We start from the raw sequence: 222,433 nt of genomic DNA, 5'->3' as shown, positions 1-222,433 counted from the left end.
TGGTGGTGTGGCAAATTGACCTGAAAAAATAGAATATGTATATCAAATTAAAATTTAATTAATATAACAAAATAAATAAAAATACTCATTTATTTATTCATACAAGATCCACATTAATTATTTTTTATTTTTTTAATGTCTATTAACTGTTCAACAACTAGTTAATTATTTTTTAAATATACAAATATTATCAACATACATAATATAAAATGGAAAAAGAAATTAAAAAACAATATACTGTATAACACGAAGTTGGGCATAATTCAATAATATTCAACATTACTTATTTATTCGTTCTAAAAAGATATTTTAAAATGGGCTAATGGCCTATAGCTTATCTAAACTTATTAAACAGGCGGCTGCTAATTAATAAGCCTAAATTTACATATTATATGTAGTATTAAATTTAAAATGGTATTAATCTATTTTTATTTTATTTTTTGACCATCTAACCAATTTTTTTAATAAAATAATAATTAATACTCTTTTCTCTTCCAAAAGTACAGTTTTGTTGTGTTGGATACAACTTTGGTAAAAAGTAAGGATAAATAATTTTTTTTGTCCATGTGAGTATATTAGTGTAAAAAGTAGTTGTAATTATATAATAATAATAATAAAAAAGTACATAATTTTATGGTGATATGGTTATTTATGGAAATGAGACTATTATTTTGGGACGAAAAAAATAGTAAATAAGACTATTGTATTGGGATAGAGAGAGTATATCATGTCATGATTTAAAATCCAAACTTAACTATATTATATTAAATTATTATTATTTTTTCTTTATTTATGTTGTTACAAATTTGAGAGTTGAGTGTGAGATTTTGAATAATAAAATTTTAAAATTTGATGTAATATAAATAGATATTTTCGTGATATTTTTAAATATTAAATTAATTGTTACTATAATATAAAAATGAAAATTTATTTGTTTGTATTTTAATTTTAGATATTTGTATGTTAGCCATGATAAACGTGTTAACAATATAAAAATAATTTTTTTTTTGTTAAAATGTTAAATTTTATAAGATTGTAGAATATATATTGTGTTGATGTGTATATTTTGTTTTTTTTTTTTATTAAAAATAATCACAGAATGTATCAAAAAAATTCGTTGGGATGTTTAATTTAATATTTTGGATAGGGAAATCAATAAATAATGAGATGTAAATTTATATTTTATTTATTAAAAAAGAGAGAGATTACAGATATTTTGAAATTTAAATATAATTACTTTCACTATAAATAATAATAATAATAATAATAATAATAATAAAAAAGATAGTAGAAGAAATAAAAATAATATATTGAATTTGGACAAAAAAATATTATTTATTAATTTAAATAATAAAATATAAGGCATATACACAAAATTCTTCTCACTTATTTTCTATTTTGATGATTATTTTCTTACTCAATCCCTATATATCTAAAAAGATTATTATACGTTTATTTAATATCTTTCGCTTTTTTCTTTATACTTAAATGGAAAATTTATATTTCTATATTATATTTAATTGTTTACTATGAAAAAAATAATAATAATAACAACAATAACTAATAAGGATAATAGCCACTTAAGGAAAAACAGCCACCATAATAAACATAAATTTACAATAATTTAGAAAAAAAAAAAAATTATAATAATACAAAATAAATAAAAATACACATTGTTCATGTATCATATTACACAATAAGTCAGTTGATTTAATAACAAAAATTCATACCATAACAAGTAAAAAGAATTGCGCGCAACTCTTAAACCGTAGTACAAAATATACTTATAAAGAAAAAAGAAAATACTTCTAAAGAAAGAAACATCGGTCACAATCAAATAAAATATGTACAAAATAATAAATCAATATTTCAAATATCTTAGACATTTGTGTCAACGTTGGCAATTGAATGGAAGTTCAACATCAGTTGTCATAAAAAAAAAAAAAAAAAAATTGTGAGGAAATATAAAAAGAAATGTAAAATAATAGTCTCATTTCTATTTTTAATAGTTTTGATGGTAGAATAAAAAAAAAATTGTGAGAAAATACTTATAATAGTTTTGATGGTAGAATAAGATATTTATAAATGAATTTTATAAATAGGGAGTTGTACTTATGAAATAAAAAGGGGTGAGGAAAAAAAAATTGTAAATAAGGATTTGTAAAGAAAATAAATTAAGAGTTGAGGACTTCAAAAAAATTAACCGAAATGGGTGCATGTATATAGACAAAAAAAAAAAATATAAAAAAAAGGACGGATAGGTATTAAATAAGAATATAAATAGGCAGAGGTTGCTATGATAGATTACCGAACTTTTGGGGGTCAAAATTCAATCCGTAAAAATATAGTAGCAGCAGCAATATATATAGCTATAAATGATTTATTCTTTTTAGCATTTTAAATTAAAGATAATATAATAGTGACATTTTTGTATGTTATTTTTTTTTTTTACTATACTTTAATATAATATTAATATTCACAAATTTGTAAAAAGTAAATATTTACAGGGTGTGTTTGTATGTGTATTTAAGTTTTTAGTTTAAATTTTTAAATAGTAAAAAATTGTATATTAATAGGTATTGATGTGATATAAATAGATATTCATGTGATATTTTGAATGCAAAATAAATTTATAGTATCATACCTCATTTGTTTAAAAAATAATAGTCTCATTTCATTTTTGGTATTAAGCTCTCCACATTTTTACAAAACTATTATTATTTTTTCACAATAATTATATAAAATAGGAACATTTTGGTCTTTTACCAACACTCTTGCTTCCACTGTCAATATAATACTATTAATATACATGTTTTGCTACGGAGTAGTATAAAAAATGAAAAGTAAACAATTGATTTGATATTTTTGGAGAATAAAAAAATCTAAATATCAAAAACTTTTGCTAAAACCACAAAAGAATACAAACATAATTTTTCTTACAATATATTATATCAAAAATATTTATTTAAATAAAAAACTTGAATCAATACCTCTTTTCACAAATCATTTTTTTTTAAAAAAAAAAAACAAAACCCAAAAACTTACCTATGCATAGACACACCCCACGCCAATCCATACCGAACCATACTTGTAATGGATAATATATGTATATATATATATATGTAAGAATGTATAGAAATTATAGATACAGCAACGGCGATGGCAATGGTGGAGAAAGAAGATAACAAGTCCTCCGCCGTTCACCGGGCACGCTTCGCCGCCGCGTTGGCCGCCGTCTTCGCCGCCGTAGCGAAATCCATTCTATTAATCAATACTCCACAGGCTTTGCTCCGCACCACGCTGGCGTCGCTCATCGGTTACCTGGCGGCGGACCTCGGGTCCGGGATCTACCACTGGGCCGTCGACAACTACGGCAGCTCCGGGACCCCAATTTTCGGTGGCCAAATCGAGATTTTCCGGGCCCACCACCGGCAGCCATCGGCGGTCACCAGATACGACACTGCCCGCCTGGTTCACATCATGGCGGTGATTGTGACCGTCGTGGTGACGCCGGTGGCGGCGGCGGCGCGTGATCCGGCGGTGCTGGGGTTCTTCGGTTGGTTCGGCGGGTTCGCCATGTTCGCCCTGAAGATCCACGCCTGGGCGCACATGGCGGAGGGGAATATTCCGGCGGGCGTGGCGGCGCTTCAGGAGGCCGGAATTATTTTGCGGCCGTCGTGGCACGCGGCGCACCACCGGGCGCCGTTCGACGGCACTTACTGCAGCGTGAGTGGTTGGTGCAACCCTGTTCTGGATAAGCTTAAAGTATTTGCGTCCATGGAGGTGCTTCTGTTCCACGTCGCCGGAGTTAGGCCGCAGAGCTGGGCCCACAGCAAAGTCCGGCGGGATTCCGGTGAGTCAGCAATCAAGGGAGCTACCTGAGGCTGAGGATTTAACATCTATTAAATAAGGACAAGAATATATCAAAGAATAATATTGAAACAGATTTGTATGAACATATTAATATATTAATTGGTGTGATTGAGCCATGCATATTTGTTTAATATAATAACACTATTTACCTTTGTTTTAACAATTGTTTTTTAATTGTTTACTCGATTATTATTATTATTATTATTATTAACATTTTTTTTGTTTTTTTAAAGGATTGTATTAAATCTACTTTTTAAACAAAAATTCATGAGAGAATTTATACTGTATTTTTATTAGGTAAAAGTAAATATAACATGTATCCCTAGCAGGATATCATTACTCTTATTTTATTAGGTAGAAGTACATATAACATGTGACCTCTTTATAAATTTAGTTTGCAGGTATTAAGTTTGATTAGGGTTTATTCAGTGCATACTATCGGTAAGATTGCGGATTTTTACGTCATAAAAAAAATAAAAAAAAATAAAAAAAGTACATATAACATGTTGTCCTCGTTTGTAGGTGATTTGACTGACTTCACAGAATTTTGTTTTAGATTAATAGACCCATCATTAATCTGTCATTCAAAATAAATTATTATTTGAGAAAAACTAATACAAGTAAGTATTAAAATATTTATTTTTATTATCTTTTAAAAATACTATACGATTTTATAACTTTTGCAAAAGAAAATAAAATTAAAATTATTTTTATATTATTCTTAACTATAGGCAGCGAATTGTAAATCCAACTTTTACAAAAGAAAATAAAATTAAAATTATTTTTACATTATTCTTAACTATAGGCAGCGATTGTAAATCCAACGGAGGGAGTGTATTTTAACTAATAAAAGTGGTTCCGTTACACTATATTTTTAGATAAAATTATTATTTTTTATGTATGGTGTGAGAAATTATAAAAAATATAAAATATATTACTATTTCTGTTTCATAAAATAGGAATATTTGCTTTATGTATATAATTTTTTTAATATTAATATTATATTGATTTATATTTTAAAAAAATAAAAATATTTATTTGTATAAGATATTGAAAGTAGTAAGAGATAGATAATATAGATTAGGAAGTGATACTTGTTTTGAATGGAAATAAAATGAAAAATAATATCCTTCTGGATGAAAAGAATATTAATATTTGATTTTTTAATTTTTTATAATGAATATGTAAAATTTTTTGTAATTTTGATTTTTTTATATAGAGTATTTTACATTTATTATTATTATTTTTGAAAAATTACAATTAAAAAGTAGTATTGAAAAAACATAGCAAGAATATATATTGTAAATTAGCAAAAGATTTGAAAGCAAATACATTTATATATGTATGTATATTTCCTTGTCACCCAATTTTCTTTTTTATTTTTTTTTTATTATCATATAAATTTAGTCTCATTTTTTAGTAGAAAAAAAATACTACAGTATTTTCTTTACTTTAAAAACAAAAAATTACTGTAGTATATTTTTACTTATTTTACCCCTTTATATTTTTTTGTGTTTGGATATTTTTACTCTCCATTGAAACCCTAGACAGCAAATTGAAATGAAAGATTTCGATTTGGCCGCCACACTTGACAGAGCTACATAAGAACCCTACTGGCTACTCCACTTCGCCCCACTTTTCCACAATCTGCATCGTCGTCGCCTCTCTGTAGTGACCTCCCCCGAGGGTTTGTATATTTTCGTCTCTAGAGGTTCGAAATTCGATTTGTCGCACCCGCCCACCTCCAGTCGTCCCCGATCCACCTCCAATCAATGGCTGCTCCGGCGGTGGCGAAGCCTAAATCGACGGAGACCTTCGTCGACAACAAGCGGAAAGACGACATCCGCATGGCCAACATAGCGGCTGCGCAGTCGGTGGCGGACGCTGTCCGTACAAGCCTGGGTCCCAAAGGAATGGACAAGATGATCTCCACTGCTTCCGGCGAGGTCATCATTACCAACGACGGCGCCACCATTCTCAACAAAATGGAAGTCCTCCAGCCCGCGGCCAAGTTCCTCGTCGAGCTTTCCAAATCGCAGGACATCGTCGCGGGAGATGGCACCACCACTGTCGTCGTCATTGCTGGAGCACTTCTAAAAGCTTCACTCACCCTCCTGGCCTCGGGCATACACCCTACTATCGTGTCCGATTCTCTCCACAAGACGTCCAACAAAGCTGTTGAGATCTTATCTGCTATGGCGGTGCCTGTGGAATTATCAGATCGGGACTCCCTCGTTAAATCTGCTTCGACATCTCTCAATTCGAAGGTAGTCTCCCAATACTCCACTCTTTTAGCTCCTTTAGCTGTAGACGCTGTGCTTTCTGTGGTGGATCCCAATAAGCCTGATTTAGTGGATTTGAGGGACATTAAAATTGTGAAGAAATTAGGAGGGACTGTAGATGATACCGAATTGATAAAAGGGCTGGTCTTTGATAAGAAGGTGAGTCATGCTGCTGGAGGGCCAACTAGAGTCGAAAATGCTAAGATTGGTGTGATACAGTTTCAGATTTCTCCTCCTAAAACAGACATAGAACAGAGCATCGTGGTATCTGATTATTCACAGATGGATAGGATTTTGAAAGAAGAGAGAAACTATATATTAGGGATGATTAAGAAGATCAAGGCCACGGGTTGTAATGTCTTGTTGATTCAGAAGAGTATCTTGAGGGATGCTGTAACAGACTTGTCTTTGCATTATTTGGCCAAAGCTAAGATTTTAGTCATTAAAGATGTTGAGAGGGATGAGATTGAATTCATTACCAAGACTTTGAACTGCTTGCCAATTGCAAACATTGAGCATTTCCGTGCTGAGAAGTTAGGGCATGCAGATCTGGTGGAAGAATTGTCGCTCGGAGATGGTGGGAAGATTGTGAAAATTACTGGCATTAAGGAGATGGGGAGGACTACCAGTGTGCTTGTCCGTGGTTCAAACCAATTGGTGATTGATGAGGCGGATAGGAGTCTGCACGATGCTCTGTGTGTGGTGAGGTGTTTGGTTAGCAAGAAGTTTCTGATTGCTGGCGGTGGGGCTCCTGAGATTGAATTATCAAGACAGTTGGGTGCATGGGCGAAGGTCCTTCAGGGCATGGAAGGGTACTGTGTGAAAGCATTTGCTGAAGCGCTTGAGGTCATTCCCTACACTTTGGCTGAAAATGCAGGGTTGAACCCAATTTCCATTGTCACCGAGTTAAGGAATAGGCATGCACAAGGCGAGATCAATGCTGGGATCAATGTGAGGAAGGGACAAATCACTAACATTTTGGAGGAGAATGTGGTGCAGCCCTTGCTGGTTAGTACAAGTGCAATTACCTTGGCCATAGAGTGTGTCCGAATGATCTTGAAGATTGATGACATTGTTACTGTGAGGTAGAGTGATCATTTAACTAACTATTATTGGTTTTGGCTGTAGGGAAACATGTTACTTCATATTGTCATTGCATTTCGGTGTGCTTGCTACTAGATGATGTTCTGCCTTGTGTTTTGGGTTAATTTTGAATTGGACTTGTTTATTTTCTGATATCTGTTATTAGATGATTCTCTGTCTTGTCTTTTGGGCTATTTTGAACTGAAGTTGTTTATTTTCTGCCGCCAGCTGTTAGCATCTCTAATTGGTGTTTAATCTCATTTAGATGATATGAGATGTTTTGAAGACAAGCCGATACTTGTGATATTCAAACCATCTTGAGGCCTTGTGATACTGTTGGATTTAGGAGTATGTTGCAATCAAAGTAACACCATTACCAGATTTTTGTAAAGAGGCTAAACTGTTCATGCTTTGGAACTTGTTTGGTGGCTGGTGCTGCACCTGAAACATACATATGAAGGTCTTTATCTTATACAAACCGTAGCCAAAACACATCATAGTAGGGGCATATAAGCACTGTGGGTACAAATGTACAAGAATCCTCCTTCATGGAGCTATAAGAACCTTCCACCCTCAACCTCCAATCTGCGTTGCCTCTTTGCCTTGGTGGTAAGATCCACCAAAATTTTGTATTGTTTTTTTTTTTTTTTTTTTTCTATAGATTTGGAGTTTGTCTTTTTTCACTGTCGATGGTTATTCTGTTTATACGTGTCTCTATTCTGTAGATTTGTGAATTGCAGAATTGTGTTTTATGGTGTTGTGGTATCTAATTCCTGTGATGAACATTTAATAAAAATGAAAGTAGTGGCCTGATTTTCGTTGATGATGATCTTGTTCTGAGGGATTGTACCACTGTTTAGATTTCATGATGTTTGGCTGGGTTTGATTTTTTTGTTTTTTGTTAACCACTGATGCCTGACAATTGTGCATTTTGTTTTGTGTTTTAGTTTGAATGGTTGAACCTTTTGAGGTTCCATAGACTACAGTAATGCATCCCTGTGATGATGTTTTTCACAATATTAACGTTAAAAGTAGACTGAAATTGTTTGATGATAAATTGCTTCTGAGGGATGCGTTATATTGATTCTTTGGGTAAGTAAAAAAAATGTCTCAGGATTACCTAATTAAGAGAATTGAAGCGATTCCTATTGATTAGCTCTGTGTTTAGGGCGATGCATGTGATAGGAGTATCATTCGGTGTTGTTTAAGACACTGCTATTTTTATTAATATCTAGAGAGTTTGCTTAATAAAATGACTAGTAATCATGTTGGTCATTCATTTTGTTGGAGGCTACATTTACATATGGAAAATTAGTTCATAGTTTGACTGCTTTGATTGTATTTAACTTTTTGGCTTTTGCTTGATTCGAGTAAAATAATTTTTCCCCCTTAGTCATTCACTTATTCTTTGATTGTACAGTTAGATTTCTTTGTAGCTGCTATAAAAAATTTAAACTAAATCAACGGATGCTCTAAGTATTATCATCTGCATTAGTGGCTCTTATGGAGGGTTTTGAAGCTGTTATAAGCTTAATTAGAATAATATCAAGAGAGCTGAATACAGGGCTGCTGTTATTAGCAGATTTTGTGACAAACTAAGTAATTATCATAAGGTGATTTCTAGTGTGATACTGGTGATTTATATATATCTTGTTACTGCAATCCTTATCCTTCCACTTGTAATATTTGGTAATATAGATATCATTGTTGCTCTTGCACAGATGGTTGGTTATCTTCTCTTCACTCATTGCTCTTCTTGTATATTGGTAATTAAGTACTTTAACGGGTGCTTTTGTAAGTGCAATTTTTGCTTCTTTTCCCATGTAAAATCCAGCATTTTTCTAAGCCAGAAAATGAGTCTTGATCAGCCATTGTTGCCAATCCAATTTTCTTCTGAATGTTACATATGAATTCTGCATAAAGTTAATAAATTGGCATAAAATATCGGCAATTGAAAAACACAGGCATAAAATATATGTTACCAATTCCAAATTCAAAAAATTGAAGACACAGCAATTGTAGACTACCACAAAACAAAATTCTCAAACACATAAATCTTGAAGCAAAATGAAATACGTACACAAGATAGAGAAAGATAGACAGATTGAAGAAGAAGAAGAAGAAATCCCATGTTGCACTTGCAGACATATATAACTGCCTGCCTACTTACATCCAAATCAAAGCAAGTTTGTTGAGAACAACAATGGCTGCTTCACTACTTCCCAAGATGTTGCAGATCGATTTCCCAGCCCGACGCCAACTGCATCACCGTCTGCTCGGGCCCCGGCCCTTCCCAGTCCTCCGGTAACTCCAACGACGAGCAAGCGTCGTGTAAATTCACTATTATCTCTCGTCTAACTTCCGTAGGAATCTCAAGAACATCGGGACCATTCTCCACGACTATATCCGCCAACTGCGGTCAGAAATCGATACAAACACATCACAAAGGCTTTCATTCCATCGAACACAAAGGCTATTAGCAATTTACATAACAAAAACATACCTGTTGAAGCCAGTATAAACACATGTCACTGAAATTCTGTCCCGTCAGCAACTGCCCAACGACTTGCAAAACCTCATTAGCCACCTCAGTCGAGAGCTGATCGATCACAGGGCCCGTTCTATCCATCAGTTTCACAAGCAACAGATCGTCTCCTGTACACAAAACCTCGGCAAAAGCAGAATCCATATCGCCGACATGAAGTGCATCCATCGCATTGCTCCACGAAGTCCAAACCGGATCTCTCTCCGGAACCGCTCCATCTTCTCCCAACGCTTCGGCCGTCATTTCAGGTACAGCTGCCCTGGCACTTCGAGCAACGCCATTGTCCTCACCAGCCACTCGAATGGCTTCCAATGTCGCCTCGTCCTTAGAAGCTTGCCAGACACTTCTAGCAGAGGGTCCCTCGCCAAATCGAACAGGTGCCGATCCCTTTTCCCAACCTTTCCTGCTCCCGGCCTGATTAGCTTCACTTTCAGACGTTCCCGGCCTGATATCGATATTTCCTCCACCTCCTGCTCTCCTCGAGCCAATTTGAGCATGTTTAGAATAGCCCGTCACATCCCAAGCATCCACCGCCTCAGATCGCCAAGACGGGACCCTACTCCTCATTCTTGAAGCGACGCCTTCAAATGCGCCGTACCTCTCTCCAAAGAGAGGGCGGCCGTCATTTCCGCTCCCCAATTTGCTGTTTGAATAGTCCTGGAAACCGTACTTGGTGGAATGTCTGTTCATTGATCCCTCGAATCCAGCCATCGTGTTAATCCCCCTCCGACCTGTTGATACAGACAGATTTCTAGCCATGTCTTCGACAACTCTCTCGAGCCCCAGTACCCGGCTCTCGAGGGTCACCATGCTGTCATGAGAACCGCCCATGAAATCCTGCAGTGAGATTAATTGTAGTCAGTCGATATCGTCATCACTGTCATGAATAATTGCAAACAAGATGAATCGAACCTGCAGCATATTCATTAGATGAGCTTGTTGCCTCTCCAGTTGCAATAATTGACGCTGAATAGACAAGCTGTTCCCTTTGTTATTCAATAATCCATCAGATAAACCGACATTTCTAGAAGAATCTCCATAAATGGCGGATGAATCTCTCTGATTAGGATCGTTCCTCTCGGCAACGCTTCCACTTTCATATTTTGCCTTGAAGAATGCTCGAGCCTGGCTATTGATCATGGACCTCGTACTCGGATCAGGATTATCTGAATCGGGGTTTTCGTCACTTTGTGAGTTGGAAGCACTGGCATGTCGACGAGGTACAACTACCTCTACAGGCAAATCACCTGAACCCCTTGTTTCGAGTTTCTGGAAGAACTCAGGGTTCCGTTCTTTGTCAGACAACGCTGGAACCTTCTTCCTTGCTGAGCCGATCGCCTTCTCAGAATTGTTGTTTGCATTGCCTTTGGAACTTGAATCAGGTGGAGAAAATCCATTAGATGAAGTCTTCGTAGATTTTTCACTTCCTCCCACACCAAGACTAGATTGATCCTTCTTATTCGGCGAGTCTGCAAATTCAGAAGCCTCAAAATCTGATGAAAGAAACAGTAAATGACATAGTATAAGCAATAAGTAACCAACGAATAGAAGTCCTAATAACGAATATCCAAAAATTTTACCATGGGACATGGCTTTAAGTTCATCCGAAGATCCATCCCCTTTTCCAGCAATTTTCTTCCAGAGCTGCAATGCCTCTGTCATACTTTCTCTCACAGGTTTTATCTAGAAGAACATCAAACATTATTCATTTAGAACTGGTCATCTAAGAAGTAGTCAAAAATATATGCAGCTAAGTTCAATTGAATTTATGCACCCCCAGAGTTAAGTTCTAAACTTTCTTATGGTATGAGGTGCAGCCATGCTTGCCGTAATGATCATTCATTTTCTCAAATCATTATCTTTATGTGACAATGCAACAAAACCTTTTCAACTAAAAAAACTTTAGCAAGTTCAAACACTACTTTACGCTGTTCATCAAGAAACCATATGAAAATTACGCATCGAGTAAGATACCAGGCATTTGGTGTAGTAAATAGCAGAGAGTCAAGTTATATAAACTTCAGAAGTGTGTCGTATTTATACACACCTTGTCAAATCGACAAGTCTCAAGCACATTTAATGTGGTGGTAGCTTTATCTGAAGTTATACAGCCGGTGTTCAAAGCTAAGGCACTTAATGCATCAGCAGCAGCCTTCCGAGTGGCCCAATCTGAACTACCAAGATACTCATGAATACTCGGCAACAATTGATCCAAATTTTGCGGCGCAATTGCCCCAACCTGAAATAAAAGTAGGATATAACGATTATACTGAAAAACACAAGGAATTGCACTTTAGTGTTTATCGTGGCCGTAAAATTCGATGGCAAATATTGAAGACCTAAACCAGTTGATTGGTGTGTTATAAATAGTAATCGAGCAATGCTGCTGAGATCTTCATTGTACATCATGATAGCTGCGATAACTAATAAAATCGAAGGTTCTTCGAGATGAATCAACCTTTGTGAGGCCATATCAGCCAATCCAGCATTAATTCACAAATCAAAACTCATCAAATACCACATGAACTCATAATACTAATTAAATCTAACAAGAAAAGTTTCAAATATTAATCTCGAAATGGTTAGGGCAGATAAACTCAAACATTAACAAGAACAGCCAATGCAGCAAAGCAGTTATGGAGAAGCGATTAAACCTGAGAAAGGCTGGAGACAACTTGCAGCAGAGAAGCCTTGGCGAAGAAATTAGGATTGTTCAAATACTTGCAGACCCTAGGGCAAAGCTTCTGAAACGTTGCCGGAGGCAGATCAGTAGCACATTCGACCATCTTAGCCATACACATCGACGCACCTGCTTGGGCGGTTTTGTTGTTCTCATTCATCGCCTCAAAAAGGGGCTTAACAAAGAGCGAAACAGCGCCATCTCCGGCGCCACCGCCGCACTTCAAGTACAGCCCCGCCAGGGAGCCAATGGTGTCGCGACACGCGTCCCTAACCTGGGAATCGGAATCCTTGAGCCTCCTGACAATGTGGGAAATAATTTTAGTGAGGTGAGTGGCGGCAGGATCCGTGTGGGCGGCGCAGAGAGCGGCGAGCAGGCGGAGGCTCTCCTTCTTCACGGCGGGCTTGGGGTCATTGACGGCGTCGCAGAGGCAATTCAGGAGCATTGAGATGCCGTCATTTGAGATGGAATGGATTGTCTTCTCGAGGTCCTCCACAGCGATCTGATGCGTGTCGCGGTCGGCGAGCTTGGAGAGGGAATTGAGGATTCGCTGCTTCAATTCGACCATTGCCAGATGGGACGAGAGAGACGAAGCTGAAGAAGACGAAGATCTCGAAGGGGTTGTTTGGCTGGGGCTTTTTGTGGGTTTTGCAGATCTCTGAGAACTCATTTCGATGGGGTCAATCTCAAATGCAATGCCAGTAACTTCTTATATCGATCAGGCACCCAATGCTAACAAAATTTATTTTGAATTTAAAAAAGTTGGGGGTGTGGGTAATTTTCCTTTGAACGAAAGGGTGCAAGATTTTTTATGAAAGGAAGACTACGAAGAAGTTCACATTGAAAGCAAAGCTGGGTAGGGAGATGAAGTAGGATTGAAAAGACAAATCAGATCTGTAGTCTCTCCACCGGAAGTTAAAAAATTTATCAGAGCCAGGTTTCGATCCTGGGACCTGTGGGTTATGGGCCCACCACGCTTCCGCTGCGCCACTCTGATTTTTGTTGATATCATCAATTATATAAGATAATATACATTTAATTTGAAGATAATATAAAGAAAAAATATTTAGAAGTAATCAAACCTGAATATCTGAAACTATCTATCCATTCATCGGAAAATTAACCACAACGATGGCGTCGGCAGCTCCATCTATTCTCCGCCTGAGAATGTCCGTTAAATTCGCGCCGCCGTCTCCACCTCCGATTCTCCCCAAATTAATGTGTCCTTTTCTCGGCAACGGCGGCGCGAGGCGCTGCGCCGCGGCTCGGCTGGGGCCGAGCTGCGGTTCGCGAACCACGTGCTGGTTCCGGTTCGGGAAGAATGGCGTCGACGCGGAAGGCGCCGGAATTTACGGAAGCCAATCTCGGAATGATTTCGACCGCGACGATGTCGAGCAGGTTGTAAGATCATAATGTGGATAAGATTTGACTGATTGATTGATTATTGTCTAACTTTGATGAGTCTGCTTAGTATTTCAACTACATGGGAATGCTGGCTGTGGAGGGATCGTACGACAAGATGGAGGCTCTCCTGAACCAGAACATTCACCCGGTGGATATTCTGCTGCTCATGGCGGCCTCCGAGGGCGACAAGCCGAAGATCGAGGAGCTGCTGAGAGCCGGAGCCGACTACACGGTCGAGGATGCCGAGGGTCGAACTGCGGTCGACAGGGCTGTCAACGACGAGATCAAGGATTTCATCCTCGGCTTCTCTGTTCAGAAGTCGTCGTGATTCTTGGACTGCCTCTCGAGTTGTAATTTCCTTACGGCTTCTCTTTGTTGTAGTAGAACGAACATGCTCACCCCCCTCCCTGTGTTTAATGCTGAATTCAGATTGCATTGTGAATCGATGATTAGCTGTATGAGTAGAATACATACAGAATGGTTTATATGGCAGTGGGTTCTGCCCACTACTGCTTGAAATAGAGCTCGACGAGCTTCTTAAGGGTGTCGAAGACACTAGTGAATGGATTGAGGGCGACGGGGGCTTTAAGTTGTAGATCTGGAAATTGATTGGTGAGAGCTTGTTGCATCCCAGACATGGACATCATTGCAGCGAGCTGACTGTTTGACATCACCTCGCAATCCTGAGGCGTGTCTTTGATTTTGATCGGATCATACCCGAGAGTTGCTAAATAAGACTTGTATTTCTCGATGAATTCTGGCCCCGGGTTTGGCTTCCGGGAGTATATCTGGAACATAGCCATTAATTGGTGAGTAATTTAAACAGAGATGATAGAAATTTCTGATAATGCAAGATCAATAAAATATATATACAGAATGAAGTTTGTCACAAATTTCTTTCCACTCTGAATGAAGGATTTTTGCACAAAACACTGGAAAGATTGAAAGTTTGAAACAATCAAGTGTGAGCAGATGGAGATAGATGCAATAATAGAATACCTGAATAAAACTTTTATCCTTGGCACCTGAAACAAGGGCATAGTTATCATAATCTGTTTCGATTACGTCGTAAGGCTCCTTGGGAATGAATGGCAAAGTAGGGAACCGGAGGTAACACTTCTGTGTGATCTTCTCCTGCTTTTCAAGGTCCGTTTCATTTTTATCTTGATCTTCTTCGGGAAGGCATTGAACCTTACCTCTAATACCTGTGATATAGCCATCCGGTCCACCATGAACACAGAAGGTATCAACTTGGATAGCAGGTGTATCCTGATCGAATGTATAAACTCCCTGCAGTTACATAAAACCAGATAATATGAAAATCGGCACATGTATCAGGCCACATTCAGGTCATAATTGAAATATTTGAACAACTTCGAAAAAGTACTGATTCTTTTATCATCCCCAAATGCCGATGAGTTAATAAAAATCATTCATTTTATCTCTTCGCCCTTTTCCTCCTGGAAATAAATGTGCCATGATCAAGACAAAGCTCAGATCATATTGACAAACCTAAAGTTATCAATATGCATATCAAAACAATGTTCTTAAGCATAGAAATTTGGAAACAGTCAACCGGCTAGACAGTAATCATTTAAGGAAAAAAAACATAAAGCGATCATACAATTCTCCATCGATCCTCAATTTTACCTGAGTGCAGTGGCAATCTTCTTGCCCTTGCCCAGCAAATCCACGTTTTAGAGAAGCAACTTCAAACCACCTTCCAGCATATCTTGATGGATCAAAGTTCTTCGCAGTCATACCTCTCATCATCATCATCATTCCATTTCCTTCATCATTGTCCAAGGGAAGAACCAGCTTTTCATCTGCTGCACTCGCAAGCTGGTATGTATTTTCATGATATATATTTGAAGCAGCAGCCTGCCCAATGGGACTAAATAAGTCCAGAAACATTTAGCTTTCAATGAATTACTTTATCTATTTGCTCATTTGTAAAAGATCAGTGTCAACAAGAAGGGCACTATGATAAAGTTAATGCAACAAAACACATCATGTAGGAGCACAGAAGATTTACTTTCATTGTGGAAAGAGCATTACTGAATTGGAATAACATCCTCTATTGAGAGAAATAAGTGAAGAGATGAAACAACAGTATTGCTCTTCTATACACCTTGAACTTTAGAAAGAATATTCAACTGCCAAAATGCTAAAGATTCTATGATCAAATCATTTAAAGTAACATCTGCCCAGAGAACTAACCAAGTTTGTCTCGGTTAGCAACACTATTGATGCTGCAAGACCTGATATTGCTTGTTTAACACCAAAATTGATCACTATAGAATGCTCACGACGGCAATTGGATATCCCTTTAGCTGGCATTCCCCTAGAGAAAAACCAGGGCATATATAGCAATCTTTTAATAAAGACAGAGGAGAGACAAAAACCAGATAGACCACTCGGCTGTAGAAATTCTTGGAATGGTGGACTTATGCTAATAAAATTATAGAAGTATGATGAACAATCTATGACACAAAATTACATTAGCCTCAAAGCACCAACAAGGAAATAAAAAGATGAGATAATATTTCACGAACCAAAAACCATACAGCACCATTCAATTGGCCCTGCTGCACAATGGCATGCCTAATCGATGAATTATAAAGGGTTCCAAGGAAGAAAGCAGCAAATCACTTCAAATATATTTTTATACCGAAACAATTAGGCTAATATTTCAACAATGATCCAACTGTTTCTGCACAATTTTCAACAACCATATGTTCCCGAAATTTGCCACAACGATCCAACTGAATATAGACACTAAAATCCATTACGGAATAGATGAACAATGCTTCAGGGGATTTGAGATCGGAACTAAACATCTCCATTAAAGCACTTGTAATCGCAATTCGACATCTCAAAAAAAGAAAATACCTGCTCAGGCGCGAATTATGCGATTGAAGCAACAATGGACGCGGTTGAGCTGCCACGAGATTAGTACATTGGTACACCATCTTAGAGATTCTTCCTTCCCTCGGGAGGCTGGAAATGGAGGTGTGAGACAGAATCGAAACTGAAAATCTGATTGGCCTGGCCTGGCCCAGCTCATGTGCTGTGGATAAACCATAAATTAGAGGGATTTAGGTTAAATACTTTAGTGATGAATAGAATCGGAGAAATGACTGAATTTTCAGCGACGACCGTCTTGGAAGAGCTCTTCATTCCTCTGATATTTCAGAAGTTTGAGTATACGACATTTTTTCTTGAGTTGAAAATTAGTGACAAAGGAGTCAATTGGCTTACAGAAATTTAGGGTTATCCAAATTCATCAGGTTCAAAGATATCTTGTCCAACTGAAAATGCAGAGTTAAAATGTGCGAAACAACAGTCAAAAATAATATTCTCCTATTTAAAATATTATACTTTTTTATGTTTATTATATATATATATATATATTTTACATTTTCTATTTGTTTAAAAAGTACGTAGTTTTTATTTGTAATAAATAAATATTATACTCCCTTGGTCCAGATATCATGTCTAAATTGTCGTTTCTGTCCATCCCGTATTGTGTCATTTTCTTATTTTTGGAAAATGATTACACACTTTAATTTTATTTTAAATTTTTAAATTTTATTTTTTTAAATTTTAATTAAACTAATTAATTATTTTAATCTTAATTTATAATTATTTATATTATATTATAATTATTTTCACTAATACATTTTTAATTATCTACTAATTACACACTCGGACGGAGCGAGTACTTATTTATAAAAATTTCATTCTTAACTTATATTAAGAACAGCCAGATTGTGGACGGTAATTTCGATTTCCAATGGAACCTTAATCCCTGTATATTTTGGAGGGAGTAAACCTCTCCCTCGACAGCATTAATGTAATATTTTTAATATAAATTTAATTTTTCATACAATATTCCTATAAAAATAAAAGAATAAATATTTTATTTTGTTTTAATATAAATTTGATTTAAATATTAATTTAATATTATAATTTATAAAAATATATATATTTTTTTATTAAAAATCATAAAAATTGGATAGTATTAATTTTTTATTTGAAATACGAACAAACACACTATTTATATAGTACTTATGAACAATAAAAATTTGTTTGATTTTGATTTGAGTTTAATTTAATATATATTTTTATTAATTTAAAAAATATAAATAAAATACTCCTTCCGTTTCACATACAGTGTCTGCTACACTGTACATACGGTATTATATTAGTGAAAATAATTATCATATAATATAAATAATTATTTAAAATAACTAATTAGTTTAATTAAAATTTTAAAAAAAAATTAAACAGTTTAAAATGAGATTAAAATGTGTAATTATTTTCTTAAAAAAAAGAAAAGTGAGATAGAATGTGGAACGGACAAAAACGACAACGTGGATATAGTATGAGGAACAAAAGGAGTACAACTTAAAGAGTTTGAGTGGAATACACAAACAATATTTGGATGTTTTGTAAAGATATATATATATATAAAATTTTTTAGATATGTGTTTGTAGGTTGTGATCAACACTCTCTACTCGCACAATTATCAATAACAATATTTTATTTTTTATAAAATACATGTATTAAAATTCTATTTAAATCAAAATTCAAATAAATACTTAATTTTAAATGAATTTCAACTATAACTAACGATACGGGTACAAAATCCAAATAATAAAAACAAGTATCAAAATTGGAAAGGAACAAGCCCTTTAACTTCAAATGTATTAAATATGGTGTTATCGTGCAATCCAAAATTTATACTTTATTTACAGCTACATGCAACGTACACTAAAAAACAATATGATGATCTTTTTTTATTATTTAAATAAAAACAAGTAACATAAATAAATAAATAAAAAGAGACACTTACACTAAAAGCCAATACCAAAAGTTACAAATTACACGAATACATAATTGATACTACAAATGTCATCCTAATTATAAGCCTTGTCATTAAACTTTTCTAAGTACCCATCTACCAAATGTCCAAATCTAATAATCACATCCATAATGAATAAATAAATAAATAAATCACAAAATGACAAAACTTGCCACGTCACCATAATTAAATAAATAATAAAATTACAGTAATTTAATTTTACGGGTACGCCCATATCAATCAATAAATCAACTAACTCTGCCGATTTTTCAAATAATAATAAAATAATAAATTACAGGTGGAGTAACTTTCACTCTTTTAATGACAACACGTGTCGGGGTATAAATGTCCACCGTAGACAATTAACACTACACTACATTATCCACAAACTCACCTAATATTACTCACTTATAAATAAAAAAATAATTAAAAAAAAACATTATTTCTTTTTTTTTTCATCATTTCAAATTAACCTCAAATTCAAAGCCAATGGGCTATAAATGATTGCCCTAATTTTTGGAATCAAGTATTAGTTAAATAAGGTTGGTCACTCTTTTTTAATATCTCACCCAACTCCACCATGCATAAGTGAATTGTTACAAATTAAAATATAAATTATTTTATTTAAAAATATGTATCTAAAGGGCCCTTTGATTAAACACCTCCCCTCCCTTTATGTTTGTCATTTAGACAGCTTGCAAATCATGTCTCTCCATTTATTATTTGTTTTCTTGAAATTGTAATAAATATTTTATATATTTAGAACAAAGGGGATCATAGCAAAGTGGGTGTGATGACACATATATATATATATATTCTTGGAAGATAAAAAAGCTTGTGTCTATCTTTTTTATTTTTATTTTTTTTCAATTCCACTTTAAGGAAACCATTTTGATTATCTATTTTAACCAAAAGGGGATTCTTATTCTTCATTCATAAGTCTTTGGACATAAAGCTACAAAATGTTTTCTTTGCAAGACAAGGGATTTCATTGGTTGTGGTTTTTGGGGCAGTTGGGTGAAGGTGTAGGAAATAAAGGGCTTGTTTGTAAATACTTACTTATTAATCACGTCATTAACTTCTTAATTAATCATAATTAATTAATTTCGTAATAATATAAAGTGCAGGAGTACCTAACCGTTGGTTCTTCGGTGAAATCAAGGAAAAAGCCGGCGAAGTGAGTGACCCGTGCGTAAAAAAACCGGTCAAAAACCGGCCCCCCCCCACCCCCACCCCCTACCCACAGCCATAACTGCTCGTGTACTTGTCAATTAATGGCAGCTCCGATGCAGCCAACGAAGAAGAACTATATATAGGGAGGTGGGTGCATATGCAGATAGGTTGATTGATTTGATTAGGTGTGTTTATGGCTACTCAGAAATTCCAGGACCGGACGGGGAAGATGGCGGAGCTCTGCCGGAGAATCGTCCAAATCAACGTCCGGTGGAATTTGGTGGAGAAAGCGCGAGTTATCCGGCGGTTCTTCAGGTTTATTGTCGACCGAGTGTTCGTTTGCTCGGCGAGGATGCCTAATTCGCGCTACAGAAGGTTATCGACTGCAGGAAGGCTGAACTCTGTCTCCCTTCCGCCATTGGAGGACGCGGAGTTCGAGCTCGGAGACAGGGAGGACTTCGCCGAAACGACGACGTCTAGTCGGAGCTACGATAGCGACTCTGATTTAGTCGCCTTGAAAATCAGTTTGCTCGGCGATTGCGAGATTGGGAAAACCACTTTTGTGGTAATTAGTTCAAAATTTTTAGGTTCCTTCCACCAATTTTTCCCCAAATTTATTTGTCCTGTGTATTGATTTCTACTTTTTGACAGATAAAGTATGTTGGAGATGACGAAGAACAGCGAAGCTTGCAGATGAAGGGGCTTAATCTAATGGGGAAAACACTCGACATCAGAGGTGCGAGAATTGCTTTCAGAATATGGGACGTTGGAGGTATAGTTTCCATGGAGTTTGAGTATCCAAATTGTTCTTCCCAAAATTGCTTCAATATGTTGGTCAGTCAATTTTTAGGTGCAATAATTGTTTATCCTCTTCTTCCATCCAAAAATCACACCATTGCAGGTGACAGTAAGTCTCTGGATCAAGTCCCAATCGCCTGCAAAGATGCTGTAGCAATTCTGTTCATGTTTGATCTAACCAGCAGAAGAACTCTCAACAGGTTCTTCACTAACCTCTTCAAATTAAACATGTTCTAGCAAATGATTATGTGAGAATTAATCAATTAGAAGCTAATTGATGCAATCAAACATGTTTATGGAGTTGCAGCATTATTGGGTGGTACACTGAAGCAAGAAAATGGAATCAGGTGCCAAAATTGTACTTTCTTGATCGAAATAATTAATTACTCAATACACTACTTTTGTTGTCTTGAAATTGCATAAAACCTCCATAGAAGAATGTGTTGTTCGTAGACATTATTATATTGGATCCATAGCTTTGGCTTTGTCTGTGGAAGTTCTAAAATGGTGGTTTCCATGAAATTGAATAATACTTGAGCTTTTGTTTGTTTATCTGCAGAGTGCTATTCCGATTCTAATAGGAACCAAATTCGATGACTTTGTCCAACTCCCACCAGACATCCAATGGACTGTCGTCACTCAGGTAATATAAATTTATAAACTATCCCCACCATTAAAATTTCTTGAAAAAGGGAAAAGAAAAGAAAAGAAATTAATATAATCATCATAAATGGCTTCTTGATCTTTTTCTTGGTAGTAGTCATTATCTTAAGAACAAAAATTCTAATACCCTTTATCAGTCAAATCACAATCAGATCAGCATCTTTATCTAAATTTTGACATGATTAGCTCGTTTACTGCTGCATTTGACGTCTGTCTCACGTTTTTTCCCATTTAAGGTTTAATGAACATGATTTAGGAGATGTGACTGCAGATTGTTGGTTGACTTTCTTGATTCTTTGGCATGGCTGCGAATTTATTTCCAGATTTGGTTGTTGCATTAAATGCCCATTTTTTAAATTTCTTGTTGCCAACAATATTAGGATAATTGAGGTTAATTATGTATTGGAAAGGTTTTGGAGCTTTTCCATTGATTTTAAATTAATAAAATATAACTCAATTGATGTGATATAAATAAATATCGGAATAAATTAGCAATATAAAAATATATTTCTATTATTATTTTTTTTCCTAATGTTGATGAATAGTGTAAAAACGTAAATTTGTGTATATTGGGTGGTGATTTCAGGCAAGGGCGTATGCTCGGGCGATGAAAGCGACACTTTTCTTCTCGAGCGCGACACATAACATCAATGTGCACAAAATCTTTAAGTTTATAATGGCGAAGGTCTTCAATTTGCCATGGACACTACACAGAAACTTGACTCTTGGTGAACCTACTATTGACTTCTAATTTTAATTGTTTTTGATGGAGTTTTTCCTTAGTATTAATTGTTGTTTGTAGATATTTAGGTTGTTGCTTTGTTTTTTGTTGTATAGTTGCACTGATCAGTTGCTCGGGTTGTTTAATTTCTTTTGTTTGTCCCAATTAATCGAGGCTTGGAATAGATCATCGAGTTTTTTATCAAAAATATTATTTCTTCTTACAAAATATATGGTAGCGAAACCTTGTTAGCAACCTAAGCCATTATATATATATATATATATTGTTGTTTGGACTTTAAAGTAGTAGTATTATTAAAAAAAAAAAAGAAGAAAGCTTTAAAAAATAAAAAAGAAACAGAGCCTATATTACCTTTTTAAAGAGGGTATTAAAGCAGTTGGTTGACAGGGATTATTTGCTTTTTGGTGTTGATTATTAGATGAAAGTAGAAATTTGTAGCAAATGTGTATACTTTAGGCTTATCTATTTTGACTTTGTATTTGTGTCCGAATTGGATGTAATTTTTTAATGAAAACAAGTTTATAATATATATATATATATATATTTAAGAAAAGCAATAAAGATTGTAGTTTTTTTAAGAACCTAAATAAACTTATTTATTATTATTATTATTTATTTAGTTATTTATTATTATTATTATTATTATTATTATTATTTACTGAAGTGAGGGTTTGTTCACATCGAATTTTGTTTTGTTTTGTTTTATTTATAATTTAAATAGTTGTTGAACCTAATATTTTATAAGAAAATAAATATGTATTTTTATTAAAAAAATAAATAAAATCTTGGTGATTGTATAATAGTTATTACGAAGGAAATTAGTGTGGTGATAAATTGCATAAAAAAAAGACAATAATAGATAATAGTTAACTAATTCTAAAAACTACTAACAGTTTATAATTCTAAAAAAGATTCTTTCAAAGCCTTCTCACATGTTATTTTTATTTAATTACATTAAATGATCATTTTAATTTTATTGTTTTAAAACACTAAATTAGAAAATTATACTTCATCATTTCATTTTCTAATGTCTTAACTATATTTAGACGCATTTGTAGGCCTTTCATTTTCTAATGTCTATAAAATGACAATTTTATTTTTTATTTTATATATAGAAAAAAAAAAACAAAATAAAATAAAAGTAAAAGACTAAATTATGTATATAAAAATAAGAAAATATGCTCGTTACTATTCTACATGTTTAATCAATTTTGTGGAACAAAATTAAATTGTATGCAGTGTCCTCTTTTGAGTTATTCTAAAAGGACATCATGAATTAATATGCTAAAAATTGCAAATAGACAATCAAATCAAATTGATTTGATCATAAAACAACCTTGTTTCTTGTTCTATGTCTAATTATTCTATCTAAAGAGATCCATATACACTATTGTGGCTTATTATATATATATATATATATATATTATATATCGATTCAATTCAAAGCATTGCTTTCCAAACAGCCACAATATGTATATATATTTAGCTTCCAATTCCCTCTAAGAAAGTCTTCATTGTTTTGCCTGTAAACAACAATTAAAACAAAAGTTAAACATAAAAAGTAAAAATCTTTTAGTAATAAAAAGTACTATAAAAGAAAGAAATGATAAACAGAAACATCACCTGGGAATAAAAGAAAGTTCCGAGAATAGCAATGGCAGCTCCAAGGACATTAACAGGTCGCACTGGTGTTCGGAAAATGATGATCGCCGACACAATCACCGATATTCGCTTCATCGTATTCCCGATGCTGAATGTCAAAGGCGATATTTCATCCAACGACATGTACGACACCTGATTGTACAGATGGTAAAATATGCTCTGCGCCGCCATCCACCTACAACCAAACATTTTTCGAAACATTACATAAACTAAGTATAGTTAGTCTCACTTGACCGGCGCGAACAATCCGAGCGATTCCATAATGTAAATTTAACGACAAGGTATCAATGTAAAAATAGGGCCTAAAAAGACAATAGTTAGGGTGCTGATTAGAGCTACTCGACGATTATTATCCCTAATGAACTCACAGTGATAGTACAGACAATATATATTGTATTTAATTTCAACACAAACGAAACATAACATATGACAACAATTGATTTCAGCACATGTTACTTGTTAATACAACACAGTACTCAGATAAAATCTAAAAAGTATTTTTACTTGAAGCTATAATTGAAGCATTTAGACTTCTATAAGAATGATTTGCAAAAGTAGGGGCGTAAAACAACCATTCGATCAAGCAAATTTCTAAACTTTACCAAACATCAAATCCCGTAGAAAACATAGCAAAAACGTGACGAGATTACCATATGATATTTGGTCCAACTTGTGACAGTGCTTGTCTGAATCCAGCAACCCACAATTGTGGTCCCTCGACAGCAACAGCAAACGGGGTGAGAATCAACAGCGACAGCATCGATAAGCAGGCGTAATAGTTCATCCCGTTAACGGATGTCCCCTTCATCCCTTTCTTGGAAAATATATTACGGAACACAAACGCTAAATTCGATATCATAGCCCCCATAAAACCTTAACAAGCAAACAACAAACACACACAATCCACCTACTTCAATGAAATTTCATGTGGCATGTCCAAAGACTCAATAATGTCCAACAAGAACAATAAACCAAAACTATTACCGATCATGTTAAAGTTGAGCTCGGTGAGAGCAGCCAATCCACAACCTCCGATAATAGGGAGAAGCGATAAATAAACCGTGGGCGGGAAAGATTCTCCTAGGATGAATCTCGACACTAGAACACTAAAAGCAGGTTCGCCACTCTTGATTATGTGTGTGAACGAAACGGCTACTTTCGACATGCTCACGGTCGCGGCAACATGCCCGATTGTGTGAGCAATTGCAACCTTAAAAAACACAACCAAACATTATACATAATTCAATACAATGCTGACAACATAAGACCTAAACAGCACAAGCTAGACTACATGTGAATTAGGTTAACATAACACAATACATTAAATTTATACTATAATACTTCCGCCCGTCTACAATCTACCCCAGCCAGCCAATCTAAATATAATTATTATATCAAAATATAATGTAAATCAAATAAAAAATGACAAAAATATTTTTATAAGTATCTTATAATATAAAAAAATTATACAAATATAAAAATATTTTAAATTTTAAAAACAATGGTAGTATATTATCAATATAATATAAAGTATTATTCTTTAATTATCGTGGAACAGAAAAGGGAGTATATTTTTATAAATATCCAATAAATCAGAATTGGGACAATACTAATTAAGAATAATTAATCAATCGATTGAATATATTTTTTTGTTACCGGGAGTAGATTCTTCCAGAAAGCCAGATCGGTCTTCGGAGGTTCTGCAATTTTAAGGGCCCAAGAAATGAGCATGATGAGCGAACCGGCGGCCAACGACAAGGTCGAAGTCAGCCATGGGAAGGGATAAGCATTCAGCACTTTCTTATTGTAAATGTTGAACACAACGTTCAACGCCCACCACGTCGCGAAGTAAATCCCGATCTTCGCTTTCCTCGCCGCCTCCGCCGACGACTCGAATATCGGCTCCGATCGATCGGCGGCCTCATACGCCCGGCGCGACACGCCGGAGAACCGCTCCTCCTTCTTATTAATGTAAAAAACCCGGTTCACCTTCGCGACTTCGACCGGCTTCGAGAAGGAAACAATGCCGCCGCCAAACAGACCCTTAGTCTTGCAGTTACCGGCGGCCGCCGCCGCCGGAACAAGCGAGCGCCGCGCGGCGGCGGATTTCCTCCGCGGACGGAGTAAATTCAGCGGCGGAAAGGGGTGGTTTAGCGAAGAAGCCATTGTTGCAGAACGAAAATTGATTGAAAGGACAACTACGGTTTCAAAGCAGGGGAAATGATTAAAAGTGGAGAATCAAAGGCACCATGTGCGTACGGGTCTGCAAATGTGTAGAGATTAGAGAGGAAAGAAACCCAAAATCAGAAAACAACAAGAAAGCACACCCGATCAGGCAAAATGTACGAAATGGGATTAATTATGAATCCAACAAAAGTAACAGGAGGATTAAAAAGAAAGAAATTCCTTAAATATAATGAGTGAGTGATTGAGATTGAGAATTGGAGTTAAAATTGGAAGAGAATCAAGATCTGGATGAATTTTAAGAGAATAAATAAATTAAATGCAAGTGAATCGGGGTTCGGGAACTCAGAAGAGTGGTGGTGGTGGTGGTTTTGAGCGTAACGTAGTTTCTTTGTATTGGTGAATTAGGGCAGCACAGCAGACCAGCTGCCCTGCCCTGCCCCACCTGCCCTTTTTATGATGCACTGGCGGTCCGATTCTGTTGTTTTTTCATTGCAATTTGCTGAATTTTCGTTCTATTGTGGTAAATATGCAGATCTGGAGTTGAATTGTTGTTTTTCAATAGTAATTATTTATGCTTTTAAAAAATATGTATTATAACCGAGAATTATATATGAAATATTAAACTCATTATTATTATTTTTTTAAGAATCCCAAATATTTTTTTAATAAATAAATAATTTTATTTATATTTTAAAAAAAATTATTTTTTATAAAATTATAAATAAATAAAAATATTTTTTTATTTGTTTGTTTCATATCAAATTTTATTCGCTTTAACACTCGTTCTGTTCAACTAAGTCTATTTTTAAATTGTGATTTCTCAACAATAATGATAAAAATACAAATTATTTTTTATAAAAGTTAAAAATTCAAAATATTCAATTTAAAATAATATATATTATAATTTTTTACACAATTTCTCATATTACATACAAAAAATTAATACATCTAAAAATATTAAATGAACAGACCAATATATATTTATTATTGAGATATAATATTTAAAATATTTAAATTTTTTGTAATCATATATCTTAATTTTTATTTTAAAAATAATAACACCACCGCTTATATAAAAAATATACTATTATAAGTGTTATAATTAACCTATTAAATAATATTTCTAGCTAAAGCAATCATTTGTATAATTTATTTATTTTAATTACGCATGTATATAGGAAATGAGTGTATTCTTTTTTATGAAAAGAAACTCTGTATATATCTTAAAACAAATTAATATATTACACATTTATTATATTAATTATATAATTTTTTATACTTGATATAAAAATTAAATAAATTCCTTCACATTATTTTAGCAAACAAATAAACTCCATAATGTTCAGTGAATGAGTGAAGTGCTTTTTTATACCTTATGATCGTAAAGCGTTATTATTATTTTAATACAATTAAAAAATAATTTTCTATATAATATATGTTTTTTCCATAAAAAGTATCATCCCAAAACCATAGCATACCATTTTCCATTTTAGCAGCACAAGGAACCAACAAAATGCCATACATTACCTGCTAACTTCAAAATCACAATTATGCATGCAACCATCAATAAAAAGAAAAAAGAAAAATACTATCTTCAAGTCGACAAAAGTTTTCCAAATGATCATGTTTTGTGCAGCAACTATGAACACTATCTATATGTCTCCTATGATCTTCCTATAGAGTTCAAATGTATGTTTTCAGATCATTTTGTGTACTAATACTCACCTCCTCCTCCCAGATCCATCGCCAACCGACCATATATCAATACCCCGACTTTCAGGTTCTGTAATTATGGCATCAACACAACAAAAAGAGCAGTTTTACGCGAAAATAAGCGCGCAATTCTCAGAGCCTCTGGGATCAGATTGCAGCTGGTTCACGATCTCCTCGCGGCTCTTGGGATCCAGGAAAGACTTCTTAGACCAAAACAGTCGCATTTTCTCCAATGCGACTGCATTTTTCAGCAAAAACCTGAGAAACCATATTTCTATCTGAGTCCCATCGAAATTCCTGTAATCGATTTTCCTGAGCCTCCCTAAGTTACATTTAGGCGTAAGGTTAACCGTAAAATCCATGTCCTGATGACAAACAATTCCCTGAAAGCCAAAGCAATTACATATTAGCCCAGAGTACCAATATACGATAAGGTTAGGTCTATCAATGTTACCTACCTCACAGAATCGAAAATGCTCTAAATAAGGCAAGAATTGAAGGAACTTTATCAACAGCAGGAGAGAAGTTTTATTGAATTCTCCTTCTAATTCCAAGAGGGTCATGTTCTCGAATATTGGAATATAGTCCGCCGAATTCTCAGCAAGAAAAAGCGACTTAAGCAAAGAATAGCATCGAAGTTAGCGAGCATGACAAGAGAACACCAACAGCAATCAAGAAATTTGCATTTATTAAAAGTGCGTCTATTCAATTAAAAATAAAATAAATAAATGAACTAATGAATAAATGAACTAATGATGTAGTTACCTCTATGGTACCACTGGAAATTCTCAAGCTGCTAACGTTTTTCAATCCCCTAAACAGCTTAAGGGTTCGACACGCAATCTTCAGCTGTGTCCCGCAAAGGTTAGGAATGTGAATTAATGCGAGGGCTGATGAGGAAAGGTCGAAAACATTAATCACATTGGATAAATAGCCACTGTACTTGAAGAATATCAGATTTCGGGCATCAATTCTGATGTCACAGCCACGAAGATCATCAACAGAGCAAAATGGTAAATCATCTATTATCAAGATCTTCAGCGAAGGAATCGTTATCGAGATACTCTTCAGATTTACCCACTCACAATCCAACACTGCCAGCTCTTCCAGAGAAGGACATCCGGAGAATAAGCTCTGCATCATTGTATCGTTCGGAAATGTGACAAGACAAAGCTGCAATTTCCTGAGGAAAGGGAAGGATATGCGCGGAGGCAGCTGAAGGGTACAATTCATTTCCAATTTCATCACTGTTAGCATTTTACTATCGAAAACACATCCAGGAAGCACAAAAGGCTCCTCCACAAAAAGACAGAGAATCAGCTCTTGAATGTTGTGCTTCATTGCAGCTACAATCCATTCGTTGATATGAGATGCATTGAAACAAACACGACAAGATAGACGGAACCTGTTCATGTTCGTCGCATCTCTTTGCAAAAGCACCTTCTCGACGAAATTCATGAAACTCTCAACATTGATCTGATACCAGAGGTCAAGCCGACTCGAATACAGAATAGAATCATCGAAGTCTACTGTGGGAACTGAAGTCCATAAGTACCTCCATCTTTTAGACAATACACATGTTGCCACGGACTCTTTCGTCGGAAGATACGACAGAATGTGATGGAGGATGCAGTCGGGTAGAAGGCCTATTCTGTCACTCTCATCACCTGCCTCAAACCCCTTTTCCATTTCCAAAGTTCCCATTTCACTCCCCTTTGGCAGAGAAAATCAAAACCCTAATAAATTAGTGGCTCAAATGCAATATCATGTATGATCAAATTTAGTTTAAAAAACTTAGTTAACAATCACAAAACTTGGAACCCTAACAATCAACCAAGACATTCAACAGTTGCCTAAAACAAAACCCACCACTACAAACGAACCTTCAGTTTTCCCATTAATCAACTATCAATCGCATAACCTAACGGTTAGGCTACCATTCAATCAAAATCCCAAATCCTCAACCCTAAATTCAAAGATCATAAAAAGCTCATATCGATTCAAAGCGTCATAAAATTCACGACTTGCCTGAATCCGGCGCCTTCCACTCCGTTCGACGCGAAAGAGAATGTCCGACACGCAACAATCACTCATCAGGTTCCATTTCAAACAAGTCGCGGCAGCCCGAATCCGAGAGATCGAAGATAGACGGAGAACGGCCTGTAAGATTAGTACGAGACAATGCCCTGAAGCAGCAGAAACAAACTCGGCAGTTGCACTTAGGGTCGAACACAATCAGGGGGCGGACACCAATTGCTCCGAGGGATTCCAAACTTGTACAGCGTAACTGGAATGGCGGACGCGGTGGCACAATCTAGACCGTCCACTATCGCCTGTTCTCTGTTTGTATGATCCGACGGCTTTTGGTGTGCTTTTGGGAGATTTTTTATTTTCTCAACCAAACAAGATGGACCAAATGGAATTTAGATATTTTAGGATATTTTTGGTATGTGAGATCTTATTAAAATTTAAATTAAAATAATTAATTAGTTTAATTAAAATTAAAAAATTTAATATAAAATTAAATTGTATAATATTTTTTTAAAAAAGTAATATAAATGAAACGGACGAAAATAAAAAGACGGACACGATAAATCAGACGGGGATAGTAATAATAATTTTTAAAATTTTAAGTAATACTATTAAAAGTAATATTTCCTCCGTCTCATAACAAAATATTCATTTCTCCATTTTATTCCGTCCCATAACAAAGTATCCATTTTTTTAGTAAATGTATTATCTACCAACATTACAAATATCTTTACAGCTTATAATATATTACACAAATGTTATTACCTTTGTATCACACATACTAATAAGTTTATTTTAATCATTGCTATTTTATTCTTGCTATATTTTAATATAATACTGATATTTCTAAAACTACGTACAAAAAACAAATTAATACTTATTTTTGGAATGGAGGGACTATATAATGTAATATTGTCTTTACAAAAAATATACTCCTATAATGTAAGATTATATTTAGATATTAAATACTCTTTTCGTCCCAGACATCGTGACCGGATTACCGTAGATATAGAAATTGAGGATAAGCATAGTTAGTAAATAATTAAAAATATATTAGTAAAAATAATTATAAATTAATATTAAAATAAGTAATTAGTTTAATTTAAATTAAAAAATTAAAATAAAATTAAAAATGTGTAATCATTTAAAAAAAAAAGTGACAAAAATATGGGACAAACATAAACGACAATAGAACATGATAGATGAGACCAAAGAAGTATAATATTTTATATATATATATATATATATAATTAATTTAATATTTCAAATAAATATAAATATTTAAAAGTTAATAATAGCAATAGTATTAGAATGTTCAAAAATAGTTTTGATTTAAATATATATCCGAGTTTTTCTTTTAGAAAATGAATAATAGAGAATCTAATACTACATATATAAAGTTTTCAAATGATTTTAAATGATAGGAGTATATTGTAAAAGTGTATTTATGTTTTTGTTTCGTAAAATTGTTTAAAGATATAGTAATATATTAATTTTTTTAAAAAAATATGATAAATTATTTTTTTTATTTATATATTTATTTTTTTTATGTTAAAGAAAATCTATAATATAAAAAATATTTTATCTTAAATTATTGAATTTTTTACGAAAGCAACTTTAAAAAAAGTAGTATATTATTTTTTAATCCAAATTTTTATTTACTCTTTCATATATAATTTTTTTTCTTTCTTTCTTATTTATGTAGTTTTTTTTTTTTTTTTTACTATTTGACGATCATAATATTTGGTAATGGAATTTTTCATCAAACTAGAATATCTCTGAATAATATAAATATATTTAAATTTGTAAATTTTATACGACAATTATGACGATCATAATATTTGGTAATGAAATCTTTTAATTAAATTGTTAAATTTTTGTTTGTTTATGTAGTAAATATTTAAATTTTATAACAATATATCTATTATTAATGACTTTATTTTGTAGTTTGTTAACGGTATTTGTAATATTCAATTTATTATGTTTTAATTCGAAAATATAATTTTATTTTACAGAATACGGGTGCAATTTGGTAAGCAATTGAATTTTAGTTAGAAAGTTATTTATTTAATTAATATTTGATTTATGATTTAATATATATGATTAAAAAATTAAATATATATCTAATTATTTTAATTACTAAATTTTAATAAAATATACTCTATAATATGAATATCATTTTATACCGAATAAAATATATATAATACAAATAAATAATAAAATATAAATTTTTATTTATAATTAAAATAAATTGATTTTACAAATAAATAAAGGGTTTGTTTGTTGAAAAGGGATAAAAATACAAAATTGTGAATAAATTTTGAGTTGATCTCTTAATAATGTAATATCTTATAAAGAATTAGTTGGAAGAATAATGCCAACCTGAAACGGTAACCAAACGACATTATAATCTCGATTTAATGAAATTCACCGTTGTAATGACATATTTTTTAGATACAATACTTATTACTTTATTTACATTTATTGTCGATATAAATTCACTAATTTTAATTCATCGATTGAGTTTAAACAGGACAACCAAAGGCCCAATATAAATTAGGGTCTATTAATACATTTATGTTCTATATTCCTTCGTCCCACATAATTTGTCTATATTTTCAATTTTCGACTGTTCCATGTAACTTGTCATTTCTTTTTTTAAAATATAATTATATACTTTATATTTTTAAATTTTTTAATTTAAATTAAAATATTTAGTTATTTTAATCTTAATTTATAATTATTTTTACTAATATATTTTTTAATTACTTACTAATCATACTTTACCTAAATTCTCGTGTCTACAGTAACATCCCAAAATTACCTAGGGAGTAGGGGTGGAAATAGGCCAGGCCAGGCCAGGCTTTGGTTAAATAGGCTTGGCCTGTCTTAAAAAGATATGGCCTGAGCCTGGCCTACCAGCCTGAAAAAAAATATTTTTAAAGCCTGAGCTTGGCCTTTTTAAAAGCCTGGCCTGGCCTACGAGCCTGTTTAAAAGGCTACATAATAATTTATTATTATTATTATTATATATTTTTTTTTGTAAATTTCGTACTATAAATAAAAAATAAAACAGATACAATTATTTATATTATATATAAAAAAATAAAAAATTCTGTTTTTTAATGACAAAAATAATCATTTTTATTGCCATATAAAAATACAATATATTATACTAATAATTTGCAAAAAAACGTATATTACAATTCATTCAAATATATATATAATTATTGGGAATAAGTCTTGCAAACTCCAGACAAAAGCTGATAGAAATTACTGCATAATGACATTAAAAAAAAAAAAACAGTTTACATCAATCTATTGTCATTAAGCTGATTGTTCTAACAAAGAAATAAGCAACGCTAACTCAGAAGCAATATTAAAAAATTCGACAAAAATATTTAGAAATTAATAACATAGTTTTTCAAGTTCACGTCACCCACAGGCCACAAGCCACAAGAATTGCAAATTCCCCCAAAGTTTCTGAAACCATTAAATCTGTTCAAGTACAAAAGTTGATCAAATTAGTATTATATCTGAAATTTCTTCCTTCTATATATAAATTACGCAAAGCATCAAAAAATTATATTAGAACAAAAAGAAAAAAGGAATATCTTACTTACCAATACAATAAAAGTTTCAAGAGAAAAATAGCAAATAGATCAATAATATCTTCTGGACATTAGCATTTCCACTCCTGAAATCAAAATTTAAAATTTCAGCACCTGCAAACCTATCCAAATATTTAAAAAAAATAAATAAATAATTGTAATATCAAAACAACCACCTGCAAACCTATCTAAATATTTCAAACAATACATCCTGCAACAAATTTCAGAAAATCAAAGTTGAATCCTCCCAAAATACATCATGCAACAACAATATCTTACTAAAAAAATCAGATTTTCAAACAATTAATCTGTATAAAAAATTTCAGAAAATATTATAAATTTAAAACGTACCGCAACCAAAGTATTAAAGAACTTCTTTAATCTATAAGCTTATCTCCTTCAAAGACTCATTCACCTTCAAATGAGAGAAATATTTTTATTAGAAAAAAATATATTGTGGGTGATGAATAAGATAAAGAAAAGACAGTTAATAATAAAATTTACCTTCTTTTTTTTCAAGTTGTATTTATGTCGAAGCCAATCTCCTCCACAAATTAGTGTCTCAATAGATTCTTCATTCAATCTTGAACGATATTCATCTATAATTCTACCTCCAGCACTAAATGTAGACTCTGAAGCTACCGTTGATATTGGAATCGCAAGTACATCAGCAGTCATCTTCGATAAAACTTTATATTTCATGTTGTTGTTCCTCCACCACTCCAAGGCACAAAATGAAGACATATTTCCATCAGGAATATAAACACTGTCCTCGAGATAGGCATCCAATTCAGATTTTGATACAGGAATTGCTTCTTTTGCTCTTACAAGACTCATAATTTGATCAAACCCAGTAACTATCGCAGATTCAGATTGGGTGGTGGCAGAGGAGATGTTAGCCATATTGCACTGACTTGAGGATGATTCTTCAACACTTAAGGCCACATAATCATTATATAGTTGTTGCAGTGAAGCACGCACTTTGTTCACATACTCGGCAGCAACTTCTTCAGACTTGTATATCATTGGAAAACATATTTCAACACCATGAAATTTAACTCTCGGATCCAATACATTTGCAACAGCCATCAATAGATTGCACTCACCCCAATATTTATCAAACTTTTCTTTCATTTGCGTTGCCATTTGTATCATAAAAAGATCATCATCCTTTGTCGCATCATCAATTACTTGCTTCACTTTCCAGACCTCTGAAAGATACAAGTTGGCAGTAGGATATTCACTTCCAGATATTAAATTGGTAGCTAAGTTGAAAACCTCTAAAAGTTTACAAACTTTCTCGACTTTCTCCCAATCTTCATTTGAAGGTGCAAATGTATAATGAGGTTCTCTTTCTTGGTATTCTGAGAAGACAATCTTGAATTTTAAAGCAGCGGCTAACATGTGATATGTAGAATTCCACCTTGTTGGACAATCAATTATCAACTTCCTTTCTTTTAGATGCTTTTGTTCAACTACTTCACCAAAACTCTTCAATCTTGAATCATTGAAGTTTACATACTTCACACTTTCACGAACATTATGGATGATATCTTTGATTCGACTAAGCCCATCTTGCACCAAAAGATTCAATATGTGTGCACAACATCTAACATGAAATAGAGCTCCATCGAGGACAAGCTTGGTGCTGCGTGATATGTAGTCTTTTAGATACCTCAAGCACGAGTCATTATATGAAGCATTGTCAACTGATACTGAGAACACTTTATCTTCGATCCCCCAAGCCTTCAAACATTTGAAAATGGCATTGGCTACATCAATTCCTCGCCTTGGAGCAGGCACCTTGACAAAGCTTAAAATCCTTTTCTGAAGCTTCCACCCAGAATCTATAAAATGACCAGTGATTACCATATATTCAATCACTTGATGACTGGATTTCCACATATCTGTTGTCAAGCTAATCTTGCTCACACTCTTTAATAATTCCTTCAATGCTTTTCTTTCTGCTTCATATATTGCTATGCAATCACTTCGTATCGTCTTACGAGAAACTTTCTGAAATTCAGGGTTCGCATACTGAAATGACCATATAAAAGCATCGTCTTCTACAATGCTAAAAGGATACTCATGTACCATAATAGAAGTGGCAATGACTTCCCTCATCTTTTCATTAGAAAATCTAAACCCGGGACTTATAAACGGATTACTTGAATTGGATGGCTTAAAAGGAATGACACATTGTTTCTTTTGTGAAGCCATTTGTACTGACCTCTACAAACACCCTTCTGAATGTCTCTTTAGATAGCTTGTGCTCGCACCTCTTCCCCCAGTAGCAAATGCATTTTTACAGTATTTGCAAATAGCTTTCTTAACACCTTCAGCAACTTGAATTTCATCAAAGTCATTCCACACAATTGAAGTTTTTTTCCTTTTTTTCCTATTGGCACCTTCATTTGCTTGATTTGAATTCCTTTCGTCTTCATTTCTGTTATCATCCACAGGTTGGCTTGAAAGGGAATCCACTGATATACTATTGTGTGTATCAGATGGAAGATCAAAAATATTTGTTTCATCCATCGAAGCCATATCCTGCTTCAAAATAAATAAAAAAATTTATTTAATTAATGATATACATTATAAACGAAAATATCAGAAACTGTTCATTCTTGTAAATATATATCTTATATTTTTCTACAAAAATATAAAATTTTCATTTTAATCTAAATAATATAAAACACAAAAATAAAAATAACAAAACTATTTTAAAAAAATGACGTTATAAAAAAACAAAAAAAACGTCATAAAAAAATATATAAGATAAATAAAATATAACAAAAAATATATATATTGAAATTCATATCTAAATAAAAATAACGAAAAAAAACATATAAAAACGATATTTACCTTATTTTTCCAAATTCCACCGGTAGCAATAAAAAAGAAGAGGCGATGAAGACAGAAGAAGGAAAAAGAAAAGTAGTGGGTCTCTGTGAAGAAGATTGCAAAACCCTGGACGGCGTGGAGGTCTGGCAGCAGTTGCAGGCTTGCAGCGGTGGAAAAGGAATATGGACAGTTGTTGTTCAGTTTACAGCGGGATAATATTTGAATTATGATAAAAGAAACAAAAAAAGGAACATGTGTGCAGTAGTTGTTCATATTTGAAATTTTTTATTGGGATAAAAATTATTTTTATTTTTGTTTTTTTTTAATAAATTTATAATTAAATTTTTTTTTATATATCATTATTATATATAAAACTATTCTTATTTTATAATAATAAAAAATAATTTTATATAATAATAATATTATTATTAAACAGGCCGGCCTGTTTAGTAAATAGGCTTTTTCATAAGCCTAAGCCTATTCTGTATATATAAACAGGCTTTAACAAAAATCTGAACCTGGCATTTCTAATAAATAGAACAGGCCAGGCCAGGCTTGATGTAGGCCAGGTCATAGGCCCCTGACAGGCCGCCTGGCCTATTTCCACCCCTACTAGGGAGGGAGTATAATATTTATATATACTACTCCCTCCGTCCGATGTGATATGGATGTATTACTGTAGACACGGAAATTTATGTAAAGTATAATTAGTAAGTAATTAAGAAATGTATTAGTAAAAATAATTATTATTTAGTAAAAATAATTATAGATTAAGATTAAGATAAATAAATAATTTAATTAAAATTAAGAAAATTATAAAATTTAAAATTTAAAATGCAATTAAAGTGCATAATTATATTTCCAAAAATAGAAGGGACAAATTATGTGAGACGGATGAAAATAGAAAATAAAGACAGGACTGAGGAGAGGGAGTAATATGATATTTTTTACTATATGTACTAATATGATATTTATAAAGTAATAGAAGGCTTTGGCTTAGTGGTTTGATGATGCATATGCAATTGTAAAGGTGTGGGTTATTTATATTTTTATTATAGGTAAAATATATTATATATATAATTTTTGTTGTGAATTAGGAGATAATTGTAGAAGATAATAAAAAAATAATAATATATTTAAAATGAAAAATGTACGAAGCTCAATCTTTAAAATATTCCTCGTAATAAAATATTTGATTCAATTCAAAAATAAAAAATATTTTTCTAAAAAGACAGAATAATTAAAGCGTAATGAAAAATATTTATACAAAATATTGATGTTGACCGACTAAAATTTATATAAGACAAAAAAAAATTTATTTGTAACATTTTGTAGAATTATTGGTTGCTCAATAATGATATATTAAAAACAAGTTCGAAAAAGTATTTTACTTTGTTTTAAAAAGTACTACCTCCGTCCGGTTTTAACAGTTATATATATATTTTTGTCGTATTGATATTTGAATATTAATTATTATATTAAAACTTAGTACAAATTAAAAAAAAAATTACAAATATACTTCCATTAGTATCTTATAATATTAATAGAAGGACATTTGTACAAGAAATTATAGAAATATAAAAATATTTTTAATATAAAGTACAATAATACAAAAAATAAATGTGACCCTTAAAGCCGGACGGAGAAAATATATTTTCTCCTATAAAAAGTAAATACAATACCATATAACTCTCTTTCGACTCGATGCAAGTAATCATTGTGATGATATTTATATATATATTTTTTACACAACTTTTGTAATTTAATTTGCATTTTATTGTTGATGTAACATTACAAATTTTAATTTATTAATTGAAGTTTACAGTACAATAGTAAAATATAAGAATCAATTAAATATTGTTATCTTTAAAGTAAAAATCAGGTAGTGCTCAATCTCAAAACATTATTTGACAATAAGTCTCTTGATTTGATTCAATAATGATTAAATCACTTGATTTGATTTCGAAAAAAAAAGGAAAAATAGAAACAACTATAATGGAGGAAGTATTTATTATTATTATTATTTTTTGGATGACGTAGGAATCCGCAGCTGCTATTCGAGAACATTGGGTAAACCGCGAATCACAGTGACTTGAAGCGGCGGATATTTGAACCCACGACCCTTCAACAGTATTTGATCAAGCGGAACATATGACCTACATACATTATATATATATATAGATACATACAACATCCTTGAGAAATAGAATTCACATACCTTCAACTGACAGAGACAGAGAATTGTGTCAATCCTTGAGAGGGAAGAGCTCATCGGTGAGAGATGGAACGATCCACTGTATCTGATAGTAAGTCGTGTCCCACAGATCATCCTCTCCCTCCGGCGTCAGGATCTCCTTCTCCTTCATCGCGCTCACGATCTTCCTCAGCAGCTCCGGTATCACTTCCGACATTCTCGACTCCCCGTATTCCCCCAAATCCGCCTTCATGCACGTGTCCATCCTCCTCAGTATCCCCAGCCAGAACGTCCTGAAATTAGGGCTCCCCGATATCGGCTTCAGAAAATGAAGGTACACTTCTGTCATCACTTTCATCGACCGCACCAGACTCCCCTCCATGCTCCTCGTCTCCCGCTCCGCGTTCTCCCTCCGAGAATACTGCAGCATCTTCTCGTGCAGATCGTCCACCATCGCGAATATCACGTTGTAAAATGCATTGATGCACGTGTTCGGCGTGAATAGAAGATCCTCTGCTAGCATGAAGCTCTTTTGCAGAGACAGTACTGCGTGGTTTCTCACCTGTTTGAAATTGTAATCAAACATTTTTAGGTATGGAAATGTATAAATTAGGGTTACTGATTTGTCGAGGTTAGGTTAGGTTAGGTTAGATTGAATTACCTCTTCACGCCTGGCTAAGCTCGTCTTCTTCAGCGATTCGCCGAGCCTCTGGAAGAAGCTAATCGGATTGTAGATCCTCGTCGTTTCCTCCACTGAAGAACCGCTTACGTTGCTCGGGTAGCTTCCTGGATCCGAATATCCAGCTCGGTACCATTCGACCAGCAAACTGGCTGACTCTGCTAGTAGATCCATGATCTTGATGTTCTTATCGACTCGGCTATTCCTGAGGGCGACGAACGCAAACGCGCAGTCGATGCAGTAGGAAAAGTTTGTCCTTGTGATGTTGTTAAGCTTCGACATCAACGCAATCAAAACCTCAACGCCAATGTCGTAGGTTTCTGGATGCCGGCCGGTGACCGAAAGGAGATGCAGCACGGACATCCATCCGAGCTGCGTCTGCAGCTGATCTGGATAGTCCGTGATAATCTTGCTCACCGACTGCAGCAGGAATTCCGAGCAGTTGTCGAGGATTTCCTTCTCCAGCCTCCACATCAAGTTTATGGACTTGAACAAAGGTTCTTCGGATCCCTCTAATTGACTCGAAGCTGCAAGCTTAAGGCAGATCCTTAGTAAGGAGACTATGGCTTTCTCAGTGAATGGAATTGTGGAGAAAAGCGGTAGCTGCACCACTTCGAGCAAGTATTCGTGGTAGTGAGGCCAAAATGAGGAGAATCTATGCACGTTGCAGAGAGAAATCGCGCTGATGAGCTCCCAACAGAAGGCCATGATTTCTTCTTCCTCAACTGAGGTACTGAACTTCTGGACCTTTCCGGCTGCAGCGAAGATGATGCAACGGCCAAGGTTGAGCAGAGACTCGTCCGGTAGAGTTGAGCTCGTGGTGAAGATGCTCCCAATTCGGCATTGCTGGATGATCTTCACGTTCTGCTCGAATTCACTCAATCCTAGGTTCAGTGATTCTTCCAAGTTCTCAACAGACATGAAGTTGAGGAATCTCGACATCACCCCCGAGCTGTATCGCTTCTGTTGTCCTGCTTTTAGATCTTGAATTACACTGCTTGATTCGGCTTCTGATGGAGTCGCATAGCTGTCTGGGTCTACGATGGATTGCGGTATCAGCTTGAGCTTCTTGAGCTTTAATAGGCAGTCCATAATTGTTCGCCAACCGCCTCTGATCGAATCCTTGAAAGCATTTGCAATGGTGAAGACGGACAGTATCGCCATCTTCGGCTTCATGTCGTGGCTGAAAGCGTATAGTGTTTCTTCTGTGGAGGCGTACGGGTTCAGCAATGTTGTGAATTTGCAGAAAGAACAGAGTAGTTCATCAAGAGTATCTTCCAATCCATATTGAGCTATCCTGGAGATCGAAAACAAAGCTTCAAGGCATTCATGGAGGATCTCCTCTTCGTCGGACTGTTCGAAAATGGATGCAACAGTTGCAACAGAGGGGCCGGCGATGGCGGCGAACATGTCCCTGCCTAGCCTTCTGTCGAAATTGCAAAAGATGAATGGCTGGATGACCTTCCCACGGCTGACCAGTTGGATCCAACGGTTGGGATTGATTTCGGTGGTGGCGCCGGGCCGATCGAGGCTGATCGCATTGGTCGAGATGGAGTGGAAGATCTCGGAGAGGTATTCCCGTGGGAGATCGTTGCCGCCATTGATGGCTCTGTTGTTTCTAATGAAGTCTTCTTCCGTCATCTTCTTCTTCACCTGCGGATTGTGCTGGTCCGTGTTGAGCATGATGATGGAATAGCAGAGGATCATCACAGCGTCCTTGCTGACAAACATGTCCGACGATTGCTGGTCGTAGTATCTCTCGGAGAACGCTTCCAGAATCCTTTGAATCTTCTGAGACTCTCCCGGCAGCCGGAAAGTCTCCAGGTAAGTCCGCAGCGCCGTGTAGACAACCATTCCGGTGAAGTCAAACATCTCTGAGAACTCCTTGAGAACTTGAATGTTGAACTCCGCTGGATCGCCGAGGAAGTCTCCGATCATCGTCTTGTCTAGCTTCTGCGTGTACCGGAAGAAGCTCGCGTAGGCTTTCGGGTGGGGCGGATCCGACACCAACCTGGAATATTTCAGGTATTCCAAACCCTTCTTGTCGTCCCGACTGTAATGGCTTCTGGCGATTAGTATCTTCTTTTTCTGTGCTTTACGGATTCGCAAGTATTCCACCCAAGCTTCTTCGTCGTCTTCCTTGGGTTTCTCTTCCCAGAACGGTTGGTCTCCGGGATCCGAAATGTTGACCGGGTACGGGTCGGTCGGGTTTGGGGTCGGGTGGTCTTCTTCGTTGTCGATGTTGTCGGCGATGTAGTGGAGAATGAGGGACAGGCCTTCGAAGGCCTGGACCTGTGTGCTGGTGAGGATGCCTCCGGTGGGGAATGCATATCTGCAGAGGAGCTTGCCGGTGTCCTCGAAGACGTCTCTGAAAGTGGTGTCGCAGTCGTAGTTTACATAGGCTTCCAAGACGAAGGATGGCTGGCGGCAGAAATTGATGATGGCTTCGACGGCGACTTCCTGGAGCTGGATGGGGACTCCCGGACTTGCGACTCTGAGCAGCACGTAGGAGAAGAAGGCTTCGAGCTGGACGCGCATGGAGCTGCGAAGGAAGTGGTAGATGTTGAGAACAGTGCTGCAGATCATGGACAGAACCAGAGGGCTGCAGCAGGTGCCGTAGTGGATGAGATGGTGGAACAGATCGTCCTGGATCATCCGCAGGAGTTTGGAGTGTTTGCCCATGCTGTCACCGCTCAATTCCATGGCGGAATTGATGAGGTAGAGCGCGAAGACCTGGATGTTCTCGTCGGCTACTTGAATCGTCACGCCTTCATTCTCCATCACGCCGACGACGTTCAGAAGAGAGCAGAGGAAATGGAAGATGTCGACGGCGGATCGGATTCCGTACCCTGAATCCAACTCGTTGTCGTCGGAATCCGACTCGCCGTCCTCCGAATCCCTAACTTCAATCTCCGGCAGCCGCGAGAATATGATCTGGATAAGCTCGTGCATCGTGTACCTGATGAAAAAACAATTGCTCACAAAATAAGCTTCAATTGGGAGAAATCAATGGCGAATTGGATTTTGACCTAGCACTACGCTGCAGCAGATCGCCGCGGGTTGCCGACTGCTGGACCACCTGGAAGCAGGTGTTGACGACGGTGCAGGTGGAATGGTCGGTGAGCAAAACCGACGCCGGGTGCCTCATGACGGCGGTGAGGACCTGCAAAATCCTCATCATTATGGCCTCCTCCGCCACCGGATTGGTTTTCTCCAGGCGGCAGCCGGTGATGGCGGTGACGACGGTGTTAATGGCGTCCTTAGCGCCGGGGGTCTTCTTATCGAATATTCCTAGGCGGAGGATCTTAAGGATTGCCTGGAGCGCGACGCTGGTAGCGGCGGCGGGGATGTCGTCGCTCTGTACGACATCGAGGAAAGGCGTGATGTAAACCGATGGATCGAGCATCCGCCATTCCTGCTGCGGATTGAAGAGCAGGGCTCTGAGGGATCTGAGGGACTGCAGCAATGTGGCGTCGCAGAGATCGTCGGGGTGGTGGTAGAAGCCCGGACTCGATTCCGGCCCCCGGCGGATGACGGCGAGCAGGGCGCCGACCTCCGTGTTGAGCATGCACGAGATTCCCAGGTCTTTCCGCCTTGATTTCGGTCGGGTTTGTTCGTCTTCCGCCATGGCTGATTCTCCGGCAGGTCGTCGGGGAAGAAGGGTAGGTGGTTCCTTCTTGTCATCTCGTTTCTGAAATTGGCATTGCAGGTAATTAATTACTTAATTTTATTTAATTTCAGTTATTTGTTTTTTTAATATGTTTTTATATTTGTGGTTAGAATGGGAAGTAGAATATTTCAATCCCATTAATCTCTCACACTTACGTTTATAAAAATATTCTATAATTATATAACCAAAATACGAAAAATAAATAAATAAATAAATTCAGTAAAAAAATTATATAGATATTTTAAAATTTGACACATCGTAGTCGTACGAAAGGAAACCGTGGGGCCAACAAAATATGATTATGTGCAACACTTATATAATCAATCATATGGATTGGATTGTCTGAAAATTTGGCCACAATCTCTCTCTCTCTAGATCGTTTTCAGTGATGAGTAAGCCTCCATACGACAAAGAGCTTCTAGGATTTCGAACGAACAGATCGTCTAGTTGATACAATTGGAAAAACCCACCGTATTTGGTAGCAAGGGTATTGGAAAATGGCGGATAGAGGTAAAGAATGGGAATTTTATCTCCGGTCGTTGTCGTCCGCCGCCAGAGACTTCAATCATGCCGCTAACCCCACTTCCGATCCTTCGCTTCTCGATTCTGTTAGTTTCTCTTCTGCTGAAAATCACTTTGCTTCATTACGGTAATCTCTTTTGCGAGTTTGCTAGCTGTTATTTATGTTGGTTTGTGTTGTAGGTCAAAAGGCTGTACGAGCTCTGCAAGAGCGAAAAATCTGAGGAATTGGTTGCTAGGGTTTATCCTCACCTGAACAAGATATACCAGCGCTGCGTAGCTTCAATTTCTCAGTCTCAGACCTCCAACGGCCTTCTTTTACTGGTCATTTTTGTTGGCTTTCCTTGCAATTGCATTTAATGTCGACATGAATATTGGTTGAATGAAATAATGTCTTTTAATCCCCCCCGCGTTGATCTGTGGGTGATCTTGTGCAATCCTTCTAACTGTTTGTGCTTTTCGTTTGTGATACAGGCCATTCTGCAGTTTTTTCTTGATTTTAAAGATGATGTTTTACATGATGCAGATCCGAGTCTAAAGACATTTTTTCGAATGTGTTTGAGCCGGTAAGGAAATTCTATACTCTTTTGTTGATTTCCAAAAACATGTATTCCATGCTACATTACTTGTGAAAGCAGCTTGTTCTCTTGAGTCAGTATAGTATCAGGTAAACGTTGATAGAATTGGAATGCTAAGATGGGTTAATACTAATTTTTAATTAAATCAAACTTGGTAATTTTTGTGTTTGGCAGTTTGGCACTTTGGTTGCGGCCATAGTTGGCCCTGGCACTGGTGTCAATCTTGAATTACTATGTTCACTTGTTCAGTTCATGCAATATGAAACTTCTACAAATTATTGTTGGTTAATGTTTTGTGGTAGTGTTTTTCTGCCATTTGATCTGGCCCATTCTGTTGATTTGACATTATAAAATGTTAACTTTTCTCAATACCATAGGTTCTTTTTTGGAAAGTTATGCATTTGTCTGTTCTTATGAAAAACTAGTAGGACTTCAAGTTTTGAATTTCCATAAATGCGCATATGTTTTGAAATGCTGCCTTTGCTTGATTATCAAAGTAAATAATTTCATTCCTAGTTTTGTTTGTCGTTCTTACACATTATCTCATGCTGGTTCTGAGCGCTAAGAAAGCCAAGTTTTAACCCTCACACACCCTAATCCCTTATTTCTAATTAATCCTGCAGTGAGTTTGCAGACCCTGTTGTTGCTGAAGCAACACTCGAATTTCTAAGCTCAAACAAAGCTATACTTCTAAAGTCTTTCCCTACATTACTTCCACAGGTATATGGTTGAGATAGATTTTCAAGCTTCTACTGATGTAATTAAGGTGGATGTGATTATACCCTACATGAAAATTTTGCTAAAGGAATGTTTACATATCTCCATTGTTAAATTTCTGCATAACTTCAAGATAAATGTGAACCTTTTAATTGGAATATATGTTTACTTACCAATCGTTGATTGTCCCATTAGCTTTTTCTCCTGCAAGATTCTCTTTAAATATGTCGTCACATTTACTTTGAATTTGCAGTTTTTCCCTTTATTGCTGAAACTTATTGCATGGAATGGAGAAAAGTAAGTTCTATGTTGTCTTATAGCTATTTTGATATTCTTTAATTTGTTCATGGAAACTGCCATACTGTTTTTTTCTTCTGTTTCGGCTTGAAGTTTGGCTGCTATGATTACTTTCTTGTCCATCAACCCCTCTATTTTTATTTTTTGTTGTTTGTTTTTATGCAGATTGGAAAAGGTATTCCTGAGAGTATTCTCAGGATTCATGTCTCCAGGATCCTTCATTCCCCTTTTCCCTTCCCTGGTGGACTTACCTGGTAGGTTAATCTATCCTGCATTATATATCTAATAATCCAGCCTTTTTAGTCTTGATTTGGCATTCTGGTCTGTAGTGGAGTGTAAGATGGTTTTGGATAAAGGAGGAGTTCAGGCTCTATAGATCTGATTTACTTTCAAACCATAATTCTGCTAGCCAAAATAATGATAACAATAATAATGATTGGAACACCACTGCTGCAAGTGCTTATAAGAAAACTACTTTTTCTCTATCTCTTGGTTATGTTTCTATATTTTGACATTATATTCAATTTTTTGACTAGTATTGGTTGTGGCGTTGGAAAAGGTAGAGAAGAGTTCAGGGTCACTTGTAGGGAGCAGCATAGCTTCAATTCAGAAAAGTGCTGCACCTGAGGTCTTTGTGAAATCTTTATCCACTTTCTTTAATGGAAACATTTACGTTTAATAACTGATGTGAACCTCATGTTGTGATACAGATGCTGCTAGCTCTCATGGATGAGGCATATACTGGTTCAACCATAGGAGATGGTGGTGTAGATTCTGAATCTGAAGATAACAATCCTATTGCCGTAGCTGACCCTCTCTTTCTTGATATTCTCAAGGATGAGAATGATGGTCTTGCTGTATGGTCCTTGCTATGCCTTAGGTGGCATTAAAACAAAATCTTGACAAAATTTTTGTGCCATAATAGAGGGTTGAGTCTTACGGCTCTTCTCTGTTTTTGCTTTGTTGAAATTGTTTGCGCATATCATTTAGTACCCTTGTTAAATATTTTTTATTATTTGGCCCAACACACATGCTTCAGCAAGTATTTATTAAGTAAATTCTCTGTATTGCATCAGTAATGCATCTAAAGTCAGTGGTGGAAAGTTGATGATTTCATACATTTACTTTTATGTCTTGATGTAATTTTAATAAAATAATTTTTGTATTTAGGAAATACATCTTCATCAGGTCACTTCTGAGAGTAGAATTAGAGCAAACCAATGTATTGAGCATCCATTTTTCATGAGTGTATCCTATGATCGACCACTATCTGCAAATATGTGAAATTTCCCTTATAGGCCACGTTAGTTGTTTTAGCATTACTCATGAATTAGCTATGGTCTAGGACTCTAGATGAAGCATCACTGAATATTATTAATATACTACTCCCTCCGTCCCAAACAAGGTGCAACATTTATTTTTAGCACGGGTTTTTAGGTGGGTAGTATTAAGAAGGATAATTTAGAAATTAAGTGATGTGATGGAGAGAGAAATGTATATTTTATTTTTTTATTTGGATGATGTAATGAGATAAAGTGTGGGATAGAGATTAAGTATGATTAATTATTTCCTATTTTGGAAATGTTGCAGGGTGTTTGGGACGGAGGGAGTATTATTTATGTAGGTTACAGTGGTGATAAAGGTTTGATATATATTATGTAGGCTAATTAGTTATGGTCTAGGACTCTAGATGAAGCATCACTGAATATTATTAATATACTATTATTTATGGTTAGTATTGCTAGGTAGGTTAAAGTAGCGATAAAGCTTTGACATATATTATGTAGGCTAATTCAGTATGGCTCACTTTCTCTGATGTTTTAGAACTACTGTTGGTTATTATATATGGTGCACTATTAAATAACTATTGTTGATCTAATTTTATATGCTAAAGTACTTTCAGGAGGTTTGATGTGGTTATCCTGATGGTGATGATATGATATTTTAATTTTTTAAAATGGCTCACTGCATCTGTGATTTTCAGGAACGGCATTGGACCTCTCCTGCCATGGCTGCAGCTTTGCAGGCAGTTGTCAATAGCCCTCTGTCTACTAGATTGAAAGAAGCAGTTAAAATAGCACCACGACTTCTTGATGCCTATTTCGCTTTAGTAGTTTATGATGCCAATGATTGTAAGCTACAATGCATTTCAGTTTTGTTTCTGTTTAATGATTGAAGTGTAGTGCGAAATTGCTTTGATCGGGAAAGACTGAATTTGGTGGGCTCTGTATTGATTCTTATATATCTGTGGCAGCTTTAACATGTGCTTTGATTCCACTGGTTATGAAGAGATATTCCACATTATTTCCAGACAAAAATTTCTCATATGAGGTAAGACGCTTTCTTTAATCTGTCTAAGTTATTTGAGGAAACTGTTGTGCCATTCTGCACTATCTGTTCTTTATAAGTATATGTATGCTACTGCTAGGATCATTTTTTTTTTTGGTATACATATCTTTGCCTGTGTGTTACACTGGAGTTGATTTTCTCATAATGGGTTTCTTCTTGTTTATCTATTGGTTTGCCTCCTCCTTGGCCCTCCCTCTTTGGATCCTCTCTTACATTGAACATACACACACAGCATGTATGCTGCATGGTTGCCAGTTATAAGTTGCATTTGTATTAACAAGCCACCAATCCTCATATTGTATGACTGAATTGCAAATGTAATTGTTGAGCAAATGCAGGTTCAGAAGAGGCTCTTGGAGTTCATTCTGGTAGCCTTCCATCGATCTCCTCAGTTCATTGCTGTTCTTAAGGTAAGTTATGTCCAAATCTCACTTAATGTTCCATCCACTATGTGGAGTTTAGCATTAACAGTTCTAGATACAAGCCAACTTCTTGTATCTAACAGCTACTCTGAAGATCATTCAATCTGTAAAATTGGATAGTTCTGTAGTATGAGTGGGCATTGAATCTCTGATGCTTTATGAATTCTCTTCTCATTTATGCACCTCAACTCTCAACAACATTTATGGTGAGAAGTTAAAGGCAGATGACTTGCATATAATAGCATTACAACTTTATTTGTTACTTGTATAACAAGCTGAATGCTTGTAGTGGTTTGGTTTGATTTTCTTAATTCTTTTAACAAGATATATTAAAATTTCCAAATTTACTGGCAATACTGCAGAAGCCAATAGTGAATGGGCTTGGGGAAGCTTACGACAGCCCAGCGAAGGTGCAAACCAGTCTTCTGCTAGCTAAAAATGGTTAGATTTAACTCTTCCGGTATCAATATTGTATCCTTGTGCAGACTGAGTTGGCGTTGCAACTGTGTTGGGCCATTGGAGAGTATGGAGGGGGTGGTGAATCACATAAAGACGCAGCTCGTGAGCTTTTTGAGAGTTTAGAATTACTTCTCTATGAAAACCTTTCTTCAAGGTGTGTAACAAAGTTTCCTAAAATGTATATTTTGTTATGGAATGAACTTTGATGTTGTATCCGAGACTGAAATCTTTGTTAATTTGTTTTGAAGTCGCTTGGGGTTAGGTGAAGCATCCCGTGGTTCTGGCAATTCCAGTTTCAGAAAATTTTCTCAATCAAGGCTCCTATGCTTTGTTGTCACAGCAATAGCAAAACTTGCCACCTATCATCGTGAATTACTGCCAAGAGCACGTGTGTCCCTGGCAAAGGTTTGAAACTGATTACTGCTGTCAAATGCCCATTGTTTTTGAGTTATTGCTTTGCCAGCCATCTGGACTAGTGTTTGTTAGACAACTTCACCAACTACACCCACAAACACGAGTGTGCTTGCACAGTGTTAGGTACATGCACCTTCGTTTAGACTTGCCCTTCCCTTTGGCCTTGATATGCGAGCTGTTTGGCACATTTATTGCAGGTGGCTCGTTCTCGAATTTCGGATCCAAGGGTGTGGAAACGTGCTCAGGATTATTTGGGTTTAATGAGTCAACCAGCAATATGTTTGTCTGTCTTGGGATCTTCTAGCCCTTCAAGCGAAACCTCGCAATATCCCGGCGTGATCAAATGGGATGAAGGCCATAAGAAGATGATTGCCAACATTCCTTTCTATCTTTTACATGAGCAAGAAGGTAAACATATGTTATTTCTAACTAATAATCTCTGCCTATACATTATTGGGCATAATCTTGATTTGAATTGTGTTGTTTGTGTGTGTCAAAACTGTTTCCATTCTCCAATACTCCAATTTCCCGTAAGTTTTGTAATCTTTGTTTATAAACACAGTTTCTTCTTATCCTTGATTGCAGAAATTTATACACTTTCCCTGTTGCAGGTCCTCCCTTGCATGACTTTTCATTTTTGGATATTCTTCCTAGGGAGTAGTATATATCGAAGATTTGGTGTGTGTTGCAGCCACTTAACCCACCATTCAGGTTCAATTAAGGACAAATCTGCCATGCAAATACTGGAGCAACTACTTAGTCTATCATGTGGAAGCATATTTTTCAGAATCAGAATCTATAGTTGCTGTAGTGCATATGCTTCCAAACTCAAGTCTACAGTTGCTGAAGTTTATTTGCTCATGCAGCACTTCAGAAACTCTACGAGAAAGTTTGTGTCATTTGTAAATTATAGAAATTGTTCATGATCTTATTTTATTTTTTTTATTTATGTGAAGGGTGACCAAGTATTTTATATGAACATTTACTCTCAATTAGCATATATACACAACTAATCTGATTTTGCTATAATTATTATTTCCTCCATTCATTAAGTCTTGAGCATCATACTATGTTAGAGTTCATTTCTCCAAACATTTTTAGAGTTTTGGGATAAGGGCAGCCCTAATCAGGGAAACGGTTTCTTTCATGAGATGGTATGCTGCTAACACAGATTGTGGTGGCAGTGCTTCTGGTGATTGTAGCTGTTCATCCATGATCTGAAATCCAATGGTCAGGATACAACTCTGAGTTGGCAATCCACCGGGTAGAACTGCAAATCCTGAAGGCAATATTGCTACTTCATCTGTTCTCCCACCTTGCAATATATGCTGCATTGTTGGAACGTCGATTGGTGCATATATCAGGTAATCAGCAACGGAATCACTGAAGCTCTCTTGCAGGTATGTGATAGGTGTTTTTGTTGAGGAAGACTGCAATTTAATGTGACATGTTTATAGGAACTAATCTACTTGGACACATTTGATATCTTTTATGTGAAGATTGTTGAAACAGTTACCTCTACTGATTCTACTGTAACAGAGTCTAGAGTATTCCGAGTCGCGACAATGTGTATGACATTTTGAATTTGCCGTCCATACGAAAGAATGTCCCACTGCATAAAAGCAGGTTAATCTACATGCATAACATATATGTCTGCATTTGCATCCATGGTAGGGCTTATGCAATCCCTACTCTCATGATGAAGTGGCAAATAATATAACTTACGAACCTTGTTTCTATTATGCCCCATTCGAAGGAAATTGAATACATCATTCTGGTTTGCAGGAAGGCGTACTGAAGTGGCAACAGTCACTGCTATGCCACGAGGGATTTGTGGATCATCCCAGTTAGAGCTGGTCTTGACCAGGATACCTTCTGCTCCAGCTCCAGCTCCAAGTATCCACAACGGTCGCCATTCACTTGGTATGGTTGAGAAAATGTTTATATTAAAATGTTTCTCCATTCTGTCGGCCAACTTTAAGAGCCCTTTCTTTGCAGCTCCGATCCCTGAAAATCATTCAATATAATTGATAGTTCAAGAACCCTGAAAAATGTCCCTAAGTTTTGAGCAAAAAGTAGTCACCTTCTTGATTTGTTGACAAGTAGTTGAGGCTGTCATTTTGCCCCTCTAGTGTTGCGATTCGATCATATCGCCTCTCCAAAGCTGATATCCACCGTTTGGCAGTGAGCTTAGAACCAGATCCGAGCAGCACCCTCCCTGGTATGCCCTCGCCATTACCGTCTATATTATGTTCCACCCAAGTGACCTGAGGATCATATGACATTCAAAACTTCAGTTAGTTATATCATACCAATAGAATCTTGTTTAGTTTCGTGTTTATAGAAATGGCAGGAACACTTTACGACAGATAGTCCAGGTTGAAGGGCTTGAATTAGACACCCCGACGGCTTTCTCTGAAATGTCGCCACTGGACTAGGTAAAATAGTCTCCAACGAAACATCGGCCACCACCCAAGTGTTGATGTCTATCTGCCTCGAATATCTTGCGAAGTAAATCTCCCGAGCCTTGGTAAGAGGCGAAGAACCATGGAATTCTGCCATCATCTGCATTTATACTCATTCAATCATAACTATCGAATTCATAACAGCTTTGTCTTTTTACGTACCACTTGCAGGGCCCCGTCTGCGCCTCGATACACCTCGGCCAGAGTCGTGGCCTTCGACACTATATTCTGGAACATTCCCGACCATTCATGCTGCTCCAAGAAGAAACAAATACTTTAGTTGCAGCACTCGCCATTTTACCAGGCAAAGAAATGAGACGAAGACAAGACAACCCCACAACCCCACCGCATCCATTAACATATTCACTAGGCTCTCGGGATTTCTGAAGACAATCCCGATCGACCTGGAAGCCGACAGCTGTCCACAGTCGTCAGGCTGGGGGCTCCTCTGCTCCGAACCTTTCCCTGCAATCTCTCTGATCACCTCCTCCAGTGTCGGATCGAGTGTTGCGAATCTTCGGTTGTATTCCGCCGCATTGAGGACCTCGACGCCCCTGTTAAAGTTGTAGAGCCACAGCGGTTCTCCGTCTTGGGCCATAGCTCTTAGCTCTTCACCAGCTGCGACACCGAGGCTGCGGATCGCTGCCTTGTTTGCACCCGTGCCGGCTGCAATGGACACTAGAAGATCAGTCGCTCGTTGTCGCCCGCTATTTGTCGTCGTCGTCGAGTAATAATTATTATAAGGATTAGGAGGAGCAGCTGCAGCAGCATCGGGAGATGATGAGGCCATAGCTGCTGATCGTAAGTTATTGTGTAGAAAGTGATTTAAGTGTCGAAGAGATAGAATTGCATTTTGGACGTGTGATAATATATATAATAGGGAGAGAAGAGTATTGCAGAATGAGCGGGGTGGTTTGTTAAGTAGAGTAGGATTCGACTCTAATCTGTTATATGATGAACAAGTCATCAGAGTCACAATTGTTAGCATTGTCATTCCTTATGCACTTTTTTCACTTATTATAAAATAAATTTATATTTCTTTCGTATATATATTGTATTTATCGTTTTAAAAAATAGGGTTTGTTGCGTTGTATTTTAGGAATATCAAAAAAATTAATTATAATATTTATTTGATGCATATGTAAGTATTTAATACTAATATTTTTAAATGGAAAAAAAAGTTTTCATAAAGTATTCATTTTGTTATAATTATTTTTTTTTTAAATAAATATTTCACATTATTATTTCCAAAATTACATTTATTTATATTATATTAATTATATTAGTAATATACTATTTATTAAAGAATAAATGAGTATATTATGAGCGGAGAGAAAATAATAGTACTCCCTCCGTCCCAGATACCATGTCCATGTGCCGTATCTGTCCGTCCTACATATCACTTTCTGTTTTTTTTAAAAATGATTACACACTTTAATCCCATTTTAAATTTTATTTTTTTAGATTTTATTTTTTTAAATTTTAATTAAACTAATTAGTTATCTTAATTTTAATTTATAATTATTTATATTACACAATAATTATTTTCACTGATACATTCTTAATTATCTTTTATAAGAAAATAATATTTTTAAAAAATAAATAATATCTAAATCTCCAAAATCAGTATGTAAACAAATTTTTTTAAGATTTTCAAAATATTTCAAAATATAAACTTCCTAAAATAATTATCTAAACAAAACTTAAAGATCAATATTGATTTTTTTTCTAATTATATGTATTAAAAAAGAATTTAATCAATATTCAGGGGGAAATAGTCTGGATCATATATATAATTTTCAACCCATTAAGAAGTGGGTGGGTACAACAAATATACTGAGGCCCGCTTCAATCTTTTTTTTTTTTTGATCCAAACCTAATTCACTTCCAATAACCAATTCTTGACTAGACAGGCATCCTCCTCCTCCTCCTCCGCCCCCTTCACTTCCCGCTGCTTCCGCTGGCTTCGTCTTCATCTTTTCCGACGAGTTCTGTGGTAAGTTCATTATTTCGATTACCTTTCAAGAATATGCTGTAATTTTGATTGTTGTTTTCCTAATCCAATGAAAAATATATTTCGATGAATATTTGTTCTATTTTTTTTTTTTTTTAATTTTTTTGCAATTTATACCGATTTACACCCAAAATTGATTTGATTAGTTTGTTTGTAATTATTTCTCGTTCCCCCTGTTCTACTGAATCCGAAGGTTGTATATTAGTAACTGAATTTGGTACTGGATAGGTTTCTTATACAAGCAGCAGCAGCACGACTTGAAATAGCCAGTGAAGCATGGCAGGAGCCAAGGTTCAGTTGAACAAGGCGCACAAAACGAGATTTGCTTCCAAGTCTTCACGCAATGTTCACAAAGTTTCTTCTAAAGGTTTGTTACGTCCTTTGATATCTTATTATACAGTAAGGTTTGAATGTGATTGACCATACTTATATCTTCATTGTATCTGTGACGCAACGTTTCTATCAGATAAAATCAGGAAAACAAAATCTGAATGCAATGCAACCAAAGGGGCCAAGGCCATTCGGCTTCAACGCAACAAAATGGTGTCTTTCTTTTTTTAGCTTACGAACTTAATTATTTGTTACATTCTTTTATCTTGATTTAGTGGTTGTGCGATTCTTCTCGATCCAAACGTATACTGATTTGGATTTGGTACTCAACTTTATAGCTGAGAGAACAAAAGAAAGCTGCACTTTTAAAAGACAAGAGAGCATTATCAGGGCCATCTAGCCCTCCACGTGTTATTGTAAGTTCTTTCTTTTTTCAGGGGAAAATAAACAGATATATATATATATGCTGCATGTTATGTGTCAAAGCTCACACATTAGATGTCCGTAATCCAAATTCGTTGCACACATGTATTCATCCGATAACCATTTAACATGTCGATTATAAATATAAGATGGTTATTGCATATATACACAGGGTACAAAAAATTGGGGTACAATGAATTTGATATGGTTTAACTTACATTATTTGCATTCCGTAGGTACTTTTCGGCCTTTCTTCATCCGTGAACTTAAACTCTCTCGAAGAGGACATCTTGTCATTGTTGTCCGGAGGGGGAAACAGTTCTTGTTTTCCAGCTATTGCATCATCAGAGTTCAAGCTTAGAGCCACGGTAAATTCTCTTGGAATCTAGATGTTTCTATCTCACATGGTTTTGAAACACTAGTTTTTATGTACTATATTAGTACCATTATTAATTTTGGTTACTTGAAAGCATCAGATGTGGTAAATCATGAGCTTTCTGTTTAATTTCATTATAAACCAGATGAAAGGTCAATTTTGACAATTCTGAAACTTGATATTATCTATAACAGGTACTGAAAGCACCTCATGGTGATTTATTGACATGCATGGAGATGGCAAAGGTACATTTAGTTCTTTTTTGGGGTGAACTGCTCTTTGTAATGCTTTTGTTTAGTCTACTGATACAATCTCCATTTGGTGCTATGAAAAATGCTCCTTATAGGTTGCTGATTTGATTGCATTCGTAGCATCTCCGAATTCCTTAAATGAAGTGGAAGATGGTGGTGATTTTATTGATTCTTTTGGAGCACAATGTCTTTCTGTATTTAGAACTTTGGGCCTTCCAAGCACCACAGTTCTAATTCGTGTAAGTAATCTTTCACATGCATCTTTTGTTTGCATGTTTGCAACTTTCTCGTAGAAGTTGGATAATTTATGTTGATAATCTGGGATATTCCTTCAGGATCTACCTGATGACACGAAAAGAAGGCATGAACTAAAGAAGATGTGCACCTCTGTGCTTGCTTCTGAATTTCCAGAAGATTGTAAATTTTATCCCGCTGATAAAAAGGAGGAACTGCACAAGGTGAATTCATATCCTGGGATTGGTCATACCTTTGTCAACTCAAAATGTCATCACACTATTTATTGTCCATCATAATCCATTTTTATCTGTTATCATCTGACAATTTAAGATATTTTGTTTTCATCTTTTTTGAACACAGTTCATGTGGCTTTTCAAGGAACAAAGGCTTGCAATTCCTCATTGGCGCAGCCAACGATCTTACATGATGTCCCAAAAGGTATAACACAGAATTTGAGGTTTCTTTTTGACATTTTATGTATTTTCTAATTCTAAGTAGCATACAAAATTTTGTTTGAGGTGATGCAATTGTTCTCACTCAGAAACTAGCAGTGACGATGTTATTTTAACCTTATAAATGCACTACCCACAAATATGAAGGAATGAGAGGGCAAATCATGCCTATCACTTGATATAATTTTCTGCATTTCCTAGTTAACATTTACATGTTATTTTCTCTACATGCTTGTTGTAATGACTCTTGCATCTTAGTTGCTGTACTTCCACATCCAATACCAAACACATTTATTGCATGATATTGGTGCAAATTGTTAAATTAACTCTCCAAATCTAGATGTATGTGTTTGAATTGCTTGTTGCTCTCTTCCAGTGTTGATAAGTTGAAATAAGAGTACTCATTTTGTTGATGTTAGGATAAGGCCATATGATTTGCATTGTTCTTGGTGGACAACCTCAATTAGATTAGAATGTCACACGTGTCTAAATTTTGTCTAGTGCTGCATGTGTGGTTCTTTGATGATCATTGCTGGAGATATCACATCAAATCACTCGATAGCATTGATGATTCATCTGAAATTATACATCAAACTATGCATGAAAAGTCTGATAAATGTGGGAATTTTTATTCTCATGTATTAACCTTCAACATGATACAGGTTGATGTGGTTGCTGACAGTTGTAGTCCTGAAAGATGCACTCTTGTTCTTACTGGTTATGTACGCACACACGGACTCTCCGTAAATCAGCTGGTGAAGACTTCTGCCTTTGTAATGAATGTACCAATGAATCTGTTCTATATCTGAATGCTTCTCCATCAGGTACATGTTTCTGGGGCAGGGGATTTCCAGTTGTCCAAAATTGAACTTCTCAAGGATCCATGTGCCCTAAATGTAAGAAAAGGGGAAGAGTCCATGGACTCTGAGGATGAAATACAGGTATTATAACACCCTATTCCATGAGGTATTTTGTCAATTGGGGTTTAGGGAGCATGCTACTACTTAGCCTTCTATTTGTAGCCAATTTGCCTTTGCATTTTGGCTGGCAGTTTCCAATCATTGTAGTCAAGGCCTGATAAATTAGCTGAAATCTCTTTTGGTGGAGTTGGTTCATTGTTAGTCTATTTTATCATTTTATATGACAAGCCTTAGATGATTCTTTCATGCTTCATCTAGCTATGACTTACTATTATCTTCTATTCATTCTTCAATCCTTTTTTTCACATGTCGCAGGTTCTGAGGTGCATTATCCCCGATCCAATGAAGCAAGAGCTTTTAGTTGCTGAAAATATTCCAGATCCTTTGGCAGGAGAACAGGTTGTTTATTGGATTCTGTGTTATATTTGGATTTTCAGCTCTTATAAGATACTTGGTTCCTATATTTTTCCATTATGTACAACTTTTCAGCTCTCCAATACATTTTGTGCTATAGATATAGTTGCTCAAAGGTAGCACCCCCGCAACCCCCCCCCCCCCCCCCCACACACACACGCACTAATTATTGTCTCACTACTTGATTCAGACATGGCCTACAGAGGCAGAAATGGCTGAAGCTGAAAAAAATCGTGAGGAAAAGGTGAAGAACAAAAGGCTTCCTAAAGATGTATCCGAATACCAGGTTGGACATTTTTCCCAGTCTTTAAGTTGCTTGTTTTCCTTCTGAGATTTTTCACCTCTGATTGTTGAATGTTTTGCAGGCTGCATGGATTTTGGATGATTCTGATGTCGATGATTCTGATAGCGATGGAATTGAAGATGATGGTATGGCTATGGATGTTGGGCAGAGCGACAATCTAGACCAAAAGCTCCGGAATGGCTTTGGCTTTGATGATGATCAGGCTTCCCTAAATCTTCGAGATTCAGATGAAGAAACCGAAGCTGATTCTGTAATGATGGTAGGTAATTCTAATGGTAAATGATAATATTGTCAATCCGCTCAAGCAATATATATATATACTATATAGTATTCCACATTGAAAAACAGATCGTATTTCTGCATTGGTGAACCAAGAAGTCGCTTGGATCCAAGCATGATCGTTCTTAGATATGCTATATTCCCTGGATCATTCTAGTGGCTTTCATCTATATGTTCAATAGTCCCGGAATGCTTTGGGTCCCATTTTGTTAAATGCTTCTATGCATTTTGGATATATTTTGGACGCCATATCATTTTCTCAAAGACAATTTCCTATTTAGGAATGAAGGCTAGGCTACAATAAAACTAATTGAAATTGACCTTTCTTCCTGAAATAAGGGGATTGTGGTGTTAGAATTATAGAAATGTATTGATTTTTTCCAATTTTCTACACAAGGTCCCTTTATACATTGAGTGTCAACAAGTAAGTTTTGTGTACAGGAAGGCGACAACCTAACCAATGAGCAGATAGCAGACCAGATTAGAAAAATCAAAGAAGCACATGCTGAAGATGAGGGTAAGTATCTTGGTGTTGATATTCCTTCTTTCCAATTGAAGTTTTAACTTACGTCTGGTACAATTCAGAATTTCCCGATGAAGTGGATACACCTTTGGACGTCCCTGCTCGAAAGCGATTTGCAAAGTATAGAGGTCTTAAGTCTTTCCGAACTTCATCTTGGGACCCCAAAGTATGTTATTATCTTAGATCGAAGGAACTGCCCTGCTTGTGAATCCTGTTTGACTAATTTATGATTTTGTAGGAATCTTTGCCTCCTGAATATTCTAGGATTTTTGCCTTCGAAAATTATACAAGAACACAAAAGCATGTTCTTACAAAAGCTTGTGATATGGAGCAAGAGCTAGAGCACGGCATACCAGCTGGCTCATATGCAAGGCTTTATATCAAGGACATAAGGCATGAGCTTGCATCCAAGCTATGCATGTTGGCGAACAGGATGCCAGTAGTGGCCTCTGGTCTTTTACAGCATGAGTCTAAAGTATCTGTTCTCCATTTTAGGTAACTTTTTTTGCACCCACTTTCTTGTTTGATTGACTTCTTCAATACTCAAGTTGATATATATATACATATTTAATAATGTCCAACTTATATGGGTCTGTAGCATTAAGAAGCATGATTCGTATGATGCTCCTATAAAAGCTAAGGAAGAGTTCATATTTCATGTTGGCTTCCGGCAGTTTATATCAAGGTAACTTTCTTCTTATCTTATCTTTCAGAAAAAAATAGGAAAAGAAAATATATGTATATATATGAAGAGAGGGAGAGAGAGAGAAAGAAAGAAGAAAGCTATGCACTTAACCATCTGAACTTTGCTTGACTACACAGGCCAATTTTTTCTTCTGATAGTATCGATTCAAACAAGCACAAAATGGAGAGATTTCTTCACGCAGGCCGTTTTTCTATTGCTTCAATTTTTGCTCCAATATCTTTTACTTCCCTTCCATTAATTGCCTTGAAGAGCCAAGAAGGTGCTTCTCCTGCTGTTGCTGCTGTTGGTTCATTAAGAAGTGTAGATGCTGATAGGATTATTCTCAAGAAAATTATCTTAACTGGGTAAGAATAATCAAAGTTTATCAATATCTCATGATGTGTTCTAATGATGGCTGTGTCCCTGTGAAATATATCTTTCATGTTGTTGATAGGTTTTATCTCTCTCTCAATTCGTTCCACAATAAATTCTTTTACAGATGTGTTTTCTTTTATTTTTTTTAATGTTTTTTTCATAAATGACGAAAAAAATCTATTTCCAAGACATTCTTTTTTCTAACTTGATATGTTTTACCTTTTCTTTTTAACAAGGCATACCCAGAGTAGTTATTGTTGGACGAAACCTCACTTAGTTTCCTACTGAAATTGCTTCACTTTCTACCTATTCAATGCAATTATTTAACTTTTTGTATATCCCAGTATATACTTTGAGCTTATCTTTAAACATTAAGTCAGAGGATCATCATATATTGAGATTAGTTTTACATGCTATAAGTTGGGTTATGTGCACAAAATATACTCTAGTCTGAGTTAGGGTTAGGGTGCTCTTAAGCCCTGCCTATTTGGAAATTTTGTTGATAATTATTGCGACGTTATTCTGTTATTGTTCTATATGTGCTAAAGCATGCAACAATGCATACAAAGAGCCTTCACTTTATTGTGTGCTGTGTGCTATTTATGTATATGCTTCATGTACATGATTTTGAATTTGCTGGTTTCTGTACTTTCTTTTGAGTTAAGCATGCTTCTTCCATTTCTGGGATGCAACATACTCTTATTAATGTCTGGAAAATCCATATTAATTCCTTTTGCCATTATCATTTGTTTTTAGTTACTGCAATTGATGGTTGAAATATAGCCATAGAATGAAATTTTTCTACTGAACTTGGTATATCAACTCACTAAATATGACATGTCTATTGCAGTTATCCACAGCGTGTGTCCAAATCAAAGTCTACTGTGAGGTACATGTTTCATAATCCAGAGGATGTGAAATGGTTCAAGGTAGGATTGCACCTTAATGGATGAATTGAACTTATTACTTGCCAATCCATCTCTTTCAATTCCCCTTATTGTTATTTTGTGTTATCAATTGCAGCCTGCCGAACTCTGGACAAAATGCGGTCGTCGTGGTCGCATCAAAGAGCCTGTAGGAACACATGGTATGTCAAATCCCCTGATTAACTTTTTGGCTAGATTTATCATTTATTCCATGGGGCATGGACTACAAAAGTCCCCCTGTTTTATGTTTTGTTTATGTAGTCTGTACTTGACAATTTTTACCTGTTCTAGTTTTTACATAATTCCCTTTTAACAATTTCTACTATGTGTTCTAGAGCTTAGAACTACATATTCATCACCACTGTCCAAACAAACATTGAGTAAACTTGTGTTGTCATTGTGTGCCAGGTGCTATGAAGTGCATATTTAATGGTGTTCTCCAGCAACACGACACTGTATGCATGAGCTTGTACAAGCGCGCATATCCAAAGTGGCCCGAGGAATGGTTTCCACTAGAGCAAGAAGCTTAATTTTCTTGAATAGTGGACACGAATTTGCAGCATACAGAAGAAGGCAGTTCAATGTGAAATGGGAATGAATTGTTGGTAATCCTACTATAAATTTTGTTAGTGACAAGAGTTGAAGGATCAGTAAAAGTTATTATCGTTAGGCAGGCGGATCATAAGTTAGTTTTGTTGTATATTAGATGCATATACTTCTAATTTGTTATATGAAAAAAAATGCATTATTTCTTACATTTGCTTCCTCGGAGCAATCCATTGATTTTTGTTATGAAAGGACCAGAGAGTTGTGCAAAAACATTTGCTTTTTGTTATATTTTATACCTGAATTTGGATTGCAAACACTTGGGTAGTTTTACTTTTATATGGTGAAAATACTAATCTTATTGCATGGTGAAGAAATGTAGGCTTATTATTTGATTACACGGTGCCATTACTTGTTTCAAATTTGGCAGGCAGCAATGCACAAGTTTGTGATTGACATTGAAAATAAAAGACCATAATAAAATGTTAAAACAGGACATAAATCTCATCTCAACTGGGATTCCATGACTAAACAGTGTTAACTTTGTCTGCCAGTGTTCTTAATATACACCCTAAACCAGCTCTCTCTGTCAGCTTCTCATGGATTCTTAAACACTGATCACATGTGGGACGATCTCCGGTCGATAGCCCTCTATACAAGTACCTACCAAAATTGTCACAATAGAATAAAAAAATGTCGATAGAAACTTAAAAAATAAACCGTCTTCGAGAAATAAGAACTTTATGGCCTACACTACACTACACTACATTTGGTATGTTAAATTTATGATCAAGCTATATGGATTGATCTGATCTGATCTTACCCTTATGCCTCAGGTTGGTCAAAAAATGACAACCAAAGAAAAATTCAAACAGAATTTAGTTTTGCAAGATATTATATCTCTTGTAACCACAATAAAATCCATCAAACCCCAACTACAAGGCAATCAAGAATCAAACAAAGACTGCATTTGTTTTTGGATCAAGACATCATCTATTCCAATGCTTTTCTTGAAAGTTCTAAACCAAAATGTAACCAAAAATCAATAATAATGATAATAGTAATGGCAATAATACAGTAACACTTACTTCATTAGGACATCATAGTACTCGGAATCAAGGGACGACATCAAACTATCCACATCTTTAATAGCCATTATCGCTCTGTGCACCACAATCCAGTTTGCAGACTGTCTCCCAAAACATATTACAAAAACATAAAACTCAATCAATGCCTAATTCATAAAAACCCTAGAATCGCCAAAAACAAAAAATGACAATAATTACACACAAACCTTACAGCGCTCGTCTTCAGTGCGAGGTGGGGAACCTTCCAGAGCCGTCTTGAGAGCCTCCACTGGTTTGTGCCTGAAATCCAAAGCAAAGCAGAGCAGAGCGATCAATCGAGGGAGGGGATGATGACGAAATGGTGTGGATCGACCGGCCATCATTTTACTTACTGTTTGAGCAGACTCTCGATCTTGCGGGATTTGTGCTCGATTCTGGTAAATATCGCTTCTGCATTCTCGGCCTCCACGAAATCTGCCATTTCCGATTCGATTTCGGTGGTTCTTTCTTCTCGCTGATTTTGGGGACGTTCGAAATGGCCGGGGAATGAAATGTTTCAATCTTTGCGAACGTCCCCTTTGGGTTTTTTTGGTTTTTTTTTTAAAGTATTAAATTAAAATACAGAAAACAAATTTACAAAATATATTTAAAACTTACAATCATAATACAACTTATAATAAAATTTATAAGGTAAAATTTTTTTAATTGTGTTGCCTATGTATTTATTTATTTTTTAAAAATATTAAACTAAAATACAGCAAAAATTTTTACAAAATAGTATAAATTAAAAATTACAATCATAATACAATTTATAATAAAATTTATAAGGTAAAAATTTTTAAATTGTGTTGCCTATGTATATACTTCAAATAATTAATTATCACTTTCGGTCGTACTTTGAACTTCATCGCTTGAGTTTGTGTTAATTGGTTCGTGTTGTGTTCGGTCTTTGGCCTTCACCCAATCGGCAAACAAGTAATGATTTTCTAATTGTTCAGCGGTCAATTTAGAATATTTTGTATTCGATATATTTTCATACATACTAAATGTTTCGTCGATTGAAATATTTGACACAGGACATGCAAATATATCTCTTGCAATTAAGAATATGATAGGATAAGTGGATGCTTTCTTCGACCACCATTTTATAATATCAAACTTATCTAATTCAAAGTCGTCATATTCAAACGAAGATGTTAGATAATTTTCAAGTTCTTGATATGGATTTAAATTTGTTCGATTTTTTAATTTGACATCATAAAAATTACAATAACGTAAAAGTTGGGATGGTAAACGCAAACTGCCCCAAATAATATAACCATGTTTACTATTAGTATCTTGGCTTCCGGTACTACTATAACTTATATCACGGTCATATTGAATTTTATACTCTTTAAAAATATGCATTAAAACTTGTTTAATTTTAAATATAATTAAATTAGATTGAGGAATGTCGTCATCTTTTTCGGAAAATAATGAATATTGTTAATAATTCTTCTAAGCCATCTAGTTTTACTCTAGGATCAAATACTTTAGCAAGTAAAAATATATTAGGAATATGTAAAAAATATTTTAACCATTTAATTTTTATTAAAACAATTGCATTTTGTAACAAAGAATATGAAGTATGTCCATTTAAAATCAGTGCAATTTTAACACAATGATCTACGGCTATACTAGAAGTAGGATAATAAATATAAGATAATTCATTAACAACATCATTAAATACTTGTAAAATATCGCATAAATTTGAATATAAATCCCATCGTGGATTCAGTGTAAAACCACATTCTTTTGCTTCTTGTGAATAAAAATCACACAATGCATTTTTATATTTATAAGATTTACGCAACATTTTATAAATTGAAATCCATTAAATTGAGCTATTAAATGAAAATTTTTCTAGCATAATGTTATTTTTTTTACAATATTTTTTCCACCGTTTGCATGTCTTATTAAATAAGAAATAACTTGTTTATAGGATAAATATAATTTTGTAAACAAGAAATACCATCTTCAGCACATAGAGTTAAAATACTACAAATATATCTAATATAAAAAATTTTACCACTAATTGATGGTCGACAAATTTGAATTAAGGATTCTAAACTAGTCGTGTTAGTACTTACATTACCAAATGAAATAGAAAATTTTTTTTGTAACTAAATTATATTCTTTCAAAATCGAATTTATTCCGTGCAAAATATTATATGTTGAATGTTCTACATCAAACTCTCTAAATGCAATTAATCGTCTTTGTAAAATCCAAGAATCATCGATCCAATTACATGCAATGCTTATATAACAATGTTCTCGACAAGGATCTCTCCAAATATCCGAACATATTGAAACCTTATTCTTCAAATTAGAAAATATATTAATCAGTTCAACTTTCCATTCAACAACCATTTTATCAATATCCCGAATACGTGTAGAACGCCAAATTCTTTTGGCCGAAGGATGGTAAGAATTAGTAATCCATTTTTCAAAACACAAATCATTTGCACATACAAATTTAGCGAATTCTTTCCTAGCAATCATATCATTATATATATTTAAATAAAATTGTAGAATTATTTACCTTGTAATCAGAAGAATTATTTTGTGGAGCCATACCTAAAGAAACAGTCTTCACTTTTACACTGGAGCTAGAAGATGAGCCCTGTGACATATTTTTTTATTTTTAAATAAGAAATAAATAAATTTATATGAGAAAGCAAATTTATAAAAATAAAAAAAAAAAGAAATGCCAAGAGAGAAATGAGAGCAGCTTTGAGAATTTAGAGAGCAAATTTCAGAGTTTGGTGTGAAAATTACATCAAATGAGCCCAGGTATTTGTAGAAAATTAAATATAACGGTCACTAAACCGCCGGTTTGGTTCAAACCGCCGGTTTAAAGGCGTAATTAAATCTTGTCCATCCAGTTTTAACGGCTACTAAATCCTATCCATTCATTTTAATCATTATAATAATTATAAAACCGGCGGTTCGCAACCGGCGGTTTAAAACCTTTTCTGCAAGTCTATAGACAGGCCATATTTTAAATTCTTAGAATAATGTGTTTATTTGCTAGATTTTAGTTATTAATCTTATTTTGTAGAATAAAATTTTGTATTGAAATAATTATAAAATTTAATATAAATATATATTGATTTAGTAGATTTATATCTAAATTTATCTTATTCATGGATTAGATTACTTAAATTTAATTCTATCGAATCTGTTTTGTATTGCCTCTCTTTATTTTGATAATCAATAATATAATCTCATTGTTTTCTCCCAACATTTCTAAAATTTTAATAATATAATAAATTAAACATAAATGTATTTGATAATATTTTTGAAAAAGTTAAAATTGAAATAGTACAACTATGATAAAAATTTCAAAGTAAATATAAATAGATAAATAAAATATGTACTTTATAGCTAATGAACTTTAGTTTAATGATAGTATATTATAATATTATTTTTTTACTATTTTTGTCCGTTACATATAATTTATCATTCTTTTTTTGAAATATAATGATATATTTTAATTATATTTTAAAGTTTATAATTTATAATTTTTTTTAATTTTAATTAAATTATTTAGTTATTTTAATTTCAATTTATAATTATTTTTATTATACAATAATTATTTTTATTAATAAATTTTTTAATTATTTATTAATTATATTTTCTAGTGTCTACCTATACACTTTTCCTAGGACCGATGAAGTAATACCTAAAACTTCATATCCCACCTAAAGTGGACAAATTAGCTGAAAATGAGCTAGTACCAATAATATTTTATTAAATTAAAACTTATTTATTTATCTTTTTCTTCAATTAATAAATATTTTTATTTATTTTTAAAAATTTTTATATAAAATTAATTTGTGGTAATAATAAATAAATAAATATATATTTTTATTTACTTATATTATATAAAATTTTTTAAATAGCAATAACATGCTTAAAAAAATAATAAAATATTACTACCTCCGTGTCTGGTTGGAGTTTTGATCACTGTAGAATGTATTAAGATAACTAATTAGTTTAACTAAAATTAAAAAAATTAAATTAAAAAATTTAAAAGAAAATTAAAATGGATAATCATTTTAAAGAAAAAAGGAAAGTAACGTGGGACGGACATAATAAGTGGAATATAATTTATTATGAATAACTTAATTGCATACTTTATTTATAATTAATATGAATTAATTTATAAACAATATTTAAATATTTATTTATAGAGTAAAAAAAATGGTTAATTAAATTGATTAATACTATAAATGTCTTAAACATTTTTGCAGTATTTTCCGAAAATTACATCCAACAAAAGTCTGAAACTATTATTTTATTATATCTGCTGCAGCTTCAGCTTCAGGAACGAAGATTGTTCAGTGGCTGGCTGAGATGGTTTCCTCAACATTTTTGAGCCCGGCGACTTGCTTGGCCTCCATTCCGCGACTGCCCTCCACCGCCACTTTCTCCGCATCTCTCCCTTCGCTATGTCCTGGTCGAACATCACACTTGGGTCTCATCTCCACTTCAAGGATGCGCGCCAAGTTCGAGAAATTCCAGGGCCCTGAAAATCCGGAAGAAGACAACACACAACAAGCTTCAATTGAGCAAGTCGAGCAAGCTCAAGAGGATGACAGGTGTTGCTGCAGCTGTGTTTATTTTGAGGATTGTTATTACTTTTGTTCGCCTAAATTGTCCGTCTGTCTGTTGCTGTGATTGTGAATTTTGTTCTTAGAACCAAATATGGTTAAATTCGTGGCTTAGATACATTGAAAAACAATCAATAGGATTATAGCTTCGTTTTGCTTTCAGAAATTTATCATGAAAATTTGTGAATTCTGCATAGCTTTTTTGGCGATATGATCAGTCTCAATGTTCCCAATCTTAACTTGATTACATGCGGCAGATTATCAATTGATTGGAATTTCATCTTGTCGCCATGATCACTTAGCTTTTCTAGTTTCAGAATCAGAGCGGATTTCGTGGCTCAATTTTGGGGTCCGTACAGGAAACAGGCAAATTTTATTAGTTCATACGAGCTAATGACATAAACTTACTATGGCCTTTTTGGCTAGTCATAACTGTATCATCAATTTCCAAAATGCATTTCGGCGATGCTACTTTAGTTGAAATTAGTTGCCTTTTATTTTGATTCATTTCATGGCTTCATCCCTCTGCACCTGAGACCTATGCAAGTATTTCTTAATTTCATTCCTTTTATATTTCAGTTGCTTGCCTTCTGATTTGGAAGGTGCCGTTCGACAGTCGGGGCAAGCAAGTGCACAGTTTGTTTCCTCTGGAGGGATGAGAGCTATAGTATGTATATGTAAATCTGTACTTACTGTGCTGTTTAAGTGTGTTCCATTTGATTTATGAATTGTGAAACGATGACTTTGATGATAATAAACTTTCATAGGGGGAATAAAGAAGATAAAAGGAATAGAATAACTTTCTCATGATCATGAATGATTGCTGTTTGCTGGTTATAAATTTATGTGTTACTACGATAGTGTTTAAGTGGGAATTTCAGTGATGGTGCAATATTTATTATCATTTTAATCTTCTTTTCCTGTAGGTTGAGTTATTAATTCCTCAGCTGCAATTCCTTGATGACGAAGGAGCACAAGTGGAGCTCTGGGAGCTATCGAAGATATTCTTGGATACACTTATTGAAGAAACAGGAAGTCAGGTTGGTTTGTGGTATTTCTAGAATTATAACTATAGCCAATTCATATATTGCTATTCTTATATATATATTGTGGATATATTGAATTCATTTCATCTCTGCCAAAAATTTAATTGATGCACAAAACATATAGGTTGCAAAAAACATACTTTAGCCCAGCATAAATCTTTTATATTAGTTGGATGGATGCAGCTTTGGCCCTCGTTTATTTTCGGTTGATGAGATGTAAGACATTTTTTGGATATAGAGAGTTAAAGCCATATTTCCAGATGCTGGAGCTGCTGCACTACTAAAATATCAGTGGAAAGACGCCGCATTTGGATTCGCTAGGTAGATATTAAATCAGAAAAGTTCTATTTTTATTTTTTAATATCTGTAATTACTGTATATGCAACTCCTTTTGGCATTTGAATCCGTCTGTTTTATATTCCATGACTTCAAATGTATAGCAAAAGTACTTTGTATGAAGATCATACAATACGATCCATTATGTGAAAATACTTTCTTGTTATGGTTTTTTTTAACTCTTCACATTGAATGAAGAAAGCCATTGCTCTCATTATATAAACAAGTCTAGGAGTTTTCAATCCGAATATGAGGTGCAACATTAATTTACTATTCTTTTTTTTATGGTCTTTTATATCATACAATTGCCAGTTTATTTATGCAGTTTGGGGGACCGAAAGCCTGTAACTAATGAAGATGAGATTGTTGTGATGGTGGTTCCTGATTATCAGATGCTTGGGTTTGTCGAAAAGATTGCTTCTAGTCTCTCATACGATTCGGTATTGGCGTAATCTCTTTTATAACATATATTTTCAAATTGCAATAGAATCACCTAGTACATAGAACTACCAACACAGGTTCAAATGGTTTGGGTTTCAGAAGAAATGTATCATTTTGAAATGTAGGAATGAAATAAGAAAGTTTTGATTTATGTAATGCTGCGTTTTACCTTGTTCATAAATGAAATTTCGAGCCAAAGTCTTAATTTGTTAAATAATTCTTATCACTCTTTGATCTACCCTATCCATTATCATTGTGTTAAACTCGAATTTTTAGTATGAGATGTCTATCTTTTTACAAGTTATTTGGAATACAGGGTAGCTTAATGTAATTTGTTTGCATTGCACTCGATTCGTGGAATGCTTGTTCATTGGAAAATATTTGCTTTTGGTTCTAACTAAATTCCATAAATATAATTAGCCTAGGCCTCTTATCATGTGGAACCCACGGCTAATTAGCGAGGATGTTGGAGTTGGCATCAATGTCCGTAGACTACGGCGTGATTTCTTAAGGTACTTTTCTGAAGGTTCCATTGTTCCAGATTAGAAATAATTACATGACACTTCAAGCTTGATTCATTCCATCTCTATTGTTCAAAGAATTCTAGGAACTAAAGCCTCGATTTTTTCATGAATCTGTGAGCATTAAATATATATACCATGAAACGAGCTGCTTTGAGTCTTAACTATTTTCTGACACGATTGTTTTTAACTCACAGCACATTCACAGTTGTCTACTCAATGAAACCTCTTCCCACCGGCGCCGTGTTCAGATGTTACCCTGGGTAAGTAAAGTTCATCTAGCTAGTTTTTACACTAAAATAATTACGATTTCCTTGTTTGCTTTTGACGAATTTTCCAAGTGTGTAATGTAAGCCTTGGGAATATATTCTCACATCAGATTATGGAAGGTCTTTTACGACGACAGCGAGCGACCCAACAGGTATCTGCTTGCCAGGGAACTCATACGTCGTCCTGACATTGAAGACCTCGAGGTCAGTGTAAGAAACAGCATCTAGATTGTTTGTGTTAGAAAGGTTGATTATTGTTGTTCTTGGTTTGTTAGATAATTTTTGGTGATCAAGACAAGATGTCGCCGGAGAAGGGGCCGTCTTTGTTTGATCAAGCAGCCGGCATCTTCTCGTCCATAAATCGCTTCATGAAAGTGATTTCCAGATAAGTCTCCTCACCATTTTGTCACTCTCTTGCTATCATTTTAATTTGGTTTGAACACAAACAATCTTTGTTGAATCAAATACCTGTTTGATCATATAGCTGATTTTGACGAGGTTGTCTTTATTATTGGTATTATCCTCTGAATGTTGAGAGAGAGAGAGAGAGAGTAGAAATAATTGGTAGAATGTCAATTGCAAAGACAGTGTGGAAATTGGCAGTTTTGGTACTGTTAACCTCATGAGATGAGAACTACTTTTACCTAATAATTTATACAACTCTCTCTCTCTCTCTCTCTCTCTCTCTCTCTATATATATATATATATATAATATATGTATGTATATATTTGTGTGGTCGAGATCAATGACAAATCTTGTGAAGAAAAGATGGATGGGTGCATGGATGGATGTGGTGTTTGTCCCAATCGAAATGGTGAAAAATTCCTAAAATTAATTCATCCTCATCACAAAGATCCTACATACTTCTTAGTTCTTTAATCATCTATCCATTTTTTTTCATATTTGGTTTATTTCATAACAAAATATTCATTAACGTTACAAATACCCTTCAAATTTAAAATATATTATAGAAATATCATTATTTTTATTAATATACTTTTTATTTTTATTTTTACTGCATCTGAGTATAATACTATTATTTTTAAAATTTTGTGCAAAAAAGCAAATTGATTCAGGTAAGATGGAGTATTATGTTGGAGAATTTTAAATTGGTAGGGTAAAAAAAAATAATGGGTATCCGATTGTGTTTTAGATTCACTTTTATTTCAACCCTACATTTGGTATTACAAAAAACAACTTTGTAGGAATAATTTGTAATCTTTTTATTTTGACAGCAAAAATAAATATTTTTAATTGAATGTGATTTTTTACGAAATTGGTACAGTTCTTCGATGAGATGTGACTTTTCAAGAATTGACACAATTCATTTGGTTATTTTTCTTAGACGAGAAATTAATTTATGCAGAAAATTGATATTTGTTCATAAGTAGGTATAGAATTCATCACGATTAAATTTCACTAAAATTATTAACATATTGTACATAATTATAATTAAGTTTATTTGTAATTCTTAAAAATATTACTAAAAAAAATGCAACGTATGTCTATAATAATAAAAATCAATCAAAATATCCAAAATTATAGATAAATAAATATTAAACAAGCACATTTTAAATTGTGACCATCCATTAATTTATGCATACCCTTTTACTTTTCGCAATATAGACTTTCTCAATATAATAAATGAAAAACATTTTGAATAAACCTCAAATTACAAGTTTGGTTGTTGATCAAATTGAGTGGTAATTTTTTATTTTTATTTTTTTTACATCAATAGAATTATGTTTTGTTTTAATTCAGAGTTTCTAAACTTTGAAAATTTAGAAAAAAATAAAATAATAATAATAATAATAAAGGACTTGAATCTTTATTAGAGAGAGATTGATTTGATTGGTTGAAATAATAGAGAATAGAAACAATTTCAAATAAATGATTGGATGAATTCAAATATCCCACACGTGTTTTTGATAACTACGTTTCTCCAACTGCTAAAATAAATATGTTGTGTATCATTAAATTCTTTGAAGTTTGGCTAAAAATTCATTTATTTTTTTTTTTTTTTTCGCTATCCCGGCCGAACTTAACAGCCTGCAAACTAGGCCCGACGGAAAAATCAAGTGACATGAGGCATCGAGGGTTTGAACCCATAACTTCATAATCACAAGTCCTGCACAAAAAAAAGAAAAAAAAAATCTTTTCTTTTTAAAACAAAAATAAATTCATTCAATTTTAATTAAACTACATCTAGCTATGACATTTTCTTTTCTTTTTAAAACAAAAATAAATTTATGCATTCTTTCATTTTCATTTTCACATCATTACCACGACTATTCTAATCTTTTAAAAAATGGTAAAAATTTTCGTTTAAAATACTATTATATTCAATGTATTCAAAGCACATTTTCACTTAAATAATTTGAAATCCAAAATACTAAAACAACCTAAAGTAAAAAAAAAAAAAAAAAAAAAAAAAAAAAAAAAAACTACAAGCCTTCCATTATCCTTGTTAATTCATTGAGGCAATTTTCTCGTATTTAGCTTCTTTTTAATTTTTATAATGTTATGCTTTTTGAATTTAGATATATAATTTTGTACTTATAATTTATTTAATTTCTTCGTTAACAAATGTTATGAAATCTCGGGCTCTGCTATGTATGACGATTTAAAAAAAAAAATTATAATGTAACATTACATTCCTTGTAAAAATGTACAATTTTTCTATACAAACTTCTAACAATTATTGAAATTTATAGAAATGTGCAGTTTATAACCAATTTAGAATTATGTGACCCTAATTAATTCAATTCATCTAAAAAAAGTTAGTAAATCTTATAGAATTATACATTTGATTTAAATATTAGACCTGAATTTTTTGTGAATTGAACTTTAATAATATATATATATATATATAATTTGTCAAAAATGGTCATTCCACATATTAAAAAGATTGACATATGTTAGTGATTTAACATTTACAATAAAGATAGTCAAAAAAAACAAAAAAAGGACAGAAGAATACTGTAGGCTAAACAAATTTAATATTTTAATATATATATATATATATATACATTTCTTTTTTTTTTTTTTTTAAGATATATTTCATTTTTTATCAATATATATATTGAGTGGAGTTGATGAGCTCTAGCTTGTTCCAATCAATTTGGGAAAAAGTTCAATAAATATCTTACTTGACATTCAAATTTATTGTGAGCTGAATTTAGATTTGATTTAGTAAATAACCATTAACATAACAATATTTAAAAAAAACAACAATGCAAAATTACTTTATATTTTGTGTGGTTTATATTTATATTATAAAAATTGAATATAAATTTTAAAAAATCTAATATTTTAAAGATGAAAAATAAATAAATAAAAAAAAAATACTATGATAAGTAATTTTATATTATATTTGTGTTGCCTCTTCGATGTGTTTCTGTCCATATTTATTATAAGTTCACAAAATTTGAATATGTACTGCCTCATGTTGTCTCCTTTTAAATAAGCTAACAGTAATAATAATTCATGCAGATGCAGATTTCAATTTGTGGGAGTCACACACAATGTTTGTCTTTTTGTCTCTTCCAAATTTAATATATTAATTTTTATTGGTGGGTTTGGTGCAGTTTATTTTATTTTATTTTATTCTACCATATAAATATATATATATATATAATTATAACAATAAGTAAACAAATATAGATAATGAGTACCAATTTATTCATTAGTTAATAATTAATTTTGTAATTAAGTCAAATGCCCAAACCATGTCTTGGTTCCTTTATTAACAATTTTTAAAAACCTGAAGCTGTACGAATTAAGAACTAATTATTAATTATGTTTAATTTATCTAATATTTATTCATGTATAGATTTAAAATTCATATCATATTATTACATTGTTTTTAAAAGGAGGGAGAAGGTAAAAACACTGATCAGGTAATAAAAAGAGAAAGTTACTGTATTTAGTTAGCTTCGGGTATCAAAAGATTGTCTGTCCCAAAAATACAAGATAATTATTGACAGTACAAACACATCCTTATTGCATTGCCAATAATGAAAATAGGAACTTTCCCACTCAAATTTCATCATCTAAAATATAAATAAACAAAATTAAATTATTAAAAAAACTTCACCTTTGTTTAAAATTTGTATAAATATATATATATATATAGGATAATATTCATAATTTCATCAAGCATTAAAAACTTCTATTAAAATGGCCGGCAAATTCATAAAATAATTAGCTATAGAATCTCAAAAACAAGCCTTATACATTAACCAAAAGAAAAAAAAAAAAAAAAATGATATAAGGGAAATAATCAATGATTAGAGAAATCAGGACAATAAGTATAATATATATATCAAGAGAGAGAGAGAAAGAGAGAGAGAGAGAGAGAGCAGTACATGTAACAGGTGTGGCCGATGACACCAGCAGCAACCTCAGCTCTTCAACGTTATTCTGAATATTAATTTATATAACCCAAAAAAAAATTTGTCAGAAGCCATTGAAGGGCAACAAAGATTTAGCAAATCTGTGGTGTTGATATTCTAATATAATTATCGAAAGGTCAAACCTTTATTCTTCTCTTCTGTTAATTAGCAGTTAGTCAGCACAGCACACCACAACTCACCAACCAGGCCTCATCATCACTTGCCCCCACATCATACATCCTCCACACTGCATATATATATCTATATACTTCTCTTCCTGTAAACAATCTTGCTTTCTGCCTGTGTGTGTGTGTGAGAGAAAATATATATATGTATGTATATATACACAATACCCCATATCTTGTTCTTCACACATAGCTTTTTCAGCTAGCTTCAGTCAACTGATCATCTCTGTGTATTCCCTGATCATTATTTGTGTTTAAGTTCTTGTGCAGGTGTGGTGGAATAGTGATATATATATATATATATATATAGATATGGAGAATGATGGTGCAGAGTGTGGTCCTGAAGAGAGCAGCTGGACTTTTTACATTGAGGGTTTCATGTGTGAGAACAATGGTGGTTGTTTGTCTTCTGAATTGGAGGAGAGCCCTTCTCTTGTGTCTGATGCAGCTTCTTCTGCAGTCAAGATTAATTATAAGAACAATCACTTGATCACTACTGCTGCCAATGATTGCTGTAATTATAATCAGGTAGGGTTTTCAGCCGCCAAGAAATTAGATGATCATCATCACTTCACTGCTTATAATAATAAGAAGCATAAGAACAAAGTCATACCTCCAGTGGACTATGATTTGGAGGACACTGCAAGTTCTCCTGTAAACAGTCCAAAGGTAATTAATTCATCAGACTCACACCTCCAATCATTACAGTTACTATTGTTGTTATCAATTTATATATATGCATAGATATATAATTTTCCATTTTTCTTTGATCTTTTGCAGGTTTCATACATGACTAATCAGTTCATGAGACAGAAACAGAAGACTAACAAGGAGTATCCTGCAGATCATCATCATCATCATCTTAATCAGGTGAAGAAGAAGCTAATAAGAATAATTTCTAAGCAAAAAATTATTAATTCCGAGGTTGTAATAATTAATGTTGATCAGGTGAAGAGGAATATTTTTGGCAAGGAAGGAGGGCTATATGGTGGTGAAAGGAATTCCTAATCACTACAATTACACTACACAGACATGAAGAAATTAAAAGGGCCAGCTCATGTGCTTATGAATTAGGGCTGCTCAACATCACTTTCTTGAGTCTTCTCATTCCATAATCATGCTTATCTATGTATCTAATTTACCTGCTCTTCTGGTAAAACTCCATGCTCATCATATTCTTACACCATCACAAAGAAAGTAAAAAAAATAAAAATAAACTTTCTTGATGTCAGTCAGCATTGTTCATTCTTGCAGATATCTGCAATGACAGACAGAAATGTAATAAGTATGTTAAGTTTCCTCAATTCAATGTGTGTGTTAATGAATAAAAAGGGGAACTAAGTAGACTACATTCTTGAAGAATTTTCAGTTTAGAAATTTGCCTAATTATTGCCAAGATAGCAAAGAAGTGTGTGGATAGTTTAGCTACTGTTTTAGATAGATGGTAGGCTAGTTAGTATATGTAGATTCCTTTGTCTTCCTATCCTATCCTGTCATGTCCTGACCACCAGAATGATATATTAACATCTGTCTGTCCTGACAGCAGAATGATATATCAGCATTTTGGGAGTGGATGCATGATGCAATTGCACAACAGCTATCTATCTTTCTATCTATTTATCTACTATCTATGTTGATGACTGTGATGTGAGATATGAGAGTGATCTTGATTAAATTATTACAAAGCTAATGGTGATAGGGACAAATTGTGACTGAGGGAGTGAGCATATATGAATGTGCCCACCCATTAACTCTGTTGAAACTAGACCCACCCTTATTCTTCTTTTCTCTTATAAATAATAAAAGAATAATAATAAATAAAAAAAAAAACCTGTTTGACCTTGATCATTTGCTGATCAGATCAAAGTTGACATACAAAGCTTCTTCCTGGCTGACTTTATTATAATTTTGTATATACTTGCAGCCATTGCTTTTCAGTTTTTCCACAGATACACACACATATATATACCTTCTGTATATACATATGTGTGTGTGTGTGTTATGGTGTCTCTGGACATGAAAATAGGTTCTGTTGCAGCACATTGTTCCACCTAATTCTTCACTTAAATATTGGTTTTCTTTGCTCATTAAGTAGTCTAGTCCTACTCCAACAACTACAAACAGCTGCATAGGCATTTTTATTAGCAGGTAATTGTTTATTTAGTTGGATTAACATGAATATCAATTAATTAAGTAATTCTAAAGAATTATAATAAGGTGGTCACCTTATTCTTAAGTTCAATGAATTTGGATCCTCTAATCCATCCTAAAATGTTATTCAACACTTGTTTTATAGGGAGAAATACTAAATCATTATTTATATCTCAATACATACAAGAACACCTTGACCACATAAAATTGTAGAAAAAGGCAGTTGACAACCTTATGGATCATAGTCATACACTTGGTGAATCCATATATTTGAATAAATTGGCCATCATCATGAGTCACATTTGTAGACACATCAATTAAGCGAGGTCAACTATGAAAGAATATTGGTTATAATGACTTATTTGCAGTAATTAAATTATTTAACTTTAATGTTCCCAGAATTTCGAGTAATAGAAAAGAAACCATCCATCTACTTCTTATCAGGGAGTTTCTGTAACAGTTCTGGTATGATCTCAAAAAGGTCTCCCACAAGCCCATAGTCAGCAACCTGCAGCAATTCAAGCATAGTGTTATATATGAACAGCACGGCTCAACTATGTTAGATCAAATATGTTTGTCATTGAGCAGGCATAAAAATCATTAAAATAAAACGAACAAGCTAGTTCGACTTCAGAAAGCCCAGGGATGCACATGGAGGAGTCCAAAATTGATAAGGTTCATCTTTAATACAATGTCGTAGCACTGTAGTTTTTACTGTATGTCCATATCAGGGTCATTTTTAACCTTTTTTCCTTTTTATTTGCAAATAATGAATTCATGGCTGGAAATTTCACCCCCATTGCAAACATTCCCATTTCCCAAGTAATGCATTTAACAAGTGATGAAGCAGAGACAGATAACAGGGATTTTAATATTTTATTTTACAATTATATGAACAGATAAAAATGAATCAATTTTCTCTTTTGGTTTCCAGATAAAAGTTTTGCGGCTATTTACCACTAAATTCTTGTATCCAATTCAAACAATCCCAAGCAAAAGTTGTTCTGGGAAAATTTATTGCTGTATAGATTAGTGAATATATACACCACAGCAATATCACCTTTTTTATGCTATTGATTGTGCCCTTTGGATTAGAAACAGCAGCAGAAGCAGAATAAAAGGGAGAATTTGATCAGTACCTGAAAAATTGGTGCGTCTGCATCTTTATTTACAGCAACAATGACCTTAGAATCTCTTATTCCTGCTAGGTGTTGAATAGCGCCAGAAACACCAAATGCCATGTATAGTTCAGGGGCAACAATTTTTCCAGTTTGGCCAACCTGGTAGTATAACAGAGCCGGATCAACCAGACATGCCAACTTAAAAATTATAACTAAACAATCATCTGCACCTCTGTGTCAGTTAGGAATCATGGGTGTACATGATTTATTGGGATTTAACTCATAGTTTCAAATCTTAAATAATATAAATTTCCTTGATAATGTCCAGAATCAATTCTCCATATAAACATCTTTCCATAAAAACACCATGTGTATTGTTCTCTAAGCAATGTGTATCAGAATACATTATATGAGAAAAACCATTTTAAATTATTCAATGCTTTACCTGTAGGTCATTTGGTACATATCCAGCATCAACAGCAGCCCGAGTGGCTCCAACTACAAGAAATAAGAAACACTTCCCTAAGCTAAAATGCAAAATAAAACAATGATCTTGAAAGAGAGCTTAGCAACACAAAAGGGGGATGTTTAAAATGTATTTCAGCATTAAATTGATATGCAACTGATTTTGGAAGAAAAACCTGCGGCGCCAAGTTTCTCAGCAAGCTTCTCTATCATCTTGAAATTTTCTGCACTTTTTAATGCTCGTCCTCCAGTAACCACAACACGTGCGCTTCCAAGATCTGGGCGTTCTGTGTCTTGGGAAGACTGAGTTATGTACTTCGATTTACCCAATGCATTGTCTGGAAAATATTAAAGTCACAGGTCAAATCCTAATAATGATGAATTACATTTAACATCTGCCAAATCCATAGTAGAGCCAAGGGCAAAGTCAGTTAATAGGGATTTACATAATTTCTCATTTATTAATATTTTCAACTTGACAATTTCATTATTGGGTGAAACCTCTAGCAGATGGTTTGAAATTGATTCTAAGTTGTGTAGTACTAATGCGAAGTAGGATTGCAGCAGCTCAGTAACTATCGTAGGTAGAGTCAGAGAAGACCACCGGGGCTAGAATCCGGTGTTGGCTGGAATTGGAACACAGGAACTCATCTCTCTGATACCATATTATGACCAACTCACCTAAAAGATTAAGTTGATAGGGATACATTATGTTGTTTTTATTAAATTTCATCAACAAACAATATGTATGAAAGGCATCAGTCAAACCTTCACCAAAATTTGAAACATCAACCATATCAATCGATGCAGCAGTAGGCTTCAGTTGAGTTGTTGCTTGCCCCAACGGAAATGAGGTAGACCTAATGGTCAACATGCAAGGGTATGAACCAGTGTAACGGACTGTACTAAGAGCATTACCAGCATATATTGGCCTGCCAGGTTTATGTAGGAAGAAAGCAAATTAAGTATTTTTCCATAATGTGAGAAACTAATTTTCCATGTTTTCTACAAGAACTACTTCCTGAGTACCTACTTACTGTACCTGATAAAAAGATTAGATCCAGTGATCTCAATGACATCAGTTATAGGAGAAACATCTAAAAGGGCAGCTGCACGAGGGAGAATGTTTTTCCCAAAGGAACCTGATCCGGAAATTATGTGCGAGTAGCTGCCATTTTGTTGCACCATGTGCACTAGTTTGGCCCATGCTTCAGCCAGAGGATGTGTAAATTTATCTGAATCAGCAAGAAGCACCTGCACAACAACTAACCAAGAGAATTAGATACTACACTGAGTGAAGCTAACTGCACCTTATATAATTGCTAAAGAGTTACCATGATGAACATCACTGTTGGTTCCAAATCTGGTACACAACTACCCAGTTGAAGAAAAAAAATTACACTATCATTCAAATTTTTGGTGATTTGATATTTATTCTCTCCTCAATTATCCATCAACATCTATTTTAAATTCAAGACACTGTATACATAAACATTGCATATAATATTTATTTTACAATCTACAACATTGTATCAATAGCTTGTTTTCTCATTTGAAACATTACATCCAAAAACCTAATTTATATTAAAATTTTCAATTCAAAGCCCTGTAAAAAAATAATAACAACTGAACAACAAAACAAACACTCCCTCATTATTCTTTTTATTAAGCATTCGTGCCTAATATATCTATTACATAGAGCCACAATGTAAAAACGCGAATCGATACTAAAAGCAGCAAAATACATCGAAACACATATAAAAATTACCCGAGAAATTGAAGGATGACAAGAAGCAGCGTGATTAGCAGCTTCTTGTACGGAAGGGCCTGATCCCGCGAGCAACAAAGATACAGAATTATCCTCGCCCAAATATTTTGCAGCCTCCACCGCACTCAACGATGAAGCCTTAACACAGCCTGCTTCATGCTCGGCCAAAACCAATGTGCTGAGCTGTACAAACAACAAAGGAAGTCATCCCTTAGACGTCTTTCCAAATCCATTCACCGCAACGCCGCATCCAATTCTTAGTCTCTAACACAAAAATTATAGAAACGAAACACGGCCAAGAGCCGCCTCGAGTCTAGCGCGCGCCCAGACCCAGCGCTTCCATGGATTACCAAAATGATTGATCTGTCACCAAACCCCACATAGTTCAAAATTTTGTAAATGAAGCAAAAAGAATACTAGCTTACAGATCGAGATCGAGAGCAGGAAGCAAGGATTAATCGATTACGTAGAGCTCCGAGCAGTGAACGAATTGCCATGTTTTGATTTTCCGCCCTTTTTCAGAATCCCGTTCATTCCCTCTTATTATATTGGCCCTACTGCCTACACTACACTGCACAGCCTACTCTATAACCAATGACTCGCAAAAACGGCGTCGTGTCGTCTTTAATGTCTATCTATTTTTATTTATTTATTTTCTTAATGTCTATCTAACTTTTGCTTACTTGCCTTGCCACGTCTTCAAAGATGAGACTAACCCTATTATCAGATAATCCGATCAACTTTCCTTACTTATTTTTATTATTTTTGATAATATATGGACGTATTACTTTTATATTTTTTCGTGCTAGTAAAGATGAATATATTGTGTCTCTTGGAATTATTAATTTATTTTTATTTTTATTTTTTTAACTTTAAAGTATAACTGAGAAAAATAAATAGCAAGACACCAACATTTAAATATGGACCCGAAAAATTTATTGGGCCGGTCAGGTACAATTCAATTGAAAACCCATACCGAGTTTGGGCCCATGAAATTGGGGCTGTATTAATTTAGCCCGATTTATTAAAATATATAAAAAAATATATTGTTAAAATATATTAATAAATTATACTATAATACGATTAAAATTAATTATATATATTTAATGTAAAAACTCAACGGCCCTACATATGTTTAGTGGAGAGGAAATTATTAATAAGAATTTTCTTTACTTTTAATTATCATTATACAAGTTCTCTAATGAAGTGAGATGTTGGTCAATCAAATGCTACTTCAAACAACTTGACTATCTTTAAAAAATAAAAAATAAAAATAAAAAATAAAAATCTGAGTGATGTTAACATGACTATTGCTTATCAGAGTCATCGAATATTATATATAGTTTTTTTTTTTTTTCACAAGTTAAAAGGCTATCTGAAGTTTACCTAAGATATTTTATTTATTCATTTTTTATTTTTGCACGATATTTGTTCTGATCCAAACTAAAATTAATTTATTTGTTTTATTCCAAAATATCTAATTTTTTATTTTTAGTAAAATAATTTTATACTTAACTGCACTGTACTCCATGAATATATATTTTATAGATTGAGAACACATCGTGTGCTGAGACGACACACGTATTACTATAATATATACTCCATCCATTTCACATACCGCGTATATTACACTGTAGATATGTATTTTAGACACATATTTTAGGAGAGATGTAATTAGTCGATAATTAAGAATGTATCAGTAAAAATAATTATTCGATAATATAAATAATTATAAATTAAAATTAAGATAACTAATTAGTTTAATTAAAATTTAAAAAAAAATAAAATTAAAAAGTTTAAAATGAGATTAAATGTGTAATCATTTTCCAAAAAAGAAAATTAATAGACGGACTGAAACGCAATGTGGACATGATATGTGGGACGGAGAGAGTAATATAAATACAACAAATGAATTAACAACTCATGTTATAATTTAGTACAACACATACAACTGTTATTTTTAATTGTTATAGAATACATTTGTAATTATAAATAAAATATAATATATTTTTATTTTATATATGCTATGTATAATAAGATTATGTATTATTTTGTATATAACAATGTAATCGTTCTTATATTTTATGTTATTATCAATATATTGTTAGTGTTACATTTGTATGTTTATTTTTAGGATTTTTTTTCGTAGTTTTAAAAATATTAGTATTATATTAAGATATAAGTAGAAATAAAATAAAATTTTTTAAAATAACATAATAATATTTATTCACGTAGTTTTAAAAATATTAGTATTATATTGAGTAGAGTAGAAATAAAATAAAAATTTCTAAAATAACATAATAATATTTATGTAATATATTGTAAATTGTAAGCTACAGATATTAAAAAAATAATAAATATTTTATTATGGGACTAAAGGATTAGTATCTCATAAATATTCAACTAATTAATTACTATAATTTCCTAAATCTGCTTAGCATTTTATTAAGATGTAGTGATTAATTACAATATTAGACTGCTAATATTAATCCCGCTTAAACCACCACCGTCACGCTCTGCACGCAACTATCAAGACGAAAGCCATCGCGATTGCTTTCGTCCCTACCATCGTCTGCTAGAAAGAAGGCAGCTGCTGTATCCACTCCTCACCGATCTCTTGATTCCCACCATATCTGCGGATTCCGGGGCCACGATTCATTAGCCATGGTGTCGGCAACGAAGATCAAATCTGTCGATTTTTACAGGTTGGTTGGTTTCTGATTTTGGTTTAGGGTATTTGGAGTTGATTTTTGCCGCAACTGGACGAGCAGCTTTACATTCGGATTTCATTGCCCATTTGACAATAGGAATTACCAATCCAATGAGACAAGTTCCTAATTTGAACCTTTTGGTTGCCAGCGGATTGCATTCGTAGTTTTCACTCTTTTTGGTGTCAGGTCAAACTACGAATTCTTGCACGTAGCGCATAGGATTGATTAATATGTCGTAATCTATGTTAAAATCTTAGTGGGGATAAAGCAAAGTATGAAGGCAAGGCGTTCAATCTCCATATGATGAGATTTTCTTTGTCCGTTTTTGTTCTTTTAAATTCATTATGTTTGATAGTATTTTGAGTAAACAAGGTAGACAATTAAAGAAGTGGAATGAAATTTAGCCGTTTCAAACTCGTTGGATTCTAGTAAGATTTGAGAGAAATGTAATTTGAGCTTACTTCAGAATAAAGTACACCATAAATTGTTGTTCTAGAATTTGTTTGGTGTTTAGGTATAAAATGCCATGTATTATGTTGTGCAGGAAAATTCCCAGAGACCTGACCGAGGCATCACTGTCAGGTGCCGGATTGTCAATTATAGCTGCTTTGTCCATGATGTTTTTATTTGGAATGGTAATAACTTACTCCTCATTGTTCAAGGCCTAATAAATTCACGCACGATCAAATATTCAACCAGAAAACTTTCCTATGTTTTTGTGTTTTCTATTTTAATAGCTGCTGTATAATTCTGGTGTAAATGTAGGAGCTGAGTAGTTACCTGGCAGTGAGCACTACTACATCAGTTGTCGTTGACAAGAGTTCTGATGGTGACTTTTTACGAATTGTGTTCAATGTCAGGTAGAGTTTCAAACTGAAAAGTGTCTTGTTAGTTGTTTTTGGCACTCCTCTGAACTGCAATCTATTTATCGTTGCACAAGAACTCATGTAAGACTAGTCTATAATCTCAAGGCAGCATTCATTTTCAGCAGGTGGATGAACATATTTATTGGCCAATTGATATTTTCTCTCCTTAGTTACTGTTTTCTCAACTATCATTACACATGTATGGAACTTACCTGGCAAAGTTCAGGTTCTACTTGGATATAAGAATTTTCATTTCTTTTTTGGTTTCCTTTCCCACACTTTTAATGTCACATGAACTTTAAGACTCTGAGATCCATGTAGATGCTTCAACAGCACTATTTGGTCACTTTAGATGTGCTTGATACTTGTAATTCCAAGTCTGGCATCATGACTGCATATACAATGATGTTCCAGAATACATTATTTATGAATTATTGATGCCAATTGCATACAGAGCTTTTAGATGGCCAAGTAAACTTCCTTTATCTGCATCGTTTAATATCTTTATAATAGACTTCATCTTTCTGAATTGTATAGACCCCTTTCTTAATATCTACAACTGATGAAAACTTTTCTTGTAGCTTTCCAGCATTGTCTTGTGAATTTGCATCTGTTGACGTCAGTGATGTCCTGGGAACGGTGAGCTCCATTCATTGACTCATATTGTATATGAATATCTACAAGTCCAGCAATGCTTTTGTGCACTCTTTTTCATTTATTCATTTAACTAGGTTTTCCAGTTATTAAGATTGTATTAGGGTAATCGATTGGTTTGGGCATCATACGAGCAATTCCCAATTCCTCTCAATATATTGAGGAGATCCTATATACTAGGATTATCAAACTATTGAAGAAACATGTATTTTATCTCTTCCACAAGCAGCATTGAATATCTATGTGATATGTTGCTCAAGATATGGATTCAAAATATGTAATTTAAATGGGTTGTGGTTTAAATTGGTCTCCAATAGAAGAGTGGGTAAGGCAGGTGCACTGATAGGGGTTCAAAAGGTGTGCCTTATACTTTTACTCTAGTTCTTCAATATATGGGTTATGGTATGCTAATGAAAGGGGATACTAAAACTTGTTCAGGCATTCCATAAGTTTGTTAATCTAAGACAGTAAGACACCTAATAATTATATGAGAATGAATGGTGAGTTCTATTTTCTGTTTTCGTTGGAAAACTACCAATGCATGGATTAATTGGATTTATCTATGTAATATCTTCTTATGACTCATTTTATAATAATATTTATTAGAAAGTGACTTTGCAGCTCAGATTTCCAAAGAATTCAATGATTATGTATTTATTTTCCTTTCCATGGATTCAGCCCCATTACTAAAATGCCATCCTCTTCTCTTCAGAGTAGGTTGAATATTACTAAGACTGTCCGAAAGTACTCAATTGACTCAAGATTAAATCCTACTGGTTCTGAGTTTCGGTCAGGACCTCTTGCGAAATCAGTTAAGCATGATGATGATAATGATGAAGAGTACGAAGAGGGTTCTGTTTCTCTGAACGGACTGGAATTTGATAGAATTTCGCATCAGTCAGTATAGTATAATTAATTTTCAAAATGCTGCTTTGGCATTTAGTTATTCTCCACTGTTTCAAAACTGGCTAATGTATTTCAAACTATTATTTTGATAGGTATTCAATTTTGGTGGTAAACTTTTATGCGCCATGGTGTCCTTGGAGCAATCTCTTGGTATACTAATTTATATTTCAACTGTCTTATTTCCATGGATATCCATTATAATCCCATCATTTTCTAACGTCCACTCTGGAAATTAAGAACAATTGGATCAATGTTGATGGCATAACATATCTATCACCCGTTGCTTGTTGCAGAAACCTTCATGGGAGAAAGCAGCTAAAATTATAAGAGAAAGGTCTGGTATCTATTCCAAACATATTATATTGTTTAACACCGAAATCAAATGAGTAGCATTACGATGATTATTATCCACGGATAAGCTAATCAATTACATATTCCAGGCATGACCCTGAAATGGATGGACGCATACTTTTGGCAAAGGTTGATTGCACTGTGGAGGTTGGCTTGTGTAAAAGGTATTTTCTAGATATAGTTTTTGTCCATTAGCCTCATAATTGTTTTATTTGTTAACAGGCCTATTGATGCTGTTGTAAATTTTCTCATATGCTTTACTGCAATTACACATGTAGTCATGTACTATACTTAATTACAGGAGATATAGATGCAACCTCAATCATAGATGTTAGTTATTAAATACTGTACCGAGATGAGTAGAGACTTGAATCAATTTCCTGATGACCAAGAAATATATGTAACTACTATGACATAGTCAATTTCACTTTTATTGAAGGCCCTAAAATACAGTGGTACTGGTTTGGGAGATTTTGTGCTTGATTATCATAAAATCCATGCCTGAGGCTATGAATGACCTGAACGAATTTTCATATTCTTTTATGAAGGGGTTATATTTGTAATAGTTTTTCCTACTTGCTCGTCTTTTATTTCTACACATTACATCATATAGAGGCGTACAATCATCTTATTTATATTGTTACATGAAATGCTTGACCTCCAGAAGTAAGGTTGAATCTGGTATTTGTCATGTTCATTATGCTTTCAAGTTTCATAGTTCACTTTATATGGGATTTTCATATAATCTCTGAGTCAATCTTTCTTCCACTAGTTGAATTTGTTAGTCCCCTCTGCTTCTCTTTTCTTGTTTTTGTGTTTTCTCTTTTATTTAACTTGATGAAATATGTCCAGGAATCACATACAAGGATTCCCATCTATTCGTATCTTCCGTAAGGGAAGTGATGTAAGGTATACAATCGATTCTTTAGCTCCCATATCTTGGCACTTTCCATAAATTCTTCCTGTATAATGTTTGCTGGTAAAACTGCAATGATACCTGAACTTACCTTCTAGCCTGTGTGCTAACCTGAATTTGCAAGAGCATATTCTATCTTCCTCAGAACCAGATCTTTCTATCATTGAAATATTTTCTTAAAGTTATTATCTGATATACTTGCTGTTTTCGTCCTTTTTTGGGCATCAGAGAGGATCATGGGCACCATGAGCATGAATCATATTATGGTGATCGAGATACGGATAGTCTGGTCAAGGTAAGAGTTGTTACAGTTAGGTGGGAAAGGTTATTTGGATGGGAAATTTCAAAGCCATGTTTCCTGTATAGTGTGATATAGGTTGGAACTTCACCTTGATTAATTCTGAGAATGCTGCTAGACCATTATTTTATTTTATTTTATTTATTTTTACCTTAGGTATTAATGGTGATCTACAATGTGCTGATAGATGTTGATCGTTGGGTACTTGTAGGCAATGGAGGATTTGGTGGCACCTATTTCTTTGCAGATTCAGAATGAGTCGGATAGTCTGAACACAAGTATGAAACATGAAATTAAAAGGCCTGCACCTTTAGCGGGAGGGTGTAGACTTGAGGGTTTTGTGCGTGTAAAGAGGGTATGAATGATGCTTTTCCGTATGTATATGTACAAACAACGATATGTTTGTATGTACTAATATATAATCGTTTGCTCTATTGTGCAGGTTCCAGGAAATCTTATAATATCTGCTCATTCAGCTTCCCATTCATTTGATGCTTCTCAGATGAACATGTCACATTATATTTCCCATTTTTCATTTGGTAAAAAGATCACTCCACGTGTAATGAGTGATATAAAGCGGCTTCAGCCACATCTTGGGAGTAGCCATGATCGCCTGAGTGGCTCATCATATATGAGCAACCCAAGTGATTCCAATGCAAATGTAACTGTAAGTTTTCCTTTTGACTTGCTTACTATTTATCGCCTTGTGCACTATTTTTGTTAGTCATACTGTTATGGCATGGTACTATGATGCCTGCAAGCTATCAAAATTTGCAATCATCTCACATCCTTTCATACTAAGATAAGCACATTTTGAACCATCGACAGTATTTGCAACAATTTGCTCGTCAGCTACTTGCTAATCTACCTTTGTGTTTGCCACTGAAAAATTAGAGGGTTACTACTGAGTGTCTATTAAATCCTAATCTTCTGTGCACCATCAGTTTTGCCGAGTGGCAACATAGTTTGTTCATTTAATTACTTGTAGAAAAATCTGAACTGTACTATTCATTATTCATCAATATTGAGCCCCATACGGACCCACTAAGGCTTGCAAATGGATTTTTTTGAACAGTTGCCTATCATTGTGGATGACGTCGCAGTAAATGTATTTTTTATCTTCTGCATTTTCAGATTGAGCATTATCTTCAAGTTGTGAAGACTGAGGTGATGACAAGATCATATACACTAGTCGAGGAGCATGAGTACACTGCCCATAGTAGTTTGGTTCACAGTCTTGACATCCCTGTTGCCAAGTTTCATTTTGAGCCATCTCCGATGCAGGTAGGTGTCGATCCTAAGCATGTCTAGTGCCTTTTTGTTCCCATAGCAAGCATTTTTTCTTAATTGATTTTTCATCTCAGGTCTTAATAACTGAAAATCCCAAGTCATTTTCTCACTTCATAACCAACGTTTGCGCCATCATCGGAGGTGTTTTCACGGTACGTAATCCACAATTTTTTTCTGCATCTAGCAGTAAACCCCTTTTCTGCCGTCAGCTTACACCAACATTTGGCCTGTGTTGGCTTTCAGGTTGCTGGGATCTTGGACTCAATTTTGCACAACACTCTTAGGATTATGAAAAAAGTCGAGCTCGGGAAGAACTTTTAACCACAGGTTGGAAACAAAATAGTGGACTCAATTAGAGGAAAACATTTTCTCCACACTGGTCTCTGTTGAAACTCTCGGATAAATTAAACCTACCCCATTTGTAGTTACCAAAAATTCTATTGAAGATTGATATGTAGTCTGTGTTCTTCTGTTTGTTTGTTTGTTTTTGTTTTTTTTTTTTTTTTTTTTTTTAATCTAGTTTCACTGACTTGCTAATTACTGAAATTTACAGACCCTATTGCAGCCTGGCAAATTAAAGATACCGTAACTCTGTGAAGAAGACATGATTCTAATTCTTGGGCAGAAAAAATAATGTCTGTGTTGTAAGTGTTTGTTTATTTTCTTGTAGCCTGAAATGTACAGTGAACCAAATCATCCTCACACAACAATTTATTTCCACTTACATGTTCATCAAATAGATCAATACACACACAAATCTCTACAGAAGCACACTTCTCAGAAACCAAAAGAGAAGAAAAAAAGACATAGTATTTCCCAACTCAAAGGGCCAAAACAATCGTCGATCCGATGAAGCCTGCGATGATCCCGACACCATCGACGACACTCGACGCAGCTGTGTTCGTTGGAGGCGAAGACTCCTGTGAAGGAGCCGGAGTTGTCTCCGATGGCGGAGCCTCCCCGAAAGGCGCAGGGGCCGGAGGAGGAGGTACGGCACCAGTGGTGGCAGGAGACGGCGGCGGAATTTCCAGGGATGGAGGTACGGCACCGGTGGTGGCAGGAGACGGCGGCGGAATTTCCAGGGATGGCGCCGGAGGAGGGGGGAAGACAACTTCATCGGATTTATGCTTGCCTCTGTCAGCCATGACCACCACCACCAGCTTCTGGTTCTTGCGGCAGTTGTCGCCGTTCCCGCTTATGAAGTAGAATGGCCCCGACTGGTTGAGCTTGAACACGGTGTGGCCATCGATGAACTTCTCGAGCGGAGCTGCCTTGTTGCAGCTTGCGTAGTCGTCGTTGGTGACATGCAGGACGGAGTCGTGCCCGGCGTCGTACACGAACACTGCCCAAAAAGATAAGTAACTAAACTCAAAGGTGATCATACCATAAAAAAAGGACAAAAAAAAAAAAAAAACTGTTTGTGTTGCTTATTCATGTATACGTAAGGTGTCGTCGATTTGGAACCGGTTCTTCTCTGCCCACTGATTATACACTGCGGCCTTCGGATCCGACGGGACAGCCCAGCTACCGGCGCCGCCACCGACCTTGAACTCAAATGCGGTGCCGCGGCGGATTGCTGATAAAGCACATAAGATACACAAAAAGGACAATGCTTTTGAGTTTAGCTGCAAAAAAGAAAAATGATCCATTGATGATTGATGATATTGAAGTGAAGACAAATTGAGATATCTGAATGTAGTGTTAAGAAGGAGGTATTTGTAGATGTGCAATATGTGTGTTTTGATTTGATTTGATTCTTTTCCCAAGTTGTTGGATTTCTTACCATGAAGACCAAAGCATAAAGATTAAAGGGCAGATAGAAACACAGACTTAAGTGTAATACTTGAAGAATTCATTACACAACTAACTGGCTGGCTTCTTCTCCATGGATGGATGGATTTGTGCTTTACTTCAAGAATTCTTTAATTTTCATGTCGTGTTCTATGGGAATGGAATCAATCTTAAGTTATGGACTGAGACTTGAATTGATCATTTAATTATTTCAATAATCTATTCTTTTTTATGTCTTTCTTCTAAATAGTTTGTTTGTATGAATATTTTCTTTGAATTTATATATTTTTAAAGAGAATTGAATGTTAACTAACTTTAATTTAAATTAAAATATATTCTCACAATATACTTACATACTCCTATAATAGTTTTAATTTGATTTATTGTTGTTGTACTCTTACTTAATCTTAATTAATCTAATTTGGGCTCCGAACTTAACTCAAAACTATTGGATTTTTCTTTTCCTTTTAATTCTCTATTTTAACTCTTAAAAGAAAAACACTAAAATATTAGAAAAGATAATGAATTTACTAGTTGAATTTGGTTTAAGATTTTGTTGGTTGAATTTATATTGAATAGAGTATATATTATGTGTTTGTTTTGTATCTTGAATTTGAGTTTAAGGTATAAAAAAGTTATGCTCGTAACATTTAAAAAATAATAATAATAGTAGTAAAATTATATTGTATTATTAATTTTTTATAATATTATTCAAAAATTATTTGGAAGAAGATATATATAATGCACAGATTCAACTGAGGGTCGTCTTGGTTGGATAACCTTTCCGCTTGAAACTGAGCTGTCTTATTACCCAATTATGGGCATTGACCCACTCAAAACCGGATCTTGAATTGGATTATGACCCGAAGAATGGCGGTGGAACTATGGAAGTCGAAAAGAGGAAACACCGATGAATCGGCCCACAGGACAAGACAGGACGGACCCTAAATTCGGGGTAGCTGTACGGTACCAGCCCTTCAACTGGGCTTCTTCCCTAATCCTTCTCCGCCATTGCTAATCCACCGCGAATCAAGGCTGCTCTAAACAACTCCCTAGATCCCGCAGAAGTCGCGCTACTGTATGCCACCAGCACTAATCGTCCCGCCATGAATAGATCCTCAAGAACCGCAGAGCCGGCAGCGTCTGCAAATGGCGACGGGCCGGGTCGAGAAAGCCGCCAAGTATCCCCTTCTTCACCGTCCTCTTGGACTTGACTGAATTAAATAAAATTAAAGCAATAATAATAATGATGGGAAGAGATTATTAATGCCGTGTGTAATAATTTCTGGGTTTGAATGGGTCCCCGGGATGATTTTTTTCTTCTTTATTTTTTTAAAGGGCAGGCCAGCTATGATGATGTTGTTCTGTTGAATTGATCTGGGTTGATGTTGTTGCGAGCAACAGCTCAATTTGTCCTGGTTTTCTTGGATTCTAATTTGTGTTTGTTTGAGGAATTGAAGTTTGAGTATATGTGTTTCTTTCATCTTCCTTTTGCAAAGGGAAAGATTGCTTGCTGTTCGAGGGGATCGGGTGGGAAAATGTGGAGGGACCTCGGAACCCCTGCCGATTCATATTATCAGGTTCGCCCTGAATGCAGCACTGATGTTCCCGAAAGCAAGTTCAGGATCAAGGTAGTGTTTACTTTCCTTGAGAATTTTTTAGCTTACTTGTGTTTTAATGATTGAGAAATTTGTTCATACTTGAATTGCCTAATTAAGCATTTGATTTCTTTTAAATAGCTTATGATTCACACCTATGGTAGTTTGAGTTGCAACTCTTGAGGTTGTAGGCATGATCACTGTCTGTATTGTGTGAACTATGAAGTTTCATGTGGGCTTTAATCTCTATTCATATTTTGTTTTTGATCTGGTTGAATAACTTGTCTGCAGTTTGTGATTAGTTGAGTTAGTTGAGTAACTGAATTATTAGATGCTTTTGGTTCTCAAGCTACTTCTTCTTCATACTAGGCTGGAAAAACCTTAAGTCCCCGGAAATGGAAGTCTTCTTTCTCACCTGAAGGTTATCTTGATATTGGCAAAACACTCAGCCGGATATGTCGTGGTGTAAGTCTCTGGTTCTTTTGCTAATCTTAATGTTTATTTGCCTAGCCGGTATACAATTTTGAATTAGCTAATAGTTATTTTGTTTTTAATTCTTTGCAATATTCTTTGATGCAACACAGGGAATTCACCCTTCAATTAGAGGTGAAGTTTGGGAGTTTTTATTGGGTTGTTTTGATCCAAATAGCACTTTTGAGGAACGAGATCAAATACGTCAGCATCGAAGGTGCATTTTTTTGCAATGCACCCTTCTTACTTTAGCCATTTCTTCTCCTGTGCAATGAAAACTTATCCCATCAAAACATGAGTTAATAATGCAATTGTTGGAATCCGACTCTAGTTCTTTGCCCATACTTCATAGACTCATTAGTAGCATGTAGTGCCATCTCAATGTTGTGATACAGGCATTCTTTGGTCTGAGGATTTTAGAGCATGGAAAAATACATCGATTGTACACTATACAGCATACCAATAAGTGATATTTGATGAACAAATTCATGGGCATAGTAAAGTCATGTTTAAAACTTGTAATGTAACATTGATTTATGTACCATTGTATGGAAAGATCATGTTTTAACACCCTACCAGAAACCCTTTTTCATGCAGACATATGTATCAAATGGCTTTGACGAAAAATTGTGGTTAGGAAAACTTTCATTTACAAAGAATTATGATATGATTTTGGTTAGGATTCATATATCCGTATTGCAGCATTTTATAACTTAAAAAATTCTAGGCATAGCATTATTTGGTGTTTTTAAATGCTGCATAACTTAGTTTTCCATTTGAGCTGTGTCCGCTGCTTGACTAACATGTATCTTATTACACTTACCATAATTTTTTTTTTTTCAAATCGGTTTAGTAATTTTCACAAATGTTGCGTGGTTCCTCTGTTCGTCGTCTCAGAGTGAAGTATAGAATGTTGAAAGAAGAGTGTCGTCAAATGTTTTCCTTGGTTGGAAGTGGGAGATTTGTTACGGCTCCAATAATTACAGACGATGGCCAACCTATTCAAGATCCTATTGTGCTCCAGCAAATTAATCTTGAAGAGAATCCTGAATCTCGTACTCAGGAAAATGGTAATGATGGAAACTTATTGTGTTTTGAAAGCAAGAAATGATTAACAAATAAAGACTGAGCTTTTATGTTTAATTGTGTCTGGCAATTGCAGGGTTTATCAATGGCTCCCATGTGGAAAAACATCCAAATGGTCACAGTACACTGTCCAAAAAGGAAATCCAATGGAAACTTACATTACATCAAATAGGTTGATATCGATTAACACAACATGAATCCTTATTCTTATTTGGCTTCAAAGTTTCTCTAATAGCCTGCAGCTTGGCATTACAAGCCAACTTTTTCTTGTGCATCTAAGAGCTTCTTGTTAATGTTTCATGATTTATGGTTTGATGTTATTTCAGGCCTTGATGTAGTCCGTACAGATAGGACATTAGTGTTTTATGAGAAGCAAGAAAATTTGTCAAAACTCTGGGATATTCTGGCTGTCTATGCCTTGTTTGATTTAGATGTGGGCTACTGCCAAGGTGCACAACTAAATTTACATGTTTTACCGGATGCTCTTTCATGCTTCTACATATATATAATTATATATTATATGCATATATTATTCTTCAGCTGTGTATGCTGCCTTACTGGTGTACTTGCTTTCATTTGAGACCACAAAGCAAAGTAATAAAAACGCATTACATAATTAGGCTTGAAAGATTGTATGTATGATTGAAGTCAATTACATGTTTAGTTTAATAGATGATAACCCATCATTGGTTAAGGCTAGGGATACAAGAACTATATAGTAGATAGGATAAGATCACCCTTCTAAATAATCCTTTAAGACCTTGTTAACCTTGCTTGATTTGGTAATAAATCTTAATTTATTATTTCAACTTTTACTTAATGTATACTAGGGATACAAGAACTATATAGTAAAATAGGATAAGATCACCCTTCTAAATAATAGTTGGATGAAAACCTGTGACAAATTAGTTCTTTTTTGTCAAATTGAATCAAGAGTTGTTTGAGAGTAATTGCTTCTTGTCTCTGTTCTTGCTTGTTGTACCAACCATTCTCTTAGTCCTGATATCACTATTATTACCTTAAAACAATATCTCATAGGTAGATTTTAACTTGAAAACAAAATACAGATTTATGCACCAACATTTCCTTACCCTTTCAGTCTTTCACAATCTATCATGATGGAGTGATGCTCTATGTAATCTCAAAGGAATGGAGAACATAATTGAAATTGGTATTTGCATCAGTAGGCTGATTTTAAGCTTTGGTTGTTGAGCAGGTATGAGTGATCTTTGCTCACCAATGATTATTGTCCTCGAGGATGAGGCGGATGCATTTTGGTGCTTTGTCCACTTGATGCGCAGATTGGTACCATTTCAATATCCCTTTTATTTCCATAAATGATGATTTCTTATGTTTTGTTGAGCCTTATTTCAGTTATATGTACATACACATTACATATGAAATGCAGTTGTTAAAGGAGTTGTAACTGTTATCTGTAGATATATTTTTCTCAATAGCTTACCTTGCAGTATTGGCATATACGATTGCATTTTTTGTGTTGCACAATATTATGAAAATGCTCCTCCATTTAACAAAACAAAGTATCAAATATTAAGCTAACTAGTGGGCCTTAGGAACTTAAACTTTTAGATGGCCTCATTATACATAAATCTAGCGGAATGCAGTAACTTCTAAGTGTGTTATGTCAGAGGAGAATTTGCACGTTTCAGAAAAGGTGTGATTGTTGGTAAATACAAGAAGTCGCTTCAGGCGTTGTAATCTTAATTTTTTCTATTATAATGTAAAAGTATAGGCTCCCCTGAAACTTATCCTTCTTGGTTCTCTATTTTGTTCTCTATTGTACTCTGCTTATAGTTGTTATTTATTTTTTGGTTGAACTTTTTTTGAAGCGAGGAAATTTCAGGGGCACCGAACGCTCTGTTGGAGTGGAGGCGCAGCTTGGTAAACTAGCTTCAGTTACACAAGTGATCGATCCCAAACTTCATCAGCACTTAGGTATAGGCGCTATCATATGCTTTTGTACATGAGCCTTCTTTTCCCAATCTTGCTATTAACGAACTATAAGCTTATAATTTGTTGTTGCTTTTTAAATGAGAAGGCATTGATGTTGATGCTGTTCTTGCCAAGCTTCTCTGTAACTTTTTGGCATAAATGTTGTCAATGCTTTTGTTTGCTAATTTATGTCCTTTTGAATAGAAACTCTGGGAGCAGGAAATTATCTGTTTGCTATTCGGATGCTTATGGTAATGTTTCGCCGAGAATTTTCTTTTGCCGATGCATTATACCTTTGGGAGGTAATGTTTTTCATATTTTATACATTTCTTCCTAAGTTTTTTGTTGGAGGCTAAATCGAAAATAGCATGGTAATATAAGCTTTGTTTCTTCTTCTGTTAATCCTCTTTTGTTTCCATGCTGACCTTTGTAACAGATGATGTGGGCATTAGAATATGATCCTGAGTTATACTCCGTGTACGAGGATAGTGAATCCGCAGCAGCTAATGAAAGATCAGGAGGAGAGTCAAGAGTAAGGACCAGACCAAAACGGCATTGTGGAAAATTTGAAAGAGAATACCAGAAGAATCGAGGGAAAAATACTGCTGCTGCACCTCTTCCCATTTCTGTTTTCCTTGTTGCCAGTGTCCTAAAGGAGAAGAGTTCTAAGTTAACCGAAGCGCGAGGATTAGATGACGTTGTGCAGGTTCGCTTGATAAGCTTCTAAGCCACTATCTCTGCAATTGATTAAATACACAATTACACACATAACTATGTAATATATCTATATGTATATATGTTGGATGTATTTATTTGATTCTGAGGTAACATGGAGTCTGTTTCAGATATTGAATGAAGTCACCGGTAACATTGATGCCAAAAAAGCATGCACCGGCGCAATGAAGCTTCACAAGAAATATCTGAAAAAGGTATTCAGCTCCACCCCCTAATTCCCACACATTACATTGTTTTATCTTTCATCTGTTGCTGAATTGTTTAGATTTCATGTTTAATCTGAAATATTTACATTTACGCCAACCAAGAACATCACACTATATTTTCGCAGCAAAGCTAGGAATGATCTATCTTTGGATCATCTAAAATTAGTTTATACAAAATGTCCGGCACAATGTGTATACTTCAACTTCTCCCATGTCCTTGCAGGCGAAAAATACATGATATGAACGAACATCGAAAGCCAAGGAAACAGCTTGTTTTTCTTCCCGGCGACGGCTCCCAAAAAGGTGTCTACACTTGCCCTGAGGCTGATTTTAAAGTTCAGCTTCTTTGTATACTGTTATTGTATTTGTATTTGTGTTGTTACAGGTATCAATTGATACCTTGTGCTGCTTTGTAATATGGTTTCGATGCACAGTGTTGATTCTTGTTGTTGTTATTGTACAACTATACATATGATGTACTTCTTATTCAAAGAAAAAGATTCTACTTTTGGTTCGAAAATGGCAATCTTACACTGTTTGGTTCCTAGTAGGGTGGGCACGGATGGTCAATGTTAAGTCCATTGACTTAGAAAATTATAATAAGAATTTTAAATACAATATCAAGATTACCATTCATTTTGAATATTGTTTAGGTGTTTGGTATTAAAAAAAAGAAATAGACACGAAAAATGAATTTTATTCAATAAATTTTTTTTAAAAATATATATATTACTTCAATTTTACAAAATATTACATTCAAATTATTATTTAAAAAAAAAAACCCATCAATTATTCTTTTTTTGGTATTTTTTTTATGGTTGTGATTAAATTTATAAGCAATTCATTTATATAAACAATTTTATCCACTACAATTTTATTCTTTTTATTTTAGAAAAATAATAAATAATTTGTCACTATTTTTTTACTTACTCCACTTTTTTTAGGATTTATTTAGTAAATTTCTCATAATACTATTTTTTTTTACCTATGATACTATAACATTCAAAATATTACTATTATTTTAACATTTATGTACTAAACAAAGCTATATAATTTTATCAGAGTAATATATTTTTATTAGAAACAACAAGAGTGTTTTTTTTTAGTTTAATTTGAAAATTTTTGATTTAAATTTTGTATTTAAATAACATTTAATTAATTGTTATGAAAGAAGAAAAACTATTTTCAAAAGAAATAAAATAAAATTCAAAAGAGTAAAGTTTTAAAAAATTTGACTAAAGAAACACATGTAGGGTGTTTGGGAAACAATTTTGAAGAGCGTTTAATTTATTGAACAGCTTGACCTAAAAAGCTAATTTGTGAAAAGTTGCATTTTAAAATAGCTTAATTTTGATTATTCCTTATTTACACTTAAAATTTAATTATTTATTTTATACATAAAAATATTTTTTTATAAGAATATTTAATAATTATTTTTAATATATTTATTTTTGTAAATTTAAAATAATTACTATTATTAATTATTACATATAAATTATTTTATTTGTAAAATATATAAATTTTTAAAATTAAATCAAATAAAAAAATAAAAGTTATTAATTTATTTATATATTAAAATAATAATTAACATAATAAAAATATATATACGAAATATTTATTATTTTATATTTTACATAATTTCAATAAAAAATTATTAATTTTTTGTAAAAATTTTTTTCAAATTTAAATAATAAAAATAAAAATAAATATTTGATAATATTAATTTTCAATAATTAATAACAAAATATTTTATAAATTTCAAATCAAAATAAACAAAATTAAATATTTTAAAAAATAATATATCAATATCTTAATAGTCATTTTATTTATAAACCGTTTTAACAACTATCAACGAATTGGTAATGCATCGTAATACACATCCCAACTTTCTAAGCAAAAGGACTTTAGTCCCATAATTAATTTAATAATTAAAATTTTAAAATGATCCCAAGAAAACCCGGCGGCAAATTCATTCACAAGCCTTCGGTGTAAGCCACTCCGGTGGAGTCCAACCACGCGCCGCCTTGGATCAGCTCCCCCACCGTAAACTTCATCGCCTCCGCCGGGTCGGTAATCACGTGATACCCCTCCCACTTCACCCTCCCTGCCGTTCCCGCTCCGGGACCTCCGTTCAAATACTCCCCATAGTACAACGTCTTCAGCGCAAAGTCCCCATCCCACTCCGACCACCCCGCCGGATCCACGTGATCTCCGACGTACGACTCCATCACCACCGTCCTCGAGAAATTCTTCCATGGCCTCCCCAGGTACGTCCTGAACTCCCTCTTCGCCGCCTCCAAATCCTCGCTCGCCACGATTTTGCAGCCTTGGATCGAAATCCCTGTGTTCTGGTTCGGATCTGTCCTCCCCTGCGCCGTCACCATGTTCTTCTGCCCCTTCATCGGCCGCCGCGCCACCACCGCGCATTTCTGGAACACCGCCGCCGCGTCGCCGAAGATGTAGTCGACGGTGCCAGTGATGTTGCATTCTCTGTAAAATTGCCGCAGGGAGTGCGCATAGAGCGTGTCCTGGAAAGCCTCGATCCGGCACCGGTTTATCACCGATTTATCAGCTCCGACGCGCAGCGCCACCGCCTGGTGCTTTTCCGGCCCCGCCGTGTTCTGCACTGTTATGTCTTGCAGTATGAATCCTTCCCCGACGGCGGCTGCAGTGCGCATTTGAAGAAAAATTGAGAATTTTTGGATTTGATTTGTAATTAATTAATCGATTAATTGATTTATTGATTTACAGAGAGTGGCTGATCGGAAAGTTGTGGACCCGTCGGCGACGTTGAGGTCGCCGGTGATGACCGTCGACTCCGCGCCGTCGCCGATGATCATCAAATTCTGTTTCTTCTTCCCAATCTCGACTTGCTCTTTGTACGTCCCCTTCTTCACACGAATTACGTACCGCTGAGTTCTCTTCTCCGGCGCGGCGGCGACTGCTTCCGCCACCGTCTTGTACTTCCCCGACCCGTCTTTTGCTACTGTGACATCAGCTTTCACTTCGCCGGCGGCGCTCTGCAGAAGCTTCCTGTCCGCCGGCGAGATCCACGGCAGCGGCTCCCCCGTCGGAAGCCGAATCATTTCGTCGTCCGGCGGCGAAGTTGCTGCAAGGACAGCTAACGCTGCGCGATTCCTTGAAATCACCTCTTCAAGAACCGGCCGGAGAATTTGCCGGCGGGAATTGCGAAGCCCGTCGAAGCAGGTGACATGGTTGGCTAGCGCGGCGCTGAGCCAAGCTCGAGCATCGGCGCGCGACGCGGCGGATTGATCCTCGAGGGCGTGGAAGGAATTCAAGACAAGATCATTCGACAGGTCGAATAACTCGAGGCAATCGGAGAGGTCGCCTGACCGGCGCCGGCGGCCGTTGATCTGGTTTTTGAGTTTTTGTGTCTGAGAAGCGGCGGAGTTGATGTAACGGAGATGGTTGATGAGCATCTTCTTCAGCAGGGCGGTCGGCGTCGGCGGAGCGCCGGAGGCCGCCGCTTCGTAGACGAAACTCCGGCAGGTGTCCGGGTTCAGAGCGCCATGGCAGAGACTTGAGAGGTAATGGCGGTCGGTGGTTGTCGTGGCGGCGACGAGAAGAATGGCGGCGGCGGCAGATACTACGAAGAAGAGGATTCTGGTATTGGGTATCATTATGTTTTTTATTTTAGTATGATGTATGAATACCATGACCATTTATTTATAAGAAAGTTTATACTAATAATAATAATAATTTTAAAAAAAATGAAAGGCTTTGTTTGGAATCACTCATTTGATACTATATATTTTTCAAAAAATATCATATTAAATATTAATTTTTATTTTTTAAAATTTTAAAAAACTTCTATTTAAACAAAGCCGTAGATTGGAAGAGGTGGTGGCGATGGGACTCATGTTAGTGAGCGGAGTAAAAGTCTATGGATTAGGTGATTTTTCAGCATCTTTTTTATATTAATTTATATCATTTAAATATAATTAAGATAATAATAATCAACTAAACAAACACAAGTGTTGAGATTAATGAATCAGCACATGATCTGTGCAGGGAGTAAAATGGCCGATGACTTTAGTGTGTTGACCATTTAAAAGCAAAAGTGCTTTTTGTCGACTAGCAACCTTTAGTTCCTTTTGCTTGTATTTTTTGTGAGATTGTTAAATTAATATATATATATATATATATTTTTAATACGAGGTATATGAAATTGTGAAAAAAAATATAATAATAATAATGAATGTGTAGAGTGTATTAATTTTTGAAAAAAAATAAAATTGAAGAACAAACCTATTATAATTGTTAGATGAATAGATAATACTTTTTTGTTCAATTGTATCTTAATAAATTATTTATTTTTTTATTTTGATCTGTCTTGTAACAAAATATCAATTTTTTTTTAGTGATTGTACTATCTATTAAACATTACAAATATTCTTCCGATTTACAATATAGTATTACACAAATATCATTACATTTATATTATATAATACTAATAAGATTTACATTTATTTCTACTATATTTCAATATAATACTAATATTTCTAAAATAACATGTAAAAAGCAAACACAGATAAATATGAGACATATAGAGTATAATGTTTATTTTACCTTTAACATTAAAGTAAAAATAATATGAAAAATATAAAAAAAAATTGAAGTTTTTGATATCTAGTTAAAAGTTATTTATACTAAAAGAAAAATGAAAAATTTACTAATAGCCGAATAGAATATAAATAATCATATCATCTAAAAAATTTAAGTATGTATGAATATGCATAATTTATTTATTTATATTTTCACGAAAATCAACCAACAATAAATTTTGGCTTTGTATAGTTAAATTTTTCATTTGACCGGACACGAGTTTTAATAAAAATGAATAATAATTGTTATTTTTTTTTATAGTTAAAAAAAGATACAAAAATATAATGATTTTTTACTTTAAAATAAAATGATAATATTTTTTTATGACAACCAAAAGAGAAGAAAAAAAAAAGAATAAATTTGAATAACGAATAGAGTATTAGTTAGTGATAAGGATTGATCGACCTTGGTCGAATCAAGTTGTTTTTCAAATAAAAGTTGTTTCCAAATCTAAAAGAAATGAAATTTTTTAAATGAACAATTTTAATGCTACAAAGAATATATATATTTATATATTTATATAGTTATATGTATATAATATTTTTATGTTATAGGAATAGTAATCCAAGTAATGATAGAGATTTATATTTTATTTTTTAAAATTTGAATGTATTAAGATCAATAACAATATAACTAATGTGTACATATGTGCTTAGTTTGTAATTAGAAAAATAATTTTAAATTTAAACAATAAAGAAAATATAAAATATCAACGAAATATTGAAGTGGAAACATATTCATTATAGTTTTTTTTTAAAAAAAATTCTCAAGAAAAAATTTAGAAAATGATACTAGTGAAATCTTCATTACTAATATATTACACATATTCATTATTTTTATATCTGCACAATTCTCTATAACTCACGTAAAAATATATATATATATATATTTATAAAATTATTTACAAAACAAAATAAGAATTATTTTTTTATTTTATTTTAATTCTAATTTGAATGTGTGGTTGGTGCAATGTGGTTTTATGAATGGTGGTAGGTGATGATTAAAGACTATCTAATTGTCTATTGGAAGCACATATCTAAGCACATTGTTTTGCTAATTTATACTACTATTATATTACATCGTGCTAATTAAATTAAATTAAATTAAATTAAATTATAGTCATTCCATTAGACAAGTGGTCATATAAAATCAAAAAATGTGGAAATGATATATTACTCTTGCACTTGTATGTATGTTTCTTCCGAATTTATTTCAGAAGATTTTATTTAAATTTTGTATTTAGATAACATTATTTTTCAAAAAATATAAAATTCTAGTAAATTATTTTTAAGATTTTTTTTTACTATTTTTAATCAAAATCAACATTATTTGTCTTGTATAATTTTTAATTAAAATATACCTCATCCATTTTTCTTTATGTATTCATTTATATCTTTTGGGTTGTTATATTTGATATTAAAAAATATATTTATATTTATATAATGTTTTATAAAAATGTCATTATCTCTATAGTATAACACTAATAAATATATATATATTTTTTTGTCTTAATTTGTACTATATGTATAAATATAATATTAATATTTACAATTCTACACTTAAAAAATAAATAGATATTTAGTTACGTTGCGGAAGTAATACTATTATTTTTTTTCATAACAAAAATTCATATGAATACAACATTTCAAACTAATTTTAAATTACAAAAAGTAAAAAATAAATAAATTTAAAATAAACAAAATTTTTGAAAGATAAAATAGCTGCTATTAATAAAAAAGGAAATATTTTGTAAGATCACGTCATGATTGTGTCTAGACTTTCGTTAAATAAATAAATGACTTTTGTAGATATTCTATTTAGCCACTATTGTCGTAATAATGATTCAGAACGTACACATTAACAAAAAGGAAGAATGTAATCATAGAGCTATAATCATATTTTAATTCTAGTGATTTTTATTTTTTTTTCAAAAATATCTAATATATATATTTTTAAAATTAATATATTAAACAGATTCATTTATTTTTATATTACTTACATAATTTTATATGTCACATAAAAAATTTTCTCTTTAATTCAAAAATAAAAAATAAAAGATAAAAAAAACAAATCCTTAGTATCTTCAAGGAAATATACATATATTCATTTTTTTTCCATATCCAAATTTAGTACTTTCTGCATCAGCTTTGATAGTTTACATTTACCTTGTGCGTCATTATATTTAACATTAAAAATATCATTGTATTTGTATAAGTTTGTATACAAATATCATTATACTTGTATTATAAGACATTAATAAAAATATTTTTATCTTGTTTACTTAATTTATAATATATTTTGATATAATAATTAATATTCAAAGAGTAAGAGGCAAAAAGTAAATGTAAACCTTTAAGGTGGACGGAGGAATTATTTTTTTTATTGGCATAATAAAAATGTTTTTTTTTTTTTTTTTTATATTTTTAGTAAAAATAGTACTTTTTTTTTTTGGAATGGGCATAAGCTACGATGATGAGAGTAATATAAGATTTAATCATTAAACCAGTAGACTCAACAATTAAGACTATGTTTACATGCACGATCAAATATTAAAACTATGCATTAATATCTCAACCTCTAATATACTACAATAGTTTCAATATATATATATATATATATTAAATATATTTACTAAAGAAAGACATGAAAAAAAAAATTATAAGTGAATTATTTCATTTTTTTTAATATTATACTTAAAAATATAAAATATAGTGCAACTAGTTAATGAACTTGAAAATGTAAAAAATAAGTGATTAATAAGAAACAATGAGATTAACTCAATATTTTTTATATTTAAAATATTATATGATCCAATCTTCTTTTTCAACCTCCATTATATTACAATAGTTTCAATAAAATATATCAAAAGAAATAAAAAATGATAAGTAAGTTTCATTTAAAAAAAAAAAAATAGTGCAAATAATGACCCAAATCTGACAAAATCAAAAAAGTTTGCTCAATGGGATTCATTGAGTTAAACAATGAGATTAATTTAATGTATTTTTATTTAAAATATTATCTGACCAGATCTTCTTTTTCACTTGATATTTGAAATACAAATACTTTTATTTGTTTGTCCCTCTATTATTGCTTCACTAATCTTGCAAGTTTAATTGCTCCATATTGCAATAAATTTAATTAAAAATAAATATAAAATATATATATTAATAATTATACCAAATAAATATATATTAGGGATTTGAACCAATGACTACAATTCACAACATTCTTTTATTTTTATTTATTTATTTATTTTTTAAGTAGAAAGTGCTTCCGTCGCAAATTGCAATACGCGCATTTGGACAAAGTTTGTTGCAATATATTATGTCATTTTCCATGAAACGTAACTATTTTGAGATTATTATGACTATTATTATTTTAAATTAAATTGACGTAACAACAAGTCAGCAGAAGTGTTTATATGTAATTAAAATTTTTAAATAAAAATAAAATACAAAACAAAAGCTTAAATAAGAGTCCATTAACCAACAGGGATCTTCTTTCATACAAAATAAAAAAACCACAAAGGCTATAGCATATTCCACGTAATAATATCACCATTACCATTACCATTACCATTTTATTACCACACACAAACTTAACCATTACCATTCTCAAACATAACTTATGCATCCACAACAGTTCCAGCGCCGCCGTCCTCCGCCGCCAAGACCATCTCCGGCTCGACGCTCACCGCATTCGGCAGCCCCAACGACCTCAACGCCAAGTGCGCCGCCTTCTGCCCCGACACCATCATCGCTCCGAACGTCGGACCCTACAGAAACATTAATTCACATATACAATGAATCACCATTAATTATACCATTTTCCAACGATCGGAAAATTTGTACCATTCTCGGAGCTCCATCGATCTCGGCGACCTCCATCCCGGTCACGATCATCCCCGGAACGACCTCCCTCGTCATCCGTACAATGGCGTCCTCCGCCTGGTTCATATCCAGCGCCTTCATCCCCGGCACGGCGGCGATCATTCCGATGGTCTTCAGCCGCTTGACTCCGGTGGCTCCGAACGGGCCGTCGTGGCCGCACGAGCTGACCACGACCTTCGCCTCCATGATATTGGGGTCCATGCACGACTGCGTGTCGTGGTTCATCGACACCAGCGCCCAATTGGTCACGACGCCGGCAACGCGGCCGCCTTTGACGATCAGATCCTCCGCCGCCACGGCGTTGAAGAGCTTCACGTTGGGCCGGGCCAGCAGGCGGCTCATGATCGTGGAGGTGAATAAAGCTGCGTGCTTGACGACGACGTAGTTGTCTTGTTCGTCGTATTCGATGCCTAATTCGTTGAGGAAATGGTGGGCCGGCTTGCGCACCACCATAGCTGAGAATAGCTGCCCGCCTAGCCACGCGCCGCCGCCGGGGCTGACCGATTGCTCGATTATAGCAACCTGCTTGGATAAAATTAATTAATTATATGAAACGATTTATTTGTTGAATTTAAACGACGACGACGACGGACCCGAACAGAGGGGTTTTTGCTGAGCTCGTAGGCGCAGGCGAGGCCGGCGGAGCCGGCGCCGACGACGACGACGTCGGTGTCTGCGTAGGTGATCATGTCGGTCATGTACCTCCGGGTCATCTCTCTGGAGACGATGGATTCTTTGATGGGTGAGAAGGTGAAAGATTTGAGATCGTAGGGAGGAGGAGGAGGAGAGGCGGCGGAGAGAGAGTTGCTGATTTGAATTGGGCGGCGGCGGACATTGGAGAGGGGTTTGTGAGTGGCGGCGGCGGCGGCGTTAAGGAATGAGGCGGTGGTGGCTAAGGTTGAAGCCATGGTTGCTAGCTGCTACTGCGGACAAGACAAGCTAGGTGGTTCAGACCAGATGGGATGAGAACAAGCCTGTGATTTATATAGATGAGGATGAGCCGACCATGGCATGGATATATATAAATAATAATTATTTGGTCTGTTTACACGATTTATTTTCGCTCATTGATCCTCCCTCCGTCCCAAACAAGATGTACAATTTGGGCACGAATTTTTAGATAAATAGTATTAAAGGATAATATAAAAATTAAGTGAAGAAATAAAAAAAAAATATATATATATTTTATTTTTTTATTTGAATGATGTGAGGGATAAAATGTAGAGTAGAAATGAAATATAATTAATTATTTTCTATTTTGGTGCAATGTATTTGAAACATACAAAAAAAAATATATTGCAGGATATTTGAATTGGAAGGAGTATTATTTATTTTTAAAAAAATTATTACTATCAAATATTTTTTAAAAAACATCAAATTAAATACTAATTTTTTATTTTTTTCAAACTTCCAAAATTTTAAAAACATCCAAAAACATCTATCTAAACAAATCTTGATATTTGTATAAATAAAGTTTTATTGGCATTAATTGATATTGTTGTGAGTATTCATTTCCTATGTAAAGAGAGAGAGAGAATTGGTGGCGGTGGCGATGGGTTGGGGATCACGGGTCGCCCAATTAGCCGGTGGTCTAGACGCATTAAATGAAGAAGGGTGACACGTGAGCGCCATGCATTGCACTCATCACCTTCTGCTGCTGCTGCGGGCTTTTTTGATCCTATTAACTGCTGACTCAGCAATAATTGCAGGAGAGGAGAGTATTTATTAGAGTAATTTATTAGGGCATTTAACGCTCTAATTCTTCCTGCTTAGTTTAGTAAGTGCGGAGTCTTTATCAGCAGCTTTAAATAACATCATATTTTCAGTGGAGAATTTAATTATAATACTATACTAATAATGGGGTGCGTTTTGGTTTGGTTATCCCATTGAAATTTTGATTGGAAATTTAATTTAATTAGTATTTAATTTATGATATTTACTTAATATGTATTTAATAATTTTAATAACTATATTTAATAAAATATATAATAAAAAATAAAATTTTATATAATATAAATAGATAAACAACATAAATTTTTATTATAATTAACAATAATTAATTTTACAGATAAATAAAATATTCCTTGAAAAAATAAAAATATTTAAATAATTTTGAGTAAGTCCCGTATAATGTGGAGTAATATTTTATTTTTTTTAAAAAAAGAATATAATTCCAACTTAAGTTACAAAGGTTACCAATCAAACACACCCTGGAATTAAAGCAATGAAGATAACCAATAATGAAGTCTCCAAACAATTTAGGTTCAATAGCCATTATCATGTCCATTAAAGATGAGATATGTTGGAGCAACATCACATCACGCATAAGACGGGGTGAAACTAGAGATTCTGCAACTACATAGAAGACAGACAATCAAACCAATACTCTTATTTTACATCAGCTTCAAACATCAAGTTCAAGAACACACCCACACCCACACAATAGAGGCGATTGCAGCAGCAGCAGCTCAGAAACCATGAATCTTGATATGCTCCTTCTTTACGATCCCAGCCTGTTAGCAAAATTAAACATGACAAGGTAAAGTAAAGAAACGCCTAAGAGCCTCTACAATATTAAATATGTTCTATACATTCTTAAATATGTTTTCCATTCTCATGCAAGCATGTCAGTTTCTCATTAATTCAGTTTTGCTGTCTGTATCAACTTCTTCTTCTTAATCATATTTTCACTACAAAAGAGGAATTAGAATTACCCCAACAAGAAATGATGAGACGTTCTTCCGTTGATCGCCTTGTAGTTGAATAACCTTCACCAAAAATATTACAGGTTAATATGAATAAAATAAAATGTATAAAGCATTCACCCACAACAAGGGACATGTTGCACAAACCTGCCCTAGTTCTGGGTCCTGAACAACAGTTCCATTGCAGCAAAATTCCTTCTTAAGATCCTTGAGAATTTTGTTATAGCTGAACTCTTTCTTCAATCCCTGCACTGTCGTCAGGCTTTTGCGACCATTGCGTTGTTGTATCCGGATATGAACGTAGTCCTTTGATCCGGCACCAGAATTATCAGCATTTGCATCAGCAAAAGGATCTAATAATCATGACAAAACAAAACAAAATATTACAAGGGATCCCACGAGGAAGAAGAAAGATGTGAAAGCAATTTTGCATCTAATAAACCTCAGCCGTATGGATATCACTCTGTTTTTATTTACTCAACCTAAAATATATCCACTTTATTTCACGTTCTTATTCGTTCCAATCAGCAAATATTGCAGCCATAACAATTATTTGCCAGGAAACTGACAACTTCATGTTAACAGCATACCAAAAGTGGAGGGGACCTGGATGTCAAGTTCAGACATGAAACTTGGTTGATGTAGCAAACGCAAACCACCGGACAACGTTCTTCAAAGAAGAACTGAACTGTCAGACCTGATTTAAAAAATAAAAAAATAAAAAACATTCAATACCAAGAGTAAGTTGGTGAAGTATAAATAACATAGCACTGTCTAGGGCAGGTTCAGTGCAGAGATACCAAAGGCAATTCATTGCAAACAGCAGAAAGACAGAGTAGCGAAAAAAATAAATACGTCGGCTTAAAGTTTGGCAAACATAAATCAACTCAGTTAATCGTACACAACAAAATAAATAAATATAAAAATGGCAGATAAACTTGACACGACAGGCCCCCACATCACGAATCCAAAGAAACAATAAATTCGAGTAGAAATCAAGAAAACGGCGAACTTCAATTCCATATAGCCGCGAACAACCGCCTGATCATAAAAACTCATAAATTTGAAGGGAAAACCCAAAATTCAATCAGATCCTCCAAAATTACAACATCAAGAAAAGATTAAAAGAAAGATCAGCCTAATCGAGGGAAAATATGGGACATACCGGATCCGAAACTTAGGGTTTGATTGAAGTTGGGGATGACAATTTAAGAACGAAACCCTAGTTCGGATAAGTCTGAGCAGAGAGTCCAGCCGATGCTGATGATTGATTATTGATATCCCCACCGAAGTCGGTTATTTATATTAAAAATATAAATATAAAAAGTGGGTTCTGATTTGCTGCTCCGCGGTGTAGCTTGTACCTGGTTTCTATTCTTAGCGGACTACGTGGCAGCATCGTAGTGGCTCACGATGCATACGATCTCGCAGCATGTAGGAAGCAAAAAAAATTAAAATAACAATTTTTTATTCAAATTAATACTCCCTCATGCAACGTTAAACAATCTGCAATATTTTCAAAATAAAAAATAATTAATTATACTTAATATCTATATCATATTTTATTTCATTTCATCATACAAATAAAAAAAATTAAAATATATATTTTTCTCTCCATCACATCACTTAATATCTAAATTATCCTATTTAATATTATCCACTTAAAAACTCATGTCCAAAATAAATGTTGCATCTTGTTTGGGACCGAGGAGTACTATTTTGATTGAATATTGATCTAAATAATATTTTAATATAATATTTTACCAGTTAATTTAATATATTAATTTCTCCGTCTCACATTAGATATCTTGATTACCGTAGAGACGAGAATTTAGGATAAGTATAATCAGTAGATAATTAAAAATATATTAGTAAAAATAAATAATTTATATAATATAAGTTATTATAGATTAATATTAAGATAATTAATTAGTTTAATTAAAATTAAAAATATTAAATTTAAAAATTTAAAATGAAATTAAAATGCGTAATCATTTTTTTAAAAAAAAAAGATGACTGAAATGTGAGACGAATAGAAACTATGGACATGTTAGGTGAGACGGAGAGAGTATAAAATAAACATCTAACACATTTATTAGTTTATCAAGATAAAATTTAAATAAAGAGATTATTTATCCAATAATTTTTTTTATTCCATATTAATATTACTCTATATACAAACTTATTCAATATGCATGATATATATAATCTATTTATTCAATAATTTATATAAAATATTATTTTTATATTAATAATATATAAAATAAACACATCCTTGTGAACAAAATAAAACTAATGTTAACTAATTAAAAAAGAAATTTTTTATTGAATTCAATTAAAATCATATTACACATTTATACTGTAAAATTAATTAAATTAGAATATTGAGATGTTTTCAACCAAAAAAAAAAGAAGAAATAGTTAAAATTAAGAGCAATATTTGACAATAAATGTTACTCCCTCGGTTCCACATTGGATGTCTGGGTTATTGTAGATACTACGATTAAAGATAAGTATAATTAATAGATAATTAAGAATATATTAGTGAAAATAATTATCATATAATATAAATAATTATTTATTAAGGTTAAGATAACTAATTAGTTTAATTAAATTTAAAATAATAAATTAAAAATTTTAAATGAGATTTTAATCATTTTTTTAAGAAAAAAAAAGTGACATGGCATATGAGACGGTGAGAAACTCCAATATGGACATGGTAGGTGGAACGAAGGGAGTAGATATTAACAGTTGATGATTCAATTAGGAATAGTTTATTCAATCAACTAGTTTAATCAGTTATATATATTATTTACTTAGAGTAAAATATATAATTATTTGATTATAATTTGAGACGTTTTATATTTTTATTTTTAAAATATTTATTTATATCATGTTTATAATTTTGAAATTTTTTATTACTTTTTAATTATTGAAAATTATAAAAATATTAGTATAAGATTTATTTAGGTTAGTTTTAGATCTAAGAAAAATAATGAGTATAAAAAATACATATATAAATACTTTTTTTTATTGAAAATATGTGGTTTTTTTAGTTAAAAAAAAAACCTCTATATATTTTTGTAAAAAAAAAAATATATTAGACATTTTCATTATTTTTATATTATTTATATAATTTCAAAAAAAAAACACCCCTTCAAACCATACTTTTATTATGTTAATTTCATTATTTCATTATATTTATAATTTTTAATAAATTTATTTTATTTTATTTGGTATTAATATAAAATTAATGTAGATAAATAAATTAATAATATTTACATTTATTTTTTATTTTAATTTAAATAAATCTTTATATTTTATAAATTAATAATTCACAATATTAATAACTTCAATTGCTTTCGATTTGTTAAAAATAAAATTATTTAAATTAATTACAAAATATTTGAAGAAAAAATATATTGTTATATGGAAAAATAAAGATTATTTTTTAGAGACTATATTAAAACAATGGATTATATAGCTCTGTAGAAATGAGTTTTTGGACTCCAACAAATTCTTTAAAAACATAAACACTTTAATTAAACAACAATTCAAGAAGCTAATTGTTAAACATCTTCTAAAATAAATAATTTATATATCCATTTTATATTTCATTGTTCGAAATTTAAATATAATTATTAGTCTATAGTAAAGTGTGACAAGAACATTTTAAAGCAAAATTATATGATTGGTTATAACTAAAGCAGAATAAACAAACTACCCACCCCTCCCTGAAAAGACACCACAATTACAAATGAAGCAAGACATTGACGTTAATAAAATATCCATAATCACAATATATATTTAATTAATATCACATTTTTTACATTAAAAAAAAATTATATATATATATATATATAGTAACAATATATTTTCTTCGTCAAATTATATTAAAATCTGTTACCTTTTTGGACAAAAAGTCGAATCAGATGAATGTCAATACCTGACTGGACTTTTGCATGAAGATGGCCAAAGATTTAAGTGCCACGTAGCATCTTCAGATGCCCAATCGATCGTACACGTGGCGCAATCCAAGCAGCTCACATTTTCTTTTTCTTCTCGTTTCTTAAAAAACTTCAAACCCTATCCATTCTGATTTTTGCAGACGTTTTCAGCTTTCTCATTTCCCGCAGAAGATGCGCCGCCGCAGCCACTTCCTTTACCTACGCAACTCCGCATCGCCACCGCCGGCGCCGGCGCCGGCGATCATCAAACGCCTCGCAGTCTCCACCTCCGTAAGGGTACGCACGCACACCCGCAGATCCCGAAATCAATCGATCGATCGATCGATCGATCACAATATTATATCTATACATATATATATAATTGGTTTCAATTTCTGATGATTGAAGTGTGTGTATGTATATATATGTATATGTATATACAGAGGTACAGCGGAAGTCACGAAAAGGAAGACAGCCACGGGATGATCGATCAGGAGAGGGCGCCGTCAACGGCCGATGAGTTCAGAAGGGTTGCGGAAGAGAAGGCCGCCGCCGGGCAGACGGCGGCGGAAGACTCTGCGCAGGAATCTACGGCGGACGACGGTGATTTTGGATCTGTGAAGGAAGATTACAAGCAAACTCAGGGCAAAGCCGCCGGCGAGTTCAGTACAGCTGCACCAAACCCTAATCGGCCATAGGAAGGACCAGTGATCGAATTAATACTGCTGTTGCTGTTGTTGTTGTTGTTGTTGTTGTTTTGCTTTGAGTTGCTTTCATCCATTGCATTCCATCCTCATGTGAAGATTAAATAAAAGGCCAGATGATCAATTAATTATTTAATTCTAATTTATTTTATTTTTTTTAAAATTAATTGTAATGAATTGTCTATCATATCAATAAAATCGTTACTCGATTGTCAAAACGACATCACATCACATCACGGAGAATCACGAAATTGAAAAAGCGCGTTTTTTATGAGCAAGCGGAATCAGCGATTTTTACAATCAGCTATAGCGTTTTTAAGAAGCGTGGTTAACGATTAGATCTGTTGTCACTACGACGCTGTAATTGGGCTGTGCTACTACCGAGTGGTTTCCTGCGTTTAAACCTCGCAATTCCAGGTTCTGAATCCCTCGAATCTCATGGCTCCCGTCGCACCCAAATCTGGGGATGCAATTTTCGCCAGCGTCGATCGAGTGGCAAGTATACTCGGTCCTTGGTTATTCTTTTCGGTTGGGGACACGTTTGATCGAGCTATTAGAATTAGGGCAGTTGAGGCTGTCGGGGTTCCTGATTATTGTTGATTGTTCGCAGAATGCGGAGCTGTTTACCCTAACATATGGTGCCGTTGTTCGTCAGCTGCTCAGCGATCTGGAGGAGGTGGAGGAGGTCAACAAGCAGCTAGATCAAATGTGATTTATTTTAATTTTGGACTACTGTTGGATTTGGCAGTGAATTTCTGATAATCTCTACCGTATTTTTCCGATGCCTGTCTGTGGTTTCCTTATTTTGTTTGTTTTTAAGAGTTTGTTCTATTTTGTTTCAGGGGTTACAATATTGGGGTTCGGCTGGTTGATGAATTTCTGGCTAAATCTAATATTTCTCGATGTGTAGATTTCAGAGAAACTGCTGAAGTTATAGCCAAGGTACTTTGATTGTCTCCATTTTCCTCTGTTTGTTAAATCGTGCATCAGATTTTCAGTGTTCCAATAATTTTCTCTATAATGACGTCTTAGGTAAACTGGAAAATTAATAGGAAACAATTCTATTGCGAAATAAGCATTATAAGTTTACATATCAATAGCTCTGTTGGGATTCATTGAGACATCACTGATGAGAGTGAATCTTTGAGCTTTTGTGGTTCTGAATTTTGGGCTTCTTGTAACATCTAATTTATAATATAATATGAACAGGTTGGATTCAAAATGTTTCTTGGTGTCACTGCATCTGTGTCTAACTGGGATGCAGAGGGGACAACCTGCAGCATTATTTTGGAGGATAATCCATTGGTTGATTTTGTTGAGCTTCCTGATACTTGTCAAGGACTGTACTATTGCAATATTTTAAGTGGAGTTATAAGAGGAGCTCTTGAAATGGTGAGTCTATTCCCCTTACACCATTGGCATATATTTCTCACCCATGCTCTCAGTAAATTTGTGGCCAATCTTTAAATATGAAAATTACCGGAAGGCGCTGCCGAGTTGTTTGACACATCGAATAGTAAACTGCTCTCACAACTCCCTCTTCTTTGTTTTCTTGTTTGACGCATTGAATATTTTAACTAACTAGAGATGCTCATGCACACTAACTTTTGTTTTTGATGTCTTTGGTTTATGATCATGTTAAACTCTATAAAACATGTAGCTTGACTTATTGCCTCTTTTTCTTCCATCAAGTGCAGGAAGTTATCATGGATTGCCAGTGAACTTATAATTTAATTTTCTTAGGACAGTACCCTAACAGTTAGTTAGATGCGCTTTCAATATATTTGGCAAGTTATGTTTGGCCTAATAACTTAACTAATACTCTATAAGATTGTATAACCTGCTTGTCTTTCTTCACATGTGTTTCACTCGGATCAGGGGTCTATTTATTAAGCACCACTCTAGCAAAGTTTACCGTAACAGATCTAATATTCAACGAATAAAATTGGAGCAAGTATACTTTCATTTCAAAGCAAGAGGGAGTCTTTACTTCTTTGTGTTATACTATTTTCACATTTATTGCATGCCTAAATCCACCCACACTTCCCGGTGTTTGTACGCAGTAGGCTATTGTATTTTCCTTCATTTATATATAACTGGAATTTGGCCTTTGTTTGTTACATTTCGATGGCAATAAACAAATTTGTGCTTTGTAACACAAATGGTGTATAATTTTTCTGAAATTGCAAATAATACTATTCATTTTTTCTCTCATCAGGTATCAATGAAAACTGAGGTTACATGGCTGCGCGATATGCTTCGAGGAGATGATGTGTTCGAATTGCAGGTTAAACTGTTGAAGCAAGTTCCTGAGGAGTACCCATACAAAGATGATGAGTAAAATTGGTTGGTTTTATTATATTGAGTGCACATAATATATATGGTGTTTCAGATTTATGTACTTGTCTTGCCTGGGGTAATTCCTTTTTGCCTATACCATGCATGATTTTAGTAGTTTGCAGATACTGATTTATTTAGCAGTTAGAATACTTCGCTGTTTTGTTTGTGTTGCAAGATCTGTTTCATATGGAAGCACCTGAACTGTTTAACTTGGAGATGCTATATTGCAATTTTACTTATTTTAAAATTAACATAAGGGTTTCAACCTGTTTATTTTACTTTTTGAACAAAAGCATGAAATTCTGTAAAGAATTCATCGTTAGTGTAGTATAGTTTTGACATATATTTATACATATTTCAACACATATTTATACATATATTATTATATTATAACTATTATGCTATCTTATAATACATTCTATTATTATTATTATTATTCCCTCAGATATATTGACGTCTCTTTTCATTAAATTAAAACTTATGAAAAAATTTACATATTCAATCATTCCCCAATTGATCTCTTAAAATTAAGTCTCTATCGGAGCTCTACATCAGATGGAATAATTCATACACGAAACACAAGTAAATTATGGTCTCGCACGCAAAAGCGTGTTGTCATTGCGCGTACGATTTTGGTTCATTTCACAGAAAGCGCTCCACCGTTTCTACCCATTTTCTCACTACTATTATACTTAAACACATAAATAGATCACAAGTCTTAACTGTAAGTAAACCACCAGATCCATTTTCCGGCGGAGCTATGGCGGAGTGCTGCCAACGCTGCTGCGGCTTCATAATCACCTCCGGCCTCGCCGCCCTCTTCCTCTGGCTCAGCCTCCGCACCTCCGCCCCGACTTGCTCCATCCAGGACTTCTACGTCCCTGCCCTAAACATTTCCGGCAACTTTTCCGGCAACCACAGCCTCTACTTCGATCTCAAGCTGGACAACCAGATGAAGGACAAAAGCGTCCACTACGCCAACATCACACTCACCTTCTTCTACAATAATGCCACGCCCCATCTTCCGATTGCCAATTTCACGGTGCCGGAATTCAAACAGGGCCACAAGAAGAATACCCGCCGGAAAGCTCTGGTCGAGGCCGCCGGCGTGCCGTGGTCGGCGGCCATCGGAGCCGTCTCGAACGGCTCGAGCTCGACGGTGAGCTTCAGCGTGCGGCTGGTGACGCGGGTGAAGTATAAGATCGTGTTCTGGTACACGAAGCGGCACAGCCTGGCGGTGGCCGGCGACGTCGAGGTCAACGGCTCCGGGAAGAAGGTCAAGAAGAAGGGGATTAAAATGAAGAAGTCCGGGGCCCCGGGTCCGAATGGCGATCGGGTCGGGGTAGTAGGACCCATGGTTGCTGCTTTCGCTTTATTGTTCTTCACGTTGTTTTAGTAATTTGATTTGAACCTTACCTGAGAGAAACATGTGTTGCTGTACATAATTTTACGTAGGCCAATCAGCACTTGTTTCTGTCTGCCACGTCGGATTCAGATTACATTGTTTTTTGCCGTAGCTCTTATTAGGGGTTTTGTTGGTTTTATTTCAAATCACTTTTTATATTATTTTTTAGAAAAAAAATAAAAGTCAATTTTTGATTCCATAATAATAATAATAAAAAAAATCATCATTTTTTATCTTATAATAAAAAAATTTACTTTTGATTCTATTGTTAAAATAAATTAATGAAAATATTGACATAAACATTACGAATGTCACATTCAATTAGAATCAATACATCCGTGTTAAAAAATATGTTCGTGTACATTAAAAAAAAAACCAAATAACTCCGAAACAAAAAATGTGTACCAAGATATTTTCTAATAGTGAAATTGTATGCATACACCCACTTAAACTAAAATGATAAAAGATGTATGGGAAAAAAAAATAATTTACCAAAATCTCAAACTTCAAAATTTTAATATTTGAACTCGACTGCTTTCGCAAAATATTTCTATTATACATTGTTGTAATATCAAACTCAAATTAAAAATTTTCAAATCAAATAAAAAAAAAAACACTTATCATTATAATTGCATACATATATGTGATTGGATAAAGTCAACACATAGTATATAAAACAAATATTATGAGTTATGGAGTGTAATTTTTATTACTTTGAAATCATAATATACTGTAATATATCAAAATAGTATTATATATTATGTGAATATGGAATGTCATATACATTTCGTTTTTTTATAAAGATATACTGATTTAACCTAATTAGTAGGGTAACCAAAACGATTATTCATAAATAAATTATATATAGACAGACAAACTATAGTTTAAATAAAGACGTCATTATATACCCCAGCCGACAGAATGAAACAAATCAATGTATATTAACAGTGTGTTCTTATATCTAACCTTCACCAAAATTTTACTACTATCGAATATTTTTTCCCAAAAATATCAAATCAAACACTTAATTTCTATTTTCTACATTATACAAAAAAAATTAATTTATACATTCAAAAAATGACATCAATACATATTTATATCACTATCATACAACTATTCAAATTTAAAACTTTTACTATTCAAATACCAAACCAAAACCAAAATCTAAATCCCCAAACAAACACATGGTAACTATAGTAACAGGGCATCACAGATTCAGAGTCTAAGCTAATCCCAGGAGGTCTTCAGTAGTTCACTTGAGAGTTTTTTCACTTTCACCTGCATAACACAGTCAACATATTCAAACATTATAATAAGGCTGCAGTTAGATTCCTATCAGCCTTAACCAGCATATCAATTGGCAGCACGTAAGTAATTATCTATACAACACATAATACGATTGATTTCAGGACAAAAATCCATGTAAGCATAACACACATAGTATAAATCTACACAGCACATGGCATAATCATCTCAATAATGCCATCATGGAAATGAGTTAGCTCACAGGTACGGAAAGGAATCAGTCAATAAGAAAACAGATTTATAATCTACACAAAAATCCTTTAAGGGATGTAAGGTGGTAGGGTAACATTTCAGTGCGAATCTTTTATGTCAAAAAATTTTTGCTATATCATATTCCAATATTTATAAAGCCTAAGGAAATCTTGTGATGAACTCAGGATGTTGGAAGGTACAATTTTGAAATGTCTATAACTTCATGATAAAAAATCAATGCATCCAATACTATATATCACGTAACCAACTTCATGGACAGCAGGAAAGCAAATGGCTTACCGAAAACACCTTTCATATCTTGTGATCAATGATCTCAAATTTTGAAGTGAAGCAGGTAGTGGCTTTTGTAGTTACAATTACGAACATGCTGGTGTTCTTGACTTGAAGCCAGGGGTATTCTGGATGTTACAATAGCAGAAACTAGCATGACCGCCCCCTATGAAATTTAGTGGTTAAGAAAAGTACAGTGCGAATTATAAGGAAATAAGCAATTACAGCAGATATCTTTCCAGTCATTAACAGTTATCTGAAATAGGGAAGTTTGTAATCTTATTTACAACAGTAAGCAATATAATCAGCAACCCTTATAATGAGAACTCCACAAAAACATATTCACATCACCTAGGATAACTGGTTGTGCCAAAAAGCCAGATTCTTAAGAGAAAATAATTTCATGTGGAAAATACAAAGTGGAGAAGTTGAAGGATTCAACGTCTTGTTACTCAAATTTGCAACTAGATTGTAGTGTAAATGATCACGACAGGCAGGACCCTTTCTTCTAAGTTGGTAATACAGAATGATAAAGATTATTTTCTTCTCTATACAGAGATTTAGTTTGGATGGACAGAAATTTGGGTGTCATGGAAATTTGGCCATTTAAGAATAGATTCATCTTAGTAACAAAGGTAACCCACCCAATGCTGAGGAGATTGCTTCACCATTTTGCTATCAATTATCATGTTCCGTATATTCGTAATATGCATTTGACAGACATATTATTAATAATGCAAATAACTGATTAGAAATGTCACAACTTGGAGAAACAGCATACCAGAGATGCATAGGACTGGACAACATTAGTCTGGTTCACATTCGTGATTATCCACCACAGCAGTTGAACGAACAAGTCTTTGAAACTTCATTGACAGCTTCTCATACAAATGGAAATCAGCTGGTCGTACATGCTCAAGTCCAACTTTCAGGTGTGCCATTGTGATCTCTGAGGCAGATAAGTTCTCCTGATGGGACCATCCCAACTAACTTAATAAAACTTGGAAGATAGTATAAATAGCATATGATATTTATTTAAGACTGAATGTAACATACTTCCATAGCTGCAAATGCTGCTTCACGACAAATAAGTGCGATATCAGCACCGGTACAGCCTTTGGTAAGAAGAGAAAGTTCACTGATGCAAACATCTGAACTATACGGCATCTGGCGTAAATGAACACGGAATATCTCTTCTCGATCCTTTTGATTTGGTGGTCCCACATAAAGTAGTCGGTCAAGACGTCCTAACAAATTTCAAAAGTTGTCACCGATGACGAGATTTTCAAAGATAAAATAAAAAAGAAACAATTTAAGTGCAAACAACCAAAAGTAATCACAGGCATGTCAGGGAAGTTACCAGGTCTGAGAAGAGCGCCGTCTATCTTATCTGGTCGATTTGTGGCAGCAATAACAGTGACACCATCCCTTTGTTGCAAACCTTTCATCAAAATACTGACAATATTATTCTTTATGGTACTAACATACACAATAATGCACTACACAGAAAAGGGGGATAATAGTATAAAGATGGATAAGAAACATGGTTATATATATATTGGAGTTGCTTACCGTCTAATTCAACAAGTAGTTGAGTTATAACACGATCACCAACTGAGACTCCATCACTTTCTTTTCCACGAGTTACAACAAGACCATCGATTTCATCAAAAAATATAATTGAAGGGGCATTAGCCCGGGCCTTTGCAAATAAACTGCGCACTGCCTTTTCAGATTCACCAACCCATTTGCTGAAAAGCTCAGGGCCCTTCACGGCAAGAAAATTCGATTCAGCTTCAGAAGCTACTGCTCGAGCCAAAAGTGTTTTACTGCATCCAGGAGGTCCAAACAACAATACTCCACCGGGGGGACGAGTTCCAATACGCTCAAGAGCATCCCTGTGCTTCTGAGGCCAAACTACAGCTTCCATTAACTGTGCTTTAACCTCCAATTGACCACCAACATCTTCCCAGCTAACTTTAGGAACTTCAAGAATTACCTGAATGTAGTATACAAATAAGCAACTTGAAAAATGAAAATATAACACTTGAGATGGGAGGAAAAAAACAGGACACACACACAGAACAATAAATAAATAAAAGACAATTATTTTTTGGTATCAAATAAACCATTTTGTGAAGTGCAACAGAGTCCAATAAGGCAGAAGGAAAAAACACATAATCTCATAGTTTCAAAATAAATTTTGCAAGGAAGAACAGAAATATTATGTTCAATGGCTCTATATCGGGTAAACCGTGACCAACTAACTCAAGGAATTGTTCATCATATCCTACTTATACCAGTGTGATGTGCTTCCAAGGTCTTGCATCAAAATCACAAAGACATTTAACAGGGGGCTAAACACATTAATTAATTGAGATAAAAAGAGCCTAAAAAATTGATAGTTCTTAAAACATACAGCAATTTGGATTAATATATACACAAGAACAGTGAATATATGGCTGTTACAAACATAAGTTGCATAGCTTATAATCGAGTAAATTTACCTCTCTCATGGCACTTGGCCTTATTCTTACTCTAGCCTTCTCAAAATCTTCTGGCGTTACAATTAGTTCTCTTTTTGTTCCTACCTCCTTTGACTTAGCATATTGCCGAAGGCATACCATTGCTGCCTCATTGCAGAGAGCAGCTAAATCAGCCCCAACAAAACCATGAGTGATCGATGCAAGGTCTTCTATATTCTTATCCAAAAGTGAATGGTGCATTTCACTAAGAAGAGCAAGTAATATTTCAGAACGCTGACTTGAAGACGGAACACCTGCATATATTCAAAAATATTATTGATCAGTTTACTCGTGATCACTTAGTATGATGATACCCAAATGCATATTGCAGAGTACTAAAGACCAGTAGGTGTCAATTTGCAAAAGTAGGACGAGCCCTTCTATTTGACACATCAGATTTGTTAACAGAAACAAAGTAAAATCTGATGAAGTATACTGCATGAATAATAATTAACAATGCTACCAGTCTACCATATGAAAATTATATATTAATTTATTTATCATTATTTTTTTAAGGCACAACTATGGCTGCACAGCTGTTTAATGTGAGATAGACCAATTGTATTTAAAGGTGTTTGCATTTGTTTTACAGGTACAACTAAAAACATCACTCCTTAAGGAGTCATAGTTGTTGCAATATGATGTTCTCCCGAAAACATTTATGACAACAATTTGCATATAAGCGTATAATGTGAGGAATCACTCCATCTAACATCAATAATCTACCAAAAACATGTTTAATCTAACCAAATCCTTCATGGCTTGTAAACTGTTCCAATACTGGAGTTGTCATTTTCATACAAGAAAGTGAGCTATTCATCCATAAAGAATATAAAAAGTCATGCGTTTTACAGGATGAGTAAGATCAGAACAAAAATTATTATACTCATTTTTTGCTGCATTTGCAGGCATCTGATGTGTGAAAAAAATACATATCCATAGTACCAAATTAAATAAGCCTCGATACTAAAACAGATAGAAACATCCTCATGATAAACAAAAGATGCTAATGAAATTATGTACCAATTTCAATTTCTCTGTCAAGCCTTCCAGACCGTCTAAGTGCAGGCTCAATACTGTCAGGCCGATTTGTTGCAGCAAGTATTACTGTCCCATCATTTCTATCAATTCCATCCATCAAATTCAGGAGAGTGCTAACAATTCTTTGAGATAGCTCGTCTCCACCATCTTTACGAGCAGGTGCAATAGAATCCAACTCGTCAATGAAAATCTGCGTAAAAGATTATTAAGCAGACATGCTCCACAATTCCAGAAAAACATGCATATCAGAGCACCATTTTCAGATATGATGCGACTCAGAATAATATGAAAATTCACCAATTAAGAATGATAACTACACAGTTTTTTAAAAAATTCACCAGATACAGAATATAAGTATGCAAATCTGTCACTAAACTTAGTCAATCACACGGGAAATAAACTACAGTTGAAGCAAAAAATAGCAGAGAACAGATTCAGAAGCCCCCTTATTTTTTAGAACAGATTCAGAAGGTTAAATAGTATCAACTCCCTGTGCGCTATAATAAAATATTTTAAATTTATTTAAAACATAACAAACATACAAATACATATCCCTGCATTTAAAACTCAATTGTGACAGCACATGCACCCAAACCAAATTGTTTGCCTGAATCCACCCATGCGCACATGCACATAAAGGAATACACTCAAGTCACTGACTATATCATCAATTTCTACTAATTTTATGCTCATGCTTCTATGAAAATTGATAAAACATTCAAACATCATTTAACACCTACTTTTTAAAGACACCCTGCACATTTTGCAAACTCGGAGCACCCTGATCTTGTAATTTGGCTTTGACCAGCTCCACTATCCCCTTATCGGGCCCTATGTCTTGTCTCTCTAAGATATAAAATTCTCTTTTCCTTCTAAATTGATGTTTTAAGAACATGAAACAAGCAAAAGTAATCCATCAATTTGTCCTTTTAGCACAATCAAGTAGTAAATCACTGACACACCCACTCTTCCTATCGTCAATCTCCCTGATTAGTTGGTCCCTTACCTAGGATTTTTGTGCCTTAGGTATGCCCAATGCAGTCAAATCAGAAAGTTGAAATTTCCCATATTATATATATAGAAACTGTGTATGAAATTGCAATCCAGTAGAACTACCATAAATAACATGAATTTAGTGATAGTTTCTTGGACCAGATCAATGTTTATGTTCTCATACATATCTCAACAGTTTAATAATGATTTAATCAGCTATATCCAACATTATTCAGAGGCAGAAAACCCTATATCCAACACCCTAAAGCTAACCATCAAACATATATACAATTAGTCCTTTTTATCAAATTAAATACATATACATCTTTGAAAAGTTAAAAATAAATAAATAAATAAAATCACTACTCAAAATCAACAAAAAACACACAATAGTTTTATTCTTAATATGAGACAAAGTGCTTACAACTGCGGGCGAAGCCTGGCTAGCTTTATTAAACACCTCATGCAAAGCTTGTTCGGTTTCCCCATGATATTGACTAATAATTTCAGGTCCATTCACTAAGAACATTTTAACACCAGCCTTATGTGCACATACTCGAGCCAAAGTAGTCTTTCCTGTTCCCGGTGGCCCATGAATAAGTACTCCTTTTGTAGGACGTAAACCATAGCTACAAGTATATACATGCATCACTTAGTTGAAAAGGAAAATACATAATATATTGTCCTTTTACATTTCAACATTAATGATTTTCTTTATTATTCAAAAATACCGAAGATCACCAGTAATTTTAAATACTAGATGAAAACAGTTATGCAATCAGCAGTAATAACAGTCTATTCCAGAATCAACACAAACGGCCATAGATGTCATCTATACCTTGAAAGTGCAACTCGCGCTGGTGAATCTATGATTTGCTTTAATGCTTCCAGCTCTTTGAAAAGGCCTCCTAACTTGGGGAAGCTTTTTCCTATATTATTTGTATCACTCTCATGTCCAAGGGTTGGATGCGCCAAAGGATCTTCTACAGAACTTCCATTTTTAAGGTTTCTTGGTGAAAGCAGGTGTATTTTCATTCCCCAATTTATAGATAAAGCACACACCATGTCTTTTGGAGAGTGTGGATCCTGAGAGGAGATAACATTCTTACCATTACAACTTTCACTATTTGAGAACATTCTTTTGGAGCCTACAACCTGGAGAACACATAGCCCTGACAATATTGGGACTACAACAAAATTTCCTGACAGTAAATTTCGCGAACTTAACCATGACATTGTGCAGGTTTCCAAAAGTTTCCTTGATGAATCATCCTCTAAAATTTGCTCCACATTTTTCATATCAACAGATGCAGGGAAAATATGAGGTGACTTTGATACAGATCTATCATAATTTGATGAATGAGATCGCATTGAAATTGGAGAGCTAAGCTGAGACTGTGGAAGTGATGGAGTTCTTGGGGATGAAATATTGCTAACTTGAACATGTCCATATTCATCTTCACCTTCTATTTCAACTTTATTCTTCAAACATACTGGGGAAAGATATAATTCCTTGGAGTTGTCTAATGATATACAATTCACCGCAAGACCACGTTGATTACCATTTCCATTCTCAGTTGAGAGTTGGTGCTCAATGGGATGAACAAAGACAGTTCTTCCGGAAGCAGGGCAACCCATAGTATATGAAAGATTCAAGGACAGGCGCACTCCATTTTTTAATACCTGTACGTATAGAATTCATTAGAGCAACAATAATAATGATGCTACAACCCTACAAGTGATTTCTTATTGAGCCAAATGCTTTATTTATTGCAGTTGATTTATATTCACCTCTTCAAAACATTTTTATAACATGGATTGAGTCTGCCCAAAACTCTCACACAATAATATTTGTACTTTGATGGTTAGTAATCAAAATTCTTATTTAAACTTAGTGCTAATTATCAATTTTTTATGATACTAAATCCTCCAATTATTATGTAGTTCATAAATAAAAAATAGCAAAACAATTCAACAAACATACAGATAAGAAACCATTTACAATAATTCATAATTTTAGCAATAAAAAAATACAAATTTTCCTGCATCAATAATTTCAAACAAACAAAGTGAATACTTCTCCCAATAACTGGTTTTCTACAACTTCCTCAAATAACTTGGCATCATGTGGTGTGATTTTATGTTTGCAAAGTTAGCTGAAGATTATTATTAACTCTACAACTTTCTATGTCAGCAATTCAGGGTTTATGAACTTAAGAATGCCAGTAAATAGAATGTTAGTTACTTAACTTATATTATTATCAAAAGGGTGAGGAAAACACAAATACCCAACTTATTAGTTTGTACATTGCTTTCTCGCATAGATTCCCATGCCGGTTAATTACTCCTTGAAAAATGAACTTGTGGACACAGCGCCATGATCTAATTTTCAGAACAATAAATAAATTTGCAATTCAAACAAGCGGTTCCCTGAAAAGTATCAGTACTAACTCGAATCTTCATTCCAGATAAGAGCGCATGACAAAGCAAGGATTACATGCATACAGAAAAATATAGCCATACCTTAGAAGATGGAAATACGACAGCCAAGGCAAAGAACTCCCCAACTTCATTAGCTATATTATCCGGCAATTCAAAACCAAAGTATCTTGCACATTCTTCTGGCAGGGCACTCAAAGGAAAGTGGCTTTGAACTTTATCCAAAGACAAAAGGGATACCTGTCAATTTAAATTGCACTACATATTATACATGAATACATACATACATACATATAGTTCATGGTTGTATAGCTAGCTGCAGAAAGTTGATGCGTGGATCATTATTTTATCTATCTGAAGCTATTTTTAGGTTCCTAAGTGAAACAGGAGAAACTACGGCAGTGCTCTTAATTCAGACCCAATAATTGCTCACAAACGAGTCACATAATTTGAATAAACCCAATGTGGGTATACGCCATTAATGTTAAATAAACAAACGTAGAGTTCAATGGGTAAAAACAGTAACTTGGAATTATGATCTCTTAAAAAAAAAAAAAAACTGACAAGAAGAGACTACCGAAACAATACAGCCAGGCTGAATGGAAGAAGAAACCATAGCAGATTCAGAAAGCCAGATTTTGCATCCTCTAGTGTCTGAAACCGGATCCTCCACAACTGTACCAACAAAGTCAGTTGGGGAAATCAGAGATGGGAACTTTGCCGAAGCTTCCCCAAGTGACAACAGCAATTGGTCCTCCCTCGGGTCGAAAGCCGACGATACAGATGCAGGAGATGAGATATTGCCGCTCCGATCGGGTTTAGAGGGTGTCTTGGAGCTCTTCTTCTTCGAAGGCATTCTGCAACCTTACTGCTCGAGTCAAACTGGCGCCAGTGCAATTGTTCTGAACTCAATACGACTAGAAATGCCTTCTATTTAGAGCTAAACCTATCTTCATCTGCTATTTCCGGCAATCAACTAGGGTTTCTTCAAAGTCTCGATCACCATTGTCGCTCCGATTCAAAACCCTGCGGAGGGTTTAGGCAATTGGGCGGCTCTTGACCCGGCCCAGTCCCGGCACGGTGCTTTCGGACGGTTTGGGTGGTTTGCTCATGTTTTGATATTCGGACATTTTCTTACAAAAGAAAATTAATACTTCCGTTCTTATATGATATTTGTGTGTTATAATATTATTATAACAATATTTGAGTAAAAAAATTATATAAATATAAATTAAAAATATTTTTAATATTAAAATTTTGAAATCGTAAAAAAAAGTAAATAATTATAAAATATTTTATCAAATATTATTTTAATATAGAAGAATAAAATTATAATTCAAGTGGGGAAGCTCTCACCGGCCAATAGCACCGAATTATATCTGTGTCAATACTATGGTTTGTTCTTTCAAATTATTTTTTTTTACAAAATGTTCAGTATATATTTTATCTTCTCACAAAAGTATCAATGAGCTGGGAATACAATATGATACTATACAAAAAAATTAAGATATTTTTTGTTACCCAACAGTATACCATAATTTCCAATATTATTTTTATCCTCCCACAAAAATTCAATATGATAGTGTACAAAAATTTAAAATAATTGTTGGTACCCTATGGTATACCACAATTTTGGTAATTTTTTCCAACTCTATTTAAAAGACTTAATAATAATAAAATGATCATGTTTCATAAATTTTTGCAATTTCTAGGGAATATTTAAGATTGCATGAGCTAAAGCATGGCGGCATTCCTTAATAACAACCTCCAAGTCATTATTTTATTATTTTGAACAGAAATATATATATAAAAGATGATTGAGGGAATAAGTGTTTTATATTATTAAGTCCCAATCAGAAAGTAAAGAAACCAAACTCGAGAAAGCAGAGGCTGCATCTAATTCTGGTTCTGGATCAGTCACAAACAAGACACTAAAACACTACCAACCATTAATTTCAACCTGCCTGCCTTTTCACAAGAAATGATAAGTCACTGTCCATCTAGAAAACCTGTCAGTCTGTTCTATCACATATACATACATACATACATTTCTAAGTATAACAAAAATACTTCATTTGAAGGCAAAGTAAACAAGGAAAGATGGATGCAGCACCAAACCATGGCTCTGCCCCTCTCCCTTCACCTCAAATACACATACAACAACACCAACACCAACAATAATAATAATAATAAAATTATTTCCCCTCTTTAAAAGCAAGTAAAAAAACATATGAGTCATTCTGATCAGTCCCCAGTCCTTGTCTTCCAAACAAACTTGCTCTTCTCTGTCAAGGCAATCTTCGCTCTCCACCCAAAAAAAAAAAAAACAAAAAATATTAGTGAAATTCTTTTATGCATCTGTGAACAATAGCCTGCACATTAAGCAAGGTTAGGTGGGTGAGAGCAACCTCAAACTCCCTCAGGAACTTCCTTTTGCAGCATTTCTTTTATTGCATTTGAGCCTCATTTTCTGAATGAATTGCTAGGTAGCTGTTTGTGGGCTTTTTCTGTTGTTGTTTTTTTGCGCCGGGATAGGTGTAGAAAATGCAGCTGCATATATCACCAAGCTTGAGGCATGTAACTGTGCTGCCTGCAAAAGGTTTCAGGGAGTTTATCAAAGTGAAGATTGGCTCCAGAAGATTGTCGTATCGCATGGTTTTTTACTCCGTCTTGTTCTTCACGTTCTTGCTCCGCTTTGTGTTTGTGTTGACTGCTGTTGATACTATTGATGGAGAAAGCAGATGTTCTTCTATAGGTGTGTATATATAATATATATATATGGATATAAATATTACGTATGCGCAAAAAATAGAATAGATACGCTTACCTGTAGTTATGCTTCGTCGCTGATAAATTTATCCTTTGTGGTTAACCAAATGCAGGCTGCCTGGGGAAAAGATTAGGACCGAAAATCTTGGGAAGACAACTTGACTCTGTGGTAAATTTGCTCGAATCGCTTTACAGTCTTTGTCTTCCTTGTATTTAATTTCTATGACATAAAACTTACACGATTTGTATCAGGTTCCAGAAGTGATGTATCAAGTACTCGGTGAACCTGTCAATCAAAGCCAAGTTCAGTTAGGACAAGAAATCCCTCAAACAATGGAAGAATTTATAGAAGAAATGAAGGATGAACGACCTGATGCCAAGACGTTTGCTATCAAGCTCAAAGCTATGGTATTAAGCATCCCTTCGTCTGTCATACATGTTCAATTACATTCATCACACTCTGCATAAAATCTTTGAGATCAATCCAGGCAAACACTAACCTTTCGTCATTCGTACAGGTCACATTTCTTGAACAGAGAACAAGAACTGCAAAAATCCAGGAATTCTTGTATCGACATGTGGCTTCCAGTAGCATACCAAAGCAGCTGCATTGCCTCACCCTAAAACTGGCAAACGAGCACTCTACTAATGCCAACGCCCGCCTCCAGCTTCCCCTGGCAGAGTTAGTTCCTGCCCTTGTTGACAACTCTTACTTTCACTTTGTCCTCGCATCCGACAATGTCCTTGCAGCCTCTGTCGTTGCAGCATCACTGGTCCGCAACTCTTTACATCCTGAGAGAGTTGTCCTGCACATAATAACCGAAAAAAAGACCTATTACCCAATGCAGGCATGGTTCTCGCTCCATCCTCTAACACCTGCAATAATTGAGGTCAAAGCACTGCACCACTTTGATTGGTTTACGAGGGGAAAAGTCCCGGTGTTGGAGGCTATGGAGAAGGACCAAAAGGTGCGATCACAATTTAGGGGAGGGTCATCGGCTATTGTGGAAAATAATGTCGAAAAACCATATGTTATTGCTGCAAAGTTGCAGGCATTGAGTCCCAAGTACAATTCGCTGATGAATCACATTCGCATATATTTGCCAGAGGTGAGTGTTGGTGTCCCATACCTTTGCCCTGACATTTGTGAAAATTTTGACGTCTCAGTTCTCACAATCGCGATTTGTTGCAGCTATTCCCAAGTCTTAACAAAATAGTGTTCCTGGATGACGACATTGTGGTTCAAACTGACCTTTCGCCTTTGTGGGACATTGATATGAATGGTAAAGTCAATGGAGCTGTGGAAACATGTCGAGGAGAGGACAAGTTTGTGATGTCTAAGCGGTTCAAAAGTTATCTGAACTTCTCTCATCCTCTAATAGCACAAAACTTTGATCCTAATGAATGTGCATGGGCATATGGTATGAACATATTCAACTTAGAAGCTTGGAGGAGAACAAATATAAGCAGGACGTACCATTTCTGGCTGGAACAGGTAACACTCAAATTGCAACAAGATCCCCGCCTGCGGTCAAAAAACCATCAGAAGCTCATTCTCGATGAGAGTTAGTTGAATGAGATTGAAATTAAAAACCATGGTTTTACTAATGATGCTCTCTTTACCTGCTGCAGAATCTGAAGTCGGATCTAAGTTTATGGCAACTAGGAACCTTGCCTCCTGGGCTAATTGCATTCCATCGTCATGTGCATGTAATCAATCCCTTCTGGCACATGCTAGGATTAGGGTACCAAGAAAACACAACCATTGCAGATGCTGAAAGTGCTGGTGTGATTCATTTCAATGGCCGAGCAAAGCCATGGCTGGACATAGCATTTCCACAGCTGCGTAGTCTATGGACAAAATATGTTGATTTCTCCGACAGATTCATAAAGAGCTGCAACATAAGAGCGTCATAGACCGAATGTGTTTATCCTACTTATACCTGTAAATGAAATAGCAGGAGAGATGTGAAAAGTTCCTGCACGAAGCAGAGGGATCTATCTCCACTGATGACAACAGCAGGCTGCAAATTTTGGGAACTCTCCGTTGTTTATGGGGTTCTACATACATACTCCACAATTTATTTGATTCTCATTTTGCACAATAATCAGAGTTTATGTTGCACAAAATGGTTATACACTGTGATGCAAATTGGACATGATCTGGTAATAATCAATTGTAATTAATGAAACACACAGCAGAATAATTCTCACTTCTAACCTAAATAAATACACAATCCAAACTACTACATCAGATCACATCTCTATTCAAAAAAACAGACAGGAAACTGAGCATGCAAACATTGGGTTGCTGTTGAAATAAACCTGGAAACATTACAAAATTATAGTTTTGTTACCTGGCAGATAACCAATGCATCTCTTATCTAGTCCACTTTGTCGGTAAAACTGCAACTGCAAGTACTCTATCCCATCCTTTCAGGTTACTGTTCATAGCATGCTGAAAGAAGAGGTTACAAATATGTGCAATATTTCACAATGAAGTACAAGGCAACATCACAGAACCGAAGCTAGAAATTTGTGTGTGTGGAAATTCAGGTTCCAACATAATCCCTACAGTTCAAGCTGAAGCACTAAGACATTATGAGATAAGCATCAAGAATCTACGAAACAATATAATTATAAAACAGTTAAACATTACATTGAAAAGCCAAAACAAACTAAATTGCACAGTTCACACCAATCACAATCGACAATATCCGAGTTAGGCACATTAACAAAAACTAATATAAAGTCAACAGCATAGGAAAATCATGTAAAAAGCAGACAGAAATGAATGAGCGAAAAATACAACCCCAGGATTTGTAGCTTCCAACTTAGGCAACTGGTGGGTGCAGTGCATGGTCCTGAGATGTATCAACAGCTGCAGGAGGCATGAACTGCCACATGGCAACGCCAGGGTAACCGATAATCGGCACCAGCTTGTTGTTTCGAGCTTGGCTTTGTGCAGAAAATGCAGCAGGCATGGCAGGAGGTGCGGGCAAAAAGCCAGGTTGGGGAACATTTAATGTCTTCAACTGCTGCTCAAGCTTCTCCTTCTCAACCTTTAACCTTTGCTTCTCATCACGAAGCTCATTTTTCTCAGCCTACAGGGTAAAGGGGAAGAGTAGCAGCAATTTAGCATATTTCTGAGCAAGGAATGCAACTTCTTTTAATAGGAACAGAATCCCTAAGTTTATTGGACAAGCAGAAGCCATATTCTACCTGAGGTATTGTTAGATGAAAGAACAAAAAGCAAAATATTAAGTCTCACCTTAAGCTCTTTAATTTTCTCCTGGAGATTCAAATTTGAGTCTTTGAGTTTCTGAGCTTCACCTCTTAGCTGCATTACCATACGAACAGCATCAACCAAAATAGCAGACTTATCTGTTTTGGGAGGCCTACTGGGTTCAAGAAGAGCACCCAGCTCCATAAACCTGAGAACATATGCCAAATCCGTCAGCAGAGCGTATGAGAAAAAAGGGCAAACAAATTAGATGAGGAGGGCAGCAAAAATTGTACCTGTCATTTAGCCTATCTCTTCGTTGTTTCTCTCTGCAGGCTTTAGAGCCTAACGGTGCACATGTTTCAGTTCTAGCACTGTGAAATTACAAAGGGAAAAAATGGCACATTATTGAGAATATTTAAGATTGATTGCAGAGACATTAAAGCATCAAAGCTAATCAATAAGACGCACTCATATTTAAGTGGATTCTCTCATCCATGTAAATTTAAAACTCCTTGACAAAAGAAGCATTCAAATAAGCGTTGTAATTATTACTCCAACAATCCAATTATAGATTGAAAAGTGCTCAACCTTATCATCAAAATTCTTAAAATCAATGCATGGTTAAAAAGGAAAAACAGAACCTCATTACCGTTTTTTCAAGCCTGTTTCCTTCGGCACTTGTGATTCATCTAATGCTCCATCCAATTCCACACTATCATTAGATACAAAATCGAAGAAAAAACCCAATGAATGGACTGTGATGAATGGATTCTGCATATGTAAAAATGAATAAATAAAAGCGGGACAGCTAATAACTATGGAAAATGGTTAGGAATGACTGCCTGCATAAAAATTGCAACTGAAATAAGTGTGATGCATCAAATACCAATCGAAACCTGTTTGGTAAATATGTAGCAGAAAAACAATAACCACCTCATCATGCGCTCAAATATCAATAGATAGAAGCAATCTTTCCAAACAGAATTCAATCAAAATATAAAAGCCTTAAAAGCTCCACCTGAATTTAATGAACAAGATAAAAGCTTTCAAAAACACCATCCACCTCAAATCCAGATTAGATTACATTTCACAAAAGCTAGAATTGTAGGCCTTGATTATTAATCAGCAGCATATACACCAAAGAAGACGTCATAAGCAAAGAAAAAACTATATATATATATATATATATTTGTGTGTGCGCTATAAAATACCATAAAAGTTAGGTCTAATATATTTACTCCGAACACACAAAAAATCATGCCAATTGTTTTAACAAAATCAAAATCCCAGAACAAGCAAGGGAAAATTGAAGTAAAGGAGAACTAGAATCACCACCTGACATTCGACGAGCCATTCAAGGCTTGAGAGGGCCAAGAAAATCCAGAACCCCCCGGAGCCGATAAGGCGCCGCCGGGAGCTGGGATGTCTTCAAACCCGTAATCGTACAGCCAATTTGTGTTCTCCGATGAACCCATTTATACCAGGCGCAGGAAAGGGGAACAAATCCACTGCCGGAGCAGGAAATTCAATGGAAAAAAACAAAAAAAGAAAAGCAGACCGTTTCTGGAAAATCTGGGCTTCACGTGAGCTGAAACAGCAGTAGGCGAATCTCAAGAAGCATCATAAATCTTCCAAATATTCCTTTGATTTCTGAACGACTCGTTGCCCCAACTCCCAAGTGCTCTATGCAATTGCGAATTGCAATTGCGAATATGATTGCTGACAAAACGAAAACAAGAATTAAAAAAATATATCGAAAAAGATTCCCCACATACACACGGGAAGGGAACACCACTGTTGCCAGCACTCACATCAACGGGGCTCGCTTTTTGAAAGTCAATCCAATCAGCTTTCAGCCCGTTTTTTAATTGGGCCGGGCCATGTCAAAGCCCACTCATGCCATTAAGATTAAAAAGTAAATTATCATAAATTTTATGATATAAGATTCAAGATTGTAATACATAAACAACAGAATAGAATGATGAGGTGAAAAGCTTCCATTGGTGGATGATGATGAGAAAGAAGGATTGGGGTGGAAGATGAGTGGTTTTAAAAAGTGTTGGCAAAAAAGTGTATACTTTTGCCCAACCCATCATACATATTAAAAACCATTCATCTTTATCAGGTAGAGATATCAAAACCTCAGTCATCTAATGTTGTTTTGTGACGTAATTAGACTTGTTCAAATTGTTTTCGATTATAATTTTTTTTTCCCCATATTGTGCCAGAAATTCAAACAAACAGTTTCAAGAAGTGATTCTTGAACTGAACAAAGGTTTCTTGCCATTTCATCATAGAATGCTTCTGAAGTTACTACTCCAGAAAAGATTTAACGGTCAGCAATCATTATCAACTGCAATATGAAATTACAAAGGTGCCCTTGTCTGTGGATATACCGTTGGTGGACAGCAGAGGTTGTCCATGCATCACTTCTCATCCTGAAGGGGATATTACAAGAAACTAACTACACTTAATTATCCTACACAATTTGCAGCTATGGCAACTACACCTAACTTGAATACCATATTTGAGTCCCTATGTCAAATCCCCAAGCTTCAAGGCACACCCATGACTGCAAGAAATTTCGGGATCGAAGCCCCCGACGTCACGGTGCAGGCTACAAGGCGACGTGCAATCGGGCTTGGTTCGATTGTGCTGTTTGGCAATGTTTGCATCGGAAATTCTTGGGCAGAAGACAATGGGTTTTGGATAACAGGGCCATTGCCGGTGCCGTATGCAATCAACGGTATGCTAATTAATTCGATGCGCCTAAGGTTTTGTTTGTCTCGAATGTCTTGTCTTGATTCCTATTTGGTTAGATCTTAATAACAAGGAGACGGGGACGCGAACTTTTCTCAAAAAAGGGATCTACATTGCGGACGTGGGGATTAAAGGGCGAAGGCGGAGGCTGAAACGATCCGCATTCGATCTTATAGCATTGGGAGATTTGATAGATCAAAAAGATGCATGGAACTATGTAAGAAGGTATTTGCACCTCAAGGGGACATTTATGTACTTTGATTTCGACGAGGTGATTTCAGCAGCAACGGAGGATGATAAGAAGCCTCTCACTGATCTCGCCAATAGATTGTTTGACAGCATCGAAAAGGTAAACAAATTCGATTCAATATGTTTGGCTGAGAATCGAATTTGTATTAATTCTTTCATATGTTTGGCAGCTTGAGGTTGCAGTGAGAAAGCAGGATTATCCACAAACCGAGACGTGCTATCAAGCTACGACGGCAGTTCTGGAAGAGGTTATGAGTCGAATGGGATAAACATCGATTACTGTCGATGTAGCTATGCATGTATGTTTGTCTTGTTATTACATTATATATTGTAAATTCGAAAGAAATGCTTGGAGGATGACAACCTTCGGAAATCAAATTACAACTTAGCAATGTGAAGTATTATAAGTACAAATTGACGAGTGGTCAGCTTGCTTTTCCCTACGATGTACAAACAAAAAAGCTTTATCGAACGGGATTAGTGAGTCTAGAATAATTATTACATCCTGAAAAGTCATCCAATGCTCATACGAGGGTCCGAAGATCTTATGTTGGTTTGGCGTCTTGGAACGCCTATCTCACAAGCGTTTACCCTGGCTGCAAAACGTAGTGAACAAAGTGATTCACCCACGGATGAAGGATCAGGGGATACGTTGACGAACATTAGAGTCTTCGAATCTCCACCCAAGCAAGGCTGAAAAATGAAGGAATGACACAATTTCGAGTTTAGAGAGCAATATGAACTTATATAAGTGCAGGAGTTTGGATATTATATCGATCATTTTATCGTAAATGTTTAACTTTTTGTTTACCTTTGAATGACAAAAATATGCAACAATTACCTGGAGAAGATAAGTTAACTTTGAGTTTCTGTAAGGCACATGCTCCTCTTTCTTCGCCAAAGCAAATATGACATCACTTAGTGATGATAAGCTCTTATTGATAGCCTATGAAATGCCAATGGAACAATTTGTAAGGTGGAATACGGGTAAGCATTCTTGATAAAGAACTAAATCTCATATGTTAATATACCTGAGTTTCTTTTAGTCTATCCCCGGTAGATCCACTTTTAGATAGGCGTTCACTGCCAGCAAGATCAATTAGATTGAGAACACCTCGTACTTGTTGATCGGTGCTCTAGTGACAGCAGAACAAAATAAATTATTGGCATACAGCAACAACTACATGAAAAGCTTGAATCAGAGCAAAATGTAAATTAAAACAAAAGAGAGTGAAATACCTCATTGTAACCAGCTATTCGAAGTGTGAAAACAAAGTGACTTCTTGAGGATTGCTCGTTCATTTGAGTTTTGCCCACAGACCTAAAATGAAGTGGTGAAAGAAAGTCATTCTATATCATTTTCAGCAACTACAAGAATTACTTTGAAGAGCAGGCAAACAATTATGTTAAAATTTAACTGAAGATATTTACATTACCTGCTTTGGGCAGCACGGTCTAAGAGATATGAAACCTCTTTGCTGCTATGAACATCAACAATTGTAAGATCAGAAACTTGAGTGTTGCCATTTGCATCATGTTTGATAGTGTACTGCTTTGCAGCACTTTCAGCTGATCTATTTGGCGCTAATAGATCACGGATCGTTTCATTATATATTTCAAGCATTGAAACCTGAACATTTGATAGCATGAATATAATATATTTTAAGAGAAAATTATTGAATTTAAACAAGAAATTAAACTCCTATATACCTGCATTTCATATTTCCATCCTTGGGCTTGAAGATTAAGTCTGGTCTCAAACACTTGTTCCAGTGATCTTGGAATCAAACCTTTCTGATCAGTCTGTCCTGGCTTCCCCATCATAGTATATGTCTTTCCAGAACCCGTTTGACCATAAGCAAATATACATACCTGACATGCAAGTGAAACTCTTTAAAATTGTTTGTTAAGTTACTCATGAAGATATCTGCTGTATAAATTTCTGAAAACCGTTCATACTGTGAGTAATAAATCATTTTAAACGTTCGCAGATATCAAAGTTTGAAATTGATCAACAAGGCAATGCAATTTTCTTGGGAATAAAATTGTATCCAAGAGATAACTTATCACCCTGTAACCATCCAGAGCACTTTGAACAAGCTGGGATATCTCTACAAATGTATCTTCTTGAGAGGCATCAGGCATTAAGACTTTGTCAAAACTAAAGGAATGTTTTTGACCTGGTGAAGAAAATTTATGATTTACAGAAGGAAATAGATATCAAAAACTGATGTCGGTGATGTGAACGTATAATTTTTTGAGACAAACAAATGACACCCACCATTATGAGTCAATTCAATGCCTCGACCTTCTGTTTCCATTGATGTTGGGAAGGAAACAACTTTTGTGTCTGTTACAACTCCATCACCTGACAAGAGTGGTCTAACTCTACAAAAGACACGGATATTCCCCTTCAACTCCTGTATCAACAAATAATGCGTCACTAAAACCCCACATAATAAAAATAATCAGCTCAATGATAACCATATAAAAATCCAAGCAAATACACATATGTATGTACCAGGATGGTGTTATGTAATTTCTTGCGAAGTTTCTCTCCTTCTACTATCTTTAACTCTGCATCAGCTAGACGATTTTGTAAATCAAGAATAACCGATTTTTGTTCTTCATGTTCAGACCTTGTCTCCATTGCAGACATATCAGACAGCTAAAAGAAACAGAAACAATTATTTCATGGTGATATTCAAGTTAGAATGAACATGTCAAAGAAAACTAAGTATCAAAGAGAACCAAGGCTCATAGAGAAAGACCTTTAATTTCTTCTGCGAAAAGCTCAACTGCTCTTTTAGATGCCTTATTTCCTCAGACTGGTGCAAGCATGTTGACTAAACATATATATATAATAAATAATAATAATAATAATAATAATAATAATAATAATCGAAGAATGCATGTTGAATCATCAGTGATACGAGAGATTAAAAAAATACCTCCAACTCCTTTGTTTTCACATTCAAGGTATCTACTTCAGCTGTAGATTTTCCATTATGTTCTTTATATTTTACCAGTTGACTAGAAAGCGTCTGAACTTGTTGCAATTGGTGGTCACGATCATCTCGTACTTGTTGCAGATCACCTCTCAAGCGTGTTACTTCACTACTTAGTGCTTTCTTTTGCTTCATAGCCTCATCTTGTAATTCCTTTAATGATAAGATTTTGTCAATGAACTTATAGACATTAAATTTTGTAAGCAAATGCCATCACAAAACTAGCATGCATCAAGCAAATAAATGCAGTGAATAAACTTAGAAAACAGAGTCAGGAGAAATAGTATCAATCAATATAAGTTGCAAACTTTATTGAAGTACAACTAATGTATGCTTGATTCGATAAAAAATAGTTCATCCAAAAATATTTGTTTCATAACTCTCAACTCATTGTATATAGAACTAATTTAGAATAAAATACAAAGACTTAAGTTTGAAAGAGATCAAGTTTTAGCATTAAGAAAAGGGAATAAACATTCTTAGACGTCCATTAACAAAGGAAAATGAAATGGAGAAAGGAAAAACAATAATATATAACTCACTCTTGAAGATGTAAGCTGATCTTGAAGAGATGTATAGTGGCCTCTAAGAGCACTGAGATTTTCAACAACTACTGATTTCTCTTTCTCAACACGCCTGAGAGTCTCATTACTTGTATGAAGTTCTGACTGAAGTCTAGTATTGTACTGCTGTAAGCTTGTGTTATACTCTTGTAACCTCTTGTACATATCATTAAGTGATTGTATCTGAAGAAGGCAAAGATATCTCAGAAGGAACCAATATAGGATAAGAATTTTGGAACATATAACTAAATGGAAGCATTCTATATATAACCACTACAAACCTTTTGGACACTAATAGCATTATCTTGTTGGGTTCGCGTCAGCTCTTCTGCAATGGAAGCTTGCAGTCTCTCTGCAGCTAGTCTTGAGTCCTTCTCTTGAGCCAAAGAAGCCAATGTTTCCTGTTTTTGCAGTTGGCTAAAGCACAAGATGTGGCAAGTATCACAACAATATATCATGCATGCAATGGGACTCATACCAATTTGTCTGATTCTTCCTTATCAAGCTTTTGTTGCAGTGACTCCAAATTTTTCCTCAGCTCCATAATAATTGAGTTCAACTCATCTTCTTTTGCCTTCATGAACAACTCTGAAATGACTTTTGTGTTAAAGAAACCGCACTGTTTTTTCCCGAAACAAAACATCCTTCAATGATTAATAAATTATTTACCCATATCATTGCACTTCGTTTCAGCCAACTCCAACAAGCTTTTTAGTCTCTCCTGTTCTACAACATAATTCCCTTCGAGCTGTTGGAACCATTTGATGCATTGTTTGAGCCTTCTGATGCAATCTTCCATTTGCTCACTTTTTTCCTGAAGAAAAAACAGTTTCCCAGCTCATAAATATGTTGAAATATCAACAGCTAGAAAATGTTAAGGAGTAGATGAAATTACAGAAAGGCATCTTATCCCATATCTTACCTTGTAATTGAATTTATTTTTTAATCTCAACCTCTCATTGAGTAAGGCTTCCACATCCCCTTTGCTAAATTCAATCAGTTCAGAGTCAGAACTTGCGCTGCTTGGTGGTCCGCTGACAGGAGGAGGATCCTGGCCCCCATTTACTACTGCAAGGGGTTGTCGGGTTTGCATTCTTGTTCTAGCATTAGGAGGCATTTTCACATTACCAATTTTTTGCCTTTTATACAATGATGACCCCTGGACAATGCACTTACGCTGATCAATATAAAATAACAAAATCACAACGTATACCCAAAACAACTTCAGAAATGCATACATTACAGAGAAAAAGTTTCCGAAACAAATCCAATTATACGAATACAACAGTTCAAAAAATCCAGCAAAAAAAATAAGCAAATATATAATAAAGTAGGGACTAACTTGTGGAGGGCTAGAAGGCTGATTCCTCTTGTTCCTGGAAGCCATCCGAATGGGAGCCTTTTGTATGGACACTGAAGTGGAGAGAGACAGAGAAGAAGGGATTCAATGCTTGTTTTTGGTGGCACAGTGGTTGATTGCAATCCAAGATAAATCCAATTTTTGTACAGGAACGATTGCTTCGAGTTGCAGGAATCAGAGAACGCCGAAACGGCAAAACTCGGGAAAATTATCTCCAAACTTGTGCTCGGAACAAAAAAAAAATGCAAAAAAATTAAATCAAGTTAAATTAAAATTAAGGATTGAAACGATTTCTCATTTAAGTCTGAAAGTAATCAGACACCGTACCTTGAATCAGATAAGTCGTTCGGGGGAATTGAGCATCATCTCGCATTAGGGTTTGCAGATTTGAGTGCGGAAGGAGGAGCGTCTACAGAGACCATTTTGCAATTGTTTGAATGGAATATGGCGGTATTCTTACAGTGAGAGTGAGAGGCATTAATTGCATGTCGAAATGACAGTTTTGCCCATGTTAATTCATTCTATTTACGAAATGTGCCTTCCTTTTTCTTTTACATCATTTTTAACGGTAAAAAATTTAAGGCTTACCCAGGATCAAACATACAGCGAAGATTGCCAAATTTTTTCAAATTTTTTTATTATTTTAAAAAATTATTATATATTTTCATACAAAATATTTTATCATATATAGTTTTAATTATCAAATTCAAATTAATTTTTTTCAAACTTATTCGAAATAAACAATACGTGTTTGTTTAGTTAAAAATAACTTATAAGTTAAATTTATTCTTATTTTTTTATTTTGTTAAATTTACTCCACTGTTATACTTCCTCCGTCCCATAACAAAGTATCTATTTTTTCATTTTAGTTCGTCCCATAACAAAGTATTCATTTCTTTTTTAGTATCTGTACTATTTACTTAACGTTATAAATATCCTTACAACTTACAATATATTACACAAATGTCATTACCTTTATATCACACGTACTAATAAGATTATTTTAGTTATTTCTACTTTATTCTTACTATATCCTAATATAATACTAATATTTTTAAAACTAAATGCAAAAAGTAAATGAATATTTAGTTTCGGAACGGGGGAGTATTTGATAAATCTAAAAAATCAACAATTATTTATTACTTTCATTTTAATATTTATTTACTATAAATTTACTAACTTTATTATATTTTTCCGTTAATTTTATTTAATTATTAATTAAAATTTTTATAATACTTGTATTTACTTTTTTTTTTTATCATGTTTTTAATAAATATTTTTAAAATTTTCGTGTCAGATCCAAGGATTGAAAATTACTAAAAAAAAATTAAAAAAATAAAATTATGAATTAGTATACAGTTCCCTAGGTAAAAAGAAAGTGAGTTGCTTGTAGCAGTACAGTGACCGTATGGTGGCCTTCATCTTCTTCCACAGTGTGTATAACAAATACCACTGTTGTACCTAAATTCGTAACCGTGGTATATAATGTTTATATAATAATAATAATAATAATAATTTTTAATATTATACCAGTATTTAACTCTCACTTATATAAAAATATCTTAGAAATACATTAATACATACTTCATCCATCCTATAATAAAATATTCATTTTTTTTATTTTCTTTTTAGTAACGGTACTATCTATCTAACATTATAAATACCCTTACAATTTACAATATATTACACAAATGTCATTATTATATATATAAGGTATGTAACTATTGTAAGTGGATTTAGGTCTGAATCCTAACTATTCAATATTTTTTAATATTAAATTAAATATTTATTTTTATAATAATTTTATTCCAACTAGAGTGTTTTTTTTTGAAAATTTTTTTGCAACTTTGACAAGAATTTTTTTGGAGTTTAACATTTTAAAAACATTAGAAAATATTTGATTAGATATTTTCTAAAAAATATTAAATAATACTAGCAAAATTTCAAAAATGTTATATAAATGATTATATTTGGATTATATTTTAATTTTTTAAGATATATTTGAAAAATCTAATCATTAATTGTTAGTTGGTTTGGAGATTGGATGAATATTAAATTGATAATTGATAAATATATTAATGTAAAAAATAATACTATAATAATTAAAATTTATTAAAATTAAATGAAAAGGTTAATTAAAAGTAAAAATTGAATGTTTGTTTTCACCACTTCAATTTGTGTGTTGATTAGGTCCAATTTTAATTTGACCTTCTAAGTATATATATATATAGCACAGTATAACAAATAAATAGTAAAACACATACCACTATATAACAGAACATTATGTTATGGATGGAATACTTATATTAAATATTTATTTATTTAAATATATTATATCAAATATTTGATTTTTTTATTGTTCTTTTTAAAATAAAAAAAATTAAAACTAAGTCAAAAGTACAACCTTAAATTTATCAAAAATAAATGTGTACATATATATATATATGATTGACTTTGAAGCAAAGAAAATGGAGCAGCACAACTGGGGTTTATTTATTTATTTAATTAATTAGGACTATTTTATTATTTACTGGTTGACTTGTTAGTTCAGGCGATACGTGACAGCCTGCACAATTTTCATACATTCCATTTAGGGTGTGTTTTCTCGGGGTATTTAATTTTAAATAAATTATTCATTCCATTTTTTTAAAAAAAAAACATCAAATCAAATATTTATTTTTTATTTTTTATATTATATTAAAAATTAATTTTACATTCAAAATATTACATCAACACCTATTTATATCACGTCATAGCATTATTCAAATTCAAAAATTTTATTATTCAAATCTCAATTCAAAATCCAAACCCCCAAACAAACACGCTCTTTCAATAATTATTTGCTTATTTTTGCCATTGACATGGGGTAATTACTTAAATTAATATTGTTTTCTATATTGTATTTTAATTTTGATTTTAATTTAAATAGTTGACGAGGTTGTGTTTGCTTGGGATTTTGTTTTTCAAGATTTTTGTTTAGTTTAGTTTTGTAGTGATATGTCTCATAAACATTGTATTGAAGTAAAATTCAATTGACCAAAAGCTAACCACAATTTAAGATTTGAAGTCATAATAAAGTCAATTACCATATCAGACGAGAAATTAATAAGAATGTAATAAAAATGTTACAATATTCTCTTAACATTGCCCGTAAGTAAGTGTCTATTTGGAATTTAAACTAACTAAGAAATTTAAACGACTTCTTAACTCGGGATAAATAATTGAAAATACTAAGATCTCATATATATAGAAAATAGAAATACAAGGAGTGTTAGTATCGGAGAGAATTCAAATTATATATCAAAAAATTAATTGTATGTTTATTTTGATAGGTTTGAAAAAAATTTAATTTTAATTTAGTATTAAAATAATGTTATGATTGAATATTTTATGGTAATAAAAATTGTATTTTTTTCTAAAATCGCAAAGTCGAAATAGTAGAAAGTTGAGGTTTAATGACTAAAGAGACAAACCCTAATTTTTTTTATTACAACAAACAATTTTTATTATTAATTTTTTTTTCCAAACATATCATTCACTCCATTCTTATAAGAATGATATTATTTTCTGTCAATACTATTTTTTGATTTAATAATTGTATTACCTATCTAACATAATAATTATTATGCTCTAACATATGAACTTTTCTATTTTGATTGGTCTGAATTCATGTATTTAGTTTTTAGTAATTATATTTCTTTATATATCATTCCAATAATATCATCGTTATTATTCAATTAAATTATTTTTTAAGGATAAAATTAATTTTTCAAATTTTTATACCACACAATTTATATTGTTTTAAAAAAATATAAAGGAATAAATAGTGTGTATTTTTTATTATAAAAAAAAAAGTTCAATATTAACCACATATAATTTTTTAATAAAAATTCATAATTTATTTTTACAAAATATGATATTAAAATATTATTGAAATTAAAATTCGAACTACCAGCCTAATTTCAAATTAAAAAACAAACAAATTTTTATATATATAAAGCGAATGGAGTAATACAACCTTAATTTAACCGGATGATATTGATACAATTTTATCAATACTTATCTATTCAAAACATGTAATAAATTATTATACTTACCACCTTTATTTATTTATTTATTTTTTTGACGTGGAAATCTGCAGCCGCTACTCGAAAATGCGCAGAATAAATTTTCGGTCAAATCTATTTTCGGTTGAACCTAATATTTTGTAAACTATGTCTCACAAACAAGTCATATTAAAGGAACCATGTATTGGTAAATGAGCTAACCACCTTTCTTTATTTCTTCTTATCATTAAGAAGTATAATCAATTATATCACTTAACTAATTTTCAATTTTAAAGTAATTAAGCAAGAAGGTATTTATTACCAGTAAGTGTTACATATACTTATCAATTACTATATTAAATAAACTGAATATGTATAGAAACTGCTTAAATTGTTATAATTATTAAATTTTAATATAAACAATAAAACTGTGTTTATCATTACTTATTTATTTATTTTTTTTGTATTTTAATTTTAATGTTTTTAAGGATAAAATAAGTGATTGAATAATAATGCCTTGAGTTTGTAAAATAATGTTGCTTTTTTTAAAAAAATTATTTTTCAAACATTTTTTATTGACAGAATTTTTAATATATTTGATATAAAAATTAGTTTTTTATATTAACAATATGAATATCTACAACTTACATTAAAAAAAAAAAATCTCAAATTAAAATACTAAACAAACATATTCATAATTTGATTTAATATTTGGTAATAAAAATATATTTATTATTGAGAATTGTAAGTAATATTTTTTAAAAAAAAAAAATAATATATTACATATACTTATTATTTTTACATTATCTACTTAAATTTAAATTTTTGTTGAATCCTATTTTGACATGATTATTTTTGAAGACATAATGTTTATTTAGTAGAAAATAAAATAATAAATAGCATGGTGTGGTTGTTTGTAGGTTTTGATTTTGTATAATAAAATTTTGAATTGAAATAATTGTTTAATGAAATATAATAAATAAAAAAAATTATTTAATTTGATAATAAATTGAACTTTGGTTTGGGGAGAATTTTTTCTTCTTTCTACGTAAAATATAAAGATTAAAAAATTGTATATATAATATAAAAATAATAAATATATATAATATATTAATATTTTTTAAAAAATATATTGTATATTCTTGACAAAAAACATACCCTAGTTTTTGCTAAATGAAAATATTTTGAAAAATAGTAAATTTATTTTGTTTTTTAATTTAAAAAATTTTATTTGACAAAAACTATAGAAAATTATACAAATAATATAAAAATAATAAATATATAGTATATTAATTTTAAAAAATAGTATGTTAGAAGAATCTTTTTTTTGTCAAAACAAACCGTTTATAAAAATAGAGAGGAGCACATTAACACAATCACGAAAAGTTATTTTTAGATTAGTGAGAAAAATGACGAAATTAGCCCTAATTGGAAAACGGATCTTTTACACGTTTAAAATTGTGAAGATTTAAAGACGATTTATTTATGAAATGAATGGAGACATGTCCATCATCCGCCCCCTGACTTATGTGGAAAATCGCCATTAATGAAACCTTCAAAATATGTGAGGATGGCGGTGAGTGGTGATGCATTTGCAGATAGCTTGGGAAGATGGAGGACGGCATCCTTCCCATTCCTCGGTCTTCTTTCTCAGAGTCAACTTGCGCCTGTGTGATCATCGTTGCTGCTTCTGATCGTACCTAAGAGGAAGTCCCTGTTTGAATCGCGAGTTCACCTCATTTCCTGTTTTTATCAGCCTTTTAGTTTGTGCATCGTTGGGAAAGCTAATCGACATTTAGTCAGTTAGTCTGGAGCTTTTTTGAGAACGATCGTTAATGTTGTAAGAGGGATTGGTGAAAGCTGTTGAAAAAGACTGCTGAATCTGGTTTGGTACAAAAATTGATTCAAGGAGTTGAGGAGATTCGAAATATGAAGTCATTGGAGATTTTCTGTACAGTTTTGAAGATGAAGATTGGAGGAAAGAGAGGAACTCTTTATTTTTTGGGGTCTGTTGTTCTAATCTGCACCACAATAGCAATTGTTGTTGAAAACAGATGGGAGGAGCAGGATTCGTTGCTGGCTTATCTACTGGAATCAGGAAAGATAAATCACGAGATGGTATGCAGCTCATGTTTACGTTTTGATTTTGATTCGTGTGCCTTGATTAATCTGTAAAAAAATTCTGTGAAATTTCGAATTAATTACCTGTTAACTGGTGTTGGGAAGACGTTTCCATTGTTGATTGCAGATTGAAATTTCTATTGATAGTGTCTCTGGTTTGTTTTGCACTTATGAAATTGTCAGTTAGGTTAGAAGATGATCATTTCAATCAACAAGGTTTTGAATCCAGCCTTATGGCTTTCCTGAGTTCTTTTCATGAAAATGTTTAATGTTATCTCTTACTGCAGGCAGAGATGTTAAGGAGCAACTGTATGCTTGAGTTTTTGCATACCAAGAAAAGTTTACAGAACCAAGATCAAGACTTCATTGAGCAGAAGTTAACTTATAATAGTGGATTTAAAAGGTTTCCGGGGACAAAAATGCATCATTTTGTTGATGCCTTGCTCCCTCAAGTTAATCAGATGCTAGTAGATTGTGCAATAAAAAGCCATGCTCATGAGAATGAGAAAGATTCGAATTCTGGATACACCATGTTTGGGGTGTTCTTGTTTAACTGGAACAAGTTTTTTACAAGACGTGCATTAGCTCAGACATCTGGAGATGCACCTGCTCCATCCCCAATGGTTTCATCACATAGTCGATCCCCTGCTCCATCCCCGGCAATCTTCTTGTCACATGATCCCTCACCTGCTCCATCTCCAATGGTTTCTTCTTCACCTAGCTCAGTGGATTTGGTTTCTCCGCAGCCTTCACATATACCAGCTAGGTCCCCATTACCTCATCCGCCCCCTTCAGATTTTTACCACCCGACTTTGCAGCCATCAGGTGTTGGACATGGTTCTGATGTAGAGCCAAGCAACAATATTATCAACAAAACTGTTGTTATTGCTGTTGCCGCAACTGCTTCTGTTACATTTTTATTTTCTGCACTGCTCTTTCTTTTCTGGTTTTTTTGCTTCGGGGCAGGTTCTAAACAGGATAAAGTGGCCGAAAAGCCTCTTATTTGGTCGAGCTCAAACGAGTACTCTAGTGGTATGAATTGCTTTTCCTGATTGATTCATCATTATAAGCAAAATCAGAAATGTTCTTATTCTTTTTGTCTATCTTTTTTTTTTGTCATTTCCATAGCCTCTCCACAGAAGACGTTCGGTTTTGGGAGTGTTGTTAATGAACAAGTGCTTGGGAATCAATCTTTTTACCACAAGAACCAGCATGACAAAGTCAGTGGAAACTTCTACATGGAGTCACAGTCTATTGGGAATTCAATTCCTGTTGTTGGAATTGTTGTTAGTGCCGCAGCAACCAATTCAGTCGAAAATCCATTGCAGATGAAGTCTGAAACATCAGGTCTTTCTGGATTGTCATCAGTGGAGCCATCTCTTGAAAATTCAGATCCTCCTACACCACTTCCATGCAATGCAACCCCTGCCCCATCCCCACCCCCACCCCCACCTCCACCTCCATCTACGCAGCCATCATCTACTGGCTCACATCCTCTACCTCCTACCCCACCTGGCAAGAATGGTCCTCAGCCACCACCACCTCCTCCTAGTGTCAGAACGCCTCCACCTCGGCCACCACCAATTGGCTTGAAACCCCCATCACTGCAACCATTTAACTCCACTTCAGTTAAAGAAAGTGAAGCCAGGGCTGCTAAAGCTAAACTGAAACCTTTCTTTTGGGACAAGATGTTAGCCAATCCAAATCATTCAATGGTTTGGGATCATATTAGAAGCGGATCATTCCAGTAAGTCAAAATCTTCCTGGTTATGATAAATGCACTTAATTGCTTCATCTGTATGCTGTCTTATAGATACAACTATGCCTTTTTAACAGCTTCAATGAAGAGACGATCGAAAATCTATTTGGTTGTGAGCCATCCGGGAAAAACAAAGTAGATGTACAGAAGCAGTCGTCTTCTTCATGTCAAATGCTTGCACCCCAACACATTCAGTTGATTGATTCCAAAAAATCACAGAACTTGCTAATTATGCTGAGAGCTTTAAATGTAGCCGCAGAGGATATTTTTGCTGCAATAGAGGAAGGTAATTATGCGATCCTGTGAATTGGTACTCTATTCAGATTATTTGTTGAGTTTGTCACTGACTGCTATCATTTTCCCCCCAAAATCAGGCAATGAACTTCCACCGGAGCTTATCGAAACTTTACTAAAATTGGCACCTACAACTGAAGAAGAAACAAAGCTGCGGGACTATGGCGGAGAGCTCTCTCAACTGGGACCTGCAGAACAGTTTCTGAAAGTCTTGATTGATATTCCATTTGCATTCAAGAGACTTGAATCGTCTCTTTTCATGTGCACTCTTCAGGAGGACATATCAATGCTGAGGGAATCATTTGCAATCTTGGAGGTTAATTAAACATTCGCCTGCAATTTTTCAAATATGTGCTGTTCAATTATTATTAATTTATTTTTTCTATGTTCAGGCTGCATGCACAGAGCTACGACAGAGCAGGTTGTTTCTCAAGCTTCTAGAAGCTGTTCTTAAAACTGGAAATCGCATGAACGACGGGACATTCCGCGGCGGCGCACAAGCATTTAAGCTCGACACACTTCTAAAGCTATCTGACGTAAAAGGCGCAGACGGAAAGACTACACTGCTGCACTTTGTTGTTCAAGAAATCATTCTTTCGGAAGGCAGAAGAGCTGCTCGTCTCGCACCCGAAATGTCTGATGATGATTCATCGGAAGAAAATTTAAGGAACATTGGTCTCCAGGTGGTCTCAGGCCTGCCAAATGAGCTCGAGAATGTCAAAAGAGCTGCACTCGTGGAAGTTGATAGCTTAACGGCGACGGTCGTGAAGCTTCGCAACGAACATGCGAAAGCTCGGGATTTCCTCAATAGTTCAGCCATGAGCAATGCAGCTGAAGAAAATGGTTTCTATCGGATGCTAAGTAGCTTTGTGCAAAATGTCGAGACTGATATGGCAACGTTGGTCGACGACGAAAAGCGGATAATTGTGCTAGTTAAGAGCACTGGCGATTACTTCCATGGAAACACCGGTAAGGATGAAGGCTTCAGGTTGTTTAAGATTGTCCGAGATTTTCTTGCTATGTTGGATAGAGTGTGTAAAGAAGTTAAAACAGGCTCTCCAAGGCCAAGGTTGCCCCGTAACTTAGGCGTGCTTGAATAACTTCTGAGTTGTAATATACACACCAGTTGGAACTTCAATTGATCCTCGATTATGTTATGAATATATATGTTGGTAAAATGTAAAGATCTTACAAGTTACAACGAGCATTGTTTTTGGTTTCACTTTGCCAATAATGAATATATATATATATGTTGTGTTAAATTGGTCATACTGTTAAAACTTTGATAGTGTAAAAATATTTATATATTTTATGTGATATTTAAAAAATAAAATAAAATTATTAATGTCAAGTTTCAAAATATGTACTAATAATATTAACTATAAATAAACAAACCCTACCCCCAAAATCCGCACCGCCTTTCTTTTCTCTTGACCTTCCTCTCTTCCTTCTTCTACATTCCGCCACCGCCGCCCGGTGTTGTATCCGGTGAGTTTCTTTTCCTTTCTTCTCCTCTTTCTTTCTTTTCTCTCTGATACTCCCTCTGCTCCAGTGCTTCCACCATTTATCAAGGAAATCGAGTTTCGTTTTAACAATTTTCTTAGCTCTTTTCTCATTCTTTATTTTCTTTTTTTCTTTCTCAGCTTCTTCTGCCGGTGGTCGCCGCCGCCGTCGTTTCAATCTTTTTGGCTGAGCGGAGCGGACTCTGTTCATCACTTTTTCCAGACCAGAGAAAAAAAATAATAGCGAAAAATAAAAAGTGATTTGTGGCAGTGGAAGGACCTAGGAGTAGTGTTGTAGGTTTTGTTGGTTGGGTTTTTGAACAGTAAATGCATAGTAAGCCCTGTGAAAAATCCGTAAACAAACACGAGGTTGTAACTTATAAGGCTGCTAATTGAATCGGCTGATTATTTGGTCGAATTTGTGGCGATGGAAATTGAATTGGGGAAGCTTCCATTTGACCTTGATTTTCATCCTTCAAGTAATCTCGTTGCTTCTGGTTTGATCTCCGGTGACCTACTTTTGTAAGTTGGGTTCTAATGCACAGTTTTATCTGCTGAAATCGATGCGAGACGTTGGATTGTGACCGTAATGATGAATTTCTTTTGTTTTGTTTAGGCATCGGTATGTGGCGGAATCGACGCCGCAAAGGTACTGCTTTACACTGCTTGGTGTATGTAAATTTTTAGGTGCCAAGATTGTTGATTTTGTTTGTAATGAATGATTGTTAGGGTTATGGAAGTGAATGCTCATACTGAATCATGCAGAGCTGTCCGTTTTGTCAATGAAGGGCGTGGTAATTTAGCATTATTATGACTTGTAAGTTGTTGCTATCGAGCACGATCAATTGCAATTGCTGATCCCTTTGTATTTCCTGTTTTAATAATGATTATGGGTTCAGCATTAGTCACCGGTTCTCCAGATTGTTCCATTCTTGCCACAGACGTTGAAACAGGTGCAGCTGTTGCGCGGCTTGAGAATGCTCATGGGTAGATTCAATTATAAAGTGTTATTGTTTGAACACGATTTTGCATCTTCTTGAATCTAACGTGTTGCGTGGAATGCATGGCAGTGCTGCTGTGAATCGAATCGTTAACCTGACGGAATCAACCATTGCTTCGGGAGATGATGAAGGTTGCATTAAGGTGAGTAACTGAAATTGTGGAAACTCTTTAAAGTAGAAAAAACAGTAAAAAAAATTGGTTGTTATTTGTTAGAGTAAATGTATTAAAAATGTGAGTGGATATAATAGTGGATATGTTTTGTCAACAACCAAAACATAAAGAATATTGGTGTAATTATCCAGGATGTAGGGAGTGTTGAGTACTTAATTCGGCGGATTTTGTTGTTCAATAAAGAAGTGAAAGTTTTCAATCGACTATATTAGTAAGTGTGTTTGTTTGAGGGATTAGATTTTGAGTTGGGATTTGAATAGTAAAAATTTTGAATTGTAATAGTTGTATGATGTGATATAAATAGGTGTTTATGTGATGTTTTGAATGTAAAATTAATTTTTAGTATACTATAAAAAATAAAAAATAGGTGTTTGATTTGATATTTTTGGGGTAAAAAAATTGGATGAATAGTATGATTTTGGATAAATCCTTTAAACGAACACACCCAAAGTATTTCTGTGTTGCAAGGGAATGTATCTTACATAGGTTTGTGTTATAGGTATGGGATACCCGGCAACAATCTTGCTGCAACACTTTTCAGGTTCATGAAGAATACATTTCAGATATCACATTTGCCTCAGATTCGATGAAATTGATTGGAACAAGGTTCTCACTCCCCCTCAATCTTAGACATCACTTCGTTGAAGATTCTTGATTTTGAATTTTAGAAATATATCTAGAGTTCCTCTAGTTGATGTGCAATCTTCATAACTTAGTTGAGATCCTAACGTTCATAAAAAATATGGTTCTTGCTAACACTGGAGGGCTGAGGATGTTTTATAAACTAATTCGGCCTGGATGATTGGTTTAAGTTGCATTCAAGCAGCTTTGTTTATTGCATTGACAGGGATTATTCCTTTTGTTCTTTTTAAAGATCCAATGCATAGACTTGCGAATGTTAATTGCTAAACATTTTGGTCGACCATCACTTCCTACAAATGACATATTTGAATTTGTTAATATTTATGTTGATTCTATCTTTTGTTTCAGCGGGGATGGCACTCTATCAGTTTGCAATTTAAGAAGCAACAAGGTATTTCTTTCTATATTCGGTGGTATATAGCCAGTTTATTGTGCCCTGAATGTGCTCAACAACTTAATTTATTCCCCAAATTTGATTGCTTGATTCCATTTCAGGTTCAAACCCGTTCAGAATTCTCCGAGGATGAACTACTTTCTGTTGTGATTATGAAGGTTTGAGACAACTTCGATTGTTTTATATATAATTCTTCAATGAGTGTGGCTATATCAATATTAAGGTTTCTTGTTCTTCTGGTGAGCTCACCAGTTTCTTCTGATTTTGATTACTTAGTTGATTTTAAGCTGTGGAATTTGTAAAATGATTTATGATTATTAATTTTCCTTTCCAGAATGGTAGAAAAGTTATATGCGGAACTCAAACCGGAACTCTTTTGTTGTACTCGTGGGGATTTTTTAAGGATTGCAGGTATTTCTTCTCTCAATAACTCCTATCTACATTGAACCTTTAATTAGGTATTCCTTTTCTTTTGTTTCCTGTCGTATTATTGAGGTTAATATTGATATTTATGGTACACCCAAAAATTTCAGCGACCGATTTGTTGATCTCTCTCCTAGTTCCGTTGATGCCCTGCTGAAGGTTAGTTGCTTTTTGCAATTACGTTTATATTTCAAATATCTTTTCTTAAATATTGAGTTATTTTTACAATTGACTTAGTTTACAATACTTTTCTGGTTTCTGATTTTCTTCTTAAGCTTGATGAAGATAGAGTAATCACGGGCTCTGAAAATGGAATTATCAGGTGTGATTTTTTATGCCGAGCAGGCGCATTGTAGCCTCCATTATGCGACGACTTCTGGTTTTTGGAATTAATATTTTAGTTTCCTCACTCTTTTGTCAGCTTGGTCGGCATACTGCCCAACAGAATTATTCAGCCAATCGCTGAACATTCTGAATATCCAGTGGAACGTCTTGGTATGATTTGGTTCTTTAGCATTTGTGTTTCTTCACCAGGTTCAATCAATTGTATTTCATTATATTGTTTACCCTCGTAATTTTGTGTTTGCAGCTTTTTCTCATGACAGAAAATACCTTGGTAGCATTTCACATGATAATACATTAAAGGTCTTTTGCTCTTTGTCCGAGTTCACACACACATACTCTTTTTTTTTGCCTGGTTTTGTACCTAACTTTAACAGTTTCGATCTACATTGTGTGTCTCCTTTAAATATAGTTATGGGATCTGGATGGCTTGCTGGAATCCGGATCTAATGTGCAAAACCATTCGACTATGTCAGACACTGATAGTGATGGGATGGATGTTGATAATAGTACCTCAAAATCATGTAAAGGTAAACTAGTGCTTTTGAGTATAAAATCTCCTCGCCCTCGACGTTCTGCTTTTCGTTTGTTTTTTGTTAAATTGTTGTGATAAGATCTTGATTCTCTTTCGACATCTTTTGGCTTGAGATGACTAATTAGTGTAGCTCTCTTGAAACTCTTGGTTTTACACTTTGTTTCAGAAGTCACACGCTGCGGCTTCTCTTATTTCATGGATCTCTATTCACGTTGCACTCAAACTACGATTAAATTTTGGCATTAGTTATAGGATTAATCGGAAGTTGATTAACTTGTAAGAATATTTCAAGGAACATGTATGACATTTTTTGCCGTTGTCGACGGGTTCACAGGTACAAAAAGGAAAAGTGCTAGCAAAGGGTCAAATTCAAGCAATGTAAACAATTTCTTTGCGGAGTTGTAGTCGTACCTACCATACGGTACTTTTATCTTTTTGTTCGATCGAAGTTTGGTTCCAATGCTGCTGCTATAGGTTTCTATATTTACGACAAATGTTTGTCTAATTTGATTCAATGAGCCATTGATGATTTTCTGTGTTTTGATTTACCATCTGGATTGAACAGTCTCATGATCAATATATAATCTGTTTGGACAAGTTTCGATTTAAGTAATATTTTGACGAGTTGTTTATTAATAATAAGTAACATGTATATATTTTATTGAGAATGATTGTTGTTTTTTATTTATAATCAAAATCAAAGAGCGTTCTTGCTTTTTTGATGTTATGATTGTTTATTTATTTCATAATAATTTATATTTTTTTGATGTTATGATTGTTTATTTATTTCATAATAATTTATATTTTTTTATATTTATATTATTTTTTAAAAGAAATAAATATATGTAATTTTTAATTATTTTGTATTATAAAAATTTATTTTTTATTGGGATTTCATTTTTAAAATATTTAAATATATATTTAAATAAATTTTTTATTATACTATTAAATTTTATAAATATTATTAATTACATAAAAAAAATACTTTGTCTATCTTAATTCAAAATACTATTTTCGTTTGTTTGAGTTCAAAATATCCTTTTAAATTATTAATTATATAATAATGCTAAAATATTTTTAATTTTTAATTAAATTATAAATGTATTACTATATCAAATATCATTGTTTTAAATATTATATCATTAATAAAAATCATTTTTGGGACATAACAATACTCTTTTTGTTTCACTTATGTTAACTCTTTTAATTTTTGTCCATTATACATAATTTGTTTTTGTTTAAATATAATTATACATTTCAATAAAATTTTACAATTTATAATGTTTTTTTTTTTAATCTTAAGTAAATTATTTAGTAATTTTAATTTATAATTATTTTTTAATTTTAATATATTTAGTCATTTTAATTTTAATTTATAAGTTTTTTTATTAATATATTTTTTAAAATACTTTTTAAAATAAAATGGACAACTTAAATGGTACAAAGAGAGAGAGTAAGTTTTAATATTATATTTTAAATATAAATATATAGTAATTACTTTATGGCGTCCGATAACATTTTGACTACATTATTAGAAACAAAAAATAAAAAATAAATCCAGACATAGGAGACAAAATCCAGCGTGTGAATATCACCGCAAATTCACAGTTAGTAGCCGGATTTAATAAACATACAAAATAAAATTAAAATAATAATGACTTAATACTGTTTGATTTATTGGTTATGATGAATTTCCCGTGAAGAAATTCAACTCCTAATTAATAATAACAACAATAAATAAGTTAGTATTGTCTGTCATTTCTCAAATCCGTGCTGTCTCTCTCTCTCTCTCTCTCTCTCTCCTCTCAGTATTTACATATATTATTATCTGCACTGTCTGAAGTGAACCAGGCTCCCATTTTATCCATCGGATTCGTCGTTTTCCATCTCTCTCACTCTAAAATCTCCCTTCAAAAACCCATCTTTATCCATGACTTAAGCATTTTGATTCATCTCCATCTGGGTTTGTCTGTGTCAAGCTTTAATCTTTAATTGCTTATTTTACCTCTGGCTGAGACTGCACTGCCTTTCCCTTTCACTTTCGTCCTTATTATTACAAACATCCAATAAGTGAAACAAACTCCTCTGTTAGCCCCAACTCCTTTTTGCACATGCAGGTGGGAATTCGAAAAAGAATTCCATGAAACTTTAAAAGGGTTTATTTTTGGAGAAATTCTTTGTGGGTGGCTGCTCTCTGTGACTGGCCTCTTTCTGAAAATGAAAAGGCAATAGCGATTACTCCTACAAAATTAATGCTGTGAGGCCTCTTTGTCTTCGTGTCAACTACCCACCACTGCTCTTTCATTTTTTTTGGGATTAAGATGAGATATTGGAGGAATTAAAATTAGGGTTTAATTTTTCTGAGGTGCAGAAATGGGGGAGAAGAAGAAGGACATACCTACGGTCTGGATTTCCTTAAAGAAGTCTCTGCAGTGTCAATCAGAGGCGTCCGATGTGCACAATCCGAAGACGAGGAAGCAGCTTGGGGCAATTTTGACGAGGCCCAGGACCTCGGCGAGGTCCGGGTGCTCGAGGTCGATTGCAAATCTGAAGGATGTGATCCATGGCAGCAGCCGACGGCACATTGAGAGGCCCCCCAGCTGCAGCCCGAGGTCCATTGGGAGCAGTGAGTTTGTGAACCCGATTGCCCACGAAGTCATTCTCAGCAACTCCACTTGTGAGCTCAAAATCACCGGCTTTGGCGGCGCCTTTCACGACGGCGGTGGCGGTGATGCAGCTGCCGGCGCCGGCTCAACTTATGTCGGGACTCTTAGGCCCGGGACTCCTGGCCCTGGGGGACACCCTACAATGCACTACTTCAATCCTTCGTTTAAAAACTCTGCAACAGCAACTGCAACTCCGCCTAGGAAGACGACGATGGGTTCTTCCCTTTTAGGAGAGAGGAATAATGGATCTGCAGCTCCTGGGGCCTTCCATGGCTTCTCCTCTCGAAAAGGGGCCTCCTCCGACAAAGATTCCAACGTTGTTACCTGCCACAAATGCGGCGAGCAGTTTTCCAAGTGGGAATCTCTTGAATCCCATCATCTCTCCAATCATGCTGGTAACTCATTTCAGCCCCAATTTGCCTTCAATTTGTTGCCTGATTCTTGCATCTGTTTGCCCTAATTTGAATCCTGTTCTTACATTGTCTGATTAATTACCATTGATTGATATCTATATATACATATATGTCTGTGTCTGTCTGCATTGTTTTGAATCGAACAGTGTTGATCAATTAGCTATACTTTACCATTACGCAGTCACCGAACTAATCGAAGGCGATTCCTCCCGAAAAATCGTCGAAATCATCTGCCGATCGAGCTGGCTGAAGCCGGAGAATCACTCTGTAAGAATAGATCGAGTTCTTAAAGTCCACAACACACAGAAAACTCTTGCCCGATTCGAGGAATATCGCGAGGTCGTCAAAATTAAGGCCAGCAAGCTCCCGAAGAAGCATCCTCGATGCCTCGCCGACGGCAACGAGCTCCTCCGATTCCACGCCACGTCTCTCGCATGCTCCCTCGGTGCCAACGGGTCGTCGAGCCTCTGCATTTCGGACAAATGCTGCGTGTGCCGAATTATCCGTTACGGATTCTCCGCCCGCCGCGAAATCAAGGGCGGGATCGGCGTTTTCACGACGTCGACGAGTGCGAGGGCTCACGAATGCGCCGAATTGCCCTGCAGCGACGGTGACGATCGATCGCCGACGATGCGGAAAGCGTTGATCGTTTGCCGGGTGATCGCCGGGCGCGTCCACAGGCCGTTGGAGAACATTCAGGACATCACCGGGGCGACGGGGTTCGACTCGCTGGCCGGAAAAGTGGGGCTTTATAACAACATTGAGGAGCTTTACTTGCTTAGTCCTAAAGCATTGCTGCCTTGTTTTGTTGTTGTATGTAAATCCTGAGTACAAACAATGTTGATCGAAGCTTTTGTTAGGACACAAGAAGATGATCTTTATGGACTAATTTTTGCATCAGGTAGAAAAGAAAGGGTTAAAAACAGAATCTTTTATCTACCTTGGTTTGTTTGATGTAGGCCTAATTTGTAATCAATTGTCAGAAAGATGACCACAAAATTGTCTTGAATTTTTGTTCTTATTTGTCTCCAGTTCTCCAATAAATGAGGTTGTGTACGTGGCGGGTGCTGATTGGACGGTGGATGGCCATGAGATGTTTGATTTGTGTGGGAAGGACAGAATTGTCATTTCCTTTGTAATTTCAATTTGGGTATTGGTATTGCAGCATAGTACTGCGACCCCATTAAATGCCGGTGTCGGAAGGGGACTCAAATCTGGATTCAATTTAAATTTAAATTAAAATTAAATTAAATTTAAGTGTCAGAAATTTGAATGCAATGGAACCGCGCCTGTGGGTTCGATGGCCGAGAAGCATTTATTGCAGCTGAGTTTGAATGACGTTTTCAGTAGGGTTCATTTGCAGACAGACACAAGAATTTTCACAACTGTTACTACTAAAATTGAGGGCTTGTATTACTATTATATTTTAAATTTACTTTTAATAAAATAAATAATACTCCGCCCATCCTGCTTACTTTACTCGGTTTAATTTTTTATTTTTATTTTTGGTCTCTTTCACTTATTTTGCTATTTTTTTTAATTATATATTATAATTTTAATAAAAAATATTTTTATTATATTATAATTATTTTTAATAATATATTTTAACTATTTACTAATTATATTACTTATAAATTTTCGGACAATATAGTAGTAGGGACGGATGAAGTAATATTTAATACACAATTAAATATTATTGGATAATGGGCTAGAGTATTTGAAATTTTGAATTTAAGGATGTGTTTCTTTTAATTTGGTACTCTCTCATTCTACTATTTGTTTATATTTATTTCTTTTAGGTAGATTTTATATTCTTAATATATTAATAAATAATATGACAGAAACATAAAAAGTTTTATATTTTTATTTTTGATCTCTAATCTGTTTGTTTTTTGATTCCATTATGAGACTTTTTGGTACAAAGTACAAAAATAAATTCATTCTTGTTCGACCCTATTAAGTTGATCCAGTTCTAATATCATAAAATGTAGGAAGTGAAAATACAATGACAAAAAAAAAAAAAAAAAAACCAAATATTTTTGTGCATCCAATCCATGACTCGTAAAACTTGGTTCGAAGGCTTACTTGAGTCGGTTGGGTAATCTATTTTCTCTACGTTTCGACCAATCCAATTCGCAATTTGAGCTTATAAGCGTTATGCACACAAGAATCTAATCCATAAATTCTCACATGTTGCATGCATGCATGCATAATTTATACATGTCTCAATTTTCTGGTGCTGAGATTGGGTTGGTGACTTGTCTCTATCCCTATGATTTTTAATTCAATAATTTTAGAAGATTACACTTAAATTTTGTTGTGTATCAAAGTTGAATTTTTAATGTTTGTTTTAAGGGTTGGATATTGAACGATAACGATGAAAAATAAATATTTAATTTGCATATATCACTTTCAAAAATGATTTCCATATATATCACCACCATCCGTACTTGCGGCAGTACTATATATATAATAAATCATCATTTCAAAGGTTGACTTAAATAAATAAAGAAATCATTTAAAAATTTGCATATTAGTTCCACTACTTTCACAACTTTTTTTCCCAACTAAAATGTTCAAAAGTTTTATGTGTTTTTTTTCCCTATATAACTTACTTACCTATTATTTTACATACAATTTTTACTGATTTATAAAAAAAATTATATAAAAAGTGAAGGGAAAAATAAAGACATAATACTTTATGACTAAAATATGATCCTACAAACTACAAAAATAAAATTGATAATCAAGCATATATATATGGCCAAAAATGTATTAGTGTGTTTTGATTGTATATTTTTTTTTTACTATGCGCGCAATACTTATATTATTTTTGAATTTACTATCAAATCGAATTATTATTTAAAAAAAAAAAATTAAGAGAACATACCGGCCACATTTATTATGTATGGAATATACGAAACATTGTTTTATTTAGTAAACATAAGTTGTTTTTGTTTAGTATTTTAATTTGAGATATTTTTTTATATAGAATATGAAAAATTATGTCGGTGATATAAAAAATATTAATATTTATGTTGAATATTAAATTTTTATAAATAAATATTATATATATTATATATATTGAAATTGTGTCGGTATAAATTTGATTGAGCAAACAAACTCATTGATTCAACAAAATTAATAAAATATCAAAATATATTTTTCAATGTGCAAAGTTTATTGGATATGGGCTCTTCCAAGTCCAACCCGATGATATTTTAATTTTTATCTATAAAAAGGTATATGGTGAAAAGACAAGGTTAGATGTAAGAAAGATATAAAATACATAAATTTAGATATAACCCCAAAAAAAATATATGGAAAAATGTAAATATAAAACTCTTTCGAATATATATATATATATATATATATAACTAGAGGAATAAATACATAATCACTGAATGAGGAATAAATTCATTATCACCGAATATAAATTACATTTCAATATAAACTTTTTAAAAATATAAATATAATTATATATCATTTTAAAAATATAAATAATAATGAATCTAGTTATATTATATATATATATTAATGAAATGAAAGCAGGAATTGGACAACAAACATATATTACTCCATTCGTCCCACAAAATTTGTCTCTATTTTCTATTTTCATCAGTACCACGTAATTTGTTATTTTTTTTAAAAAAAAATTAATTATACACTTTAATTATATTTTAAAATTTATAATTTATAATTTTGTTAATTTTAATTAACTATTCGGGTATCTTAATTTAATATATAATTATTTTACTAAATAATAATTTTTTTTACTAATATACTTATTAATTATATTTTATCTAAATTCTCATATCACATTCCATCTTATGAGTATTACTTTACTGTTACAATAAAAGAGTGAGAACACGTTTGCGTTCCCACATGGGCTGGGCCTATTCTAGATTCTAAAATTGACAACCAACGGTCAAGATTTAGAGACGTGCTTACGTGGCGTGCGGCCGACCTGCTGAATTAGTAACACGTGATTAATATAAATTAAATAAGGTTTAGCAAAAGATTATAATAATAAATAACCATGAATCACACATTCTCGATTCAATGATACTAATTTAATTAGTGACACGTGCAGCACCACGTTATTATATGTTTTGGCACTATTATTACTATTATTATTTAATATGTATATAAACTCGAATAAAATTATATAATAATAATTTAATATAATATTCTGTAAAAAATAAATACTCCAATACACTTGCACACCGCGGTATCTTCAGACATAGGCCTTGAACCGGCTGAACTAAATGAATAAATTGTTGCATTACTGTTCAACCTAATAACCTGTAAATCAGGTCCGACAAAAAAGTCACACTAGGCGAACAATATGTGGCAGGTGACCTGAGATGTCGGGGGTTTAAACCCAAAACCTTACCGTCACAAATCCACCCTCTACACCACCAGATCATCCCTCACAGGCTGTATTAACTTCTGATACTCTGACTTGTGGTGTTTTATATTGATTTGATTATTTTGGAACCGACATATATATACACACATAGAAGATGCATTCGACCAAATAATTCCATTAATTATAAAACTTTTTACAATTTTTAATTTTTTTTTTTCAAAATTTCAAATAACGAAGCCTAAAATCACTACCGGATCCGACACAGTCCAAAAACAAAACAAAAAAATCCATATATTTTTCACGTCCTATAATGCTATTTTTATTATCATTTTATTTAATCCTAATATTTGTGTTGATAAACTAGTTATAACACGTGCTGTAACAAACGGAAGATAATACTAAAGGTTAGAAAACTAAACGAACAATATCTTTATCCTATGGTAGCTATGATATATCATATCATCATTGGCTGTGTGATGATAAGTTTGGATAAGATAACCCTTTTAATAATTAAATAAATAAATACTACAATACTAAAGAAAATCACAATTATTCACAAGTCAATGATAAAAATTATAAGTGGTCAATTAAAAGATATGATATGATACTGTTCCATTGCTGACTTAATCAAAAAAGTTACTCAATCTAGGCCTTAAATTTCAAAACTAGCATATGTCTATGTCCTAATTTTATATTTTGAAAATAATAATAGTTTGTTGGAGTTAAGATTTCATATATAGGTCTTAGAAACACATGTTTTGGCAGTTATTTTATTGGTATGGCAATTTGCAACAACACCACCACAATAACCAAAACTAATTATTAGTAATTCCTCCACGTTCCATAACAAAGTATCCATTTTTTCATTTTAATCCGTCCTATAACAAAGTATCCATTTCTTCTTTTAGTAACTGTATTATCTACCTAACATTACAAATACCTTTACAACTTACAATATATTACACAAATGCTATAATCTTTATATCACACATACTAATAAGGTTATTTTGGTCATTTCTACTTTATTCATACTATATCTCAATATAATACTAATATTTACGTGCAAAAAACAAATAGATACTTATTTCTGGGACGAAAAGAGTACTTCATTAAAATATCTCTCGGTTTTCTCAAAACACACATATTTATTTACAAATAAATGAAAGGAATAACGACTAATTTGAGATTTGTATTTGAAAACATTAAAAATAATAATAATAATAATAAATAACGAGTTTTGTGAATATATTTGTTTTTAGAATGACTTCAAGGTTGGTGGCAATATTTGTTTGGGGATTTTCTTCAAACTTTACTATTTATTCCATTTTTTTTAAAAAAAAATATTTAATCAAATACTTATTTTTTTATTTTTTTATATTATACTAAAAATTAAATTTACATTCGTAATATCACATCAATGCTTATTTATATCATAGGAACAACAATCGTTGTAAGTATCATATAATATCACCAACCATCTCATAGTGGGAATTTTCTACCTAAGCTATATGCTTATGACGACCTATTTAATTATTGTTATTATGATTATTTTTAATAGTGGGAATGCAATATAATGTATATTGTATAATTAATGTAATTATAAAATACATTATTTGCACTGTAATTACTGGACGTGTAGATCTAATTAGCACATGAGGAAAAGAACTTTATAGGCCCCATGCATATTTATTATTATTATTATTATTATTATTAATGACGTGATACTATGTAGTTATTCTTAAGCTCTGTCTAAGTATATTCATATCGAACCTAATAATTTACAAAACTAGGCCAGCAAAGTAATTATGCCTTGTTATAAATTAGGACATTTATAAAAGTGTTCCGTATAATTTAAATGAAGAGGACATTTTATATGTAAATTGAGAGTGTTCTTTTAACTAAATCTTTTTCAAAAAAATTAATATATTATATATATTTATTATTTTTATATTACCTACGTAATTCCTCATGTCTCACGATAAAAAATATCTCTGCAAACCAAAATACAAAAAAATACATGGACTTTATTAAGTAACATTTTTGAAAGTTTTGGAAAGTAAAGTTGGTTATTTGATTTATATTTTGACATGTAATAAACTTTTAATAAAATGTCCGTTTCAATTTAATATATCATTTTTTTTTTTTGTATCATTTAAAAATATTTATTTTTTAATTATAATAAAAATAATCAATACTCAAATACCCCTAGTTTTTATCAAAATATTATTTTCTGTGTATTTTCAAGGACTAAAATATTCAAATTATGTTTTACATTTTTATTCACCAATAAAATATTACTCCATCCGTCCTAAATACTCTGCAACATTTTTTTTGGTATGTCCCAAACACCTGCAATATTTCCAAAATAGGAAATAATTAATTATATTTAATCTCTACCTTAAACTTTATCCCCTCACATCATCCAAATAAAAAATAAAGTATATATTTCTCACTTCATCACATTACCTAATTTCTAAATTATTCTATTTAATGCTACCCACCTAAAAACCTGTGTCAAAAGTAAATGTTGCAACTTGTTTGAGACGGAGGGAATATTATATTTTAACCTATTACAAAAATATAAAAGGGTACATTTATTGGTACCATGAATTTATTGAGTTTTAGAGTGAATTCTTTCGGTATCTTTCTTTTAATTTGCATAATCATTCTAGTAAAATCATAAAAAAAGTATATAGATGTATTATATAATTATAAATCTTACTTTAAAGAAAAGTAGAAGAAATAACTAAATTAAATAAGGGAAAATAGCAAAAAACCCTTGTGGTTTCCAAAATATTGCAAAAAATTCTTCATATGTTAGGATTTAACAATGGTTATATATCACGCGTCTAAAATATAATTTTTGGTCCATATATTTCTGTATAAAATTACTAAAATACCCTGGCTTCTTCTTCCTCATTTTTTTCTTTCTTTCTTCTTCGTACTTTTAGAATTTAATCCAAATTCTATTTTATTTTATTTTATTTTAAATCCGTTAAACACAATCAAATTGAAATCGATCCCAAATTTATAATACAATTAATCAACCGGACATTGAGATGAATACGAGAATGCATAAGTTATTACTCACTGTTGATTTTTTCTTCTGTTCTACCAAACCCAAAAATCTAATAAATAAGAATTGGGGAAGAAAAAAGAATAATTGAGGAGGAAAAATAAAGACTAAATAAAATTGGAAAAAAAAATAAAAATTGTTGTCCAGCTTTTCTTCTTCCCCTTCTCTTCTTTCTTCCTTCCTTCTTCCTGCTCCAACCGTCTTCTGTCCGTGTCTTCTTTCTCTTCTTATTCTCTAATTCTTCATTCTTCAAAGTTTTGAAGAATTGGAGATGAAGAAGGAGAAAAAAAAAATTGAGAAAAAAGAAGAAAAGAACCAGTACTGCTGCCGCATGAAAAATAATTGGGGAACAAAAAGAAGAAATTGAGGAAAAATAATAAAAGAAAGAGTTGAGCGTGTTAAAAATTTGGGGAAATAAGAAGAAGATGGAAGAAAAAAGTTAGGAGAAGAAAAGAGAGAGAAACAAATTAAAAAATATATAAACAAAGGTATAACCGTCAAATTTGATAAAAGTTTTAGCGTCCGTTAATCAAATTTAGAGATGAGAGAGTATGCAATATTTTGGAAACCACAAATAAATTTTTTATAATTTTAGAACCACGAAGAGTTTTTGGCGAATTCGTAAAATAATACATGGATTTTTTTTTATTTTTATTTTTTCTATTTTACCGTTAAATAAAAAACATTACTAACATATTAGTATCAAACAGTCCTCCAAAAATTAACCATACAATTGTGCCGTTGGGGCCATAAATGCAAGTATAAAGAAAACTTCAACTTTTATTACTAAACTATCACATCACCGTTTATTATAACTATATATTATTTGCATGGAATAAAATGAGCCGAGCTTTATTCTTTCTATTAGATATATATTATCATTAAATAAATATTTGTAATCCATGTGAACATAATTTTTATAATTCTAGTCTATGCTTTTAAAATAATAAAAAAAAAGGATTTGTATACATCCTCCTTTATGCTTTATTATCTGGGGTGCTTAACATTTAGAAAAGTTTCAAGAATTTTAATTCAGTTATTCAAGAAAGTGAGAATGTGTTTGCTAGTGGTTCATAAATTTTACTCCGTAATTCAAATATATTTTATTTTTCTTTTTAGGTTGTTATAAAAAAATATTTTTATTTTTTAAAAATAAAATATCATTAATTACTCATTATTGTCAAAATTTATGTCGGATCAAATTAGCACATATTTACGTGATCGAAAGAGTAATTTAAATGCAAATATGAATATTGAATTGATGTATTAAAAGAAAAAAAAAATTCAGACAAAATTAATTTCATTACAAATTATATATAGTGAAAAAATAGAACAAAATCACGAAGTAAATTTATTGAAGGTTGTTTCGAAGCATTAAGAGCGTGTTTGACCGTCAGTCGTACCGCGTTGCCACGTCAGGTCAATATAGTCAACAACTTGTTAATTCTAATCCCACGTGTCGACGTTATCATCTGCAATTGGTCAGAACTGTTACCGTCAGAGCGTCACGTTGTTGTCACGTGATCGTCACTTCCTCATCGGCTCTCTCCATCTCGGCTCGGCTTAAGCTGGCTAACTCTCCTACATCACTCCTGTAGCCCGCGCGTGTCGCTCACTCTCAGATTTCAAAACCTGTTATTCTAGTAGGTCGGCTAGCGTGCATTGCACGAACGCCTTCAGAGAGCGGCCACGTGCGCAGTCTCATTCAGCTCGGCGTGGGGCGGAAGTTGTGGTCGGCGCCAACACAAACCGTTCAATAAATCGTCATCAATGTCGTCAACTAAAAACCTACACTCACTCACAGTCAACCCTCCGTTACCGTCACCGTTAACTCCTCGGAGTATCCATCCTCTCTCTATATATATGTAATTCGGTCATCGTTCCCACTCAGCGTTCAGATTTCGAACATCGATAAACACCCTGTTGATACTTAATATTCTATTCCTTCACCAAAGTTGCTCGGAACCTCAATTTCTGCTGGTAATCTGCGAAAGACTTCAGGTAATTTGGATTCCTCTCCGCTGTAGGTTTCCGTTATTTGTTCCGTGTTTTGCTTTCGTGAGAGCTGCTCTTTCGTTGAATCGCCGATTATGGTCTTTCTATGATTTAATCTTCGTTGAAAAATGAGGAATAAGAACAGAAAAGTCTTCTCTTGTTTGGAGTTTCATTGACGTTCTTTAGGATTTTAAATTTTTTGGGGAAAAATTTTGAGGAGACCTGAGCGTAGTCAAGGGGGATTTTTATCGAGAGTTGAAATATTTTTGGACCTTAGTACTTATTGATAGTCTACCAATTTTTAATTTCTTTGCTCCAATGCTTTCGGTAAGTTTCGTCGAGTTTTCAGAGAAATTGGAATGTCCATGTAAAGTGGATGTGGTTGGATGGTTTGAATTGGTATCTATATATAGATAGCAGTCTGCATAACTTTCTGATGTAAATCGGATAGGCTTTCGTGAATCAGTTTGTGATATCTTGGTATTACCTGCTTTTACGCATTTTCTTTATTCATGTTTGAGTTAATAAGATTACGTTGTCATGGAGCTTTTCTGTTGGATGTTCAACGATCTTAATCTCTAATAGTTGTTGTTTGGCTTGGTTGGTATTGGTTGGTTATGTTATATTGTTATTCACATAGCCTAAAGAACTGTCTACCCGATAAGCAACCCGCGTCGAATTTAACAGTGATAGGGTGCCATTTTTAGAGGATGATAAAAACAGAACATATACACCAATAGCTGATGCTTATATGTCGATCTTGTTTGTTACAGGTTGCTCGAAACTTGTTTGCTTATTGGTGAGGACCTATCTTTGGATCTTTGGCAGGAAGTCGAGATAATAGACTAATGCTTGCCATATAGAATGGATTCTCAATATTTTGGGTATAGTATTTGTGGTGCAGAGTTACCCTATCCTTCTTATTCTACTGTCTCCTCCATACCAGCAAAGCTGTTCCAACCCTTGACATTTAGCTCAAGAAACTCTCCCAATTCGCCGTTCTCTACTCAGTTCGATACAGAGACAATCCCAACATACAGCGACAGCCTTGAACAGCATAGTTCGTCCGATAACTTCTCTGCTGTCACCCCTTGCAATACTTCTCTGGATTCCAACAGCTACCGTAAAGAAGGAAGGCCATCTCCCTTCTGCCGCCAGAATAGTCTACCATATCATTCCACTGAATCGCCTTTCCAACCGAATGCAAATAACTATCAGAGCATAAGGCACGTGTTGCAGGAGTTGGAGAGCACTCTTATGGCTCCGGACGAAGATGATGAAGTCACGACGTCGTCCGAGCCCTTCTTAGGAGGTAATAAGCGACCTCATCCGCTTGGTCCTAGGTCAAGATCGTGGAACCAGGAAGCCCAGATATCGTCACCTGGCAGTTCCCGTTTCGGGAGCTCGAGCAGTGAGGTCCATCTTCCACGACACCAAGGATCACCGGAGGACTTTGCAGTACACGGCGGTGCTCCTCCGAGCAATCTGAAACAGCTTCTGATGGCGTGCGCCGGAGCTCTGTATGAGGATAAAGTATATGAGTTTGAGAAACTCGTCGCACAGGCTCGAACCAAAGTTTCTATTAGCGGGGAGCCGATACAGCGCCTCGGCGCTTACATGTTGGAAGGGTTGATAGCAAGGAAGGAGTTGTCGGGCACAAACATATACCGCGCCCTGAAGTGCAACGAGCCGGAGAGCAAGGAGTTGCTGTCGTACATGCACATTCTCTACGAGATATGCCCGTATTTGAAATTCGGGTATATGGCAGCAAACGGCGCAATCGCAGAAGCATGTCGACACGAGGACCGCATCCACATCGTCGATTTCCAGATCGGACAGGGGACACAATGGATGACTCTCTTGCAAGCACTTGCAGCCAGGCCTAGCGGTGCCCCTCATGTCCGAATTACTGGTATCGACGATCCCGTCTCACAGTACGCCCGCGGAGACGGCCTATCGGCAGTGGGATGTCGCCTCGCAGCGATCTCCGAGAAATTCAACATCCCCGTCGAGTTCCACGCCGTTCCAGTTTTCGCGCCGGATATCACCCGGGACTTGCTCGATGTTCGCCCCGGCGAGGCCCTGGCGGTGAATTTCCCGCTGCAGCTCCACCACACTCCCGACGAGAGCGTCGACGTTACGAATCCAAGAGACGGGCTTTTACGAATGGTGAAATCGCTGTCGCCGAAGGTGGTCACTCTGGTGGAGCAAGAATCGAACACGAACACGGCCCCGTTTCTCCCGAGATTCAAAGAGGCTCTGGAGTTTTACTCAGCGATGTTCGAGTCGATAGACGTGACGATGCCGAGGGAGAGGAAAGAGCGGATCAACGTGGAGCAGCACTGTCTGGCGAGGGACATCGTGAACATCGTGGCGTGCGAAGGAAGGGAGAGAGTCGAGCGGCACGAGCTACTGGGGAAGTGGCGGTCGAGGTTTTTGATGGCCGGATTCCGGCAGTTCGCGCTGAGCTCGTACGTGAACTCGGTGATTCGACAGCTGCTGAGATGCTACTCGGAACACTACACGTTGGTAGAGAAGGATGGGGCGATGCTGTTGGGATGGAAAGACAGGAATCTTGTTTCTGCATCTGCTTGGTGCTAATCTAATCTCGAATCTGAATCTAAGGTAAGTATATATGGGAATGGGGGATGTTGTTTTCAGTGTCAACCAAAATTTTGCATGTTCCTTATTGTTCTTATACATTTGATCGATTGATTAATTGATTAGTTGGTTAATAATATGTCGACTGCTTCAACCTTTTTGTCTTTAGTTACCTATTCTAATTCGATTATTTTCCTATCTATGGGCAAATTATTGAAACACATTCAGCCACGTTATTGGATTACCAAAATAGTAGCTAAAGAGTTATGATGTTACTAAAATGTATAAAGAAGAATATCATATTGCATTTAAGCAACTTTAGTATCTTATGTCATAATTGCATGTATTATGTATAATATATAACTCAATATATTACTATTATAAGTATATGTATTCACGATTTACCAAGAAAATACTGTTTTGTTAAGGATTTTTTTTATATAAAATAAATTAATAATAATGAAAAAATTATAAAAATAATGGCTCGGTTTGATTATATGGGCTACATAGGCTGCAAGAAACCTAAGCATAAAAAATAAATCCAAAGATTTGTTTTTGTTTTTGGTTTTTTCGAAAAAATATATACTAGTATATATTTATAATTATCAAATCAACCCATATATTTATTTTCTTTTATTAAAAGAATTAAAACCAAAAATATCGAAAAAAGCCAATTAGTCATCAGTGCAAGCAAAATAGGTCATAATTTGAAAAAAAGTGGATAAATTTAAAATAGGGATTATCGGTGGGGGTGAGATCATTTATATATAGTATAATTTTATTGAATTTGGTATATAGGTGATATGGCAAGTCATTTCCTAATGTGGGTTTAAAGCTTATCTTATTAATGAATGAATGAGAATGAGGATGAGAAGAATGAGATGGTTGAGGTTAAGTTACTCTAACAGACAGGTAAAGTTTGAGTACACAACATCCAAAAGTTCAAGATCAACCAAGGAAGCAAACAATTTTACTAAAAAAAACCAAAGAAAAGTACCACTTTCAACTGATTATTCCCCTCAAGGCAAGGCACTCACTCTAAACGACGTACAAATAATATATATATATATATATATAGTTCATTCGATCGATATATATAAAATGGAAGCAGCAGCAGCAATAGCAGTTATTTGGTTGGTGTTGGTGGGTGGTGGTGGTGGTGATGGCAAGTGCATTACTAATACTGATACTAATACAAATATTAGTATTAGTATTAGCCGGGGTGATTTCCCAGACGGCTTCGTTTTTGGGACCGCTTCTTCGGCTTACCAAGTAAGTTGGTCTCTCTCTCTCTCTCAATTAATCAATTACTTTATTGGTTCCATGGAATAATGTTGAGCTGAGTTGCAGTTTGAAGGAGGTGCCAATGAAGGCCATAGAGGGCAGAGCATTTGGGACACCTTCGTCAAACAACCAGGTTATAGCAATATATAGCTTCTTCACCTCTTCTCTTCAATTCTTCATCTGTAATTAAGTTGAGCTGATCTGACACATGACAAATCTTGTCTAAAGTGGGAAGAATTTTGGACTTGAGCAATGCAGACACCGCAGTTGATCAATATCACCGCTTCAAGGTCCTCTCTCTCTCTCTCTCTCTCTCTCTCTCTCTCTCTCTCTCTCTCTCTCTCTCTCTCCTCCAGGACCATATATATACATATATATGTCGATTGCAGAGTGACATCGACTTGATGAAGGACTTGGGCATGGATGCTTACCGATTCTCCATTTCATGGCCAAGAATCTTGCCCAGTAAGTACCAATCAAATTCATCATCAACTCAACTCAACTATATAATAATACCTTACAATTAATTACAAACAGATGGAACCGGCGAACCCAATCCTCAAGGGATCCAATACTACAACAATTTGATCGACTCTTTACTCCTAAAAGGTTCCAACAACACTTACATTGCAAACACCCATCCATCACATCCCAATTTAAACCTTTTTTTGTTCAAGGAATCCAGCCTTATGCAACACTGTACCATTGGGATCTCCCGCAAGCTCTCCAGGACAAATATGGAGGTTTTTTGAGCACTCAAATAGTGTATGTCAAAATCAAATCTTCCATGTTTCAAACATGCTTCAGTTTCACCATTGAACGACAGTTTTACTTAACACAATAATGCAGGAACGATTTCGTCGAATACGCCGACATCTGCTTCGAAGCGTTCGGGGACAGAGTGAAGCATTGGATGACATTCAACGAGCCACACGGTATCGCGCTTCAAGGCTTCGATACCGGCATCCAAGCCCCTGGCCGGTGCTCCATTCTCGGACATTTGCTTTGTCGACGAGGCGAATCCTCCGTCGAGCCTTACGTCGTAGCTCACAACCTTCTCTTGTCCCACGCTTCGGCTTATCGTAGCTATCGAAGAAATTTCAAAGTAAGAACAATATAATTACTTGCATATCTACATAGGTCCGAGGCTGATCGTCGCGCAATTTCAGAAAACGCAACGAGGCTCGGTTGGGATAGCGTTGGATGCCAAATGGTACGAGCCGTTTTCGAGCAGCAACGAAGACGTCGATGCGGCAGAACGAGCAATGGATTTTGGACTTGGATGGTAATGCATTGCAGAGTAGCTACATACCTTCTCGAATTTTGTCGAAATCGTTAGTAGTAACGACAACGTAAATCAGGTTCCTCGATCCACTTTTACTTGGTCGATATCCTCTTTCGATGAAGAAACTCGTGGCTGAAAGGCTCCCGGAGATCGATCCGGAGGTGTCTAAACTTTTAAGAGGATCGCTCGATTTCATCGGCCTAAATCATTACACTACATTATACGCTCGCAACGACAGAACTCGAGTCCGTAAGCTCATTCTCAAGGATGCATCGAGCGACGCTGCTGTCATAACCGCTTGTAAGAAATCGATCATTTGTTTTCGTCGATAGAGAACATACAGTGATGATACTAATTTGCACCGTCCTTGTTTATTTCTAGCTTCGCGACATGGTGTTCCGATTGGTGAAAATGTAAGCCTCGAGTTCTTATAAATGTATTGTAATATTCATCGTCTAGACTTATATATATATATTGATCGTTGATCGATTCCAGAGCGCTTTGCATTGGTTGTACGTTGTCCCGTGGGGCATTCGGAAGCTGGCGAACTACATCAAAGACAAATACGATAATCCACCTGTAATCATCACAGAAAACGGTGAGCGAGCTACAAAATTATCGACAACAACGCCAGTTACGACATACCTAATGTCTTAAAACTGATTTTCTCCAATGTATATATTTCAGGGAAGGATGATCGTAACAGACCTCTTGCAGCATTTAAAGATGTTTTGAATGACGAGAAGAGAATAAGCTATCATAGGGATTATCTTTCAAACTTGTCTGCAGCAATCAGGCAAAGATCAAAAGCTCATTCTTGTACAATTTTTCGAGTATTCGGACACATTCATATATGGGATGCTAAGAACTGATTCTTACATACTGCAGGCTCGATAAGTGCGACGTTCGCGGCTATTTCGTATGGTCGCTGCTCGACAACTGGGAATGGAACATGGGTTATATGGTTCGGTTCGGGCTATATTACGTCGACTATAAGAACAATCTCACCAGGATACCCAAGTCCTCTGTTTCTTGGTTCAGAAACATGCTGAGACCGGCATCGATGACGACGACGGCGGAGTTATCGAATTTGGAGTTGCTAGAAAGTTCTGTCTAATGGATTGCCTCCTGTATAACATCTACATCTGTTGTATAGCGTTGTAACATATAGCATATTGAACACATTTACATGATTCTTTGAAGTGTATATCGAGGAGTTGAGTTGAGTTGTTGTATGAGAATTAAGAATGCAATGTGAGGTTTTATGTATTTATTTTCAAGGAACATTTGATGTGACTAACACAGAACTTGGAAATCAAAGCAAGAAGAAAATGGTTTTTGATTTTGATAAATAATTTGAGGGTGGCTTCTCGCATCAAACATCAACTAATTTTTTCTTTTCATTCAATTTTTTTTAATATTATATTAAAAATTAATTTTTCATTCAAAAAATTATATATAACATCTATTTATATTACATTATATAATTATTTTAATTCAAAAATTTTACTATTAAAATTTCAATCAAAATCCAATCTGCCAAACAAGTACATGTTTTGAAATAAAAAATAGTACTTGAGTTCTATGTGTTATGGTCTTAGCAACTAAGTATTAGTAAAAATAATTATAATTTAACAAACATAATTATAGATTAAAATTAATTAATCTAAATAGTTTAATTAAAATTAAAAAATTTATAAAATATGAATTTTTTAAAAAATAGTGATTATTATAGAAATATTGGCTTAACTTTTAGATTTTTGTATTTTTCATACTTCAAGTTAGATTGTTATTGTATATAAATATTTATAAGAAGAATAATTTTTAAAAAAATCGAAATTAGTTATATATAAACAACAAAATTTTGTACCGTAACGTTGCAGTGTGCGGTTGAACTTGTCACCGTAAAGTCATAGATGTAAACCCCGATGTCACTTGTCACACATAATTCACCTAGTGTGATTTGCCTTATCATGCTTAGTTTGCAAACTATTAAGTTCGATCGAAAATTCACCATGGCTTTGTTATTTTAAATTATAAATATAATATTTTGTTAAAGATCATAACATCTTTTAAAAATAATAAAATTATAATATTAAAAAGTAATGGTAAAAAAAAAAAAACTATCTTAATCGTTAGCTACTTAACCATGTCTCATAACACCGTTGTCTTTAAATAAAGTCGTCAGACTCTAAGAAAAACAAAAAAAAATAGGTCTTATAAAATTTTAAAAAATATATATTGTAAAAATATATATTTTTTAAAATCATAAATATAGTATTTTATTATATGTAACATATTTTACAAATAATAAAATTAAAATATTAAAAAGTAATTGTAAAAAAAAATTGCAAATTATCTATTTTTACCATAAAATCTTGTTTTTCGAGTATTTTTGGATTATTTATTAATTGAACAAATTTAATATTTGTTATTTCAAAATATTATTTGTGATAAAATATTATTTAATTTTAGATAATTTATTAAAATATTAATATATTCAAATAAAATACAATTTTACCAAATTTATATTTGACAGATAATAATATAAATATATATAAGGAGACACACTATTAAGGTTGTGTTTGTTTTGGGGATTGGATTGGATTTACACTATTTATTCAATTTTTTTCCCTAAAAGACATCAAATCAAATACTTATTTTTCATTTTTTATATTATACTAAAAATGAATCTTACATTCAAAATATCACATCAACGCCTATTTATATCACATCATACAACTATTCAAATTCAAAATTTTTACTATTCAAACTAACTCAAAATCCAAACTCCCAAACAAACTCGCCCACATCTTTCCTTTTTCTTCAATAGTTTTGCTTATTTCTTTTTCTTTGTTTTCTCTTTCCTTTTTTATCTTTTACTTTCTTGTTTTGCTTGCATTTATTAATTTTATTTTCTTATTTTTCTAGTTTTTCATTCCTTCTTTCTTTCCATTATTACTTTTTTTTCAAACATGATTCTACATCATTTTCTAACAAACATGATTCTACCTCCTTTTCTAAGGAGATTGGAGAACCCACTCAATTTTTGGTAAAATGAATTCGTCTGATATAAAGATAAAATTTGACAATTATTATAATTTGTTTGTAATTTAATTCTTGTCTCACATCTCTAGGAAGATTTATTTTTATTTTTATTTTTTTTCTTTTCTAATGAATTATGATACTTCATACTTTTGTTTCTTTGTATTAAGGCCCTAGTTTGTATGATTTTTTTTTTTTTATTCTTTGTTAGGATCGATTTGCTGTAGCACTTTCTGATCTTGATTAATATTAATATAATGGATTATTAAAGAGATGTAAAAGTTCGTGGAATTTGACCGTCATACTACGAAATCAAATCAAATTTATCACGAATTCTGTACTTCCGGAAACTTGAGAGGGTATTGGTGGAAGCACAAGAACATATCTCGATCTTAGTTCGGGAGAAATAGTCTAAACAAATTCTCCCGAACTTACGGAAACATAGGTATAAATATAATCATCAATGTATAAATATAATTTCCAATACCTTTTTTTTAAAAGTAATTGATGATTTTTAGTTTGTAGGTGAAGGTAGGTGATTTTGGTACGATGAGATATAAATAAATATTAATATAATATTTTGAATATAAAAATAATTTTTAATATAATATAAAATATAAAAATAGATATTTAATTTGATTTTTTTTTTTTAATAAAAAATAATAATAAATAGTAAAATTTTTTATAGAATCCCTAAGAACAACACAAGCTTAGTTATTGAAAGTATTGGATTGTGTATGAAGAAAAGTTTAGATAAAAATTTTTTGAAAGCTTTTTTTGCTTTTGAAATTCTTTTTAAAATAATCAAAATTTAGTATTTAACACTATAATGTTCTATATAAAAAAGAAATATTTAACTTTAATATATATGTTTTTAAATTACTTTTGATATTTTAGTGTAAAATTGTAATTATATTTAAATATAAAGATGACAAAGTAAGGAGATTTATATATAACTATCATGCTCAGTTCATTTTTAAGATATTTTTTATTTAATAAAGAATTATTATTAAAGTTATTTATAAAATATATTACTCCCTCCCTCTTAGATAATTTATTCACTTTTTCTATATCACATATAATTTATCATGTTATTTTTTTGAAATATAATCATATATTTTAATCATATTTTAAAATTCATAATTTATAATTTTTTTAATTTTAATTAAATTATTTAACTATCTTAGTTTTAATCTATAATCGAGCATCGGCGGAGGAAGAGGGGACTTGTATGCCGGTATCGAAGCCTTGAAGTGCAATATCCTGTGGCTAGTTGAATGTCATCCAATGCTTCACTCTATCCCTGAAAAAGCTTGGAAGCAGATATCAGCGTATTCAACGAAACTATTACTACTACTATCAATGAATCATTTTACACATGTGTATCTCTTGTCCCCTCCTCTCTCTCTCTACTACTACAAGTATGTGTAGTAGTCGAAAGAGAGAGTAGGGGACAAGGGATACCACATATGAAAATCATTCATTCATCCATATTTCTCATCTTCATCCTTATTCATGAATGAATAAGATAAGTTTAAAACCCACGTTAATTAGGAAATGACTTGCCATATCACCTAAGTTTTAATCTATAATTGAGCATCGGCGGGGGAAGAGGGGACTTGTATGCTGGTATCGAAGCCTTGAAGTGCGATATCGTGCGGCTCGTTAAATGTCATCCAATGCTTCACTCTGTCCACAAATGCTTGGAAGCAGATGTCAGCGTATTCAACGAAATTATTACTACTACTATCAATGAATCATTTTACACATGTGTATCTCTTGTCCCCTCCTCTCTCTCTTTACTACTACAAGTGTGTGTAGTAGTCGAAAGAGAGAGTAGGGGACAAGGGATACCACATATGAAAATTATTCATTCATTCATATTTCTCTATCTTCATCCTTATTCATGAATGAATAAGATAAGTTTAAAACCCACGTTAATTAGGAAATGACTTGCCATATCACCTCAATTTTGGATCCAAAATTAGTCTAAATTTTCAAAATTCTTCACACTAATTTTGCAATAGATGAACTCATATAGCACCAAGAATGTTATTTTTTGCACATGGAGATATCATTTTGAAGAAACTTCAATGTATATATGAGGTCAGGGTATTCATGTTGGCTATTTCGATGTTGTACTAGATCTCTCCATCTCCATCACCAGTTCAATGAAGGTTACAGATAAGAATTTAAAACATATTTTTTAGTCATAAAAAAAAATAAATTAAAAAAAAGTATAAAAATTATACTTTTTTTTTTTTTTTTTTTTTTCTTACCGTGAACATCACTTTAAAAAATGTTCTCAAAGCAAATAAGTTTATTTTTACTCAACTACGGAAGAATAATTATCAAATAATTTTACGATTAAGTTTAACTAATCAAAAAATTATTATTATACATAGGGGAAAATGTATTACAAAATAGTGAAGGGAAGACTCCTTTGACTGCATTTCTTTGGTAAAAGTTTAGAAAGTTTTGGTTTTAATTTCATATTAAGATAATGTTTATATTAAAATAATATTTGATGAAATATTTTGTAAAATTAGAATTTCGATTCTCTAAAAATAATACTCCCTCCGTCCCATAACAAGGTATCCATTTACTTTTTTCGTGTTGATCTTTGAATATTAATTATTGTATTAAATCGTATTACAAATAAAGAGAAAATGACAAAAATACTTCTATTTGTGTCATATAATACTAATATAATGACATTTGTATTAAAAATTATACAAATATAAGGATATTTTCAATGTTAATACAATGATGCAAAAGACAAATGAATACTTTGTTATGGGGCGGAGGAAATATGTTATATTTTTTACATAATTTTCTATACTACACAAAAAAAAAAAAAAACTTCAAAATAAAATTAATTACTCATTACAAAAAAATCAAATATTTAATTTAAAATAACATATTTTATATTTTTAATACAATTCTCTATAATACACACTGAAAATTAAAATATCCAAAGTGTTTGGTATAGAGAAATAAAAATATCCTCATTTTTCTTATTTAGTTGAGACAGATAATTGAGAGTTGGGAAATAAATCGTTTCTTGTTCCTAATTTTATTTTTCTCTAATGAAATAGAAAGAGTCAGGGTGTTTATTTATTTTATTTATTTTATTTTTTTATATTTAATTTTTACAATGTAATTTGTATTTATTTGTTATATTTTCTTATTATTATTTATTATAATGTTTATATTATAAAAGTTTCGTGAAATATCATATTTAAATTATTATTAAAATAATTTATCAAACTAAAAATATAAATAAAAAATACACTATATATATATTTATCTAATTTATTACTTTTTAGCGATGGATTTATTTATTTTATTAGTAATGTATTGTATTATCTCTATGAGTTAGTATTTTTTTATATTTTTTAATATAAATTTTTTGTTTTACCTAACAAAATAATCGATTCTTACTCTCTATTCAATTAATTTTTTTTTACAATTTTATTCGTTACTATTATTTCTTTGTTTTTTAATTCTCGTACCAAAGGCACCATAAGCGTGCGCTCTTTTGGGGATTTTCATGATTTCCACTATTCATCCAATTTGTTCATTTAAAAAATATCAAATCAAATATCTATTTTACATTTTCATATTATACTAAAAAAAATTAATTTTACATTCAAAACAACGCATTAACACCTATTATTATCACATCATACAAGTATTACAATTCAAAATTTTTCCTATTCAAATTCTAATTCAAAATTTAAATAGCAAACAAACACACCCTAAGTGGACAGAGCCAATGTAAATAGTAAAATTTAAAACTTTGGGCAAAGAAATAATTGCTAATACAATTTATTTGTAATATTTTTTTCTGGTCATTCAAATAGGCATATATTTTAATATGAATGCATATTTTTTTGTTATTATTATTTTTGTTTATCTTCTATAGTGAAAAATAGAAGAAATACCATAACGTTTTACCGGTAAAAATGATAGTAATTTTGTTATTTTTGTTTATTCAAATAAAATAGTATGTCGTTTTCTCTTTTTTTTTTTCTTTTTTTTTTAGTAAAAATACCTCCTAAATATATATCAAAATACATATTATTTTATTGTCTTTATTATTTTAATTTTATTAATGTTAATGGTAAAATAGATTTTAAGCATATTTTATTACACTATAAATTTATAAAATATTAATATACCTAAATTTAGTTATAAAAGTTAAATGAATACCTTTGACTCTATACTGTCGAATGAAGTACTATTTTTTATTTTTTTTATAATATGCTAAAAAAAAAGTGAATAAATATAAATGACAAATGAAATACTAAAATTTTAATCCATTTTACATCTTATGTTTTTTTTTCTATTTTACAAAAACTATATATTTTAATTATATTTTAAATTTACAATCTTAATTAATTAATTAATTATTTTAAATTTATAATTAATTGTGTTATACTTTAATTACTTTTATTAATATATATTTTTAATTATTTATTAATAAGATCATTTCTTAACTTTTGTATCTACTTAAAAGACACTGTGTGGGACAATGGAAGGAGAATTTATAAGAGATTTTATTGGACGTTATTGACTTTTAACGACGTCATAGAAGGGTAGCTGTGAATCTAATCAACCTATAATTGTACTAAGGGATTAAAATGAAAATTACGGTGTTTATTTAGACTATCTCCAATCCATTAATTTTATTTATGTAATTTTAACTTTAAATATGCAATTATTACAGTAATTTTACTCAAACTATAACTCTATTTTTCACTATTATTCTTCAAATAGTTAATTGTTTTATTATTTTAAATAATTTTTTATTTTTATAATTTAAAATAATTTTTCTAAAAAAATTTAAAAAATAAATTTAAAATTTAAAATTTTAAAAATTAAAAAAAATAAAAAACAACCAACGTCAAATCATCCAACCCAACGCCATTAAAGGCGCTGGTTGGACATGGCGTTATTATGTACTATTTATAAACCATATTATATTTAATAATTAATATAGCATATTTTTTTGCTTACATCCGTTAATTTTTTTTCCATCTATTTGTTAAATTATTTTATTAATATATTTTAAAAATAATATAATTATTACTTTTTTATTTAATATTTATTTTTAAAAAAATACTACTCTCTTCGTCCTAAAATAATTAGGATATTTGAGATGATACGTGAATTAAGAAATACAAATATTATATTGATATTAAGAGCAAAAATATTTTTAAAAGATCAAAATACTTTCATTTTATATAATTATTATAAAAAAAAAATGAGAATAATTTTGTAAAAAAGATAAAGAGCTAGTTACTAAAATGAAAATAATACTAGTATTTTGAGAGGAACAAAAATGCTTTCGTCTCAAAAATACAAAATGAATATTAATTTTATTGTAGTATTTTTTTCCTTTTTTTAGTTATTGTGTTTTTTCATAATTTTTTAAAAATATATTTTTTCAAAAAATATTAATATATACATACTCATTATTTTTATATACTCCCTCCGTCCCAATACCAATCATGTTTATCATTTTTGTCATTTTCAAAACAATAGTCTCATTTCTATAAATAATTATATCACTGTAAAACTACCATTACTTTTTCATTATTATTACACAATTGTCGTTATTTTTTACACTAATACACTCGCAAGGGCAAAAAAGTCTTTTACCCGTACTTTTTACCCACTACCAATATAATATCAATATTTTTTAAATTCGGTGTCAAACACAACTCATACTGTAGTTTTGAGATAGATGGAGTACTATTTACACAATTTATTATACTGTATACAAAAATATTTTTTTTTCAAATAATTTCACTAAATAAACACACAGTACCTTCAGTTATCTCTTTATTTTTCTTAATTTTTAAAAAATATTTATTTTTTAAAATTTTTTGTATCAAATCCAAAAGGATACGTTTCTTTTTATTTGGTTAAAAAAATTTTAAAATTTTGATATTAAAATAATATTCATAAAATCTTTTGTAAAAGAAAAAAAGAATATTTTTTAAAAATATAATTCAAATAATAAAATTAAAAGAAATAGACAAAAGTATATGATTATATTTGTTTTGTGAAAGAATTTGAATGAATATTTTTTTATGTAATAGATTTCTAATTATATAAAAATTGTAACAATATTGAATATATATAATATGTTAATATTGTTGAAAATATATATATATATTTTATTAAAGAAGACATTCTATATATATATATATACTTAGTTTACGGAAACTCCAATTTTTTTTTTAAAAAAACAACTTGTAATATTTATATTGTATGTGAATTTATTTATGATTTTTCAATAGTATATATAATGTGTTGTATTGATATGTTTTTTATTTTTATAAAACTTAATTGTAGTATATATTGCTTAAAATGATGTCATATGATATTAGTTATTTGTTACTTACTCCGTCTCATATCTATATATCTATTTGTTTTTTACACAAAGTTTTAGAAATATTAGTATTATATTGGGATAAAGTAGAAATAAAGGTAAAATGACTCAATTAATCCTATTAGTATTATATAATATAAATGTAATGACATTTGTATAATATATTGTAAATTATAAGTATTTGTAATGTTAGATAGATAGTGCAATTACTAAAAAAATAAAATAAAATGAATACTTTATCATGGGACGAACCAAAAATGAAAAAATGAATAAATTGTTAAGGAACGGAGAAATCATATTATTTCTAATTCGTAACTCTATTTTTGTAGAACTATTACAAATTTCTTTCATTTTTGCATAAAGTGGAACAATAAGTCATCTATAACTAAATCTCTATTTTTGCAAACTACACTAAATCATAAATATATGTATATACTTTTTATTAAAAGAATACACTCTATATATATATATATATTCCATCTATCGTTTAACAAATTATCAATTTTTTTTTTTATTTTTGTCTATCTCATGACAAAGTATCTATTTTTTTAAAAATTTTACTATCTACTAAATATTACAAATACTTTTACAACTTACAATATACTCCTCCGGTCACCGTTACCGTGTCCTTTTTACCGACACATAAATTTAGGAGGAGTGTAATTAGTAAATAATTAATAATGCATTAGTGAAAATAATTAATTTATAATAAAAATAATTTTATATTGAGATTAAAATAACTAATTAGTGTAACTAAAATTAAAAAAATTATAAATTATAAATTTTTAAATAAGATAAAGTATACTCCCTCCGTCCACAAGAAAAGTATACAATTACTTTTGGCGCGGTGTTTAAGAAATAATAGTATTTTAATTATAGTGGGTAGTTAAAATTAGTGTAATGAAATTTTTGCCCTTGCTTTTTGGTGTAAAAGTAATGATGTGATGTAAAGTAGGGGTATTTGTGGAAAAAAATAAGGTATTTAATGAAATGTTTACTTTGTAATTAGACGTCCCAAAATAGAAACATGTATACTTTCTAGCTGGACGGAGAGAGTATAAGTTTTTTTCCAAAAAGAAAAAGTGATAGGATAAATGAGACAGACAAATGAAAAATGGGACACGGTCATTTGGATCAAAGAAATACCTTTTATATCACACAATGTTAATAAAGTTATTTTAGTACTATCTCCGTCCTAATACAATAATCTTGTTTACCATTTTTGTCCGTCCTAAAAAAATAGACTGATTTCTATAAATAATCATATCACTATAAAATTATCCTTACTTTTTATTATTATTACAAAATTGTTACTACTTTTTACACTAATATACTCACAAGGATAAAAAAATCTTTTACATGTACTTTTTACTTACTATTAATATAATATTAATATTTTTTAAATGCCGTGACAAATACAATCAGACTATAATTCTGGGATGGAGGGAGTAAATTTTTTTTTAAAAAAAACAAAAAACAAATAAAAAAATTAAAATGTTAAAAACAATGTGTCGATTCACAGGAATGACAGTAGTAGTAGAGTAGTAGTAGTCAGTTATATAGGTTGATAGATATGGATAAATATTATGGTTATATTAAGAGGATTCTGCCGCCACGAGGTCAAGGACAACATGATGATCCAATGGGAAAGGACCAATGCGCCAGCCAATCACCCGCCGACGCCGCTGTCTCTGTGGGTCCCACGACCTTTATGTCTTCGTCTATCTATCCACAATAATTATTGGCCACATGCCACTGCCTTCTCACCTTTATTTATGTGTTCTCTTATTCTCACTACAATAATAATTTTGCTTTTACTAATATCCTTGTATAAAAAATTATACTGCCTCCGTTCCGGATACTGCTACACTATATATATATATATATATACGGCATTTTAAAGAGGTGTAATTAAATAGATAATTAAGAATATATTAATAAAAATAATTATTTTATAATATAAATAATTATAAATTAAGATTAAAATAATTAATTAGTTTAATTAAAATTAAAAAAAATAAAATTTAAAAATTTAAAATAAGATTAAAGTGTATAATCATTTTCCAAAAAAAAAAAATGACATAGTGGGACGGACAAAAACGACAATATGAACATAGTATTTGGGAAGGAGAGAGTACTATCAATCCTCTGTCAAGGAGAGAAAAAAAAAAAAGAAATTGAGTCAATTGGTTTGTTTATTCTGGTTTTTATTATTTATTTTATTTTTTATTTTCAAAAAGTAGTAAGTATTATATTTACTATGTATATGAATATTTTAATTATTGCATCTACTATTTGTTTATATCCGTTGTGAAATAGGAGTATAATTTTTTTTAAAAAAATAAAATAATATTTGAATTTTTTACTTTATATAAAGATTATCATACATGTCTCGATAAAAATAAATTATATTTATTTTTTATACAATATTTTAAAAAATTAATCAATACTTAGACAACTAATTTAAAATTATTAATAACTAAAAGCAAAATTTTAATTTTTGAAGTGTTAAAAGAATACAACATAATATTTTTTTAAAAACCTTATTTAAATATATGTTCAAATATTTAGATGCAAGTTTAAAAATATGAGTAATAGTTATAAAAAAGTAATGCGCATTTTTGCTAAAAAATAATAATCATAAATTTTTAATAACAATCCAAAAAAAGTGATATTGATTTAGGTGGCAGAAAAAATATAACATAACAAGAAGAATTCTCTTTAAATATTTTTTTTGTTTCCTTTTTTTTTAAAAAACAAGAAATGATATTTTATGTCCATTTTTATACAAAAATATAATCCAATATCCATGATGTAAATAATTTCATGTCAAAGTTATATTGCTCCATAATTTTAATATTTCTTTTCCACATGTATATAATTATTTATTGTATTCAATACTAATAAAATGGAACCTAAATTAAAGTAATACTTTTGACAATATTAAAAATAAATAAATAAATAGATGAGCAAATGAAAATCAACATCAACCCGTGAAGAGAGTGGGACCCACTCTCAGCATCGCCACATCATTTGTTCCCAAGTGGCCAACCAAAGATACTTATACAGTTACACCTAATTTACAACTTTATTTAATTAATGTCCTAATCACAATTTGTGGGATGCCTTGCCTGCCTTAATATTTAATTTGATTGCCGGTTTTAAGGGACGCTGTATTTATTTATTTATTTTTATAACAATTGCGCAACTAATTAAGGGCCGGAATGGAAAAAATTGCATCAAATTTTAATAATAATAATAATAATATAATTACTCTATCCGTTACTGAAAAATCAAATCAAATCAAATTAAATTAAATCAAATTAATATAAACAAGAAAATAAAATAGATAAAACTTAGAAGATTAGCATTTGTACTATGATTAATCAGGAGATCTGATTCCCCAACCTTTACACACTACTGTTGCCTGCCAGACATGTCCTAACTTCTTACTGCCACTCACTGACCATTCATTATTAATATACCACTGCAAAACTATCGGCAAAATTAAACCCAAAAAGCCATTTCTTGAAAATCCCTGAAAGGTCATCTTCTTCTTCACCATTGTTGTCATCATCATCATCTCTGTGCTGCAAATGCCTTATTACCAGCTCTGCCCTTTACCTCCAAGATGCCTGTAATAAAATAAAAAATGAATCTTTCTGTTAAATTGAAGCCGGGGAAAGTGTGCATTTAGTGAATCAGAAGAATACTAAACGACAGTGAGAAGTATAAAAAAGGTTCATTGATTCCTACTACTTCCTCGAGCTTTGTATTTATTTAATTTTTATTTTTGAAAAATTTGGGAGTGATGATGACCAGAATTGCTCAAAAAAAGCAAAAGGGTAATTGAAGGGTATCTTTTCCCAAAGCCAGCCTCTGTACCATGTTTGTCTAAAGCGACTGTCGGAAAACACCATAAACAAGGATAACATTAACAGAGAAAGAAGAATGAAAGAAAGAATGGAGGTGGTAATAAAATTAATTAAAATTTAAAAAAGAAAAAAAGTTCGTCCGTACAAACCCTGATCAGTTCTGGTAGTGGCGCAGTCGGGAGGATCTTCGAAGAGGGCTAAGGAAAGCTGTTTATGAGCGAGTCCGATGTCGATGAGTATCAGGCCGGAGGTTGGGTCGTCGACGATGATGTCCTTTACCGGCAGCCATAGAAACAGCTCCTCCTGGGACAATCCCTCGACGCCGGTGAGGCTGCCGTAGGTCAGATTCGCGCGAACCTCGCTTTCGTAAAGAGCCATATTGGTGTCGAACTTTGTCAGGCACGGACCGTCGAGGAAGACCTGAAGCAGGCCCGATTCCGACAGGGTGAACGACCGGACATCCTTCGGCAGCAGCCCCGCCGGCAGGCCTTTAGATATCAGCAGGTCGTGGATGGAGGAGCACTCCGCCAGCGGGAGGAACAGCGCCACGAAGACGAAGAAGAAGGCGAATGGGCGGTGGGGGATTTGCTCGAACGCCATGGGAGGAGAGCTGCAGAGATTTTTTTGAAGTTTTTGGAAAGTCGGGAAGACGACGACGATGATGACTTGTGCTTTAGATATTATTCATTTAGAAGGAAGGCTTATGTGAATTTACCGATTTGCCCCGCGGCGTGCAATTTTTTTGTGGTCAAGCAAAAAAAATAATGGGCTTTGCTTGCAAGAAATGTGTTACTCTATAATCTATATGTTATTGACGTCGTATTGTATTTTAATTATTCGTACAAATAAGGTGCTTACCATTTCGATCAAATTATTAGGATTAATTAATAGGTATTTAAAATAATTTGTGGATCCACCCCATTTTCTTCTGATACAGAAAATTAATCTATATGGTGCATTCCAGCCAGATTATAGCTTTTTAATTAATCAATACTTTTCTAAAAATGGGCCATAGTTTCTAAAAAATTCCGAATATTCAAAATCTTGTCTTGCGAAGGGCATTAAGGTCATTCTCTGTGGAGACGAAAAGTCAAAATCAGTAGTACCATTTCAGGCAAAATGACAAACTAAACACTGTTCTCAAGCGTCTGAACGTTAACCAGCAACAGAGAGCTATATAGATATATGTATGAATATGATCTTATCTATAGATGATATATAATCAGATATATTTCAATTCCCAGCTTCATTTATTTTTATTTTTATTGTTTCAGTTATGGAGGAATGATCAGAGGGAATTTGGCATCAAATAAACAGCAATATATATATATATATATTCAGCTAAATCATAAGGTGGTTATGTTACAATATATACCGAATGAGGCAACCACTGTAATCCAGATTTATTGTGAAGGTGGAATTAATTATTAATATTATTAATAATTTATTATTAGCAGTAATGGTTACACTTGTGAATTGTGAAAGATTAATAGACCTCAAGCAATTTTATTTTATTATTATTTTTTTTTAATGATATGAAAAAGATTTGGCTAGTAACTTTTGATGGTTTTTATTTTAATATGAACTTTAGATGGTGTAATTTAAGTTTTGGGCAGTTACATTTAAAAGTTGTTTATAAGTCAATAAAAATTGTACATGAAAATAATGAAAAAAAAAAACAAATGAATAGTTTGAGTTGGAAGGAGAAAATACATTTTTTTTTATATATTAAATAAATATTATTTTTTAGTCTATTAATCTAAATTTTAATTTAAAATATACATTTGACAACTAAATTCACCTAAAAAAACAAAGGATAGATTCTTTTTAAATATGGGCCTGAGGCCCATTAACAACTGGACCGACCAACCCACTTTATATTTGTTGGGCCGGTTGGAGCTTTGGGATCTTACCTACCTAGCTTTGATGATATTTATACGAGCAACAGCCGAACGAGGTGATGACGTGGCAAACACATCTGACGTGGCGATTCTTAATTCGATATTATATTGAATCGTGACAGGTAGAGGCTGTGTTGAGTGGAAGTCGTAGCCCCGTAGGCCACACCATTCACAAAACCACCGATTAACTGCTGAAAGTTGAGCGATTCCGCCGTGCGATTGCTCTCACTCGCCGCCCCGCCACTCGGAGGAGCCCTACCTGCCGGCGATCGAGAATAATTGGTAATTTCCAATATATATATATAGATATTTTTCTCCGTCGGTTTCGTTAGTTGGTGTTACATTCGTCTGATTGCGACTGTGTGGTGTGCGCTGAAGGATCTACGTTTTTAAATTTCATGATCTGCATATGATTCTTGGAAATCTGCGGCTCCTCTCTAGTGGATAGATCTGAAGGTTTTTAGTCCCCCTGCATTTTATTTGTGTTGTGTTTATTGATGCCCATTTCTGTGAAGATGATTTTGGTTTGAGATGCGAGAATCGTTCTCCGTTTCCGGATGAACTTTTTTGTTTGATATGTTTGGTTATAACTCTGAAGTATACTTAGCTTAGATTTTTCAAAATTGTTGAAGGATTTTTTTATATTCTAATTTTTATTTTTGAAGTACTTTGTGGGTTCTTGTGAAATCTTATATGTCCGTTCATCATCACTTTTAATGTGTTTTCAGTACAGATTTTGGTTGTGAAGTATTTGAAGAAGATAGGGTACTGCTGGGATGCAAAGGAAAATCACATTTCTTGATTCCTACCTTGACAGGCGTCTTTTTTGATTTTCGGTGTTAGAGTTAAAAAATTCAAGATACATCGACAGGGTTCAGGGGGCGACTTGCCCCTAAGTGGCGAGTTTATTCCATACCCTGTTGTACGTAGGGCGAACTCCTTCCAAGCTGTTGCAATGGACAAGGATATGGAGGGTGGGAACTTGGGTCCCTATCAGGAGCGACCAAGGACTTTCCCTGACATGCGCAGTAAACCTAACACACCTTTGGTTAGTTATTTTAACTTGCTTTCTGAGTACTCAAATGCTTACTACACTTTTTCCACACACCAAGCATGGATTAAGCCGGAAAGAAAGAGAATGTGATCAGATGTGGAGACACATGAATTCACATTGTCAGTATCTAGAGTTAAAAGATATCAGTGGATGGTAGAGGAGTTTGTTGAAAATATTGAATAATTAGAAGAATGTGGTACATAGAAGAAAGCCCTTGTTCATTCTTTGCAATTGCAAAAACATGATCCAAAAAACATGAGTGTATATGAGAGCAGTCGTGTCTGGACACTGGTGATGCTACATTTAGAGGTAATGGGGGTAATATACTAGAGGCTGAAGACTGAATCTACTTACCCCCTTCTCCTTGTGCTTATATTTTTCTTCTTTTCTTAACTTCTAATCTGTAAATTTATAGTTGCTTGAGTGCTTATTGCATAAAAAATTGTGTTTTGCAGATTTTTCGCCTACTCATGAGAATAAACACTCGTGTCCTTTTGGTGCTTCTGCTCTTTGGACTTGGAGCTCTTTTGTATATTGGCGCAAGTACCTCACCAATTATTGTGTTTGTATACTCTGTTTGCATACTAAGTTTCGTAGTGTCTATATACCTCACTAAGTGGGTACTTTCTAAGGATGAGGGGCCTCCTGAGATGGTTATGGTAAGAATTTTCTTCTTCAGTGCTTTTGAAGATGTTTCTCAAGAAATCTCTAATAGTTTCATTCTTGAAGAAAGTGATTAAATCCTTTCCTCCCCCCCCCCCCCAATATCTTGTTGACGCTATATGTATACATAATTCCGCCATGAGAAAAAATTCTTGGTATTTCTATATGTTTAATTTCTAACTCAGTTCTTTTGTTGGGGTGGATGCTTGCTAGGACAGTTTGCAACCTCTAGAATGTAGGCTAGTATATATGCTTCATTGGCATAGAAATGGTACTGTTATTTATCTGGCAGAATTTTATGCATCAGATTTGAATCCGGATGAAAATTTATGTATTTTTGTCATTATTGGTTGGTTGGTTGGTTGGTGGTTGCTGTTTTTATTATTTTATTATTATTTTTCCCTTAATAACTGTATCTGTATGAATAAAGTTTGAATAAAGTGACTGCTGGTCCTAGAGAGATTGGTATGCTGTCACTGTTAGCTATTGTTTTATGTATTGTAGCCATAGTTATGACTCCTTGGCTTTCTTTTCCTAGTATTCAGGACTACTTTGTGTAATGTCTATGGACATGAGTGCTGGATGTTGATTCGACTTAAAAGCAGAAGTCTGATTTTTCATTTATAAGTTGATGACTAGTTTCAACTCCGTAACTTAACTTTGTACTTGCTAGATATCAGATGCTATACGTGATGGAGCTGAAGGTTTCTTCAGAACACAGTATGGAACTATTTCAAAGATGGCTATTTTACTTGGATTAGTAATCCTGAGCATATACCTGTTTCGCAATACGACTCCTCAGCAAGAATCATCAGGTTTGGGGAGGTAATATAGGTTTTCTTTCTGGTGGATAGTCTTCCTTTTTTTCATTACCTCACCTACCAGATTATTCGTTAGCCTCCATTCTCTCTGTGGTATTTTTTTTTTTAAAGTGGGAACCACTTCCTGTGTTGATGCAGGTCGACATCTGCTTATATCACTGTTGCTGCATTTCTTCTTGGGGCACTTTGTTCTGGTGTTGCTGGTTATGTAGGAATGTGGGTCTCCGTACGTGCAAATGTTCGGGTGTCAAGTGCAGCAAGGAGATCTGCAAGAGAAGCACTGCAGGTTGTTCTCGATATTATTACATGATCTTTAGATGAGAATGCATTTTGCTATATTGAGTTGCCATAACACTTCTATAGGTCGCTGTTCGTGCTGGTGGTTTTTCGGCACTTGTGGTTGTTGGAATGGCAGTCCTTGGTATTGCGATCCTTTATGCCATTTTTTATGTTTGGTTACGAGTTGATTTACCAGGTGGCATGAAGGTTACTGACTGTGAGTATTGCTTCACAGCTTCTTAACTTGATAAATATCAAAATTTTATGTGTTTGTGTGTGTTTCTTTCTTTTCTATCTTCCATCCTTGCAGGTGTTTACAAGGTTTTTCTTCTGTTATTTCTTTCTTTCAGTGCCTCTGCTTCTCGTTGGATATGGTTTTGGAGCTTCATTTGTTGCACTTTTTGCTCAGTTGGGTGGTGGAATATATACAAAAGCAGCAGATGTCGGGGCTGACCTTGTTGGTAAGGTTGAGCAAGGTATTCCTGAAGATGATCCTCGTAATCCTGCTGTCATTGCTGATTTGGTATGTGAATTTTTTATATTTTATTTTATATTGAGCAACCCTGTTATCGGGAAATTGTGATTGTCATTTGTGTTATGCTGTGAACCTCAAAAAAAAAAAAAAAAAAAAGAAAAGCTTTTAGGCATTGTTTTATAAGAATTTTGTCTGTTTGTTTTCTACCCCATTATTCACACACACACACACACACACGTATATTTGCATTTCTTTCTTCATGGCTGATAATGACATTCATTTACAAATTTAAAGGTTGGGGACAATGTTGGTGATTGTGCTGCCCGAGGTGCTGATCTTTTCGAAAGCATTGCTGCTGAAATTATTAGTGCCATGATACTTGGTGGAACAATGGCACAACGCTGTAAAATAGAAGGTGAATTATTGTTTCTATTATTACATGAACAAAACATTCGGAATCTTTACATTTTCTGTTCACTTTCTTAAACATGTATCCATGGATATTAGCTGCCCTTGCACTTATAATCCATGTTATAATTATCATAAAACAAACATAAAATTAACTGTGTCATATTTATACTTGCATGCAGATCCATCAGGCTTCATTTTGTTTCCACTCGTAGTTCATTCATTTGACCTGGTGATATCTTCAATTGGAATCTTTTCTATTCGTAATGTACGCGATCCTGGAGTCATTGGCGTTATAGAGGATCCAATGAAAATTCTTCAAAAAGGATATTCCGTGACAGTGATCTTAGCTGTGCTAACATTTGGTTTGGTAAACATCTCTATCTTCTCTTCATTTAACAGTTAAATCTCCAGATCTATAAATCCTTCGTATTCTGGTTTACTTGCTACTTTTTGCCCATACGTTTATGTTTATTATGTGGTTCTATCATTTTCTTATCTGGTGATGGCTGGCGAATGCTCTTGTTGTCACAGTCCACACGCTGGATGCTGTATACTGATCAAGCTCCTTCTGCTTGGTTGAACTTTGCCTTGTGCGGCCTGGTTGGGATAATGACAGCTTACGCATTTGTATTGATCACAAAGTATTATACTGACTACAAGCATGAACCTGTTCGCACACTAGCACTTTCTAGCTCCACTGGACATGGGACTAATATAATTGCTGGAGTTAGCTTGGGTCTGGAATCAACAGCTCTTCCAGTCCTTGTCATAAGCGTATCTATTATCTCAGCATATTGGCTGGGCCATACATCAGGGCTGGTTGATGAGTCAGGAAATCCAACAGGTGGATTGTTTGGGACTGCTGTTGCTACCATGGGAATGCTCAGTACAGCAGCATATGTTCTCACAATGGATATGTTTGGGCCAATAGCTGATAATGCTGGTGGAATTGTTGAAATGAGTCAGCAGGTATTTTGGATAATCTTGAGGTGTACAGGCTGCCTTTGATGTCACCTTGTAAGCCAGTGTAATTTTTATGTATATCTTTATGTTATGATGTATATGTGAATTACTTGCCAATTACAGCCTGAAAGTGTGCGCGAAATTACTGATGTTCTCGATGCTGTTGGGAATACTACAAAAGCTACGACCAAGGGGTTTGCAATTGGATCTGCAGCACTGGCATCATTTCTTCTTTTTAGCGCCTATATGGATGAAGTGTCTTCTTTTGCGCATTTGCCCTTTAATCAGGCATGTAGACTTACACTGGCCATGTTTATTCTGTGATTATTCCTAGGATCTCTGCTACCTGAAAGTTGAGAGTAAACTTAAAAGGTTGCATGTTTCTTTATGTTACTGTTTTCTCTTGATGTGTTTCCAGGTTGACATTGCCATCCCTGAAGTTTTTATTGGTGGATTGTTAGGCTCTATGCTTATATTTCTGTTTAGTGCATGGGCCTGTGCTGCAGTTGGAAGAAGCGCTCAGGAAGTTGTTAATGAAGTTAGAAGGCAGTTCATTGAGAGGCCAGGAATCATGGTTTGTCATTATTATGTTTATATCTGTTTTTTGCATGGTAAATGTTGGATTTTTTTTCAAATACCTGTGTTCATTGTATTGCTAAATTTCTCAGGATTACAAGGAAAAACCAGACTATGGCCGATGTGTATCCATTGTTGCTTCTGCATCATTAAGGGAAATGATAAAACCTGGAGCATTGGCCATAATATCGCCTATAGTTGTTGGTAAGACTTTGATTCCAAATTCCAGGTTTCTAAAACATGTTCTGGATAACCTAATGTTATTGTTAGATGGTAGGAAGAAAAGCACATTACAATATGTGACATAGTAAGCCTTTCAGCATACTATTCGCGTGCTCTTCTGAAAGCATCGATCTGTCTGCAGTCTGCCAGGACTGACTTCTCTCAAGCTATGTCTCTGATGTTAAAAGAAACAACATATGCTGCTTTCTAAATGTTCACTTCCTCTAGATTTTAGACGAATTACAAATGTTAACTGAATGCTCTCTTACGATTAATTGTGGTGGGTGCCTGATTAAAGAATCCCTTCAAAATTTTCTTACGATTCTGCCTTTTGTCCTTTTCCAGGATTTCTATTCCGGATACTTGGCCATTATACAGGCCACCCTTTGCTTGGGGCCAAGGTTGTGGCTTCCATGTTGATGTTTGCCACAGTGTCGGGCATCCTCATGGCCCTTTTCCTCAACACAGCCGGCGGCGCCTGGGATAATGCAAAGAAGTACATAGAAACAGGTGCACTAGGAGGCAAAGGCAGCGACTGCCACAAAGCCGCAGTCACCGGTGATACGTAAGTTTTTGCATAACATGCTTTTGGCATAACATGGCTTCCATGTTGATGATTGCTCAACCCGTAGTCTTGTTATCATTTTTGACAGGGTTGGAGACCCGTTCAAAGACACGGCAGGGCCATCCCTTCACGTGCTCATCAAAATGCTGGCCACCATTACACTAGTAATGGCTCCCGTGTTCCTCTGAACGCCGGGCACTTACTTCACTGATTAGACAGACAGACGCCAAATGCATGCTTGTACACACTAATGAACTAGCTAGCTAGCTAGCTGGCTCTTCTTGATGTAAATGGTGTCTACTCGAAATAACGTTATTAGTGACCCCCCAGATTGTTTGTTTCTAGCTTCAATGTGAGTTGAGTTGAGTTGAGTAAATTTTGGACAGGAACAGTTGCATTTTCTTGCTCTTGATATACTTTGATTCACCCGGGAGGAAATATACAGAGACAGATTCAGTAATTAGATATTGACATAACAATCCTGTAAAAAAGCCAAATTGAAGAAAGTCTCCCTTTTACGACATATAAGTTCTTCAAGACATTGAACAACTTTTTCCATATTTTATTTTGTAAGAACAATGTCAGCTCAGTGTATTTGTGTGTATTTACATATATATATTTATATTACTGAAACACCCATTATTTGTCAAACTTATGAAGATTGGGCAAGTTAATTTTAGTGAGTCTTTTATACTTTTTTTTTTTTTTTGTATTTAACTTAAAAAATATATTTATATTTGTATAATTTTTTATACAAATATAATAAAATATTAATAAAAATATTTTTTTATTTTTTTTATTATATTTTAGTATAATAATTAATATTGGAACTAAATGGAACATGAACCTCAGAGACGGAAGTAGTATCTGTTTACGAAACTCTCTCTTTTTTTTTATGAACACAAAACTCTTTTGTTTAAATGAAGTCTTTATTTGCAATAAAAATATTTATTTTATATTAAAAAAAAATAATTAAAATATGCTTAGAAAGGCACATAATAAAAATATTTATTTTATATTAAAAAAGATAATTAATACTCCATATGCTTTATGAAGGCACATACACGAGTCGTTGACACAGTAAATGCAAATGGATCAAATGATATTAGGTTAGGTGTGCAGCGGATGATGATGAGCACGAAAGGTTGCAATCGTATACAAGTGTCAGTTAATGCGGAAAAGGGTTGGATATCGAATTTATGAGCATGAATTGGTATTAGGCAGTTTGACGAGAATGGCGTCAGTCGTCGCCCTCGGCCTTCTTATTGCTTCACCAAACAAGGCAACAAACTGAACAAATTGGCAACTGCCGTGTCTGACGACGACTATTAGTATTTGCCACATCCAAAATACCTGATTTCCTCTCCTCTCTCCCCCTCTCTCTCTACCCTAATTTTTGAGGTTCGTCTCTTAGTACTATCAAACTTTTCATTTTTCCCCCTAGTTTCTGTAATTGTTTGTTTTATTATGATTCTTCATTGATATGCCCGTGGTTGGATGTTTGTGCTGATTTTTGTAAAGTTAGATTCTGTTTACGCTAAGCTTGGATTTAATGGTTAGTTATCTTTGATTCGGAAACAAGGATCATGTTAGAGATTTAATAGTCCTTTTCTGGTGATTTCATTGCATTGAGATGCTGAAGGATTGAATTAACCTTCTCGAATGGACTACTTTTTATTTATTTTTTTCTTAGATTTGATTTGGTTTCTAGAAGAATTCGAATTCTTATTTCTCACACAGAAATATTCCTTTTGTTTCCCACTTTTTCCATAACAGAGCAGGTGCAATCTGCAGATCTCCACTTTTGTATATTCATATAAAAATGAAGGCAGAGTAGCTGAGTATGAATATGATTTTGTTTATTTCAACTTCTACTCTCACAACTATTGTATTCGAATTTCCTTGAACTACAGGACGTTTCCATCAGCTGTTGAGGCACATTATCTTGACATATTCTTCTCTTTATAAACATCATTTGATCGGATGGGTAATTTTAAAGGTACTTTGTGGCTGTTTTCCCCCTGATACTGTTACATCTTATTAGATATAAAGATAATGGAAATCTTGAACTCGTCTGTTGTGTTGCTAATATAGGAAATGCCATAGTGCTTATGGGGGTCAGTGGTGCTGGGAAATCGTGAGTATACACACATTAAATCCTCCTAGTCTGTTTCCTAGTTTAAACCTTATGGATTCGATATTGGTAAATGTTGTATTGCACTGTCTGCAGAACAATAGGCGATATGTTGGCCAAAGTGATGAATGGCCGGTTTCTTGATGCAGATGATTACCATCCACAGGCCAACAAAGGTAGCCATGTTTGATCTTTTCGGATATGTTTTAGCAGCACCATTGCAGAAGCTAACATTCCATTCTGTCTTTTTAACATAACAGACAAGATGAGGAGTGGGATCCCTCTTTCAGATGAAGACCGGATCCCATGGCTTGAATTGCTACGGGATGCCCTGAGAGTGAGCTTGGCAAGGGGTGAGACCGTAATTCTTGGTTGTTCGGCTCTGCAGAAGCATTACAGGGATATACTTAGATGCGCGGATCCTGAGTATGAGCAGGGCTCTTGTGGTGGTGCCGTGAAGTTTGTGCTGTTGAGCGTGGGGGCTGAGGTGCTCGCTGCTCGGCTGGAGAAAAGAGTGGCAGAAGGGAAGCATTTCATGCCTCCTAAACTCCTGCAGTCGCAATTGGAGTTGCTGCAGATCGATGAATCCGAAGGGATACTCAAAGTGGATGCTTCCCATGAACCCGAGGATACATTGGAGATTGTACAAGCTGTGCTCATGCCGGATTCGGTCATGGAGACGAGATCAAACGGAGTCCGACTCAATAAGCAAGAGGCTTGATAACCTACTGGTTTCTGCTATTCATTCGTCCTTATTCTTGCTCCCTTGGAAGAGAACTTGTTTTACGGGAAGCTGGCAGAATTGTGAGGTATGATTTTTCTATGTTCCATTTCAGATACTACTAAAACTAACTCTGGAAAAGAAACTATCAAAACTAAGATATTATCTAATAGAAGCATTTGGTTCCATGGAGGTTAGATTAGATTAGATTGGGAATAGGAAGTGTAATAACACTTGCATCAGCTCTAGATTTTCATTATTAAGGTTTACAACCCTTGTGATTTATGATATTTTTAAAGACTCAAATGAGTTCAAATTAAAACTTACAAGGATCCCAACAGAAGGATTGTTTCTTCTTCTTCTTTTTTGCTTTTTTTGATGGGCTGGATTGGTCTATGGAAGATGGGCCTTATGGGCCCAAATAAGGGAATGGGCTATGGCTTACAATTACACCGAAATGGGGTATAATTGTTGGATAAATTAGGTCAGTGGATTACTTAAACTCATAAAACAGCCCAATTCGAGTAAGAAGCCCAAAAAAGTGGTGAATTTCAGCACCAAAATATCAATTATGAGATGAAGCCATTTCAATGGGAGAGAGAGAGATGAGAAGAGAATTGATTGAATAATTGATTGCGTACACTAGACGCCTTAATTATGATTATATATCTGATTTAGATATTGGAATTGTTGAGCATCAAAATTCAAACATGATATTATATTATATTATATTATATGGTTTGTGTTGCTGTTTTGGGTCTTCTTTCATTGTTAACTAGTAATTTAAGTATAATAATAAATGCCATTTGGTTAGATTTTATTTGATGATTTGTTTAGATTCTTTTTATTTGAGGGAGCGGGAGCAGAGCTGCCTCTCTTTCATCACCCTATCCCTATCAGTAACATTATCTTCTTATTCTTCATTTCTACTCCCTCCAATACATTATTATTATTATTATTATTATTATTATCATGTCTAGACCAAATTTGGTATAATAATTCTATCCGGACTTATTAATTTAAAACTATTTCAGTAATAGACTCGGGATTAATAATTTATATAACCCCGAACCAGCCCAGTCGTTTTTTATTAGTATTTTTTTTTTCATAAATTATAAATTATAAATTATTTTAATATATTATTTATTAAATTATAAATTTTATTTTTATAAATTTAAATTAATTAAATTTTATATATAATTAATTTTATTTGTAAACTATAATTATGTTTTTATAATTATTTTATTTTTATATTAAAATTAAATAAAATAGAATAAATTTATTAAAAATTATAAATATAATAAATTAATCAATAATTAATATAATAAATATATATACAAAAATTTTATTATTTTATATTCTACATCATTCTTGATAAAAAAAAAAAATTCATATTTCTTAATAATAATATATACGGTTAATTTTTCTCACATCTAAAATGAATAAAAAATTATTTTATAACTGATTCGGAATTTATAACTAATACCAAAATTTTTAAAACTAAAAAAACACAATTAAAAAATTTTAAAAGTTAAAATATAAATGTTCTCGATTGTCATTTTACACATAAACAACTAATATCAAACCGTTATTTTACCAAATAGTTAATTGAATCAGTTAGTCAAACCAGCTAAGTGAATCAGGTAAAGGCTAACAGCTAATTGAATCGGCTAACGTTTAAAAACTATCACCTGGTTACCAAATACACCCTTAGTTTTTAGTACGAGAATTTAAGTAGAATAATTAAATTGAGAATTAAGTAATATGATAATAGAGAAATATACAATAATCTTTTTTATTTGAATGATATGATAAAATAAAATCTATTTAATTAGTTCCTATACTGAAAATGTTGCCGGATATATAAGACATACTAAACTAGAAAAATATTGTAAAACATACCAAACAAAAGAAGTAATACCGGTCTATGGGCTGGGTTGAGCTAACTTATACTCCCTACACCTGGTAATAAGAGTTGATTTATTTTTTGTTTTATTGTATTTAATGTTAAAAATATTTTTTTATTTGTATATACTTTATCATACATATATATTGTATTATAAACTACTAATACAATTATTATTTTTTTTTTCTTTTGATTTGTATTAAATTCTGATATAATAATTAATATTTAAACATTAATATACAAAAAGTAAATATAAATCATGTAATAAAACGGGATTGTTTCAGTTTTATCTAAGCCTTAACTGTTTATATGTATATATGCTCAGTTCTTATTGACCAAATTATTTTTATAAAATCTAACTGATAATATTGCTCAAATTAATGTTCCATAATGATGCTGCTGCAGTCATGTATTGTCTCACGAGCAATTAAAATAATTAGAATGCTACTAATAATTAAAATTCATAGGATCAAAGCTAAGTGTCGCAATAAAAATACAAGATAAAATTAAAAATTATATATATGTGTGTATTATTATCCAAAAGGATAATAATAATAATCGTAACAACATACAAGCAAAAAGGATTATTGTCCAATATATATATAAAAATATATGATCCACAAGTTCAACTATCTTGAAAACTCCTTTTCATCTGCCAATGAGTTTATTAATTATGTAGTAAATAAATAATGTTGTGTAGCTTTAATACATGTTTAATTAATTAATTAGGTACAGCAGGTCAACTTTTGTCCCTGTCAATGTTCCCTGCTGCCATTGCCATATGTTTTTTTTTTTTTTTTTTTTTAAAAAAAAAAATTAATTAAAAATCACCCTGGACTTGCCAACCAATGCTCGTGTTGCATCATGCAAATATTAAAAACGGCCGTGTTGGGACTATGAAAGACATCATCAACAGCAATAATAATAATAATAATAATAATACAAAATATATAATGATGCATGGAGCAGCAGAATTTACAAATATTATTATAGTACTGTATCACAAATACTGTATGTTACTGGTGAAGGGAGATTAGTGTGAATAAATTATTAATTGTGGCCAAGACTTTGATAATTAGAATAAATTAAACCTTTCATTAATACTAATATTTTTTATTTTTGTATGTTAGAGAGACAGACAAAGAGACAGGCAGACAGACAGACATGCCACAAGACAACAATATATATATATATATATATATAAACTAATTAATTAAATTAAAATTGACCAAGTTGGGATAGGATGATGACCCAACCCACTATTGCATACATTATTGAAAATTAAACCTAGCTAGCTAACTACTTAATTAATTAATTTACAATCAGATTGATTAATTAGAATAATATTAAATTGATATATATATATATATATATATATACAAGGGAAAAGAATAGAAGAAGGAAAAGAAAGAAGCATGTGTAATGTAGGTGGTGTATAATTGGGCCCTAAAAATGGGCCGGGAATAGGCCCGACAGTAGGATATACCTCACGTGCGGGTGGGGCCGCACGTGCTAATGTCCAATGTCTTGTCACGCGCAGACACGTGTGAGATGAGGTGACGCATAGTGCTTCTACTGTTGTGCTTAATTCCCATATACTATCACATATATATATATATATATACAAACTATGTGCGGGTCTCACAATGGGACAATTTCACGTGCTTTTCTTCTTTGTACAATTTTAATTTCAATTTCAATTTCATATCATTAACCATAATCATAATAATTGTTAGAACAATATTTTTCTCCAACTTCTTTTGGCATATGGTTCTTCTTGCTTTTCTCCTGCTGCCTTTTTCTGTTTCCATTCAGGTCATTTCAACAGACTGCCTGCAACTCTGATGGTCTACTCTTCTCGATTTGGGAACCTTAGAAGAGACAAAAAGAATGAATTTTGGGGTGGTCAACCTTTGACAGAATTCATGCAGGATTACATCATTCCACTTTCGTGCAAAGGGTTTTAATTGAGTTTGTCCTGTATGCTTTGTTTGTCTGCTTCTTGGTTTGTTATGTAGGAAGTTTTTTTTGGTTGTTGCATAGGTTAGAGAGAGAGAACTGTTGTGAGAGAAAGTAAGTTAAATCCTCTCAACCCCAACCCTTCCCTTCTCCATGCATTGAAAGAGTGCTTGTCACATTTACTTGCCGGAGACATCGTCGGAGGAAGAAGAGATTGGAAATCCGATCAGGAGATTCGTCCAAAGTCTGAGCAACCCTGCTATCTGCTAGTTGTCAGTACGAGCTCGTGACAACTTATACCTGTGGAGGGATTTTCCTAGGTGGTTTGCGTCATAGTATGGGATAAATGAGTTTTGGGCTGTTTAGTTCATAATCAACCTTGATTAGTGAACTTCTCCTGGATTGGAATCCCCCGGATGTAGGTTGGTTATAACCGAACCGGGTTACCAAATATCTTGTCTTTTATTGCTTTGGATATTGCCCTTATTTCGTTGACAAGATAATGTTACAACTGTGATTTTACCACGCTTCGGGAGTTGGCCCATTTGGAAAAGTGTACAAGAGTTTATCGGGGTTGCACTTATTCCATCCCAACATTTGGTATCAGAGCGGTGTTCTCTAAGTTGCTGAGTAGATTCTTTCACAGTTGAAAAGATGAGTAAGGAAGGTCGATCTACATCGAGACCTCCATTGTTTGATGGAACAAGTTATCGAAGTTGGAAAAACAAGATGGAAGCTTTTCTGATGCAACAAGGTGAAGATGTTTCTGAAGCTGTTGAGTCTGCATGGTCTCATCCCATGAAGACCATCCAAGATGACGATAACAACGTCTCTCTTGTGAAGAAACCGAAAAGAGAATGGACTCTCAATGAAAAGTCGGCTGCAATCGCCAATTCGAAAGCCCTTTTTTCGATTTTTAATGCTGTAGATGAAACTCAAGCAAAGCTGATATCCAACTGCAAAGTTGCTAAGGAAGCATGGGACATCCTGGAAAATGCATTCGAAGGGTCTGTACAAGTTCGAGAATCAAAGCTGGATCATGTTGAAACCTTGTTTGAAGGACTGAAGATGAATGAAGATGAAACGATTGCTGATTATCATAACAGATTCATGGATGTTGTGAATCAAGCTGAAGCTCTTGGAATGCACTTCGAAGAAAAGAGACTGGTGAGGAAAATGCTTAAAAGTCTCACAAAAAATTTCAGACCGAAAGTGATTATGCTCGATGAACCACCAAAGCTGAGAAATATGACATTGGATGAACTGTATGGTACGTTGGTGAGCTATGAAATGAACTATATCGAAGATGAAGCACCCAAAAGCATGGCTCTAAATGCTGAAGACTTGAAGATGATAGAGTCTGATGAAGAAATGGCACTGCTGAGCCGTAAACTTTCACGAATGATTAGTGAGAAACGAGCTGCCAAGCTGAAGTTTGGGAAGTTTCAGAACAGAAATAGCTATCAGGGAGGAGGAACATCCAGTTCTCAACGAAAATACCCTGAGCAGAAACCTATTACATACAACAAGTCAAAAGAAAGATTCGATGGTGAATTTAAGAAGAAGTTTGTGGTGTCTGCAAAACCAGAGACGGTTCAAGAACCTACCTGTTATGGATGTGGTGGAGTTGGACATATTAAATCAGAGTGTCCAACAGTAAAGAAGAGGGAAAAGAGAGTTTATCAAGCCACATGGAGTGACAATGAAGATGGTGACTCTGCTGGAGGTGAGGAACAGACATAAAGTGATGAAGTGGTGGCATTTATGGCAAATGCTGGTGAAACCAGTAAAAGAAATGAGGAATCCAACCCGAAAGCTGCTGATGAGTCAAGGGAACTTGATGCTGAAGAGTTGATCGAAGCCTATGAGGAAATGGTAATCGAACAGAAGAAAGCTGTAGTGAAGAACAAGGAGATGCTGGAAACAATCTATCGTCTGGAAGATCAAAAAGAAAAACTTGAGGATGAACTTGAAAAACTGAGGAAGATTGCTGATGATAAATCTGCTGAATCACAGAAGTTGAAGTCAGAGAATTTGAAGTTGAAGGATGAAAATGATAGACTTCGGAAAGGAAAAGAAAAATTAGATGAAGTCCTTTCGATTGGTAAACCATTTGGTGATCACAAAGGATTGGGATTCTGTGGATCTTCTCAAAGTAAACCAACTACATTTGTGCGTGGTGGTTTGTTAACTGATGTCAAACTTCCAGAGAAGAATTCAGTATCTGTAAGGAAACAGAATCCAAAGAAGAGCAAAAACAGAAATTGGAACAGATATCGCAGAAGAACTCAGAATGACAGATCGTCGTTATTACAGCCTACTGACTGCAAGTACTGCATGTATCCTGGTCATTCAGCTGAGAAGTGTTTCAAACTGGCAAAGGATGTTATCAATGGGAAACACATTCGATGGCCTACAGAAGGTCTGAAACATAACGTCAAAGTCAAATTGGTGTGGATGCCTAAGGAAAGTCTGAAACATGAGGAATGCAATGTGATTCTGTCAAGTCAAGAGTCTACCAGGGCAGATCGATGGTATTTTGATAGTGGTTGCTCGCGACATATGACTAATCAAAAAGAACTTCTGAAAAATTATGTTGAAGACCGAAGTGGAGATGTTATCTTTGGTGATGGTGCAAAAGGAAAAATCAGTGGATATGGCGCTCTTGAAAAAGTAGGGATTCCAAAGTTGTCGAAAGTCTACTATGTTGAAGGACTGAGTACAAACTTGATCAGCATCAGTCAACTTTGTGATGATGACTTACATGTGAAGTTCACGAAAAATTCATGTGAAGTATATGATACTGAACAAAAATGCGTGATGACTGGAGTTCGATCAAAGAACAATTGTTACCTGCTGGACTATCCTCAAATGGAAGCATTGATATTGAAAGATGATGAATCTATGCTGTGGCACACCAGATTGGGTCATGTTAATCCACAGAATCTATTGAGGATTAGCAAAATTGGAGCTATCAGAGGATTACCCAAATTTTCAAAGATTCCGATTACTACGTGTGGTGACTGTGCGAGAGGAAAACAGAAGAGAGCTGTACATTCCTCACTGGAACAACGTTTCAGCAGTAACTGTCTGGAGCTGTTGCATATGGATCTCATGGGTCCAGTCGATGTCTGCAGTCTTGGAGGTAAGAAGTATATCCTGGTTTGTGTTGATGACTTTTCAAGATATACATGGGTAGATTTTCTACGTGAGAAAAGTGATGCCTTTAATGCCTTTGAAAAATTGAGTACAAGGCTTATGAATGAGAAGAAATCAAAGATTGATAGGTTGAGAACTGATCATGGAAAGGAGTTTGAGAATCGCAGGTTTGCTGAATTCTGCAATGGATTGGGAATTAAGCATGAATTTTCTGCACCAAAGACTCCACAACAAAACGGAGTGGTGGAAAGAAAGAATCGAACCCTACAGGAAATGGCTAGGTCAATTATGCATGCAAAGGGAGTTGCAAAATATTTGTGGGCTGAAGCTATTAACACAGCTTGCTATGTGATTAATCGAGTGTATCTCAGACCCCACACAGAAAAGACAGCGTATGAAATCTGGACTGGAAAGAAACCAAATGTTTCCTACTTTCATACATTTGGGTGTAAGTGCTATATTATGAAGGACAGAGATCAACTACATAAGTTTGATGCTAGATCAGATGAAGGTATATTCTTGGGATACTCTCTGAATTCCAGAGCTTACAGAGTCTTTAACAATCGAACAAAAAAGGTGATGGAATCTGTGAATGTGATATTTGATGATGCCCTCTCGGAAAAGAAATCCATACATCCGAGTGATGATGATGATGATGAATCCACTCCCACCAAAGTAATTCAGAGTCATCCAGATGTTCAGAATGTTCCTCAGATTCAGAATGATGTACCTCAGACTGGTGACAGTACTGCAGAGAGCTCGGTCAGATTTGATTGGTCAGAACCAGAGTGTTCAACCGATATTACCACAACCAACTTACAACCTGCAGAGAGTGAATCTGATACTGAAACAAGAAGATATGGTTCCAGAGTTCCACAAAACCATCCAATTGATGCAGTCATTGGTGATCCAAAAGGAGGAAGATTAACTCGAGGTAAACAAATTGATTTTAAGAATTTGTCTGGGATGAATTGTTTTATTTCCACAGTTGAGCCAAAGACAGTAGACGATGCCCTCAAGGATGAATATTGGATTAATGCAATGCAAGATGAGCTGAATCAGTTCACAAGGAATCGAGTATGGTATCTGGTTGAAAGACCAACTGATGTGAATGTCATTGGAACTAAGTGGATCTTCAAGAACAAATCTGATGAAAAAGGGAATGTTACCAGAAATAAGGCGAGGTTAGTTGCACAGGGGTACACACAGATCGAAGGCATTGACTACGATGAAACATTTGCTCCTGTCGCACGTATTGAAGCAGTGAGACTACTGGTATCTGTTGCATGTTCCTTGGGATTTACTCTCTACCAGATGGACGTCAAGACAGCATTTTTGAATGGATGGATTAAAGAAGAAATTTATGTTGAACAACCAAAGGGATTCGAGGATCCTTTTCATCCAGATCATGTGTACAGACTGAGGAAAGCGCTTTATGGTCTTAAGCAAGCACCAAGAGCCTGGTATGAGAGGCTGTCCAATTTCCTGCTGGAAAAGAAGTATGTTCGAGGATCAACAGACAAGACCCTGTTTATCAAGCTGCAAGGAAAAGATCTTATGATTGCTCAAGTATATGTAGATGATATCGTATTTGGATCAACTGCTGAATCGTTGAAGAACGAATTTGTGAGATTCATGGAAGCTGAATTTGAGATGAGTATGATTGGTCAGCTCAATTTCTTTCTGGGATTACAAGTTAAACAGCTAGCAGATGGAATTTTCTTGAGTCAATCGAAGTATGCTCAGAATATGGTTGAGAAATTTGGCCTTCGTGATTCAAAGGTTGTCCGGACTCCTTTAGGACAACAGGATAAGCTATCCAAGGATGATGATGGGAAGATTGTTGATCAGAAATTGTACAGAAGTATAATCGGGAGTTTGCTGTATCTGACTGCTAGTCGCCCTGATATTTCCTTCAGTGTTGGCGTATGTGCAAGGTTCCAATCAGCTCCTAAGGAATCTCATCTAAAGGCTGCAAAGAGGATTCTCAGATATGTCAAAGGGACGACTGAACTTGGACTGTGGTATTCGAACAGATCTAGTCTTGATCTTATTGGATTCACGGACTCAGATTGGGCTGGATGTTGCGATGATAGGAAAAGCACAACTGGTGGATGTTTCTATATCGGGGACAATATTGTGAGTTGGAGTTCGAAGAAACAGAATTCAATTGCTCTATCCACTGCTGAGGCTGAATACATTGCTGCAGGAAGCTGTTGTGCTCAATTGTTGTGGATTCGACAGATGCTGCATGATTATGGAATTATTCAGGATTCATTCACTCTATTCTGTGACAACACAAGTGCTATTAATATTTCCAAGAATCCAGTTCAGCATGGGAGGACAAAGCATATCGACATTCGATATCATTTCATTCGAGACTTGGTAGAAAATGGGGTGTGTGATCTGCAACACATTGGAACAATTGAACAGAAAGCAGATATTCTCACAAAGCCTTTGGATGGAGACCGATTCGAGAAGTTAAGGAGGAACTTGGGTATGTGTTCATGCCCTCTCTGAATTTCACTGCATAAGTGAAAAATTATTTATCTCCAATTTATTATGTTTTCATCGATGAATATTGGAGATATATAGATATATATATATATTTATTTATATATGTAAGGGGAGAAATTCAATACTCTGGAAATAGGATTTTGGGAATCGTGGTGATAAGGATCATTCCAGAGAGAGGGATTTAAGTTGCAGAAGTTTAAGTGACCTAAAGTTGTCTGCAACGCTGCAGCTACTGTGTCAAGACAGCTTTTTGGGGAATTGATTGACTAAGGGGGAGAATTCGTAATTGAATATTCAAAGGCGTGTTCTGATCGTCTCTCTACCCTGGCTATTTCCTTTGGCAGTTGTCGTTTGTGGAGATAACCTCCTCCAGTCACAAGGTTTTCCCTCATTCTTTTCTCTCTTGCGAAAAATCATGGCTCGAACACGTTTTGGGAATGTTCGTCGCGCCGGAGCCGAAGGTGGTAGACGTGGGCGTGCTGGGACTCGAGGCAGAGGTCGTGGTCGTCGAAGTGAAACTGTTAGTCCCTCTCCCGAACCCATGGAGGTTTCTGAATCGATTAATAATCCTCCGCCACTGGCCGAAGGAAATCTGAAGGAAGCAGAGGACGACACTGTTATACAAACCCTACAGTCCTTGAACGAACAATCGAAGGTTCTAGAGGAAAATATCTGTCCAAATGAAGGTATCATCACTGGAAATGAAGTTTCTGTTGAAGAAGAGCCTCCAACTGTCGCTGGCGAAGCCCCCATTGAAGAACTCGAAAAGGTTGCTGAGGAGCCCCTAGTTACTGAAGAAGTTCAAAATGCTGGTGATGCTGAGGAAGTTGTTCCACCACACGTCGCTGAACATGAGGTCCCTAACACACAGATAGATGAAGTGGTTGCTGAAGAAGAAGTTCCTACGGAACAAGTTGTTCATGGTGTTGAAACAGAAGGTACAAATCTTGAGCCTCGTTCTTCTTCTGAAGATCTTGATGCTCTCATTGACAAGGTCGTGAGTCAGCTTCCTTCTCAAGATAAGGAGTCATCTTCCGAAACGCCTGGACCAGACACAGTCCCTGATTCTCCGTTACTTGGAAAAATGGTGGAAGGTAGTGAAGAGGTTGTTGCGACATCAGAACAACAACCATCTGCAGAACAGGCCATGGAGGCTGAGTTTACTCCATCCTCGTCAAAGAGACAACCCTCCAAAAAGAGGAAGTCGTCTGCTGGTGTTCCCGGGTCTTTTCGAAAAAGGCTCAAACGATCTTTTTCAAAGAAAGTCATAAAGGGAAAGAAGTCCAAAACTCGTCAGAAGGCTCTCGGATCTCATTCCATTACTGCACAACAAGCTATGGATACTACACACTTTGATGATCTTGCTGAGGTGTTTGAGTACGACATTCTCGCCGACCGAAAATTTGTGATTGAAAAGAAATTCACGAGCAATGAGCATGTGGAGGTTGGTTTTTCCGATTATCTGCGCCGGAAAGGATTGTTTCACTGGGCTGTCAAATTGCGGAAGTACTGTCCAAAATTGGTCAAGGAGTTTTACGCTAACCTTTCTGCTCATGTCTTAGATCAAGACTCTCCCTGGTTTCATAAAGCTTATGTGCGTGGCAAGGTTTTTGAGCTAAGCCCGTGCGTCATAAACAAGCTGTTGAAACTCCCTCTTGACAATCCTGAAGAGCTACCCTCTGATCTTCTGAAAGACTCCACGAAAGATGTTGCCCTGTTCCTGTCCTCACGCAAGTCAGTGGACTTTGGTAGAAAAGGACTCAGTGCCTCTGAGCTTTCACTGAGATTTCAATGTCTCTTCCGGCTCTGCGCCAAAAACATTCTTCCAACCAGCAATGGAACCACTATTGGTTCTGAAATGGGTAAACTAATGTATTCCATTGATCGTTTTTGTCCTAACATTAACTTTGGTTTTATTGTGATGTCAAAAATGGTCAAGTTCTCTCGCGGTCAGAAAACGGAAGGTACGAACCTACCGTATCCTGCCTTGATCACACTGTTGTTGAAAAAGAACGGCATTGTTCCGGATCCTGCCGAAGACGTCATCAACCTGGAGGTGTTTCAGCCCAAACCGAATATTCTCAGTCTGCACAACGACATTACTGACGACATTCCCCGAAATGCGACCGAACAGCTTCTTGAAGCCCGACGAATTCTTCAAGAAGTGGTGCAAGAACAAGCGGCCATCCGCATCACTCTGGGTGAGCATCGTCAGAAAATCATTCGTGCGATCAACCTCATGCCGAAGATTGGTTCGGTTCTTACTGATGAAGGGGAGGACCCTTCGCTTGTCTGATCGTCCGTACCCTTTTTGGCATCTGCTCTCGAGGGGGAGAGATGTGCATGAGATGTGCATGGTGTTTGTGTGTTTGCTGCTTTGCTACTGTTTCCTGCTACTGACTATTTCATTTCATTTTGTTTGCCAGGCTGCCTGTAGCCTGTGTTTGTTTTCTGCTGGCCTGTAACAAATTGATAACTTACTGCTATGTTTGTTTGGATTGTTTGGCTTGGTGTGGGAGTGATTCTCCTGCACATTGGGCGAAGTCCCATATGCCAAAAAGGGGGAGAATGTTAGAACAATATTTTTCTCCAACTTCTTTTGGCATATGGTTCTTCTTGCTTTTCTCCTGCTGCCTTTTTCTGTTTCCATTCAGGTCATTTCAACAGACTGCCTGCAACTCTGATGGTCTACTCTTCTCGATTTGGGAACCTTAGAAGAGACAAAAAGAATGAATTTTGGGGTGGTCAACCTTTGACAGAATTCATGCAGGATTACATCATTCCACTTTCGTGCAAAGGGTTTTAATTGAGTTTGTCCTGTATGCTTTGTTTGTCTGCTTCTTGGTTTGTTATGTAGGAAGTTTTTTTTGGTTGTTGCATAGGTTAGAGAGAGAGAACTGTTGTGAGAGAAAGTAAGTTAAATCCTCTCAACCCCAACCCTTCCCTTCTCCATGCATTGAAAGAGTGCTTGTCACATTTACTTGCCGGAGACATCGTCGGAGGAAGAAGAGATTGGAAATCCGATCAGGAGATTCGTCCAAAGTCTGAGCAACCCTGCTATCTGCTAGTTGTCAGTACGAGCTCGTGACAACTTATACCTGTGGAGGGATTTTCCTAGGTGGTTTGCGTCATAGTATGGGATAAATGAGTTTTGGGCTGTTTAGTTCATAATCAACCTTGATTAGTGAACTTCTCCTGGATTGGAATCCCCCGGATGTAGGTTGGTTATAACCGAACCGGGTTACCAAATATCTTGTCTTTTATTGCTTTGGATATTGCCCTTATTTCGTTGACAAGATAATGTTACAACTGTGATTTTACCACGCTTCGGGAGTTGGCCCATTTGGAAAAGTGTACAAGAGTTTATCGGGGTTGCACTTATTCCATCCCAACAATAATTAATCAATAGTAATATTTAATTTTTATTACATAACATATATATATATATATATATACATGTTTCAATTGTTTGATAATTGAATATTTTTTGTCGCATGGCGCAGCTACTGATCAGAGGTTAGGAACGAATCCCTGGTACCGACCGATGAACTCCGATGAACCTAATACCCTACAAATTAGGTTCGATAGGACCTCACGGTCACACGTCCAACCCTCACATCATCAAACAATTCCTTACGTGACATATATATATTTATAATTATTAAAAGTGTATTTTGATTTTTTTTTAAAAAAATTTATTTAATCAAATTTTGAAATTTTAAAATTTGATGATTGTCATATATTTTTAAATAATTCGTAAATATATTTTTATTAAATAAGCAGAATATAATGTTAAAATGACCATGCTTAATCCATGTGATTTTTTTATTGTCCTAAAATATATTAGGTGATTGTCTTTTTGTTATGAATTGACAAATTTGTCTTTAATTGTATGATATAGATTAAAAGTAATAAATAAATGTAAAATTTGTGTTTAAAAAAGAAAATAGGATAATAGTTTTTTAACGTCCCAAATAAAAAAATAAAAATTAATTTGTGGACTGAAAGATTATAATTTAATTAAAATATTTTAAAGAATTCTTTAAAAATATGACAATCATCAAGTTTTAATATAGTTACAATATAACAAAATTTAATTATATTTTAATTGTGACCAAAATTAATAAAAATTACAAGATGGAAAAAAAAATAAAACATTTTTTTTTTCACATAAAAAAATAACAACCAAACCCTTCTTAATATTCATAAATTTAGACGCAAAGAATTATATTTATAAGAGTAAAAATGTCGAAACAAAATCACACAATTGCTAGTATAGAATGTATATATATAAATAATAATTGGGCATGACATACCAGTTATATAAGGGGTTTGAATATGTATTAGTTGGGGTGTGCAAATTAAATCAAAATATAGCATTAATTAAGTTCCCTTATTTTAGGGGTCATTGCCTTTGACCAAATTTCATTTATTTTATTTGTTATGTTCTGGTCCTAAATTAATTCCTTAATTACCATCATCTCTATTATATTATATATTCAATAATTTAATTTCATTTTGTCGTCGCGCGCCTATACTTTAGGATAAGCCTCAGGCTCAGGCGGCGTACAATAATCGGACACATTACCTAAACTTCACTCACCATATCAACGCGCAATTCTTACCGGGACTTAATTTAAACGGTCAATATAATACTCCAAGATTTAGTCCTATTTAACAAGGTATAGGTTCAGTTTAAATAAACCTTTTAAAAATTTTAGAAAATTTTCAATTTAATAAATATTTAGTATTTGATATTATTTTTATTTAATTATATTTATATATTTTTATAAAAATAGTACTAGTAAATAATAACGCCAAATCTTTTTAAATTATGTCTATAAACATAGCCACAGAAATAGGAGTAGATAAAGTCTCCTGTCCGTCGTTCCAACTTGCGGTTGGACTGACACTTTGCTTCCAACATTAATGGGGAAATTAAAATTCTTCCTTCTGTTTACATAAGTATTTTTTTTTAATATTTTGATATTATTATTTTTAAAAATATTATAGTATTAAAAATTAATACTCTTTCTTCCTTTTGAAAGGGCCATTTAAGGTTTTTTTTTTATAAATTAAAAAATAATAATATTTTATTGTTACTGAAAATGTGTAAGAAATTTTAATATTTTTATTTTTTCATTTTAGGTAAAAAGTAGGTGCATGTATAATGATATGTTTGTAATTTAAATAAAATTTAAGGGTATTTTGAAATTAAGAATTATTTTTACTAAAAAAAATGAATACTTTGAAATTAGACAAACGAAAATGGTAAAAAACATTTGAGGACAAAAAGAGTATATTAAATACTAAATTTTCATTTATTTCTAAATTTGTTTTAAAATTCTAAAATTTCCAAAATCTGTCCGTCGTGTCTAGACAATTCATCATCAGAAATTTCCATTTATATAATAATAATACTCTCTCCGTCATTTAAATTTATATTCATTTTTTTTTGAGTTGTTATTTAAAAATATTCTCGTTATTTTTTTAAGTAAAAAATTATTATATTTTTGTATACTTTTTTACTATAAAAGAAAAAAGTAACAATTATTACTCATTTTTATTAGAATTTGTGCTCGACCAAATGAGCGCGTATTTGCGCGAATGATGGAGTAATAATAATAATGGTTAATGTGGCGTTGTCATGGCGTCAGCGTCAGTGTTGGGTGGATTGTCTCCAAAAAGCAAAACTTGCTTTCACCATCAAACTTTATTAATTATTTATCTGTTTATTTTATTAATGATATTTCTCAACACTCATCTGTTTCATTTTTGATCCATCGCATTCAAATCATTTTCTCCATTCACATTATAGATGATGATGATGAAGATGAAGATGAAGATGATGATGATATAATTCCAGTAGTTAGAATTTTCTCCTGAATTGAATTAAATTGAAGCTGCCTCTCAATTCTCATCATATATGTGTCAAATCAGTATAACATATATTAATATTATATATAATAAATATTTTAATGACAAATTATATAATTGCATTCAAAAAATATAATTCTGATTTTAGTTTAACATATTATGACCAAATCATCACATATTTACAATAATAAAAAAAAAAAAAAAAAAACAGACGTTAATATAATACTAATATATAACAAATTATATATAGCAAACAGTAAAATATATTTTTATAATTCTGCAATGTTCTATTATCATGGTGTTTAAAATTCAGTTTAATATAAATGTCACGGGTCAATCTACATTTCGATGTAATGGTCAACATGGAATTAGTGTGTTATCAGTGCTTGACTCGAATTAAATGTCAAGTATTTTTCATATCTATAAAATTCCAATCAAATTTGAATTGTCCTACTTCTCCACGAGAGACATGCAATATTACCATATCATACAATACAATGAACCCGTACAATATTATATATATATATATCTTAATTAACGTGATTGTCATGGGCGGCTTTGTGTATTCTGTAATGTACATAATAATTTTTTTTATTTTATTTTTGATAATTAATGGAAAGTAATGTTTTATTTATTTAGTTATTTATTTTTCACAGGAAATTGTTGTGATAGATAATTGTCATATAGAAATATATCTATATATATATATAGGTGTGTGGTTGGGTCGAGTCCATTTACTCAAAAGACCAAACAGCAACCTATCAAACAAGGTCAATTCGATGATATAATTATTAATTATTACACGTACATGTACATGAGACTCGAAAATTGAAGTGCCACTTATATATGTATGTATAATATTTCCACGATTCCGAATCTTTTGTTTGACAAATTGGATCACACTACTTCACGATTATATGAATAGTCACTACCTTCACCTGTCACCTTTTTTGGATTTTTAGTTTTTTAATATGTTCAAATGGATAAGGTGGAGGAAAAGTCTAGTTAGGCACATCAGTTCTTCATATTTAAAATATTCTCCTATTTGCAAACAAATATTAATATTAAATTAATGTCGTAAAAACACATAAATTAATTTGGCTGCATTGCTCTACTAGATCATATTAGAAAATAAACGTATAATCAAACGTGTTAGTGAAAGCAGAATTTAAACAAACCTTAGCCATTGATAAAAATTAAATTTTTTCTCGATACTCTCTTCTTCAAGCAAACGGTGAATTGGAACTATGGGAAGATAGTGTTGCCAAACTCTGGAACCTTTTGAGAGGATGTTGTCAAACTTTGAAACCCTACGAAGATGTTGCCAAACCTTGGAACCCTAGGATGATGTTGCCAAATCCTGGCTTTCAAATAACGATGGTGTATTCTGATTTTCTGAGAGTAGGTTTAGTAACCCGTATGTGAGAATATTTATAATTAAAAAAGAAAAACTGTCCATCACGATTTTTCTGTCACTTCTCACATATATTTTTGAATATGATGGACTTAACGTGAGAAAAGTGGACCACAATTTAAAGTTAGTTTAATTATATACGATAATTAAAAAATAATTAAAATTTAAATATGATTAAATAATTAATTAAACTAACAGATAAAGAGTACTACTGAACACATACATATATTGCTTACATTGCAAATATGTACTTATGATTTATATATGCAATCTAATCTTAATTAATAATTTAAATACTAATCTACTTTTACTTAATAGTTTGTAACATGTCCTATATAAGACTATTACAGAATTATGACCAAAACAATCATGGTAAGTTCTTTTTTATGTAGTTTACGAGCAACCCATATATAATCAAATTTAATTTTCCTATAAATTAGGAATATTGTGCGGTCGCTCAGGGATCACGTGCTTATAGCGAAGCCTGAGTGTAAAAATTAATTATCTATATAGAAAGAGATTGAAGGAACACAACAGGAGATGTATAGGAAAAAGAAAGAAAATGGGAAAAGGGAGAGAATACTTCCATTTGGATGAGAAGAATACATCTGTCTTGATGTGTTATACGCTCGTTTGTTTGTATTATACTTCCTCTAGTGGTCAAAAATATATATTTGGATTTTTTATACTCTTTTCGTCCCATAACAAAGTATTCATTTTTCTATTTTAATCCGTCTCATAACAAAGTATCCATTTCCTTTTTAGTAACTGTACTATTTACCTAACATTACAAATACCCTTACAACTTACAATATATTACACAAATGTCATTACCTTTATATCACACATACTAACAAGGTTATTTTAGTTATTTCTACTTTATTCCTACTATATCCCAATATAATACTAATATTTCTAAAACTACGTGCAAAAAGCAAATTGATATTTTTTTGGGACGGAGGGGGTAATAAACTTTAAAAATAAAAGTATTTTATCAATTAGTGTAAATATGTAAAATAATTTTGATATTCAGTTCTTTTGCTTTATGCATAAATTAATTAATATATTATTATTTTTATTATAATAAAAAATTAATATAGAAATAATGGAATATATAAAATATTTTGAGACAATTCTATATTTAAAATATTTTTAATATAAATTAGGGTTTAGATGTTCTATTTTAAATAAACATATTAAATTTATTGTTTTTTTTTTAATGAACATATACATTTATTACTATTTATAATTTATATAATTCACACTATAAGATTATATTGAAAGTAAGTCAGAATCAGTTATATGATAAATTTAATTAAATGATAAAAAAGTAAAATAAAAATAAATTTGAAAAAAATAAGTATTATATTAGATATAATATACTTTATTTGTTCGCTAAAATCATGCTAATAATATTTTTTATTATTATTATCTAATAAATTTATGCACACATTATTTCTAGTAAAAAGATTTTATTGGGTAGGAGATCAAATGTTGAAATAATAATTTCAGCACATATACTGAATGTGTAAAAAGAAATTATGTTAATTTATATTATTAAATTATGTAATTAAGATAATTATAAATAATTAAGTTTTAGTTGTTAGCATGTGTGAGCACTAGATCCATGCTGTTTATTTATCTATAATTGTCTCGTTGTCATTTTTTATTTTTGTCATCCCAAAATAAAGTTATCATTTTTTAATTTAGTAATTGTACTATCTACCTAATATAATAAATACATTTTCAACTTACACTATATTACACAATATCTTTACTTTATTTCCACATGTTATAACTATTTAGCCACTAAAATTATGTTATAACTATTTAGCCACTAAAATTAACTTACACTCTCGCCGTCATTCTTAATACTTTTGTATGCTATATTGTGACTGAATGTCTAACTAAATTAGTGACATAATTATTTAGCACAGCATGTAGAAATAAGTCTCCACAAATGACAAATCTTCATCATTTTCGAGTTGAAGTATTTTTTAGTGTAATTGATCTACAATTGCAAGAACTTGAAAATCGATTCAATGAGGTAACCAAAGAATTACTGATGTGTATGTCTTGCTTTCTTCCTTCTAATCGGTTTTCTGCTTTTGATAAAAAGAGATTGCGACGGCTTGCAGAATTTTATCCTATAAATTTTTCAGAAGCAGAATTGATGGTTTTTGAATATTCATTGGATAATTTCATTACTGATATTCGATGTGATGAGAGATTTTGGGATTTGAAGGATTTAAATGAACTTTTCTATGAAACTTGTTGAGACAAAGAAGAATGAAACACATTCAAAGGTCTACTTGCTATTGAAATTAGTGTTGCTTCTTCCTGTAAGCAACTGCAACCGTGGAAAGATCATTTTCAGCGATGACTACCATCAAGAACAAATTACGGAATAGCATGGGAGATCAATTATTGAATAATTGTTTAGTTACTTTTCTAGAAAAAGATGTGTTTACGAAAGTTAGTATCAATGATATTGTCAATTGATACCAAAATATGAGATCTCATCGTGAACAATTGTAGCTATTTTGATGTATTAGTGATTATTAATTTAAAATTTTATACTTTTTAATATAAATTTCTTTTGATGCAATTTATTATTTTTAATTTAAATTAATTATATTAATTATAGACCCACCGAATTTAAAATTTTAAATCCGCCACTGAGCACAGGAAAAATATTTAGATTAAAAATATAAGAGAGAAATTAAAATGAGTTAATTAAATTGATTTGATAAAAGACAAAACAAGTGTGGATAGTGGTTTGCAGACAGGCTTCGTCTCAGTCCTCACACCCATCGATGCCACTCACTGTTTGTCCATACCATTATTAAAACAATAATAAAAAATTGAATAAAATCAATTTAGAAGAGATAGATAGATAGATAGATAGGTAGGAATCGGGATGAATGGTTGAATTTTGCCCATATCTATAATATTAATTTAGATTAATCAGCGTCTAAAAGTTAAATAAAAAATTTAGCACCGAACAAAGAATATTATTTTTTCTCATAATAGTAAAATACTACTATTTCAATCCAAAGTTCATATTATGAAAATTGGAAAAATCAAGATACTGAAAAATATATACAAGAAGACGAAAATTTATTGATCTAATTCGATCATAATGATTTAGACCGCCGAATTGAATATTTTTACTAATATTTTGAAGTATAAATTATAAGAAGAATACGTCAAATATATATATATATATCAAATGTAAAATTCTATTTTCTGTATTAGGTAAAGGGTATCGATTATATAAATAATACTCCCTCCGTAAGAATACATTTATTTTTGACACAAAGTTTAAGAAATAATAATATTTTAATTATAGTGGGTAGATAAAAGTAGTGTAATGATATTTTTTTGCTTACTTTTTGGTATAAAAGTAATGATATGATGTAAAGTAAGGGTATTTGTGGACAAAAGTGGGGTATTTAATGAAATTGTTACATTATAATTGGACGTCCTAAAATAAAAATATGTATACTTTATAACTGGACGGATGGAGTAATTGTTGTTGAAATTTTCATTTTTTATATGTTAAATTGTTCATTTTTGTTTTATTTTATATGTATATATTGATTTTTTTTGTCCGAAAAAATTACTTTAATTTCTTTTAGTCTGTTCAATAACTTTAATTCATTAATAATTTTGGAATTTTCTTTAATAATTATTATTCATTTAAAGTTTATTTATAACAAACATAACTATATTTATTACTCCCTCTGTCTCACATAAAATTTTTATTCTTTTTATTTTCATAGTTATCTTAATATTAATTTATAATTATTTTTATTATATAGTAAATATTTTTATTAATTCGTTTTTTAATTACTTATTAATTATACTATATTTAAATTTCTCGTGTCTACAGTAGAAACTTTTAATTGGACGAAGAAAGTATATAACTTTTTTTTTTCAATTACTAATTAAATTTGTAAAAATACTTCAATCATCTTTTTATTTTTATTATTTTTTAATAAAATATTATTTTTTTATTCTCTCTAACCGATTAAAATATGCTAATTTTAGTGAAAGGAAGAAGTGAGTTTTTGTAGTAATATTATTAGGACGCGTAAGCTTGTTGTTGGATCAATGGAATCTAATTTCTTGGGTGTTTTTGTTGGGGGATTGGATTTTAAATACGCTATTCATCATTTTTTTTTCTAAAAAATATCAAATTATACATATATTTTTTATTTTTTATATTATATTAAAAATCAATTTTACATTTAAAATATCACATCAACACTTATTTATATCACATCGTACAACTATTCGAATTCAAAATTTTTACTATTCAAAAACTCAAAATCCAAACCCCAAACAAACACACAAACAAACATTACATTCTATTAGCATTGAAATACAAATACAAACACAAATCAATGTTTGTTTGTTCATAGTTAGAAGCTTAGATTGACACTTTATTTTCAATATTTTTCATCTCAACTATTTTTGCAATCTTTCTAAATATAGAATCTACTTGTAATATTTTATTATCTCTATTTCTACACTAAATAAATAAATAAATATATTGATACACATTTAAAATTCTCTATGTTATATAAACTATTTCATGTCAATTATTTATATGTATATATATATATATATATTATATTCTTTCAAAATGACATATTTTTTAAGTGTCATTCAAAATATTATTTTACTATTTTCTTATATTTTGTTCAAAAGTATTTTTTTTTTTTTAAAAAAAATATACACTATCAAAATACTATTTAATTTTTATTTAAATTATAAATATGTTATTACACATAATTATTTTATACATAAAGTCAAAAAATAATAATATCAAAATTTCTCACATCCTTTGCTAACTAATATAATATTATTATTTCCTAATTTATTATAAAATTCCAAATCATTTTCACTTGAAAGGGAGGAAGTATGTACTAAAATAAATTTGAGAACATTCAAACTTACAACATACGCATTGTAAATATAGCTGGAATTGTTTGGAAAATATTCACTTAAAAATACTTTGTCCGTCCATCTAAGAAGCAATATTTTGATAAGTGATGCGATGAGAAAAACTAATTATATTTATTTTTTATTTGAGTAAAATAATAAGATAAAATATATTAATTATTTTCTATATTAAAAATATTACAAAGTATATGAGAAAATCAAAATAAAAAATATTACATAATAAGGGAATACAAAATAGTACACTCTCCATTCATTTTCAATATATCAATTTTGTCACTTTAATTTGTCCACCTTTAATGTACTTTTTTAGTAATTATTGCAAAAAGTATTTCTACATTTTATAATACAATATTACCAAAAATGTTATTAAAAAATATAAGCTTAAAGATAAAAATATATTTTTATCATTTATTGTATCATATATAAAATATTAATATTATAAAATTTACGTCAAAAAAAATAAATAGTTATAAAAGTAATTTAGATAAATGTGTATGTAAATTCACCTAAACACAAAAAACGAAACCAAAAAAAGGAAACTCCACGCCTCATATACCGAATTACTTAGAAATAAAAATAATAATAATTTTTTTTTACTATAACTTTTTTTTATTATTATCTTAATATTAATATTGAAATAATAAGGTCTTCATTCATATTCACTGAATTTATTTTATTTTTCATATTCACTTATTTGCAGTCAAGAAAAGACCCTCAAAGTCTTTATTAAATTACCTTTATTAATCTCTTCTTTTTATGTTGACGTGCTCATGAACAGTTTCCACCTTTCCAGGAATATTTTTTTTAAAAAAAATTCCTTTGCTGCTACTACATCTTCATCTTCATCTTCATCCTGGATCCTTCCTTCACCACATATTTCTATTTATTATTAAACAACAATTCTCGATGACACCTTCATTTAGCCATTGTCCATTGACCAATCAATCATCCACCAATTAATAATAATTAATTCATATTAAAATCCAAAAACCCAGTCTTTGTCTCTTCTCTGCACACAAACAAACAAAACAACAAACCCACACAAGGCCTCCATTTTTACTGGCAGCTCTATTTCTCATAAAAGAAGTAACAAAATAAACAAATACTATATTAGAAATTAGAATACATACATACAGATGTTGAAGATATCCCCTACAATGGTAATAATAATAACAAGCTGGATGAAGTATTAGCTTGGATTGTAAAAGACATAAAGTGGGTTTGCTTTTCCAAAGGAATAATATTTGTTAATAAATATGTACACAGCATTGAGAAAGTTTTTGAAACCCTAATTAGATTTCGCCATTGTTGGGAGTTTTTATTTAATTAATATACATACATTAAATTCCACGAGAGTTGAAGTGGGGGGGGCAGGAATCCTGGCTGGATATAAGTCGCAAATTCCCACAAAAAAAAGAAAAGAAAAGATTATTGTGTCACTACTAATTAATGAGCAAGAAATTAATTAATTAAAAGGCAGCTGGCATTAATTAAAGATAAAAAGAAACCTTAGAGAAATAAGAAATTGGTTTTTGTACAATGGCTGCTGCTGATGCTGCTGTCTGTCATCATTTTACCAGGTAAAACAACAATGTAGAAAGAAATAAATAAAAAAAAAAAAGAAGCATTAATCAACAATGATTGGTTAATTAACCTAAGTAGTGGGAAATTAAGTGTGGGCACTAATTAAAATGATCACAGAACCACTTAATAATTCTTTTTCCAGTTCTTGCTCTTACTAAAGCATTACCTTTTTCATGGATCAATATCAAGATCAAGATCAAAATCGATATCAATGATCAATCGGCATTGCTCCATTGCTTGAGGCCTGGAGAAGTCCATTTGGGGCACTTAGGGCTGTAATAATTGGACACAACCCTGGAATTGAGTAGCTCCACGATGGGCGTGAATTTCACGCACCTTGGCGTCTTGTACTGGTTGATCGACGCCCCCAGGCTGATTGCGTAATCCATGAGCTTATCGAACGTTCCGGTTTCCACAATCTTGATCTCCAACGGTCCGATGGCGTCGTGAACCCGATTCTGTCTGTACACATTGTCCAGAGAGTCTTCCGCCGTCAGGCAGCAGTCTTCGAACACTGACGGCGGGATTTGGGTCGACCCGGTCTGGCTCAGCTCCCAGTACAGCACGTAGTGCCCCGGAATCGTGCTCGTGTCGGCGTAGCTCGTGTACTCCGTCAGACGGGCCTCGAACGGCACCAGATGGCTGACGGCGTTTCTAACGGCCGTTTGGAGCTCCACCTCGTCCGTCTTGTCGGTGTCGATGCTCAGGACCACGTTTTTCCGGCACACGAAGTTGAATTGCGGCGCATTGTTTTTGAATCCGGCGACCCGGAGCACGTCGCCGACTCTGTACCGGTAGAGCCCTGGAAACAAATTAAATCAAAATTTAATAATAATAACAACAATAATAATAGTAAACTTAATTAATTGATTGATTCAAATTGATGTGATTACCGGCGTAAGTGGTGACGACGAGTTCGTACTCCTGTCCGAGTTTGACATCGACGAGGTCAACGAGGTCCTGGAGCTCGGAGTTCGTGAGGCCGTTGTTTCTGTGAACGGGCAAGAACTCGTAATAACACATGGTGGGAATGAGGGTATAGGCGACTTCGTGGGGTTTGCAGAGGGGGTTGAGGTTGACTCCGAAATAACACTCGGAAGAGGCATACATTGTGCAGACAAGAGGGAGGCCATTGCTGTAATAATCAAGAGTAGGGATGTACTGCGACATGGTCCCAGTCACTATAACATCGATGTACTTGGTGTTAGGCCAGACCCGGGTTATAATCCCCTCCCAAGAATCCTTCCCGCATTCGGACTCAATCAAATCCGCCAGCTCCGGGTCGGGTCGGAGGGTCCGCATGACCGCCTCCCTCACGGACGGGTCGGTTATAAGTGGGTTCACAGTGCCGGTTCTGATGTCCTGGCTCAGAAGGGTCCAGTGCTTCTCCAAGAACCGGATGGCCCGAATAAACCCGGACGCGAAAACCGCCCCGACCCGGAGGACTTGGCGGTTCTGGGAAAGGCCACAGAGCATTTGGGAGTACATGCTTTGGTAGGAGTCCGGGCAGAGAATGGTCTCGTTTGGGGAGGTGTAGTTGGTGTAGGGATCGAATGGCCTGTCTTTGAAATGGGGGCTTTTGTAGTAACTTGTTAGGACAGGGCGAGCCAGAAGGCCCCCGGGGGTCTTGGTCTCGCATTTTATGAAGAGGAAATACATGCCTTTGCCTTGGTCCAAACCGGGCACGAATTGGGTCATCACGGGCATCAGCAGGCTGTACAAAAGTGACCTTCTTTCCAGTTCTTCTTCGATTGTGGGCATCACCTTCCTCTCTCCAGCAGATGTCCCAGAACTATATATATATATATATATATATATAAAGATATACCACTTTTTATTATTACCCTTTTTGACAGAAGCCCCACATGCAATTAAGAATGGTGGTAAGAAATATATCCGATTATTTACTAGAGGGATGAGAGAGAGAGACCTTGTGAGGAACTCGGAGATGGGTTGGGAGCAGAGAATTGGAGAGGTGTCGCCATTGGCGATGCGGTTGATGTCGGGGAGGATATCCTCGTAACTTACGACGGGGATGATTTGCTTGAAGGTTTCTCGATCGGTTTTGCCGTGGAGGCCGCCGTATCTCTGCAGGTACTCGACGTTGGCATTTCTGGACAGGATTTCTGCCAGGACACGTTTCTGGACCTCGTCGGCGTTGGTGGTGACTTCCTCGATGAACTCCAGCTTCTTCTTGATATTCTCCTCCACACTCACTTCCGACGACGACATGTGGGCTGCACCTCCCTTTGCCTTTGGTGCCTCAGGCATGACTCACTGATCACTCACTAATATCAAATTCTTTAAAATTACAGGCAACGATATATATATATATATATATATAAGCACCTGCGCAGCAGCAGGATTGATTGATCGATTAGACTGTATGTATGATGCAGCAGCTGGTATCAGAAATAAGAAGAAGAAGACGATGATGATGATGAAGAGGGAGAGGTAGCAGTAGGGTGGGCAGGGTTGGGGTAGGGTGTTGTAGAGGGATGAGGCTGATATATATAAGGGGAATACTGGGGGGTGGGGGGGTGGTGCGGGGAGAGGTCCCTCTTGTAGTATTTTTAAAAGTGCAGTGTAAGGATGGATCATGGAGGGATTGATTGAGAATTGTTCGTGTAAAAATATATTATTATTTTGGAATAAAATAAAATAAAATAAAACAAGCCATTTGAAGAGTCAAATTAATTAATTAAATTGATCGTTGTATAATTTTGTATGATGATTATTATTATTATTGGGCAGTGTCGCTATCTATGTATAATTTATCTCATGGGCGTGACCGGCAGTATCCGGTAATCCAGCAGAGGTGGGTGAGAACACATTACATGCGCGCTTGTACCGCGGCCGTTTGACCGCGCACCGGCGCCTGCTCCTCCGGCTTCGGTTGCCGGTGAAAATGCAACGGGACGGGCTCCGTTATTATTAATCTACTATAAAGGCCACCGTTTTGACCGTACGGTACGCGACAGCTGGCCGCCAAATGGCCTTTGCTTGACACGTAATTATCGCCCACTAATTAATGTCTACTGTTTTTACCAGTTGGATTAAATTTAAAAAATTAAATTAAATATATCCAAGTGTGTGATGATGACGATTTTGCGACATATATAGGACACACACACACAGTTTTCAGTTTACTGAAACCAAAGAATAAAGTTAAATTAAATAAAAAAAATTATTATGTAAGATAATAATGAATTAATTTTGAATTATTGAATTAAATGCATTTGCATTTGCATAATTTTGGATTATGAATTGTGGTCATAAATGAAGCTAGATTTCGTGGTGTCTGTCCGGACACCATAATTAAATGATTGAGCTTACATTTACTACATATTTATTCATTATGCTTACCATGTTTTTGGCAGCTACGACCCTTCTTATATGATTATTACTTATTTTGATGATTTCTAATTGCATTTATACCTTGCATTATCTTCCTTTAATTAAATGTTAAATTAAATAATATCAAAACTAATAAATTTCATGGTTTTATTACATGTGAAAGATAATTAAGACTTTCAAGATATTTGATATTTTGTAAAAAAAATATATATAAATTTTATAAAACTAGTAAGGATTAGATAGTACAAAAGAAAGTGAAAAATATTAAAGAGAACAAAACATGTCTTCGGTAAATATGCATTCTCATTAGTTACTTAAGTGGTTATATATATATATAGCTACCGTTACAATATTGACAACACATTAAATAAAGAAGAAAAATATAAATGAAATTTATGACAATAATTCGCACAATATATACTAATTAATATTGATTTCAGCATATAAAATATACAATATGTGTTTATAAATTTGCATTAAGAAAGAATTTGATATTCAACTTAAAATATTTTTTCGAATCTGGAATACTCTTAACATTCCCTTCTCAAGATAATATCATCTCGAAATTTTAAATATAATCAATATCATTACAAGCACCATAACTTTAATACCATATTAAAATTGAAAATCTCAATTTAAAGCTAATTAGTATTGAATAGAGTAATCATTTTCTTGTATAAGCTAAAAGAGTCCCAATAGTTTTTTATTTTTCTCTCAACAATTCGTGCACTTTAAATAGCACAGTCATAATGAGTGATTTCATTGACCAGTCTAAATCATAATTGAAAGAAGATCTATTTTTCTGAGATTTTCAAGATAATTTGTTTTACATAAAAATGTGATATATATATATAATTTAGTAGGCAATTGCAAATAATATTGGATATATTTAAGTGTGTGTGTGTGTGTGTATGTGTCCAAGAAACATGCATGTGTTGAAGTTCATAGAGGAGCCAATGTTGAAAGCGATCTTGTCTTCTTTAATTTAATTTAATTTCCACCATCATCATAATTATTATCATACTACATTTGTATCGAGGAAAAATCGAGCCCTGTGCAGCAACGTTCCTAACAAGTACGTACCATGTCGTAAATCCCCAAGAATATATATATATATAATTAATATAATATTTATATATATCAAAATATATACAATTGCTGTTGTAATAATTGCATCCACAACTTCACTTCAATAATTGGTCCCCTGGCCTGTGAGTTATTCAATGCACACGTTCTTGCATTTTCATTTATCGATCATGTACTTATACCAATCAATTGCTCACACACACTCACACAAATATTTTATTTTATATATATATATATATAGATAGAGAGAGAGAGAGAGAGAGAGAAGCACACACACATGCAAATAGATGTATGTATATGTATATATATATATCTTGCCCAATGCATGATCAGGCTACTCAACACAAGGACAAATTTAAATAAATTTCCACAGAAAATGCACCTGCAGTCTGTGTGCTTCAACTCTTATATATGTACTAAGTATATAATTATTTATTTATTTAAATATTAATCGTACAGGTGACTTAAGATGTAGTACTACTGATTTAATCAATCATAATCGATAGATATATATATGATCAGCCAGTGTGAGTGAGTTTGCAATTAATGGATGATAATTAATTCAATTAGTAATTGAATCCAATCATAAATTAAACTTCATATCTTTTCAACAGTACAGTACAGTACATATATATATATTTTCATCCCAACCATAATATAAAAAATTCTCAATCAACATAAAGCTGGTTTCAATTTAATATTTCAAATTAAACAAATTGTTACTATATATATATATATATATATATAGTAAGTAGAGGATGTAGTAATTTCTCTGAAAGCCTCAAATTCATAAATTAGTGAGTCATCCAATGAAGCAAGTGGCACTTAGTGCTTTGTGCTGCGTATGTGTATTATGCTCTGAGCATATCAGGTAATTAATATTTATTAATTTAGACTAATAATAATAATGATTACGATGATTATATAAGTAAATAAATAAATAATTGATATTGTAAACAATTGGAAGCCAGCTTAGCTTATTTATATTCGATATATATATATCTAATGAAGTAATGTTTGAGGTTTTTAATTGGCTAGCTAGCTAGCTAGCTAGGGTGGGTTGTTCATGTGGGAGACAGCCACACACTTCCAAATCTTTGACCCCTTAATTAGCTATTATTAATTTTAATTTTAATTTTTAATGTAATTAATAATTAAAAAAATAAAAATTGTAACTATTTAATAGTACTAGTATTACATGTGTACTATATTGAGCGCATCTCAAGAGGATATTATGTTCCCCATTTCTGCAACACACACCTTTGCTCAGATATTTGTACTGCATACACACATACATACATACATACATACATACAATTAATTAATTAATTAATTACATTGGCTACCAATCATCTATGGGCTTAAAGTTTAAGCTTTCGTGCCCCTTTTCATTACCATCTTATTAATTAATTACATAAATTTTATGATCAATTGTGTTGCTAACTGTCACATATGATTAATTAATATTCTTTGTAAATAAATGTTAGTTGGGGATTTCATTTATTATATGTATCGATCATAATTAGTTACATAGTAATAGTCCGTCCGCACAATAAATAGTAGTATATGTGATATCAATAAACACAATACAAATCAATTTACACTATGAATTGATAATATCTAATAATAATAATAATAATAATTCCAATAATATATATTAATTAAATTACAATCATATTCTGAAAAATAGTTATTCACGCTGATTAGTCCTAATTAACATTCTAACAACCGAATAACTATGTAATGATTAATTAGAGAGTATATTTCAAAACCTGTCGGTTAGCCCATATTTAATATATGTATATATGTCAATATTATAAACGTTTCTAAATTGAATCATCATTATTACTTGAAAACAGAATGCAACATCAAATCAGCAATTAATTTAATTTAATTAACCACCCGCTAATTTCGATCCACCATATAAAAAAATACAGTGTTGTGTTTGTTAGGGAGATTGGATTTAATTTTTACTATTCATCCCATTTTTTCTCACCAAAAACATCAAATCAAATACATATTTTTTATTTTTTTATATTATACTAAAAATTAATTTTACGTTCAAAACATCACATCAATACCTATTTATATCACATCATACAACTATTTAAATTCAAAATTTTTACTATTCAAATCTCAATTCAAAATTTTTACTATTCAAATCTCAACTCAAAATCCAAAACCCCGAAACAAACACACCTATTTGTTTTATAAACATCCCTTCATATATTATTTTAATATAAATTCAAACTAAATTTTTTTCCAAACTATTATTGAAAAAAAACACAACCATGATTTTATTTGTAAAGAGGTAGGAATTAGAGTAGTACACGTGTAGGTGATATGTATATATATATATATATGTGACGTTTTTACTTTTACAATAATTTGCTTTTTAATGGCATTCTTTATAATATTTTGTAGAATATATAAGTATTTTTATTAAAAAAATGTAATTACAAAAAAAAGAAAAAGAAAGAAGAAATAAATACATTGATGATTGACATACTAAAATGAAAAAAAAAACTATACATTAAGTATTAATGATGTATTGTATATATTGTTGTTTTTTATAATCTGAAATCTACATATGTTACTCTTTAAATGCATTTTGGATAAATTTTTGACCTGAGTCTAAGTATGTAAAGTAGATCAGGTAAAGTAAGTCAAGTTACACTAGGCGAAGTCAAATCATGTATGACGAACAAAGCCTCAAAATATCAGTAGTTTGAACCTATAATCTAACCGATCACGGGTACTAAATTGTTTTAGCAACACGTGTTGAATAACTATTACTAATGTATATGTGCATTAGTGATTAAAAATTAACAGTGTGATGTTTCCATTTCATTTATGGTAAAATTACATTTGTATCATTGATTAAATATTAGTGATATTTAGATTAGAAGCTATTTGGTTCACAATATTGATTAGGTCTATATAGCAGAACCCTAACCACAAAGATAATGAATATATTGATAATGAATATATGGTAAAATAAGATG

The 222,433-nt window shown here is 33.5% G+C and overlaps 39 protein-coding genes, 1 long non-coding RNA gene, 3 other non-coding genes and 1 pseudogene across 64 annotated transcripts; 24 read left to right on the top strand and 20 right to left on the bottom strand.

The window, feature by feature from the left end:
- Window positions 1-3,159: 3,159 nt before the first annotated feature.
- Window positions 3,160-3,882, top strand: LOC127247385 (fatty acid desaturase 4, chloroplastic-like). The gene has a single exon (XM_051269213.1). The coding sequence runs from the start codon at window positions 3,160-3,162 to the stop codon at window positions 3,880-3,882; it is 723 nt and encodes a 240-aa protein (XP_051125170.1).
- A 1,551-nt stretch (window positions 3,883-5,433) lies between these two features.
- Window positions 5,434-7,391, top strand: LOC127247175 (T-complex protein 1 subunit delta). The gene has a single exon (XM_051268913.1). It carries the CDS (start codon window positions 5,646-5,648, stop codon window positions 7,242-7,244), a length of 1,599 nt encoding a protein of 532 aa, XP_051124870.1. The 5' UTR covers window positions 5,434-5,645; the 3' UTR covers window positions 7,245-7,391.
- A 615-nt stretch (window positions 7,392-8,006) lies between these two features.
- LOC127248172 (small nucleolar RNA R21) lies at window positions 8,007-8,084 on the top strand. Its single transcript, XR_007838027.1, has one exon. It is a non-coding gene; the product is annotated as a small nucleolar RNA R21 (small nucleolar RNA).
- A 145-nt stretch (window positions 8,085-8,229) lies between these two features.
- On the top strand, window positions 8,230-8,311 carry LOC127248173 (small nucleolar RNA R21). Its single transcript, XR_007838028.1, has one exon. It is a non-coding gene; the product is annotated as a small nucleolar RNA R21 (small nucleolar RNA).
- An 870-nt stretch (window positions 8,312-9,181) lies between these two features.
- LOC127247174 (microtubule-associated protein TORTIFOLIA1-like) lies at window positions 9,182-13,365 on the bottom strand. Of its 2 annotated transcripts, none has more exons than XM_051268911.1 (6): window positions 12,438-13,365; window positions 11,831-12,022; window positions 11,364-11,466; window positions 10,696-11,276; window positions 9,742-10,620; window positions 9,182-9,651 (listed from the first exon to the last, which is right to left on the bottom strand). In XM_051268911.1, exons 1-6 carry the CDS (start codon window positions 13,131-13,133, stop codon window positions 9,454-9,456), a joined length of 2,649 nt encoding a protein of 882 aa, XP_051124868.1. In that variant the 5' UTR covers window positions 13,134-13,365; the 3' UTR covers window positions 9,182-9,453. The 2 variants fall into 2 exon arrangements, with proteins under 2 accessions (XP_051124868.1, XP_051124869.1); XM_051268912.1 differs by having other exon boundaries at window positions 10,696-11,252.
- A 23-nt stretch (window positions 13,366-13,388) lies between these two features.
- On the bottom strand, window positions 13,389-13,460 carry TRNAM-CAU (transfer RNA methionine (anticodon CAU)). The gene has a single exon. It is a non-coding gene; the product is annotated as a tRNA-Met (tRNA).
- Window positions 13,461-13,544: 84 nt separating this feature from the next.
- LOC127247177 (protein LHCP TRANSLOCATION DEFECT) lies at window positions 13,545-14,658 on the top strand. The gene is made up of 2 exons (XM_051268916.1): window positions 13,545-13,861; window positions 13,935-14,658. The coding sequence occupies exons 1-2, from the start codon at window positions 13,595-13,597 to the stop codon at window positions 14,193-14,195; spliced, it is 528 nt and encodes a 175-aa protein (XP_051124873.1). The 5' UTR covers window positions 13,545-13,594; the 3' UTR covers window positions 14,196-14,658.
- On the bottom strand, window positions 14,276-17,099 carry LOC127247176 (chloroplastic lipocalin). 2 transcript variants are annotated; one of them, XM_051268914.1, is made up of 5 exons: window positions 16,760-17,097; window positions 16,088-16,211; window positions 15,518-15,748; window positions 14,867-15,157; window positions 14,276-14,655 (listed from the first exon to the last, which is right to left on the bottom strand). In XM_051268914.1, exons 1-5 carry the CDS (start codon window positions 16,837-16,839, stop codon window positions 14,374-14,376), a joined length of 1,008 nt encoding a protein of 335 aa, XP_051124871.1. In that variant the 5' UTR covers window positions 16,840-17,097; the 3' UTR covers window positions 14,276-14,373. The 2 variants fall into 2 exon arrangements, with proteins under 2 accessions (XP_051124871.1, XP_051124872.1); XM_051268915.1 differs by lacking the exon at window positions 16,088-16,211 and having other exon boundaries at window positions 15,518-15,761; window positions 16,760-17,099.
- Window positions 17,100-19,961: 2,862 nt separating this feature from the next.
- On the top strand, window positions 19,962-22,318 carry LOC127247472 (septum-promoting GTP-binding protein 1-like). The gene is made up of 6 exons (XM_051269309.1): window positions 19,962-20,473; window positions 20,560-20,680; window positions 20,810-20,906; window positions 21,014-21,053; window positions 21,266-21,349; window positions 21,956-22,318. Exons 1-6 carry the CDS (start codon window positions 20,102-20,104, stop codon window positions 22,118-22,120), a joined length of 879 nt encoding a protein of 292 aa, XP_051125266.1. The 5' UTR covers window positions 19,962-20,101; the 3' UTR covers window positions 22,121-22,318.
- A 1,101-nt stretch (window positions 22,319-23,419) lies between these two features.
- LOC127247471 (glucose-6-phosphate/phosphate translocator 1, chloroplastic-like) lies at window positions 23,420-26,344 on the bottom strand. Its single transcript, XM_051269308.1, has 5 exons — window positions 25,430-26,344; window positions 24,758-24,983; window positions 24,424-24,646; window positions 23,735-23,948; window positions 23,420-23,634 (listed from the first exon to the last, which is right to left on the bottom strand). Exons 1-5 carry the CDS (start codon window positions 25,937-25,939, stop codon window positions 23,623-23,625), a joined length of 1,185 nt encoding a protein of 394 aa, XP_051125265.1. The 5' UTR covers window positions 25,940-26,344; the 3' UTR covers window positions 23,420-23,622.
- Window positions 26,345-27,527: 1,183 nt separating this feature from the next.
- LOC127247470 (F-box/LRR-repeat protein At3g58900-like) lies at window positions 27,528-29,970 on the bottom strand. Of its 2 annotated transcripts, XM_051269306.1 has the most exons (4): window positions 29,702-29,965; window positions 28,439-29,386; window positions 28,132-28,287; window positions 27,528-28,056 (listed from the first exon to the last, which is right to left on the bottom strand). In XM_051269306.1, the coding sequence occupies exons 1-4, from the start codon at window positions 29,765-29,767 to the stop codon at window positions 27,781-27,783; spliced, it is 1,446 nt and encodes a 481-aa protein (XP_051125263.1). In that variant the 5' UTR covers window positions 29,768-29,965; the 3' UTR covers window positions 27,528-27,780. The 2 variants fall into 2 exon arrangements, with proteins under 2 accessions (XP_051125263.1, XP_051125264.1); XM_051269307.1 differs by lacking the exon at window positions 28,132-28,287 and having other exon boundaries at window positions 29,702-29,970.
- Window positions 29,971-32,759: 2,789 nt separating this feature from the next.
- LOC127247945 (uncharacterized) lies at window positions 32,760-33,980 on the bottom strand. The gene is made up of 4 exons (XR_007837951.1): window positions 33,820-33,980; window positions 33,667-33,730; window positions 33,328-33,401; window positions 32,760-33,202 (listed from the first exon to the last, which is right to left on the bottom strand). It is a non-coding gene; the product is annotated as an uncharacterized LOC127247945 (long non-coding RNA).
- Window positions 33,981-34,006: 26 nt separating this feature from the next.
- On the bottom strand, window positions 34,007-35,535 carry LOC127247384 (zinc finger BED domain-containing protein RICESLEEPER 2-like). The gene is made up of 2 exons (XM_051269212.1): window positions 34,083-35,535; window positions 34,007-34,035 (listed from the first exon to the last, which is right to left on the bottom strand). The coding sequence occupies exons 1-2, from the start codon at window positions 35,533-35,535 to the stop codon at window positions 34,007-34,009; spliced, it is 1,482 nt and encodes a 493-aa protein (XP_051125169.1).
- A 2,675-nt stretch (window positions 35,536-38,210) lies between these two features.
- LOC127247843 (ARF guanine-nucleotide exchange factor GNL2) lies at window positions 38,211-42,688 on the bottom strand. The gene is made up of 3 exons (XM_051269886.1): window positions 42,062-42,688; window positions 39,015-41,991; window positions 38,211-38,915 (listed from the first exon to the last, which is right to left on the bottom strand). The coding sequence occupies exons 1-3, from the start codon at window positions 42,658-42,660 to the stop codon at window positions 38,406-38,408; spliced, it is 4,086 nt and encodes a 1,361-aa protein (XP_051125843.1). The 5' UTR covers window positions 42,661-42,688; the 3' UTR covers window positions 38,211-38,405.
- Window positions 42,689-43,035: 347 nt separating this feature from the next.
- Window positions 43,036-49,486, top strand: LOC127247567 (uncharacterized). The gene is made up of 16 exons (XM_051269470.1): window positions 43,036-43,310; window positions 43,405-43,545; window positions 43,696-43,787; window positions 44,423-44,519; window positions 44,770-44,813; window positions 44,979-45,067; window positions 45,350-45,441; window positions 45,524-45,670; window positions 46,798-46,945; window positions 47,068-47,144; window positions 47,501-47,572; window positions 47,947-47,994; window positions 48,070-48,197; window positions 48,292-48,448; window positions 48,655-48,865; window positions 49,069-49,486. The coding sequence occupies exons 1-16, from the start codon at window positions 43,200-43,202 to the stop codon at window positions 49,116-49,118; spliced, it is 1,704 nt and encodes a 567-aa protein (XP_051125427.1). The 5' UTR covers window positions 43,036-43,199; the 3' UTR covers window positions 49,119-49,486.
- Window positions 49,487-49,554: 68 nt separating this feature from the next.
- LOC127247383 (homeobox-leucine zipper protein HDG2-like) lies at window positions 49,555-51,767 on the bottom strand (annotated as a pseudogene).
- Window positions 51,768-52,777: 1,010 nt separating this feature from the next.
- On the top strand, window positions 52,778-60,186 carry LOC127247646 (uncharacterized). The gene is made up of 22 exons (XM_051269597.1): window positions 52,778-52,918; window positions 53,165-53,303; window positions 53,403-53,479; window positions 53,605-53,682; window positions 53,926-54,057; window positions 54,260-54,310; window positions 54,412-54,555; window positions 54,652-54,774; window positions 54,914-54,991; window positions 55,668-55,760; window positions 55,830-55,946; window positions 56,241-56,324; window positions 56,530-56,625; window positions 56,705-56,902; window positions 57,364-57,439; window positions 57,508-57,611; window positions 57,684-57,940; window positions 58,044-58,130; window positions 58,268-58,495; window positions 59,356-59,434; window positions 59,529-59,592; window positions 59,840-60,186. Exons 2-22 carry the CDS (start codon window positions 53,213-53,215, stop codon window positions 59,959-59,961), a joined length of 2,379 nt encoding a protein of 792 aa, XP_051125554.1. The 5' UTR covers window positions 52,778-52,918; window positions 53,165-53,212; the 3' UTR covers window positions 59,962-60,186.
- Window positions 60,187-60,346: 160 nt separating this feature from the next.
- Window positions 60,347-61,635, bottom strand: LOC127247648 (actin-related protein 2/3 complex subunit 5A). Its single transcript, XM_051269598.1, has 4 exons — window positions 61,437-61,635; window positions 61,272-61,344; window positions 61,066-61,166; window positions 60,347-60,640 (listed from the first exon to the last, which is right to left on the bottom strand). Exons 1-4 carry the CDS (start codon window positions 61,523-61,525, stop codon window positions 60,505-60,507), a joined length of 399 nt encoding a protein of 132 aa, XP_051125555.1. The 5' UTR covers window positions 61,526-61,635; the 3' UTR covers window positions 60,347-60,504.
- Window positions 61,636-65,381: 3,746 nt separating this feature from the next.
- On the top strand, window positions 65,382-68,820 carry LOC127247450 (uncharacterized). The gene is made up of 9 exons (XM_051269281.1): window positions 65,382-65,687; window positions 66,279-66,366; window positions 66,626-66,739; window positions 66,984-67,066; window positions 67,407-67,521; window positions 67,943-68,034; window positions 68,241-68,306; window positions 68,423-68,516; window positions 68,588-68,820. The coding sequence occupies exons 1-9, from the start codon at window positions 65,443-65,445 to the stop codon at window positions 68,699-68,701; spliced, it is 1,011 nt and encodes a 336-aa protein (XP_051125238.1). The 5' UTR covers window positions 65,382-65,442; the 3' UTR covers window positions 68,702-68,820.
- Window positions 68,821-72,856: 4,036 nt separating this feature from the next.
- On the top strand, window positions 72,857-74,241 carry LOC127247451 (uncharacterized). 2 transcript variants are annotated; one of them, XM_051269283.1, is made up of 3 exons: window positions 72,857-73,561; window positions 73,673-73,762; window positions 73,841-74,241. In XM_051269283.1, exons 1-3 carry the CDS (start codon window positions 73,205-73,207, stop codon window positions 73,898-73,900), a joined length of 507 nt encoding a protein of 168 aa, XP_051125240.1. In that variant the 5' UTR covers window positions 72,857-73,204; the 3' UTR covers window positions 73,901-74,241. The 2 variants fall into 2 exon arrangements, with proteins under 2 accessions (XP_051125240.1, XP_051125239.1); XM_051269282.1 differs by having other exon boundaries at window positions 73,673-74,241.
- A 224-nt stretch (window positions 74,242-74,465) lies between these two features.
- LOC127247449 (electron transfer flavoprotein subunit alpha, mitochondrial) lies at window positions 74,466-78,983 on the bottom strand. 2 transcript variants are annotated; one of them, XM_051269278.1, is made up of 9 exons: window positions 78,823-78,983; window positions 78,398-78,580; window positions 77,672-77,883; window positions 77,398-77,561; window positions 77,206-77,310; window positions 76,806-76,967; window positions 76,610-76,662; window positions 76,183-76,323; window positions 74,466-75,551 (listed from the first exon to the last, which is right to left on the bottom strand). In XM_051269278.1, the coding sequence occupies exons 1-9, from the start codon at window positions 78,892-78,894 to the stop codon at window positions 75,474-75,476; spliced, it is 1,170 nt and encodes a 389-aa protein (XP_051125235.1). In that variant the 5' UTR covers window positions 78,895-78,983; the 3' UTR covers window positions 74,466-75,473. The 2 variants fall into 2 exon arrangements, with proteins under 2 accessions (XP_051125235.1, XP_051125237.1); XM_051269280.1 differs by lacking the exon at window positions 77,206-77,310.
- A 1,907-nt stretch (window positions 78,984-80,890) lies between these two features.
- LOC127247739 (protein disulfide isomerase-like 5-4) lies at window positions 80,891-87,250 on the top strand. Of its 4 annotated transcripts, XR_007837925.1 has the most exons (17): window positions 80,891-81,102; window positions 81,653-81,743; window positions 81,874-81,968; window positions 82,556-82,613; window positions 83,341-83,525; window positions 83,627-83,684; window positions 83,828-83,868; window positions 83,975-84,049; window positions 84,738-84,794; window positions 85,030-85,096; window positions 85,311-85,454; window positions 85,542-85,766; window positions 86,234-86,383; window positions 86,464-86,541; window positions 86,633-86,716; window positions 86,943-87,033; window positions 87,130-87,250. XR_007837925.1 is itself a non-coding variant. In XM_051269722.1 (16 exons), the coding sequence occupies exons 1-15, from the start codon at window positions 81,062-81,064 to the stop codon at window positions 86,708-86,710; spliced, it is 1,443 nt and encodes a 480-aa protein (XP_051125679.1). In that variant the 5' UTR covers window positions 80,891-81,061; the 3' UTR covers window positions 86,711-86,716; window positions 86,943-87,109. The 4 variants fall into 4 exon arrangements, 3 of the variants coding, with proteins under 3 accessions (XP_051125679.1, XP_051125677.1, XP_051125680.1); XM_051269722.1 differs by lacking the exon at window positions 87,130-87,250 and having other exon boundaries at window positions 86,943-87,109; XM_051269720.1 differs by lacking the exons at window positions 86,943-87,033; window positions 87,130-87,250 and having other exon boundaries at window positions 86,633-86,863.
- Window positions 86,862-88,068, bottom strand: LOC127247740 (early nodulin-like protein 3). Its single transcript, XM_051269724.1, has 2 exons — window positions 87,831-88,068; window positions 86,862-87,731 (listed from the first exon to the last, which is right to left on the bottom strand). Exons 1-2 carry the CDS (start codon window positions 88,036-88,038, stop codon window positions 87,211-87,213), a joined length of 729 nt encoding a protein of 242 aa, XP_051125681.1. The 5' UTR covers window positions 88,039-88,068; the 3' UTR covers window positions 86,862-87,210.
- Window positions 88,069-88,989: 921 nt separating this feature from the next.
- On the top strand, window positions 88,990-94,762 carry LOC127247781 (rab GTPase-activating protein 22-like). 5 transcript variants are annotated; one of them, XM_051269794.1, is made up of 13 exons: window positions 88,992-89,361; window positions 89,680-89,811; window positions 90,148-90,243; window positions 90,363-90,466; window positions 91,147-91,319; window positions 91,412-91,507; window positions 91,662-91,784; window positions 92,552-92,640; window positions 93,186-93,291; window positions 93,493-93,590; window positions 93,725-93,994; window positions 94,134-94,217; window positions 94,453-94,762. In XM_051269794.1, exons 1-13 carry the CDS (start codon window positions 89,287-89,289, stop codon window positions 94,465-94,467), a joined length of 1,461 nt encoding a protein of 486 aa, XP_051125751.1. In that variant the 5' UTR covers window positions 88,992-89,286; the 3' UTR covers window positions 94,468-94,762. The 5 variants fall into 5 exon arrangements, with proteins under 5 accessions (XP_051125752.1, XP_051125749.1, XP_051125751.1 ...); XM_051269792.1 differs by having other exon boundaries at window positions 88,991-89,811; XM_051269795.1 differs by lacking the exon at window positions 91,662-91,784 and having other exon boundaries at window positions 88,990-89,811.
- Window positions 94,763-96,037: 1,275 nt separating this feature from the next.
- On the bottom strand, window positions 96,038-97,908 carry LOC127247141 (pectinesterase-like). Its single transcript, XM_051268875.1, has 2 exons — window positions 96,979-97,908; window positions 96,038-96,894 (listed from the first exon to the last, which is right to left on the bottom strand). The coding sequence occupies exons 1-2, from the start codon at window positions 97,904-97,906 to the stop codon at window positions 96,203-96,205; spliced, it is 1,620 nt and encodes a 539-aa protein (XP_051124832.1). The 5' UTR covers window positions 97,907-97,908; the 3' UTR covers window positions 96,038-96,202.
- Window positions 97,909-102,316: 4,408 nt separating this feature from the next.
- Window positions 102,317-103,724, bottom strand: LOC127247867 (thiamine thiazole synthase, chloroplastic-like). The gene is made up of 3 exons (XM_051269926.1): window positions 103,339-103,724; window positions 102,707-103,267; window positions 102,317-102,630 (listed from the first exon to the last, which is right to left on the bottom strand). Exons 1-3 carry the CDS (start codon window positions 103,651-103,653, stop codon window positions 102,481-102,483), a joined length of 1,026 nt encoding a protein of 341 aa, XP_051125883.1. The 5' UTR covers window positions 103,654-103,724; the 3' UTR covers window positions 102,317-102,480.
- Window positions 103,725-104,986: 1,262 nt separating this feature from the next.
- LOC127247229 (protein translation factor SUI1 homolog) lies at window positions 104,987-106,758 on the bottom strand. The gene is made up of 5 exons (XM_051268995.1): window positions 106,616-106,758; window positions 106,041-106,147; window positions 105,598-105,803; window positions 105,460-105,513; window positions 104,987-105,258 (listed from the first exon to the last, which is right to left on the bottom strand). Exons 2-5 carry the CDS (start codon window positions 106,075-106,077, stop codon window positions 105,214-105,216), a joined length of 342 nt encoding a protein of 113 aa, XP_051124952.1. The 5' UTR covers window positions 106,078-106,147; window positions 106,616-106,758; the 3' UTR covers window positions 104,987-105,213.
- A 2,765-nt stretch (window positions 106,759-109,523) lies between these two features.
- LOC127247228 (uncharacterized) lies at window positions 109,524-110,237 on the top strand. Its single transcript, XM_051268994.1, has 2 exons — window positions 109,524-109,694; window positions 109,841-110,237. The coding sequence occupies exons 1-2, from the start codon at window positions 109,590-109,592 to the stop codon at window positions 110,093-110,095; spliced, it is 360 nt and encodes a 119-aa protein (XP_051124951.1). The 5' UTR covers window positions 109,524-109,589; the 3' UTR covers window positions 110,096-110,237.
- A 191-nt stretch (window positions 110,238-110,428) lies between these two features.
- Window positions 110,429-112,656, top strand: LOC127247227 (uncharacterized). Of its 2 annotated transcripts, none has more exons than XM_051268993.1 (5): window positions 110,429-110,596; window positions 110,712-110,809; window positions 110,944-111,043; window positions 111,311-111,493; window positions 112,320-112,656. In XM_051268993.1, the coding sequence occupies exons 1-5, from the start codon at window positions 110,540-110,542 to the stop codon at window positions 112,440-112,442; spliced, it is 561 nt and encodes a 186-aa protein (XP_051124950.1). In that variant the 5' UTR covers window positions 110,429-110,539; the 3' UTR covers window positions 112,443-112,656. The 2 variants fall into 2 exon arrangements, with proteins under 2 accessions (XP_051124950.1, XP_051124949.1); XM_051268992.1 differs by having other exon boundaries at window positions 110,441-110,629.
- Window positions 112,657-113,007: 351 nt separating this feature from the next.
- LOC127247226 (protein NDR1-like) lies at window positions 113,008-114,042 on the top strand. The gene has a single exon (XM_051268991.1). The coding sequence runs from the start codon at window positions 113,031-113,033 to the stop codon at window positions 113,835-113,837; it is 807 nt and encodes a 268-aa protein (XP_051124948.1). The 5' UTR covers window positions 113,008-113,030; the 3' UTR covers window positions 113,838-114,042.
- Window positions 114,043-114,801: 759 nt separating this feature from the next.
- LOC127247839 (calmodulin-interacting protein 111) lies at window positions 114,802-123,751 on the bottom strand. Of its 3 annotated transcripts, none has more exons than XM_051269879.1 (12): window positions 123,210-123,751; window positions 122,717-122,872; window positions 121,032-121,876; window positions 120,618-120,822; window positions 119,183-119,390; window positions 118,142-118,413; window positions 117,207-117,633; window positions 116,995-117,075; window positions 116,691-116,881; window positions 116,416-116,602; window positions 115,644-115,762; window positions 114,802-115,124 (listed from the first exon to the last, which is right to left on the bottom strand). In XM_051269879.1, exons 1-10 carry the CDS (start codon window positions 123,486-123,488, stop codon window positions 116,441-116,443), a joined length of 2,826 nt encoding a protein of 941 aa, XP_051125836.1. In that variant the 5' UTR covers window positions 123,489-123,751; the 3' UTR covers window positions 114,802-115,124; window positions 115,644-115,762; window positions 116,416-116,440. The 3 variants fall into 3 exon arrangements, with proteins under 3 accessions (XP_051125836.1, XP_051125835.1, XP_051125837.1); XM_051269878.1 differs by having other exon boundaries at window positions 114,804-115,124; window positions 115,644-115,800; XM_051269880.1 differs by lacking the exon at window positions 123,210-123,751 and adding an exon at window positions 122,487-122,575 and having other exon boundaries at window positions 114,805-115,124; window positions 115,644-115,800; window positions 122,717-122,824.
- A 1,264-nt stretch (window positions 123,752-125,015) lies between these two features.
- On the top strand, window positions 125,016-127,711 carry LOC127247194 (probable galacturonosyltransferase 12). Its single transcript, XM_051268935.1, has 6 exons — window positions 125,016-125,387; window positions 125,515-125,570; window positions 125,654-125,809; window positions 125,920-126,510; window positions 126,594-126,896; window positions 127,034-127,711. Exons 1-6 carry the CDS (start codon window positions 125,177-125,179, stop codon window positions 127,316-127,318), a joined length of 1,602 nt encoding a protein of 533 aa, XP_051124892.1. The 5' UTR covers window positions 125,016-125,176; the 3' UTR covers window positions 127,319-127,711.
- A 327-nt stretch (window positions 127,712-128,038) lies between these two features.
- LOC127247195 (transcription factor ILR3-like) lies at window positions 128,039-130,409 on the bottom strand. Its single transcript, XM_051268936.1, has 5 exons — window positions 129,963-130,409; window positions 129,277-129,339; window positions 128,921-128,998; window positions 128,673-128,835; window positions 128,039-128,505 (listed from the first exon to the last, which is right to left on the bottom strand). The coding sequence occupies exons 1-5, from the start codon at window positions 130,100-130,102 to the stop codon at window positions 128,236-128,238; spliced, it is 714 nt and encodes a 237-aa protein (XP_051124893.1). The 5' UTR covers window positions 130,103-130,409; the 3' UTR covers window positions 128,039-128,235.
- Window positions 130,410-131,053: 644 nt separating this feature from the next.
- LOC127247196 (photosynthetic NDH subunit of lumenal location 3, chloroplastic) lies at window positions 131,054-132,050 on the top strand. The gene is made up of 3 exons (XM_051268937.1): window positions 131,054-131,373; window positions 131,447-131,736; window positions 131,807-132,050. The coding sequence occupies exons 1-3, from the start codon at window positions 131,124-131,126 to the stop codon at window positions 131,903-131,905; spliced, it is 639 nt and encodes a 212-aa protein (XP_051124894.1). The 5' UTR covers window positions 131,054-131,123; the 3' UTR covers window positions 131,906-132,050.
- Window positions 132,051-132,149: 99 nt separating this feature from the next.
- Window positions 132,150-137,008, bottom strand: LOC127247192 (kinesin-like protein KIN-14N). 2 transcript variants are annotated; one of them, XM_051268933.1, is made up of 18 exons: window positions 136,895-137,008; window positions 136,550-136,620; window positions 136,130-136,366; window positions 135,877-136,021; window positions 135,686-135,795; window positions 135,489-135,608; window positions 135,187-135,390; window positions 134,588-134,797; window positions 134,408-134,482; window positions 134,158-134,304; window positions 133,918-134,056; window positions 133,707-133,816; window positions 133,347-133,508; window positions 133,073-133,266; window positions 132,876-132,957; window positions 132,668-132,772; window positions 132,478-132,582; window positions 132,150-132,329 (listed from the first exon to the last, which is right to left on the bottom strand). In XM_051268933.1, exons 1-18 carry the CDS (start codon window positions 136,938-136,940, stop codon window positions 132,150-132,152), a joined length of 2,442 nt encoding a protein of 813 aa, XP_051124890.1. In that variant the 5' UTR covers window positions 136,941-137,008. The 2 variants fall into 2 exon arrangements, with proteins under 2 accessions (XP_051124890.1, XP_051124891.1); XM_051268934.1 differs by having other exon boundaries at window positions 136,550-136,786; window positions 136,895-136,993.
- A 5,124-nt stretch (window positions 137,009-142,132) lies between these two features.
- On the top strand, window positions 142,133-146,029 carry LOC127247102 (formin-like protein 3). Its single transcript, XM_051268814.1, has 6 exons — window positions 142,133-142,731; window positions 143,022-143,766; window positions 143,863-144,481; window positions 144,571-144,779; window positions 144,868-145,103; window positions 145,180-146,029. Exons 1-6 carry the CDS (start codon window positions 142,543-142,545, stop codon window positions 145,885-145,887), a joined length of 2,706 nt encoding a protein of 901 aa, XP_051124771.1. The 5' UTR covers window positions 142,133-142,542; the 3' UTR covers window positions 145,888-146,029.
- Window positions 146,030-146,175: 146 nt separating this feature from the next.
- On the top strand, window positions 146,176-150,405 carry LOC127247555 (WD repeat-containing protein 55). 2 transcript variants are annotated; one of them, XM_051269451.1, is made up of 16 exons: window positions 146,176-146,275; window positions 146,431-146,811; window positions 146,906-146,938; window positions 147,019-147,083; window positions 147,189-147,276; window positions 147,360-147,432; window positions 147,962-148,068; window positions 148,453-148,495; window positions 148,600-148,656; window positions 148,833-148,909; window positions 149,032-149,080; window positions 149,197-149,243; window positions 149,343-149,416; window positions 149,511-149,566; window positions 149,676-149,793; window positions 150,133-150,218. In XM_051269451.1, the coding sequence occupies exons 2-16, from the start codon at window positions 146,717-146,719 to the stop codon at window positions 150,201-150,203; spliced, it is 1,053 nt and encodes a 350-aa protein (XP_051125408.1). In that variant the 5' UTR covers window positions 146,176-146,275; window positions 146,431-146,716; the 3' UTR covers window positions 150,204-150,218. The 2 variants fall into 2 exon arrangements, with proteins under 2 accessions (XP_051125408.1, XP_051125409.1); XM_051269452.1 differs by lacking the exons at window positions 146,176-146,275; window positions 146,431-146,811 and having other exon boundaries at window positions 147,019-147,106; window positions 150,133-150,405.
- Window positions 150,406-151,915: 1,510 nt separating this feature from the next.
- On the top strand, window positions 151,916-153,886 carry LOC127247554 (uncharacterized). Of its 2 annotated transcripts, XM_051269450.1 has the most exons (3): window positions 151,916-152,055; window positions 152,170-152,859; window positions 153,059-153,886. In XM_051269450.1, exons 2-3 carry the CDS (start codon window positions 152,172-152,174, stop codon window positions 153,703-153,705), a joined length of 1,335 nt encoding a protein of 444 aa, XP_051125407.1. In that variant the 5' UTR covers window positions 151,916-152,055; window positions 152,170-152,171; the 3' UTR covers window positions 153,706-153,886. The 2 variants fall into 2 exon arrangements, with proteins under 2 accessions (XP_051125407.1, XP_051125406.1); XM_051269449.1 differs by having other exon boundaries at window positions 151,916-152,859.
- Window positions 153,887-162,194: 8,308 nt separating this feature from the next.
- Window positions 162,195-165,075, top strand: LOC127247529 (scarecrow-like protein 21). The gene is made up of 2 exons (XM_051269400.1): window positions 162,195-162,326; window positions 163,094-165,075. Exon 2 carries the CDS (start codon window positions 163,185-163,187, stop codon window positions 164,919-164,921), a length of 1,737 nt encoding a protein of 578 aa, XP_051125357.1. The 5' UTR covers window positions 162,195-162,326; window positions 163,094-163,184; the 3' UTR covers window positions 164,922-165,075.
- A 134-nt stretch (window positions 165,076-165,209) lies between these two features.
- On the top strand, window positions 165,210-168,805 carry LOC127247527 (putative beta-glucosidase 41). Its single transcript, XM_051269399.1, has 13 exons — window positions 165,210-166,193; window positions 166,272-166,338; window positions 166,434-166,495; window positions 166,595-166,670; window positions 166,743-166,814; window positions 166,883-166,970; window positions 167,055-167,310; window positions 167,375-167,490; window positions 167,567-167,790; window positions 167,872-167,903; window positions 167,986-168,088; window positions 168,178-168,286; window positions 168,379-168,805. The coding sequence occupies exons 1-13, from the start codon at window positions 165,777-165,779 to the stop codon at window positions 168,605-168,607; spliced, it is 1,851 nt and encodes a 616-aa protein (XP_051125356.1). The 5' UTR covers window positions 165,210-165,776; the 3' UTR covers window positions 168,608-168,805.
- Window positions 168,806-180,267: 11,462 nt separating this feature from the next.
- LOC127248153 (uncharacterized) lies at window positions 180,268-181,489 on the bottom strand. Its single transcript, XM_051270386.1, has 2 exons — window positions 180,963-181,489; window positions 180,268-180,573 (listed from the first exon to the last, which is right to left on the bottom strand). The coding sequence occupies exons 1-2, from the start codon at window positions 181,411-181,413 to the stop codon at window positions 180,518-180,520; spliced, it is 507 nt and encodes a 168-aa protein (XP_051126343.1). The 5' UTR covers window positions 181,414-181,489; the 3' UTR covers window positions 180,268-180,517.
- Window positions 181,490-182,851: 1,362 nt separating this feature from the next.
- LOC127247330 (pyrophosphate-energized membrane proton pump 3) lies at window positions 182,852-189,370 on the top strand. Of its 3 annotated transcripts, none has more exons than XM_051269160.1 (15): window positions 182,852-182,996; window positions 183,448-183,762; window positions 184,224-184,427; window positions 185,105-185,256; window positions 185,391-185,538; window positions 185,616-185,748; window positions 185,882-186,054; window positions 186,301-186,421; window positions 186,597-186,784; window positions 186,949-187,386; window positions 187,504-187,668; window positions 187,799-187,954; window positions 188,049-188,160; window positions 188,524-188,743; window positions 188,832-189,370. In XM_051269160.1, exons 2-15 carry the CDS (start codon window positions 183,670-183,672, stop codon window positions 188,929-188,931), a joined length of 2,403 nt encoding a protein of 800 aa, XP_051125117.1. In that variant the 5' UTR covers window positions 182,852-182,996; window positions 183,448-183,669; the 3' UTR covers window positions 188,932-189,370. The 3 variants fall into 3 exon arrangements, with proteins under 3 accessions (XP_051125117.1, XP_051125116.1, XP_051125118.1); XM_051269159.1 differs by having other exon boundaries at window positions 183,443-183,762; XM_051269161.1 differs by having other exon boundaries at window positions 182,857-182,996; window positions 183,532-183,762.
- Window positions 189,371-189,856: 486 nt separating this feature from the next.
- Window positions 189,857-191,881, top strand: LOC127247331 (gluconokinase). The gene is made up of 5 exons (XM_051269162.1): window positions 189,857-190,144; window positions 190,657-190,742; window positions 190,838-190,880; window positions 190,974-191,053; window positions 191,138-191,881. Exons 2-5 carry the CDS (start codon window positions 190,727-190,729, stop codon window positions 191,596-191,598), a joined length of 600 nt encoding a protein of 199 aa, XP_051125119.1. The 5' UTR covers window positions 189,857-190,144; window positions 190,657-190,726; the 3' UTR covers window positions 191,599-191,881.
- A 23,006-nt stretch (window positions 191,882-214,887) lies between these two features.
- Window positions 214,888-217,481, bottom strand: LOC127248051 (indole-3-acetic acid-amido synthetase GH3.6). 2 transcript variants are annotated; one of them, XM_051270195.1, is made up of 4 exons: window positions 217,335-217,481; window positions 216,916-217,262; window positions 215,879-216,777; window positions 214,888-215,787 (listed from the first exon to the last, which is right to left on the bottom strand). In XM_051270195.1, exons 2-4 carry the CDS (start codon window positions 217,254-217,256, stop codon window positions 215,201-215,203), a joined length of 1,827 nt encoding a protein of 608 aa, XP_051126152.1. In that variant the 5' UTR covers window positions 217,257-217,262; window positions 217,335-217,481; the 3' UTR covers window positions 214,888-215,200. The 2 variants fall into 2 exon arrangements, with proteins under 2 accessions (XP_051126152.1, XP_051126151.1); XM_051270194.1 differs by having other exon boundaries at window positions 216,916-217,481.
- Window positions 217,482-222,433: the final 4,952 nt, after the last annotated feature.

This window comes from Andrographis paniculata, unplaced genomic scaffold (genome assembly GCF_009805555.1).
Source record: "Andrographis paniculata isolate CXL003 unplaced genomic scaffold, ASM980555v1 Contig32END, whole genome shotgun sequence".
Lineage (NCBI taxonomy): Eukaryota > Viridiplantae > Streptophyta > Magnoliopsida > Lamiales > Acanthaceae > Andrographis > Andrographis paniculata.
The sequence above is the reverse complement of the archived record's forward strand: the minus strand, read 5'-3'. Positions and strand labels throughout refer to the sequence as shown.

Coding starts and splice junctions, on each gene's coding strand:
- LOC127247228 (XM_051268994.1), top strand. CDS start 109,590: ATGCGCCGCCGCAGCCACTTCCTTTACCTACGCAACTCCGCATCGCCA. Junction 109,695..109,840: donor CAGTCTCCACCTCCGTAAGG/GTACGCACGCAC, acceptor ATGTATATACAG/AGGTACAGCGGAAGTCACGA.
- LOC127247331 (XM_051269162.1), top strand. Junction 190,881..190,973: donor GTCAGTGGTGCTGGGAAATC/GTGAGTATACAC, acceptor CACTGTCTGCAG/AACAATAGGCGATATGTTGG. Junction 191,054..191,137: donor CCATCCACAGGCCAACAAAG/GTAGCCATGTTT, acceptor TTAACATAACAG/ACAAGATGAGGAGTGGGATC.
- LOC127247229 (XM_051268995.1), bottom strand. CDS start 106,077: ATGTCTGAACTTGACATCCAGGTCCCCTCCACTTTTG. Junction 105,804..106,040: donor CCAGGTCCCCTCCACTTTTG/GTATGCTGTTAA, acceptor CATGATTATTAG/ATCCTTTTGCTGATGCAAAT. Junction 105,514..105,597: donor AGGACCCAGAACTAGGGCAG/GTTTGTGCAACA, acceptor TTTTTGGTGAAG/GTTATTCAACTACAAGGCGA.
- LOC127248051 (XM_051270194.1), bottom strand. CDS start 217,256: ATGCCTGAGGCACCAAAGGCAAAGGGAGGTGCAGCCCACATGTCGTCG. Junction 216,778..216,915: donor ATCTCCGAGTTCCTCACAAG/GTCTCTCTCTCT, acceptor ATATATATATAG/TTCTGGGACATCTGCTGGAG. Junction 215,788..215,878: donor CGTCGTCACCACTTACGCCG/GTAATCACATCA, acceptor ATTTGTTTCCAG/GGCTCTACCGGTACAGAGTC.
- LOC127247227 (XM_051268992.1), top strand. CDS start 110,540: ATGGCTCCCGTCGCACCCAAATCTGGGGATGCAATTTTCGCCAGCGTC. Junction 110,810..110,943: donor AACAAGCAGCTAGATCAAAT/GTGATTTATTTT, acceptor ATTTTGTTTCAG/GGGTTACAATATTGGGGTTC. Junction 111,044..111,310: donor CTGCTGAAGTTATAGCCAAG/GTACTTTGATTG, acceptor TAATATGAACAG/GTTGGATTCAAAATGTTTCT.
- LOC127247102 (XM_051268814.1), top strand. CDS start 142,543: ATGAAGTCATTGGAGATTTTCTGTACAGTTTTGAAGATGAAGATTGGA. Junction 142,732..143,021: donor GAAAGATAAATCACGAGATG/GTATGCAGCTCA, acceptor CTCTTACTGCAG/GCAGAGATGTTAAGGAGCAA. Junction 143,767..143,862: donor CTCAAACGAGTACTCTAGTG/GTATGAATTGCT, acceptor TCATTTCCATAG/CCTCTCCACAGAAGACGTTC.
- LOC127247174 (XM_051268911.1), bottom strand. CDS start 13,133: ATGAGTTCTCAGAGATCTGCAAAACCCACAAAAAGCCCCAGCCAAACA. Junction 12,023..12,437: donor TTGTCTCCAGCCTTTCTCAG/GTTTAATCGCTT, acceptor CTTTTATTTCAG/GTTGGGGCAATTGCGCCGCA. Junction 9,652..9,741: donor GTTTATACTGGCTTCAACAG/GTATGTTTTTGT, acceptor TTCTGACCGCAG/TTGGCGGATATAGTCGTGGA.
- LOC127247555 (XM_051269451.1), top strand. CDS start 146,717: ATGGAAATTGAATTGGGGAAGCTTCCATTTGACCTTGATTTTCATCCT. Junction 148,496..148,599: donor GCAATTTAAGAAGCAACAAG/GTATTTCTTTCT, acceptor ATTCCATTTCAG/GTTCAAACCCGTTCAGAATT. Junction 148,910..149,031: donor GGATTTTTTAAGGATTGCAG/GTATTTCTTCTC, acceptor CAAAAATTTCAG/CGACCGATTTGTTGATCTCT.
- LOC127247839 (XM_051269879.1), bottom strand. CDS start 123,488: ATGCCTTCGAAGAAGAAGAGCTCCAAGACACCCTCTAAACCCGATCGG. Junction 120,823..121,031: donor GCGCGAGTTGCACTTTCAAG/GTATAGATGACA, acceptor ATATACTTGTAG/CTATGGTTTACGTCCTACAA. Junction 117,634..118,141: donor GGCCAAGTGCCATGAGAGAG/GTAAATTTACTC, acceptor TACTACATTCAG/GTAATTCTTGAAGTTCCTAA.
- LOC127247192 (XM_051268933.1), bottom strand. CDS start 136,940: ATGCGAGATGATGCTCAATTCCCCCGAACGACTTATCTGATTCAAG. Junction 135,796..135,876: donor AACGAAGTGCAATGATATGG/GTAAATAATTTA, acceptor AAGTCATTTCAG/AGTTGTTCATGAAGGCAAAA. Junction 133,509..133,706: donor GTGCTCTGGATGGTTACAGG/GTGATAAGTTAT, acceptor CTTGCATGTCAG/GTATGTATATTTGCTTATGG.
- LOC127247226 (XM_051268991.1), top strand. CDS start 113,031: ATGGTCTCGCACGCAAAAGCGTGTTGTCATTGCGCGTACGATTTTGGT.
- LOC127247195 (XM_051268936.1), bottom strand. CDS start 130,102: ATGGGTTCATCGGAGAACACAAATTGGCTGTACGATTACGGGTTTGAA. Junction 128,999..129,276: donor GAAACAGGCTTGAAAAAACG/GTAATGAGGTTC, acceptor GTAATTTCACAG/TGCTAGAACTGAAACATGTG. Junction 128,506..128,672: donor AGAAAATTAAAGAGCTTAAG/GTGAGACTTAAT, acceptor TTTACCCTGTAG/GCTGAGAAAAATGAGCTTCG.
- LOC127247385 (XM_051269213.1), top strand. CDS start 3,160: ATGGCAATGGTGGAGAAAGAAGATAACAAGTCCTCCGCCGTTCACCGG.
- LOC127247194 (XM_051268935.1), top strand. CDS start 125,177: ATGCAGCTGCATATATCACCAAGCTTGAGGCATGTAACTGTGCTGCCT. Junction 125,571..125,653: donor GAAGACAACTTGACTCTGTG/GTAAATTTGCTC, acceptor GATTTGTATCAG/GTTCCAGAAGTGATGTATCA. Junction 126,897..127,033: donor ACCATTTCTGGCTGGAACAG/GTAACACTCAAA, acceptor TACCTGCTGCAG/AATCTGAAGTCGGATCTAAG.
- LOC127247529 (XM_051269400.1), top strand. CDS start 163,185: ATGGATTCTCAATATTTTGGGTATAGTATTTGTGGTGCAGAGTTACCC.
- LOC127247739 (XM_051269722.1), top strand. CDS start 81,062: ATGGTGTCGGCAACGAAGATCAAATCTGTCGATTTTTACAG. Junction 85,455..85,541: donor GTTTTGTGCGTGTAAAGAGG/GTATGAATGATG, acceptor TCTATTGTGCAG/GTTCCAGGAAATCTTATAAT. Junction 86,542..86,632: donor TCATCGGAGGTGTTTTCACG/GTACGTAATCCA, acceptor GTTGGCTTTCAG/GTTGCTGGGATCTTGGACTC.
- LOC127247384 (XM_051269212.1), bottom strand. CDS start 35,535: ATGGCTTCACAAAAGAAACAATGTGTCATTCCTTTTAAGCCATCCAAT. Junction 34,036..34,082: donor GGATGCCTATCTCGAGGACA/GTGTTTATATTC, acceptor TGTGCCTTGGAG/TGGTGGAGGAACAACAACAT.
- LOC127247176 (XM_051268914.1), bottom strand. CDS start 16,839: ATGGTGTACCAATGTACTAATCTCGTGGCAGCTCAACCGCGTCCATTG. Junction 15,158..15,517: donor AAGATTGCCACTGCACTCAG/GTAAAATTGAGG, acceptor ATGTAACTGCAG/GGAGTTTATACATTCGATCA. Junction 14,656..14,866: donor AGGATAAAAGTTTTATTCAG/GTATTCTATTAT, acceptor GCTATGTTCCAG/ATATACTCCCGGAAGCCAAA.
- LOC127247843 (XM_051269886.1), bottom strand. CDS start 42,660: ATGGCGGAAGACGAACAAACCCGACCGAAATCAAGGCGGAAAGACCTG. Junction 41,992..42,061: donor CTGCTGCAGCGTAGTGCTAG/GTCAAAATCCAA, acceptor TTTTTTCATCAG/GTACACGATGCACGAGCTTA. Junction 38,916..39,014: donor GCTTAGCCAGGCGTGAAGAG/GTAATTCAATCT, acceptor AATTTCAAACAG/GTGAGAAACCACGCAGTACT.
- LOC127247177 (XM_051268916.1), top strand. CDS start 13,595: ATGGCGTCGGCAGCTCCATCTATTCTCCGCCTGAGAATGTCCGTTAAA. Junction 13,862..13,934: donor ACCGCGACGATGTCGAGCAG/GTTGTAAGATCA, acceptor GAGTCTGCTTAG/TATTTCAACTACATGGGAAT.
- LOC127247867 (XM_051269926.1), bottom strand. CDS start 103,653: ATGGCTTCAACCTTAGCCACCACCGCCTCATTCCTTAACGCCGCCGCC. Junction 103,268..103,338: donor GCAAAAACCCCTCTGTTCGG/GTCCGTCGTCGT, acceptor TTATCCAAGCAG/GTTGCTATAATCGAGCAATC. Junction 102,631..102,706: donor TCGATGGAGCTCCGAGAATG/GTACAAATTTTC, acceptor ATGTTTCTGTAG/GGTCCGACGTTCGGAGCGAT.
- LOC127247646 (XM_051269597.1), top strand. CDS start 53,213: ATGGCAGGAGCCAAGGTTCAGTTGAACAAGGCGCACAAAACGAGATTT. Junction 54,058..54,259: donor AGTTCAAGCTTAGAGCCACG/GTAAATTCTCTT, acceptor TATCTATAACAG/GTACTGAAAGCACCTCATGG. Junction 58,496..59,355: donor AAGAAAATTATCTTAACTGG/GTAAGAATAATC, acceptor TGTCTATTGCAG/TTATCCACAGCGTGTGTCCA.
- LOC127247781 (XM_051269792.1), top strand. CDS start 89,566: ATGTTGTTGCGAGCAACAGCTCAATTTGTCCTGGTTTTCTTGGATTCT. Junction 93,591..93,724: donor ATGCATTATACCTTTGGGAG/GTAATGTTTTTC, acceptor CCTTTGTAACAG/ATGATGTGGGCATTAGAATA. Junction 93,995..94,133: donor GATTAGATGACGTTGTGCAG/GTTCGCTTGATA, acceptor AGTCTGTTTCAG/ATATTGAATGAAGTCACCGG.
- LOC127247196 (XM_051268937.1), top strand. CDS start 131,124: ATGGCAACTACACCTAACTTGAATACCATATTTGAGTCCCTATGTCAA. Junction 131,374..131,446: donor GGTGCCGTATGCAATCAACG/GTATGCTAATTA, acceptor CTATTTGGTTAG/ATCTTAATAACAAGGAGACG. Junction 131,737..131,806: donor TGTTTGACAGCATCGAAAAG/GTAAACAAATTC, acceptor TATGTTTGGCAG/CTTGAGGTTGCAGTGAGAAA.
- LOC127247554 (XM_051269450.1), top strand. CDS start 152,172: ATGGGGGAGAAGAAGAAGGACATACCTACGGTCTGGATTTCCTTAAAG. Junction 152,860..153,058: donor TCATCTCTCCAATCATGCTG/GTAACTCATTTC, acceptor ACCATTACGCAG/TCACCGAACTAATCGAAGGC.
- LOC127247472 (XM_051269309.1), top strand. CDS start 20,102: ATGGCTACTCAGAAATTCCAGGACCGGACGGGGAAGATGGCGGAGCTC. Junction 20,474..20,559: donor TTGGGAAAACCACTTTTGTG/GTAATTAGTTCA, acceptor ACTTTTTGACAG/ATAAAGTATGTTGGAGATGA. Junction 20,681..20,809: donor CAGAATATGGGACGTTGGAG/GTATAGTTTCCA, acceptor ACACCATTGCAG/GTGACAGTAAGTCTCTGGAT.
- LOC127247567 (XM_051269470.1), top strand. CDS start 43,200: ATGGCGGATAGAGGTAAAGAATGGGAATTTTATCTCCGGTCGTTGTCG. Junction 44,520..44,769: donor TCCCTACATTACTTCCACAG/GTATATGGTTGA, acceptor TTGAATTTGCAG/TTTTTCCCTTTATTGCTGAA. Junction 44,814..44,978: donor ATTGCATGGAATGGAGAAAA/GTAAGTTCTATG, acceptor GTTTTTATGCAG/ATTGGAAAAGGTATTCCTGA.
- LOC127247449 (XM_051269278.1), bottom strand. CDS start 78,894: ATGGCAATTCGTTCACTGCTCGGAGCTCTACGTAATCGATTAATCCTT. Junction 77,311..77,397: donor TGTTTCAAATTTTGGTGAAG/GTTTGACTGATG, acceptor TTAATCTTTTAG/GTGAGTTGGTCATAATATGG. Junction 76,968..77,205: donor CTCTGACTCTACCTACGATA/GTTACTGAGCTG, acceptor AATATTTTCCAG/ACAATGCATTGGGTAAATCG.
- LOC127247470 (XM_051269306.1), bottom strand. CDS start 29,767: ATGAGTGATTGTTGCGTGTCGGACATTCTCTTTCGCGTCGAACGGAGT. Junction 29,387..29,701: donor GTGGAAGGCGCCGGATTCAG/GCAAGTCGTGAA, acceptor TCTCTGCCAAAG/GGGAGTGAAATGGGAACTTT. Junction 28,288..28,438: donor TTTCCAGTGGTACCATAGAG/GTAACTACATCA, acceptor TCTTTGCTTAAG/TCGCTTTTTCTTGCTGAGAA.
- LOC127247527 (XM_051269399.1), top strand. CDS start 165,777: ATGAGAATGAGGATGAGAAGAATGAGATGGTTGAGGTTAAGTTACTCT. Junction 168,089..168,177: donor TGTAATCATCACAGAAAACG/GTGAGCGAGCTA, acceptor TATATATTTCAG/GGAAGGATGATCGTAACAGA. Junction 168,287..168,378: donor AACTTGTCTGCAGCAATCAG/GCAAAGATCAAA, acceptor TACATACTGCAG/GCTCGATAAGTGCGACGTTC.
- LOC127247141 (XM_051268875.1), bottom strand. CDS start 97,906: ATGGTATTCATACATCATACTAAAATAAAAAACATAATGATACCCAAT. Junction 96,895..96,978: donor TTTCCGATCAGCCACTCTCT/GTAAATCAATAA, acceptor TGCGCACTGCAG/CCGCCGTCGGGGAAGGATTC.
- LOC127247471 (XM_051269308.1), bottom strand. CDS start 25,939: ATGGCTTCTTCGCTAAACCACCCCTTTCCGCCGCTGAATTTACTCCGT. Junction 24,984..25,429: donor TCTGGAAGAATCTACTCCCG/GTAACAAAAAAA, acceptor GTGTTTTTTAAG/GTTGCAATTGCTCACACAAT. Junction 24,647..24,757: donor GCTCAACTTTAACATGATCG/GTAATAGTTTTG, acceptor TTGCTTGTTAAG/GTTTTATGGGGGCTATGATA.
- LOC127247175 (XM_051268913.1), top strand. CDS start 5,646: ATGGCTGCTCCGGCGGTGGCGAAGCCTAAATCGACGGAGACCTTCGTC.
- LOC127248153 (XM_051270386.1), bottom strand. CDS start 181,413: ATGGCGTTCGAGCAAATCCCCCACCGCCCATTCGCCTTCTTCTTCGTC. Junction 180,574..180,962: donor CACTACCAGAACTGATCAGG/GTTTGTACGGAC, acceptor ATTTTATTACAG/GCATCTTGGAGGTAAAGGGC.
- LOC127247648 (XM_051269598.1), bottom strand. CDS start 61,525: ATGGCAGATTTCGTGGAGGCCGAGAATGCAGAAGCGATATTTACCAGA. Junction 61,167..61,271: donor CTGAAGACGAGCGCTGTAAG/GTTTGTGTGTAA, acceptor TTTGGGAGACAG/TCTGCAAACTGGATTGTGGT. Junction 60,641..61,065: donor TACTATGATGTCCTAATGAA/GTAAGTGTTACT, acceptor CAATTTTGGTAG/GTACTTGTATAGAGGGCTAT.
- LOC127247450 (XM_051269281.1), top strand. CDS start 65,443: ATGGTTTCCTCAACATTTTTGAGCCCGGCGACTTGCTTGGCCTCCATT. Junction 67,522..67,942: donor CTAGTCTCTCATACGATTCG/GTATTGGCGTAA, acceptor AAATATAATTAG/CCTAGGCCTCTTATCATGTG. Junction 68,035..68,240: donor CTACGGCGTGATTTCTTAAG/GTACTTTTCTGA, acceptor TTTAACTCACAG/CACATTCACAGTTGTCTACT.
- LOC127247451 (XM_051269282.1), top strand. CDS start 73,205: ATGGAGAATGATGGTGCAGAGTGTGGTCCTGAAGAGAGCAGCTGGACT. Junction 73,562..73,672: donor CTCCTGTAAACAGTCCAAAG/GTAATTAATTCA, acceptor GATCTTTTGCAG/GTTTCATACATGACTAATCA.
- LOC127247740 (XM_051269724.1), bottom strand. CDS start 88,038: ATGGATCATTTTTCTTTTTTGCAGCTAAACTCAAAAGCATTGTCCTTT. Junction 87,732..87,830: donor CCAAATCGACGACACCTTAC/GTATACATGAAT, acceptor CTTTTTGGGCAG/TGTTCGTGTACGACGCCGGG.
- LOC127247330 (XM_051269160.1), top strand. CDS start 183,670: ATGGACAAGGATATGGAGGGTGGGAACTTGGGTCCCTATCAGGAGCGA. Junction 186,422..186,596: donor ACAACGCTGTAAAATAGAAG/GTGAATTATTGT, acceptor ACTTGCATGCAG/ATCCATCAGGCTTCATTTTG. Junction 187,669..187,798: donor CGCATTTGCCCTTTAATCAG/GCATGTAGACTT, acceptor ATGTGTTTCCAG/GTTGACATTGCCATCCCTGA.